This window comes from Pyrgilauda ruficollis, unplaced genomic scaffold (genome assembly GCF_017590135.1).
Source record: "Pyrgilauda ruficollis isolate IOZ18807 unplaced genomic scaffold, ASM1759013v1 scaffold49, whole genome shotgun sequence".
Taxonomy (NCBI): Eukaryota; Metazoa; Chordata; class Aves; order Passeriformes; family Passeridae; genus Pyrgilauda; species Pyrgilauda ruficollis.
Genome location: NW_024526488.1, coordinates 4,495,478 through 4,746,587, shown reverse-complemented (window position 1 = coordinate 4,746,587; position 251,110 = coordinate 4,495,478). Strand labels below are relative to the sequence as shown.

The following is a 251,110-nucleotide window of genomic DNA, read 5'->3' as shown; positions in this document are numbered from 1 at the left end:
GATCAAGCAAAACATCTAAGACTGAATTAATGAGTGTATCCTTACTTTGAGATCCATGACATTGAGTAGATTTGTTGTCTTTTCCTGGTGCAGCTGTGAGTCCCAGTAAATACTGGCTGGCTACCTGAGGTGAATATATGTATATGTGTGTGTGTGTATGACTCAATTAAAAAAAAAAAAACAAACCAGAAGATCAAAATTATTATCATTATTCTGTTAACATGCCAGGGCTCAACTGAGTCATACAGTTGGGTACAGACACACTTGAAAAATGGGTAGTTGTGACTGGCTGCTACATTGTGTTATGGATGTTCCTTTTGGTAGGATTGTGTTTTTAATTTCTCTTCTGAATTGAACTTTTGGGCTGTTAGACGTCACATGGGAGTTGCAAAGTTTGAGTGAACAGAATTTCATAAGCGGATCAACAGGCTGTGAAGAGCACTTAAGAACCTTTAAATTGTGGTGTCACTGTGTCATTGAGATGGGTGGGCAGACAACAGGTGGGGGCTGATCCTGACCAGCTTTTGCTGGTTTTCCCTTTGTTTTTAGGCATGGATTTTGGAATCCTGCTTTTAATTATAGTTATGGATTCTCATAGATGGCAAGAAAAGCATTCAGGACACATGTGCTGGGCAGGGTGTGCTCCTGCTGCTGTACCCAGGCTGGAGTGCCAGGGAGAAGGGCCCAGAGAGGAGTGGGGAGCTGCATGGGCAGGGGAGGGAGACCTCCGTCCCAAACACAGATATAACATAGGGAAAGTACAAAATGTTCCATTTCCTTCTTTTGATTTCAGCTGCCTTTAGGGAAACAAGACTCATTACATTTAGTCATCATTCCTGATGAGTAAATAAGGATACATGGCTTCACCAGCATTTTAATTTGTCCTAAAGAAGCACATGGGACCTAATATTGTGGTTAGTCACTCCAATCAAAAAGAGAGAACCTTATTTTTTATCTGATTTTTATTGCTTCACTTAATATCAACTGGCCAGTCATTTAATTTGGCAAGGCTTTCAGGCAAACGTAAACCCTTCATCAAACCTTGGCATGTGTATCCAAAATCTTATCTGTACTTCAAACTTCCTTAGTAGATTGCATTTTGAAAAAAAGAAGAGGTAAAAAAAATCCCTTCCTTTGCCTAGGTACTGCAATGATTCCAATTACAGCACAATTGCTGTTATTTTTTATTTCTGGATGAACAGATTCCTTATGCTGGTGCCTGTGACCTGGCAGTGCCTTTTCAGGCCTTGGCTTTTCCAGAAGCTCATCAGTCAGTCACATTTATGATAGTGGTTTGGGGATGTGATCATATCCACTGGGATCACATGGAATGTATAAGTCAGTGAATCCCAGACAACAGTTGTTGGGATGATCTGAGCCTGGTTTGACAGAAGCTTTACTGCTTTTTTAGTTCCATCCCTTTGTAAACCCATCAGGATCCTCAAAATATCCTGTGAGTTTCGGATGGACACCTTGAGTGCTCTGAGTCCCTGGAGGACTCAGGAAGAGCTGCTGGGCAATCCCAGCAGAAGTGATACAAACTGAGCGGACAAAGAGGAAAGGGAAAAGGTATTTGAAGTAGTGTTGGCCTATTAAATATTCACTGATTAGTGAACCCTTATTTCACATAAAAGGAATCGTAGAAGGAATGCAATTGTAAGTTAAATGAGAATGCTGGAGGTCTCACTGACGTTACTAAGAAAAATTATCAAGAATCACAGAAAACTTTTGGTCTTGCAGGAAGGACTGACAGACTTTTAGGGTTGGGGTCTTGGGTGGGGCAAGGAAGGGGATGGTGTAGAGGAGGTAGAAGCCTCCATGTGGGAAACTCATGGGGTTACAGTTCTGGGACAACTAATAATTGATCAAAGGTGTTTCCTTGTCTTGCCTTCTACAGTCTGTTACTTTCTTCCTTGTACAACTGTCTACCTTTCACTGGCATTTTATCTGATTGTGGGGAAAAGAAAAAAAAAAACAAAAAAGAGTTAATTTGAAAAAGCACCTCTGGCTTTTAAAAAAAAGGAATATTAACACCCTAGTTTTTCCACAGTTTACGAGTAGCAGTAGTAGTGCAATGAATTCTGCTGCACCAAGGCTCAAAATGTTCACATACATCATCCAGCTGATGTAAATACAGATTTATTGTATTTCCAATTCTGAGAAAGATGAGAAATTTTTTTAAAGGTAAGAAGTGGAGAATCATATCTAAATATTACTTAGATATTATGTTTGTTTTCACAGAAATCTCAGGTGAGCCCATAATGATAGGTGGAAGACTGGTAGAATCCGCAGGTCTGTGTTATTTTTATAGTACTGCCAATATCAGTAGCAGAAATCTTTTTATTTCAGAAAAGCCTTTAAACTCAGTGTAGCTGCAGACATTATGGAACATCTTGAAGAGCAGGAGGAGGAGAAGCAGATTTGCTGCCTGGTTACATCTGTGGATTTAATGGACTTCTCTGGAATTTTGGCCGTAAGTACATCATTTTATAGATGTCATGATATTTCTCAGTGGGTCCTCACAAGTTTCCCTAAAATAATTTTAAAGGTTTTTATCCCAAAGCTAGAGCATGGATTTATCTGAGCTAGACTGGGATCTCATTTTATGTGGAATCTGTGCTCTGATTCATACAACAGGGCAGACTTAGTGGCAGAAAATTACTGGGTGAAATCTTTTGGGGAATGTCTGGCAGAACAGGACCTCGTTAAATAGGAAATATTGAACTTCTCTTTCTTTTCCCTTACAGGAATTATTTCTCTCTGAACGTGGGCCTAGTGAAATCGTTATAGATTTGAATACACATAGCTGATAAAAGTGAGTTCTGTTTCATAAAAAATGTCTCACAAAATGAAATATATTTCGTATTGTTTGTTCTTTTTTATTCATACAGTGTATGGACTTTCTACTGAATCATAACTGCAAGAAAACAAGAGATTTAAGAATAGGAAGAAAAAAAGTCAAGCAGCATTTCAACATGAAGAATGGCTCAGGATAAGAAGAATGAAGAAAATTAACATGCAAAAGGTAAATCTAGGAGAGTAAGACATTATATATGTCTGTCTGTAATGTAGAAAATTATGTTTAGCAGTTAAACCAGAATTCTCAGTTCAACAGTAGGAGCTGAATTAGCACTGGCTCCTGGAAATCTTGGGAATGAAAGATGCAGACAATTCTTTCAGTTACTTATGTCATTACCCCTTCAGGACAGATGGTAGAGACTCCCAGAAACAGTCACCATTTTTCATATGGCTGACAAATAACACCCTCAGTTTGGCAAAAGAGTAGTGAAAAGGTGTCAGACGGGATTTTTCAGACTTGGTATGAAGTAATTTTCTTGTAACATGAAGAATCATCTTTCTTAGACATCACACTCACGCTACCATAAATAATTCTTTTAACACATATTCAAGCTTTCACTTCTTAGGTACTCATGCAAAAATAATCTGTTTGAATGTGTATATGCAAGGGGGGAAATCTTCCTGGATCAGCATAATTGTACAGAAGAGTGATGAGTAGATTTTAATGTATATGGCTCTGAGAAGAGGGTTTTCTTTCTTTTTTGGAACTTTTCTGCTGTTGTTTGACTTCAGAGTGAGAACTGAATAGTAAATTCTGATGCACATTCAACAGGAAGCTCTCAAGTGTCAAATATCAAGCTCCTGTACAAAAAATTCTCCTGGCATTATTTAATACTGTATATTAATGGTAGTGGAGGAAACTTTGGTTAAAGCTGCCAGAGGCTTGTGGAACCTGCTTGCTTTCTTACTGTAAACATTGTTTTACAGGAATCTGAATTATTTCTGTGAAATGTTCAGTGCTTCTGTCTATTCAGATTCTGTTGTTTAAAAGACACCTACAGTGAACAAGGGTTGCCTGGGTGTTTGGCAGAGTGAATTGTCTCAGCATGATAAATCCCCTTTTCTTTGGCAGAGGTAAAGGTATTTAAAACATGAGAAAATGTTCATTTCCCCTTCAGTTTCAATGACCTTTGAAATTGTTGTATTCTCTTTTAAATGCTTTCAACATGAACTCTGCCTCTAAAAAATCAGTTTTCTTCTCAGACCTCCTGCAAGAGTTGCACAAACACAGCATAATTGCAGCAGCTGCAAACAGGGCACTGAGGCTCAGCAGCTCTGAGTTTGTACTTCAAATATAACAGGAATTTTCTGTCTACAAATGAAACTATTACAAATATATAAATTATTCAGCAAGGGTATGTTATATCAGAGGCTGTGCAGTGCTGATTTGAAGCAGGAATGATCTGTAGCAAAGTCAAAATTCTTAACCTTAACTGATGAGGGAAAACAAAATTCAAAAACCCCCAAGCTGTAGTTATTATCAAGGTATCTTTCTGATATATCAGGAAATTTCTAGGCATTGGCTTCTGTTTGCCTATAATTAAGTCTGGGGTTAGAGCTGAGTATTAGGTTTTAGAAAGCTAAAGCTGAAAGCCCCTGTAATTACCTGTTTCTCAAGAGCACCAGCATGGGTGGCAGGAGCACCTTTCTGGCAGGGAGTTCCTTACTTGTCCCAAACAGTTCTCCTTCACAGCATGGACTGCCAGCACTCACAGCTGTTGGGGATATGAATTAGTCCCCATATCCTTCCTGAGGGGTGACTATGCAGGAGGTTGGGGTCAAGGTCAAGCTTTGGAAAGATGAGCCTCTGTGGATTTTAAAAGCCCAAGGAGTTAAGAGGGCTGGCAGCTTTTCTCTTTAAATGATTCATCCTCCTTCTAGACTTCAAATTAATTTTATGGTTTGAATTAAAGTTAGATTATAAGTCAGTGATTCAACCTTGTGGTGTTCAGTTTTAGGGAGGTGCCTGGCACGGCCCTGCTGCTCTCATTTACTGTAGGGATTGATCAATACACTGATATTACTGAGCATTTATTTGGGCTCACAGCCAGGGCTTCTGGTGTTGGAGCTCTGGCACTAGGAGGTTAAAAGGAGGGCTGAGAGCTGACAAAGGTCAGGTTTCTGCATTATCATAGGAATTGAGCTCCACAGTAAAACTCAATTTGGGGTTTTCATGATAGTAAAATTTATGGCTGACATTCAGTATATGCTTAGTAATAGCATTTCAGTGTGTTTCATTAAAGTTCAATTTATATATTTCAGTTTTGGTCTAAATTTTCAAAGATTTGTGTATTTCAGTTGCTTCGCCTGTTACTGTAGGGATTGCCGTAACTGAGGTTAGCCTAAGGAGGTGGGCTGGAGTCAATATTTAGGCTTCTACAGCCCAAAAGATGTCAGCAGACATAGCCCACAACCATGTATTTTACTTTTATAGAGGGACTAATCTCTGCATATAAGGAAGACTGGATTTTACAATTCAGCACATCGATATATACATTATCTGGGGATTGCAGAGATTGGATTAGAGTTAGGAGAAATCTAATCTGGTACTTAAGATCAGGGTTAGAGGATTTCAGATTAGGATTATGAAATTTGGAGCCCTCTGTGGTATAGGTTTTTGGCCATTGACATGTCTATGTTTTAATTGGGGATTGGCTTTGTGTTTAAAGTCTGGAGTCCCAGAACTGCTTTTCTGGTGTACTTTACAGAGCTGTAATTTGTGCTGATGTCAGCCTTTGGCTGTAAATATGTGATATTTAAATATGTAGTAACATTTTTTACTGCATAGAGGGGTATGTTATAGTCTGGTTTACCATTTAGGAAACTACAGTGTGAGAAACCCATTGTATTCATTGCTGTTATTGGTATTACTTATCCTGCCAGGGCTTATACTAAACCCATCACAAAGTGTAGCCTTAAGAACAGCCAGGGAGCAAATCCTTGTTATGTTCCCAGAGAGAGAATACAGAAGCATCTCTCCATCCCAGCTCACTCACCCCCACACAGAGTATATGAACATGATGCATGTCCAGAAGAATGTGGGCTGTCAACTGCTGTGCTCTGGGACATGTTTCATCACCTGTCAGCAACAGGAAAAGGCACCTTTCCCTTCCCCAAGGCACAGCATGGGAGTGCAGGTGTATCTGACAGGCTTTTGTACCTTGATTGGCACCACTGTCAAGGGGAAAGGAACACCAAAGTCTAGCAACAGTTTTCTGTATTTTCTGTGACTGACACCTGAGAATGTATCGGTGTCACCAAACATGGTCTGCTCTGTTTCTGTCGCAGTGTTCTCTGTGCTGATGGCTCTTTAGCTCAGCCTTTTGAGGGACTCTGAGCTGTAATGAGGACTGAAAGGAAAATACAATCTCTGCAGCAGAGAATCGAGCAGTTTGCATCACTCTCTGATGGGCTCATCATAGTAATTATGAACCTGTCAGCCTATATAATACCTGCCTGCAATAAAAGCCTGGTTTGAAGACTCTTTCCCTTGGCTGGACTGTGAAGATTCCCTTTCTAGCATAGACAGTGGGAAGGAACCTCTTTTTATATTTTTTTTTCTCTTATCACAAAAGATTAGAACAGGATGTCAGATTCTGACATGAGGATAGGGGTGTATTTGTAAAGGACATGCTAGGAGAAGGTGTTTAAGGGAAGTAGCAGGTCATCCTTAAAAGCTTCTCTTCTTCCAAACAAAAAAGAACCTGCTTTGCAGACCAAACAAGAAAAAGTCCTTTCCCTCAGCACCTAACAGTCTTGTTTCAGTACCTCATCAGAGATGTATCTGGAGGACGGGACTTTTTACAGGGAGCCTTCTTTTATTCACTTCAGAATGAGTCATATGTTTTTGTGACCAAAGCAGTTGGTTTGAAGATGAAAATTATGAATAATGCACCACCCTTAAGACAATTCTATTCCTGAAAGATTGAGCTCAGGGTATTGGCAACATCCTTTGCTCAAAGTTAGTTTTCAGAAAATAAGAGAAAATCCTAGGGATGCTGGTAAAGAATATGGGTTGACATAAGCATATTCTTACAAGAGAACATAATTTATCCTGTGTTTATGGGTTCTGTGCCTGAGAAACAAATATCATAAAGGCTCAATCAGGCTGGAAAGAAAAGAATTTGCATAACTATGATAATATACAATAACTGCTGCTTAAAAGCATGGCCTTCCAGAAATCCTATCAGTAACGAAATGACATTGCTAATTGCTTCGTTTTCTGCTGAGGAGTGAAAACCTTGAGCAGGGGGTGGAGGTGCATGTGCCAAAGTACTGACAATGAACATTAGAGCCCCTGCTCTGCCTGTGCTTTAGTAAATGATTCAAGCCAATTCTTGCTGCTGTTCAGTGCAGGACGTGAGAAATGAGCAGGATGGAGAGACACAATTTATGGGAAAGCTCAGTGTAACAGCATGCCAAAGCCAGTCCCACAGGAGCTTAGTGACTACACTGTGATGTCAAATAGCAGTGAAAATGAACTCTCAGATGGATGTGGGAGCCATGTGGGAAAGAACAGCCCAAAGAAAGATCCTGCCATGGTCCTTTCCTGGTATCTCATCATGGGTTCTTGGTTGTCCTGAGTACACTGAAAGGAAAAGGAGTCGAAAGGGAAGCATCTTGCTCAGCCTTTCATGCCAAGCTCAGTGGAAATTCAGATCTCTTGATGTTTTCCTTAATATTTTATCCTTAATTCTTCAAGAATATAGCATACATTTCAACTAAGGGTATGCTCCAAACTCACTAGTGTGCTCAGGATAACAGCAAGTCCTTCTAAGTGTTTAGCATAACTCTTAGATTAAAGTAATTTGATGTAACTGTGATATGAACACCACATATTCAAAATGATCCTTAGAATCCATAAAGTGGACATCTACTAGAGAAAGAATTGCTAGAAATGGTTTGAGGATGGAGAAGCCAAAACAGCCTGGGACTGCAGGCTGTCATATTCTAGGAAATTAATTTCAGAATGCCCAAGAAGATGCAACTTTTATTTGCAGATAAAGAGTTCCTGTGAAGACACTGTATCTTAATAAACCTGTTCTCGTGTGAAAATATGAGATGAGTTTAAACTAGACAGACCTAAATTATAAATAGAGATAAGGTCCTTGTGTTGTGGGCATGTTTGAGCTTTTTAGTTGGGTTAATGTGTTACATAGTCTCATCTGTTTCTGTGAATATTTTTTAGCTCCATTAAGCCTAGAGAAAGATAAACTTGTAATTTGGCTTGAGTGAAATTAGTTTTATAAGCTAAGTGTTCCAGATATCAGACATAAGTATTTGAGGCTTACTTTTAATGCACTGTAGTGATTTTTATATACAAATACTAGAGCTGTGAGCATAGGCTAGGTTAAAGGGGTTTATTTCTGAAACAGAACATAGATAATATAGGATATTTTTCCAGGCTTTTATCAAGCTCTGATGAAGCTTGAATATTAGTTGTGCCTATTTTGCCCAGAGTGAAGACCAAACAGGAAAACTCAGTTATTTGCAGTACTTTATAAATACAATGATAAATATTTCCTTTAGGACCTTGCAACAAGTAGTTACTTAAATGATCCTAAAAAAGCATCATTTAACTAGGAAAATTTCATAAATTAATTATTTATGTCAGTAAAATATATACATAAAATAATAGATGTTATTGGAATGTATTCCAGCCTATTACCTCTAAGTGAAAAGCCACAAAACATCCAAGCTTTTTTTTTTTCTCATCTGCGTATAATAGATTTTAAACCTTGGGATGCTTTTAAATTCCCAGATTACAGTTTCACAGTGGTTTCATAATACGTACAAATCCTGAATATTATCTTGAGGCTTTGCTGAGATGGTTGTGGTGTTCCTTTGCAGTATTCCTGATGTGGAAAACATGAAGGACAGACTATTATTGGGCTGTCCTGGTTTGTAGGTGGTGTCCATATGGGATGAGCCTTTTTGTTTCACCTCAAATTTACTGAAATACAGGTGGCTAGAGGGTGCACCGTGCCAGGGGTGGCCTTGTGTTTTAACCAGCTGCATTGTTAGATGCAGTGAGAAATGGGGCTAGTTCAGGTGAATTTTAAATATGGCATTAACGAGAGCTTAGCAGGAGCCAAGTTGAACCTGGGCAGTGAAGATCAAGGAGACGCTGGAAGGCGTAAGCAGAGCCTGAGAGGCTCTGGGCACTCAATGAGTCCCTCAGTGTTGGTGGAGATGATGTGCTGGTTTGTTTGGCCAGCGGGGCGTTGATGGGAATGGGCTGGGCTGCAGACACAGGACATGAGAGCAGAAGGAGGATTTGGCGTCAGTGAGCAGCTACCAGGCCGTGGGCAGCCAGCACTGCCTGGAATGCTCACTCATGGAGGGGCCGGGAATAGCCCTCCTGACAGCAGATAGGCTTAAGTGTTTTTGTCTTTGGGAATCCTGAGGGATGGGGGAGATGGCTGTGGAATTTGCAAGGATTGCAGAAGTTTGGCACCATTTTCGGGTTGATGTTATATTCATAACATTCTGTTCCAGGGCTCTGGCTGGGGCTGATGACTCTGCGTTACCTCATGGCAACGCCCTGGTGCTCTGCTCCTCAGGGCTCAGGTTTCTCAGTGAACTTCACTGTGTGGCCAGATAAAACTGCCCCGTTATTGTGACACTGTTCAAACTCTTCTGGTGACATTTAGACCAGCACAGTTCAGAAATTCAGGGGCCTGGATTGAGTGAAAGCAGACCATGGGTCTTGGTTAATATTTTTATACTGATATGGGTTGCTGTGAGCAGCTTTGGCTGCCTGACCACAAGGTACTGAAAATAAGACAAATGAGTAGAGGCTGCAATAATAAATAAAGTAATGGAAAGATGCAAGAGGAAAGCACGAAGGAGTTCAGTTTGTTAATTCTAGCAAAGAAGAGCTTTGATTTCTGTGTGTAAATACCTCCAAGCAATAAGGATATGGGGGACCAAAAGAAGTGGATTATTTGAACCTTTAGTTTAATAAAGCTTTTAGCAGCAGCAGCCAAAGTCCAATCATTTTAAGCACTTTGTAAGATTACAGGAAATTAGAACAAGGTTCTTAAGCATTATATCACTGAGACTTGGCAACAGGCTGCTGACCAGATGAATTTTAAGATGGAGTTGGATGCATTTTTGAATGAGGTGGGAGAAGGATCTTGGTGGCAGGAGTTCCTTCCCAGTGTCCCTCCCTGGCTGCATTGCTGTAAGAGTGCAGTGAAGCTGAGGCTGTAGCAGGAACCTGAGGTGATTTTGGAAGGCTCTTGCTGTAAGGCAGTAGAGCAGGGACAGTTATTTTGGAGACATTACTTCAATGTAAACGGATCTGATGTTTTTCCATTTACTAAGTCGTCTATCACAGACGTCTGTCAGAGTCTTCTTTGGGCAGCCAGTAAAACCTTGCCATTTCATCATTAATGGAGAGGCAACAACACTCATTTCCCAGCTTCCTGCTGCTGCAGGGCAATGCCAATGGCCCCAAAATTTTACTTCAGTCCTTTCTCTGCTAGGGTAATTCCTGATTTCTGAGTGCCTTGGGGTGAGAGGGGAGAATTGCCTCAGTCACCCTTCTGAAATTTGTCCTTCCACGTCTGTGAGCTCTGTCATTCAATTATTGGTTTTTCTTGCAGACTGTGAAATGTAAGAAAATTTTGACGAGAATAAGAGTCAGAAAAATCACTCAGTTGTAAAAGATAAGGTGTGTAGCATTTTCAGCTTTCTGTGTATAAAATTGTGAAATATATTCATTCCTGCTGCTCAACAGTTTCCCAACCAGTGGTTTGTTTTGGGTGTTTTCACTTTCAGAAGCCATGTTTAAGGAGATAATTTTAGTTGCTGTTAGAGCATTTTGATCACAGTACTAGTTTGCCTTTTAACCCTGTTTTGAAACCAAAGCTAAAATTTAAACTTGTATCTCAATGACAACGATGATCTCTCTGAAACACTACTTTAGGTTAATCCAAGATAATTTAAAAACAGCTTGCCTAGTTTGTAGCAAAATCACCTCATTAAATAGTGAAGAGTGAGAAAGTGTAGATATTTGCCATTAGTTCCTCCTTATAACCTTATAACTTATGTACTAATGAAAGGAAATACTGGTATTGGCCTAATGATAAATAAGATTGTGATGATGTTCTTTTGAAGTCCATTCCAACTTTGCATTTGTTAATGAAAGCAGTTTAATGTAAAAGCATCACCTTTAATTGTCTCAGTTAATCTGTGAACACTCTCTTGGACAATGAAGTTGTCCATGGAACATGATAATCTGTAGGGTTTGTTCCATGTTTATCTTTTCTTTTCTTTCCTCTGTGAACATCATGCATATTCCCCTTCTGGGACCTTTACTGTCCTGCCAGGACAGTAGTTTGCTTGTGATTCATATGTGAACTTCAGAAAACATGGACACTTGCTGATGATTTCAGGGATATGATGTTACTCCTATCCTTTTAGACTTTTTACATTTTTATAATCACTTTATCTGGCATAATATTAAAGAGCATTACAAATAACATTTATTTGGAGTGATTACTCTTGCACAAGACTGTCTGGCAGACTGCAGGAATTTACAGATGTTCTGATTTACAAGTACTGTTGCTCATCTTATTAAAGTAAATGTATTCAGTGAAGGACCAGAACAGCTTAAAAATAAACAATGACTGCATAATAGGTAGATGCAAACAAAGATTATCTTTACTTACAAAATCTGTCTGTGGAAAAATAGGAAATAGGAAAATTGACTGAATAACTGACATATCAGTTCTGCTGCAGACACAGAAATTATAGCTCTCAAAAGATTTTATTTTTTATTGTTGTTAAAATACAACAGATTTAATCTATAATCTCAGTCTTCTGAGAACACCTATCAATAGAAGAGGGCCATCTAACCTGTGACCATTCAGGCAATAGCAATGGTTAGTTTTCATGTCAGTCTCTCTCAAAGGGGACCTACAGCTCACTTGGAACATGGGGGCACAGAATATAACACTCCAGGTGAAACTGTAGCAGCTAATAAAAATAAGAATGCATGGCATGTAGGCAGTGCTTTGTTCAGGTGTGTGTAGGGAGCTTTTTCCATCTGTGTGTGAGAACATGCAAACTCTCATTAATTAATTAGTTAGTTAGATTAAGCTAATTAATATTACTTATTTCTGCCAACAGTCTTATAAACACTACAAGTACATCTTCCTTTTGTGCTGGAGACATTACTGAAAAAAATAGAATTTCATCCCAGAAGTTCAAAACTAAGCTCAAACCTGTAACTGCAGGCTTGCTTGCTAGGTAGCAGAGCTTTTTGATGCTCTATGTTCTGATAGATCAGAATATAAAGCATCAAAGAAAAATCAAAAGCAGCTTAAGAAAAATCAAAAGAATGAAATCCCAATTATATTTACAAAAAATACTGTTCAACTGTTTCAGCAAATATGGACGTAAATTCTGGTTTGTGTTTTGAAGTTGTCCCAGTGTACTGTGGACCTGAGGGTGCATTGATAAGTGCTCATGTACTCCAAGCAGCTGCTCAGGATGTTGTCAGGAATTGGTGACAGCTCGCACTTGAACTAAATCCATACATCCATGGTGTAAAGTAAACATGACCTGGTGTTTGTGATTTAAATGTACCACAGGTCTGGCTGTGACTCCTGGGGGTTTGGTGCTGCTGAGTCCCTTGTGTTCATGGATGTCTCTGACCTAGGGAATTTTTGTCTCTGTGACCAGCATTTGAGACCTGCAAGTGCTGGTGGCAGCATCTGATATTCATGGCAAGTCTCACTGGGCCACCTGCAGTCCAAGACTTCTAAAGCCAGTGGGTCCTTCCTTTGGCACTACTCTGTCACTGTCCCCTCCCATGGAGCAACAAGGGCTCCTCCAGTCAATCCTGCCAGCTAAAACTCCAGGTTTTTTGGTAGCAGTGTTCATATGTTCAAGAATACTTCTCCATCACAGGTTTTGGTGTGGTACCAGTTCATTCCTTGTAAGATAATATACAGGTTTTTGAGCTAGAGGTGCCCCCTGCTCTTCCCCCAGGAGCATATTGTGGAACAGGTCCTAAAATCTAAGCTCGCACACCTCTGTAATAGAATGGAGTTTATCTGGACAGACTTTGTAAAACTGGAAAAAACAGCTCAATAACCAACCTTCTCGTAAGGGAAATAGTTGTGAAAGTGCTGTTTACCAACATGATGTTATACTGGAAGGTGTTTAATAACTTCCAAAACTAATTTTTTAGATAACTCGTACAGAAAATGGTGTTGGACTCCTTTCCTGTAGTTACGCATTTCGCTATCTTTCTTGTATTTATCTCTAATGACACCCCAACAGAGGACTGCTCTGAAAAAAAGAGTTGAAAGAGCAAAATGAAGTTGTTCTGTGCAAGGAGCAAACTCCTGCCAAGTGAAAAAAGGCCAATTTGAGAGGAAGAGCAAACAGATCTGGAAGTGTAGCAAGGCTGATTCCTGGCAGTAAAGACAGGCTGAAATTGAAAAAGGAAAGGAGTAACTGGTTGTGTTTGTAGATAAGATCAAAGTCTTTGTGCCGCTACTCAGAGTTATTGTGAGTGGGAGGGAAAGGATTTGCTGTAGTCAGAGGAGAGCTTATTGCTGTAATTGGGAGGTGGCTGAGAAGTTGATGCTTAGGTACATAAAGCTCAGACTTTGACTTCAATGTAATTGGGACCAAATACCTAATTTGAAGATGTTGTCTGGATGTGTATCTGAGTATCAGAAGCATTTGTTGAAAGACACAAATGATGACAGAAAAGTGGGAGAGTTTGGGGTTTGCCAAGTGGAACAAGCATCCATTGTGTTTTTCTCAGTTCAGCTTTAGGTGATCAAAGGACTTTGTCAAAATACTGAAAAAACCTGTGGAAATGGGCAACTGACTCACGTGGCTCTAAATCATGAAAATGTCTCAGACTTTAGCATGGCTGTTTAAATTCCAGTTTCAGGGTGGAGATTTGGTGATTGTTATTTTCTGTTAATTCCTTGCTAGCACCCAAGACGGGAGAAAAATCAGTGCTGTGTGATTTATTTAGATAACCAACAGGGCTTCATAAACAAGCAGAGGATAATCTGGTGGTGCTGAACTTCACTGATGAACCTGACTGCCCAAAAAACAGCTTTTCTTCTCCAAAAGACTGATTCTCAGCTAGGTTCAGCCTCTTTCCATTAGCTGCTCTGCTGGTGTGTTTTTACATACTGTGGTAATTCATTTTGCAATGGGCCCTTCTGTCCTGTTTATAATTTTCAAATCTATATCAAGACCATTTGGGTTATAGCAGCTCTAAGTAAAACCTAGCTTTTGCTATTACTTGCAGTTTCTGCTGAGACCTTTTCTATGATTAAGAGAGATTTTGGTTAGCTGAGGTGCCCAATTTGAAGGCAGATGGAGTTTTTTAGCAAGGTTGTGACTGGCTTTCATTAGAAGTGGCTTTTTGGTAATTGCTGATGGCTCTTTGCTTGTCTGTAGTAAAGCTGCTACAGGTGGAAACACCATGATATTACCTTGCTGTGCATTTGGGCTGGTGAACACAAACCACTTCTGTCTTAGGGCCTCATCTATTAAAGGACAACATTGTTTATGCATCCAAAAAATTTTCAAAACATGAGCTGTGAAATGTTAGCAGTAATATTTTGGCAAAGGCTTTGCAGGGTTACACCCAACTTGAGGTTCTCTATCAGTCTCTGCATCACTGAGAGCATTGCAGAGCAACCAGTAAGAAAACCACCAATATTTCCTTTCCAACAAGGCCACAGCAGCTGAGAAAAGCAGGCTGGCCTGAAGGATTGGTAAATAGTGAATACTGGTGAGCTAATTCTGCTCGCAGACAGATGAGGAAGGATGAGACAGATGACGAAGGATGAATAAATTTGATGCAATCAGGGGTTATTGACAAGGTTTATATTTAAAGTCTAGTTCTTTTAAGTAGAAGAGAATTTGAAGAAGTGATGGTTATGTTGCAGATTTTTTCAGCCCATCTCTTTCCCATAAGCTCTCAAGCATGGGAGCTGATAGGACATCTCAGCAGAAAACATCTGCTGAGGTGCAAGGAGGCTTTGTCCTCCCCTGCTTATCACTGGGGCTGCTGTAGTCCCTTCAATGTGTGTTTTCATGTTGTTTTCTCATGTTATTTTTGTGTCTTCCATTTCAGTCAGTCATGCAGTGGCACCAGAGACCTCTGCATTTTCCTCTCTGGACATGGGGAAGTCCTATTCCTTTGCTTGTTTTTTGTGAAGAGGCAGTTGTTCCTGTGGCATTTGGGAACCCACTCTTCTTCCAGATTTGCAAACCCCATCTTCTACATCTACAGCAGCAGATTCCAGAGGCAATACAGCTAAAATCCTGTGAAGGAACCTTGATGCTGTTTGGAACTGGGCTTTTTTATGTGCCACTATGTTTATCAGGTACAGTGATAATGGGATGCTGGTGGGCTTTGCCTCTGAAGCTGGAGACCCCAAATCAGATACATTCATTTTTTTAAGCTTTTACATACAACTTCGTGTTTGCCAGTGGTTGTGCTACAGTTTTGCATAGGAAGAGTTGGCATTGCTTGAATTATGGGCTGTGCAGTGCAGATCTCTTGATACCTCTCAGGTGTTCTGTATGAGTGGAGTCCTTGGGACACTGCTTGTGATCGAGCAGGAGAGCAGGACTTGATTTGTGTGACTGTTGTGCAGTAAGCTGTTCAGAGGTGTGGAGGGGAGCTCCTTAGCAATGAGAAGTTATTAATAAGGAAGATAGCTGCATCTCACTGAATTGCAAGACTACTGAAGTTACCCAGAGCCACAGGAGATGTGCAGTGCTTACATACAGTGAAAAATACGAGATCCTCTTCTCTTTGCACAGCATTACTTCAGAGCACTTCTTAACCTTTGCTGTGTATTCTGAACAGCCCCTTGGCTTGGTGATTTTTGTGATTCCCCCATTATTTAGCTATTCATAAACTAAAATTCGAATCTATGTTAGTGCTGAACTGCACCTTTTTTATCCATATGCCTTTATCTCTAAGCAAGTCTCCTTTCCTTCCCTAACACTAAATTTATCAAAGTAGAATAATCTGGCACGAGTTGTGCACTGAAGATTTGAACATTGAACCCAATGATCTCAGAGGTGATTGGAGTTAAGTGTGTCCAGACATGCAAATGTGTTTATAAAAATCTGCAGCCAGATAGGGATCACATTTAACCTTGTTCAGAGGGCGTGGCTGGATGCACTGCTTGGATGTTGAGATGATTTAGAGCAGTGCCACTGAAGGTGTGATGTCTGAGGACCCATTTAGCTCTGGCCATCAGCTGGCACTCTCTGGTGTTTCCTTGCTGTCCCAGCTCACACCCAGAAGCTTGTGCCTCTTAGTTTGCCCAGGTTTACAAGGGGCAAATGAAGTAATTCACTAAGAGTTCCTGTAGTCCCTGTGGAGTATCAACTCTGCATAATGGAGAACTTCTGCATGTGCTAGAGCTGAAAATGTCTCTGATTTCCCCTCAGGAGCTGCACTTAAGCCATTCAGACTCTCCAGCATTAATGGAAGTTGGCGAGGAAGGTGCTTTAGGTTTCCAGAGTTCATTGTGGTGCTGAGTGATGGCAATGAGATTCATCTGGTTTTGGGCTGAATCAAAGCTCTCCACTGGATCAGAGGCTGAAGTCCATAAGGTAAGAGGAGCCTTATCTGCCTGCAGGATTCTCCACAGAAACAAAGCACAGGACTGCCCAGCAGCCCACACCCATCCATGCATTTGTACATCCCATACCCTGACAGGTAACTGGAGATGTGCCAGGTGCCTCCTCTGCACCCCGGCCGGGGGATCCTACAGCAGTGCTGTGTGTGCTGCTCCCACTCGTGTGTGACAGCAGGCCAGGCGCTGGGACTCCAGCCTCGTAAAATAATCCATGGATTGCAACTGTTGCGCTGGGCCAAGTTTTTATTGGCAGCAGCCTTGGATTGGAGCTGCCAGAACTAGAAATGCCTCTGAAGGCAAAGGGCTCCAGAACTCCCCCTGGACCCCGGGAGCAGTGTCCTGCCTGTAAGTGCCCCGCCGATGCGGGCAGTGACGGCTGCGTGACTCAGCATCCGGCTTGGTTTCGCACCCACTGTCTGGATCTGACTTGGAAGTGGACATTTCCCAGTCAGGCACAGCTGCTCCGGTCTTTGCTGAGCATCCATCTCACCTGATGACATGTTTTCCCTTCAGCCAGCAGTGCCTTGTTTCCAGCACAGGCTCATTACTGTACCCATGCAGTAGCTTTTCACTTCGGCCAGTGTGTGAAGGAAAACAAAGCCCCAGTGCATTTCCTCTCTCCAGGGGCTGGCAAGCTGGATCCCTACAGAAGGTATGATGGGCATTCCTTACCTGCCTCTGGTTGCTGAACACCTGCCTTTTATGGTGGGTGTGAGATACCTGATGCTGTGGTGGGGTTGGCATTAGGGCATCAGTCACCTTTAACAGATGCTGGTTCTGAATTCTCCATCCTTTCTAGCCCATCAACCCTGGTTTCATCCCTGAACTCCTGTTCCTGCCTTACTCCTCTCCTAGACCTTAGATTTGGAAGGAATCACAGGGGTTTTTCCAAAGGGGTGTATTTAACGTGCAGTTTCCTTAAGGCTTTACCAAGAAAGGATTGTTTGTGGGAGGAATAGTGAGTCTGGTTGTATTCTGGCAAAGGCTGGGGTTTAGCAGATGTTTTCCTGGAATACAGGCATGGGCTGAGTGCTCTGGGCACTGCTGCAGCAAGTGACTGTTACTTCTTTTAGGGTCAGATTGGTTAGAAAGGTTGTAAACTCTGCTGGGGTTTTCTCCCTTCTCACAAAATATGTCACAGTAGAAATTTTTGTGTTATGGGAGTGGAGTTAGATGCACTTAAGGACATCACTTTCAGTCTGATTCTCATCCTTAAAAGACATTGAGGTAATTACCTGTACCTAGTATAACTTACTCTCACTTTTCCTTCCCTCATGTCTTTTTCATGGGATTTGTCTTCTTTGAGCTGTTCTTATTTCTCAAGTCAGGTTTCTGAGAAGCAAACCTGTTCAGTTTGAAGTCTGTAACTCAGATAAATCTGTATGAAGTGCAAAGCAATTTTAAGTCATCCTTGTTTTGCAGGACTACTTCACTTGGTGCACTGGAAAGGGAAGAAAATACAAGGGGACAACAAGTGGGTATGTCTAACGTTGGTTAATAATATACAAGAATAAAGACAAAATTTTACTGGGAGACAATTTGTTCTTGTGGCTGAAAATCTACTTTAAAGCTGGTGATAATCTCTTACTACCCCAGAGTGCCAGGAAGAGGGAAAAGAGCTGCAGCTGCTCCCTGGTTTGCTGGGCATGGTACCTTCTGCATTGTCCCCTGGCACTTAGGGTGAGAGCTTTAGAAATGGAGAAGAATTTTTTCAAAGATAAAACTCCCAGCAGTCTCAAAGTTGATGGGAACCTTTATTTTGATTATTTTCATTGTACTGACATTGTCCTTTTATGCAAACTTAACTGTAAAACAGTCTTGAGATACTGCATAGAAAATACACATAGGAAAACCACATATATACACGTCCATAAAAATAGAATACATCTTGGCAAAATTACTTGTGTACAGTGTATTGACATTATTGAACCAAACTTACATCACCTTTGGAGAAAAATGTTCCATGTGCGTAAAACCCCAGACCATTTGCTGAGCTGGGAGTATGGCAGTGGATATGGGTTTGGGTTAAATAAATGGCTATACCACAATGGCAGAGTAAAAACAAGTTATAAAATACCTGCTCTATAAAGTAGAAGAAGCCATTTTGGTTTTTTCATCCAAAAAATAGCAACATCTCTACACTTGCATGGAAACCAAAGGTACCAGTTCCAAATTCTCCTGTAGATTCATTAGCTGCAAACATACTTTAATGCAATTTGTTTCAGCATTTGCAACCCTTGGGCACAGTGGCATTTGGTGGGTTCGAGCACACAACATAGTATAGCACAGCCCTAATTCTATTGGGTAATTGATAAGGAAAAAAAATCTAATAGATACAAAATTTAAAACACTTAGCAACCTTTAAAATATGTAGACCACTTGAAATTATGGGTTTATTTTCTTCAGTTACTTTCAGTGGAGGCTGCTCCTTGTTTACTGCTTTGACTACATGGATTTCTCTGCTGCTTTTCAGAACGTACTGTGGAAAGTGACTATTCCAGTGTAATAAATAAAGCAAGTGGTAACAGGTCCTCAAAGCCATGGATCTTCCTCTTGAATTGGAACAACAGAACTGGAGAGGCAGCCTCCGGGAAGCAGGGGAGGAGAAAAGCGCATAGCACCCTTTGAAGTGCGGAGGTTCCCATATGGGCAGGCAGCAGAGCAGGCTGCAGCAGCCTGGCCCTGGGGAAGGAGGTCGAGCTCAGTAGGGGAAGGCGGACACGGCGATGTAGATGATGAAGGTGGTGCGGTACTCGACGCTGCCGTCGGCGCTGTAGGACAGGGCCCGCACGCCCATGCGGTACGTCCGGGGCTCCCGCAGCGCCCGCGTGGTGAACACCACCCCCTTCCAGTTCTCATCCCTCAGGGCAAACGGCACAGCGGGGTCCTCGTCCGCCATCAGGAAGGTGGTCCTGGGGTGCATGACTTGGTCGTGAGTGTAGGCCACCAGCCGGATCAGGTCCTGCCCCGCGGCGATGCCGAAGGGCAGCGACAGCAGCTTGTACTCCAGGGCGTAGGTGCTCAGGTCACACTCCAGGTCGTTGGCTGGGCAGCTTTTGAGACAGAACCTAGGAAGGAGCAGAACACTTTAGCCCAGGGAGAAGGCACAGTATCTTAAGTACTGGGATAGGTCTTAGAAGATAAATTTTTCCCCTGTTTACCCTGTTGAGATTAAAACTTCTCTAGAAGTGCTTATGCACTCTTCATCCACTGTTCCTTTAGAACTGCAGTCCAGTTTAACATCCCTTTTTGTCTCACCAGGATCATTCCAGAAAGATGCTGGCTGCACTGATGTCATTGATGTCCACAGGGTAAGTTTTAGTGACTGTGCTCTTAAACATTTTAGAATGGCAAGACCTAGTTTAAAATGTTCTGGACAGCATTTGAGGTACATGTCTGTTAGGTCATAAAATAAAGAATAAGTAGTGAAGGGCAGAATAGAATTTACTTTTATTAATCAGAAGTTAAAACATGAAATCTTTGCTAGTACACTTTACCAGTGCTAATGGAGGTCGAAGGACATGACCTCCATGTCAGTGTAGATGTCACTGCAGTTGAGTTTGATCCCAAAAGATGGTTTCTGACTATGAAAAAAGCTACTTTTGTTTGAGGATATTGAAAGATTAAAATATATCAATATGGTTTTTTTCCCCAGAACAGGGAAATAACATAGCTTAACAGGAACTTAGAATTATTTTCATGACTTAAAGAATGTATCTGATGCTTTGAAGCTGATAGCAAGTCAGGTCATTAGAGAGATTCAGATTAGATGTTAGGAAGGAATTCTTCCCTGGCAGTTGAAGCAGTGGCACAGATTGCCCAGAGAAATTGTCACTGCCCCCATCCCTTGGAAGTGTCCAAGGCCAGGCTGGACAGGGCTTGGAGCACCCTTGGATAGTGGAAGGTGTCCCTGCCCATGGCAGAGGGTAGAACTGGATGTTCTGTTAAGGTGCCTTCCAACCCAAACTATCCCAGGACTCTGACTCTATGATCTCCAAGCTACTGTGAGCTCTACTGGTGTTAGGCAAACTTACTTACATTTTCTTCTTTAACAAGCACAGGTTAAGGAGCTGAGCTTGAGGCAGGTGAGAAGGGGCTGAGAATAGAACATACCCAGAATGTGGCTCTCGCTGGTAGTTGGGTGGACAAGGAGTGTCTATGCACTGGTAGCTTCCTCTCATGTTGAAACACATCTGATTTGATCCACAATTTATGTTCTCTTCAAGACACTCATCAATATCTGGATGGAAAAACATGCAAGGGATCAACTGCTGGTAGAAGAATTAACGGGTGAAAATCAAAGTGGGTAAAGGCTGAGCAGAGCCCAGAATGTGCCTCTGTTTGACCCTAGAGCATGGAGCTCAGTGTGTAATGAGAAAGTCACAGGCAGAGAATTAAAAGTTGCAATTGTCTAGTTTGCTGATATTTTATGAAACAAAGTGTGGAATATAAAAACTTTTGAAACTTGACATTTTGAATGCTGACTCTCACACAGCCAATCCAGAGAGGTGGCTCAGCCATGTGCTGGGCCTGGCTGGTGTCAGGTTTCTTTGCAGACCTCCCCCAGAGCACGGCAGGGATGGCTCTCCGTACCTTGGCACGTTTTGCCGTTGGGCATGAGGCGGTATCCCGCGGGACAGGCACACTGGAAGCTGCCCAGGCTGTTCCTGCACTCGTGCTGACACGTGTCTCTGCTCTCACACTCATCGATGTCTGCAGAGAGAAGCACCAACACCTCAGCACTCCCTGAGCCTGCCATGAACACAGGTACCTTCCCCCTATTTATGTACTGCAAGTGCATAACAGGACAGAGCTGGTGGGAGTTGTCTGGATCTCTTTTTCTGATGGGGTTGAACATCTAAGACTAGAGTGTCCTCTTCCCTTACCTGTGCCATTCCTTGTAACTCTGCAGGCACTAAAGTCAGCTTTGAGGGGCTCCTCCCCTCGGTGAAGAGCAGCCGTGACAGATCCCAGCTGAGGAGACCAGTCCTGAGACAGCTCTGGGAGAAAGGGGGATGTGCCACCTCTGTCCACTGCCAGGGTCATACAAACATGGTCCTGCCCTCAAAGCAATCTGAGCTGCCTGATAATCAATCAGGTGTTAAGCAACATGCTTAGGGAACACCCACACTCCTTATCTCACCAGAGGAAGCCTTGTTACTGTGGGAGTCTTCCTTACAGTCACTCCCTCCTCAGGCAAAGCTGTTTCCCTTTTAAACTGACCTTGTCCATGCCAGAGGGATGAATTAGGCTCGGTAGCTGGGAAGACTGTCACTAAATGCTCTTCTTTTCTTTCGTCCTTTTTTTTTTTTTTTTTTAAATCTCCCTCTCAAATACAGAAGTACCCGTGCCAGACCACATTATGTAAAGTTTTCAGAGCACATTAGCATGATTTAGACACAGATAATTTGTAATTATAATGGCTTTTAAAACATCTGCCTAGTTCAGGACAGCAGCAAAGTAATCTCAAGCAAGAGTTCAGACTTGCATGGTTAAATCAGTGGAAGGAAGGTCTCTGCTTCCCCTTTGTTGGACTGACAGGGGTTGCATTAGATCAAAATGCAAAGAGAAAAGAGAAACAGATCTGACTACAAACCTCTGTGCTGTTAGCAAATCCTGATGGTTGCCTACAGAAAGAATTTTCTTTAACAAAAGCATCTTTGGGGGTATTTTTCATATTAATAATTTTAAAATTTAGGTATTTATTCAATGAAATTAAAGTGTCATGGAATATTAATATTATTAATAATATTCATGGCATATTAACTAATTCCAAATGGAAGCTAGGATGAAGATCAAAATTGGAAACAAACCCTTCCCTCAGTTGTATTCCTGGGTCTCTCAATTAACCTGCATATATATATATAACACCATAACAATCCACATGGATGTGACTACTGAAACCTTTCTGTAGCTTAAATACAAGGTTTGATGTCTTCTCCATGCTCACTGAATTACATTGCAACCCCTTTTCTTACATAAAATAATGTAAAAGCTTCTCTGCCTGTTGCCTGTGTGACAGTGTCAGTGCTGGCAGTGGCCCCAGTGTGATCAATTCTAAAATGTTTATTCCAAACCTTTCTGACACAGATTACTGCTGCCAATGGGAGTCTGACAGAAGCACTGTAAGTAAGCTGGGGCTGCTGGTGGCTTTTGTTGTGTGAGAAGATTCACCAAGGTGAGCTACCATGATCAGGAGAAAGACAATTACAGAGGGAAATACTTTGCATACAGGTAATAAGCAGCACAATTAAAACAAAAGGTTTTAAGGAGGTTTGAGAACATTTTTGCTACCATGTGAGCCAAGACAGCAGAGACCAGAACATGCAGAACCCTCTGAATATTGACCAGGGTAATTGAAAACACAACCCCAGCACCACAAACCCTCAGCCCCTGGTATATATCACAGAGTAACCTAAGAATAAGGTCCAAAATAGAGTTGCATAGATAGGACTGACATTTACCTACACATCTGGCATTTCTTGCCTCATAGCCTTCAGGACAAGTTTCTCTAAGGTTCCTTCTAGTCCTGGAGAAAGGTATTCTGCTGTTCCTATACTCTGAGAAGGAGCTGTAGAGATTTGAGGAGTGCCTGTAATAGTGCTGCAGTTGCTGGTTGTCTCTCCCAGGGGAGAACTGAGCATAGTTATAGCTACTGTAATAGGCACCCGAATTTGGCACCCTCTCCAATCCGGCGCAAGATTTCCCATCACCCAGTAACTGCTGCCCAGGTAGACAGAAACACTTGAAGCTGCCGGGGGTGTTGGTGCAGTGAAGTGCACAGGGTTTAGGCACTTGTTCACATTCATTAATGTCTGCTCATGTGACATGATCCAGAGCCCCAAACCATGTGGAAAGGAGAGAGAAAACAAACAAACAACAACACATAACTATACATATATATACACACAGATACTTATCTCAGTGTCAGGAACAAGCTGAAGACATAAGTGAGGTTTGGAGGCAGTAAAACATGGAGAACACTAGGCCAAGCAGGCAGGATCCACTGTCCTGGACTGTAAGAGACTTTCATTCTCCCACAGGCTGATGTGACTGTGCTCACCAGGACAGGAGCCCTGCTGAAGCCTTGTTTCAGCCTCAGCTGCTCAGTACTCTCTTAGTAATTGTTTTTGTTTTTTTTTTCCTTAAGTGTTCCATTGATGAATGGAAGAAGCTACTGGTCCCTTCTTTAAAAGACAACCCTTAACACAGAGCATTCCAGAGAAATACAGTCTAGAAATCCCTTACACCCCACACTAAGGGAAGCACAGCAGGCTCTGATGTTACTGTGCCTCGTGTTGGGGGAATCACAGAATCATGGAATGCTTTGGGTTGGAGGGAGCTTACAGCTCAGCCAGTCCCACCCCCTGCCATGGGCAGGGACATCTTCCACCAGCCCAGCTTGCCTCAAGCCCTGTCCAACCTGGCCTTGGACACTGCCAGGGATGGGGCATTGGGCTCAAGAACATGTTTCAAGGCTGCAGGGGCAAGAGATCAGGTACCTTCTAACTTTTGGTGCTGTTATTGGTCATTCCAGCTGTGACAGGCTGGAGACTCAAGAGTACATATTAATTCACTTTTGGACAATTAAAAAATAGAATTATTTTTGCTTTCCTAAGCAATGTCTATTTCTTTTTAGTTGTTTAAATTGCAGTCCAAAGTTATTTGGACCAGCAATAAATATCCATCCTTAAATCAAAACTGAGTGCTGAGCTCACAAAGTATAGTAAAGGCCTTGAGGGTACAACATGCTGAGTGTCTTTCCCTCCAAGTAACTATAAGTGCTCTTGGGACTGCAGGACCTTCTCCCACAGTCTCTCTGACACCACCAGAAAGAAATTTTCTATAGTTTTTATCAAGTTACTTCAGTCTCAGCTGGAAATTGGACACCTACTGTATTTCTTTTCAAACTTAGTATTTCTTCACCAGAAAAAGACAGAAGTCTATTAATTCCAAACAACTCTGCAATGACCAGAAATAAAAAACCTGCTATTAACATACAGCACAACATATGAATAACTGACATGTATTATAAACATTATCCTACTAGAAATTAAAGATGATTTTAATGGCAACTCAATAATAATTTAATTATTCCATAGTAGTGTGTATTCTTCCAATTACTACTGTAAAAATGCCATTAAGCCAGTGTTGTCACAGTTTCATTCGGATCCCCTATGAACAGAAACTTCTGAGCACAGCTTGTAACTCCCCAAGCCACAAATTAATGAGAATGGTATTTAAAGATCAATACTGTCAGAAATACAGTAGAACATTAGGCTGCATTTTTATGAAGTGGTTAACATTTGATACATTTAAGGCTTTAAACAATTTATGGGGATATTAATAATTAATTGCTTTAAGAGTTGGAAATCCAGAAGTAGTAATTACAGAGTGTTACAATATTTTGCAGCTGTTATTTGGCAAACACACAACTGAAACTTCACATATTTGTAGAATTATCCTTAGGGTAAAATTTTCAGGTGCTACAAATGAGAATTTCACTTTAAGGATGACAACAACTGATCTGAATTTTAACTGTATGAATCTCAGTATGTGTTTAAGATGAAAAATTTATTATTCATATACATGTGAAAGAAAACTAATTCAATTATCTCCTTAGCACTCAAGTGCTGACTTTTAGATTCTGTACCTACCTAAAATAAATTAACACTGATGTCTTTATGACAACCAATGTCTTTGGAACAAGTTGTGGATAAGCAATAGAAGATTTTCATAGAAATTATGAAAGACAACAGGTGAAAATTTGAGCAATTTCTTTTGCAAGAGCAGCCTGTGCAATACAAGCAGAACTGACTGCAGGGAGTCACCAGCATTGGTTCCAGGGCTGCCCCTGTGAGAACAGGCTGCTGAGGCATGGGAACCCCAATATTTATAAGAACAAGGTAAAATTACTTGGAAATTGAAATGGCTACATTTTCAGGCTTTCTCTAATTTGAAAAACAGTACCTGATTTTATATTCTAAACAGCCTTGCATGTGTAATCTGCATTATAGCAGCTTTTAGCAAAGCCCTTCACCTGTGTGGAATGGAGAGAAAACAACACAGCTCCCAGAAATGCTGCAATTCAGGTAAATGGGCAGACAAAGCTCTGTGGGGGTCACAAAGGAGCATCTTATCCCCATCCAACAAATAAAAAAGAGAATTGTGGCACAAAGGGCTTTACCCAGGGTAGAAATGGCACAGGCAGGAACAAAATTCACTTGTTCTGTTTCAGTCTGAGCCCTGCTAGTTTTCAACTCCTCCCTGTGCTCACTGTCAACAATGACAATAAGAACTGGATTTTATTAACAAAACTAATGCTTTGGATGAATCTGTATTTTAAATATATTTTTAGGAACGTAAAAATTCAGAGGATAAAAATACATTAGGAGGGAGCTTTCAGTGGCACTTGGTCAGAAGGCAGCTTTAAGGATGCTGGTGTTTTTATGAAAAGCTACAGTCCTACACTTTACCTGGCTTTTTCCTGTCAGAAGTTTAAATGGCTTAAATGTAAGTTAAGAGTCTGGGATTGGTTTATTTCAGTACAGAGGCAGATGGCAGAAGTAATATAATATCTTACACAATGTAATGGTATACAGCCAAACACTTCTTAGTGCAATTCAATCTCTTTTAAAAAATCCCAAACATTCCTGGCTTTTGACAGTCCAAAATCTTAGGTTGTTAAAAAAAAATAAAATAAGAAAAAACTATTTATCTTGAAGAAGTCATCAGGGAGGAATGTTTTCCTGACATATGTAACAGCAATCGAAACCAACCTCATTTGGTGTCATACACCCACATTCAGAAATCCTCAATATCAGGGTAGGTCAGCTCTTACATTTTAAATATTTGACATAAATGCAGTAAAGGTGATTCTAAATGATCCTACTGCCTTCCTGAAGTCTCTTAAATGCCAGGAGAAGTGCTTATCCACTTGCCCTGGCCCCACACATTAAACTTTCATGCTCCCTCTGTCAGAGCTCTGGAGTCTTCCATGATGTGGGAGAAAACCCTGTGTGGCTTTAGGCCAAGATGGCACAGGGAGTGACTGCATGGCTGGCATTTCTGTGAGTGCCAGGGATCCTATTCCTTCCCTGCTGGGAGCCACCCAGGCCAGGAGGGGAGTGCTGAGAGAGAAATGCAGATCAGGTCCCTGTGCTCTGCCTGCTGGGAAACACCCCTGGTAGTCCTGATCAGGGCATGGGATGTTCAGGAACCAAACTCAGTTCTGGGTCTGTGGCCTCTTGCAGCTCCTTGGGATGTGCTCCCTAGGGGAACCCACATGACTCCCTGGGTGACTGCCTTCAGGGCTGAGCCAGGGCACAGCCAGGCACATCCACAAACCCCACTTTAAGCTATTCTTTTAATAAACCTTCAGATTCTTATAACTGAAGCCTACTGTGGAGCAGTCATTTACCACATCCATCCACCAGTGCCCTGAGTCCCTCTTACACTTTGTTTTCAAAGCACAGCCCCAAACCCATCTCTGTTTGGAACCACTTAGCTCTGTTTGTTTAGAAAGGAACACTGTTTTAGACGGCCAATTTGGAAACGCAGAGCAAGCTTGTCTCTACAGCATGGTCTCGCCCAGGGACAGCACTGCTGGTGTGTTGCAGCAGAAAGCCAGGCAAAAGCAGAGCACAGGTGTGAGAGGTTGGAGTGGCAGCTTACCCACGCAGGGCCTGGCCGTGCCCTGGGCGCGGAATCCTCGCGGGCACACGCAGCGGTAGCTGCCGCGGGTGTTCTCACACAGCTGGTTGTAGCGGCACTGGTGCGACCCCGACCGGCACTCGTCAACATCTGCAGCACACGGCAAGGCAACAGTCACAGCTCTGCAACAGCCGCACTGCAGGAGGAAGCTGGGGCTGCTCCATCCCTGCCAGCGTCCGAGGACAGGCTGGATGGGGCTGGGAGCAGCCTGGGATGGTGGATGGTGTCCTTGCCCATGACAAGGGGTAGAAGTAGGTGATTTTTAAGGTCCCTTCCAGCCCAAATCATCCCATAATTCCACTGGAAGAAAAGCTTTGGTACCACCTACCAAACATCAGCTATGCTTAAAGCCCTCCCTGATAAGCAGCAGGGATCTGTGATCTTGATAGAGAGCTCCTGAGCCAAACTCTTATGAAATCATGCACACACAGAGCAAAACATTTCAGTCAATGAATAACAGAGAAATCAAGGTTCCAACACAGAGAAGACATCAAGGGAAATCACTGTTCTTGCTTATGAACAGTGGAAAACTAGAGGTGGCAAGGATGCATCTGCTTTTTAATACCAGCTACAAGGAAAGTTAAATACAGATGCTCCATACGCAAAAACAAATTGGTGCTTTAGTCTGTGCAAATATTAATAAATGGAGATGGACAATCTTCAGGATTACGTGAAAAAATAAATATCATCATTGTCCCTGTGTTACCCCAAGCCACACAGTGCATTAATGCTTCTACTCACCAATGCAAGTCCCGTTCTCTGCTTTGGTCATTCCACTGGGACACAGATCAATGCACTTATAGCCACCACGGGTGTTCTTGCAGAGCTGATCAGGCCTGCACACATTCTGCCTGCACTCATTGACATCTTATTCAAACAAAAGTAAAAAAAAAATAAAAAAAAGCAAGATTGAACTCAATTATGAGGTAATGAAATTACCCTGTGAGCACATATTGAATAATTTCATGCACATGGATCAGTCAGCCCAATTCTTGCTGCCTCTGGCTTTCAGTACTGCTTGACAGATTCCAAAATGTACATACATTAAGTGTATCATCCATAACAGCATTTTCTTTCATAAGAGAGCAACAAATAAATGCTGAACTCTGTCTATTGGAAAGAGGGAATGGACATTCAGAACTTCATCCCTACCCACACATTTTCTGCCCTTCAGCTGGAATCCTGGGTCACAGCCGCAGTGGAAACTTCCTATGGTGTTGAAGCAACGCTGATGGCAGGAGTTGGACTCTTGACACTCGTTAACGTCTGTGGAACAACACAAATCCTTGACACCAGGGCTGGGAGTTGCTCCGTGGGTACTACCTGAGCAGGGTTTGGCTGAGTTCTGCTCAGGAGTGTTTGCTGCTCTCCCATCTTTGTACAAAGAAAATGCACATGGGACACAAACCCAAGAATGCTAATTTCTTCCCTGATGGGATTTTAAATTTATTTCTAAAGACAGAAGAAGAAGCAAAAGATTAAAAAACAAAACAAACCTATAGAAAAACCAAACCCCCAAAAATCCACAACGTTAAGAATGAAAGTTTATAGACAGGTACTTGGAGATGCCCCTGAAGTGAGTTTCAGCTGCATGAGCAGCATTTCCAGCTGCAGGAGAGCTGGTGACCCCTGAGGCGTACCTTGGCAGCTGAAGCCGTCGGGCGTCCTGCGGAAGCCGCTCCCGCAGCGCAGCACGCAGCGGAAGGAGCCGGGCAGGTTCTCACAGTCCTGCCCCCCGTGGCAGCTGTGCCCCCCCAGAGCGCACTCGTCGATGTCTGCAAAGGGAAACGAGCTGCAAACCCTGCCCAGCCAGCACAGGGGACACACCAACCCGTGTCTGCAGCACCAGCAACTAGAAACACGTGAGTACCGCAAGTACGTACAGCTATGAAACAGAATACCAATGAATTGTGTTCTCATAATGAGAAAACAGCCTAAATAAAACCTCTCCTTAACAATTTAAGTGCCTCTTAAGGCATTTTAAGACCTTCAGTTATCTTTAGGTCCTTTGTATCCAGATGTCTCCAGCAGCACCTTTCTTACCCTGGCACGTTCTGCCATCAGCAGAGATGGTGAAGCCTTTGGGACAGGAGCAGTAGTAGGATCCCACGGCATTGTGACACATGTGGGAACAAGGATTTCCCACAGCACATTCGTCTTTATCTGGAACAAGAAAATGTTTGAAAAACCAGTGAGACTTCCCAAGAAACTACTCCAGTCTGATCCTTCCTCAGAGGTGTGCAACTAAAGCCCACAGGGCAAAACCAGATCCAGCAATTCCCTTCATCTGCAATCTTTCAAGAGGTAATGAAATAAGTCCACAAAATGATCTCAGATGATTTCTCCCTAAAACAACCCTGACTCTTAAGAGAGACAGCCAGGGCGCTCATGTGCTTCTCTCCACTTCCATCCCCCAAGCAGGAACACGTGGGCTCCTGTCTGAGATGCCAACACTCAGCCTTTCCTCCACACAGCTCACCCAAGTCCTTCATTGCTCTGCAGTCTCAGTTTCCTCCAGGAGTACCTGAGGTACTGATTTAAAAACTGTCTGGGCACTACTCACATTGTAGGTGAGGACAGAAGTAACATCTTCAGCTGCCCTTGGATCCACACCCTTTTAGCCAGGATCACTCACACTTTTTGAATTGCATACTTTGATACTTTGAACTCTAAATAAATGGGATGTAGGTTCTGGTGGTTTAATGTGTCCAGCTCTAGAGTTCTCAGCACAAGGTAGACACGGACCTCTTAGAGCAGGTCCAGAGGACACCATGGAGATGCGCCAAGGGCTGGAGCCCCTCTGCTCCAGAGCTAGGCTGGAAGAGCTGGGGGTGTTCACCTGGAGAAGGGAAGGCTTCATGGAAACTTTAAAGCCCCTTCCAGTACCTAAAGCAGCTCCAGGAGAGCTGGAGAGGGACTTGGGACAAAGGCCAGCAGGGACAGGACACAGGGAATGGATTCCCACTGCCAGAGGGCAGGGATAGATGGGATATTGGGAAGGAATTGTTCCCTGTGAGGATGGTGAGGCCCTGGCACAGGGTGCCCAGAGAAGCTGTCCAAGGCCAGGCTGGACAGGGCTTGGAGCACCCTGGGCTAGTGGAAGGTGTCCCTGGCCATGGCAGGGTGGAAATAGGGGATCTTTAAGGCCCCTTCCCACCCACAGCACTCCAGACTCCATGGTTACAGCCACCCGTGTCAGTTGTTACCTGAGCAGTAAGGCCCAGAGGAGTCCAAAGCAAACCCCGCAGGGCACTGGTTGCTCCGATCCCCTGTATGATAAAGGAAGCACATGTCACTTGTGGATCAAAATATGGCCATTTCATTACTTTAACAGCAAGAACTGCAGCCCAGCAATTTTACAATATTTATTATATTTCAACACCAAACCAGAAACTTTTAAATACAGCCTTTAGTGGTTTTTCTACTTTGGCACCAGAAGTCAGTATTGCATGGCTTGTGCTGGTTTCAATGACATTGAATAGGTGTGTGGGGGTCCCCTCAGAGTGAGCTGCAAGTCCCATCCCAGCCTAGTGCATCCTGGAAAGTTTTGTACTGAAAGAATAAAGACCATTCAGTTTTACTTCACATAACAGGAGGACAATAGACCCAAACCAAACAAATCATTACGTCACAAATCTTAGGAGGCCAGTGTAGAAGAACACAACCATGTACTACAAACTGCAGTGAAAAACTTAGGGAGAGACTCCTCAAAGGATACAGGGCTTTGGCTGCTTGAAAACTGAAATTTAAAAAACAACATTTTAAAAAATCCCAAACACCAGTATCTTAATTGTTGGAGGAAATAAATGCTAGTTCAGTAAAGGCTTAGCCAGATCTAATCACAGGCATATCTTGACCCAGAGACTCCCTTTTATCAGATCTCTTTTTAAATTAGAAAAAAAAATCATTTGGCTTTCAAATTGTACAGTAAGTCCCTAGTCTGGCAAGTGGGAAAAACCTTATTTTACTTAATTTAGAATCTTGTTACTGAAAAGAAAGACTGAGACAGGCAATCCCTCTGTTTCATTTACTTCCAAACCAGAGTAATTTCCCTACCACATGAAAAATAAGCATCCAAATAGCAGTAAAAAAGTAACAAGCCAGTTTGCTCATGAATTAGAGCTTCTCAAAGGAAAATCTGCTCACCTAAATCCATGCCCATCCCCTTTGGTCACTCAGGATCATAAAAGCCAGCAATTAGCAATGCTAACTAATAATTAATTTATGGGTACATCAACAAAACTGTTAAGTCCTGGGATCTACACTAAAACTACCCAAGTTTCACAGAATTTCTTTTGAGACTACAGGTGACTCAATGAATTCTCGGAAGAGAAGATACTCTTTCCCCACTGTTTGATTCCTGGGAAGGCCTAGAACAATACCTTTTGCAATGGAAGCCTGGATTTTGAAAGCCACGGCCTCCTCCAGCGGGTGGTACTGTGTTGTGATGGAGGCAGCGCGCAGTGTCTGCACCAAGAAGGGCATCCTGCCCTTGGAGGAGTCGTAGGTGATGGTGTGGTTCCACGTGTAGGGAACGCTGACCCCGTCTGCCGCAAAGAGGCGCGTGGAGTGCGCGTGCAGCTGCCCCGGGCCCGTCTGGATGTAGTCCTCTGTGTAATCCTGCAACAGAACCCTGGCCATCAGCTGCTCCCACACCAGCACCACCCGGGCCTGTACTTCAGAGCTGTCAGATGTGTTTGGAGAAAGGGGCTGATCTCAACCACTGAACAAAGGGTATTGCACACACACGGGTCCTTTTCATTCTTATTTAACTGTTCAGTCTTAACACTGCCTGGTCGAGTACTTTAAAAAAAGATACAGACTGATGTACTGAGGACCCTGATGGTGGAAGCCACAGCAGAGGATTTCTAGAAAATATCTTACTCCTCAATAATAATCTTTTGAGGTCTAAATATATGGCTTTTATTTGAAGTCAGATGCTGACAATTGTGCTAAACAAACAAGTGGTGGAGAAAAATTCTGCCACTGAAGAGGGGTATAAATATTGGACATACTACATATTGCAGTTTTCCAAAATATCAACAACTTCAGCTGTAATTACTGCATCTTGGGATTAATACAGTAAAATACTAGTTACCTGTTGCTAATTACTATGTCAGAGAGGTTAAAGATGCACCTTTCTAGCTCTGCCCAAAGCAATGGCCTGACATGCCAGCCATCAATAACTGCCCTGAAGACCCTCCTCAACACCACCTGCCAACATCTCGAACTCTTGAGAGACTAACACCACCCTCCTCATGAGAACTTTCTGCTTTCAAAGGCAACATCAGCACCATCAGTTCAACCAGGCACAAAAGAAGTCACATACAATACAGCAGGTTGCAGGACTCAGTGTTTCCTGCCTTCCTCTGGGTGAGAGAAGTACAGATGCATGAGAGCAAGGGTGGTACCTGAAGCAGCTTTACCTTGACACTGACATCAGCCACCGACTGGAGCTGCAGCACGTGGCCACTCACAACAACATCCAGCAGCAGGGCCCCGTCCACGTCCAGGCCCCGGGCAACGTGCGTCATGCGCAGGATCTCACCTGGCAGTTTAACAGCACACCAATTTGTCACACATTCCCAACAGTGACTCCCAACAGCCACATGGAATCAAAACTGGAGTCCCTTGACCAGTTGTTTATACTTACATCTTGTAAGGTGTACCATGCCCACGAGAACAAACACAATGCATTTCAAACTACAGCTCTAAAAGGTGGGATAAAGCCTCAGAAGGCTACAGCCAGCCTGAAAATATTAGTGTGAGCACAAGACCCAAATTTCAGCAATGGTCTTCTGCTGTCTTTTCAGAAATGCAGCCTCTATCTGGCTTACTGGACACAGAAAGCACTGATCTATCCTGGGCGACTCACCAGTTGCAAACTCCACTTGAGTTTCTCTCTTGAAGACCGCGTCAGTGAGTGTAAACCCATTCATTGCTTCCCCAATTTCTTTGGCAGTTGTCCAATAAACCGGGCTGAGTATGGAAACGAGCTTTCTCATTGCTGCGCCTGAAGGAAACACCACAGAAAATTGGGGAGCTTTAATCTTTGATCACAGACCCACGTGCACAGGAGCTGACTATGAAGATCTAGAACTAGTGTAACCCTTCAGATTTAAACCAGAAGACCATAGGTATTGGTGTATTCAGAGAAAAAAATGATCAAAACCAAAGAAGCCTACCAAGGGTCCGAGGGACGTTTGTGATCTTTGCCTGTATCACTCTGGTGTCAGAATCCGGGCTGTCCGTTACTGTGGCGTTCAGGAAAGCAATCCCAAATTCCACATCATTGATACTGCCAATGATGCTGCCCTTGGCACGTGCAGGCCCACCTGTTCAGGAGATGGGGGAGAGGCAAAACACAACCCCATGTGATAAGTGCTGTTGGGTATTTTAGGGGAGAGAGAACTGGGCTTTAGTTGCAGGGCAGATTCAAGCCCAAAATATTAAATTACCCAGTCAACTGGCCAAGATGAGAGATAGCTCCAGTGAAATCAGGAGTGGCACAGGCTTTCAGCACACTGCCCTGCATGCAGGCTGTAAATACTCACCAGGACACGCTTGGGTGTTGCACCTGGATATCTGGGAGGAGTCCCCAGGGCAAGGACGGCCATGATTTAATGGGGCTGGACTGCTGCACAGGCGCACCCGGGTCTGCTCTCCCCCTCCACAGGAAGCAGAGCACTGGCTCCATGACTGCCACTGCCCCCAGTTTCCATCCACTGCAGAATAAAGAAAGCAGTTTTTCAATTTAAATGCTTCAGGCTGCATCAGTTATGCTGAAGTCAATTCCTTCCTGGAGGAACCAAGTTTCTAAAGGAATGTCTTAAAGGACAACAAAACCATTATAACAGGCAGGTGTGAACACTCCTGCTATCAGAAACACAGAATCCCAGACTGGTTTGGGTAGCAAAGGACCTTAAAGCTCATTCAGTCTCACCCCTACCACAGGCAGGGACACCCTCCGCTGTCCCAGGTTGCTCCAAGCCCAGTCCAACCTGGCCTTGGATACTTCCATGGGCGGCCTACATTCCTCATGTGGCATATACCTTGATGCCTTCCAGGGAAAGCTGCATTCCCACTGCTGTTGTGAGCACTGACCTGGGCACAGGTCCGTGCTGCACCTCTGGATCTGCACGTCAGCCCCAGCACAGGCCCTGCCGCCGCTGGCCGGGCGTGGGTTGTCACAGCTCCGGTACCGCCTTGTCTGGCCCCCGTTGCATGTCCGACTGCAAGTTCCCCAACTGCTCCACGGGCTCCAGTTGCCATGAACTGCAAGAATAAGTCAGATTTGATCTTCCTCAGGGATTTAAAACCAGACAGTCAAGCTAGGAAAGTACTTTTGTTGGAGATTAACTTCTTAGGCTTTTTTTCCCCAAAAGAAAACAACCAAGCCCAGAGAGTCGGCAAATAGCCCAACCCAAAGCACTTACCTGGGCAAGGATCACTGTTGCAAAAATCCATTTGTATGTCACTTCCCTCACACTTGTGTCCCCCGAACTGCGGGGCCGGGTCGGAGCAGTGGCGCGTCCTTTGCCTGCTGCCTCCCCCGCAGGACACGCTGCAGGAGCTCCAGCTGCTCCACGAGGACCACTTCCCATCCACTGGGGAGAGAGGCATGGCAGTTACAGCCCCTGACCCCAGCAGTAACACAGCACAGCAGTGCTACATTGGGGAAAACTGAACATGGATGTCATTGCCTCTACAGCACCTCAGCTACTCAGGGATTTCTCCCCAGGGACCCGGGGGTGGGGATGGGTGAGAGCTGGACCAGCCTTGGCCATGTGAGGTGGGACCAGAACTCCCCATGCCCTGGGCTGATCCCCCAGTGTGGACAGCAGGGGAGAGAGGATTCTGCTGTCCTTCTCAGGTGAGACCCCACCTGCAGAGCTGCTCCAGCCTGGGGCCAGAAGCACAGAAAGAACACGAAGCTGCTAGAGAGGGTCCAGAGGAGGCCCCAGAGGAGGCCCCAGAGCTGCTCCCAGGGTTGGAGACCCTCTCCTTCGGAGCCAGCTTAGGGTTGGAAGGGACCTTAAAGCTCTCTCTCTGGAAGAGCTTAGGGTGTACACCTGGAGAAGAGGTGGGGTGCCTTTGTAGGGTCTATAGCAGATGCTATGTAGTGACAGTCAGTGACAATAAAAAGCCTGAAGGCGAGTTTTTTTCAGGGATTAGACTTTCAGAACCAGAAAGCATGAACCGAGACGGAAGCAGAACGGGAGGAGGGAAGGAGAAGTTTGCTCTCACCTGGGCAGCGCCGGCGGAAGCAGAGCTGGAGCTGCGTGTCGGGGCCCTGGCAGCGGGGACCGCCGTGCGCCGGGGCCGGGCTGGCGCAGAGCCGCGGCCGCGTCTGGGTGCCCTTCCCGCACGTGGTGCTGCACGGCCCCCACGGCCCCCAGGGGCTCCACTCGCCGGCCACTGCAAGGGCAGCACAGCTCCAACACTGCTCCAGAATGGGCACAGGGCTGGGATATCCCTGACCCCACACACTGCCCCAGAACAGACACACCTGGGGTATCCCTGACCCCACACACCGCCCCAGAACAGACACACCTGGGATATCCCTGACCCCACACTGCCCCAGAACAGACACACCTGGGATATCCCTAACACCACACACCGCCCCAGAACAGGCACACACCTGGGATATCCCTGACCCCACACACCGCCCCAGAACAGGCACACCTGGGTATCTCCTGATCCCCCACAGAATGCCATGAGCAGTGGTTCAAACAATCAGCACTTTGACAAGCAAAGTCTTCCTTTCTATTTTTTAACCACATTGCCTCACCACCATCGTGGAACACCAGAACTGAATGCTTAATCAAATCTGGAGTTTCCCACTTCCCTGGGGAGGATGGAGGCCTGAGCAGGACCAAGGCAGCCTGGCTAAAAGCTGCCAGAGAGCAGCAGACAGGGCTGATTTTCCTGCCAAAACCTAGAGAAATGAGTCTCAAGCCCATGGATGAGTATTTGGCATCACAGTGGCAGCAGAGCCAGGAAAAATGGAAAAATCAAACACTGCAAATTGTACAGAAGGGAATATGTCAGTGGTGAAGGCTCTGAATAAACTACAACCTGTCAAATGTGGGAAATACTGATGGGACAGGAAGGAAACCTGACATTCAGGCAGTTGGGAGCAAAATGTGGCTAAAAAACATAACAACAAAGGAAAATACACAGACAAGATCTTAAATTACTAACAATCATTTTTACATAGCTTTAAATAGTTGGTGGTTTGGGTTTGGTTCTTTTCTTATTTTAACTGACTTTGCAAGATAGGTTTAGAGTAGAGAAAATTTGCACTGTGAGGATGTGGATAACAAGTACTGGAAAAGAGTAAAGTACAAATTAATATTTTTACTGGTGCAAAAATAAACAAAAAGAAATTGCTGAGATTTCTTACACTTACTTTTGTGATTCTTGTTTCCAAGAACTCATGCCATTCAATTAAAAAAAAAAAAGTAATTAACAACTAAAAATAAGCTTAAATAATTTGAGTTTGGAGAAACAAACAGACCTTATGTGAAGCCACTCATGCAAATAAGGTTTAAGTACTCTAAATTACTCTTACCTGGGCAAGGTCTAAGATTGCACATGACTGACTCCAGAGCGCTGCCTTCACAGGGTTTCCCTCCATGCTGAGCTGGGGGGTTACTGCAGGTCCTGCTCCTTGTCCTGTTCCCTTGGCCACAGCTCCTTGAACACTCTTCCCACAGCCCCCACTCTGACCAGCTCCCATCCACTAAGGACCAGAAAAAGCCCAGTTTTCATTAAACAATATTTTTGCAATATTTCTTGAAATGTTCTCTTTCTTTCCAAAATTAATCACAACTACTTAGAAAAATTAATCTGCCATCAAGATCCATGGTGATGAAGTTCATTGTTTGGGCACTTAAAGCAAGGCACATTAAAAGTGTCAATTTTCAGTATTTAAAACAACATAGAGGGAGGGAGATTTAGATGGGCAGACAGCAACAGGACACAGGTGAAAGGTTTTAAATTAGAAGTGGAGATATTTAGATTAGGTATTTGGAAGGAATTGTTCTCTGCAAGGGCGGGCAGGCCCTGGCACAGGGTGCCCAGAGAAGCTGTGGCTGCCCCTGCATCCCTGGCAGTGTCCAAGGCCAGGCTGGACAGGGCTTGGAGCACCCTGGGGCAGTGGAAGGTGTCGCTGCCCATGGCAGGAGGTGGAATGGGATGGGCTTTAGGGTCCCTCCAACCCAGACCCTGGCGGGACTGTGTGTGGGCAGCAGTACCTGGGCAGGGCTGGCGGTGGCAGCTGCGCAGGTCGCTGTGGGGCCCCTGGCAGCCGCGGCCCCCGTTGGCCGGCACGGGGCTGTCGCACTGCCGGACGCGCTCCTGCACCCCCTGGCCACAGGTGACGCTGCACGCCCGCCATTCCAGCCAGCTGGAGAAGCCGCCGTGCACTGCAACGGGAGCAGGGATGCTGCTGGGCACTGCGGGCGCCTGCAGCTCCCTCAGGCCGGCACAGAGAAGTGAAAACTGCACCTCCTGACCCTTGGAAATCCATCTCGCCTCATGTCATTACTGTGCACAAATCTCTTACCATAGTCCAAAGACAATTACTGTATATGCTCCTAAATGCTTTTCTTTAGAGACACAGTTCAAGTTATGACGTGTTCTGAGGACAGGATCTGGTTCAAGACCCTTTCATTATAATTTTTGTCTCTCACCCTTCACAGCCTCTATCTCTCCCAGCTGGATGAGTATAACAGAATAAAATTTAATGTAAGAGAACCCCACTGACACTTCAGACTAGGCTTACCCTAGACCTAATGCTTATAAAGAAAATAAGATCAAGCATCTCATCCATAGAATGTGGGCAAAACGAATGTTGACCACATTTGATCCAGATTAACACTGTCATCTACCAGCTTCAAAGTCACTGTGATATTTTGTGCACCTACCCTGCACAGTCAGGGGCACTGTGACGAGGACGGACCCCAGGAGGTTCCTGGCTACGCACTCGTACTCGGAGGTGTCCTCCCTCTGCAGCGCGGCGATGCGCAGGGAGCCGTTGGGCAGCAGGGCCACTCTGTGGTCAGCCAGCACGGGCTGTCCCTGGCGGGACCAGCTGATGGCAGGAGGGGGCTCTCCCCTGGCCTGGCAGTCCAGCACCGCCGTGGCACCAGCTTCCAGCACGGTGCCCACCGGTTCCACAGTGATGACTGGGGGGCCTGAAGAGAAAGGGTTCTGTGGGTGACAGCACACGGGCACAGGCCTGATTGATTCAGTATTAAAGCCAGCGCAGAGAAATCCCAAGTCAGTTTACTTTGACTAAAATCATTATTGCTGATCCCCTGCAGGCTAAATAGAAACAAAGAATCCTTAAGGTTGGAAAACAGATTACCAAGTCCAACTATCAACCCAGCCCCACCACCGATGTTCACCACTAAACCGCATCCCCAAGTGCCACCAAACAGACACACGTTACAATGCCAACAACAAGCTGGCTTGAACATGCTGCAGTCTGAGGACTAAAGCAGAGATTAAGGCTCAGCTATAAGAGCACATGCTCTTCTTTATTGCTAAAATGGGCTGTTTTTCATAAAACCCACAGATGATGTTGTTATTCATGTCCAGAGACAACTGAGGGGTAAGGAACAGACCCACAATGCCTAAGGCTGCAGTAGGAAGGGCATGTTTAGAAATTATCCCACCAGCAAAGAAAAACTCTAACATATTATTTTTGCTAAAAATAAAATATTGTCAATGAGAATTAGGATTCATCATACAACTTGAGAATCTAGTTTATTCCAGTTGCATTGAGTGAGCTAAGAGAAACAGGCCCTTTTCACAGAGTGGTTCAGTTCATTCCACACTGCTTTCTATGATAAGGCTCAACCACCCTCTACACATCCCTCTCTTCTTTGACTTCAATCACAGCTTAGACCAGACTCTCATATATTCATGATGAAAGATGCCCAGAGAAGCTCTTGGCTGCCTTATCCCTGGAAGTGTTCAAAGACCAACCAGCTCTAGTGGAAGGTATCCCTGCCCACAGCATATGATCATTAAAGTCCCTTCCAACCCAAGCCTTTCTAGAATTCTATGGAAGAGGAGATGAGTCCAAATCTCCATGGCAGTGCTCAACCAGAAACACTCCCCCAGGATCTGCACCTCCCCACAGGCAGGTTTTCACTCCCTTAAGGGGCACAAAGCTTCCCTTTGAGCCTTACTCTGCAGGGTCAGCGTCAGGCTGCGCTCCACCACACCCACGTCATTGGTTGCCACGCACTTGTAGTCACCAGCATCTTCATTCTGAGGAACAAAACAGGGGCTCAGTCTTCAGAGCCCCTCCTGGCAGGGAATTTTAACCCCAATTCAAAATGCAGACATGAGTACATGGGGAAAAATAGGGGTCTTGCTGTTCAGATTAGGAATTTAGATTTGAAATAAGAGATTTGCACAAGAAGAATGCAATTGCTTTTCAGCTGACCTGTAGAAGCCAGGCTCTCTTAAAGGTCAGGAGCAAAGGTCCCCTTTAACTGGTCATGACCAGGATCTCACACACCAGCAATTAGTATGCAAATTCAGTCCTTCTGACAAGCAGGGAGAACTCTGACCCCATGGGGATTTTTGCCTCAATAATTTGAATCTAATTCCAGTCTGAATTAAAACACTTGTTAAAGGTGAAAGCAAAAAAGGATAAATGTCTAGCCTGACTCCTTCAAACCAGTATGATCAAGAATACCTTTATCAATCAAGCTCAAAGCAGACACTCGCAGTACAGGGGCAGGACTCACCACAGTGCCATAGATAGCAAGGGAACCATTCACAAGCTGTCGGATCCTGTTGCTAATCTGAACTCCCACTCCTTTTCTGCTCCACTGGATGGTTGGAGGAGGATCTCCCCTGACTTCACAATTCAACACGGCATTGCCACCCAAGGGCTCAATTCTGCTGGAGTGATAATCCCCTTTGAAGACTGGAGGCTCTGAAAAAACAAGAGATGACAGAGAAGTAGTAGAACCAAAATAAAATGTGCCTAATGAGAACTGCTGCCAGGGATCACTCACCTCTGACTTTCTGAAGGGGGAATTTCAACCTGTTCAGATTCTTCCCATTTAGCCATTGGCAAGGTCTTATATACTAGGGGGAATGGCTTTAAACTGACAGCAGGCAGATTCAAATTGGATATTAGGGAGAAATTGTTCCCTTTGAGGGTGACGAGACCCTAGCCCAGGTTGCCCAGAAAAGCTGTGGCTGTCCCTGGATCCCTGAGAATGTCCAAGCTCAGGCTGGATGGCACTTGGAGCAGCCTGGGTTAGTGGAGGTGTCCCTGCCCATGGCAGTGGGTAGCACTGGATGAGTTTTAAGGTCCCTTCCCAGCCATCCCATTCTGACTCCAAACCCAGAGGTTACATGGAGCTGTCCAGCAACAAGCACAACTGCTGAATTTCATGTACCTTTGACATACACAAAGCCAATGGCCTTGATGGAGCCCACTGTGTTCTCTGCAGAGCACACGTAGGTCCCAGAGTCCTCCTTGGACACCCTCTCGATGAGGAGCTCACTGTGCCCATTGACATCGTCGTACTGTGCTGGAGGGAGAGCAGGGAAAGGGTCATTCCAGGGACTGAAATGTGAACAGCTCACAGGAGTGCTTGGATCTGTACACTCTCAGAGCACACCTATGGGGTCTTGTGCATCCCTGAGACGCTCCAGGAATGCACAGAAAGTCATTGCTGTGACACTTGTTCACATTCACTTCAGCTGCCCTGTAATTTCGAGCATCAGTTGCTGGATGCTGAGTAAATACCATCAGATATGAATGTTTTCCATGTGCTACATTACTGGCTACAGAAGAGGGGACCATCTTTCAATTACCTTACAGCTCTGTCTCAGAAGCAGTTTAATTACATGACTACATAACACTAAAGATATTCCTCACACAATCACTAACAATTTATTCCAGATAGAGTTTTCTTCTTCCCTACCCTAAACCGCAATGCTGCACAGGGGAAAAAAAATCTGCAGCCAGATAGCCATCAGGGACCCACCTGGAATGATGTTATTGTTAAAGGTCCACGTTATTCTGGGGACAGGTACCCCAGTTGCTTTGCAGGTTAACCTGAGCTGTTCTCCTTTGGTCAAGGCTACGTCTCCAGGCAGTTCAGTAAAAGCTGGGAGCACGTGAACTGTCAGGGTGACCGTGTGCGTGTCCTCCCCAGCAGCGTTGGTGGCAATGCAGGTGTAACTGCCAGAGTCTTCGGGCTGGAAGGAAATGTGGTGGGGAAATTTCAGCTGGGATATATCCTACAGTTGGGATATATCCTACAGCACACGCCACTCCGTTCAGTAACACAATCCTGAAAGGCTTGGAACAAGTATTCAGCAGAAATGCTCACCTGAGCATTTCCACTTCCCTAAATTTGAAGGATGACTAACACTTCTTTTTACGCTTCCTGAGGATTTACCGCTACAAATTCTTCACAGATTTTACTCCCCAGTGGAAAATGAAACTTTTGTAATTATTTTGGAACATCAAGAACAAAAAATCAAAATAAAACAATGACTAACCCAGAAGTGGATCTTATCACTGCCAAATGACTGCCAAATCTGTCCAGTAATACCTTAGATGCAGGGAGCTTACCACAACACTGTCCAAAATAAGGTCTCCGCCAGGCACAGTCTGGTATTTTCCCACTGTGTCTCTTAACAGCATGTTGTCCTTCCTCCAGTTAATTGTTGGTGCTGGGATCCCCTCAGCCACACAGGACAGAACAGCCTGGGAGCTCTCTGTGACCATGTACTGCGTATCCGTGCTGCGGATCCTGGGTGGAACTGTGGGAGGTCATTAGAAACATTTCCTCTGGGTATTATCCAAGCACAACACTGGACTGAAGAAAGTCCTAGCCTGGACCTCTTGGATTGTCCATTTCCATTAATGACTGTGTGCCAAAATTCAAGCAACTGGCTGATACTACAACTTAATAACACTCCCCTATATGAAGTAGCACGTTTTTCCTGAACTCCTCCTTGTACATCCCTAATTCCTTACTCTCTGTGGGGTCACACTGGGAACACACAGAATTTCCCTACAGTCCCACTTATCATGGAATCACAGGATGGTTTGGGCTGGAAGGGACCTCAGAGCCCATCTCATTCCAAACCCCTGCCATGCATAGGGACACTTTTGACTATCCCAGGTTGTTCCAAGCCCCGTCCAACCTGGCCTTGGACACTTCCAGGGATGGGGAGTCCTCAGCCTGTCTGGACCAGCTGTTGCAGTGCCCCCATCCTCCCAGGAGGAGTTCCTTACCATGCACGGCCAGCTCTGTGCTGGAGGTGCTGGATCCCGCGGGATTCGCCGCTGTGCAGGTGTAGCGGCCGCTGTCCCCGGGCTGCACAAACAGGATCTGCAGAGCTCCCGTGCTCAGCATTCTCCTTCGCATGGACTCTGTTATCTGCTGCCCATCCTTATGCCAGCTGATCTCTGGCCCAGGGTAGCCTTCAGCCTCACACTGCAGAGTGACAGACTGATCAACGGCAACAACATATTCATCCACGTGGGACTTGATAACAGGAGGAACTGAAAGGAACAAAGACAATTATTGAAAGAATTAGATGCAGTAAAAGAAGAAAGGAACTCTTTAGTTCTTGGTGAAAATAGTTGTAAAAGCATGCCCTAAAGCAGACATCGAACAAAAGGGAATAAACCTCCTGGGCTCTGTTCAGCATCACATCAAACAGGAAAGCACTGGGTCCCTTTCTATTGCTCAGAATTGTGTTTGGACCAAGAGAAGGAGCTTAAAAGGTGATTTACCTTGAACTTTCAGCTTGATCTTCCCCAGAGCAGTGCCTGCTGGATTCTGAGCAACACACATGTAAGTGCCAGCATCTTCCACAGCTGCTCTGGCAATCTGCAAACTGCCACTTGGCTGGACCATATAACTGTTCCCTAAAACAAATATAATCAAAGTATGACACTTTTGGTTTGGTGAACCAGAGGAGAGGAGAAACCCAAGTTCCAGAAAAGCAAATGGGTGGCTGTGTCACAGGAGTAGGCAGGGTCCCAGGCTTTGAGAAGATACCTGTGGTGATGATGTTGATGCCCTCCTTCTGCCACGTGATCACGGGCTCAGGGGTGCCCGTGGCCTCACAGGGCAGCACAATGGGATTGTTCACAATGACATCCAACACCCCTGGCTGGGCCTGGATAACGGGTGGCTCTATGGAATACAAGAAAAAGGGAAAAGCATAACGTTCAAGGCTAGGACAATAGAGAAGAGCACTAAAACTGTAAAACCTGAGCAGGCTGAAGTAGCAATGCTGGCTGCCAGAGCAGCCTTGCCCGTCAGCCTCCAGCTTACCCTGTACGTGCAGAGTGACGTGCCTGTGGGCAGAGCCGGCGGCGTTCCGGGCCACGCAGGTGTACCTGCCCCCATGGGCCAGCTGGGCAGAGGGGATCTCCACAGCTCCTGGGGCAGAGAGAGCACCACAACATGCAGAGCATCCTCCAGGCACAGGTGCTCCCTTACAGCATCCCTCATTTCATTCCAAGCCATCAGAGAGGGGATCTCTGGGGGATTGTTTGCATTTCTGTAATACATTACTTATGGATGTGCCTGATTGCACTGATTTCCTGCAGCACATTACCTGAAGAAAGAATTCTGTAGCCATCTCCTCTGGGAAGCAACTTGATGCCATTTTTGGTCCAGTGAACCGAGGGGACAGGAACACCGGAGGCGGTGCAGGAAACCACAACTGGAGACAGCTTTGTTACCAGGAGCTCTGTGGCTTCATCTGCTATGGATGGGGGCACTGAAAAGCAAGAGCAGGGAAAAGGCTACTTGCCCACATTCATTTGTTATAAATTCTAGGAAATACCAGAAACTTATGGATATCAGTATCAAAGAGGAATGAAATAAAAATCTCATCTCAACACCAGAACACCCCAAAGAAGTTCTGGGTGCCACACACATGTAATAGCAATATACCCTCTACCTTGAACAGTGAGATCAATTGCCCTTTGATCTTCTCCTGCATCATTTGACACAGAGCACTCATAGACAGCAGTGTCATCCACAGTGGGAGAAATGATTACTAAGGAACCTGAAGACAGAAGTCTGAACAAAGAAAAAAAGAAAGTAAAAGCCATTGAAATACTTCTTTCCTCCTCAGGTAATCAGCCCACTGAATTTGCTGGCTAGACAAGGTAATATTTAAGCACAGATAGATTTTTCAAGTGCCAAAATCATCCCTGAAAACTTGAAACCCACACTGAAAAAGCAAACACCTCTCACCTGTATGTATTCTGGTTCTGATCAACACTAAGCAGATGCCCATTCTTTTTCCAGCTAATCGCGGGTCTGGGAATTCCAGTGGCTTCACAAGGCAAAGTGGTTTGCACATTCACAGTAACTGTGATATTCGTCTGCCCAGGAGCAATAGTTGGAGGAACTAAAGACAAACAAACCCTAATTATTTAGAATAATTATATACATGTGTGTATATATACACACACACACACACATTTCTTGTGAGAAATGGATTTGTAAAGCATTCTCAAAACCTGACTGAAAGCTCACATAGTCTTGTACATCTGTATGCAAACTCTTGAGATAAGGTGTGCTGACTTAGAAAGCCATGGAATAGAGATGACATTGTTGAGAGAGAGATTGAACTAGAAACAAGTTTCAAAAGATGACCTTGCAAAAAGACCAGATATTTTGGAGAATTAGAGCTGTGAAAGATGCGTTGTAGCAAGACCACATGGGGTAAAATAATAGATGATTGGTGTTACAAGTATTAGCAGCATTGTGTGGCCAAAGCTAACAGGCTGAAAGACATTTCTAAGATATTGTAACCAGGAAATAGGTTGGCTTCTGATAGAATGGCACTGAGTTTTACATCTCTTATGTCTTACCCTTCAACAAGACTGATAATGGAATAAAATCTTTTAAAACACCCCTCAGTTGCCCAGCATCTGTAAAGCTGGCACTTTCCAACAACATCTCCCCCTTTTTTTTAACCAGAGCAGCTAAGAAGGGGCTAAACAGAGACTGCCTGTGGCAGAAGCAGCCTGCTGGCAGTGGATTCAGCAGCCCCAGGCTTTACCGAGGACGTGCAGGTCGATGCGCCGGCGCTCGCTGCCCGCGGCGTTGGTGGCCATGCACACGTATCTGCCCGTGTCAGCCACCTGTGCCCAGGGCACGTGCAGGGAGCCATCCTCCAGCACCAAATACCTGCAACAGAGCAAACGGTGCTGCCCACCATCCATCCACAGGGCACCCTGGCAGAGCAGAGAAGAGATGACTCAGGGGACACAACCAATGGCCTAAATGAAGCACGCATTAATTGGGGCACAGAGTTCTCTCTCTGATTTCATTCTTTCCCAGCACATCTATTTCCCAAAGCAATGACGAAATCTGGCTGACATAATGATGTCACATAAATGATACTGGATTTACAGAAAACAGCTAATCCCCTTTTTTATCATTTCTCATTTAACCTTAAAAATCTTAATTAATGCCTGTACTTTTTCTTTGCAATATAACACAACTCCTTAGCATTTGCTCAGTTCTAGAAAATGCCAAACTTCTTCCTTCTAAAACAGTCAGGAGACAGAAACCATTCACTATGATAAAAGTTGATACTAGAACATGTATAAAAAGCTTCCTGATAGAAAATACAGAATAGCTTTTGGTCTGCATTAAATTGCTTGGCTTCATCCCAAAACTCTGTGTATATATAAAAATCTAAAGATCTTCCACATTTACTCTTCAAAATCTCTAATGTCAGAATAATTATATTTGGTTGCCAAAGGCATTTTTTATCCTTCTTAACAACAAAAAGGTGAAACCTTTGGTGCTGCTACTTTTCTCTAGAAAAATTTTATGTCTAATTAAGTTTCTATAATAAATACATTCTTAAGTAGCAATGAAGAATATTTATGCTAAATTCTGGGCAATACCTGGAATTGTTTCCAGTAAAAACAGCCCCATCCTTCCTCCAGGTGATCCTGGGGGCTGGAACTCCTTCTGCAGCACACTCCAGCAGGGCAGAGGTGTTGATGTGCACCATGACAGTCTGGGGGCTGCTCCGGATCGTGGGAGCCACTGCAAGGAAGAATTGCTGATGACACAAAGGAAGTAACTCTACGTTGCAGTGACTGAAACTGAACACATGAAAAGAGGTGCAGCAGCGGGTTTGGGTTCACGGCAAAGTCAGGAACAAGTTTCTTACCATTCTGGGTGATGGTAATTGCCAAGGTGCAGCAGGGAAGGAGAAAGAAAGTTTGGTTGAAATGCACTGCAAAGGTCAGCTCTGCAAGTTACTGCAAAGGGTACCACTGAGCTAAAATAGCAGGAGTTCAGCACATGGAATTCAGCAAGCTAAGGCTGTGGGGATATCCTTGCTTCCTGATTACACACTAAGGAGAAAAAAGCTGGACCAGGTAAGCCCAGTCACTGGGGGCACAGGGTAAGGCAGGGCCCATGTGACTGGGCTGGAAACAGAATAGAAAAAGGGAGGAAAGTTTCTTCCAGTCACCTGAGTGTGAGAGTAGAATAACTTCTCATCAGACTAGAGGTGAGAAAATAAAAAGGTTTAAAATGGAGCTCAGGGCTATGGTAGCACAGGACAAGTATCAAGCGTAAGGCCTGTCAAGCCCTGTCTTCTCCAGGCACAGAGAAGCTGCCACAGCTCTCAAGTAACCTGTCAAGCCAGCTGCGAAACCTTGTCCCCAGGGTGCCCGTCAAATGCTTCAAAGAATTGCTCTGGGTTTGTTCAAGAGCATTTGTCAGTCCTGGATATGGGTGTTCGCTCTGGATGTATCCTGACTCTGTGTCAGGATGATGGCTGGATGCAGCCCCTGCTTCCAGGAAGCACAGATGGATGGTGAATGAGGCGCTGCAAGTGCCCAGCAGGTCCCTTAGTCTGGGGCCAGCTGTGGGCTCAGCAGTGGAACATCAGGCCACGCACATGGCCCCACAGTTTGGGCATGGCCTGAGTGGCCAACACACAGCTGGAAAACAATCAGAAATGCTCAGTTCCTGCTGCCTGAACTCCTGCAAAGCCCAAGCTGCCCGAGGCTGCTCTGTGAGGTTACCGTGCACTGCCAGCAGGAACTCCCTGGTGGTCTCCCCCGCCACGTTCCTGGCCACACAGGTGTATCTGGCACTGTCCCCCAGCTCGGCGTTGTTGATCTGCAGGTACCTCCCGCTGGACAGGATCCGCAGCCGGGGGCCTCCCTGCGGGACACAGACACAGGCAGGGCTTTAGAGCTTCACTGCTGGCCTCTCCTGCACAGAACAGCCTTCCACTGCACAGCACTAAGAGCCAGGAGACAAGGGCACTGATAAACCAGGGACTGAACTCACTGCTGCCTTTACGTCCCTGGAGAGAAGAGGGTGAAGAAAGCTTTTACAACTTAGCATTGCTTACTGGTTCTCCACTGAAACCCCTACTGAGGCTTGTGCCTGAAGGAGGCAGCTGTTACAGAGCCAAAGGGCTTTGGGCTTTTATGGAAAGGGGCACCTAACAGTACATGATTAATTTCATTTATCTTGTTATCTATGCACACTACAGGCAGAAGGAATAAGTTTGTCTGGACTTCCAGCATCACAGTCTGGCTCAGCTGGGAGGCAGCACAGGCTTAGCCAGCTCAGTTTACCAGCCAGGAGTTCACCAGCCAGCAGTTCTGGGCACAGGCTGCCCCTCTTCCCAGCCCTGCAGTGACTCCACAGCCCCTGCCAGGGGCCAGTCCAGTGACAGCTTTACCACAACCAGCCTGGGTCATGTCTGCATCAATCACTGACAGCAACATCAACTACAAGTGCTCAGAAACCCGACTGGATAAAAACCAGCAGGAAAAAGAGCACAAACTTAGGTTTCCTAGTATGTGCTACCCACCCTCTGGATGGAACTGAAAGCTGACATGCCCAACTACTCTTCTGGTTAGAAGGTCTGAGAAGGGCACCCCAGAGAGATGAATCTTCTCTGGTTTTGCACAAACACCCTGGTACTCTGCTCTCACACCAGGCACCAGCTCCAAGGCTGCACTGCAGGACTGAAGCTCTCAGGTGACACAATTCACCACCAGGGTGGGTTACTGACAGATTCTGGGCTTTCACTGGCATTTCCTGTTGAGAACACAACCTGTGTGATAGTTTCTAAACACAGAAACCTAGAGATAACAGAAGACAGGGGATGAAGCTATAACTTAATCCTTAGGCTCTACTCAAAAGTAAGCCAGAAAACGCATACTGGAAAAAAAAATACAAACTCAGCAAGTCTTTTAGTGTTTGAAAAAGCCAGGTTAGGCCAGGAGGCTCCTATTCTTTTCTTAACTCTCAATGTGCATTTCCAAAATCCCCCAAGAGTGCCACAACTTCAAAGCTGCTGGAGGCTAGATCTTTCCATAGTTCTGCTGCCAGAGAAGGTGGTGCTGCACAGTTCCATCATTCAGCACACAGAGATGGACTAGGGCAGGCCTCACCTCAAAATCTGCCCAGGGAAAGACAACAAAAGCAGGAGGAATGACAACCCCCACAAGGCTGCTTCACAAAACCAGTGATATTAAACTTATATAACACTGCAGGCTGAGAACCTGCCTATCTCCAGCCCTCTCTCGTCACTGTGACACCTCCACTTTTCCAGGCAAGGAGGATGATTTGCCAAGGAGCTCCTCACCTCTCTTCCCACACCCAAGGACACCCATTTCCAGCTGCTCAGGATTACTCAGCTGTTACATTTCTTTGGGGTTGAGAAAGCAGCCAGACACTGAGGAGGACACTGATTTCTCCTGATGTCCAGCATATGAACTCATGGGTGGGGAGGCCCCTGGATCCCTGCAAGTGTCCAAGGCCAGGATGGACAGGGCTTGGAGCAACCTGGGATAGGGGAAGGTGTCTGCCATGGCAGGGGGTGGCTGTGAAGTCCCAAGAAGCTTCAGTCCTCACATTCTGACATGAGTTCATGAGGCAGGAGGAGCACTAACACTGCAAAGATAATTCCCAGGTTACCATCTGAGCACCTCTGGCTGTCACAGTGTTCCTCTACTTTTGTCTTCTGGTGAATATTTTTAACAGGAGTTGCTTTTCATGGTTTATGCTCCCTAAGCACTGCTTTCCTAACACAAGCTTTCCAATGAAGGCCAAAGCAAAAAGCATTCATATAGTTAATTTCCAAGCCTTGTTTAACCTTGTTTTCATTAAAAAAACCTCACCACCCAATTAGAGAATTAACTGTCCAGAAGTAGAATGGCTCTGTTAAATTTGTCTCCAGTTGGTTCCTGGGCTATATTAAGATCATGGTCCCTTAGCAGCACTTTTTAAGACATGTTCACCCACCAGATCCTTCTTCCAGTAACATTTAATTCTTCTAAATCAATCACAGAGCCTGAGGAATGACATGTCAGAGGAAAGCAAACAAGCAGAAACTTGGGTCAAGATTTAGTGATGGATTACAGCTAAAGGCGAAAATTCATAATCTCTATTTGTTTCTTTGTTAATGAACAGAGGTTGAGAGAAAATTTTTTATTAAGTTCAATTAATAACTGAACTTTAATTTTCAGTTTAAAAGGACCTGTTCTGTGAGTGATCCCAAGGATGAGAAGGAAAAAAAAACCAATCTTTCTATATAAACCATCTTCATCTTGGCAATTGTTTCTCAACCAGCAAAGACTCTTTGCCTTGCCATGGCACTATGGAAAGATGCACTTGGTACAAAACCTGATGATTAGCAACCCATTTTCTTTTAAAGAACTTCAATTCCTTTCTAAATTCTACTAGAGTAGGAGGATGCATAATATAGCCAAAGGAAACATAGAGTGCAGTCTTGTCTCAGCTACCTTTCCTGGGAAGCCATTCAGGAGTTTACCGAAGGCTTCTAGCATTGCTCAGAGGATCCAGGAGGAGCAAGGGATCCCCCTAAAGGAAAAAAGAACAAGTAACAGCGGGATGGCCACTTCACCCACTGGCTCTGGGGGCTCATTGGGGCTGACTGCAGAGGCACTGGGGCTACCCAGCTGCTCTGAATTGCGGGCACGTAACTCGGGCTAAGGGGCGAGTGAGCAGAGCAGGAGACCTGGAGCACTGCTGTGACAACTGCAGCGAGCAGAAGGCCAGCACGAAGGCTGGGAGCTCAGTACCTCCAGCAGCTCTCCATTCTTCAGCCAGGAGATGGTGGGAGGGGGCACAGCATCCGACCTGCACTCCAGAATAGCCTGGCTGTTCTGCAGCACCGTCAGCTCCTGGGGCCCTCCGGTACCAGCGATGTTGGGGGGGACTGGGACAAAAAACAGAGAACAAAAATCAACACCACATGTATGAACCATCAAGAAAACTACTGACTGAAAATTTCCAGTTTATCTCAAGTTGAAAATAAATGCAAAGCTGTGGTATCATTAATTAGTTCTTCCTCTCAATACCTGTGTTAAATATAGCAGTATATTTCACATCTCTATGGAGTGAGCACAACAAACTTGATCCAACCAAATACTGACATGTGTGAGCTTCCTAGATATTCAAAATAAGACTTGGAATTGTAACAGAAATCAGATGGAACTTCCTTTCTTTGTGTATCACATTCAGAGTTACTATCCTTAATGAGAAACACTATTATGATCATATGGTGTAATATCACAGAATATTTCATCTTTACAAATATGTGTTTGTTAAATGAGATGCTGACATGCACCTTAGCAGTTTACAGTTTGAGGAAATTTTTTTTCCCTAGATTAAACTTACCATGCACTCGTACTAAATACTCCTTGTCATCATCTCCTGCTGGGCTAGATGCTAAACATGTGTATCTTCCTGTGTCCTCCACCTGGAAGCACAGGAACAATTCCAGGAGAAACTCCAGATTATGAGAAAAATTCAGCAAAACCAAGAAATACAAACACAGTAACAACATAAAACAGGCAGCACTTGAACACAAGCACAGGAGACACAAAATGCCTGGAAAGAAAGTAATGAAGTTGTTGAATATTTCTTCATTTCACTTTGATGGGGTTATTCAGACATGGCTCAGGAGTTGCAGGACTCCCTAAAATCTCTCTGGAACTGGCTATAGGGATCCACCTAAGGAAGGCTCAGGTTTGGGTACTGAAGAAATCCTTTTGTGCACACAGTCATTAACATCTTTATGGTTTCCCCTTCCTATAACTCCTCATTGTACAGCCCAGAACTGTTTCTTTTACAACCAAAACAAGCAGCAATCAATCCTAAGCCCTATCCCACTTCTGTCTGGGGAACTTCACCTAGGCACCCACAGCTGGACCCAGCCTTAGGTTACTGATGCAGGCTTTTAAAGGTTGTTTGACCTGGACCTTCATCTAACCACAAGTGCAGGTGAGTGCATTTTAGGGGTTTTTAGGACACCTCTGAGGACGGTCCTAAGGCAGGAACCATTTCAGGGATTGCAGAACTGAGCCTATTTTGAAACAAACACTCTACCTGAGCACTGGTTATTCGGAGGGCTTCCCTTAGCATGTGGATATTGTCAGTCTGCAGCAGTGGGCGCCCATCCTTCATCCATGAGATTTTGGGCACTGGGATGCCAGAGGAGATGCAGAGAAGCTCAAGTGGGTTGTTAACAATGACAGAGAGCTCTTCTGGTTCATCTGAACCATTGATATGAGGTGGCTCTGCAGAAAGAAAAATATTCCCGTTCTTTATGGACTGAAAACACCTGTAAAAAACTGACTGATCTTGTGGGTAGAGTCTGTAGAATTAGTCTACATTAAATTATTTCTGACTGCATCACGAACTCACTAAGGAACCTGGGTAATTTCTATCTAACTCTGCCTATTCATTTGCATATTTTATTATTTAGAATTATTAGTTAGAAAATGTTTTAAAAAACACAGATAAAACATTATATAATTTCAGAAAATATATTTATCCACCTTTTAACTGTTGTGCTTTCAGCTGTGCATCTTCCTGCCAAGCTGAATTTCTGCTAAGCAAAGTTACTAACTGATAGCATACAATAATATTAATTACAGCACATTGCAGTACTTGGGAAATACATAGTGTATCGCACATTCACATGTCTTTAGGTATCTTTCATTTCCTTATTCCTCTCATTTATCATGACTGAAATGACCAGGTTGGATGGGGATTGCAGCAACCTGGGATAGTGGAAGGTGTCCTTGCTCATGGCAGGGGGGTGACACTGGATGGGCTTTAAGGTCCCTCCCAACCCAACCCACTGTGGGATTCTGTGAGCCTATGGAAATATTCCTTGCCCCTGGAGGTGTTTCAAGTGTCATGCTGACAGGTGAGCACTCACCCAGCACCTTCAGGACGAAGTGCTTGCTGCTGTGCCCAGCGGTGTTGGAGGCCACGCAGGTGTACCTGCCCGCGTCCGCAGGCTCTGCCCTCAGCACCTGCAGCACCATCCCGCGCCTGCTGGAGCTCAGGCGGGCCCCGGGGGACAGGGCCAGGCCGTCCTTGAGCCACGACATGCTGGGGACAGGGGAGCCATCGCTCACACAGCCCAGGGTGGCCGTGTCACCCCGCAGCACCAGCACCTCCTCTGTGCCCCCCACGTTGTCCAGGCTGGGTGGCACTGCGGGGACAGAGCTCAGTCACACAGGGAGCAGGAACATGGGGACAAAACTCAGTCACATATGGGACCAGGACATGGGGACAGAGCTCAGTCACAGAGGGGGCAGGGACATGGGGACAGAGCTCAGTCACACACAGCACAGGGACAGAGCTCAGTCACACACAGCACAGGGGTATTCCAGGCACAGAACAGCTGGAACAGCTGCCCTTCTGCACTTTCCCACTTACATACCTGTGCTATATTTCACTTACAAATTAAATATTATTCTTTCTAAAAAAAAACTGTGACACATCATGGGAGTTGGAACTAGATAAGCTTTAAGGTCCCTTCCAACCCAAACCACTCTGTGATTTTATGGTTATGGGTGACAATTCAAGTAAGGACTTTTCTAGGGTTAAAACACTTCCCATTCAAGAAAACCCCAACACATTGAAAAGTTAGTATTTCCCCAGTGATCATCTCCAAGATGTACTTGTGGCTGTCTGCAATAAGGTGTTGGTGAGAGAGAAAACCACAGAGTAGGTTTAAGAAATCAAGAAATAAGATTCTTTACATAAAACATTTCAGAGACACTCACCCAAAACTTGCAGGTTGTAATGTTTGTTGTGCACTCCAGCCCTGTTAGATGCTACACAAGTGTACACTCCAGTATCAGATATCTGTACCCGGGTAAGCCTAAGGAAAAAGCAATTAAAGCAAGTTATAAATGGAATAAATGGAACACATTACCTTTATTATGGTGTGGTTTGAATCAAATTTTACTCTTGCTTCTAAAAATACAGCAGAATTATGCTGATACTACAAAAAAGAAGAGAAAGTCAGCTAGTTAAAAGAAAACCAACCTGAGGATCTGCCCAGCTGAGAGGAGCTTAATCTGGGAGGACACAGACAGAGGAAGGCCATTCTTCAGCCAGTGGAGCTGTGGTGGGGGGGTCCCAGCAGCAGCACATTCAATATTTAGGGAGGTGTCCAAAAGGGCAGTGAGCTCCTCTGCTTCATCTTTACTATTGGCTATTGTTGGAGGAACTGCATTTTGTAGATGACGGAAAGGAATATATTAAAATAGACTCTTGAGACCATTTCACCCTGCAGGAAATCCTACCCCTAATCCCCACTGGCAATTCAGTAAGAGCATCCCATTTTCGGTAGAGTAAATCCTCAGACAATAATATTGAGCACTAAAAATCATCAACTTATATATTTCAAATCAGAGGCATTGTACAATGACAGCAGACTTCTCTTTGATTTGCCAGCCTGCAGCAACCAAGACAAAGCTTAGGGCCTGAAGTTCCTGGGGAGAGAAGGACAGTGCAGGAAGGGATGGGCTGAACCCAGGGCCAGAAGGGACCACTCAAACTCATGGCCTTCAATAAATCTTAAATACAGTGAAATCACAGAGGAGGAAAGTTAATTTATTGATGTCTGGATGCATCTGCTTATTTCATTCTTAAATGGAGAAAGTTCAAAATGCCTAGGTAAGTATTCTGGATGATGACACAAACTGCTGCTTTGGGGCTCTTTGGGGTTACAGGTTAGTTTGAAAGTCATGGCCTTGGGGGTTCTCTACATAAAGAAGCCCAGCCATGTGCAGCTCCAGGCACTGGCTCAGTTAGGATCCCATCACTCACTGTGACAGTGACATCAATATTGAAGACTTTTAAGTTGGTTATTGCTTGAAGTTCAGCCAATACAAACAGAGCACAAACTCCCTGCTGTTGTGCAGAGCCATTCTGTGCCAAAAAGATGTGCTGTGGTCATTCAGCACTGTTTTTTATGATACCAAAGGTCCTCTCTTATTGCTCTGCTCATGCCTGTGCTCCCAGTGACCCCGAACCTGTGAAAGTGGGACAGACACCTACCCTGCAGTGAAACGCTGCCTGGGAAGAACTCTCCTCTCCTCCCTCCACTTAATGACCACATTTTCCACAACTTAAAATATCCACTCTCTATGCTGCTGAAGGATTACACTCACTAGCCACTGGATGTCAAACTGTGTAATTTCCTCCAACACTCCCTCATTTTTAAACTCTCGGGACCTTTAACTATCAGTTCCCTTCATAGCTGATGTGCTTTGATTGGAATTAGGGAAGAGAATGCAACAAAACAGCAGGGTCACAGGAAATCAGCCCCAATATAATCTTCCCCACAAGAAATAAAAAATCACCACAAGCAGAATCCCTCTATTATGAAATCCACCAAATAATTAATTCCTGTTTATCCCAAAACACATTTACCAGCAATTTCAACCCTTTTGTCATTGACAGAGCATCCTGTGTAATATCTACAGCACAGGCAATTGGAAACATATGCATGCAGGATTCCACTGCAGACAGGCATTCCTCTCTGGGCTCTCCCTTGGGAGCACTCCCAACAATGGGATTATGGAGCAGACTTGGGTTTCACATCTGGCAGAACTCACCATATACATTCAGGTTGAAAATCCTGTCCTCCTCTCCTGCAGGGTTAGTAGCCACACAAGTGTACTTTCCTGTGTCTGAGGTGAGAGCTCTGGAGATGTTTAATGTGCTGCCATCTGGAGTCACTCTACAAGGACCATCACAAGCACAGTGAGTTTGTTTAGTGTTCCACTGACCTAGCAAATAAACAGTCTGGTCTGGACATTTCAGTAACTACCTCTATCCTCCTGGGAGCTTGATGAGAGAAGCATTGTGTTTTGCAAAATATTTTTGTTAGAGATAGGCTAAGAAGTTTTTCCTAGAGATGTCCTGTTTAAATTGATTTTAAGATTCAATTCCAGCCAGGCTTTTGAAGGACCCATAATGATAAGCATTAAGTAAAATGTTTCCAGGCCTCAGATCTTTCCCCTCCAAAGGAACTACATGACCTTAATATACTTTCATGAAGCTGATGAACTTTTATGGAATTTATTAACTGAGAAAGACATAAATATCATATACTTATCTCTGTTAAGAAAATGAAATTTTAAAAAATCAAAGGACTAACAAATTATACTTGATTTATAGAAGCTAAGGAGGGAGATGATGTTCTTAACCTGGCTAAGCTCCAGTTCAGGCTCTCCTCACATTCCACCCTTAGGGCCCTTAAAATTATAGAAGAGAATGCAGTGTCTGCTAGTTTTTCTTGCCTTATCCTCTGTAAATCATCGCTGGCAACTGTTTTTCCATCCTTCAGCCACTGCACATCCGGGGTGGGCACTCCAGTGGCATTGCAGAGTAGCTGGACACTCTCTCCCAGGAGGACACTGACCTCACTCGGCATCTCAGAGCCAGCAATACTGGGAGGAACTGGAAATGCACCATGGAAGGATGAGATTCAGCAGCAAGAAACACAACCTGAACTAGAAACAGCCACACTGCAGTAGCTCATGAGCACCAGCAACAGTGCAGCCCCTGGGGCAGGTTCTCAGCAGCTGTGGCTGCCCCTGGATCCCTGGAAGTGTCCAAGGCCAGGTTGGATGGGGCTTGGATAGTGGAAGGTGTGTCTGCTCATGACAGGGGGTGCCACTGGATGGGCTTTAAGGTCCCTTCTAGCCCAAACCAGTCTGGGATTCTTCGACCAACACCATCATAGCCCTGTGAACAGCCAAACTAATTCCATGCTAATCAAAACCATTTCCAGCCTGCATTCCTAAAGAACAAGGATGAAAATCTTGCTATCCATGAAGTCAAGACTGTCAGTCCCACTAATAAGTTCTGAGCATTTCAAGCAATTTCAGACACATTTGATCAAACAACCAGCTTGACATTCCATTCCTAAACTTGGGGGAAAACTGGCAGGCAGGGGTACACCAGTGCAATTAGTGGGGATGAGTAATTAGGAACAGAGGAAAACACAACAGTTGCAGACTGAGGGTGATTCACAGCAAGTCAGGAGACAATTCCATAACAAATAAGGGTTTGTCATTTGAGGTGGGGGTGGGGAAAGTATTCCTAAGGAAATTGTGGCAGTAGGTCTTTGCTAACCCCTGCCATGGCACAACAGGTACCACTGTTCCTGAATCCATCTCCATGCGCTGCTCCACAACCAACCAAGGCAGCTCCAGTGCTCAGCAGGAGGAAGGATGTGACCAGCTGCAGACACATACAAGCTGCTCGGCTCTGTTCCAGTTCCACAGTCAGGGCTTAAGGATATTCTTTTCCATGCACACTTTGGACTAGAAGTATTGAATTCTCCAACCACTCTCCCCTCTGGTTACAAAAGTAACAGTCCAAATTCTCCGCTGTTCTATGTGGTTATGTGATCTCAGTGTCCCCAGCACAGACAGTGTCACATTCACCCAATGTTCAACCAGTTGTGCTCCCTGCATCCTCCCCCATTCCTTACCTTGGATGGAAAGCACATAGGTTTTCTGAGCTTTCCCCTCTGGATTGGAGGCAATACACGTGTAGGTGCCACTGTCCAGGAGCTGAGAGCGAGCAATCTGAAGCTTGCTTCCACCAGATAAAATATGAACTTCAAGAGAATCCAAGTTTTCTGAAATACATTAACAAGTCATCATTCCAAACCAGCTACAGGGAGCAAGCATCTCTTTTGGGAGAAATCGTTCCATCAAAATTTCAAAACAAAGATTCCAATCAGTTCTCATAAGAGTCTGCCTAGAGACAAATAAAGAAGAAACACAAACCAGACAGCAAACAGCAAAGTGATGCCTCAAAGAGAAGAGGAGTGAAAAGCATGAGACAGTGTTACCTATTGGTTTTCCATTCTTAAGCCACACTAAAGTGGGTGGAGGAATTCCAGTAGCATCACACACAAAGGTGACAGGATTACTGATGGATTCACTGACCAGCTCTTGCTCAGGGCCTTCTATACTTGGAGGCACTGTGAATGCAATGGAAGCAGTAAGAATGTTATGTAAACTGATTTTGAAGTGCCTAATCTGCTAAGTTTATGTTATTATAATAACTATTGTAGATGATGTAGAGGGTGCTTACCATAAACATTGAGATGGAAATTCTTATCATCTCGTCCTGCAATATTTATGGCTTTGCACACATACTGTCCTGTGTCAGAAACCTGAAATAAAAACAAGTTTTAAAGGAAATCATTATGGATTCTTATTTTAATGCTACAGCTTAGAGACATTAACAACCTGTTACTCTGCCAACTCCAACTGCTTCTCACAGGATGAAAAGCCTCCAGGAAACACATCTCCCATGTGTAATAAATATAAAATAAAATACACCACTAAAGACTGAAATAATTGCTTGGCAATGGCAGAGCAGTGGCAGATGCAGCCTCCCCGGAGCCTGGCCCACCTCTGCAGCCTTGATCCGCAGGGTCTGCCCATCTGCCAGGACCTCCAGGGCAGCAGAGTCGGGAATGAGGCGGCTGTTCTTGTACCAGGTGATGACCGGGGCTGGGATGGCGTTGGACTCGCAGTCCAGGCTCACCGGGGTGCCCACTCGCACGTTCAGCACTGTCACCGACGCTCCCCCCTGCGCCTTGATGCTCGGGGGCACTGGGGAAGGGACCCAGAGTCAGTTCTGCATTGTGCTGGAATGTGGAAGCCCAGAGCACCAGGAATATTTCTCTGTCTGCTCTGGGGTGCCCTGACCCCCAGGGGAGCACTGACTCTGACCCTCATTCATGGAGAAAGCTTCCTAGACTTCAAGACAGACTGGAATCCACAAAAGGGTGCAACAGATTACAGAGAGTAGTGTAGGCGTATCACTTGCTGAGAAATTTAGGGTTTGGGATTTTTAGTATGTTGTGGATGGAAGCAAGATGGAGGGCACAGGGTGTTGTCCTGGGTTTCTTCTTCATGCTTCTTCTTCCTTCTTCTTCATGGGTTTGGGTGGCATTTTGTAATTGGGCAGAAAAGTTCACGTTGCGGGCTCTTTGGGATCAGTTATTGGGTTAAAAGGGAAAATAATCTAGATGTCAGTTCTTAATTGGATAGTTTAGTCTTAAAAGACCTTGGAACATGAGATTGTTAGCCATTTTGTGTCTTCTAAAGAAAAGCTGCTGAACTCACAGTAATGAGACTGTTTTACTGATAAGAAATAAACACTTGAGTCTGAACATGAACTACCATCTCAAGTGCCTTCAATCCAGACCCAGACAAACCAACAACTGGGACCCTCACAATGAAACAAGCACATAAAGCAGATAAACCTCCCCACACTTCCCAAGCAATAGATACTATTTCAGAAAACAGTAAAACACGAACCAAGGACAGTAAGGAAGCTCTTCTTCTGACTTTCCCCAGCTTGGTTCCTGGCAGTACAAGTGTATTCTCCACCATCTGACAGCTTGGCTCGGGGAATCTGCAGCGTCCGAGCACCTGAAGTGAGGAGAGAAGGCTGGAGGTTTGCTCTGTGATGACTGTGTCAATCCCAAAAGCTGGCTTAGAATTGCAGGTGCAACAGGCTGAGCACAGGCACTGTGCCCCATGGAGAGTGGCCATGAGCCCTGTCACGACAAACCAGACAGAAGCTGAGCCCAAAGGCTGCAGAATAGCTGAGATTCCTCACCAGGCACAATAAAAGTGTTGGAATTTGAACTGATACGCTTTCCGTTCTTGAGCCAGATGAGATCAGGAGGTGGAAAGCCCGTGACCTCACAAGTCAGAGAGATGAAATTATTCACCACCACAGTCAGATTCTCAGGGTTAGTCCCAACAATACTTGGAGGAACTGTGGAGAGAGAAATACATTAATAGCATCAGTAAAGGATTTCCCACAAGATCATGATTTGCTATATTAAAGCTGAATTACTGCATTTTCCCAAAGGGCCAGGTTGCGAAAAATCTTTCAAATCTTATGAATGGACCCACTGCTCTTGGATGCCTCTGGAAACAAGACTGAAACAATCTAATGGTCTTTCCTGTTCCTGTACTTCACAAAAATGTCAATTATTTCATTTGCAGTCCTTCTGTGCTGGAGGCTAGTGAACCTACATGAGATCCTGATGATGCACTGCCAATTTTCTAACACTGCTCATGGACATTTGCTGTGTGAGGCAGGACAGAGCAAATTCTCATTGTCAGGATATGTAGGATGACTATCACTTCTTCCTGATTCCTTGCTGCTCCTCTTCTCTCTGCAACAGTCCATTTTCCACCTACAGTGACCCCAAACACTTCCCAACACAGTTCAGAGTGGTTCTGTCAACCAGACAAACCTGTTGCTTAGCAGTGAGCTAAGCACTGGAAAATCCTGGCATGCAGCATTGCTCCAAGGGGTGCATTCCTTAAGCTTACAAGTCCCAGAATTTTTAAATCAAGAATAGTTTGACATGTGACCTTTCTACAAGAACGATTTAGAATGAAAGAACTGTAAATCTCTTCCTTTTAATAACCCCCAAGCTCTAGTTGCCATGTTTTTGCAGGGGGGATATATAAAACACTCAAGAGGAAGGCAAAAGCATGTTCTTGGCTTTATTGGGTGGAAAAATCATTCCAAAGAACACATGGAATCCTCCTCTTCAAAGACAGAAACGCTGAAGTATTTTGGCCCATCTTCCCCTGAAATGCTCCAGCTGTTTGCTGCCACTTGAGTGACACAAACCAGTCATTAAGGCAACTTTATGGCTCCTCTGGGCACTGCACAAACAAGAGCAGTCCATGTAAATGGGGAATTCAGTCCATATTTTTCAGCTTGGAATAACTGGAGAATGTTTCCCTGATAAAGAGGATAAAATGGTTCACTAGAGCAAGTGGAGAATTCTGATCTGATGGCATTTGATAGTTATTTATATTTATTTACTTTTACAGTTCATTTTCCACAGATGTGATTATTGGCAGTGGGTAATTTAATGTACAAGGCCAAATCTCAGCTGTCTTTAATGAAATTTGCTTAAATTGTGTCAGTGGTTGATTTCAATTTCTGCAGAAAAAAGCACCCACAATTGTACCACAGGTAATCTGCATATGCAAATGTATCTGTAGGTGCATAAAGACAGAGTCATAGGCTCAAACATAGCACTCAGCATGAAAATTACCTATTATTTCCCTACTATTTTAAATCTGGGTGCTTATTTCCTATGTTTTAAAAGGTGTTCTATTAGTTTTATTACTCACCTTGAAGACCATCTTTAGTATTTTATTTAAATTTATGAGAGCAGTTCTATTAGAAACACATAGAAATGCTGGGAAATAGCCTTTTTTGTGACATTGACAAAACACAGATCCTGCTGCTTACTGATAATGCATTTTCCTTAGTGCTTCACCCTGTGTGGTCTTTTCCTGAACAGCTACATTCTAATTTTTCAAATTAAACTGCATTAAGAAAAATAGACCTGAGTTGGTAATACTGTTGAGTTAGAATTGAAACTTCATGCAAATATTTGTTTTAAGAGAATAGTATTTAGCTATAGTCACTAAAACCAAGTATTTTTAAGACAGACGTTTAAATTTAAACACAAACATCAGGAAAAGTGAAATATTTTGATTTAAATGCAAAACTCACACATCAGGAAATCTGGGCAGACTCCACTGTCTGACCAGAAAATAACTTCTTAGAGAACAACTCCAGGGCAAATTCTTCCCACGACAACACTATTTTTGGCTAAATGCATTACTGAGTAGCAAAAAGTGCTATAAATCTGTGCCATGGAGTAGGCAAATTTGCTGCATGTGTGACAGAGGAAAAAATGCAATTATTCTGGGTGCAATAAGCTGACTCCTCACTTTCCTGGGATACTGATACTGTCTTTAGGTGGGAGAAATGACAACCCTTGTTTTCTAAGAGATAAAGCAGCAAAAAAATGTAGCTGCCAGTATTCATTGTCAGGTTGAAACATGGAATGGTGCAGAAGAATTGGTGGGAATGATGCTTCTTTTTTCTTCAGGATGGAAAGCTGAAAGTGGGCAGAAGTAGAAGGGGAAGTTTGGGTTTTCTCTGAAATGTTAATTAGAGATGTCTTGATTTTCTGAAGTTATCGGGAGAGGAAAGGGGAGGTCATGGAGACTGCTTCATGAAAAATGTCTTGGTTCTATTTGTCTTAGACTTCTGATTTCTAAAGCCAACAGTTACTTTAACTCTATTGTAGCTCCACAAGAAAACAAAAAATAGAGAACAGAAAGGAACCTCAAAGGGCACATTTCTAAAAACCAAGCTTTTACAAGCTGTGTACCTTTGTTTAATGCTTTCTATTATTAATTTATTTGAAAAAATGTATTTTCTGAATCTACCAAAACAGGCAATAATCCAACCTACTTATAATTCATGATTCCAGGGCTCAGCAACCCCAATGGGTGAATACAGCCACCACACAAGGCTCCCTCAATTACAATTCCCACCTTTCTGGAACATGTATGAGGAGCCAAAGCCACATGGTATCAAGAGCCATATGTTGTCAAGGTACATTAAACTGATATTTGAGTTCTGCTCTGTCAGAATCTCCATCACACCCAGTAGGGCTCACATGAATGAAGCTGAGGGGGTCTGAGCACTCTGCTAAAAATAACACATCCAAGCTGAACCAGCATTTGACAGAAGACAGAAGTTATGGATGATGGTACTTACTGTGAACATTGAGGTTAAAATACTTCTTGGCACTTCCAGCTATGTTTTCTGCAATGCAGACATACCTGCCAGTATCTGTTATCTGGGAATTCAAAATCTACGGCAAAAAAAGACAAAATACAGCTTTGGAGATAATGTACAGACAACTCACTGCCAAAGAAGCAAGTAGAGAGGACTAAACCCAGCTCTCTGCTTTCATAGTTTTATTCAATTTCATTCATCAGTGGGAAGGAAGTTCTTCAGAACACACTATTGCCATTATTTCCTCAAAAAAAAGTCAATAATATTTAGAAGTAAGTGATTTCAACTCATGTGGTTCATAGCATGATCCCACAAATTGTTGAATCTGAGGAATTACATAGGAGTGAGAAGCAGCAGGTGAGAGACAGGAACAAAGGACAAAAACTCCTTATGTTTGCAGCATATTGTAGGAGAAAGAAAATACTTCCTACTCAGCAAAACCAGACAGTTTTTTGTTGCCAAACCCAGTTTTTCCACTATGAAAAAGATGACACCACTACCTGTAACCTCCTTCCATTGGACAGAAATGTGTGTTTGTCATCCTCTGCCAGGAGCTGGCCATCCTTCTGCCAGGTGATCCTTGGGGAAGGGCTCCCACTGGGAATGCAGTCCATGGCTGCCTCCCTGCTCACCAGCACAGTCACCTCCTCAGGCAGGTCCCCGTCAGCCCCACTGATGGATGGGGGAGCTGCAGGGAGCAAAGGTGAGGAGAACACTCACTCAGCACCTCTCAGGTGGTTGTGAGATTAGATTCGGTTTGCAGGAGGAGAGAGTAAAACCTCCAGTGAATCCAGTGAAAGGTAAAGCCATCCCATGAGTAGTTCAGCTGGAATAACAGTCTAACTCCAAGGACTGCAGTAGAACTATACTTATTCACAGCACAGAGAGAGGAGAGGTGAAAACCTTCTTCTAATTATTCCACTGTGTTCTTTGCCAGCAAAATAAAAGATGATTTCCAAGGCAGGACCCCATTGTAACAATAAATCAGTATTTTCAGTAGTATAATGCCACCATAAAGGCAAAGAAGTGTTTCCCAAGGCTAAAGCATCAACAGACACAAAAGATCATCCAAATGGTTGTGCAGGCATTCGTTAATCTAAATACTCAGTTCCCTTCAGGCTTTGGGAGTTCTGCAGGTATTGTGGAAAATTATGGCCAAAATAAAGAGAGAGAGAAAAGTCTTGGTCACAATTCTCAATGGGACCTGAAGAGAGAACAAGAGATACCAAGACAAAACCTGGATTTTTACCTATGCTTTTCTTTCTGGTGAATGGTGAGAGCCATAACACAACTAAGTTCCTATAATAATAACCTACACACACGGAACTAAGAACAAAAACATTCTGTTCACAAAACTCTGCCCAGCAGTACAAATCCAGCACCCTAAACGCATTAACGCCATAGCTTACAAATAAACATTAAAACCACTAGGAACTCCTGGACTGTAATGGTGGGTTATTTTGCACAGAACCCTTTTTTTGGCACTCAGAGGAGAAGGGGAGCTCACAGAGCACTCGGACGTCGTAGTGGATGGAGTCCTGCCCCGCCTCGTTGACCGCCACACACGCGTATCTGCCGGCGTCCCCCGCACGGGCCCGCGCGATCTGCAGCACCCGGCCTCCTGCAAACAAAAGTCCAAGGCAGCATCAAGCACTCTCCATCATCTCCACACCACATCCCACCAGAGACCTGAGCAAGCAAATTTATGAATGGTCAGCATTTGGTCTGAATTATAAGTAGCTAAAGGTTTTTATTTCCTGGCTACTTTTTCTACAGGCAGACAGTTGGAGTGCAGCCACGCTCATACTGAAATGTTAGAAAAGAGCAATTAATTCCACATAAAGGAAGATGATGCTGCAGCAATATGTAGCCAGCCATTACTCTTCCATCAAAAATAGAACTATTTCTCAGTAAGATGGCACAGAACTAATAGGCAAAAGGAAATATAAGCACAGAATATTCTGTTCCAAACAAAACAGATTCACTTCTGATGCTTAGAGGTACTTTTCACTCTGTTCTTCATAAAAGCATAGGCATATACATACCTTCAGAAGGAGAGGAGATCTTAGGAATACACTTTGGGAGTATTTGTCACTGCTCTCTCAAGAGATGAACAAGATGGACAAGCAGGTGTTCCCCTTTTACCAGTGCCCTTCCTTAAACACTCCATCCCAAACCATCTCTGCATAGCAACACTCGTGACTGTAGGCAGCTCTTTTCCTGCCCCACAAGCTTAAGCAGGGGATTATGGCCATTTTTCTGCTGCAAACATGCTTTCCATGCCTCACCCCATGGTTAAGAGGCTTTTGTATTCCAATTATCTTTTTTGCCAAAGCAAATTTAATAAGGAAATAAATAAGGAACACATCAGAGAAAAGGCATCATTGCTGCATTTCACCTTGCAACACACTGAAGTGTCCAAGGCCAGGTTGGATGGGGCTTGGAGCAGCCTGGGATAGTGAAAGGTGTCTCTACCCATGGCAGAGGGTGGAATGAGATGGGCCTTAAGATTGCTTCAAACCAAACTCTTCTGTAATTCCATGGCTCACTGTGAGAGTAAAATGTTGACATTCACACCATTTTAGGGACTACTTCTTGAAGAAAACAAGGCCAAGGACTGGAGAGAAATATTTCCAGCTAATGAAGTTTGAAAAGAACATTAAAGAAGCGTTCTGAAGGGGAGAGGTGTGTCATCACTACACAAATACCAGCACAAAGGCCATTTCTTAATCATAGAACAGTTTGGCTTGGAAGGGACCTTAGAGATCATTCAATGCAACCCACTGTCATGGGCAAGGAGACCTTCCACTATCCCAGCTTGCTCCAACCTGGCCTTGGACACTTTCAGGGATCCAGGGGCCTCCCCACCCTCAAAGCCAAGAATTGCTTCCCAATATCCCATCTAAACCCATTGTCTTTTAACTAGAGTCCATATCCCCTTGTAAAGAGCCTGTCTCCATCTTTCCCATCAGCCCCTTCAGGCACCGGAGGCCACAATGAGGTTGCCCTGAAGCTTCTTTTCTCCAAGCTGAACAATCCCAACTCTCCCAGCCTTTTCTCACAGGAGAGGGGCTCCATCCCTCTGATCACCTCAGTGCAGGGCCAGAGTGCCAGCTGAACACCCACCTGGCAGGATGAGCACTCTGTCACTGGAGCTCAGGGGATGCCCATCCTTGAACCACGTGAGCACAGGGGGAGGAACAGCATTGGTCTCACAGTACAGTGAGAGGGGGTTGTTGACAATCACATCTTTACTTTCTCCACCTCTTTCTGCATCCACCATGTTCCCAGCTTCCCATTCCCTGTAAGACTTTTGGAAGCTAGGAGGAACTACAACAAAGAAGAGAAATAATGTTAGCATTTTGCAGCAGAAATAGCTGGTTTTAAAGTCAAGAAATAAGAAGGTATTGTAATATTCAATAGCAGCAATAAAAATTAAGTGTATTAAACCACTCCCCCCACATTAAGTTCCCAGGAAAACTCTAGTTCTTCTAGAATGAACAATTGAGCAATTTACTGAGTATTTTTTGAAGAGTAATAAATAACAGTGTAAGATGACCCGGTAACAAACACAGAGGGTATTAATCAACAAAAATACTTAAACAATGAGCTATCTGGTTTCACTCAAGTTCTCATTTTGTCTACATTTTCAGAAATTACTCATGATTGTTTCCTTGTATTGACACACAGTAGGTCAAGAGGATGCTTATGTCTGGGGCCTCTAAATACTACTTGAAACAGAAAATTGAAGTATGCTTAGATCAAAACAAATTCAAATTTTTCATGGCGTTTAGATGAAGATCAGAGTTCCTATGTCCTTGCACTGATTTCAGAAACACAACATAAAAAAGAATAATCAAACACTACATGTCAGCAATGAGCAAAATATCCCTGAAAACACAAAAGCATTGGGTTTGACCATGCAAGGGTAAAGGATCTAAAATTATTAATTCCAACATCCCAGAACACTAAAAAAGCAGACTACCAGGAGAGTTTTATTACCCTTTTACCTTGTATATTTACATCAAATTCCAGCTCATCCTCCCCAGCAATGTTGGAGGCCAGACAAGTGTAGCGCCCCGTGTCTGACACCTGGGCCTCCTTGATGTGCAGGGTGCGGCCACTGCTCTGGATCAGGACATGCTCATCTGCCTGCAGTGGCTGCAATGTCAATTCAAATGCAAATTAACACTCAGCAAAGAACACACCAGAAATAGCCAGATTTGTCATAGTGATATGAGTAAACTCAATCAAGCTCCAAGTTCCTGGAGACAATTTTCTTTTCATGGTTGTTAGAAACTCTGCACCTTCATCCTTCCAATCGTGGTGGCTGCTCTCCTCAAGGATGTGATTTTTTCAGTCACTCCTAGCCCCAGGATGCTGCTGAGAGGAGCAATGCCATCCCCATCAGGCCAGTGCTCTTGTGGCATTGGATCCAATCAGGCTGATCCAATCCCTGAACTCACTGGCCAAGCTTCCAATACCTGGAAAATTCCCAGCTTTCTGTGAGGTGAACAAACGGATCTAACCCATCCTACAGATCTGCTGCCAGCAAGGACACGGTTTGAACATAGAATGGACAAAGCAGCAGCACAGAGAGACACAGAGATTGGATATTCCTGTGCCCAAATGTGCTCACACGTGACAGGAGAGGCTGCAGCGACACAGCCTGTATGTCCAGAACACATTCCATGTGCTCATCTGCATCTGCAGCCTGGTCTAGTGGGAGGTGTCCCTGCCCATGGATGGGCTTTGAGGTCCCTTCCAACCCAAACCATGCCATGAGCCCAGGCTTCCTGATTAGGGAGTCACCACTGAACCCCCTGGCCTGCAGGGGACAATTCATTTCAGTCCATGGACAGGAGTGAGAGCCTTTCACCCAGGGCAGCCTAAGGAGGAGCAGCTGCTGTGCCAGTGGCAGTCAGGTATGCACAGTCACCGCCTTTGGGGACCTCTTAACTCCCCAAACTGAGTTTTAATTTGGCAATACAGCCAGGACTCCCAGGGATCCCAGAACAGCAAGGCACATCTGAAACAGCTAGCAGGTGATCATCCATGTTATTCCCACGTGTTTGTTAAATCCAGGAAGAGCTGTTCCACAATGAGTGCCCTACCAAGAACAGCTCAAGCAAAAGATTATACTCTCCTTTCTTACAGAAGAGCAGCACAGTTCCTTTCGTTTCATCCCCTTGCTGTATTTCAGTGTGTCCCCGCGGCCCTGCCCTTCCCAGCTCCCCAGACAGATTCATGGAGCGCTGTGTGTGGCAGGACTTGTGCCTCACCCCCCCACAAAGCAGCCAGATGCTCTTGTGGCTTTGTGAGCTCTGCCAGGACCAAGGGGGAGGCTCTGCAACTTCTGCAAGGGCAGCACTTGAGAGAACCATCTGTAAATAACAGATGGATTGGGAAGTAAATAACAGGGCCTTTGGAGGGCTTTACACAACAACCACGGGCCCTGTGGTCACACCATGGGATGCTCCTGCCAAGAAGGGCACTCCCTCTCCCAGCACAGGCCAGTGCCAGGCCTGGAAACTCCAGCCCCAGTGTCTCAGACACTGCCAGGCACATGGCAAAAGCCAGGATGCTGATTTGCAGAGGTCTGGGTGCCAGCAAACACCCCAAACTGCTGGGCAGTAGTTCTGCCAGCAGCAGGGAGTGAGAGTGACTCCTGCTCCCTCCATGGATGTTATTCCCAGGGACAGAGAACACACAGCTGTCCCTGTCCCACATCTCCTCAGAGGAAGGAATCGAGTTTGTGACTGGCCTGTCCATCCTTGTACCAGCTGATGGCAGCAGCAGGAACGGCATGAGCTTCACACTCCAGGGTCAGGCTGTGGTTCACCTTGATCTTCACCTCCTTGGGGGACAGCCCTGTCCCTGAGACATCCCCTTTGGCAATGGTGGGTGGAACTGCACACAGACAAAGGCAGAGAGGGGACAGACTGTCATGGCTTACTGGCTGCTGCAGCATTTCAACACTAACTGGAATAAGATGATAACCTCCTGGAAAGCAAGCATTCCCCCAATAAACTGCCTCTTGCCCACAGCCAAATGCCAAATTATTACTTTTATATATATATATATATGTATATGTATGTATTTTCAGCTATTTTTAGTACAGTTATGTTCAAAAATATATAAAACATATATATATATATATATGTATTTTCAGCTATTTTTAGTACAGTTATTATGTTCAAAAATATATAAAATTGTGTTCAACACTTTTAAACATGCAGGTTTTTAAATATGCAAACCTGACTACAGCCCTACCTAACTACAGCACTTCATTATTACGTGCCTGGCTTCAATTCTATAAAGTTCAGGGTATACTAGTCATTAAAGAGCATTTTAATGGAAACTAATATTCCCAGAAACATATGTTTGATCACCAGTCCACACTCAGGGCAGCTGGTCAAAACTCAACATTTCCACTGAAATCCCAGTGTTGCAAAATCCTGTTTCTTTCTGAATCAGAAGGAAAATAGAGTGTTTCAAAATTTTTCAGCTACCCCCCAGCTTGGTCTCATAATATTTTGGAAATTATGTAAAATGCTTTCAGTGCATTTTCTACTCTTTTTTTCCACTGGGAATTTTTAAATTTTCCCCTAATACTTACAATATCCTAATAACTGACAGTTGCAATGGCATTTGGGGGTGGAGGGCATTATGTTCCCACATAACCATGCGTTAGTTAGTAATGAACTCACTTGTCACCTTCTCATTATTCCAAATCCAGAGGGGCCTTATTAAGGACTTGGTGTAATTAAATAACAGTATGGTTACTGTAAGGGAGCAAACCAATTCCAAATCAGACTGGGAAATTAAAAAAAAAAAAAAAAAAGGAAAAATCATACTTGATTGAGCCCATAATGAAGAGTTTGAGCACTAAAATTGAGTAATTAGGTAGAGATGCTCAAAGGATAATGTGCTGACAGAAAGACTTGAATGGGAAAACTTCTGTGCATATGGGATCTCATGGAAGGATATAAAAATAGTATCCTCCTGTTTTACCTTCCTCAATAAACTGTCTCACTAGATGTTAGAGGCCCTCTCCTTTTTTTCTAAAATGGTTTCTGTGCTCAGGAGATTCTCTGCTCACGTCTCCCATTGTGCTGACCTGATCTGACCTGAAAATCAGCTCCGAAAGAGGCATTTCAGAGGAAACTGGACTTCAGTGTTTCGGAAAGGTCCTCCCCTGAGTGACATAAAGGCTTTTAGCACAACTGTAGCATTGCAAAGGACACAACAATCAACTTTTCTGGTGTCTTTCCTCCAGCAATGCCAGGAGCTAATGCAAATGTTTGCTCAGCAAAGCTGTTAATAGGAAACCTTGTATTGACCAGGACAGATAACATGGCAATGGGGGAAATGGAAAAATGCAAAACTAGAAGAAATTTCAAAAACTGAAAGCATTGCCATACTGTAGACTTTCACTTCATAGTGCCTCAGTGTCTCCCCAGCCTCGTTGGTGGCTATGCAGGTGTATCTTCCAGCGCTGTCCTGCTGGGCATTCAGGATCTGCAGGGTCCGCCCGCCTGCCAAACACACCAACCTTTAGCAGCACTCACACCATACTATTGCTTCCCAGTAATTTAAATACTTCCTGCAGCATATTTCCAACCCTTTGGTCCAAAATCTGCCCTTTGAAAAGCAGAAAATCTGACTGCTTACTACCACGTGCAACAAATGAGTGCATGAGTCCTGGCACCACAACTCCTGTTTATGTATTCTTGGGAAATTTGTTAACAAATTTTGTCAAGAAAGCTGTGCAGGGAATTTCTTGAAGATATTTAGCCAAGACTCATTTTTTTTCTCTGAACACTTGCAGTTAGCAAGGTAAGGTACTTATACATTTACAGTACTCCAGTCTTCCCTCTGAAGCTTGCTCCCATTTTCCACCTCCAGAGAAACTAGGGAGAAATTATTCTACAAACTAAAAATGGCAAACTACTAACGACCTAGTAGTCATTCTCTTTATTAATTTATATCTCTTTCCATCTAATTTCCACACTTAACTGCAAGTCATTTATATTCATCCTTAACTCATATGAATTTTCCATCATTTTGCTTGATGGTACAAAATGATAAATACATAATAAACACAAATAAACAATCAGTTAATGTCAAGTGCTTAAAAATATTGGAATGGGAAGTGCTAGAGAAGTACAAAGAATCCCAGAATGGTTTGGGCTTCAAGGAACTTAAAGCCCATTCATGGGCAGGGACACCTTCCCGTAGCCCAGGTTGCTCCAAGCCCCAGCCAGCCTGGCCTTGGACACTTCCAGGGATGGGGCAGCCACAGCTTCTCTGGGCAACCTGTGCCAGTTTATTGCACTTAACAGAAATATATCCTTTAATTTTTTTAAAGTCTGTAACAGAAAAACATGCAATAAAGAATCAGGTGTTGTTTCTCAATAAGAAAAGAGTTTACCTGGCAGAATGCGGATGTTTCTGCTGGACTCTAAGGGATTTCCATCTTTCAGCCAGGTGATGGTGGCTGGGGGGTAGGAATAAGCTTCACAGACCAGTGAGGTGGGGCTGTTGAGGATAACGGTGATATCCTCTGCATTCCCTTGGCTGTCTGCTCCCACAATGCTTGGAGCCACTGGGAACAACAAAATCAGTAACCACAGGGAGGAAAGCCCCTCAGTCCAGGAATCTGGCTGCAGCCTCAGCTAGCTGGGGGGCAGTCCTACAAGGAGCACCAAAACCCAGACCCAGATAACACTCAGCTGGTTTTATGTTTTGTCCTGAAGTCAGCAGTGATCCCAAACCAGTGGAATTCACTCCCACCCATGTCTTTGTCAAGCACAGCTCCCCAGGAAGCCAGCCACCACTCCTTGAGCGGAGCTGCTGCTTGATGATCCTGGAAGGAGGGATAAGGCTAGGAACTAGGGTGTGGAAAACAAACTCACCATTGTTTGCACTTTGTTGTGCAATAGCCCTCATGGAAAAAAAAAAAAAAATTAGGAGTGCAGAAGGTTTCAGCTTTTCTAACCTCACCATTGTTTGCACTTTGTTGTGCAATAGCCCTCATGGAAAAAAAAAAAAATTAGGAGTGCAGATGGTTTCAGCTTTTCTAATGAGATTACAATCTGAAATGCTCTTCAGATGCTCCTTCCTTGAATCACAATAAGCACAAAGTGCTGTCCTGCCCATTCCATAGGGACAATATCCTGTGAAGGTTCCCTGTGTTCCAGCTTTGTTGTCTAAAGCACAGCACCGGTGTTTCTATTGAACCACTATCACTTATCAACTACTAAGATGTAAAATTCTAATCACAGACAGGCAACCTGTGCACTGCTGTCAAAAAAGCCCTACAGAATTCCAACAGGACTCTTTCTTCCCGAGCTGCCTGTTCCTCTGGCAGAGGCAGCCCAGCTGCTCACCAAGCACGTTGAGGCTGTAGGTTTTGCTCCTGTCCCCAGCAGTGTTGGATGCCACACAGGTGTAGCGCCCCGTGTCCAGGAGCTGCACCTCGGAGATCTGCAGGGATCGCCCTTTGGACAAGATCCTGGGATCTCCAGCCTCAGCCAGAGCCTGCCCATCCTTCAGCCATGTGACCTGTGGCACGGGGTTCCCTTGATGGAGTGGGGAAAATGGCAAACATGAGTTGGTGCATAACCTCTAGATTATACCAAGATTTCAGAGAAACAGGAAAATACAGTTTCAGGCATGCTTTTCATGTATATTCAAGGAGGGAAGTTTTGGAAAGTGCATTCTGAAGTCTCTGAACCTCCCGAAGAGATATACATCTCCTCTGAAATTGCACAGGCCTTTGGAGAAGAAATATCACAGCAACATCCCTTTTGCTTCATCTCATCCAACCTTTACAAGGAGTGCTTAGCCCTCTTCTAAGCACCACAGTTAAATCTGAGATTTAAAAATCCTGCTGAGCTGAAATCCCCTTAAAAACAGGCTGTGCAGCACCAGTAGTGATCTGACCATGGCTTTGATGAGCAAAGGTAAATCATAAACCATTCTTTTACCTGTCACCTCACATGTCAGGGTAACTCCGTGCTTCTCCTTCACTTTCACATCTTCCAGAGCATTTTCCCCCACAATCCCTGGAGGCACTGCAACAGGCAAGGACACAACATCAGCATGGACTCCTTGCAACACTGAAATACAACAGGCTGCTTGATGATGCTTCTAGGAGGGATGAGCCCAGGAACACAGGACTAGGAGAACAAACTCGCCACTGTTTGTGTTTGGTTACACAGTAACTGCCGTAAAAAACAACAGCAATACAACAAGTTCCCAACAAGTGGATGCTGTACCATGGCTGATCAGCGTCCTCTGCAAATACAGCTAATTCCACACGGGAATGAGCATACTACACAGGTCTAAAGGCACCTTGCTGTGGTACAAATTACATTTCTCTACGGAAGCAGAAGATAAAATCCCTAAAATACTTATCCCATCCCCAAACAGCCAACCCAAGGCAGGGAAACTCCCCTGGTATGGCTGATATGTTTCCAAATTATCCTGGTCAACTTGTGCCCTCCTTGGATGTGGAGGGCAGATCATGAGCATGCTGGGAGTAGCTGTGCTGGTTAAAAGTTGTGATCAATTATTTCTTTCAAGGTAGAGACATTTGTAGATCAGGCCAAAAGAAATTGGCACTACAAGTTGAAGTAGGCATGGTTTGTAACAGATTGAAAAGGAGACCTGTAGTTATTAGAAAGCAGCTCCATCTCCAGGAGATGGAGGAAATTTTGCAACAAAAATGTCAGAGTAAGAAGCCTGATTTATATTTTAATAACCCTGCAAAATACAAACTTTCAGCCTAGACAGAAGACCTAAGAAGAAAGGAATTAAAATATACTTAACACATTTAACAGCTTATTTGTGATCTCACTCGTTGTTAGATGCAAACATTTTATAAAAGTAAGAATCATGGAAATATGCAGAATTCATTGTCAACAGAGACAAGAATGTTATACCAGATTTCTGATAATAATGAAGGGTTCAAACTTGAGTGAAGGAAACAGATGGGGGAAAACAAAACTTAAAAACATGAAGTTCAGGACTTAAGTCAGGCCAGAAGTTACTACTATTCATAAACAAAGACAGCAACTCATCCCTTTGACTCCAAAATAATACAGTAAGTCGTCAACACATCTTAATTTCAAAAATATGGCAAAGCCACACCAAACCCTTTCCAAATATATAAATATTGTGGTTATTACACCAAGCTCTGCCTGTAAACTGCTGTGCCTCCTACAATAACCCAGAAACCCCTGGCATGTCTGTGTACAGTTCCCGCTGACACTGACTGGTGAGGATTCTGTGCCACTGTCAGGACCCATTCCAGTAACTTTCCTTTAGAAAGACAAAGAAATTATCGGGGGGAGGGAAGAGAAGACTGAACAATGGAATTTTCCATTTGAAATCAGCTTCACTGAGCTTCAAGCTGATTTTTCTTCAAGAGAAACAAAGCCTATGCAATAGAGATTCCCAGAACCCTCAAGAACACTCTGCTACTAAAACCCTCCAAAGAAAACAGTCAGACAATGAATGCTTTCCAGTGTTTATCCATCTCTTCCATTCTACCACACTTACACTTCCATGAGCTCATCAAATAAACATGAACTGACTTGAATGGGAGTTATCATTTACTGGCTGAATATGCCCAAGTCAGCTGAAGGCAAAGGAAGATGAGGGTGCTCAGCACCTCAGAGAAAGGAAACTGAGAACAAAATTCTACACACAAATGCTGAGAGAAAACTTGCACTGTGCCAGACCTGACAGATATTGATAAAAATAACAGTTACTAAGCCAAAAAGTAGTGTTTTCTGGGGAAAACACTGATTTTCAAAACTAAGCAATGTGATAATATATTAATGGTTCCAAATAGCATCTAAAGAGGCGGCTGGACAAATCCTAGTCTAAGTGCATCAGCAGGATCACCCCCTACCATGCTGATTTATGTATTTTGTCATACTAAAGGCTCTGCTGACTGAAGGTTTCCACTATACTGGAGTTGGGATTGCTGATCCTGGAGAAGGCTCTGGGGAGACTCTGGAGCCCCTTCTAGGGCCTCAATGGGCTGCAGGAGAGCTGGAGAGGGACTTTGGACAAGGACCTGGAGGGACAGGACAAGGGGGAATAGCTTCCTACTCCCAGAGGGCAGGGATAGATGTGATATTGGGAAGGAATTTTTCCCAGTGAGGGTGGGGAGGTTGTGGCACAGGTTGCCATCCCCAAAAGTACCCAAGGACCTGGAGGACAGGGCTTGGAGCATGCTGGAGTAGTGGTGCTCATGGTGGGGGGGGTTAGAATGAGACACACTTTGAGGTCCCTTCCTACCTAAACCCTTCCAGGTTTCTATGATTCTGTGTAGAAGAAGCTTCTCTCTACAACCTGATTTTCTGTCTGTGGTATCAAATGAATTTGTCTTTTTCCCTAACGACGTGTGTTTTGGCACAGTATTTTTTAAAATACCAGCAAAGCATACAGAATGCCCTCCCCCTTACTGTACAAACCCCTCTCTTGTGCTGCCCCAAACTCAAGCAGGTACTTACCCAGGACAGAGAGATGGAAGTCCTTCCTGGCCTCTCCAGCAGCGTTGGTCACCACACAGGTGTAATGTCCCTCATCTGCCACACCCACGGGGCTGAGCCGCAGTGTCCGGCCCCCTGAGACAGCCAAAACAGCATCAGAGGGCAGGGATAGATGTGATATTGGGAAGGAATTTTTCCCAGTGAGGGTGGGGAGGTTGTGGCACAGGTTGCCATCCCCAAAAGTACCCAAGGCCAGGCTGGACAGGGCTTGGAGCATGCTGGAGTAGTGGTGCTCATGGTGGGGGGGGTTAGAATGAGACACACTTTGAGGTCCCTTCCTACCTAAAATGATTCTGTGTAGAAGAAGCTTCTCTCTACAACCTGATTTTTTGTCTGTGGTATCAAATGAATTTGTTTTTTTCCCTAACGACGTGTGTTTTGGCACAGTATTTTTTAAAATACCAGCAAAGCATACAGAATGCCCTCCCCCTTACTGTACAAACCCCTCTCTTGTGCTGCCCCAAACTCAAGCAGGTACTTACCCAGGACAGAGAGATGGAAGTCCTTCCTGGCCTCTCCAGCAGCGTTGGTCACCACACAGGTGTAATGTCCCTCATCTGCCACACCCACGGGGCTGAGCCGCAGTGTCCGGCCCCCTGAGACAGCCAAAACAGCATCAGAGTCCTGCTCTGCCAGCCAGCACCATCCCAGGGCTGGGCAGGGCACACACACCCTGCCCTGCCAGCCAGCACCATCCCAGGGCTGGGCAGGGCACACACACCCTGCTCCACTGCACGGGATTCATGGATTGGCACTTAGGAGATGGCAGGAAGGCTGTGCTTGTAACACACAGTGCTAAGAGGGAATTGGGACAATACACAGTGCCTCAGACAGCAGAGTTTTCACCCACAAGAGTGCTTTGCTATACTGAGATTCTAGATTAATATTCAGGAAAATTAATAATGCCTCATCGGTGCTTTTTATGTCTGTACACACAAAAACAAGCTTATTTCTATAAATACCTCGTGTTATAATTACCCTTAAGGTATTTTCCCAGATAAGGAATAAAATTCCCCCTCTCTCTTCTAGCATTTGCATTAATTGTGCCATCAATAACAATAGTAACAGCTGATAATAGCAGTGGTTTACATGCAATTGTTTGAAAGAACAGATTCTTCTTGACTCTGTAGTTGTCAAGTCACCTTTGCACAGACATGTTCATTTAAAAGGAAGATTTGCAAGTATGTTTGACCAAAGATGAGGAATATCCCTGGTTTGCCATCACAGAGTAACTTCTCTATCCTTGCTTTTTGGCAGAGGAACAGCACAACAGACATTAGGGAGCACTTGAGTGTGAAGCCAAAGGCAACAGCCAGCCTGCAGCTTTTCCCAGTTCCTGGTTAGCAGCTCTCCCATCAGCAACCATTCCCTAATCCACACCACACCTGCCCTGGGCAGCTCCTGCCTGTGGCTATCACTGTTGGGACATAGCCCAGAAAGTGATGATTCTGGCCTTGCACTTGGAAGAACAAACTGCTGAGCTGGTTACTGGATGTGCCTCTGCCCAAGGAATCCTGTCTGCCAGAGGGAGCACTGGGAGGCTGAGGGAGGCTCAGGTCTGCCAGCCGCGTGTCTCCCTGATCCCTTCTCCCATCCACCCCTGCACAAGGCCAAAGCAGAAGCAGAAACCTGCCTGCAGGAGACTGTGACCTTCCCTGGCGTCACACACCAGAGCAAACCCAGCCCTCCAGTGCTGAAGCAGGACAGAGTTTCTACATTTGGCTAAACAAAAGCTCTTCTCCTTCCTAAAGCCCACATGCAGCTTAGAGCATGGGCTGCATGGGAAGCAGGATTTTTTTTTTTCCATTTTCCTAGAAGATATGCAGGAAGGATCATCAAAAGCAAACACCAGTATCTAGACAATGCTCTCAAGCACTAGGTAAGGTTGTTGGGGTGTCCTGTGCAGGCCCAGGCGTTGGACTGGATGGTCCTTGTGGAGCCCTTCCAGCTCAGGATATTCTGTGATTCCATGATCTGAATTAACTGACTAAAAGCTGCCAGCAGTGTGTCCACACACTGAAATTATCTACAATGCCAAGTATGTTTTCAGTCAACAGAACCAAAATCTTGCTTTGGCAAAGTATTTAAAAGTATCCTCCAAAATTAGAGGAGGATTTTTGTTGTTGTTGTTGTTTTTTACAGCTTTACAAGCACAAATAAAGCTCCAAGTGCCATGCTGGCTACAGTTCACTACCATAACATGTAGCTTTCTGAAGCACAAAGTTTGGAGGAAAACAAAGCCCTAAGCCCTGGCGTCTTTCCCCTCCCACACAGCCAACAACCAGAGACAATAAACATCTTTTTGTCTCTCTCTTCCTGACTCTCGATCCGGGAGGTGAGATTAGTGTGGGTGTAGAAAGCAACAGACAGGACAGAAACAATCAAGCCCAGAAGATATTTTTGTTGATGTCAACTTGAGACAGAAGGGAATGCAGAGCAGTTCCCAGAGCCAGGTTCATACTGGGAAATAATCACACACCCACTCCTTTTTCCAAACACCATATGCAAAAATGGGAAAGCATAGGACAGGACTATCTGTAACATTAAAAGCTGCACTCATTAAAATATCCTGAAGCTTATCAGCTTCAAATGCAGTCTTAGCTGAGTTCTTAAACACCTTCCAGCTCTTTACCTGTCTGATAAGTTTTCTTAGGTTCATAATGCAGGCTTTGCATGTTGGCTATCACAGAGTATTAGAAACTCCATCAGAACTTATTGTCATGAGATTTCTACTTGCCAGTGGCAAATCCAAGGTCAAAGAAACAACACAGCCAGAAATGTTTTTACATGCACTCATTTCTAAGGCTCTCTTTGGTTTCATATACAGACCCATAGAAATTAGAGATGTGCTTTGATTTTTGTCATTTGTTTTTTCAAAGATTTTTTTCTCTGTAAATGGTAAAACAACTGTGAAGAGGAAGAGATGGAGAAAAAATAAATAGGAGAGATAATGAAGTGTATTTCTGGGCATGACAAAGTGAGATGTTGCCATCTGCCCTCCAGCTTTTGTACCTGAGAGGATTTGCACCGAGCTGTTCAAGGTGATGGGCAATCCATTCTTGAGCCACGTGATTGCTGGCAAGGGGATTCCTGAGGCTTCACAAACCAGGGAGATGGGATTCTTCTCCACAGTGCTGATGTTTTCAGGCAGCTGCAGGTAACCACCAATACTTGGGGGAACTACAGCAAAGAGTAAAGAAAAGCCATACTTCAGAGCAAATACAAATTCATTTTGCTCACAAAATGTTGTGTCACCCAAATATTAGTTTACTGAGGGTGAGTAGCAGGATGATTTTGGTTAAACCTTAATTTCTCTCTCCAACAATAGAATATTTCCCACCATGACACTCATCCCAATATCATGTAAAATTGTACCATATTCTGATTATCTCAGGTGATGAAGCAACTCAGGGTGGATTGATATTAACAGAAAGAGGGCTAAAATTTTAAAATATTCAGGAGCTATAAACTAGGATTTGGGCTCTTCCTAACACTGCAACTAGAGCTGCGTCCCCTGCAGCAGATCCAGGAGGTGCACTGAGCTCCACACCATTGCTTGGCCACCCAGTGGTGAATTTCCACGTGCCCCAGGTGGCCCCCACTCACCGTGGACGCTGAGGTCGAATTTCCTGTCGGCCAGCCCGGCGGCGTTGGTGGCCACGCAGACGTAGCGGCCGGTGTCGGACACCCGGGCACGCTCCAGCCGCAGGACGCGGCCCCCGGCCAGCACCGCCACGTCCCTGCCACTGCCCAGCGCCCGCCCGTCCTTCAGCCACATCACTGCTGGCTCAGGAATGCCCCGAGCATCGCACTCCAGGGATATTTCACTTCCCTGGGTGACAACGACCTCTGACGGCTGGGGACCACTGTTGGATATAGTTGGTCGAGCTAGGGAAGAACAAGGGATAGAGTGTAGGAGTCAACTGGAAGCTGCACTTCAGAATCTGCACCTGCTGCTGGGTCAATTTTCCATTGCAGCAGGGCCAGTAAAAAGCAAATCAGCTCCTTTCTCCCTCTCCCACAGCATAAAGTAAAAATGTTTTTAAAAATGTTAACTTACAGGCAATTTTCAAAATGCAAACAAGAGAAAAAATTAAATTAAAAAATACTATCCCTGCACTATCAATCCCTACAGACTCTGGAAGATTTTCTTCTCTGTGGGATTGTTTAAAAATACCTCCTTTTATTCCCATCAAAAATATAGTAAGGTATAAGGGAATTAAGGGAAATCTAAGTTCATTCAGCTGCCATCGCTACTGCAGCCTGGGGACAAGACTAAAGGGATTACATCAGTGGATTATGCACTTTCAACAGGGATATGCAATGTCTTGGTCAAGCTACAGGTCCAAATTGCCAAAATTTTAATGACATAACACTCTCCTTGAACTACCTCTAAATTGTCCTACAGCCAGCACTCTGTCTCTGGAGACCCTGCAGCTCAACATCACTGCCCAGCTCACACCCCCATAACATTACTGCACAACTGGCAAACTGTGATCAGAGTTTTCCTGGCACTTACTGTACACTTGCAGGCTGTACTCTTTGGTGGCACTCCCAGCCACGTTTGAAGCAATGCAGGTGTAAGATGCAGCATCAGACCTGTCAGCGACTGCAACCTGGAGCTGCCTGCCCCCAGACAGCACCCGCACTCTTCCCGATGGCTCCGGCACCACAGGAGAGCCTGCAAGACACCTTCTGTCACACAAAACCACACAAGTGGCCAGGAGCAAATGAAATTCACGTGGTGTGAAGTCCACTGGCTCATTCAAAAGGACTGAGTTGCACATTTGCCCATTTTAGAAGTACTCTGTCAGAGATTTTCCAGAGAGCAGGAACTTGGCACAAGCAGATCCTGAGGGCTTTCTGTATTAACCACTGATTTCATGGCATACCCTGAGTAAAGCACACTGACTCTCCTTCACATCCATCCAGAGTTTGGAACACCTCCACTGAGCAGAAAGCTCAGCACTTTCAGTAAAAGGTGACTCATTTTTCAGTGTATAATTGTCTCACCCAGCACAGCCAGTGCTTAGAAACATAATTTAGTTTCACCCCGTGTGCTGTGTGTCACAGGCTTCTTTCTCAGGAAATCCTCAGCAGAAACATGACAGCAAACTCCCACTGCGCTCTCTGAGCAGATTCTTCAGTCTTGGAGACCTCAGATTATCCATTTTCATCTTTCCAAACTGCAGGGAGGGAGACTTCCTGACAGAAGGAATGTACCTGCCATGGAGTCTTCTAAGAAGCTTAATCTTCGTTTCCCTCTTGTGCATTTAAAGTCCTCTCTACAAAGTGCACGAAGTGTCAAACATGCTGAAAAATATACTCTTCCTTTCTAACTGCTTTTCTAGACTTTCTAGCTGGTTTAAGTCTCCTTCTTGGCATTAAGTGTACACACATTAGCCTTGCAGTGCATTTACATGTCATACAAGGCCTTTCTGGCTTCCAAGAGACAGGGTTTAAAAAGAACTTCCTGTTCTCTGAAAATGTTAGAAAATGTTATGCATTGGAAAAAGTGTTCTGTAATTAAAACCTGCTCTTTCCATGAGCCAAAATTAATTAAAGCAAGTACATACCATATTGAATTGTTCTGCTTAAAAAAAACACAAATATAAGTAAGATTGATTAATAACACAAGAATTACCAAACTGGAAAAGTAAATTATCTTATTTTTCCCTGTATTCTCTCAGTAGTGCTAAAACAAGGTGTTGAAAATAGCTAGCTTTGCCTGCCAACTCCTAAAGAAGTGTTTGGCAATGTAACTTTGACCCCTAAAACAAAAGGTGTGCAGACTACTCTTGAACAAGACAGGATGAGAGAAAGGGTTTGGTGAGTCCCCAAAGCAATTACTGCATCTACACACATCTTCACCTCTTGGCAGGATGCCACGGCTGCAGATTTAAATCCAGCTCAGAGAATCTGTGTTATGCAGTGGATCACAGGGCAGAAACTCAACTTCACACCAAGGGACTCCCAGCAACCCTGGCCCTGACATCTGGGATCCACAAACAAGTCTTACAATCCCAGAATGGTTTGGGTTGGAAGGGACCTTAAAGATCATCTCATTCCAGCCCTGTGTCATGGGTCCAGACATCTTCCACTTGCTCAAAAGACACCTACCCTGATCTGGAACACTTCCAGGGATGGGGCACTGTGCTGCTGTCCTGTTGCTCCATGGTAAATAAACATATTAAGTGCTCCACAGCTCATTTTTGTCAGCTGAGCAATCTCAGCACTGCACTTCTCTTGCACCTTTAGAAACACCTAATCCAAGCAGAGGTGAGATAGAGAGAAGGGAATAATCTACTCCTGGAGTTCACATTGCTCAATGCCAGGACTATGCAGATATCTGCACATCTGAGCTCCTCAGAACACACCATCCAAAATGTACAAAAGATGAAAAGAAAACTTAGCAGATCAGAATTATCCCATGTGCTTTATAAAACAGACAATTGGCAGTTACCCACCATTCTTTTTCCAGGTGAGACTGGGTGGTGGGATGCCACTGGACTCACAGATCAGGCTAATCAAGCTCCCTTCAGTGACTGTCAGATGAGAGCTGTCATCTGAGCCAGAAATACTTGGTGACACTGCAAAGAAAAACCAAATAAGTGCAGCCTTTGAAACAGCACATTATCAGCCAGCAGTAAACCCCAAATGACCCTCGTGCAAATCTCCCATTCAGCTCTGCAGCAATGACAAGGATTGTCTCCTCAATGCTAACCAGGCCCTGGGTAGAGAACAATACACTTGGGAATGACTGCATCCATCCTTTTGGCTCTAAGGGCTGCTGCATGCACAGGCTTTATTTTGGGCTGCCTTTAATGGACTTCACTGAAGAAAGATGGTTTGGGGAACTTTGTCAAGTGACTCCAACTCTAAGGGCCTGCCTCATTCATGGCCTCAGCTAATAAACCCACAGAGATCATCTCCAGTGACTTTTAAAATTCAGCCTACATTTTTCCTTTGAATTTTTCCTGCATCAGCACACTGGCTGCCACATCCAAGGCTATGGATTCCACTCCTTTGATCAACCTCCTGCAACAGAAGGATCACTTCGCTTTACAGCTCTGTCACTATAAACCAGCTGCAGACAAAAGGGACCAGTGTTTTACTCTGATTCTCAAAGTCTTAAAGCACTTTTCTTCAATCCCTAGGGAAGGGCTAATTGCCTCTTAGGAATCAGGGAATCATTTTCATCAGATGAAAACAGAGTCGGTAGAGACCAAGAAAAAGTGGAGGAGAATGTAGGTAGAACCTGGCAAATAAAACCTCCCAGGTGAACAACTTACACAGCACTTTTTTAATGCATGTGACAATAGCCAGCTTCTCCTTCTGACACCTCCAGCTCTCCAGGAGAAACCAGATGTGTGGGGTTTGAAACAACACTGCCAAGGGCCTTATGGTACTGTCTGCTTCACCCTTTATTTGTCCTGCTTCCAGCCAGGACAAGCCTATGCTGTTCTCTTCATTTAACTCATAGGCTGGCTCCTGGATCCACACTTAGTTCTCAGGATCACAAATCCTCAGAAGGATACATTTCCTGGATTTAAAATCTCAAAATATGGCAAGGAAGACTTTGGATGCTGGGGCATAAATGAAAACTATAATTCTAAACAATTATCCACAGATGGCTTTCACAGGCAGCCTGTGGTTTCTATCAAGCTTATCCCATCAAAGCTGCTAACTAGCAAAGAATTATCCCTCCATTCAAATCCTACTGGAATGGTCCTACTGCACAAAGGAACAAATCTAAATCCCTCCAGCAAAGGTCCTGTGTAAAAGTCTGGGAGAGAAAGAAGAGAGCAGAGGCTGACCTGCACAGTCAATGGTATTTGCTTCAGCAGGGGAAAATGGCATGGTACTACAACACCCACCTCTAACTCAAATGCCATGAATGGGTCTTCAATAATGACCCATTATTAATAATGACCCATCAAGTGGGTCATTATTAAAAATCTGAACTGAAAAATATCATTTTAGTGTTACAAACCCTCGTATGTAATTCTAGTCTTGTGACTTCAAAACAAGAAATTGATTTATAATAGTAAAAAAGGAACATTTCAATTTTAACATGAGAAGAAAATGATGGTGCAGAAAACCCCCTCAAAAGCGAGTATTAAAACAATGCCCTAAGCCACATTCATCATATAGCCATATAAAAAAATATTAAAGCTGTTTTTATGATGCAGCACTAATAAGTTTGTAAGGCAGCTTTTATTTATCTGAATTTCCAATGCTTCAGCATTTCAGTAACTGGAAAGTTGGTATGTTACTTTAAATGGCACAAAAGCTATGGATCCAAACCCAGGTATTTATCATAGAATCATGATCACAGAACGGTGTGGGCTGGAAGGGACCTTAAAGATCATCTTGTTCCAAGCCCCTGCCATGCAAAGTCACTAGTTATAGTTCTAACTACTCTCATTCCTGCAAGCTCAACGAAGGCCTGTAGGGTAACTGGTGTTAATTTAGAACTAAATTAAAGCAATTTGAAAAATCTGTGCACTGTCTTGGGCCCATTCAACTACAGCAAATACAACAATATATCCCCGTAGAGCCTCAGCAAATGAGTGTTGATGAACTACAGAGGATTTCAGTGTTTCACATCATAATTCAGCTCTGAGCCTTGTTCCTATTTCTGGATTAAGCTTAATAAATCTTACCCCAAATATTGACATTATAGTTCTTCTCAGTTTTCCCAGCAACATTTGTCGCTTCGCAAGTGTAGCGTCCAGTGTCCTGCACTTGAGCTCCTTCAATCTGGGGACAAAAGAAAAACCTGGGTTTCCTCCTACATAATTATTCATGAAACATGTAGGGAGAGCGGGCTCAGGTTTCAATTTTATTTTTACATACGTCTTCCTGAATATTAATAATAGAGCATGAATCCAGCAAGCTCTGTACCCAGACAGCGGGGGTCTCTGCCATCCCTCCCTCCTCACACGCTACTCTGCTGCCCCAGAGAGCCCAATGCCGTCCCACCTCCAGGAGGGAGCAACTCCCCAGGGGAGCCCCAGCACTCCCTGCCTGCCCAGCTTACCTTCAGCACGCTGCCATCTGCGGAGATGCTCAGGCCTGGCTTCTCCAGCAAGGGCCGCCCGTCCCTGAGCCAGGTGAGGCGTGGCGGGGGCACGGCGCTGCCCTGGCACCGCAGCTCCAGCGCCTGGCCCAGCAGCACTGACACATTCTGCTCCTCGCCCACGATGTCAGGGGGGACTGCACCAACACAATCACACACTTGGTTACCTTGGAAAAGCCCTCGGAGACCATCAAGTCCAACCATTGCCCAGCACTGTCCCCAGGGACAACATCCACAGGTCTTAAATCCCTCCAGGGATGTGACAGTGCCTGTCCATCCTTCCTGTGAAGAATTTTTCCTAATATCCAACCTGAACCTCCCCTGGCACGACCTGAGGCTTTTTCCTCCTGTCCTATTCCTCAAACCAAGGGATCTTTGGGCATGGAAGATTTCACAGAGCAAACATAATGTGGAGTTAAGGGACTTCACTGCACAAAGATAAAATGACACACCTTCAGTTACACACAACTTCAGTCTCCTTTATACCACAAAAAACACGATAATAATTTTTGTTATTTACAGATTATCTTCTGCACAAAATACATTCTAATGAGGTATCAGCTACAGAGAAATCATAAGGATAAGCCAAGACTAGCAAAAAACTCTTGAAATGTAGCTAGAAAGGAAAATGTCCAGTACATAAAAATGGGAGGATGCATTCTTGCAAGAAAGAAAAAAAGCTGCTGAGTGGAAATGCTCATGAGATAACAATAAGCCCCAGAAGACAAAAATGTCTTAAGCTATTCCAGATAGTGCCAAGAAGGATATCTGGCTTTAAGTAAAACTCTGACCTACAGATAATTTGTCCAGAGATGGCCAAATACAGCTGACAGAATAAGAACTTCGATGGTCAGCAAGCAAGTCAATGGGTTAATGACTTAATCAACAAATCATAATCTAAAATTAGCTCATGTATCAGGTTTGCGTGGGATCTACTAATTACTGCAGTTGTTGGCACTGAGCACTGTATTTACATTTGTCCTGCAGTTCAGTGATAACCTCATTATCACACTATTATTTCCAAATCTCCTTTTGAAAGGAAAGTTTTCTGTGCAGAAATAAAAAAAAAAACCCAAAACACTGTACACTTCAACTGAAACCCATTAGCTGTTCTTGAACAGTATCAGAATTTAAGAAAACACTTTTTTCCCACCACTTTTTAATTTTGTGTTTCCTCAATGAGAAAAACAAAAGTTACTGAAAAGGTAACTGAGAACTAAACCTTGAATACAGCAAGTCAGCAATTCTCCATGGGGAAAATGTTCATGGCTGGAATCAAAAAGAAAACAGCTAAAATACTGCCCCCCAAAAAGCTGACCAGGACCAAATATAAGAACCTTTATTGTCACATTTCCTTAGTCCTTTTAGTTTTGGGATCTATGACCCCAGACACAGAGGGTCTGAGTGCACACAGCTTTGGGGTGAGAAGGGAGGCAGTGGGACCGTCTGTGAGAACAAGCACACCAGGTTAATCACACATGGGAGACCAGAACGTGTCCCCAAGTGGCACTCAGGGGACAGCAAGACAGTTCTCAAGGTGGCCTGAAAGACCAGGAACAATCAAGCTTTGTGTTTCTTGCACAGGAAGTACAGAGCAGAGCTGCTGATTTCACAGTTTGGAAATAATTTAGGGAAAAGCCTGGTCCCTGTGGATAAGATGTGCAGAAATAGGAAAAAAAAAAAAAACAACAAAAAAAACCTGTTTATCTTTTTATCTTTCTAGAACTCACAAAGGTCCAGATTCCTTATGAGTATTGTGGAACTGAGACTTGGAAGCTGATCCATTCCTGCAGGAGGCAAATTTATTTCCAAAGACTTTTCAACCAATTACTTTTCCTCTCAGCTCGATGAATTGAAATGTGTTCAAAAGGAAACTGAGTATATGACACAGACACTGTAGCACTTATTTCTGAAAGAATGGGATTTAAAATTAATCTAATTATGCTCATAGTAACTGTAAGTAACTGAGCTTGTTCCAACTCCTGGCTCAGTGCCAATTCCAACCAACCCAGCTCCAACTCTACTCCAAATTATTTTCCTCCTGTGGCGTCTTAATTAGATTGCCCATATGAGGCAAGTCTGAAGAGCAATATTAGTTTTTGGTGACAGCCTCACTCAAGCTGGTCCTGCAGCTGAGCTCAACCCTGGCCAGCTTCTAATACAACACTAATTTTAAACGCACACAACTCCTAACTCTTTTCATTTCCTCCAGTTAAAATGGACAGAGGTTCCTGAAAATACAAGAGGAATAATAAATATACCTATGTCACATTACACAGACATACACACCGGCCCCCAAACTCCAAAGGAGACCCTGATGTTCCTTGCTCTAGACATAAAATGTTCCAGCCCATATTAACTTTGGCTCACTTGCCACAGCTTGGTCCTGGGTTTAAAACTGCCCCTTCCAGATGCAAAAGTCATCAGGACTTCTGTCAGGGATATCCTAACCAAGGGAGACAATCCTGAAAGCCAAACTCAGGAACAAATAACTTGGCCAGCTGCCCCTTCTTAGAACTCATCCAAACTCCTAACTTTTCTTGCAAGGTTTTCTACAGGTGATTGCCATAATGCTGGTGACTGGGAGATTACACTGACCTAATGAAAGCAGAAGCAAAACCACAAAGGTGCCTCAATTCCAAATGCCTCTCTACACATCTGGAACTGCAGCATTTCTAAGACAAATGTCAGGTTATTGTTCATCCTCATTTCACTGCTGGACAATCCTCTGAGATGTCCAAGGAAACTCAAAACCTGCTACAGTCACACTCCCTGGCATCCCCGCTGGCACAGCACCCTTGGGCTCTGAGAACACAACATGGGGTGACTTTAGGGACCCTTCCAGTGCCTGAAGAGGCTCAAGGCTCCAAGGGAACTGGAGAGGGACTTTGGGCAAGGGTCTGGAGGGACAGGACAATCAGGAGTGCCTTCCAGAGGGCAGGGTTAGATGGGATATTGGGAAGGAATCCTTCCTTGTGAGGGTGGGGAGGCCCTGGCACAGGGTGCCCAGAGAAGCTGTGATTGCCCCTGGATCCCTGGAAACATCCAAGACCAGGTTGGATGGGGCTTGGAGTCTGGCATAGTGGAAGGTGTCCCTGCCCATGGCACAAGGTGGAACTCGGTGAGCTTTAAGCTCCCTTCCAACCCAAACTATTCTATGAATATGAAAAGGCATCTGATACAAGTTACAAAAAACCCAGGATGAAATTCATACAAGTTACACGAAAGCACAGAATCACAGAATGTCCTGAGCTGGAAGGGACCCGCAGAGATCACCAAAATCCTGCACAGGACAGTCCCAACAATCCCACCAGGTATCTGAGAGCACTGCCTGAATCAGAAAGGAGGATGATTTTACACAGGTTCAGGCAAAAAAATTCAGAACTAACTCACTGACAATCTGGAAAACTGACAAACTAAAAAAACACCTCTTCCCTGCCCCTTGAAGGAGACAGAGTTGACTGGCTGGAATCAACACAGTGTCACTATTTGGCACTAAAAGAGTCCCCTCCATTTAGGCAGGCAGAGCAAGGCTTGGGAATGCAGGGCTGGATGGGGAACTCCCAGTAATTCCTTCTGGTGCAATAAAGACAACAGAGCACTGGGCCCAAGAATATCTCTCACCTGGAAGATCTATCTAGTTTACGCAAACACGTGTTTTCTTTTATCATTCATAAATGAGTTTTTATGCACTAAACTTGTAAATTCACTGCTGTAGTTACCTTTCTTCAAGGATACACAGAAGGACACACCTATATGCTTTAGTAAATGAAGGTGGATGTGCATATATGTTTTAACTTCCATACACAAACCATTCGTCCTCACTTGGCCTTCCATTACGGGTTGGGACTATTTTTACTCAGCACTGCTCAGGGTGTTTTTACTCACACTGGGCACAGTGCGTTACATCAAAGCTTGAAGAAGAGCTCTCAGAACGAAAAGAAAGACATTTGTCACTCACCATAAACGCGGAGGTCGATGTCCCTCTGGCTCTCCCCCGCAGCGTTGACTGCCACACACATGTATGTCCCCGTGTCACTGAGCTGGGCACTGGGCAGTGCCAGCACCCGGCCCCCTGACAGGACCTGCAACAGGAGCACAGCACTTTGAGGCACACCCCAGTGCCAAACACAGGTGGGGGAACTCCTAGAGCTCCTTTCAAAATGGAACACTTGTTTTGTCACTGCTTCCCACCATCTCCCTGCACTCCAGTGTTCTCTTCTAATCCAGACTTGCAAGAGAACAACTCTAACTTCATCCCAGTCCCTAGGGAATTCCTGGCATTCTCAAGACTTTGCAGGACCTGGACACCTCTCCCTCCCTCCCACCAGCTTCAAACATGTTGTCACACCTTTTGTCTGTGCCCTGAGCTGTTCCCACACACCATAAATTCCCCTTCTTCCCTTTCAGATTATAAAATCAACTTCCAAAAACCAACCATGGCATCTCATTTTACCTCTGAAATATCTCCTTATATCAGAGGTTGGTTTTCTTTTCTGAGTTACTGTTGTATGTAATGAGCTTTCCAGATCTCTTCAGCAGAGCAATCTGGTCCAATTTCCTCTTCTTCCCAGTAAGCAGAAAATTTGCTGATGCAAATTTACTCAGCATGACATCAGCTATATGACATTTATTTCAACGTATCTCTGTCTTCCACTTCACACAGTACTGGAGCTAAACTCACACGAAAAACCCAGAGCAAAAGGCCTTATATTATTATTCCAAATCCTCCAACTTATTCTCTTCCATTAAACTGCACTGACTTAAAAGTCTCCTCCACAACAGGGAACACTATAGAGCAGGATCTGTCCCTGGTACCTGGAGGCCGTTGCTGACGCTGGACACAGGGCTCCCATCCTTCAGCCATGTCAGGATCGGGGCAGGGATGCCTCTGGCTTCACACTCCAGTCTCACTGCATTATTGACCACTACTGTCACCATGTCACTGCTGCCAGAGATGGATGGGGGGACTGGAAAAAAAATCCACAGAAAAATGGCTGTAACAGCTACATAGGAGTACTAATCACAACAACATTAAATAGGCTGCATAGTTTTGGATGTTATTTCTCTTTTCTCATGCTTTTCCTGCTGAGCCCTTGTCATGTCTTTGCTCTGTGCCAGATCCTGCTCTTCCCTTAGCATGAGCAGGCAGATAACTGCAGTGAAACTACTGTGAGCAAGGTATGTGGGACTGGGCCCACAGCCCAGAGGACAGCTGTGAAACCCAGGAACCACACCATAAAGCCAGAAAATATTCCCTCAAACTCTTCTACTATTCCATTTAGACCTTGTGAAAGACTTTAGGAGTGGTAGGGATTAAAGAAAGGAGTTTACCATATAAACCACATAAAGCAAATCCATACAGAGAGTGATAAATTGCCCTGGAAGAGCATATGGAAACATTTACCAGATTAGAGTGGAAAACATCTGCCTCTCTGATGACACAAAACACTGCAAAGGAACATCTAAAGCACTTACTCTAGGCACACAGTCTAGCAAATATTGTAGGGCTCTGGTAGAAAGGGAGACAAAAATCATTAAAAAAGGAAAATATTTCATGTACTAGAATAATCAAAGCTATTCTATTTGCTATTACCACTAATAACTTAGTGATAAAATTTGAAAGTCAGTATCAGATGAAAACTTAATGCTTAAAGTCACCCCTGCAAAGAGATGAGAATGGTGTGTGCTACTCATACACATTGCCCTGTGTGACAGAAGAAAACTTGTAAAAATTCTGCACTGAAAATAAGATTCATTAACAAATCTAGCAACCTCTAGGAGCCTGTAACTCAGGTTGTGGCTGCCCCATCTCTGCAAGTGTCCAAGGCCAGGCTGGACAGGGCTTGAAGCAACCTGAGATAGTGGAACGTGTCCCTCCCCATGGCAGGGGGTGGAATCGGATGGGCTTTAAGGTCCCTTCCAACCCAACCATTCCATGATTCTGTGATTCTCCTCACTTGTACATATATTTCAGTAATAGCAGTAGGGGCAGAAAAAAGGCACCGGATTTTATCATTTTTTCATCTTTTCCCCACACAGAGCTCCTCCTATTGCAGTACAACAGCATTCATTGTTCTCAAATGCCTGAGAAAGCCATAGCGGAGAGAAAGAAGTGAAAAAAATTAATACAATAAAATCCTATGAATCCTAGCTCAACTGGAATTCCACTTTATTCCTTCAGTTGGCCTGCCTGGTTCCATTCAGTGTTAAGCCTGTGGCATCAAGCATAATTTTTTAATGCCAAGAAGATCTCATAACACTATTAACAGAAACTGGTGAGTAAGACCAGTAGTTGACCGAGGCAGGTGCTCATGGAAATCTAGATCAACCTTTCCATAAATGCAGCACAACTTTCAGTACTTGGCACTTGAGCCTGTAATCCATTAAGGAGTCATTGCTTCCACTGGTAAAGAGGGCAAAACCTTTAAGTTTAGTCTTCTCAAACTCATAAGCTCTAAGGACAGTGGATGATGAACCTGTGGATGGTGAATTGCAGCACCTCTCTACCGTCAGCCTGGCAGGACACCAGCTGAATGAAGCACGCTCACGGACATGAATTTGATGCAACTAGTTCCTTTGATACCATTACTTGTGGCTGCAACTGCATACATTCTGTTCTAGAAGGGGAAGCTCTGTGCCTAAGCCAGAAAATTTTAGTTCCCTAGAGAACTCTAGATGTGTTTGCTGAAATTCTGCCACCCCTAAAGAGATATATGTGTACTGCAGGGTTATCTTCCATTTAACTAGAATAATGACCTTAGCTCTAAGGACTTCCTGGGAATTCATCACTGGGTGGGGTTAATTGCCTTTGACTGTGTCTTGTGCCATCAGTTTTCCCCATGATGGTCATTAAATCTATGGAAACACACTGCCCAAGTCATTAATTAACATTAATAAGAACTATATACTGTGTGTGGATCTCAGCTGCAGACACTCTGCCAAATTTGGGCCACACTTTTGCATGGAAGACTCCCACAGAAAACCAGCCACACGCACATGCATGTATCAAAGATAAGAATTTGGATTATGGCCACATCCAAAAGCCACTGAAATCACTGGAAAAGCTCCAGCTGTGCTTTTGCTTAGGTGTCTCATGTCAGCAAACACCCACACTTCCACTTCATCTTCTTAGACACAGTACTTTTTTCTTCAAAACGCTTGGATTATGAAAGAGCATTTGATCTGCGTCCTTTGTCTATTGTGAGATTCAAAGTCACCTGTAACAAACTCCAGCAACTGCCAGGCCCTCCAAATTGCTCAAGTGATCTCCTAAACAAAATACCTCTTCCATAAATTCATTCTTCCTAGGAATGCCTTCCCTTGGCACATTTTCCACATTCAAAACACCTATTCCAGTATCAGTGAGAAAACAGAAAAGTGAAAAGCACGGAGTGCCAGGACAAGAGGGAATGGCTCTCCACTACCAGAGGGCAGGGTTAGGTGGGATATTTGGAAGGAATTTCTGGCTGTGATGGTGGTGAGGGCCATGGAGTGGAATTCCCAGAGAGGCTGTGGTGGCCCCCTGGATCCCTGGAAGTGTCCCAGGCAGGCTGGACAGGGCTTGGAGCAACCTGGGCTAGTGGAAGGTGTCCCTGCCCATGGCAGGAGGTGGCACTGGATGGGCTGTAAGGTCCCTTCCAACCCAAAGCACCCTGACATCCTGTGATTATGTGATGAGTGACACCAAGTCTGTTAAGCAGACTGGAAAAGGAGGAAAGCAAAGGTGGAGCTTGCATGTATTATTCCTAAGCGTCACAATACAGGGCAAGAGGAAACAGCCTCAAGTTCTGCTGGGGGTAGGGAGGTTAATTTGGATATTAGCACAGGTTTCTTCATGGATAGGGTAGGCAGGCAGGGGCACAGCTGCCCAGGGCAGTGGTGCGGTCCCCATCCCTGGAGGGATTTAAAAGCCGCATGGATGTAGCACTTGGGGACATGGGTCACTGGGGGAACAGCGGGACTCAGTGCTCTCAGAAGTGTTCCCCACACTCCAGGAGTGACAGTTCTGTGGTTTTGCACTCACCATGGACCTGGAGGCTGTAGAGCAGCTCGGCCGTGCCCGCGGCGTTGGCAGCCAGGCACCTGTAGAGGCCGGAGTCGGCCACCTGCGCGGCCTCGATGCGCAGCACCTGTCCCCTGTCACCCAGCGCGTGCCCGTCCTTGGACCACGACACCGCTGCGGGAGAGGAACGGACACAAATCACTGACAGCCCCGACAAATGTGGCACCACAGAGCCGTCACGCTGGCCACCTCAGCCTCCACGCACATGCCAACGTTTAACAGTCAACGGCAGTGTTAGTCGCGATTAAGAATAAGAGAATGTAACAGAAAATTAGGAAATAGGAAGATTTGCTGACTATGCCCCACAGTTCAACAGCAAATTTGACACCATCATCCACACCCCTCATACATTTATGGAAAAGTGCTCTGAAATTGGGAAATTATCACACAAATCAAATTATAGGAAATCTACCTGTCTTTTACCAAAGTAAAGAGCAGCTGTTCAAAACCACACAAAAATATGCAGGCATCCCTGCCCATTGGAGGGGGATGGAAGGAGATGAGCTTTCAGGTTCTTTCCAATCCAAACCATCCAGGGAAACTATAATAGCCCTAGATATTATAGATATATATAATAGAGGATAGAGAGGGGATCTATCCAGGGATTCTATAACAAGTGTCAATTTTTTTTACCTTTTACCTTAAATTATCACTACATTAAATTGAACTATCTGGGACAAAGAATCAAAACATAAGCAACCAAATCAAAGTGCAACTGGCAGATCAAAAAACTGAAAATAAAGAGCAGAAAACTTGGTGTTACTGCAGAAGAAAATTTTATAAGAAGTTGACAACCAAGAAAATATGTAGATTTTGCATCTCAGCCAAAAGATGGCACCATCCATCAGGAGAATGGGTCATTGAGGCTTTGCTGGCACCACTTCACTACTCAGATGAAGTTACTGCTCATGGAAGGATTGTCTGTAACACACAAGGGGTTTTGGGGAAAGACTCACACCCACTAAGTGCTCTGGCCTGACTGATAGATAAGACTTGCACACAGCTTCTCTCTTTTCCAGTGGGATGCTGTGCTCCTCACTTTTCTGACTCATGGTATATCTTGACAATAGGATGTGCCATTGCATCACACCAGGGGTGAACTAACTGTTCTTATGGCACAAATTATCTGGAATCCATCACTTCAATTGTTGACAACTAAAATAACTGAAAATTTGGAGGATAAAGGAGAAAAAAATTTAAAAGGAGCGTAAAATAGACATAAAATTCTTATGCTTTTATAACACTTTACTTCCTCAATATTTTAATTTTTTTAATGTAAGAATAAATTATTCTACAAAATAATACTTTGCTGTAATAAGAATAAATTCTTAAAAAGGCAGAAAACGAGAAGCTGGATGCACATCTGAAATGTAATAACACCTTTCATCTGAAAATGTTGCTATAATCAGCATGAGAATAATTTGCTATATTAGATATAAGCTCTTAGTAACTATTCCCCCTGTTTTGCTCTACAATAATTAATACAGCAAATTTTAATTATTGAGAGAAATAATATTTTATATCTTACCAGGCAACAAAACTCACACATTAAAAAAGTTCTAGACATGAGCACACTTGACAGGCACACTCAATCCACGAAGTATTTCAGGTCTGCCTTACACTAACAAATACTGAGCTGACAGGAGATGAAAGTGGATGTGTTTAAATCTCATTCAGTAGAAATCAAGTAGCACTCTTGCCTGTGGACAGGGCATCACAAGGGAATAGATTATCCTTGTGATGTGTTTTCACTCATTTATCAGTGGGGATCACTGAATTCCTCAACCCTTGCTCCACGTCAGCCCATACACTGACATTTCCCATCACACAGTTTCTAGCTGGTTTAAAATCACACAGTTAGCTCCACATTCAGCATATCCATTACTCTCCAAAGACACATGGAAGTGAAACTCTTGAAGAGATGCTCCCCAAGGTGCACATGGATACCTGGCAGAGGGTTCCCAGATGCTCTGCATTCAAGATGGATTGGATTATTCACCACCACTGTTTCATTTAATATTTTTCCTGCATCTTCCAGACTGGGTGGCTCTGGGAAGAGACAAAAGCAGCAGGTTTTCATTAATTCAGCCACCCAGCTAGCAGAGCATCCAATCACAAAGTCATCTACCCTTGGAGAAACTCTAGGCAATGAGTTGCACAAGCTTCAAATGCTGGGTGACCAAGGAATTTCTCCAGAAATTTCATCTCTGAAATGGGAATACTCTCTAATTATATAATCTCATGAGTGGTAAGATGAATAAAACATTATTTTTGCTAATTTTATTTTTTTTCTGGACAAATGGAACTTAAAGTAGATTTGTAAGTAATGGGTACACAACACAAAACAGCAATTCTTTCTTGTGGCAAGCTCCTCTCACTTCACCTGGTGATAATAAACTGAGTGGTGTAGACAGCTTTTACCTTCCTGAAGTTCCAAAATCTGAAACATGACAGAAATGCCAGATAATGACAGTTTGAACATGAAGACTGACAGCAAAGGAGAGCTTTATGAGCATGGGACTGACACTGAAGTTAGTTGTGCTGCAATTATCACAGTCCGAATGTGGCTCCTCTTTCTAAGTCCAATCCACAGAGACTCTGCAACCTCTCCTCGCTTGAGTTTAATGTTTTCCAGTTACTGGCTTGGTTTGGCAATAAAAGTCAACATAGTTAACATAGCCATACTCTGTGAAAATATTGCCACAGTCTGTTCCTGCACCTCCTCAGGATTCCCACACCTCCTTTGAGGACTGGGTCACATCAGCAATGCACAACACTTTGTGACCACTTCTGAGCCAAATATACGTAAATTATGGTGAGAGCATTTATTAAATTCACATACAAACGACAGCTTCTCGAGTCTCTCTGATTCTTTTCATACTGTTTTTAGCTGCAAAAGAAAATTCCTTTTAACAGGCTGAAAAATCCCCTCACAAGAATATGTTTCTTTCTCCGAAAATTTTTATTCCTATAAAAATTTCCCATTTCTCAGGGTCACAGGGAATACCAATATCCACAAAAAACTTGGATGAAATTAGTAATGGCAGTGGTGGTATATCACACATTAATTCAGAAACATAGAGTACCCTTCTGAGGGGAGGGTTAGAAGGAATGTGTTTGGCATTTTGGGATACCTCTGAGCAGCAGAGGTACCTGGAAAGACATTCATTCATTTCTGTGTCCTTTGGTATTACAGGAGAGAGGCCAAACTCTACAAAAGCCAGTTTTTGCCCTCACTCCTTACTACTGGAGTGGGACAGATAAAGAGAACTGGGAGGTGGATGTGCAGAGCCAGGAGAAAAGCCAGAGCGAGGTGAGGCCAGGTGCAAGAGCCGCGTGGACAGCCCCGTTTGGCCGCATTACCGTGCACGTGGAGCCGGGTGTGCTGCTGGGCCTCCCCCGCAGCGTTGGTGGCCACGCAGGTGTAGCGGGCAGCATCTCCGGGCAGGGCCTTGCCAAGCTGCAGGACACGGCCCGAGGCCTCCAGCTGTTCCCAAACACAGAGAGGAGCCGTGTGACACCCCTGTCCCCAGCACAGGCGCTCTGGGTGAGCAGACACGGCCGGGCTCATCCCCTCCCAACCCCGGCTCACAGAACGAGGAAACTGCTGGGTCAGAGATTTCAGTGTCCCTGGGACAGCAGCATCAGCAGCTGTACAGGTGAGAGGAGACCTGGCTGGCAAGGGGCAGGCAGGCAGAGGAGACTGCAGGCAAGGTACCAAAAACTGCTCCAGCCATGGGAAATCAAAGCCACTGCAAGCTGACCCCTGGAACATGCGAGCACTGGGGAGGGCTCTTCATGGAAAGGCAGGATCTCATCAGGAGAAGGAATTACAGGTAGCTGCTGCAGTGATCACTGAACATCTCAGCTAATCCCACCTCACAGGGATGAGTGGCTAGAGCCACCTCACAATCAGCAGACAAGCATTTGACCTTGAAGGGCTAAGTACAACTGGAAGGACACAGATCCTGAATTTCCAGTCACGGACTCTCCTGACATGAGGTGTCTATTGGGATTCAGTCTACTGAACACTGCTATTACCTGAGACACCACCCTGACCAGGTAGAAAGCCCCTCACTCTGCAGGATGGCTCTTAAGCACTTTTGTATTACAGCGTGAGGGAAGCGAAAGGAAAAGAAGCACTAACACGTATAACTTACGGCAATTATCTTCCATGGTTTGGATCCCATAAAAGAATCATGCTTACTCTGATATTTCCCCTGGCTGTGTTTACTGGCTGTCCATCTTTTAACCAGGTTATGGAAGGGCTGGGGATGCCACTAGCTATGCACTGCAGTGTCACAGGCTTGTGGAGCACAACTGCTCTCTCGGAAGGCCCAGCCGATTTAATGGTTGGAGGAACTGCAAAAATCACCAGAAAAAAAATGTTGCCTCATTTAAATATGTACATTTAAATATACAGAAGCAGTATCCCATAGGTAAGTGCAGCTTTACTTCTACTTCCAGATCTAGTGGAAGGTGTCCCTGCTATGGCTGGTGTCCAACTCAAACCATTCTATGATTCTATTTCATCTAATCTCCTCTCCAGTTTTACAACCTGCTAAAGCAAATAAACATTTATAAAAAGTTTGAGCACCTTCTTGCCAGCAATTTGAAACAAAAGCAGTCTGCTGCTTCCTGCCCACCTTGAGTAACCTACCGTGCACTGTAACATCAAACTCTTTTTCATGTTCTCCCGCCTTGTTTGCAGCCACACATTTATAGCGGCCGCTGTCTGACACTTGAGCTTGAGAGATGACAAGTTTCTGTCCATTTAATAAGACCCTGTGTCCAGCCTCCTCTCCAACTGGCTGACCATCTTTGAACCACCTACCAAAAAGAAAGTTCCATTTCAATTGTCAGTGAAAGTAAGATTAACAACCATTTTAAAATATGCACAATTCTATTAAACAGAATGCCTCAGTCATTATGTTTGCATTTCTAGGGAAGTCTGGAAGTGTCAGGCTGTATTCCCCTTGTCTGAGTGCCTTAAATTGAAGGGTTCATCACAAGGGAGTATTGGGGAACAGCCACTAAAGACAGTGTCAGAAAAGTTGACAGCAGATACCACAAGGGGCAGAGCGGAATCTCCAAAGCAAAAGCAATCATGGGTGGCAGAAGAAAGGGCACATTAAGTTGCATTAGCAAAGGACTTAAAAGTTTTGTCTGCTCTTGTTTTCTGTCCTCATCTCCAGGACATGGATATTGGCACAACAAACCAAACTACTTTAAAATTAAATCCTGATGTTGCCAAGTGTGTGTCTGATGGTGCTATCAGTGGAGCCAGGAGTTTGTCCTCTACTCATTAACCACCACTGATTAACACAGGTGGCTCATTAAGCTTACCTAACAAACCAGCAGATTTGTGTTTTTCTACTGTCATACCAGTGCCCTTACGTGATAGTTGGTGATGGTGTCCCTCTTGCTGAACAATCCAGCTCCAAAGGGCTATGGAGAATCACAATGTAGCCCAAGAGTTCATCCCCACCTTCCACAAATGGTGGCACTGTAAGAGAGACAAATCCACCAAGAGAAACATTTACACATCAGGAATATCAAACGAGTCTCTCTCAAATAGCACTGTTAAACACACACTGATTCATTATGAACCACTGTTCCTTTCTGAAGGGAAACATCTGCCCAGTGACATTTTGTGGCTTCAAATCACTGCTCTCACTTTTTTACTGTTTGTTGTTTGGTTGTGTTTTCCAGATTCTGTCAGAAGGACTTTGTGAAAGGATGGGAAGGGGTGGGGGTGGGGGGGGTGGTTTTGGCACCCTCTGTCAGCAAAACAAAGATGCAGAGGATCCTCTTCACCCTGTCTCATCCTCTCTGGGAAGGAAGCACTGCCACACAGCTCCTGCACTATCAAGACCAGTGACATTTACCTGCAGAAGCAGAAGGGATGATCTACATCTGCATTCAGTGTTATGTTCAAGTGAGCAAAACCTAAAAATCTGTTCTTTATAGTTCTCTTCCATGTCAGGAGAAGACCTCAAGACATTCAGAAGGGACTGCTGAGATACAGACTGTATAATGGATACAAGGGATACATAAGAAAAAGGGTTTTTTTTTCCTTAAAAGGTTCAAAACTTGCACAACACAAATTCAGGAAAAAAAAGTCCTCTCCCAGAGGCAACTACTAAGCGATATTTCTAATGGATTTCTGTGATTTTCTTCTCTGAAGACAAGTAAGAAGAATTTTAGAGGTTGCTGAGAATATTTACCTACCACATGCACAAAAATTCTTCAAGAACTAACCTGAAAGCACAAGTCTTCAACTGTCCTGTAGCCCTGGACAGAAAAATTGTGCAGTGCTAGCTCAGCTAGATACAGAGCATGACTATCTCATCTTAATATATTAATACCAACAGAAACAAAACCATAGGTTTTATGGAATTTTTCCATCTTAGATTTATGGGAACCTGATAAATCTGCAGCTCACACACCTAAGATTTCAACGTCATACTTGATTTCTTGTTCTCCAGCTATGCTTGTGGCCACACACCAGTACTGGCCCTGGTCAGCCTCAAGAGCATTCAGGATCTCCAGCTGCTTCCCCCCAGCCAGGACACGGAGCTTGTCACTTGCTTTCACAGGAACTCCATCTTTTAACCAGGTCAGGAGAGGGGGAGGATTGCCAGCAGCCTTACACTCCAACGTCAGGGAATTCCCAGCAACCACCTGCCTGCTCTGGGCTGTGTCAGCATCACCCTCAATTACTGGAGGAACTGCAGAAAGAAAGAAATATATTGCAAGCCATTAATTCTGTAGCCAGAAAATGTATTAAGAGAAAATGGGTTTGTTCCACCCACTCTGGCTCCATCTGCCAACATGTCACGCACAATTTCATGTGAGAATTTGCTGCTGGGGCAAGGCAAGGCAGAGAAGTCAAATAATGTAGCTCAAAATTAACCAGCTGTATAAAACAGAGGATATGCAGTACTTTGAGAGGGAAGAACTAGACAAGAAGGACTTAAAGGACTATACTAAAGATCTCATCTAGAGTGGTTCTTTCAAGTAAGTATTGCTTAGCATGCAGGTGTGAGATAGAGAATGAATATACATGGAAGAAAGGTAGCTGAATAGAAGAAAGCATGGTACCAAGCCCAGTGAAGGGAGGGCAGGGTTAGATGGGATACTGGGAAGGAATTGTTCTCTGTGAGGGCAGGAAGGCCCTGGCACAGGGTGCCCAGAGAAGCTGTGGCTGCCCCCGGATCCCTGGAAGTGTCCAAGGCCAGGCTGGATGGGGCATGGTCAAATCTGGGCTAGTGGAAGGTGTCCCTGTCCATGGGGCAGAGGGTGGGACTGGATGGGCATTAAGGTCCCTTTCAACCCATACCATTTTATGATTCCATGAAGTCAAGACCTGCTGGAGAGTCCCATAAAGCAGAGGGTCTAAATCTCCCTCTACACAGCCCTACCAATAGAAGCCATGATTTAATCACAGCCACTGCTAGGCAGCAGAGGCTGAAGATCTCTTCCACAGCCCTTCTGCAGGAGCAGTAAGGCAGCCCAGGAGCTGTCCCTCACCGTAGACATCCACGTGGAAGAGCTTCTCTGCAGCCCCTGCAGCGCTGCTCACACGACATGAGTACTGGGCAGAGTCTGACACCTGTGCACGCGGGATCTGCAGGAACTGCCCTCTGTCCACGTACAGGGCCTGGGGGCTGGAAATCACACGCTGCCCATCCTTGTACCAGGTGATGGTGGGCACAGGGATTCCCTTGGTTTCACATTCCAGATTTATCAGGTTGTTGAGGAGCACCGATACCTCTGTGGTAATGTTTCCTCCCTTAATACTAGGAGGGACTAGTCCAAAAGAAAAAACAGCAACATTAAAGCCTTAGACTACAACAAAGTATGTGCAGATTCAAACAAAACATTAGAATGCTGTAAGAATAAAATATCTTCATCAGCCTTCCAAGCCTTTGTGCTGTATTTTGTTTGGTTCTTTGCCCAGCAGAGCTCATCTAGCACCTGTACAGTGCTTCAAGGCACACAGGGTGGAAAGCATGAAGAGAACACAATAAAAGGGCCACCAGGCTCCAACATGTGGCAGGTTAGGACAGCTGGGCCTCCATGACTCCTGCAATTCACTTGGGTAGCCTTCTTCCCAGTCTCCAAAGAAAGAACAATCCTTGGATGCCTTGGGAGGTGCATCCTCCCAGCAAGGATCCTGCTATTGAAAATACCAAACACACCCAAGAGCCTCCACAACGGCAGTGGGAACTGCTCCATGCTCAAAACTTTTGAGGATGAAGTCAGTTACTTTGAGACTAAGTATGAGCTTAATAGTCTTGCTTTATGTTCCTATTTTTGAAGCTTTTTGGCCCACAGTCATTTCCCTTACTCTCTAGGCAGCAGGACTCGGATTTTTCTAGCAAACAAGCTCTTGTGTAAATCAGCCAATATAAAGAGTCCGTAAATCTCTATAGAAGCAATAAAAACACAGTGCAATTGGCAATGACTAAATTTATGGCTGCTGAAAGGACCAGACACATCTGGCAGACACATTGACTCCTCTGCTGCCAAACATGCTCAGTACATCCACGGATTCCTCTGACTTCCACAGTGGTCATTGAAAACACCACTGCAGAAATGCAAAGTGTCCGTGAACGGATGGATCCCCACCTGAGACAGGTCCTGCAGTTTTCAAAACACAATGAAATATTTACTAATTAAACATTTTATGTATCAAAAACCCCAAATCCAGTGAATATGCTGAACATACCCAGTTCAAAGGCAACTGCATTTCTCTATCAGAGATGAGGAATGGTTTTAATATGGTGTTTTGGGAAAATATCAAAGCCAAAAGCAGGGCTAAACAGCTAAAACAAAGTAAGAACCAGCAAGAATTAGCACTGAGGTTCCTCACTTACTCTGTGGGCTTCTGTCTGCCTAGCCAGGACTAGTGAGAAAGACAAAAGTAAAGAGAAGTTCCATTCTGCTGTCACAAATTCATCTTCCCTGAAGAACCTGAAATAAATCTACTCATCTGCAAGGATTTTATCTGTGGGGAAGTGGGGGAAGCCGTTTTATTCCTCTAATCTCAGAACAGCCACAATCCCCTGCAAGTCCTCCCAGCATTCTCTTTGTTCCTGATAAAAAAAGGTCTCACCAAGACTGGTGTGCAGCCACATTCCTGTGCCTATGGGTGCTCTGTGCTTCAAAAATGTCCCAGATGAGGGAAATAATGCACATTAAGTTCACAGAATCACACACAACATTCAGGAACAAATCCATAGCAAGGGAGGACTTGAGAGCTAACAGACTCAAATCCCTACCCTTCAAACTCCAGGCACAAGAATTTCTGAGTCCCATGAAATACAGGGTGTATCCTGGCACCAGGTTAAGAAAAATAAGACCAAATGTGTATTAAAATCAAAATCTTAATAATCTTCTCCTCCCTAAGACAGATCAAAACAATGAAGACAATGTGACAATAAAAATTCAGTTCAAACTAACAGCAGAATTTGAGAACATTCTTCAAGATTTTTTGCTTTCACTAATCAGAAGAAGAAGCATATAAACAACATATCAAGGTGTTTTTCTAAGCCTGCAAAGACTACATCCATACTTAACTTCAAATACCCAAAAAGGTCGTTTTGTGAACACATGATTATTAAATTAAATTTACACACAAATTTTGCAGCATAGACTTAGTTTGCATTTGCCTGAGTATCTCCATTCAAAAAGAACCCTTAAGAGTAAAACAAGAGGATCTTCTGGGATCTGGCATTCCATAAACTTACCGTGGACAATGAGCCTGACCTCCTTCACTTGTTTGCCAGCAGTGTTGGTGGCACTGCACTGGTAGCGACCCTTGTCAACCCTGCGAGCACTCTTGATGTGGAGAACTTGGTCCCTGTCCAGGAGCTCAACGTTGGGATCACCCAAGAACAAGGGCCTGAAACAGAGACCATTTTGCTTCACAGAATTCTGCCCCCACCCTTTCAGCACTGATTTAAACCGACAGTAAGATGAAGAGGTCCTTTGGTGGCAGTAATTGTACCATTCCAGAGTGCAATTTAGCACTAAATTAATAGCTTTAATCACAAGAACCAACATGCAGTGGCAAGCTATTATGATTAACTCTACTCCCAACTTCTAAAAGAAAGCAAACCACAAAAGATACTTTTCTCACACCTCCAGGATGCCAGCTTCAGAGCTGGAGTCACACACCTGACCTCATCTCCTTTTCCTAATTTATTTAGTCATGCCAGGCCTTTGCTGATAACAAAATATCAACTACTACACAGGAACAACACATCCATAACAAAGGGTAAGGAATTGGCACAGCAGAGTATCTGTGAGTCCTGACCAATGCCTATACTGAACTACATTGTTAAATACCAAGAACACCTAGCCCAGCTGGGTTTTCAGCTAATATTTAAGAATTCTTCTGGTGTGCTTTCCTGGAAGATGGGATGAGGAATGGAAAACACGCAGGCTATAAATGTTTTCAAACATATATATGGACATATAATCTTTCAAACCTTTAATGTATATATGCAGAACTGCAGAAGGCACTAGCCAGCAAAACATCTGATACAAGTTCTATCTACCCGTGAAAAAGCTGAATGTGAAAAGTTCATCTCAGCTGAACTACTGCATTTTAACTAATAATGTGTGTAAAATAATCCAGGTAGAATAACTCACAGAATAAAAATAGTTCTGCTTATCTTGCTTCAACCATCATCTTGCTCCAAAAACCCAAAATCTGCTCCACAAGTGCCAATAATGAGTGAGTTCAGAAAGGAAAGTGGGATGCTAAATTTTGATCAAAGTATTTACCACCTCACACCACCCCAAATTCTGTAACACTAAGTTAACACGAAGTAGTTAAACACTGCACCTCCTTCCTCTCTGCTCTAGGGGAGGAAGAGCCTGACACAAACCACAAAAGCTGCAATATACTTACTTGCCATCCTTGAACCAGTGAACGTCAGGAACAGGGAAGCCTTTGGCTCTGCATTCCAGATGGATTTCCTGGTTGAGGATGACTGCCACTTCACCAGGGGCATCAGCACCTATTATGCTCGGTGGAACTTGAAAAAGACAAACATTAAGGAAGGACTGGTATTTAGCCTGGGAACCTGTGCCCTGGGACTGAAGGGAATGCAACAGCAGATCTTACTACTCCCCTGAAACACCTTTAGTGTTCACTGCAGAAGGAATTCTGCAGATCACAACAGTGTGTCTATCGTGACAAGCACTTCCACACCTGCACTGGTGAACTGTATCAGGGAACACCCCTGTGTCATACTGCACACCCCAAATACAAAACAAAGCACTAAAGCCCAGAAATCAAAAGCAATATTTTGTCTGTGTTACTACAAGAATGGCAAAGTTTAAGCACTCAGTGCTTCAGCAGCCAATAATTCATGGGCAGTGAGTAGAAAAATCTACTTATAATGAGTTGAAATTTATTGGCTTCTTAAATATCAACTGTTTTTCCAATCACCAACTAAAACCCAAACCAAACAAAAACCAACCCCAAAGCCATGGAACTAACCAAGTATATGGAGGTTAAACAGCTTCTCAGAACTTCCTGCTACGTTTATGGCTTTGCATGAATACTGTCCTGCATCCTCAGTAGTAGCTTTCAGGAGCTTCAGTATCTTCCCATTGTGCAAAATCTGGAGAGCACTGCTTTCCACAACCTTAGAGGAACCCGAGACATTAGCCTTATGTGATCCAAGCTACGGCAGCCAAATATCACAGCTGGATTTTTATAAGAAAATGGTAGTTTTAGTGGAAGGATAATCTGTTTCCCCTTTCAGTTTCAGCACTAATCTCCTGCCCTGCTGCAATGTATTCAATATGGTCTGTAGCTCAGCCTAGGGCAGAGAGTGGGGAAACTCCAACCAGCAGCAATGGCCAGTCCCAGGAGTGCATAAAGGGACCTGTCCTCATCTTAAACTACAACTTATCAGCTACAAGTGGAAACATAGGACTCAAGGATAATCCTGAGGAATTCAATTCAACTCAAAAAGTTCTTATTTCTCCATCTATAGAATGAAAAAAATGGCAATATTGGTCCCATCCACATGGATTGGCATCTACAATACTGGAGGACTGCCAAGTTCAATTCCTAAGGGAATACTGAAAATAAAGAGATTACATTTGACTTACAGAATTAATGGATGAGCCATATTTAACTGCCTTTTTGTGGGGGTGTTCTTAGAGCACTTAAATATAAATAAAGGCATTTGCCTGTTTTTTTTATTTTGAATGAATTCTCATACCAAGCCCTCAGAAGTCCACAGTTAGATTAACCCAACATACCTGGATATCATCCTTATACCAGGAGATGACTGGAAAGGGGTTACCAGTTACTTCACAGAAGAGACTTACAGGGTGATAAACAACCACAGATGTATTTGTCACCTTATCTTGGTCTCTAATTTCAGGAGGAACTGCAAGAAAGCTCAACATTAGAATTTAAGTCTTCCTATTCTGGTGCTTTCCCCTTTCCATCCCAGTCAAGGACCACTATAAATCAAAATTCTTCTCATTCCCTTCCCAACATTTCCATTTGTCTTTAGGCTCTGGACATATCTCCCTGCGTCCTTTCTTCTCTTTGTCAAAAACAGTCTTCTGCTCAATAACAGACTCCCAGGGAAATTCACCCAAGCACCATCAACATTTTAAGAGAATAATCTTAAAATTAATCTGAAATTTAATCTTGAAATCTAGTGTTATTTGTTTAGCATATAAAGGAAGCCTATTCCAGAGTCATCCTTCCTCTTCACCAGTCCAGTCATGCCCAAGAACCCCATCTATCAGGTGTCCCACTAGGAATTCAGAGAGATGATAATCCACAACTTAATGCCTTAACTTGTGGATTAGGAAGTTCCAACCCCACTGAGGAGCTCTGCAGGTATGAGATGCTGCTCTTCTCAAAACAAGGACATAATCTTTCTCAGGCATTAGAACTAACTGTCATGGGAAGTGAACAAGGCTGGAATAAAAGTAGTTTGTAGGGTTTCTATTTCCTAACTAGGATTTTGGAAGAGGAAGAATATCAGCAAATAGAACATCTCCTAGTCTGTGTTCACTCTGATAACTCTGCTCTCATTTGAAACGCAGATCTAGCCCTCAATCTGTAACTTCTACGGTACAAAGCTTCATTTGTTATTTGCATTAAAACTTTCAAGTAAAACTGGAGTTTCTATCAATAAGATCCTTGAGCAAAACAAGGATGGCTGGTGTATAAAACCACAGAGAACAGAAAAAGCAGAGAAAAGGAAAACTATAGAGAGTGTTAGAAAAATAGGAAGTACTCAGATTTTATAATTTAACAGCACAAGGGCAGATTTGGGCCATGCGATTTGCAAGAAGAAAACAGAAGATACTTTTCCAAGGCAGCTCCCCAAGGGCAGTGTGTATCATTTACCATGGACTTTCAGGCTGTATCTCCTCTGTGTGCTCCCAGCCTCGTTGGCTGCCACGCAGACATAGTCCCCACTGTGTGAGGGTGTGAGGGCAGCTATGACCAGCAGGGTCCCATCCTCCAGCACCGAGAGCCCCGGCTCAGCCCCGGTCAGCTCCCGCCCGTTCCGCAGCCATTTGATGGCAGGCTTGGGAATACCTGCAAGGAAAAAGGGAAACGGCCTCAAACGCTTCACTCAGCTCAGAACAAGATTGATTCAAATAACTCCTGCTGCTTGCTGGAAGTCTTGCTGGAAGGACAACACACAGGGAGGCCAGGAGCTTCCAAGAGGAAGCCCCAGCTGTTACAGGATGATTTTAACATTAAAAATCTTCATCCTAAACACTGTAAAATCCTTGTTGGCTAGCAATGACTTTCCACAGGACTTCCACACACAGCGGTGATTTAAATCACTGTTAGTTTGAATTTTTCCATACAAAGCATACATGGAAAACACTGTGTGGATTGGACGTTTTACAGCAGCACTGTAATGTGTAATGGCCAGCAGATAAAGATCCTTTTGTCACCAAGACACTCACCTTTTGCAGGGCATGGGAATGCAATGTGCTGGTTGGCCACTCTTTCTTGGAAAGGGCTGTTAAATGGAGGATCCGGGTCCTCAATAGTGGGAGGCTCTGAAAGAAAATTAGACCCAAAAAACTGCTTGATCTCTGCTCCAAATAAAAAAATACAGTTGGACAATACATAACACTAAGTCCCCCTCATTCACACAAGGCCACATTCCAATAACCCTCTTTACATTGACTGGAATGGGTACTGCAAAGTTGTTTCCATTTCAGTGGGAATATTTAGGAAGTAAGCAGTACAAAGAGGCTTTCAAACTTGACAGAAAATAGTTCTCTTTAAATCTTGCTAAATTTATTTTGAAAGCAATGGTTCTGCATAAACTGAAAAATATTATTTTAACTGTTTTTTTCCCCACACCACATATTTTAGTGCTACTGCCATCCTTTGTTCTCAAGTCTCATTTTAAACGCCTGTGCAGACTGAGACGATATGAAGCATATTAGTTATAATTAAATAAAGTTACTGAGAGTTCTTTGTTGTCTGTAGGAAGCGTTTCTCAGCATCTCTAATTCAAAGGGATCAGAATGTTGCCTTTAGACTTTTGCAAAGTAGAAACAATTCCTGCTTAGCTTAAGTCAGTCATGCTCCATTGACATCTGTCATCCCTTAGGTGAGGAGTTGTGCTACATATTTAAATTGGCACGTTGACCACTTACCCTTTTACCATTTCAACATAATTTTCTAATTTAAATAGAGAGTGTGCACACTTATTTTTTTTTTTTATTTCTGCAACCTCTCCAAACACTAGTTGCTCATTCTAACTCTCTTCAATTACCATCAGAACACAACATCTAAACCAGATGTGGCTTTTGCATCACGTAACAGCGGGTGAGAGAAATCCCTGCCCTGCAAGGCCCCAACCCCACACCACTGGCAGGAGCACGGCCCCAGATGAGTACCTTGCACTTGTACTGTGACCTCTGCCGTGTCACTGCCAGCACTGTTGGTGGCCACACAGGTGTAGATGCCAGCATCAGAGATCTGGACACTGCTGATGCCCAGAGCTCCATCCCGGCTCTGCAGGAACTTCTCCCCATCTGTGGGCACGGCACTTGTGCCTCGGAACCAAGAGACCGACGGGGCAGGGACGCCCTGGGCACTGCAGGGAAGCTCCACCCGCTGCCCAGCCTGCACTTTCAGCACTCGAGGCCCACGCTGGATCCTTGGAGGAACTGAGGAAGACAAGTTTAGTCCACAGAAATGTTAAAGAAACAATGGACAAGATCATTCTTCAGGCTGGGAGAGCTGGGGGTGTTCAGCCTGGTGAAGAGAAGGTTCCAGGGAGACCATAGAGCACCTTCCAGTGCCTAAGGAGGCTCCAGGAGAGCTGGAGGGGGACTAGGGACAAGGGATGGAGGGAAAGGACAAAGGGGAACTATTTTAAACTAAGAGAGGGGAGATTCAGACCAGGTATAAGAAAGAAATTTTTTATGGTGAGGGTGGTGAGGCATTGGCACAGTGTGCCCAGAGAAGCTGTGGCTGCCCCTGGATCCCTGGAAGGGTCCAAGGCCAGGCTGGACAGGGCTTGGGGCACCCTGAGATAGTGGGAGGTGTCCCTGCCCACGGCAGGAGTGGCACTGGATGGCCTTTTAAAAGTCTCTTTCAAATCAAACCATTATATGATCCTATGAAATTATTTTCTATTTTTATAATTTTAGAAAATGTTTCTTATTTACTGAAATCAAATGCCCTCAGGTGACTACAAGAGCAGCCCTGCATGTTCTCTGCACAAAATAGGATGGGAGACACCCTGGTGCTGAATTTATTTGAACAAGCCACACTGCACAACTCCTATGAGCACTGCCATATTCTGAGCACACTGGAAGAGCTGTGGGTACTGGCTCCTCATAACACAAAACTATTCAAAAGCTTTTATGATAGAGTTAATCACATTTTCCTTTTGGAATTTTAATTTCCTTTCCCTAATCCCTGATCTTTGTACATTTCCAAACACAAGTTCAGACAAGGGAGATAAAATATGACTGGAAGTGATTTTGCTGGTCCTACAGAATAATATAAATTCATCATAAGTCTTTTGCCACAGTATTTTTTTTTCCTAAGGATCACTGGAAATAAAAAGACTTTAAAAAAATGCCTGAAACAATAACAAGTGACATTTTTCCAGACTTGACATTGTGCGAGTGTTTCTTAAGAGACAGTGGTTGGGCCCCAGTGTGGGGAGAGCAGGGAAGAGAGAAAGAAGCAAATGAGATAAAGGAGAGGGAGTGGAACAGGTCCTGGCTGGAGCCACTGGGCATCTTTAAACATATCTATGTATTTGTAGGTGTTTATACAATATTTACTTTCCACAAAATCAATGACTCACACATGAAGATAATTGTGACAACAATTACAATCTGAAAGAGCAACAGTTGAGAGGATTTAATGTCAGTTAGGAAAAAACTTTGGAAACCTCTTAAAGATGCTCAGTTCCACGTGGAAACTTGCAGATGAACCCTGGAGTTCCAACTCACCATGTACACTGAGCTTCACTGACTGAGTCACGTTCCCAGCAATGTTTGTGGCGACACAGACGTACATTCCACTGTCTGAGACTTGGGTCTCGCTGATCTTCATTGACCCTGAGGGGAGGAAAGTGTGTCTGGAAAAAGAAGAAGCACATAAACTGTATAAATATGTATGGAAAGGTGAATGACCTCTCCTTACAAACTGCTAATGTTTGCTGTGAGCTAAAATAACACCACTCTGACCATATTACACAACTATGACTTATATTTACTTCTTTTTTTTCTAACTCTTTATGGAGACCTATATTCCAAATACACAGAAAATATCTAAAATTTACGATCCAAATTACAAAATTTGATTCTAGCTATTTACAGAACTTATTAAAATGCAATAGAGGCAGAGAAATTGAGCTCTTCACCTTCTTGTTAAAATTTTTTGCCCAGCTCAGGTCAGCAGGGTCAGAAAGTTGAAACTTTTATTACTGCTTCATCCTGGCAAAAAAGTGATGTTACATTGATTCAAGATGGAAGACAGGATTTTGATTCAAAACTGCCAGTTCTGGTGTTTATAGGAATTGCCATTATTCCCCAGTAAATGATTAACTACACAGCATTAAGCTCTCCCACAGTTCTGATCACAGATCTGTAACACCAGAAGCTACTTTGGCAAGCTAAGCAAAAATCTTCTGTAAGAGTCAAACGTAATAGAGACAGGGAAAATAAATGAGGAGGAAAGAAAAAATGACAGCTAAGGATTGATGAGAAGAAATTCAAGCCTGGCACTCAAGGCAACACCCAGAATTGGTCAATCATCAGTCTTCTTTTCTGTGGCACTAATTAGGACAACGTTATCATAAGTGACGAAATTGGGGACTGCAATGGATGGAGAGATGAATGAAAGGAAAGTGAAATGTATTTTCTCCAGTGTAAAATATGTCCGATACTACAATTCCTCCTCCGCTGCCTGTATCTTTCCAAACTTTTTGGCACTTTTTTAATAAGCCCAAAAGACAGATTTCTGAGGCAACTTCTCCACCTTGATTTTGTCCAGTAATTACATTTGCTTTCTGATAAAAGTTCCTTCATATCTGATTTCCCTCTCCCTTTGTTTACTGTTCACATTTCTAACAAGGTCTTTGGGTGGTCTCAAACAGTTCTGTTTGGACTAATCTCTAACTTTTGCTGACATCTGTAAACAATTTTATGGAATGGGCTGAGCTGGACTTCTGTTCCTCTGGACAACTTGGATCTTACCACAACAGCCATGAGCAAGTACCCTAATTTATCAGCGTCTCCTGAGGTAAAACGAGGACAAGTAAGAGACGAAGAATGCAGATTTGTCAGTGCATGCAACACGCTCACAGGTCACAGCAGAAAATCCCCCATGGATTACTGACAACAGGCCAAATCCCTGCACACGAGCCTCCTTCAGTAGACACGATGGCAAAAGATCTGCTGAGGCTGTCACAGGCTCCCTGGAACACCTCCAAGGTGCAGGTTTGGCCACAAGAGAAAGAGACTCTCCAGTACAACGCCTTAGCTCAGACACTGGCTGATTCCATCCACGGGATCACTGGGAGACACCAGCAAGCACAGTGTGCGTGTGGCCAGCCTTGCCATTCCCTGTTTTATGGACACAGCTGGTGCCTGGCCCTTCTGAGGGACCCTGAGGAGCAGAAAGCAGCCCCACAGCCAGTGACACTACCTGGCACTCCAATGCGGAGCATCCAGGGAATAGTCCCATCTCCCCTCTTGTTCTATGCAGCATTAAATAATAAGGGAGAACTCCAACACTGTCCAACACAGACCCCAGCTCTTCATTCTCTAAGGCTGTCAGCTCAACATTTTACAAGTATTTAACTCTGCTTTCACATGTTCAACAGTCTCTGGTGAGTTTTTGGATCCAAAACACAGCACACAACACATTGTCAGCACACACAAACATTTATCATCATCATCTGTATCCTACTGGCAGTGCAGGCTTCATGTAAATCACAGACAGTGGTCCCCCTTAGCATAAATGTGAAGTACATAAGAAAAGAAACACAGTTTTTAAACAATTATAATCATGCACAGATGATGTGGGTCTCTGGGCACCACCACAGTACAAATAACCAGGATCTTTCCTCCTGACCCCCTGAGATTGGATATAAGCACATGCTGGAACGGGAGCTGTGCAACCATGCACAGGCCCAGCAGGCTTGGGAAAGGGGAGTTTCAAGACCCAGTACAACAGGTCAGGCAAGACAAAGTAACACAGTAACACCTTCTGAGCAATCCTGTGGCAGTCAGAAACCACACACCCTTCCAAAATCCTGAAAATTTAGAGGAATTTCAGTTATTCATCAGTTTTTCATCAAACATTGTTACCTTGGAGAGAATGGAGATATGAGCTGCATTTCTTTGGCCCAGGTAATTATGGGAGGTGGCAAGCTCCTCACTTCACATGGAAGTGTGACATCTTCCCCTGCAATTACTGAGACCTCTATGGGTTTATCATGTGCATTTCCTTGCTGGTCTCCAGGCCTGGACACTCTAGGTTTCACTATAACATGGAACACGTTAAGAAGCTGCAATGAATATACATATTTGTACAAATGTAACACCATACAACATCTCTTTTTTTTATCAGGTATAAAACATTACAATCCTGTTTTAATGACCTGTCTGCAATAGAGATAAATCACTGCCATGCTGACATACAGTGTCTGTAGCTCAGACACAGGCTGATGCCCACATGGAACACCACAAATACCAGAAAGCCTGGACTATCCATTCAAAAAGATGGACACAACAAATGGCTGTAATTCCTGCATGTGCTGAGTTCTGTATTGCATACATAGTTCACAACCATTCCCTGAACTGCTACACAACAGTCCCAGTAACTCCAAGCCATAAAAGCCCTGCAAAGCACACCTACACCTGAACCAAATTTTAATAACATTGGATTGATGATGACAGGAAGGCTTGGGACTGGTGGGATTAAGGGATCTTCATTCTTCTCTCAGCAGGAAATTCTATTCCTGTACAGATGCTTCCTATCCACTTCCGTAAAGCTGAAATTATGCTCAGCCCAAGGTCTGTGAACTCGAGGTAACAGGGATAAGGAGGCTTTAAGGGAATTATAATGGCTGAGGGACAAGCCTTTTGGGATCAGCCATGTATAAGATTGCCTGGTTTGGGGATCCAAAAGCACTAACTAGAGAAGAGCTCCCATGCCATGTGTTCTGGGTGTGTCTATCTCCCAATGCACAGGATGGGCAACAGGGATACTGCAGCTGAGGTGACACCCACCATAGACAGTCAGCTGCACCTTCCTGGTGGCATAGCCAGCAGCATTGGTGGCAGTGCACGTGTACTCCCCGCTCTCTTCTCCCCCTGGGGACACCACATACAGGCTTCCATCCGATCCTGCCGAGAACCTCACGTTGCTGGGAAGGATTACCTCTCCTTTCTGTGGAAAGAAAAATAATAGAAGTCCACAGTGCCTGTTTTTTTTTCAAAATAAACCAAATTACAATTATTTAATTCAATAAAAGCTGCTTTTATTTTTTTCGAGGCTGAGCTGGACAAAATATTTTATATTAGCTACGAAACTTGGTCCTAAAATTCCATTTATGCAAACTAATTAACTTCAATTAACTTCACAGTCCTTGAGTATCACTTTCTAAGCAGTAACAAGAACAGAAGCACAGGGATTCCTATGCAGAAAACTTACTACATTTTACAGACCCAAAGTCTTAAAAGAAAATTTAAAAACTAATAGCAAGAATAATAAACAAGATTTCAACTGAGTTAATCTTGACATTGATTTCTGATGTCAAAATGAATCTTGTATACATTACACAAACTTGTTCTTGGTCAGCTGCCTCCTCCTTGTCTGTAGTCGAGTAAGTGATAAAATAAAGAAAAATAAATCCTCCCATGTTCTCCTCCCTACCAAACCAACAGGTTTTTTTTTAACAGTTAACCATGTTCTATTCGTTTGAAACAAAGCTGTTCCCAAGGTCCCAATCAGTTACATCTGCACAACTTCTGAGACCCAGAAGTGCTTTCACACCCTATCATGTGAGCTGTAATATACCCCAAATAACTGTTACTACCAGAAATTATCCTGTTCAAGGAAGAAAAAAAAACTAAAACTGGCTTTAAGACAAATTCCCTTAAAGGCTGAGGTCCTCCTTGGTGCACATCTTGTGAAGGCCATGATTGAAAAGTCATGGGTTAACACCCCAATGCCATTATTAAATACACTTTTCCTCAGAGAAAAAAGTCAGAGCTCCACAAGAAAAATGAACTCTCAGTCTGTGGCAGGCTGCCTAAACTCAAATTATCAACTCACAACAGGAACAGGAACAATTTCTAAAGTGTAAAACCCATAAAGATACAGCGATAACCTAAGCCCTGCCAAAGAATAGAACATTGAGCTGTGGCAGGACCACGGCCAAAAACTCTGCTCTAAGAAACAAAAGCAGCTTTGAACAAACAGATATTTCCAGGTCCCTCACAAGTGCGGTTTTGGGCCATGTTCTTTGAATACAGTTGTTTTTATGACAACTAAATTATGTGTTCCGCCCATTTTTCAGCATGAACAGCTCAAAGGTGAGGGGTTACCTTGGACCAGACAATGGATGGTTTGGGAACTCCACTTGCTTTGCAGGGCAGTGTCACTGGGATTCCTTCGATGGTGCTGAATATCTGCTGTCCGTGCTGAATGACAGGCACGACTACAAACACATGCAAACATTAAAGACACGCAGAACACATTTCAACATGGCACAACTATTACAATAAAAGCCTTATATTCAAATACTACTTCCTACAGGCAAGCAGGGCTTGGGACCACTCGGCCTCTTCTCCAACCCTAACACAGGCAAGGAACCACTTTCCAAATTTCAGGACAGAATAAATCCCTGTTCACTACAGAGCCTGCCAGCCATAGGCTCATCACTGCATTATGTACTGCAGTTTTAAACTAACTGCAGGTATTTCACTGACTGAAATGATTTCAGAAAGGCTTTGTCACATTATCCTCTGATAACATTTTAGGCTTTGCTTCTCAAAATCAGTAACAGGAAGACAACAAAAACCTGAATTCTCTCATCTCAGTTGAGCTGCCTTTGAATTAACAGAAAAAGTACAATGCCAAAGGGTACAACGCCAAAACCTAGGTATTTCTAAACACATACAAAGATATTCCTTTTTGTTCTCAAGCTCTGAAACATTAAAAAAACTAGTGTTGACATGGAAGATCTTATGAGTACTTGCTTGCACTAAAAATTTATAGTCATTCTTTATATAAAAGGAGGTTTCGGCATCTTCAGTGAAGCTCAAAATAAATCTCCCATGATTAATTTAACATGTGAAAAAATTTAACATGTGAGAAACCATGAAGTGATTGTCGCCTCACAGAGTTAACACAAATATGCTCAGCTGAAATACAGATGGGTTACCAAAATGCTAACACTTTGTCTTGCTGTCAGTGCAGTTTTTGGTATGTTTTAATTAAAGAGGAAAAATAAGGGGGAGGAGAATGGGGATGACACCAAAAACAACAAACAAATTATGACTTTTACCAAACTCATAATTCATTTTCTTTCATTCTAATTCTCCCATGAGCTGTGCTTCCTTACACCAGTTATGAAACATTCAGAAAGCACTCCTCATGGTTTTCCAGTAAACTCCTACTTGCACCTGTTTGTTAATTAAACCAGATGAAGATTGCACAGCGCAGCCTCTGAATGAGGATCCTTTGTGAACACAAAATAGTTTTATTTGTTTTTCAAGTAAGAACAGCCTTGATCACTCAGCTCCTCCCTGCACAGCGGATCCCATCTCCCCTGTGTTACTTTACAAAGCAACATCACAACAGAAGAGGAAATGTGGGAAGCCGTGGGTGCAGCGAAGCAGTGAAAGCTGCTGTGGCCAGCGCTGCCCTGCTCGCCCCGGGCTGGAAGGGCAGGCCCGCTGCTCACCGAAGACGTGGACAGTGGTGGTGCTGTTGCTGGTGCCTGCCACGCTGCTGGCCATGCAGGTGTAATCCCCCCCGTCCTGCAGCCGAACCCGCTCCAGGTGCAGGCTGCCGTCGCTGCGCACGCTCACGTAGGGATTGGGAACCAGCTGCCAAAGGAGAGATGGAACCTTTCACTGGGGAATACTCCATGATAACGTGCACCCTGGGATGCAGTGTGGCTCTGCTTGGCTATGTCACATGGTTAAAAATTATGTGTTCCTGCAGAATTTTACTAGAGTTTTTCCTACTTTCCGTTTTTATTACAAAACTAATTTTACTTAAGAGTTTCAGTAGCACCTCATATTTACTGTTGGAGTGAAAGAGAGTAAGAATTGCAAGAGACACTCTGCTCGGCCACGGCATATCCTGTGCTGCCACTCCCGCTTTTAATGAAGCAAACCCAAATTTAGCTCAATTACTTCACTGTATTTTATTGGTTATTCCAGTAATTGATAAGTGCAATGACTTCTTCCACAAGCAGACTATTTTCCTTCACAGTTATCAAAACCTTCTAACTTCCATATCCCTCAAATAGATTGGCTCTGAAGCAAACCATTGTGAAAGAGAATTGTAACTTTCACCAAGGAGTAACCCTTGAAGAGTTATATATCCTACAGCAACACCAAACACCCTGAGCTTGGCAGCATAGCCCTCCCTCATAAAGAGTTGTTAGAAAGCAAATCTGTTCCAGTCACACTCAGAAGCAGCTGAATTCTTCTCTAAATATAACTTACTCCAACACTTTCCTTGGAGCACAGCATTTCCCAGCAGTTTACAATGACAGGAAACCAGCACTACTAGAGAGAGGAATTAGCAACTCAACAAGGAGGATCCTGCCAGTATTTCTCACAGAGCTTTACAGCTTGTGCTCCTTGCACAGCCTAAGGAAAAGCCAATGATTCCCAAAGACACCAAAACTGAGCAGGAAACCTGAACAGCAGTCAGGTAGTATCAGGTTCTGCTTTGTGACAATACATTAGGCATTTTACTACAATATTTTGATTCCAGTTGTGCAGAAAGGGTTTTAGGGAGAAATTAGGAACAAAGATAAAAAGGAGTTTCATAGGGTAAAGTCAGAAATTTTAGTATTTTAGTATTAAAGAACAGAAGTTTCATTCACACAACCAACCCAGGTGTGGTGTCTACAGCACGTTTCTAGAATCTCTAAGTGGTTTGGGTGGGAAGGGACTATAAAGATCACCTAGCTGTGTCTACAGGATATATAAACTGGCAATGGTATGTTCCCAAAGGGGAAAGAAAACACACTCATTCATGCTCTGAGTAGGGCACCACCAGGAAAAGAGGATATGGAACAGGGATACTGGTATTTACCTCAGCCCATCAGCAGCAGGAAAAGGCAAGATGTTAAAACACCCTAAATCTACAGAAATTTTCTGGTACCTTTATTTTAAAAAACCTATTTTTGTCATTCTTAGTAGGTATATTCCACTAGCATTCCCATATTCAGAGTCCAAGGCTGAAGTTCATGAGCTAAAAAAAAATGCATAAAACTCCTTTGAAAGTAAGCAAAATAGAAGATAAAAGGATAACTCACAAATACTTTGGTTCCAAGTTCTTTTCTAGACCATCACATCCCCCTCTGCCATCTCATATTCCCTCATCTGTACATCAGGGTCAGAAATTTCCTGGCACAGGCAGTGATCACATTAACTTTTGTAAATTAAACCAGGCTGTTATCATGCCTTGAGATGTCAGTTGTAGCTTTCCTCTGCCAATAAATATCACAGGAAACAAAGTAGTCTTACCACCACATTGTTTTTAATCCACCTCCTCTCTGGAATGGGGTTCCCAGCAAGCAAAACACAAGGCAAAGTGAGCTGCTGGCCCTCAATGACATTGGCTGTGGCTGGGCTTGCTCCAATCAGAGGAGTGACTTGAACAAAAAGGAAGAACGAGAAGAAATTACTAGGAATTCTTATATATTCATGCAAAATATTAAATTAAATTAGTATTAAATTGAAGACATGAAAAAAAGAGAAACAAATGTAGGGGTGGGGGTAGCACAGGAGAGATGGGAAGCTGGGGACATACACCAACAGCGATCCTTAGTCTAAGGAATGGGAGCAAATGGAAGATGATGTTCAGCTGAAACTGGATCCAACCAAGGGTTTCCCTGGGAACTCGCGTTCCCCTGGCACCAAGTTGATTTATCATTTTTCCTTACTTGGGCAAAATGCCAAAGAGCAGAAGTAGTGGGTTTGGAGGGAACAAAAAGTTGTAATTTCCACTGGGCATAAAATTGTGACAGATGAGAAGAGAAGCGACAGCCCAGCAGAAAATCTGCATATTCTCTGAAAATCCAACAGCAAACACGACTGGACACATGGCTGAGAAATTAAATTAAGTACTGGGCATTAAATAATACTTTTAAACGGGTAAAAACATGTCTACCAAACCCTACCAGTACTGGCTCTTGCAGTAATTTGAAGCTAACAAATGGTTTCTCTGATGGCAGAGAGACTCTGTTCTTATCCTCATGCAAACATACACATTCCATTGCATTATTTTTTCTTTTTATTGCCAGATGTTAAACTGAGATAACAACCAAGCCTCTAACAGCATGGATATTTTCAAGAGAGTAGAGTTAAATAGGATCTGGATGGGCTGTAAGGTCCCTTCCAATCCAAACCACATTGTGGGATTCTGTGGTCAAGGCCAGACATTGTCTTCTCAGATCACCAAGATTCCTTCCTACCTATCTCAACACTGACACAACCACGTTCATTGCTGCCTTTTTTGTTGTTGCTGTTATTTTTTAAGATTAGGTTAATGGCAGGAACCCCATCATTAGCATCCATCATTACATTGATTTTTCATTCCTCAGTAAATTTACTTAGGAATAAGAAAAAATACACAGGATAAATCACTTCTTTAAGGTCCTAGCTAAAAGTGCAGGTGGAATTAATTCCATTTAGTGTAACCAGTCAAAAAAATGTTCTAACAAGAAAATCCACTGAAATGAATTACAGTATTCCATGTCAATGTTTTCTAATTCAGTTTGTATGGATGACACATAAATACAGCATACAGATGGGTCAGCATGTATGGACATAACACCCAAGCATCCTGTCTGCTGCCCAAACACCAAGAGTCCCACTGCCATGCACTGCTCTTACCCAGTCCTGTCACTGTGACCGTGGCTGGCCGGGACTGAATCCTTCCAAACTGGTTCTCAGCTTCACACACATAAGTCCCTTCATCACTGACCCACAGATCTACAGGGGGAGAAAAGAGTTGACTCCAACATCTGAAATAATACTGCTCCTCCCTCTCCACATGGACACCATGTCCCTGTCTCTCCCACCTTCAAACACTCAGTTTGAAACAGAGCACTCCTTTCCATCAGTCACCAAGTACAGAAGCAATGAAAATATAGAGAGGAATTAAAAGCTAATTAAGAAAACAAAATCATATTGCTTAGCATAAGAGTGACTGAAGTGCTGTAAAATAATCAAAATCACAAAGCCACTTGCAAAGTTTTTGATTATTAGCCAAATTAGGACAGATCTAAAACACTGAGTTTGGAACCAATTCTCCACCAAAATAAAAAACCAAAAAACACACACATAAAAAAAACCAAAACAAACCAACCAACCAAAAAACCCCACAAAACAAAACAAAAAAAAACCAACTGCACCAAAACAAAACAAAAGAAAACCCACCAAAAATGAAAATTCGTGACTCCTCAGGATCAGAGACCACAGCCAACATGTATTTCAGCAAAGGTTAATAATAATTTACATGAAGAGTGAAGTCAATGACCAAACACAACTCACAGCAAAATGAACTGCATGTCAACAGCAATGATATCACTATCACGAACACAATCTGTGATAAAAATCCAGTCTTTTTACATAGCTGACTTAATGGAGTCATACAGTAACTGAAATGCCTTGCAAATGTCTTAGTTCCTCTTGGAATTCTGTTCTTTTAACGCTGAGTCTACCTACTCTGGATGGCCAGTGCGCCTGTCCTGAGCTGGCTGCTGGAGCTGAGCGCGAAGGGTCGGGAGAAGAGGGGAGCCCCATCCAGCCTCCTCCACGTGACCCTGGGCTCAGGGTAGCCCTGCACGTAGCATGGCAGCGTCACGTTGGAGCCCAGATCCGCGGATTCGTCACCCGGCTCCTGTGTGAAAACGGGCGGAGCTGGGGAGAAAGCACGCACAGAAAGTGAGCACTTTAACACAGCAATCCCACTCTCTAACACCACTGATGACCTCAATTTATGTCCCACTGTGCACAGGTTTTCTTCCAACATCGCCAACTCTAGAAACACTTCAAGTATCAGCATCGCTAAATTCCTTGTCTTCTGCAAGCAGTGCCATGCATTCAGAAAGCAGATGTGCCTGACAGGAACATTTAACAGGATGCAATGTGTCAGGCCACAGGCAGATGGAAAGAATTAGGAAAGGAGGAGAAGAAGGGCTAAATTACAATAACCTCACATAGTAACTCAAGTTTCTGTAATTAATTCTCTATTTGAAAATTCTGTTAGGTTGAGGTTTTAACAGCTTCCTCCTCCTGTGCCTCTCTTCCTCCCCATAACTTTTATACTTTGCAAAAGAAGTAAGACTGGGCTGAAAACAGATGGGCTTTAAGGTCCCTTCCAACCCAAACCATTCAGTCATTCCAAGCTGGATCCAAATGGGACAAGGAAACTGCTTAACCAACACCACCAAAAGGTGTTCCCAGCACACACCGAGATCTGTTAGAAAGGCTCGGGGAGCCAAGGCACCACTCCCTGACTAGTACACAAACTCTGCAATCTGAGTGTGCCCCATGCAGGTTTTAACTACTTACAGCCAACATCCAGAGTTATCTTGCCAACAGCTCTCCCTGCCTCGTTGGTGGCCACGCACGTGTAGTCACCAGCATCCAGGTCTTGTGTTTCCTGGATCTTCAGAAGACCCCGGTGAACATCAATAACGAGAAATGCTGATGCCCTCAACTCTAAGTCACCTAAGTCCAGATAGAGAAAAGGCAATATAACTGTTTATATCAAATATATACCTTTATTTATCAAAATTATCCCCACAAAACAGTGTCCAAGTTTGAGTTAGCTCACAACACAGCTGTATGAACTCAGCAGATGAGAACTCTGACTCCCACTCAACCAAGAGGAAAAGTTCATTACTACATTAAATACATCTTTTTTTACTTATTGGTTCCACAAGGCAAAGACAAACCCAAGTATCTCTGGGCAGAGATCAGCATTAGGACAGTGTGTCAGGCTGTATTCCTCCTTTCCTAATTAGAGGCTACATGAAAACAAAACAATAAAGGCTATAGAAAACTGTTTTGAGATTTTTGCAGCATGAAGCTAAACATGCTCTGAAAGAACGAACCTTGTATAAGCAGGCAGGAGGCTCAGCTTTGTTTTACTATTACTAATACTACAGTGTGTTAATTCACCATATTTAAATAGAAGCAGGAATTTATGCCCTAGAGGTCAATGCCATTTCTTCTAGATTTAGAGAATTTCACAGGCCGGTCACTGGTTAAATACAACATAATGCTCTTGAGAGAAATTAAGTCACTTCCAGATCATTGTTCTAAATATTGCTACTAAATAAATTACTCAATCACCAAGCAATGAGCACACCTTTAAACCATTTCACTTGAGGGGGTGGGATTCCAGTTGTTTTACATTCCATAACAGTCGTGTCTCCAAGACCAACCAGAATTTCACTCTGAACTACGGTCAATGTTGGGCCCTCTAAAAAGGAACGAGACAGAAAAAAAGGAGCTCTTCACCCAAAGTATAGATAATTTTTAAGATATAAACCATGAAAGACTATAATTTTCCTCTTGTTATATGGAAGAATATTTACATTAAAAATCAAACAGACCTAAAAGTGGAAGATAAATACTGGGAAACAAGGAAAAGTAAAGTCTGGTCCAGAGCACCTGAATCATATGCAGAACATACAGAAAATATAAGGACAAAATCAGAAAAGTTTCACCATGCAGAAAGTACAAGCATGAAATCATACTCCTCCTCCAGCCAGATGTTGGTCATAAAACAGTTTAATGCTCTGCTATCAATATTTTAACACAGTATTTTGATACAAAAACACAATTTCTTTTCTAAAGGATTCACTCAGGTTTCCCAGTCTATCCCATAGTAAGACCCTGTTTAAGGGGTTTTTTTAACCTAAAAAGATTTCTTTCTAGAGAGAGCATCAAGCTCTAAATACTACCTAACAATACTACTCAGGTTTGAACAGAAAACAAAAGGGACATTTGTGAGCTGTTCAACATATCTTAGGTTTTTGAAATTTCTACCAGTATGTTCTGCAGGGTCAACAGCTCCTCCTCCCCGATGAGGAATTAGTTTATTTTTAAAATTTTAATACATAGTTTTTCTCACTTACCAATGTATGTGAGGATGGATGTCTGTTTCTCCGTCCCAGCTGAGTTACTTGCCAAACAACCATAAATTCCTGCATCTCTGGGAATTGCCTTTCTTATGATTAAGGTGCCTTCTGGGGTCATTCTGTACCTGGGAACACACAAGGGACCAAGCAAAATTGTTAGAAAGAACAATGGTTACATCCACATTCCAAGCACAGCAGCAAGAGCAGACGGTTTATAAATAGGTGTTTCTGTGTTTTTTTTTTTTTTTTTTTTTTGTCATGATAAACACTCTTAGCACTATTATATCTATCACTACATTTTGTGAAAAGTACATAAATTAATCTTGTAAAAAAAAAAGAGAGTTCACTTTCTGGAGAAGGGAACTGAAGTGTTTCTCTGTTAGAGATGAGGTAATTGCAATTAAAGAGTTATCAAAGTAAAGACTGAGGTACTATTTCCAAAACTCACAGACTCCTGTTGAAGTAGTAGAATATTTTGGCACTATTCAAACCTTCTTTCTGACATATGATATTAAAATAAACGGAGACAACTTCAAGTCCCACCTGCTGGAGCCAAGGATAAACATATCATTGAGTGTCCACACAACCGTTGGCTTTGGGTAACCCGTGGCAGAACACCTGATGGACACTTCAGAACCTTCTGTAAAAGTCTGGTTCTTGGGTGATATTACAAGCTTTGGAGGTTCTACCAAAAGAAATTAAAAACAGCAGTTAAAAACATCTTGTTAGAAAACACAGGTTATGATAATATCTTCATTCCCATTTTCAAACAGCTCCATGGTGAGAAAGTAATCAAATGAAAGTCAGAGCTCACTTGTTTCCACTGGCACAGTTAAAGTCTCAGACTAAGCCACCTTTATAAGAGGCATTAGGTCAGAATTCAGGCATTGGCCTTCCTGAGATGGGGTTAAAAAAAACAGAGTAAATTTTGACAAACACCAGACAATGAGCAATGTGAAAGGTGTTCTGATCCCATGGCAGGGGTCACAACAAAATGAGCTTTAAGGTCCCTTCCAACACACACCATTCTTTGCTTCTATGAAATTTAATCAGACTACTGGACACTAAAACCCACAAACCTTCAGGTGGGTCAATTGTCGGAACATAACCTGAGAGACAAGAATGAAAGTCACAATAAATGTGCGGACATAAAAGCAGAGGAGAAGTGAATATGCAATGTAAACAATTGTAAACGATGTTATGGATTTCAGGGGTGTTTTCACTAGAAAAGCAATTAGTGAACTCAACAGAATTAATTCATTTTTAACCCAGAGAGGTTGAGGACTCCCCACCCCTGGAAGTGTCAAGGGCCAGCTTGGACAGGGCTTTTAGAGCAACCTGGGATAGTGGAAAGTGTCCCTGCCCATGGAGAGGGTGGCACTGAATGGGCTTTAAGGTGTCTCCAACACAAACCATTCTGTAATTCCATAATCCTTAGACACATTTCTCAGTAAAAAATGAGCACCAAAGCAGCTCACTTAGGCAACCGAGACTTTCTATGGTATGTATGAATTAGTCTTACAGTGGCAAGAAGACCCACACCCATGGATAAAGTTAGTTGAGACATGAAACTGGCTGCTACAAAATAAGTAGTACCAAGCTTCATCTTTGGAGCTTCGTCTTTTGCTCAACACTCTGTATTTTTCAGAAAAAAGAGCAGAAAAAATTCTGAGTTATGCCAAGAAGGTAATTCTCCTTTTATCCATCTGGACAGTCTCTTCCCTGGAATTCTTCCAGATATTAGCACATTGATTCTGCAAGTCCCACTGTGTTCATCCAGACCTGGTTTCTGCTCCTGCCTGGGATGTACTTGAGTAACAGTGTTGCTTTGTTGAGCAAAGTCAGACGTGCTGTCTCCTGGGCTATTTTTTTATTTTCAGCTGTATTCAAGTTCTGGGCACTGGGAAATGCCCCCAGCAGTCCCCCAGGTGAATGCCCCTCAGGCAGCACAAGGACCCACTTTCCCCCACTGCACATCTAAGTCAGCTGTTCAGAGAGCAGGACAGCAGGACTCCTGTCACCCCTTAGCTTGGCCAAACAGCACTTGCACACCTCTAACTACAGCAATGACAATTCTTCAATGCCCAAAGGCAAAGAGACACGATTTCTCTTGTGGGCAGGTGGAACACACAATAAATCTGCTTAGTTCCTGTAGGTGTGGCTGGACACTGCATTGTTTAACAGTGCTCCCTGCAAGCAGGTGCTCAAAGTGCCTTTCAGTGATGATGACACCAGAGAGGCACTTGAATGTTTTTAAATAATAAGGTGAAGGAAACCCACCATGGTCTGGACAGAACAGTAACTACCACATGTATGATTTTATTTCATCTATACATTCAGATAAAAAGATGCACCTGAATGCTGATTTCCCTGCTGGTTAACCCAATGCTGGAATTCATCAAACGCCCAGATTACTAACTCAAAACATCTCTACTAATACCAACCTAAACACAAACCAAAGTCTCTCCCCATTACACAGCTGTGCTGTAGAGGGAAAAGAAAGTGGCAATAATCAAGATAATCCCTTTCTTGTCTGCTCTTACAGCAGAACACATGAAAAACCAAGATTACCATAAAATCACATTTAGCATCACCCAAATTTCTGGGGATTAACGGTGTTGTTGAAATTGTTCAAGGGGAAGGAAACAAAAAAGCCACCACAAATCAAACTCTTCACCATGCACACTGTTTCGATTTTAAGAAAGCACCCAAATTCCTACATTTCCCCCCAAAAATCAATATTACTGAGATATATTTATGAAAAACACCACAAACAAAACATCAGGCTTCCACCACATGCTATATTAAGCCTAAAAAATATGAAAATTGTAAATTCATATTTAACCTACCAGGCTGTAACAAAATCAGAAAGAAAAGGTTTAAATGTTCATGGAATTTCAGTCATCAGTGAGAAACATATTGAAAAACACATAGGATCAACAATGTTCCACAGTCCTGGCCAATGTCAAGCCTCACACAGCTGTAACATAGTCCTCTAGGCACCTGAAAAAGTAAGGAACCCCCTCATAAATTCATTTATGTTTCCATGCAAGACCAATCTGATGGGAGGACTTGAGCACCTTACACTACATAGCCACTTTTTGCACAGCTCCAAATTTGAGCACCTCACACTACATAGCCACTCTTGCACAACTCCAAATTTGAGCACATACTTTTTAGTCCTAGCACTCAATGGGCATCAAGACTCCTTGGGATTTACCAAACTGCATTCCAGGACCTTCCAGAGTGCTCTGAGCAGCACCCCCAACCTACAGAGAGGCCCGAGTTTCACACAGGGCTGTGCCCTACCTCTGTCCTGGTCATGGGGAGCAGTGAGAGGATGGGGACAGTGTGTTCTCCTGAGCACAGAGCACACAACTGGGGCACAAAGTCAGCCCCACAAGGACTCCAGGCTGTATTTGCACAGATGCTGGCACAGGAGTCACATCAATGTCCCCTTTCGGAAACAGCAGCATCAAACCCAACACTTTCAAAACAAGCGTTTACTACAACCCCCTTCAGCAGGAAAAGCAGATGCTAGGTTATTTTTAGAGCCACCAACATTTGTTCTCTGCCTTAACTCAACCCCAGAGAGAAAATGGGGATGAAAGCAATGTTTATTCTCTTATAACCCGAAATTCAGAGATCTACATGGAGCTGGTTCAACAACAATAAAGGGTTTCAGGATGAATTTAATTTGGCGTTCTGAATTACTTACAACTACACAAAACACGGGCCCATCTCCATTAATTAACAAGACTTCAAATTTCCTTCTTTGGCACGTTAATAATGACAAGCCCATAAAGCTGTAGCTCTTACATCTGGCCACCCTTTACTCTTTACTGCCAAAGAAAAACTGTTTTTTGAAAACTACTCCAGGCCCTAACAAGCACTGCAAGCTGTACATGACAATCACACACTGAGTATTCCCAGAAATCTGATGGAAATCATTTTTTCCAGGCAAATTAAAATGATCACAAGTAACAGTATTTGCAAACCCTTCACACACCATTCAGCTCCTGCATGCAGCCATTGGGAAAGCTGGCAGTAAATTACTTTTTCCAAACAAAAGAGGCAGGCACTACTGCAGAAAGCTGAATTCAGCTGCAGCTTAGTGTTTCTTATGTATTTATTTTGTTCTAAGCATCCTTTACAAAAAATAAAGAAAACTCAACTCTGACTCTCAGCTAAGGCTGTCCGAGCTGCCCAAGAGGGCTCTCTCAAACATGTCTGAAAGCTGTCAGCACTACCAGGACCAGCCAAAATGTAATTCCCAACCATTTGATATGATCATTCCACATATATAAGGGATTTGAAACTGAATATTCTGTTGTGGCAGCAGTAAAACTCTGTTAGATTTACTAGAAAAAAAAACCACCAGAAGCAATTTAGTCGGTGTATTAAAGCTCCCAGCTGAGCTACAGACATTAGGAAGGAAAACCTAAATCCAGGAAGAGATGAACAAGGGAGAGGCACTTCTCTTGATGCCTTTGACATGCTTGAATGAGTGTCTTGATGGAAAAATACTGTACAATTCAAAACTAGGTATTCCAAATGCATGGGGGTTGAGGTTTTTTCATTACTTTTTTCCTTTCAGCTTTGTTAAAAATTTAGGTTAGAGAAATCTAAGTTAGTTAGAAACTAAGTTATAACTCTGCTGTAGCAATCTAATAATAATCTAATAATTCAAACAGATATTGAAAATCCACACTTTATTCTGCTGTATTTTGTACTAGGCCCTACACAAGTGGTTCCACACCTACTTACTCTACCTTGGTAACTAATGTAGGAAAAATGACATCCTTGTAATAACTTTTACAACTCCATTTTCCATCTGTGTTTTGGAGCACCTTAGGTCAAGCTATTCCATTCAAAATTTTATTTTCCATAATGCTAAGTTTTCCACTAGCTAATAAATTACTAGAATTAGACCAGAAAAGTTAATTAGTGACAGTACCCCTCTCTGCACAGAACATGGCCCAGCACCATCGCAAGTAGACATCTGTTGGAATCACCTACAAGTGACAATAATTTTCTTTCTGTAAGATTTTGAGTTCTGGTTCTCCTCACCCATAGACAGGCACCAAAGAACCAAGGTTCAAACCTCCACACAATCAAGGCAAATAGAAAAAAAAATCCTGCAGTACTTCAAAATTTTAAAAACATTTGCTCCAATACCAAATATTGCATTCACACTTTTTTTTTCCTTTTATATTTGTTCCTGGTATACAGCAAAAGCCCAGACCTAGATTTGTTTGGGCTTGTTCATGCTGCCTTTTTTAGTTCTGACTGATTTTTCATGAAATCACACAATGGTTTGGGTTGGAAGGGATATTAAAGCCCCTCTTGTTCCACCCCCTGCCATGAGCCGGGACACGTTCCACCACCCCAGGTCGCTCCGAGTTCCATCCAGCATTGGACACTTCCAGGGATGGCCCTGTCCAAGGCTGTGGGCAGCCTGGTCCCACAGGAGCCCTGCATCCCGCCGTTACCTTGCACGGTGAGGAAGACAGAAGCCGTGGCAGATCCGCCCTCGTTGGCAGCAGTGCAGCTGTAGCTGCCCGCGTCCGACAGCCGGGCTGGCCTCAGCTCCAGGGACAGGTTGGCCAGGACGCGGAGGCGCAGCGGGTCCTGCAGGCGCGCGTCGCGCCCGTGCCGCTGCCAGGTCAGGTTGTAGCGGCCCGCGCTCAGCACCAGGCAGCTCAGCACCGCCGCGGCCCCGGGCACCGCCGTCACGTTAGCGGGCACCTGCAGCACGGGCGGGGGCTCTGCGCCAACGGAGAGCAACACAGTCAGAGACACGTATGGTAACCTGTCAGCATTTGTGCGCTCCTGATAAACAACTCTAGGCACACTACAGAACAAAACAAATTGTAATATTTAAATATTAAAACATTTATCTAATACGTTAGGTGTTAAATAATTTAATGAATTATTTAATAATTCAGGTTTAATATTTGGTTTCATCTGCTGTTCTGAAGCCAGAAACAGAACCCAGGGCAGAAGCCTCATTCTCTGATGCTGAGCTACCTGCCAGGAGCTCACATCAGAAGGACACACTTTGTCTAGATCCAAACTACCCCATCCTGTAGGATGAAAAACCACATCCTTTATGAGAAGAGGCAGCTCTGTGTTTTCTGAGCACAGCCAACAAGAGATCAGTGTGACAGCAAGAGGACAGAGGGAGACAAGACCACCACAGGCCTCTGAGTCTGATCTCTGCCCTAGGTGTGACCCCACCTGGTGGCACCTGAGCTATGCAGCAGATTTTTACAGGTTGTATATGGAAAAAAATATGTTAGTAGGAAATTCTTCCAGCAGCAACAATGGAACCAAGTTAACACCATTAACTTGAGATCTTTTCATGATGGATTCTATACAAAAATGTGGAAGGAGAAAGTATCCATACTCTTATTTGATTAAGGACCCCATGAAGGTAAGAAAAGGGAAGGTAACAAACACAGTATACAGACAGATGCCAACAGCCACTCCTCCTTGTGCTGACTGAAGGGCACCAGAAGTTACCAGCATCATTGCACAGAGGGGCCAGCCCAGGCTGTGCAGCTGCTAAGGACACAAATCTGAGGTCCCTGCTATGGTGAGGGTGAGGTGCAGCTGGAAAACTCATGGAGGAATATTCAGGGAAGCGAATCAGAGAGGAGGAAAGGGAGGAATAGGCATGAAGGGGCATAAAAGGGGCCTGTCCCCTGCAAAGCACTACCAGCTAGTGTCCTGTCTGCCCCAGCCCTGGCCTGACCAGCACAGCTTGTCCTCTTTCTCTAGGAAATCCCTTCTTTAAGGGATTACCCTTCTTCTTTAAGGGATTACCCTTCTCTGGCCTGACCAGCACAGCTTGTCCTCTCTCTCTAGTAAATCCCTTCTTTAAGTCTCTCAGGGTAACCTCCATCCCTGTCCCTTCTCTGTATCCCTGCAAATATTAAGTGCTAGTTACTGGGGGACTGGTGTGAGTAGACTGGGTGTCAGCTGCTGGAGTCAGACCAGGGGTTTAGGAACCTCATGTCAGTGGCACCAGCTCCTGGGGGGCCTGGGGTCCCAGCCCCAGCTCTTGGAGCCCACAGTGACCTCAGGCAGTGCTGTGCTGCTGCACACCAGGTGTCCCTAGGTACATGGGATAAGCTCTGGCAGCCAGGCAGGAGGGATTCCTGCAGCTATGTACAACATCCTTCAACTCTCACTCCACTCAAATCTCTGGAAATCTCATTATCTCTTCCTGTACATATTTTATGTTGTAACTCCCAGTATTTGTTATCTGCTTTCTACCTGACCCATCTGCACAGTTCTACATGCTCCTAGAAAAAAGCAGATGCAGTAATTTTCTGCTGAAATTAAAATTTGAAACCAGAGATAGCTAAAATAGCAGCAGTCATTCTGCTCCTCCTTGAGATATTACTGATCAAGAGGGTAACATTTCAAGAAAGAAAACAAAATATTTATGACTTTATGCATTCCCATTTAAAATATCACATATATTCCATTTGGTTTTCCCCATACTGGTTCTTGAACAAAGAGAACACTGCAATAAATAATACTTTGAGAGGGATGCTTGTGCAGAAATGAGACAGCTGTAAGAGCAAGACCCAATCTTTATCAGTACACACTAAAACACAGCTATCCTAAGAAAGGCAAGGACAACGGGGAATAAAAAAAAAAATAAAAAAAAATCAGTATTTATTAAGGGTTAAAGTTACTCCTAAGCCCAGAACCAGCCATAAATCCTCCTCCTCAAGGTCTCCTGGGGGGTCTCAGATGAGGTTCACAAGCTCAGTGCTGGATCCCTGCACTGTGTGCTGGGTGTGCGGCTCTGCCTCCCTACAAACACAGTCCTGACAGCAATCGCCCCCATTGCCAAATCCATAGACTTTAAGCCATGCAGAAGAGACTCAGGGAAAGCTACACTTGCTTACTGAAGCGAATTTCTCCCCTGTACTTTTAAGTTTGGGGTGTTTGTGAGAAACAGTAAGTCTTGTACTGCTTTCCACAGGCCTATCATCAAATATATTACCTAAACTCAGGAGAGAGAGATGAGTCCAGTACAGGACTGGAATCCCCATCTTTTGACTGTCAGTCTAGTGGGACAACACAAGTTTTGGACTACCCCAGCCTCTGCCCACAGCAGTGCTCACACTCAGCCATCCCCCAGCACTTCACTGGCCCTTCATTAGGGTGCTGCACAAGCTAACGAGCTGTTTGACATTTTAAAGATTTAATAGGAGTAAGAGTCAAACTCAAGTGCTCGCTTTCTGCGAAATGAGAAAACATTGGCACAGCTCCAGTACCTTTCACACAACAGTTGCCAGAATGGATTATCTGTGCTATACTGCCTGTCAGCTGGGTAAACCAAGACCACTTGAAAAGATTGTTTACTTTGCTTCAAGAAGAAATTTCAAGTAATTTTCTTGCAAATATTTGTACACAAGGATTTCAAAGCATCTCCCTCCCATTAATCCTCTGCAGGGCTCCGAACAGAACAAATTGTCATGTTTACACAGTGACTCAATTCCAGGCCATCTCTTGTGCTTTGTAAACGAGGGGATATGGGATTTTCCCCTTATTACTCTTGGCTTACAAGTGCTACCAACATCACAAGAAGAAGGTCAGGATTCTCCTTCACGTTTCTCTTTGATGAGGAGAATGGTTGCAATTTCCAGACTGGTAATCTTTATGTCCACAATTGCTTGCCCTGCAAGCCATGGCTTGAGACAAGCATCTGAGAATATCCTTTCTGCTTGAAGGATTTTTGTGGCTAAAATATAAACTAGTGCTCTAGAACCAGGACTTGGGTTAGCACAGACATTACTGTTCCCTTCTACTCACTGCTTCGTGTGAATAAAAGGATGTTCCTCTCCTCAAATTCATCCCCTGGTCCAAGAGGACTCCTTCTCTACAAACTTTGCCTCGCATAAAATCAATGCTATCATACTGTTTTCTTAGAATTTGCTCATAGTACAATGAAAGAAACATCTTTGCCTGGAAAAGGGAAGGTGAAGGGTTATTGAGCCACTCTCTTGAGCTACTGAGAGGGCTGTCTTAGGGAATACACAATTAGAGTGTTCTCAGGGCAGAGGAGAGGGAAAAGAAAGACAAGAGTCTTTGTTCACAACATGAAGCAGGGGAAATTCTGACCAGACATACAAAATATTTTCCTAGTGGGGGTACTTAAGCACTGAAGGCTGCCCATGAACTTGTGAAATCTCTACCCTTGGGGACATTCAAAGACTGATTGGACAAGTTCCTGAAAAACATAATCAAGCCTGGAAGCTATTTCTCTTTCAGCTGTGAATTGGACTAGGTGACTTCCAAAGGTGCCTCCTGAATTGTTTTGTGATTCTGTGACTCATAATCCACCTGGAGCAGCTACTGGAAGAGATAAGAGGCAAGGCAACTATAATTTCAAGCCATTAAATTAAATCCTGAGTTGAAAATGTTCTTCTGAGTTCTCCCGTTCCTCCCTGTCACAGATTAACTGCTCCAGTGTTTTTCCAGCTCACCAGCAAGAGTTTTCACTTGCTCCAAGACTCATATCTGATCAACACCAACACAAGGCTGCATAGAATGGATCTTTGCTACAAACCAGAAATTACTTTTCCCTCTCACTCTGTCTGCACTGCAACTGTGAAAAATTAAGTGACAAAATTTGCTATAGTACAGGCAGGGGTGTCATCCATCCACCCACAGACAGAAATAAGCCTACTGTTTATTCAAAATTATCTTTTTGATAAGCCCTGTTTTTTACCTCATTCATTTTACTTCATCTTTATTACCACTTTTAAGAAATTCAAGGTAATAGATGAGATTTCCAATAATTTACTAAATTTCTTATTGCAAAAAAGCAGAAATTTGAACACAACTTTTTTACTTCCTTGTCTATCAGATAACACATACATACAATCAAGCCAACGTAGAATTGCGACAAAGTGAAATCAAAATGAGAACAGTTGGAGTCTGAGATTTAAGGTTTAGATTCTACAGGTCAGATCTATTCTGCTAGTCCAACTGATAGCAGGAACTAAAACCAAACCAACTTTGATATTTAAAACAGGTTTGTTGACTAAACCTCAGCTCACCTGTGGACATGGTTGAAGAAAACCACAGTAATTAAAAATACACTTAAAACTGGGAATGTATTTTACCAGTGCTTTTCTTAAGTGTTCTAGCCCAAGTAATCCCCCCCAGAGGGCGGCTGGGACGCACCTGACACATCGAGGAACGTCTGCGCGCGTCCTGTCCCCGCAGTGCTGCTGGCCACGCACTCATAGAAGCCCTCGTCGGACACAGACACCTGGGCAATGTCCCAGCTCATGCTGGATGATTCCCTGCAGGAGAAAAGGGCACCCACTGAATCCCTCAAGGAACCAAGAGCTACACCAGCTTGGTTTCTTGACTGCAGACACAGGAGAGTTTCACAATCATTAAGAGGTAAGACAGACCCTCTGACAAATCAAACTGGATGTCACTTTATGGATGGTATTTTCTCCTAAGATTTTGCAGAATGTCCCACCTGCATACCAAAAAATAAACCTTTAACAAGTCAGCATTGTCACACAATACCCAAAGGCAGTGTATGTGCTGTCATCCCTCAGCTGCTTGTGCTCTGTTGTATTTACACCTGAAAAGACATTCTTTGAAGCCAGCAAGTTTCTGTGCAGAGCCAGTGTGTGTTACCAAACCCATGCCTCTTACCAGCAAAGGCAACGAGGTCTCATCCTCCCACCTGAGCTTCCCAAACTCACAGGTACAGCAATCTAGAGAGCCACTGCAGGTGTTCTCTGATCCCAGAAAGGCCAAGGCTACTGGGCAGTAACACCATGCTGGTATCACACACAATGTGAAAGCAAGAAGGGAATAAAATTGTAGCTATGTAGGCTGCTTACATGTGCTTCAAAACAAACATTCTCAGTTTCTCATGATACAAAACCACATTTTATAATGTCACTTTATGGATGGTATTTTCTCCTAAGATTTTGCAGAATGTCCCACCTGCATACCAAAAAATAAACCTTTAACAAGTCAGCATTGTCACACAATACCCAAAGGCAGTGTATGTGCTGTCATCCCTCAGCTGCTTGTGCTCTGTTGTATTTACACCTGAAAAGACATTCTTTGAAGCCAGCAAGTTTCTGTGCAGAGCCAGTGTGTGTTACCAAACCCATGCCTCTTACCAGCAAAGGCAACGAGGTCTCATCCTCCCACCTGAGCTTCCCAAACTCACAGGTACAGCAATCTAGAGAGCCACTGCAGGTGTTCTCTGGATCCCAGAAAGGCCAAGGCTACTGGGCAGTAACACCATGCTGGTATCACACACAATGTGAAAGCAAGAAGGGAATAAAATTGTAGCTATGTAGGCTGCTTACATGTGCTTCAAAACAAACATTCTCAGTTTCTCATGATACAAAACCACATTTTATAAACTTCTGGTGCTACAGACACACAGAGGACAACTTAAATGAGCAAACCAGTGGTTCTGCAGTATCCCAGTGCTCCCCATGGCCTGTTGCTATGGCACATAAACAAAACTGATAAGCACCAAAATATCTGTGAGAGCTTTGGCAAGTCATTGCCACATTACAGGAAAACACTACATTAATGATCCCTTTGTTTGTCTGAATAGATTGATTTATCAGCCCTTAAAGGATACAGAAGGAACAAGACACTTGGAATATACATGGAAGGTCAAAGCTGTAGCACCAAGAGACAGACAATCCAACCACACCACAAATAAAAACAGTGTATGGTGACCTTAAATGGCTTTCTACTTGTTCCCTCTGACTTCATACTACTCTAGATAACCTAATATATCATACTTCAAATCTAGGACATTTCCCAGTGCAATGCTGGCACATGGACATGGCAGCAACTGCCAGCACTAAAGAATAAGGTGGTGTTTCTTCCAAATAATGAGTGAGAAACTCCTTTATTTCATGGAAAGTATGTTAAAAGTGAGGTTAGGCAATCCTGTTCTGCTTCCTTCCTGACTTGTGCTACATGCCAGATGTCAAATGTGGAAGCCTAGAGAACAGAAGCACAAAGGAAACTGTGCCCAGGGGCATGGAACAGCTTGGCAAAACAAAGATCTGTGGTGGACTATTAAAGAAAAATTTAGAAATCAAACCAACACTGGCAGCAAGGACTAACACACAGCTCGGGGCATCTGCTCCACACATGGGCACTGGGTGAGGAGCTGTAACTGCACAGAAATCACAGCACATGTCATGGGATAATTCAGCACCTTCCAGCACCACTGTTTTCTACCAAATTCATTTTACTGTACAAGCAATCTGCTCATTGGGCTGTTTGTGTGGGCAGCTGTGCAACTACAAACACTCAAACTCCACAGCCCAGATGACTCCCTGGCTCTCAGTCATGCAGAGAGCACAGTGGTGCTTGGGTTGTATCAGACCTCACCTCCTGGACACCCCCACCACGCTGCTCCAGACCCAGCTGGGAGCTTACCAGCAGAAATGAAACCTACAATTTCACTTCCTAGCACATGGTTTGGAGTGATATATTCTGCATATTTTACTAGACTTGAATAGCAATCACAAATAGCAGTTGATTATCAGTGCATTTTAAAATTATCATGATTGTTCTTCTGATCAACTACATGAATAGCCCTTCTTGTCAGAATTTAACATCTTATTTTTGCTAGTTCTAATCTCTGCAGGATTGTTGGGATCTGCTATTTATAATACAGAACGAATTGTATAGACACTACAGTGCTCAGTTCCCACTGCCCACTGGAATGAGGTGCCCAACTACTGCTCTTGACCTCCTTTATCAGGCCGGTAAAAAATGCGCTGGGATAAGCAAAACCCAAATTTTCTTACTACACTACCACAGGATGTAGAAATACAGAAAGACAAAGCTATTAGAAATGTTTGTCAAATTGTTTTTCCTAACATACATTACTCATTTAAAATTAGGAATTATTACTGCAGCTGATAGTACCTCAAGAACCAAAGTAAAAAAAAAAATTCACATTTCAAAGTCTGTTCTCCTCACAAACCCTGAGCCTGTAGTCATTCTAAGGGTATTTTCACATAGACAACCGTCACAATAGAAATACAATATTCAACCTGTAAATCATTTAGGTTTAAAAATAAATATTAAAACAGTTGAGTGAAGATATCTTGACACCAAAACAAAACTCATTCAACGCAGAGGAATCCTACAGTTCAAATCTGCACTGAACTACTAAGCTGGACAAACCCTGCCTGGAACTTCACTACAAATAAGAGACAAACAAGCCAAGCTGAATTAGATCCTATTTAACTGTGACCAACAATACTTGGCTTGAGATATGCTTTGTTAAATTAACTTGGATGATGTGTTCATTCATCCGCTCTGCAACAGAAAAAAGAAAAACGCAGCCGAATCAGCGGTGCTGGATGTGTGAATAACAAGGAGAAGCGTGGGGTTTGATACCTAAGGAATGGAAAACATTACACAGCAGCCCAAGTACGTGCGTGCTGGGGCTGACTATGTGTCAGTGGCACCTCATTAAAAGCCAAACCACACCAAGCTGCAGCATTTCCCACTGCCAGCAGTGCACAAGGGAGCTGCAGGATGGCTATGCTGTACCTGCTGGGGAATGCAGAGTTTAGTCTTCAGTGTGCTCCTGAGGTGCTTTGGGCTGCACAGGAGGCTGCTGACACTGTTTGCTAGGGTACACTTCCCTTTTGATTTTAATAAACAGAATTAAAAGGGACACTTTATGAGTATTTTAACTAATTAGCCTTTTTTTTAATTATTCTCTCACCCTACAGAGAAAGGGCACACGATTCTTCTTCTATACAGAAATCTGAAGAGCCTTTTGGTATATCCAACATAAATATTGCTATTTTGAGAGATTTTCTAAAGATTAAAGTTTCTAGGGCAGGTCATAGGACATACTTCTAGGGCATCCATGAAAGGCATTAAAAATCAAACAAATTAATGTATGCCCAGTCATCTACACATCACTGGGGCCAGAGTGAGGGGTGTGTTTAATAAACAAAGCTAGCTACCAATTCTGCATAACATTAAAAAATATACATTAAAACCATTTGCCTTCTAGACTTTTAGACCCAGTTTATCATAACTTCAGAACACATCTGAGGAGAATTTAGGCCAGAATCTTATAAATCCCATCACACGTACAGAGTGTACACCCTCCTCTGTACATCTTATATAGATATATCTCTCTATATATAAATATTATCAATATCTCCATAAAATATAGCTTTCCTGATGAAGAGCACCAAAAATAATAGACTAGAAGTAGCAGGATGTAGACAGCACATAGCAGTAAATAATAACAGAAATCATAAGCTATAAATAGGAAATGAAGGTGCATTGTGAAAAAAAGGTCACTACTTACCTGAAGAACTGATCCACTCCCAGTTTTACTCCATTTTTAGTAAAACGCTGAGTAAAAGGTATAAGGCTATCAACGTGGCAAGGAACAGAGCCTGGCTGTAAATAATATCCTGGAGTCTTCATGGGCATTGTAACTTTAGGGGCATCTGAAGAAAGAAAACATTCCCCAGAAAGCATATTAATAGCTACTAACACACATCCAATCCTTTCCTTTTATTAAGGGGAAGCTCAATTTCTGATAAAGCTCCACTTACTAGGTATTGACCATCATGAACTAGAGACAGAACTTTGGAAGGAAACAGCACAGACATTACTTGCATAAGTTATAAAAGCATACAAGACCTCAATTTCAACTGACTCAGATGAGACAAATGAACAGTCAATTCAAGTTAAAGTCACTTACCAGGAATAATACTAGAAAACAAAACACTTGAAATTCTCTGAAAAAGATAACCATCCTTGTCATAGCCCGTTATTTTAACAAAAAAAGCTTCATCTGGTGGAATGAAGTCAGAAATATTCCATATTCCATAGGGCTTTCTGTCAGGATAGTATTTCACAGGCAAGGTCTTAAGGAGTTCCCCTGTAATACTCAGAAGTTCCAGCCGGTCCACTCTAGCTGGAAGCAGGATCCCTGTGGTATTCAGCAGCATGAAGGTAGGAATCCCTAGAAAAACAGAAACACACTATTTTAAGTGCTAAAGAAAACAGATAATTAAAACATGAAATATTAAATTCCATCTGCATGGTTCACTACCCAATGAATGCAGCATTCAGCTCCAGCCCTTACCTACTGAGTAGGGAAAGACTAAATTGTGCTCAGCTGAGCTCTGCTTATTAGCCGTGAGGAGACCCAGCTGGGGAGAGTTTAAATTACTGATTTCCAACAGGTGTTTCTGAAAAAGCAGCTTCTTTATTAACTCCTCACCATGCTTCTAGGTCAAAGCCTTTTTCTGAAGCTCCAAAAATAAAAGAAACAGCACTGCAATTTTGAGGCATAGTTAAGAATATCTGTATTTATGTCACACAGATACAAAGCCCCTTCCAGGAACCAGCCCACAGCATCCCCAGAGTTATCACAAAGCTCATCATAGAGCTATACTCAGTTTTGGGGGCCTGAAGCTATTCAACATGGACTGAAGTGGAAACAAACCTTGCACTGGCCTGCTGGATGTTTTTTTGAAGTCCAAGGTGGGCTTCCTGGAGAAGCCAGCCCGGAAATCGATGGTGCTGAGCCCCGTGATGCGCACAGAGTGCCTCCCGCTGCTCGAGGTCTGCAAAACAGCCAGCACATGGAATCAGCACTGCAGGCACTGCACAGAGCTGAGCCAGCCCCGAGCTCAGGCACTGACCGCAGCCTGGCTAACAGCTGCACAGACAGGAGCCTCACTGCTAAAGTGGTAAGGAAAAGCACCTCAAATAAAGCTTTGCTTTTACATCCAGGCCCTACAATTGTGGTGTCAGCAAAGAGAGACAGTTTGTCTTGGAAGTAAACCATGCCAACAAATCCACAACTCCATTCCAAGCGCTAGTGCCTACAATGGCAGTGGTCTGTGAGTTAGGACCTGACCATTACAAACTCTACTAGAAAACGGTGAGTGAATCAGAACTCAACAGAAAAATCTATGCATTAAAGGTGCTTCTCTGCCCCAGCCAAGGGGAAAACAGAGGGTGCACAGGTACCTCTCCCCTCTGGTCGGTACCCTTGTACCCTCACCTTGTCATTCTGTTTCAACCAGCAAAAAACAAATCAGAACAACCCCCACCCATCCATCACCCTTGAACAGCCTGAGCTTCATGTTCTGGAGAGTACAGCTGCTTTGATGCACGTCTTTCATCTTAAAGAAGACAAATCAAAGTAATAAGTTACTTCCTATGATTCTATGCAGAGAAAGAAAGGTCAAGAGCTGCGTGCCAAAGGTGCACAAGAACCCATGGCTTTTCCTCCTTGCCTACTTCTAGGCCCTTCAGGTGTCTGGAAGCTTCCATTGAACTTTCCCTGGAGTTTTGCCCAATCCATTCTCAAATTCCTGCAGCTCTCTGGGAGAGGTTAATCCAGAGTAACCCCCTCTGCCACAACTGCATGTGAGTTTCAAATTAAACAGTTGTTTCTTCTAACTAACAGTCTTTGGACAGGCATTAGAAACCATGACAAATCAATGTCTATTTGATTAAAACAACATATTTCCTTCTATTTAGTTAGCCTTTCACCTCAGAAATAGCACCACTAAAGCCTTTTTTATGTAAGCCAGCTGTTAACAATATAAAGAAATATTTAATTGTGCCAAACAACTCAAGGTATCAAGCGTTAATTGCCAGTTAAAATTTCATTAGATAAACTCAGTGATAAAGTTCTGTTTTTATAGCTTGGTGCATCTGTATAAGGAGTTTATGGTGTGAATAAAATTTTCACAAAGCTTAAGTCTTAAAATCTTTGTGTAAATAAAGCCAGTGACTAAAGCCGAGTAAACAATCCACAGAAAAATATACTGGGAAATCATTTTTCTTTATTATTCAGAATTACTCAGACCTTTGGATATTTGCAACTTTTAAGGCTGGAATAACCTTATAAAATTTTACCATTTCCTAATAACAATAAACACATCTCTCACTGTCATGTCTAGGAGCTGGAGGTGTTTAGGCAAACACCAGGAATTAGTTTTGTCCCACAGGACTGCTTTCCAATTAAGATCTTTAGGTCTCTTCTCATTATTTGTAGTTGAATATGGATTACAGAAACAGTGCATTAGTGTTTCTCCTCCCAGGCTGGATGAGTATAATCAGAAGAGCAAATACATATTTGTGAAAGATGCTTTCTTGTCTTGCAAACAACATCAAAAAATTGCCCAAAAGAAATGCATGACCTGGCTTGTTCATAAAATTTAGATTTAAATATTTCAACTACATATTCAAGAGATTTTCTTCATTTCTTTTTTAACCCAAAATACATCAATTTGAATGTTTTAGCCATGCTTTCCACAGAGCTGGAGACAGCATTATGCTGAACTTAGAAAAAAAAAACCAAAAAAACCTCCCAACCCCCAAAAAACTTGCAGGCCCTGCCTGCAGGAGCAGCCTGACGGCTTGGCAGGGCTGCTGTCCTGCTGCCAGGAGTGCATGCCACCAGTGGCAGCCTGGGCACGAGGGAATGTTGGCTCTGCAGGTGTCCCACCCCGAGGCCAGGACTCCCCAGCAGTCAGCACTTGGGTGCTGGCACACACCAGAGGCTCAGCTCACATCACACAGCCAGGAGCACACAGGGCTCTTCCTGCACTGTCCCTCTGGGCTGCAGGGCACTGGATATTTGCTGCACTGATCCCTCACCCTAGAAGCCTCCAACAAGTGACAGAAGTGAATCCTAAAGCACTGACTTGTAGGAAAAGGTCTCAAGACCCAATGTGGATCATGTTTCCATGTCTAGCAGGACCCAAACCTTTTTCTTTTTCATTTTTAAGACCCACCAGGTTGTCTCTAAAGGTTTTTAGCACTTTTGGTCATAGAATCATGGAATTGGAAGGGACCTTAAAAGGTCACGCAGTGCCATCCCATTCCATGGGCAGGGATACCTCCCACTAGCCCAGGTTGCTCCAAGCCCTGTCCAGCCTGGTCTTGGACACTTCCAGGGATGCAGGGGCAGCCACAGCTTCTCTGGGCACCCTGTGCCAAGGCCTCCCCACCCTCACAGGGAACAATTCCTTCACAATATCCCATCCAGCCCTCCCCTCTGGCAGTTTAAAACCTTTCCCTCTTGTCCCATATATCTGCCCATATAAAAAGTCCCTGCCCCTCATTTGATAAGCCCCCAGTCCTAGACAGACATTCAAACAATTCTCCCCAGAGCTGCTGAGCTCAACATGCTTTTGTAGCTGCAGTTCTGCAGCAGGATCAACAGCTTCCCCAGGGCTGTGTGTGAATTAATGATCCTTTTCAAAGCACCTCTGTGCTTAGGGCAGGGACAATGCACAGCAGGATCCATTCAGCACTGCCTATAAAGTGTCTCACCCGGGTGCCTTCCCCTCCAAAAATGACTATAGAGTATTTACACTGCTACAATGGAATAGTTCAGTCAGAAAGATCTACACCAGTAGGATTGTTTCCACATCTATTTAGGAAAGCTGGGATCATGCAGCTTTTCCTACATAAAGAGGTATACAACAATATTAAATACAAGACCACAGCACACTCACTGTAACACAGACTCAGCTGTGAGTATCTATGATAAATAACATAGCAAATCATTATACAACCATTTATATGCTACAGGACAATCATACAGAAGTTCTGCAATAACTTTACCTTAATTGTCCATGTTCCAGGCTCTGGATCTTTGACATTAACTACCTTAGCAGAGTTGTGGATATTTAGCAATTCATTCAGTCCTGATCCCTTACTGAGCTGCTTGCCTGAAAAAACAGAAACAGGAAGTAAATACAGGATGATGTAAACACAGTATTGATTTTAAAAAACAGAGAGTAAATACAATATTGTTTTTTACCAATGTATTTCTGATACTTGACTTACTCACTACTTAGCAGTCAATGACATTTACAATAGTCAACACTCCCTATAATTCTCTGACAGAACACTGAAAATGTTCATTTATATGTGAGTGATTGTGTGCAGGAATTGGCTCTCTATAGAGGGATTTTGCTCCCTAAAGGCTGACCCTGAAGAATCATCAGCCCTAAACCTCATCTGGCTCTTTCACAGCACTAAAGGGAAAGAAGAAGTGGAGACTGGGATGTCCCAGTGCCCATTTTCAAAACCTACTAGATTTGCCTTAGGTAATTTCAGTGAAACCCTGTGGATTTAGATGCATGGAGCTGATCTATGAAAAAGTTCAAAAAGAGGTGGGGTCACAGCTTCAGGGAAGCCTGACACTTGCACCCAGGACTGTGTGTTGCCATGGCTTGAACACAGACATTGAGCCAATCTCTTTCCTGTAAACAAGAATGCCTCAGTGCAGGACAGACCAGACCACATTGCAGGGACCCCATCCTGGGCATAAAATATTTCCCAGCTACTCAAGCAATATCCTTAGGCAAAAGTCATTCAGAGTATACAAAATATGATCTGAATTTATTTCTGGAGTGCTATTCCAAGTTCCTAGGGCATCAACTTAATAATAAACAGACCTGTTCAAAATAGCTTCAATTACAAATTAGCTCCAAATTTGTCACTGCATTCCCCATCACACACTGCTCAGCTGGAGACGGGCAGGGGAGACAGGTTTGGTTCTGAATGTTCTCAGTTCAAAAAAGATAGACCATGGCTGAACTTTCTTCACATAAAACACAACCATCATGTACAACCCTTAAATGATGGTTCAGGGAATACAAAAACAGATGAAAGGCAAAAGTGTCCAGCAATCTGGAATGCAAGGAAAAATTGTAACAAAGAAAATGGAGGTGAGATGAAGTGAACAGAATAAGGAAGTTTTCCAATTTCCTCCAAGTGAAATAAAACACATGGGATACTGTGAAAAAAATAAAATATCAGAATGGATTTTTCCTTCCCTTTTTTCACTATCACAAAAGTATAAAGTACTTCACCTAGAGGATTATGAATCTCCATTGCTGGTGAAGGACCGCTCAAGGACACTGTAACTTCCTTCAGACTGGGATCAAAAGGGATCTGCCAAGTATTTACAGCCATGGACAGATGGTCTGTAGACAAGAGATGCACTTTGGAGGCTTGAACTGCTTCTTCAACCCATTTTAACACCTAGAAAGAAACGTACAGTTGTTACTATACTATCAGCAATACTGGCTGTTGAAATATTTTCTGCTGAAATGCCTCTCTCTATTGTCTTGTAGATTCCATACTGATTTATTTTTTAAGATGTGAATATTTAAAGGAAATGCAACTTTAATAGAAGATACTAGCAAAGTCATGGTCAGCATGGTGTTTGAAGGAGTACACTAGCACACCTAGATACATCTCTACACAACAACCACAGGTAAATTTTAAATGGAATTAGGGATACAAACCTGTGGGCATTTCTGCTCATCAATTATTAGTTGCATGAAGCAACAAGGAAAATTTTCTCATCAAGTTGTATAGAGTAATTGCTATTTCTGGACTTTTCCAGGGTTTTTTTCCCAGGAAACACTTAATATAAATTACTGTTAGGCATAGCACAGAGGTGGGACTGGAGGGGAACATGGTTTTGGAAAGTATGTCCCTGCAGGGCACAGAGGCTCCCACACCAGGGATAGGACAGCAGCCCAATGGGAGAGCCCACAGGGAAGGAAAGGAAGGGTGTGAGGAAGAAGAGCAGCCAAGAGAAACCTGTATGTACTGACCACAACCCCATTCCTGATGGCACTGGGGAAGAGAGAAGGAATCAGGGGAGAAGCTGAGTTGGACAAGTGGAGGCAAAGGTGTTCCTACCTGTCTTTGCTTCCCACCGCCTGAAGGAATAATTGAATATCTATTTTAATTGGCAACAAATTCATTTTCCTTAAGTCAACTTTGTCTTGCCCTCAACAACAACTGGTGACTTCCCCGTCTTTATCTCAACCCACAAGCTTCCTCAACCCATTCCTCCTCTGCAAGGGATGAGTGAGTGGCTGAGAAAGGGCCTGATAATCAGCCAAGGGAAACCCACCACAACCAACCCAACCTCCCCAGAAACACACCTGGTTAGTCAAACTATATGATTTTGCATCACCTCTGTACATCACAGAGCTGCAGCATATTTTTTAAGTCCTACTGAAGTAATATTGGGTTTGTGCAACAATGTGAATGTGATTCACAGTAATACTGAACCGTGGTTTTAAGCTGCAGCTGACCATGCTGGCATTGAGAATCATCTTGTAAAGGATAGCCATCTTTCGGTTATGTCAGTTCAAGACTTGGAAACCAGCAAGAAACTGACCTGATGTGTTACCCCTCAGTACTGGGGGTCTCCAGGGCAAGTCCTTCAACCTAGGACCCAATTCAACACATTGCCCAAAAGAACCTCATTCCCCTGGCTTATTGTACATTACTTGCCTATTTCATTGCTTAAAAAATGGAAATATGCCCCAGGTGTGTGTGAGAGGTGACTTTGTGACAGAAACTAGATACCAGCCTCCTACAAAAGTGTACTTGTTTTCATATGTTACAGTATGAATGCCCAGCAACCTTTGTGCAAAGATGAAATAAGTTGGAATAAGTGAAATGTGTAATTGAAAACACATTTGAAACGGTGGGGGCAGGTTTTCATCAATGATTCCCTTTCCACTCTTGGGAATGTCCCACCTGAGCCGTGCTGAGTGCTCCCAGCACAGGATGAGACAGCACTGACAGGTGTCCCCTCACCAAGGGTGCGCACAAGCAAGCTGCTTGGGCATGACTGCAAAACAACATACCCAAAAAATCACAGTAAAACTGCCTGTGCTGCTCAAACCCTGCAGTAACGTGGCCCAAGAGAGAACTGGGGTTGTGCAACAGCTGGTGACACCAGCTAGGGAGCAACTTGTGTTTGCTTTAGACAAGCCTGGAACAGGAATCACAAGGCTTCAAAAAGATACAACTCATTTAAGTTCTACTTTAGAAATTATACATCTGGGCCCAAAAATGCTTCCAAAGAAATTTCAGTGTTCTACTCCCAGTGAGATGAACATGACACTTTTTTGTATGAGGTATATGGAAAAGTTCCCATTTAATTCCAGGATCTCACCTCCACAGGTAACTTTTTTAAAGGATTGTAAAATTCAATGAACCCACACAAACTTCAGTTTCTGAGAGTTTTTCAAGATCAAAACTGAAAATGGAAGGCAACAGAACAACCCAGCTGTCTGCAGTCTGGCAGCAGCTTGCTTGTGTAAGTTCAATAGGCAATTCTGGGAGATCCATTTCCCAACCCTGTCATTCCAAAGAGCTTTGCAATAATGCTGTAACACTGATTTAGAAATAGGTTTTTTCTCCTTTGGGACCTTTACAGAAAGCCCCCAAAACAACAGCAGCTTTTGTTGTTCTGCCAAAATGTGACGTGATGAATTTTATTAGAGGGGGAAGGGCAAATAGAGCAATGATTTATAACTTTTCCCCAGAAAATTTGCTCTTGCAACCTGCCCTGCTGTCAGGTCATTTCTTGGAATGCGTACTGAAACCTGGAAAATCTGTGGAGCATGGCCTCTATTCCCATTTGTTTATTCTGGGACTCAAGAATATTTCTCAAGCAGTCAAAGCAACGGGATTTCAGGTTAACTGTTTCATTGCTTAAGTAAATTTAGGTTCATACTTACACCCAAAGAGGAAAAATATTCTAATAATGTTTTTAAATGCACATCAAAAAATATAACTGAGACAGTGCATGAGAAAACAATACTGTAAAAATAAAACATAAATTATATACATAACATATATGAAAACCACACGACTGAAAAGTTTCAGCGTTGGATCTCAAGCTCTTCAAAGTTAGGAACCACAAGAACTAAGCCTGTCTGCTTTCAACTGCCTTTCAAAAGCCATTCTGCAGTTGCTTTATGACAAAAAGCCTTAGGTACATGATCATGGTTTATTTTTTCCAGAGACTCCAAATTCCAGAGAAAACAGAGAAAGACCAGCTGTAACTATTTGTTTTTCCTTTCTTTGTTTGGCATTCACTGTATATTATGAATCTTCAGAATAGAAAGAAGTATTCAGCTGCTTCTCCCATGAAACTATGAAACCTCATTTTTCTATGAAAATGGATAATGCCTGTTTGGGACCAGGAAGAAGAAAAGGCAACAAACAGAGGTATGCAAGAAAACTTCATTCTATACTGTAAATTTGAACTTTTGACTTTGTCACCTGCATTGTATCCTTGAAAAGCAGTGGAGGGGCCTTTTACACCTTTAACTGAGTGAAACAAGATTTCAAATTGCTTCCTCTGCAGCACCATGCAAACACACACTGGTCATACACAGCAGGGACCCCTAACACCAACCCCAGCTGTGTTGGTGTAACCCTTGTGTTGCCATCCCCTGGGAGGAGTAAGAGCCAGCAGAAATGGGATGTTCTCCAGTGGGTTTAGGGACCTCTATTTACAGCACAGCACTCATGAGTGAACACCACCAGACTCCATTCCCTGTGATCTTACAGATGATACCTTCCCCACAACAACAACCCCTTTTGCACCATCCCTTCAAAATGTTTTGTCACCAGTCTTGTCTTCAGTCCCCCCTCAATCTCATCTCATCCACAGCATCCTTTTCTTTCACAGGCTTCTCATCCAATTCCAACTCTTGTTTTTCTCATATAGGTTCATCCAGCTTTCAAGTCACTCAACAACATCCCCTTCTTCCATCAAAGTCCAAGCTGTGCCCTCATGTCATTCTCAGTTCTCCTCCCATCAATGCTCTGTATATGCAAGATCCATTTCTACTCAATTTAAAAATCAGGAAGACAGATGTATTTTTAGGCAGTCTAAGGACAGGAATTTTTCCCTTCTAACAGAAAGGTTAGAAGTAAGAAAAATCAAGTGCTTCAACACTAAAAGAAATGGAAAAAGACCACTCACCAGCTCAGTCCTTGTGAACTCCCAGCTATATCCATACTGATCAATCCAATTCATCAGACATAGGAATGACTCATTTTTGCCACAAACAATCAAAACGACCTGGAAACATGACCTGAACTGCCAATGACTAATAAATCTCCACTATTTTCCACAGCACCATATTCACCCTCTGCTGATCATCACAGTTCATCTCAACACCCCCTCTGGCATCAGTACAAACCTCTGGGCATCACAACCATTTACAGGAATTTCCTTACAGAAGGATAATTAGGTGTGGTGGAATGTAACTTCAGTTCAAGTCAGAATTAGTACTTTTTGGAAACTGGACACAGTTAATGAAAATAGAGAATCTGCTCCTAACAGGGAATTTAATCCATGCTTGATGAATATTCTCAATGCCATGAGAACAGAACCTGAGGGAAGGGTTGGAGCTGTGCCAGGGAGGGTGAGGCTGGAGATTAGGAAAAGGTTCTCCCCCGCAACTCAGGACATTTTACAACTTTACAATTCCATTATTATTTACTCAAAAGCAATGTTGCGATGTTGCGATGAAGCTGGAAGGGGGTGAAAGCAGCTACTGAAACCCCCTGCTCAAAACCTTACTCAAAACTCCAAGGCAGTCTATCCTTTCAGGAAGAAGCTAGTGTTCTTAGAAACAGGGAAGTGCCAAATTCAGAAAGCAGCAGCAGGCACCCGGGACAGCAGCTCATGCCAGCTCCACTCCAGAACACGGTGCTGTCTAGCACCTACAAATGGCTTTACCTGCTCACTTCTACCTCTCAAAAGCAGAAGAAAACAAAACCACAACAATCCAACCAAACCTATACCCTAATACTACAGTCCTGCCAAAGAGCATCCCCCACTGGCAGTATCAGAGGGTCACAGAACTGATTGGGCTGGAAGGGCCCTTAAAGACCATCTCATTCCATGATGATCCCTTCTGTATAAAGGGATTTCATGGAGTCTCACAGAGAAGTTTTACCCTTTCTAGATAATAGCAAAATGCAGGCCAGGAACCAACCAAACAGGTAACTTCTTTTCTTCCAAATTTTAACCTAATTTTTGGAGGATAAATCTTCTGAGTAGTTTCTTCTTTTGATCACCTTCACATCACTGGCAATAGCTTCTATCATTCCCAATGAGAACTTCAATTTTTCTAGGCAACAGCTGTAGAAAAATGCAATTTACCTCCAACATTTATCATTGTCAAAATTTTACAACATAAAGAAGAAGGAACAAACCAGGGTAAATTTTTATTAAAAACTTCAGCTAGTTATTGCCTACACTGGGAATTCAAAGGAGAATGTTTACAACATTATAAACAATTCCAGCTCTCCAGATAAATACCATGTGATTTCACCTCTCTCCAAACTGTTTTCTCACGCACTTCTGAAGTTTCATTCCTGTCTGAGACTCACTGAAGTTCCCAAAGCAAATGGGAACTTTCATAGCATTCATAGCTGTCATTCATAGCTGTGGGTCAGGAACCACAGTTACCAGGAGGGCAGCAGAGGTGGCAGAAGTACTGCAGTGATAACCTCAATTAAAAAGTTACTTCCATGACTCTGTGAACAATGGAAACCTGAGAGTTCACACTATCTATCCTATGAGGGGAACAGTTTTGTCCAGGCTAAGTAAATGTCCTTTGCTTGTTCACAAAATGCTTGTTTAAAGCTGAATGTGTGCTCTTGTTTTGAGCAGAAAAGGCACTACATCACACAGAGCCCAGAACTGCTCCTTTTTTTAAAGGCTCTTCTCCTGGAAGCTTTCTGGCACAGGCAGAGGGAAGTTGGGGAGGTTCTAGTATGATGTGCCACTTCACACTTCCCTATTGTCAACAAAAGTCATAGAACTGCATCTTGATATAGAAGATGGAGAAAGGAAGGATAGGAAAGGTGGAACAGAGGCCACATACTAAGACCAGAACATTTAGAAGTTCGCCTTCGGCTCCCTAACCCACCACCAGGTCTCTTAAAGATTTACATATAACTCTTGCCTCATTTTCTTTATCGATTGCAAAACTCAAGCAAAGTTACCTCATTCACTTGTTTTTTGTCCAAGTGAAAAACTTGACCAGAACTTGTTGAAGCAATTTCTTCATAGACCTTGTAACCAATATGATTCCTGTCATCACAGTCTCCAGTCAGCACAAACACCACCTGGATTTAAAAATAATCAGTGAATCATTGGACACATGGTGCATAGGTGAGGGAAACACTGCCACAGCAGCATTAAGGCAAGACAACAGAATATGTCAGTCAAGATGAGTTTGTTACTCTGCATGGACAGAGGCACTGAATTCAATAATGATGGAAAAAGCAATGCAGAAGAAAAGGAACAGACAAAAATCAATCAACCCTGTCATTCACATAATACGTCTTTTAGAGCAACAAAAAAAAATCCATGTAAGTGATAAGCTGCCAAAACCACATATGCTGGTAGAAGATTCAGTTGCATTATTTAATTCACAATGATAAAAAAAATATTCCACTAAATTTTTCCTTAACCAGATCAGTTAACTCTATTAAAAAAAAAATTCAATACTTAGAATGCAGGATTATGGTCCCTTCTGTAAAAAGATTTCACCGAGTTTCACACAGGAGAACTCTACCCTTAGTCATCGAGAAAACAGAGCATTAAACACACAACCCAGCTGGGAATGCAAATCCCCTCAGTACCTGTGACTGTTTCTGCTGGATGAGTTGAAGCACTTCATGGGTCAGTCTGTAATCCTTGGATCGGGCATCAGTAAATACATAGATGAAAGAGCCGGGCAGGGAAATCTCTAGAGCAATCTTTATTGCCCCAATGCTCATCTCTGGACAGTCTCCACCACCCTATTCAAAAGCAGAAATAAAACATAACTTTTTTTCTTTTAAGGAAAAAACCATACCAAGTAAGTTACTTTCTTTTGGGACATTCAAGACAGCTACTTCCTCAGCCTCTAATCATTTATTCACCTTTTCCACCCTAAGGATTTTATGATTTCTGCAGAGTGCTGTAACATACAAGCAGCAACTGCTACAATTCCAAAGGGAATATAAAGTCAAAGGAAGAGCCCTGATGTTGGCTGGTGTCACGGTCACTCTTATCGATGTCCTGTCCAGCTTTTGTGACAGCTCCATTTCCCACACTCACATGCTCCCTTCCTGGCTGACATCTCCCCTTCCCCGGTAGCACACAGCAGTCACGGAAGGTCAGGGGCACAGACACATGGGAAATGGTCCCAGGCAGGCAGTGCCGAGCTCCAGGAGCACCTCTGGACACCAGAGCAGCCAGAACCTGCCCTGGGACAGGGAGCTCAGCAGAGGGCACAGGTGCCGTGTTCCCACAGCTCTGCACTGCAGCAGCTGCAGAGCTGGAGGTTTTTCAGACCATGTGTTCAATCAAAATGCTTCCAAGTATGACTTTATCTTTATAGGAAAGGATTCATTTTTCTCACTGAATTAAGAATTTGGGAAAAATACTGTTTAAATAAACGCCAACTTACATAAAAATTAACTTGGCATGTTGAAGACAGAACTTTCCAAAGTGCTGCTACAAACTGTAAAACTTGCCCTGTCATCTACAATAGATCTCTGCACGTTAAGTACTAAATATAAAATTTAAATATAAAATTGATTTCTTTTATTTTTACAATAAACATGCCTTCACACATACATATATACAAATCTACACATGCTGGGAAAGAAGAAAGCAAAAAGAGAGCAGTCCTTCATACCTAAGAATTTTGAATTTTGTTTTTCCTCAGTCCTTGTTCATGTTGGGAACAAGTTTAATCTATCAGTATCCTTAATCCAATTTCAAAGAAATATCAATAAGAAGAACATCAATAAGTTTCTCATCTATGCTAAAGAATAAGCATGTGGTCACTGTTTTTCTGTAAGTCATATAAGAACCACTGCCCTTCTTCAAAGTCAGTTCTCCTAAATGTAGCCTTAGTTTTATGGGAAAAGCAAGTGGCAGACTCCAGACAGCCTGAAATTCAAGACAGAACTCTCCAAGAAGATTTTTGACACATGTCAGAACTTTATCTTGGCAATGCCTATACAGTCCAATGGGACACATCAGCATATCCAAATTCTTTCAGCAGAAGACTCTTCCACATAAAGCTTTAATTTGTGGGCAAAGTCAAAATAATAGCTAATTTATACAGACATCTACTTGGAACAGGAAAATTTCTATTCCCACTTCAAGTCTACTTGATTATCATCTCATAATATTCTGTATGGCAGCATCTGTTTTCTACATAGAACATGTAAAGCACTACTGAGCTAAATGATTGCTCTGAGAACATGCATGGACTTTTTAATTCCTATAATGTAGAATAATACTCTTAAAAGGCAGCTGGTAGAACAACAAAACATCATCATCATGGAATGGTTTGGATTGGAAGGACCTTAAAGCCCACCCAGTGCCATCCCTGCCATGGGCAGGGACACCTTCCACTATTCCAGCTTGTTCTAAGCCCTGTCCAACATGGCTTGGGACACGTCCAGGGATCCAAGAGCAGCCACATCATCCCTGAGCACCCTGTGCTGGGGCCTCCCCACCCTCACAGGCAGAATTGTTTCCTAACATTTAACATTAGTATTGTCTTTACTTAAAATTTTTTTAAAAAGTAGAAAATTTTCCATTCAGTACATTCAGTATTTCCTGCCTTTCTCTCCAAATTGAAATTAAATACAACTACTTCGTGAAGCTTTCTGGAAAAGCTGAGGTGAGTGAAGCTCAGGAAGCTTAATTTTCCCTTCAGTTTAAACAGGCCCACAGAAATACACAAAAAATCTGCCAAAAAAAAAAAAAAACCCTTCATTTTAAAAAGGCCCCAAAAAAAAAAAAAAAAAACTGTAAAAAAAAAAAAAAAAAAAAAAAATAAAAACACCAAAACCAAACAGACACCAAAAAACTAAAAACAACACCAAGGAGCCAGGAGCCATTGCTGCCTAGGTCCACGTTCTTATCACACTCTCTGTAAGAATGATTCGAAGGTAATTATAGATGAAATATAGGTGATACCTCCTAAGCTGATCCTGTATCCAAGGAATATGTCCTTTATCACTCTGAATGTAAAAGGAACAGGGCCCAGTTTCTACATTTCTGCAGTGAAATGTACACAGCCCAGTTTTTACCTGATGTCAAATGTCAGCCAAAAAACCCTCCAACTATTCTGTGTGGATGAATGGAAAACAAGAGCTGGGCTTACCCTGATGTTCAGGGAGTACAAACTGAGCATATTTTGATATAATATGTTTTATACACACGATGCCTTGAAATATTTATCTTCACCTTAATTTTAGCTTTGTTCATTTATGAAAATATTTGGTCCATGCCCTTTCTCAAAATGAACCCAGCTCAAAATTTCTTCTACCTCCACAACATTGACTCTTGCATCTTTTATCAGTCATTTTGGAAAAATACTGGTAACAAACCTGTAGAAAGTGTTTATATTTTCTCTATTGCAATATGACCTATCAGTCCTCTTCAAATCATTTTTTAATTTCTGTTTTTGCCCTTCACCAATACAATGGATGAATACAAGTCAGTGAGAGCCTTCATAGAGCAGAATAAGCATATCTTGAAAGTAATTATGAAATATGTGATCAACCAGCAAGCATTACAGAATGAAATTTAAAATTAATTAGACAGAAACTTTTAAACAACTTGATTAGAAATTAAGAGTTTGAAATTCCCAAAAGCTTCACCTAAATCATCCACCTTTTAGAAACAGCTGCAATTACTGTCCAGTACAACTACTGAGAAAACAAAACATGAAAACTGGATGGAGATTTAAAGCTTAAATTTCCCCATGAAGGAGAAAACCACAATAGCTATTGTTTTCTCTGCATTTCAAACCTCCTGCCAACTTTTAAAGTAATCTTCAAGCCATCTGTTCTTACAGGGATTATATCATGTGCCAGTTTCGGAGGGAGAGCCTGTCTGGCACTACTGACTCCAGCAAGGTTCACCACAGGTCAGAAGAATTTTCCCTGGTTAAAGACAGGACAATAGGAGCATATGTTCTGTCAGTAAGGATAACTCCACTCCAGTACTTCCTCCTTTCTTTCTATCAGCAGAAGGAACAGCCGGAGCAGTGTCAGGGCAGGGTCAGGCTGGAGCTCAGGAAAGGTTCTTTCCCAGAGGGTGCTGGGCACTGCCCAGGCTCCCCAGGGAATGGGCACAGCCCCAAGGCTGCCAGAGCTCCAGGAGGGTTTGGGCAGCACTCTCAGGGATGCACAGGGTGGGATTGTTGGGGTGTCTGGGCAGGGACAGGGGCTGGTCCTGTGGGTCCCTTCCCACTCAGGATGTTCTGTGGTCTAAGAAGCCTTTGAATCAGTAAGTGCCAAGTAATGCATGGCAGGAAAGGCAGCACCTATGGAAAACCAGATGGCTCTTATAGTCCTCTTGCTTGAATGGTTTTCATGGAATGTAATATCCATAACACAGTGTAAGTCCATAAAAGTGTCTGTGGACAAGTGGCAGGACTAATGAAAATGCCAACTAAATGTTAGCATTACCTAACTATTCCTTCTTGTGTTATCAAACAGAGTCTCCACACAATGATGTAAACTAAGAAAAAGGAATTAGGATGAGGAGGAAGTTGACAGTTTGTGCAGACAAAATGACAGAGGTAAGTGATCTACATCCTCACGAATACTTGCAGCAGGAATATCAACACAAGAGGAAAGATGGCATGAGGAAACAGTCTTTGCTAGAACCACATAGTAACTTGTTTAAGTTACTCACCTGAACATAAAGTTCCCGAAGTTCAAACTGAAATTTCTTGGGATCTGTGGTTATTGTCACTGGACCAATTTCTAGAATGCAATACAAAGAAAACAGAGTTATCCAAAGGCATACAGTAGTAAAAAAAATGAAACTAAAAGCACTGAACAGAAAGAAATAGTGGAGAATTATATCCCCAGTACTGAAACCTGTGATTTCAAATCTGGTAACTTTAATATTCCAGTATCACCAACCTCTATGTGCCTTAAACACTTATAGGCACATAAAGCCTTTCACCTTTGATTTTGATCAAACCTTTAATTGTCCTTAGTAATAAAAAGTGAACAAAAATTCCTAGAACAAATGTTGCTGGACCAAGAAATAATGTAATTATCCAGAAAGAGCCTCCTCAGACTGGAGAAAATGAGGCTTTGGGAAAACCTTATAGCAGCCTTCCAGTGCCTAAGGGGGCTCAAGGAGAGTTGGAAAGGGACTCTGGACAAAGGGAAATGGCTTCAAACTTAGAAGATACTAGATATTGGGGAAGCAGCTCTTCCCTGTGAGGGAGGGGAGGCCCTGCCACACAGTGCTCAGAGAAGCTGTGGCTGCCCCTGGATCCCTGGAAGTGTCCAAGGCCAGGCTGAACAGGACACAGAGTAACCTGGGCTAGTGGAAGGTGTAACTGCCCTTGGCAGAGGGTGAAATGAGATGAATTTACAGTCCCTTCCAATCGAAACCATTCCACAATTTCACAATTTTGTGATTCTAGGTGAACATGAAAAGGCTTCCCTGGACAGAACATAGGTACTTGGCTTTGCAATTTTACTCCTGTAACAAAGAAAAAAAAAAAAAAAAACAAACAGGAAAAAAGAAAAAAAAAAAAGTGCCACATCTCTTCCCTGGAAAAAAAAAATGTACCTCTGGAAATATCCCCAATCCAGGGGCAGGGGATAGCAGGAGCTGCCAGAAAGAACCAAAGCAGAAACAACTTCATTCATGGCATTTGCCATGTCTGGCCACCAAGGAAGGGGCATCCAAGTGAAATTGCCTGGGTTGTGTAACAGCATCACATATGTGAGCATTTCCCAATCCCATGGAGCTGTCCCTCTGCCCTCACACAGCTGCTTTCCTGACTGGTATCAAATGTGATTCCAGCCAGCTGGTTCCTATGCCATGATTTCCTGCCTGCTCACCTCAATCTGCCTTGGCACCAGTGCCCTCCATTCTTTGCCTGGCCCAGGCAGGCATTGCTGCCCTGGCCATGGGCACTCGCCCAGCTCAGCAAGCGCAGTCAGGGTGCTATGCCAAAAATCAATAAATAAACACACACACACAAATGAAGAGATTTCTGCCAGCTGAGTGCTCCAAAGCATTCACAGAGATCAGCTGAGTCCTGACAGACCAAATGGGGCACAATTCTGCTGTCAGGGTAAAAGCCAAGCATGAAACTGCAACGGTGCCAATTTAATACAGCTGCAGCTTACAGGGAAGTGCTGCCTCAGCAGACCTCACAACGCTTTCCAAGCTCTATAAAAGTTAATATGCATTTATCTTCCATATAATACAGACATTTTTCTTTTTTAAACAATCCAAAGTTTTATTTCACTGGAGTTACAACAACTGCCATCACTAAGGTCTACTCTAATCACACCAGTATTTGCTGGGCAAGCTCTATTTATGGATAACTTTTGGTTTAATTTCTTTGAAAGTCACCCACGAGATCACACAAAACCTTTCCTGGAATATTAAACTGTCCTTGGGGATTTTTTGTATGGCTGTGAGTCACTTATCTGTGAATGCCATGTACTAAAATGCTGCACTACCATTAAAAGGGCCATTATAAGGACTCACTGTTCCTTCACATACCTCACCCTGCTGTGCTCCTGCTCCACCTGGCACTATTCTCCTTTGGGTATCCTTTACAGCAAACACCTGCAATAAAGCTACCTCCAAACTGTTTTGCTTCCAATCTCCCCCTTGCCAAGCACTGTTCTAAAGCCCATCACTGACTGGAGTTTATCCATACAGTAACCCCACTAGCTTCATTATTCCCATCCGTTGAGGGATTCAGTGTTTCAGTCTAGGGCAGTAAATCCTTTGGAAAGGCTTTCTTACGCTATAAAATAAAGATCTGAAAGGCAAGACTCCTTCAGCTAAGCTAAAACAGCCCATCAGGTCAGACGGGCTGAGAACTTGGCTTTATTCCCCCACAGGCAGCACAGGCTGGCTCCAGCAGTGCTGATGCCAAGCAGAGCCTGGCCAGCTTCCTGAAGGATCAGGGCTCCAGCTGCCCTCTGCTGAGAGCTCAGCAAAGAGCTCAGCTGGGAAATGGCACCCAGGCCACAAGAGCGAGGCATGATCAGCCAGCATCGAGTGCTGTGGGCAGCACAGAGCAGAGGACCCTGCAGGAGCCGTGCAGGGCAGATGTCCTCAGCTGATTCCACAAGAAAGGCCGTGTCTGAATGGTGATGATGCTCCTCCTCACCACTTGAACACTCAACAGCTTGTCCCAAAAAACCCAGCAGCTGTTCTTCACATACTGTTGTGCCACCAGCTTATGTCACCTGCCTGCCAGGAAAGCTTTAATAGCCTTCACCAGCTTCAGTTTCTTTCACCCTCATTTGGTGACCTCCAAGTACAGCCCAAATAAGGCTGTTTCACCAACACAGGTGAACACAGGCCTTTAAAGTGTCCAGAATATAAAGAGTGAGCAGGCATTATGAGAAGTGATTTAAATTTACATAACAAGCAGAGTTTAAACAGAATATTCACTCAGAAGCTACACCCTGTAAACACACCAAGCAGAAGAAAATAATAAGCTTTTTAACTTAATTAGCTCTTTAGGCAAGGCTTGACACATGGAATACTCTAACAGAAAACAAAATCAGAGAATAGTTTGGGTTGGAAGGGACCTTAAAGCCCATTCAGTCCCACCCTCTGCCATGGGCAGGGACACCCTCCACTAGCCCAGGTTGCTCCAAGCCCTGTCCAGCCTGGCTTTGGACACTGCCAGGGATGGGGAAGTGTGGTCTCCCATTCTCATGCTGCAATCTGAATCCATTTTTAGGGACTGATATGGGAGTATTTGGAACTGGTTTGTTCTGGGGGGGGGTGGGGGGCATCTCTTCATTGCTCACTACCCCAAAATTTTCATGGTCACCAAGAGGAAGCTGTGCAAAAGTAAAAAAGCTGACACAGCCCCAGAATGGCAGCAAGTCTTTCTGAGTCACCAACCCAATCCTCCGGCCTCACAAGTACAGTGTCATTGTTGGCTCTTCCAGACTGACTTGGGAATCAACAGTCAGAGTTGCACACACATAAACTGGTACCAGCCAAAAGGAACGGCTTTAAAAGCCATTTGAAAGGAACAGCTGCACATCCCTGAGCAAAGCCTGGACTTCTGAAACTGAAATCACAAAAGTCAACATGGCCACTGTGGCATCTAAGTTTGTACCTAAGCAATTAAACCACAACAACACATGACTGAGTAACACAGAAATCAAGGATTTTGATGCTTCCTTTCTGGGGAAAGTCTTGTAAAAACCATCTCATTGGTAAATAAGGAGAAAAGCCCGCAGCAACCTGAGAAACTGGCCATTCCAAAAGGCCCTGCTGTTTTTCCATGGCTTTCTGCCACACCTCAAATGGCCACATGTTTATGTACAAGCTGAGCAGCAAGCATGTTGGGAAAACCACAGATTTCCCCATGACACACAATCGCACATAATTGCCACTGACGGTGATTGCAAATTTGGCACTCTCCCTAGCCCTGACCACGGAACACATCTGCACCAAATGTCTGCTTTGGACAGCTGGGTGCTTTAGGACATCTAGCAAAGAAATATGGAAGTCTTTTGCCTACCTCTCATCAACTCAGAACACTGGATTTGTTTATTCCAGCAGGAATAAGAAAGCTCTAAGTGATACATGGTAGCTGAAGGAATTTTGGCAGAGATGCTAAACCTTGTGGAGTGCTCTCACCCACAGAATTCCTTCTAATTCACAGCAAGGATATTTTCCTGATGCAAAGCCATATCCAGAATTAAAACTAAATAGCTAACTAGAGCAAAGATATCCCCCCAAAAAGCCTCCACACCTTTGAATACTTCCAAAGAAATATAAATTTCAAAACAATGACACTACAAATGAAAAGGTAAAATAGAAAACCCCAAAGCCTATCACGGAATAGCAACAAATCCCTGATATTCCAATAACAATATTAATATCATATTATATATAATACCAAAATCATTACATTGTTATATTATATAACTACATTAATTAGAAACTAATAAAAACTAATATTATAGTTAGCATATTTAGTTATCTCTATAGTAATTAGTATATTTAGTTATTTCTTCATAACACAGTATACACAGAAAAAACCTGGGTGACAATTATCTTCCACATTCTTTTTTATTTATGAAGTGGACTGAAAAGTCTAGCACTGAGCAATTCTGACAGTTTTTGAGTTCAGAGGATTAAGATGGGTTTCACATACCCATACAAACAAATCCTCAGCTGCCAATTTATATATGGTGTATATGTGTGTGTATGAGTACACGTATATCAAATAATTTTCACCACAAATGAAGCGATGCTCAAGGATTAGGAGTAATCAGATTAGACAGCTGAAATGCCTAAACCAAGATCCCTGCCAAAAGAAGCTGCTGTACAATTATTTCCTAAGAGCCATTTACTAAGGGCGCTGAGCACTGGGGTTTATCTGATTTAATGTTCTTCTCAGAGAAAGAAGAGAACTGTATCCAATCCATTGCAAAGCTGTGCTTATAATGCCTCTGAAGACCTTTAGAAGCAGCCACTGCCAAGAACTCAGAGAATAAGAACAATGGTCGAGCTGCTCCAGCCAGCTGTCCATCCTGAGGGCACAGAAGCAGAAACCTGCAATTTTCCAACAGCAAATTGGGTCCTGCAGGCTCTTCCCCCTACAGATCCCTCATGAACTGCCACTGGAAGTGCTTCACAGGGCTCTCCTTCCGTTTAAAGAGAGAGTCATCACACAGGTGAGACTACATAGAAGAAAACCACTTGTAACTGGCATCTCAAATGATAGTGAATAGTTTTGTTCCTCGCACAGCTGACAAGTGCATGCACACGGGATCAGAACCTGTTTCATAGCATTATATTTTAATGAACAAAAAAATGCTGCTGCATTTTAACTGATTGCAAATTTCTGTTGTAGACTACCAAACCAAGAAGCTGACTCCACCATGTAGTAAAAAAGACCAAACTTAAAACCTTGTGCTTCATGCTCTGAAGTGAAGGACACCCCCAACTCCCATTCAGATGATGGGAGCTGTGTGGATAGAAACCTTGCTGAGTTTTTCCAGCACCACAAGGCAGCACTGCTGATGCTGCCTACAGTCATGAGCCCCTCCATGGCTAACACACATCCACTGGAAAGATCATCCCAATGGATTCAGGGAGCACTGAGTGAGCCAAGATGCTTAGCACTAGAACATTCAATAGGCTATTTAAAGTTTCCTCCTAAATGATATTTCCTAATGACTCAGCTGCTTTCAGATTCTAACCTGGCTATAATGAATTTTTTGAAGAGCCCAGAAACTGCAGTGAGCAACTTTTACCGGATTCTTAACCAGAGAGAAATGAGTGAAACCAGCCCAGCAAGCTCACGTTTCCTTAACACACTCATTTCTTTTACTTTTATATTTCTTAAATCATTTTTCAGCCTCATGACTTATGACTACTAAGTGTAACAGCAGACAGGAAGGAGTCAGACTGCTCACAGTTTTTCACCCTGTTTTTCATGAGTTGGCTGTTCACAGACAAACCAAATAGATTATCCTGGGAATTGCAGAGCCCTGCTAAGCAGTCCAAACCAGCACCAGTGAAACTGATGAAGCTCCATCCTCACAGACTCCAAGGGCCACCACCCTCAAGCACCAAACTCTTCACCTCAGGACAGTGGCCAGAGCCTGGCTGAAAATCAGTGACCAAAGATCTAACACAAGCTTTACTAGCAATGTGCCTTAGCAAGTATCAAGTTTGTGTTGTTATTTCCCATTGTTTTAATAGTTATGAGCTCATGACTTTTTTTTTTATTTTTAAGAAAAATAACAATGACAAAAAAAAGCATTATTCATGCTTCATTTCTTGGAAAAGAAAGCTCACTTGGAGACCCAGAGTGGACAAAATCTATTATTCTCATCTTTTGTCTATTGCAACAAGCACTAAGTTTAGCTTACGAGCCTCAAGTGCAGTTGTCTTAAAGTTATTAACCACATGCAGTAAGAAACAATAAAAATCAGGGACAGATTTGCCCAGCACACTGTTAACTCCACCTTCTCAGAGATGGTTAAAATAAATCCAGATTTGCTATAAATGCTCTTGTAAATGGGTGATGCACAAAACAGTCTTGGAACTTCTCAAGCCCTTTGCATGAGAGGCACATCACATTAACCAAGGAATCCTAATCAAAAAAACTACGCCCATAGGCTGGAAATGAGAAAAAGATAGCTTCAATGAAATAGAAACACAGGTTGATTATTGTTCTAAGGAAGTAATCCATCTGAACATCTCCCCTAGCTCCATTAAGAGGCCAGAAGTTTTTATCTATTGCTGGTGCACAATTATGGGCTAAGAGACCAGAAAACTTGAGTCCATGTGGTTCAGATTCAAAGTAATGACTTTAGTGGCTATTAAATGTCCCCAAAAAAAGGACACAAAGCAAGGTTTTTTCCTTTCTGGGGACAAGCAAACATACTGAATGCTGAAATCTGGAGCAGCCCCACGTTCCTGCCTCCCTGCCTTTTGCACAGCCTGGAGGTCTGTTCCCAGCAGGGCCACAGTGCCGTGTCTGAGCTGACTCTGCTGCCTCTGGCCAGCCCTCCATGGATGGCTGCCCAACTCCCAACACACAGCCACGGCTGGCAACTCGGCTGACAGGCCCTGAGAGAGGCCAAGGGCTGAGTGAGCCATGGAGATTATGGGAAGCTCTTACAACTAGGTGGTCCCTGACATCCAAGCCTAGAGCTTGAGCTCCATCCCAGCACTGAGCACATCCAGGACTGCAGCCTGTGCTCTCCTGCATCTCCTGCATGCCCAGAGCTTTGGGGTTTGTGCTTGCCCATCCAGCACTGCCACTACTGCAGGCATTCATGGGCTGCTTTGGTTTTCCAACAACAAAAGGCACGAGCAGACACAAGGGGGAAAAGCTTTGAGCAATTTGCTTTACTCAGCCTACAGTAAAGGCCAAACAGCTGATAAGGACTGCAGACACAGCTTCCTTACTGTCCAGCCTGGGAGCAGCGCTGGATCCCAGGGCTGGCCCGTGCTCCCAACTCCCACTGAACATCTGAGAAGGTCATCAGCTCACTTTCTGTTTGTGTTTATTTCCCCTTGTTAACAACAGGCTGAACAGAGTAAAACTCAGTTCATAATGCTCTTTAAATTCTTTCTCCAGACTGAACTCCAGTTCAGTCCAGGTCTATTTCTGTCTCATCTCTGGGTCTGTGTATTTTGGCACTGTTCCTTCTACACTTGTAACAGCACTGGATAAAGAACGTGCACTGAGGAATCGGGCAGGAACAAATGCAACTACCCATTTCACAGTGCTGCTTTGTGTTAAGAAAAATAACAATGACAAAAAAAAGCATTATTCATGCTTCATTTCTTGGAAAAGAAAGCTCACTTGGAGACCCAGAGTGGACAAAATCTATTATTCTCATCTTTTGTCTATTGCAACAAGCACTAAGTTTAGCTAAGTTTAGCACTAAGTTAGAGCCTCAAGTGCAGTTGTCTTAAAGTTATTAACCACATGCAGTAAGAAACAATAAAAATCAGGGACAGATTTGCCCAGCACACTGTTAACTCCACCTTCTCAGAGATGGTTAAAATAAATCCAGATTTGCTATAAATGCTCTTGTAAATGGGTGATGCACAAAACAGTCTTGGAACTTCTCAAGCCCTTTGCATGAGAGGCACATCACATTAACCAAGGAATCCTAATCAAAAAAACTACGCCCATAGGCTGGAAATGAGAAAAAGATAGCTTCAATGAAATAGAAACACAGGTTGATTATTGTTCTAAGGAAGTAATCCATCTGAACATCTCCCCTAGCTCCATTAAGAGGCCAGAAGTTTTTATCTATTGCTGGTGCACAATTATGGGCTAAGAGACCAGAAAACTTGAGTCCATGTGGTTCAGATTCAAAGTAATGACTTTAGTGGCTATTAAATGTCCCCAAAAAAAGGACACAAAGCAAGGTTTTTTCCTTTCTGGGGACAAGCAAACATACTGAATGCTGAAATCTGGAGCAGCCCCACGTTCCTGCCTCCCTGCCTTTTGCACAGCCTGGAGGTCTGTTCCCAGCAGGGCCACAGTGCCGTGTCTGAGCTGACTCTGCTGCCTCTGGCCAGCCCTCCATGGATGGCTGCCCAACTCCCAACACACAGCCACGGCTGGCAACTCGGCTCACAGGCCCTGAGAGAGGCCAAGGGCTGAGTGAGCCATGGAGATTATGGGAAGCTCTTACAACTAGGTGGTCCCTGACATCCAAGCCTAGAGCTTGAGCTCCATCCCAGCACTGAGCACATCCAGGACTGCAGCCTGTGCTCTCCTGCATCTCCTGCATGCCCAGAGCTTTGGGGTTTGTGCTTGCCCATCCAGCACTGCCACTACTGCAGGCATTCATGGGCTGCTTTGGTTTTCCAACAACAAAAGGCACGAGCAGACACAAGGGGGAAAAGCTTTGAGCAATTTGCTTTACTCAGCCTACAGTAAAGGCCAAACAGCTGATAAGGACTGCAGACACAGCTTCCTTACTGTCCAGCCTGGGAGCAGCGCTGGATCCCAGGGCTGGCCCGTGCTCCCAACTCCCACTGAACATCTGAGAAGGTCATCAGCTCACTTTCTGTTTGTGTTTATTTCCCCTTGTTAACAACAGGCTGAACAGAGTAAAACTCAGTTCATAATGCTCTTTAAATTCTTTCTCCAGACTGAACTCCAGTTCAGTCCAGGTCTATTTCTGTCTCATCTCTGGGTCTGTGTATTTTGGCACTGTTCCTTCTACACTTGTAACAGCACTGGATAAAGAACGTGCACTGAGGAATCGGGCAGGAACAAATGCAACTACCCATTTCACAGTGCTGCTTTGTGATTAATTACCTTACCATGCTGAAATCAAATCAAGAAGGATGTAAAACACTATTTTTAATTCACAATTTATACCTAATATTGCATTACAAAATGAACTTATTTACTGTGACATCTAGCATGATTGATTTTGAGCTGCTGTCCACGCCGCTGTCGACTGGGAATATCCGAGCTCCACCGTCGGGAGCCTCCTGGCACTGCAGGGTACCACAACCTCATCCATAAATCTCCTTCTCCTTCTTCATGGAACTCGGGCTCCCACCATGTCCCCAGATGTACCTCACCATAAGAGGGGTCCAGTGGCTAACTGGCAAAAAAAGTGCAAGCTTCTTTTATTTACAGGATAGATTAATTTTATAACAATGGCTAATTAAAAGCTTCTTCTGCTTGGAAGATTATATTTCCAGATTACTTCCTTCAAAGAGATTTGGAAGATCCTTAGAGAGAGCTACCTTATTGAAGCCAAGTCAGCTTTTTGATCTTGAGACACCAGCAAACTGAAAAGCAACTGGCTCTTTCCTGCTGAAAGTGTGGCTGCATTGCTTTCCCAAAGGATAAGGAACTGCTAGTGCACTCAGAACGCACAGCTACACAAAAGCAGACTCTGTAAGCAAATAAAGTCACCATCAGCAAGCCGAGCATCCTGGGAGCAGGATAACCCAGTCCTGCTCAGTCTGGGATGAGGGGAAACATTCTACATCCCCATTATGTACCACAAACCAAAGTCCCAAGGCAGGAATAGTACTTAACAGGGGTAATTACCCCCCAGTTATTAATAAAGCAGCAGTCAGTGTTTTCTTCAAGAAGCCATTCTCCTAACAAGCTTTATGGAGACCATGGCACCAGTCCATCAGTCCTTAAAAGTGCCAAAAGACCATGGGAACACAAAGACCTCCCAGAGTACGTTTCCATATGAACCCTATCCTACTCTTTAACAAGTTGAGGTTTGCTTTCACATGGTAAAAGATAATTTTACTTTACATCATCATAGGCTTAGGTGGGAAGGGATCTTAAAGTTCTTCTAGTGCCATCCCTTAGGCAGGGACATTCCACTAGCCCAGGTTGCTCTAAGCCCTGTCCAACCTGGTCTTGGACACTTCCAGGGATGGGGTAACTACAGCTTCTCTGGGAACCCTGTGCCGGGGCTTCCCCACCCTCACAGGAAACAATTCCTTCCTAACACTGAATCGATGCTGCCCTCTGGCAGGGGGAAGCCATTCCCCCTTGTCCTGTCCCTCCATCCCTTGTAAAAAATCTCTCTCCATCTTTCCTGTAAGTTACCCACAGGCACTGGAAGGCCACAGTGAGGTCACCACAGCGCTTCTCATCTCCAGGCTGACCAAACCCAATGCTCTCAGCCTTTCCCGTAGGACAGGGGCTCCATCCCCCTGATCTCCTTGGTGGCTCTCCATCTGACCAGAGATGCACTATGATATATTAGGTTTAAATGGGTCTCGGGAGGCTTCTTTGGGTGGAGAGAGTTACATGGCCTGGGACAAAAACACCACTGCTGGATATGAAGCTCAAACACAGTGTGGTAACTTTTCCCTAAAAGAAACACAAAAAAGTAAAGACTGAGCTAGAATTCCTACGAATGCCAAAAACAATCCTTGAAACACTAATAAAATTTTGCTCAGCAAAGTATCAGCAAACCCCATAATTACTCAATTAGCCCTAAACAAAGGGAAAAGATAGACACTAAACACAGACCTACCTACACTTGCATAATTCAAGCACTACTAAATAGAGTCCCCTCGGTTTTCATACCAAACTACCTGTCTCTCACTGTCTCTCGACAGAACACAAGGCAGAAAGAAAAAAAGTTTAATTTTGAAAATTCTAGGAGAATAAAACCAAGGTTCTAGGAGATGACCTGTGTGTGCCTGCACACATACACATACATGTGCATGAACATCATCATTTAGATATTCAAAAAGGCTTTAGGATATATCCAGCTGCCATCCTTTGAGAATGCAGATTTCCAAACATAACAAAAATCACGTAATCTGACGCCAGCTGCTGGGAGAAAGAAGTGTCACATTCAGTACAAAATTCAGACATTCTGCATAAGGTTACTCTGTACCCAAAATATTTTTTCCTTTTTACTACTAGAAATACATCTGCCTTTTTTTCCAAGTAACTGACAGAGTTTTTACTGATTTCAATCAGAAAAGACCCCAGTTCCCGTCCAAGTATTTCACTACAAAGTGAATTGCTAAAGGATTACTAGTGTAAAACCATTAGAAACCCCAACCCTGTCCTTTCAGGCACTACAACTGTAAATTCAAATCTCTGTATCATTCCAGCTAAGTCTCCACTTCACAGAACTAATCCATGTGCAGCTGACAGAACATGGAATGCTACAGCAGAAAACACTGTCCGTGTACACCAATTATTCACTCTGACAACATCCAATTGGGAATATTATCCCTAGGGCTCTAACAAGGGTCCAGTGATGCTTCAAATACTGCTGTGAATAAAGAGGCATCAATTAGTTGAAATTAAAACACCTATTTAAGGATGTTCAAAGAAGGGCTGTTACTGGTGTTCCAGGTTAACATGAACTTCCTGGTCTTTTAGAAATCTATTACTAACTTAAACAGTGAAGAGTCTAAATAAGTCATTTTCTGTTTCTACCTATCAGACACATTTTTTACTCCTGGTGAGGGTCTGTTTGAGAAGTTGGATCAGATGATTTTTTTGAGGTGCCTTCTAACCTGGGCTGTTGCAGGACTCTATTGTACAAGAAAGCAGTGGGAAAAAGAAGCAGAAAATCAGACTGCAAAATAGCTTATCTGACAGAGCCAACCCAGGAAAAAGAAGATACTGAAACATTTTACTTCTATTTTTAAAAATATGTGGTTTGGATTGAAATGCTGATTTTAAAAGAAAGATATAGCAAGTTTTTCATGGCCAGAGGAGCCTCTCAAAAGCTTCATTACAGCACTGTTTACTTTGGTAACTGGCGAGTCAGCTGGAAGCAGCTCTCTCCCATCCCTTCACTTTTGCCTGTACCATTTGTAATTGTGTCATTTTCTAAATGGCACCAAGAAAAACATTTTTAAGCAGAAACCATTCAAGTAAGGGATAAACTTCTTGCGGAAGTCTAGAGAAGCAAGGCTGAGAAACTGGAACACTCACCACAACCCAGGGGAAAGGAGTCGGGCCAGGCTGAGAGTGTCTCCACACTGCCAGAATAGCTCAGTGGTGACAGTGGTCTCATGTGTCTCCTCGCTCTCCATGGGCCACAGCAGTCAGAAAGCCTTGCCTCTGATCCTTCCCAGCTCTGAGTCTGGCCCAGCAGTGCACTCAGGGCTCCCTGGCAGCTCTCCTCTCTAAGAGAGGCTGCAAGCCCTGGAGCTGGGCTTCTGGGAGCCATCTACACAGAGGCACAGAGGCTCTTCTCCCCCCTCTGCAGCACTACACTCACTTCATGGTTTTAATCTGCCAGGGGAACCGAAAACCAGAACTTCTCCCCACAGTAGTCACACAAGCCCAGAGAATGACTATCTGGTAAATGAATCCTGTTGCACAGAAGTCTCACACTCAGTGCTGCTGAGGGTCTGGCTGCAAGACACACGTTTAGTTGTCACTTTGGAAAGGGAATCTGCACATTCACTGACTTACATAAACTCTGTGGTATGTAAACAATCCCCCAATCCATGTCTAAGCATCATTTCTGCCCACAGACATTTGTCATATAAAACTGACACCTCAGTCAGATAGCAAAACACCTTATAATAGAGAATCATGGAGTCATTTAGGATGGAAAAGCCCTCTAAGATCATTGAGTCAAACCATTGACCCAGCACTGCCAAGGCCACCATCAACCAAGTCCACAAGTGACACATTCACACAGCTTTTAAATCCCTCCGAGGATGGTGACATTTCCCTGGGCAACCTGTTCCAATGCTTGTCAACCCTTTGAGGGAAGAAATTTTCTTAATACCAGTTCAACGCTCCCCTGGAGCAACTTGAAGCTGTTTCCTCCTGTCTTATATAACAATATAGCTTTAAATGCCAACTGAGAAAAGACCAGAAAGAAGCCCAAAGCAGGAAGAGCCAAACACTTATTCAGGAAGAACTTCAGGATGCTTCTAGAGTTCTGAAACAGCAGCTGTGAGGGTTCATCACCAGTAGCTCAGCCAAGAACTCAGAGCATGTCATTGTATCAGTGTGACCTGGATCCATGCAGGACACAGAATCCTAAAAAGCTCATCAGGTCCTTTCTTCAGAGTCTACCTAAACCCTTGAGGGTATGAGAAGTTTTCAAAGCAGATGAGCTGCCCTCGCAAGCTGAAGGACTTGCCCTGAGAGGCCGTGGCTGCCCCATTCCTGGAAGTGTCCACGGCCAGGCTGTGCCCCTTGCATGGGACAGCCAGGGATGGGGGAAGCTTGTCCCTTGTGGAACTTGGCATGGCACCTCACCTCCAAGCAAGTTGTGAGGAGGTCTCCACCAAAGGACAATGGAGGAGGGTCAACTGGCAGACTTTGGGAGGGGCCAAGAACATATAAGAAAAATATTAAAATATGTATGACCACTCATAAATATTCATATTGCTGATACAATTCCCAGGTGTATAAAAGGCGGAGCCACCATTTTGTGAATGAGCCCCTGGCATCGAGCCATGCTCCCTTTTGCTTTGTGTATTTTTATTAGCTCCCAATAAAACTTTTTATAACTTATCCCCACTCAGGGTCTGAGTCGTTTATAACAAGCTCCCTTACAACCACGCTGCCTTTTGCCAACTCCTCTGTGCAAGCAAGAACTCCGGGCAGCTCATTACAGCAGGATCCACGAGAGCTTAACTGGGGAGCTGCTAATCCAGGCAGCTTTGCCCAGCCTTGTCTGCCCAGCAGCAGAATCCCAGCTGTGCAGATCTCTATCACCTCCCCACATGGGCCCAGTGCCCCTGCACTGACCCACAGACACAGCACAGCCCACGGGAGCGCTGGGACACCTCAGAACGACGGGAGCTCAGTAGCTAGAAGAAAGCTGTTTCAGGGCTTTGGAAGAAGAAAAAAAAAGGCATCAGAATATTTCTGCTCTTGATGCAGGTTTCAGTGCTCAGTAGTTTTTAGGACACTGTGGAAGAGAGGGAAGCATTAAATATTATCTGTGGGTTGTAAAATTCCACGGAGTTTTACTAGTGTAAAAATGCAAGCATGCTCCAAACTAACTCAAAAAGCAGATGTGAACAGAGAGGGAGGAGGGAAAGAGGATGAGAACATTAACTTTTTTGCCCTAATCAGCTAAACAAGAATGCATTAGGCAAAACCTTGTTTTCTGTTCACTCATCTTGTAAAATTTGTTTGAAAAAATGCCACTATTTATGTTTCAATATAAATTAATTTAAACTAACTCATTTGTCTTGAGCATTGTATTTCCCAGTTTTACTCTCCATCTGGCCTAGCCCAAACAGACTGGAATGTACTCAGCTGACTACTGGAAAAACATGGAACTCTCACAGGGCAATGAAATAATCGATTGCTAAATAATTACCAAACTTACTCTAAAAGAATGATTACAGTTTAAAAACGGAAGCATTTACCATGATGATTGTTTTCACTAAACTCGTTCAGCCTGTTTATACAACACAGAGCACAAAGATATCTTCTCTGGGGAATTTGGATCTGTGACCATAAAGCCATCAAGCTCCAAAAATCAATGTTACCACCTGACTTGCACTGTTTGTGTAGGTCAATCTAAAGCATATTTTCTCAGGGTCTGCATTGTGTCTGGAAGAAAACCCATTCTCTGAACTGGCAAGTCCTTTCAAATACAGTCTGACAGCTCACACTGGATATTTGAAGTGGTCGGGTCAGCACTCCCCTCATGAGTCAACACGAGTGAAGGGTGAGTGCTAATTCCTGAGCTGCTGCAGCAAGTAGAGTCACTGAGGATGAGACCAGTGAATGGCATGGAATCAGGGAATGGTTTGGGTTTGGGAGAGACCTTAAAGCTCATCTCATTCCACCCCCTGCTTTGGGCAGGGACACCTTCCATTAGGTTGTTCCAAGCACCATCCAACCTGGCCTTGGGCATTTCCAGAGATCCAGGGGCAGCCACAGCTTCTCCGGGCATCCTGTGCCAGGGCCTGCCCACCCTCACAGGGAAGAACTTCTCCACAGTACCCCACCTAACCTTGCCTTCTGGCAGTGGGAAGCCATTCCTCCTCCTGTCCCTCCAGGCCCTTGTCCCAGGTCACTCTACAGCTCTCTTGGAATGCCCTTTAGGCACTGGAAGGGGCTCTCAGGTCTCCCTAGAAACCTCTCTTCTCTAGGTGAACTCCCACAGCTCTCCCAGCCTGTCTTCAATCCTTCCCTTAGAGACTGGTCCTGTCTTTGCCCTGCTGTGCTGCTCAGTGCTCGAGCTGCAAACTCTCTCTGCCCCCCCCTCCAGTGTCTTAAAGACATTCACAAGGAATGTGAACAACCAACATGGAATTCCTGCATACACTGAGAGTCAAGGCAATTTTCCTGAACCTGGTGGCCAAGGAACAAAGATCCCAAGGGCATCACTAATTCTTCAAACAACAGTCTGTTGGGCAGGCTCAAGGCACCATTTTTTTGTATCAACTGCCCACTGAAATGGTCAGTGAAGACTGTCATTTCATGGAATTCAGGAGCTATTCAGGTACAGGCACAGATAGTCATCCAGTCTCTCCTGAATATCTTGTTCAGGTGTCTGCAGTAAAAAATGGTATCCAAATGATTATGGCAGGATGGCTCAGGTTTGAATCACCTTTGCTGCCAGCGGAAAATCTTCAGACCTCACTCAGGAAAACTCTTAAGGATATGTCAAAAGGGTATCAAAATCAACAGAATATATATATATATATATAAACATTCCAAAGTGTTTTGCTTAACTTTGTGCCTGAGGTCTCCAAACTAAATGAGGTGGCGTTTCCCGTCTCCTATCTCTTCTTTATCCCTAGAGCTGGGGCTGGATATCCTGGGCAGGATTATTTATCACCACGTGAATGCAGCAATATTATACCAGCATAAGCCCAACTGTAAAAATATTAAGACAAATGTTATGGATTAATTCTGGAATGATTACGAGGCCCAAGACCCCAGTGTCCAGCTAAACTACACAAACACAGATAAAACTGTCCAAACTGCAAACCTGAATAATAAACCTATTTACTAACAGAATAGCCTAGATGAAATTCCAGCTGTCCTTCACACCTGATAAATTAAAATACTCTGTAAGGAAGTTCAGTGTATGCCTCTACAAAGGAAATATCAACAAAACCGGGAAAAATTTATTTCATTTCATTCTCCAAAATCACATCTCACATTTACTGAGCCCTTCCAAACACGTTATATTTCTGATTAGCAGTAATGCCTTAAGGTATTCTTTTTTCCTTTTTTCTGATCTTTGGAGTTAAAAACTGCTTTAAAACATCACTGAGGCACATAATTCTTACTGAACGATAATGTCGGGGAGCACCCTGTAATTTAAAACACTGCACTTCTAATGGACAAAATTGAGTCAAGTAGGAAAAGCAGGATGGATCCAGATCCTAGCCTGAGCACAATCAGACTTCAAACAGGGCTGAAAAAATGAAAACCAGCTGAGCTAATAAAAACCAGACCCTGCTCAAACAATCTTTCGTCAAGTAAACTTCACCTATGTTGTTACTCTTGGAATTTGGTAAAGTAGGAGGAGCCAGCAAGGTCTGAAGGCAAGATGAGAAAGGATATTTGGGAAGGATGTAATATTTAGCAAAGTAAGATGGCAGACAACCAAAGCCAGACTCTGAGCTCAGTTGTACTGGTGTAAATCCAAACTAGCATCACTGACGATAATGGAATTACTCTGAATTTACTCCATGTTAACTGAGATCAAAACCTGATCAGAGACAGAATATCAAACTGGGGAAAAAAGGCTTTTATATCTACACAATGGGACATTTCATTGCAAGTAACTAAGCACGTGTTTAATGATTAACATTAAACAACACAAGGTGAGATGGACTTGAGTTATCCCATAAATACCCACAGCCAAAATTCTCTACAGAGCGAAAAGTTTTATGTACTTCAAATCTACCTCTAAGCAAGATTTGTGCAAATTAATGAGTTAATTAAAAACATGCTTCACTTATTCAGGGCTTTTCTTATTTTCTTCTTTTGTAGAAAGGACAGTTTGAGATGAACCAAGATTCATCCCCACAAAGCAGGAATGCAACAGCATCTCTTCAGTTGCCTCCAGTGTGTCCTTTCCAGAAAGGAATACAGACTCTTACCACTTCCTAAGGTGCAGCTCCAGCTCCAGACCATATCATACACCTCTAGACTGAGGAGTATTTCTGTGCCTTCCCTCTAAACAAAGTCCCAGCCACAGGTTCACATCATATTGGTGGCTGTGCCAAACCACCAAGGCATTAAAAGATTTGTTTGATGTGGTAAAATTGCCAATTATTCAAAATGCCATTTAGCCAACAGTTCTTATTTTCATCTCCCTACGCCGTGGCTCATTTGGGTAACAGAATGACACTCAAATCAACTTTAGAAGGCAGAGAAAGGGCCAACGTTTTACAGCAATGACATGATCCCCACTTTTCACACCCTAAGCATAAGCAACGGCAGAAATATCGAGAACAAAGCTTGACACACAAAGCAGCCTCATTTTTCCCCCACTGTCAGCATTCACAGACTGTCCAGATTCTCCCTCATACACATATCCCGTGTAACTCAATCCTTCCACCTCACTAGCACTAGGGATGCTCCCTTCCCGCTGCAGCTCTGCCAGCTAAGCCCACTGCCAGTCCTGCTGGCCAGAACCACCACAACACAAGCCATTACCTGCTCTGCTCAGCCCCAGGGTGGCTCATGCACTCTAATCAAGCTCCCAGACTGAAGAGCTTCTTCAGCCTCTGCTAACCTGGACTGCTTGGGAATGAATCTGGGACTGCCAAGCAGCACTAATAGCTGGGGATCACAAAAAGCCATGACCTTAAAGAAGAGGGAAGCAGGAAGCAGTGCAAAAACAATAATTATTCTGTCCACTACAGTTACACCTTTAGGAAAGTGTAACTTAATGGACTCAGCAAAATTTCAGAAAACCAAATATCAGGGTCAGCTGGTCCAATTTTGACCCAGAACAAAATCTACAAAAGTACTCACTCCCATGGCCAACATGTGAAGTGGGAATGAGATGTGTCCTAGCTAGCAGCCTCATTCAGGCTGAGGCAAACACCACCTGGCAGGTCAAGAGGGGATTCTCCCCTCGACTCTGCTCTGGTGAGACTCCACCCTCAGCACAAGAAAGACATGGAGATGTCAACCTGCTAGAAAGAGTCCAGAGGAGGCCATGGAGGTGCTCCCAGGGCTGGAGTGCCTCTGCTCTGGCACCAGCCTGGGTGAGCTGGGGGGGTTCACCTGGAGAAGAGGAGGCTCCAGGGAGACATTACAGCACTTCCCAGTGCCTAAAGGGGCTCCAGGAGAGCTGGAGAGGCACTTGGGACAAGGGCTTGGAGTGACAGAAGAAGGGATTGCTTTGACCAATCTGAACTAGTGCAGGGTGTCCCTGCTCATAGCAGGGAGCTGGAACCAGATGGTCTTTGAAGTCCTTTCTAACCCAACCCATTCTGTGATTCTGTGTTCCTCTGCACAAACCTTTTTGTGGGTAACACAGCACCTCTTTCAGAGCAAGGATATACTCTCTTTAGCACCAGCACACTTCACCACAACGATCCAGTGTGTATATGCAAAAGAGAACTCCAGACTGCCAAGAAATCTTCAGATATGGAGGGGAGTACTGAGAAGGGACACTGAACCTCTGAGGGAAAAGGGTCAGTGGAAATTTTGAGGAAGTGATGGGCTGAATACAGAGACAAAGAAGATAAAAAGATGAGGAGTCAGACAGACTAGGAAAGAAATGAAAAGAAGGAATAAACATTTCAGGGAGAAAAAAGTGATTTGTGGTTTTGTGGTTAACACAGAGAACTGTGACTCAGGGGTAGGTCACATGAATTCCCTGTGATTTGTTACAGCTTATGTAAAATTTAAAAAGGGAAAGACATGACCAAAACAAAACAAACAAAAACCCAAGACTCAAAAAAAAACCCCAAAAAAACACCAAACCAACAAAACAAAGCCAACCACACAGAGATCTGAAATATACTGAGACACTGAGATGCAGGGGTTTAAGTGGTATGTTGTTAAATCAGGAGTAAACAATCCTGGCCAAGCACCACTGCCTAAGCATCGTGTTATGTTCTCCAAATGCTGTAGGAGAGTAATGCTACCCCAAAATGTTACCCCAGCCAGTGCACACCGTGCCTTATTTCAACAAAGTACCAGGGCATCATCAGGGACATCACCCTGGGTTCTTGCTGTGTTTCTGGTACATGACAGCAATTAGTGTGCACAGGGATGCTAAAGATCTCCAATTAAAAATCACACCACTATTGTATTGGTGTAAGTAACAATAAATGGGAAAAGATCTGCCCAAAGATAGGCAGAATCACAGGTTCTCTGCCTGGGTGCTCCAGCTATTGCTCTTTTACCTAAAATTGTATGCTTGTTCAAACATTTCCCCTATTCACAGCCTAAAAACCTGGCTCTGACACAGTAGCTTGAAGTCACAATCTCATGAAGACATCAGTAAACAGAAATACAAATTAATACGTGGGCATAAAAGAAATTACAGTACTCCTAGCTGTCATAAGACAGAGCCCATCATTTTTCCTGCACAGTTTTCCTCCTCTTCTTCTGTTCCTCACTAAGTTCCAACTGCAAAAGCACACTACTCAAGTGAACTAAGACCTCACTAACTAAACAAAAAGCTCCATCCTTTGGAAAACAGACTCGGACATACCATTGCTGAGCTTAAGAGAACTCAGGAAATGTTTCAGAGATATTCAGCATCCCCAGAGACACTTCACTTCAGCTCATGAAAATACACTGGTGTCCAAGGCATGAAAATTACAATGGCTTCCTGCTGACCACCCCAGCCCCCGGGCTAGGAATCTAATTTAAACAAGCTGGCAGGAGTCCAGCAGTAACGTACAGTCACAGCTCAGAGCTATCCTGAGCAAACAGCCCAGACATTTAGCAGGAACTACAGCAACACAAGACATTCCTTCATTTTCATTCCATGCTGCAAACCCACCCCCACTCACTCCACTTCACCAGCATTTTTCCAGGCTGAGAACTGAGGTACTGTTCTGTTTTGGTTACCTCTCATTGCTCTGCTGGTTGTAATTTTATCCTATAAAGTTGATATTTGGCTCCACTGTGTATCAGGCTACATGAAACTGGCTTTTAAAGCTGAATAATATTAATTCATTGTACCTATATCACACACTTACTGGCCTATTCCCAAGAGCAAACAGTAAGGAATCCACTATTCCAGTGAGAATGGATGAGCCTGCTAACAGGGACACATTACTGACAGCGAATTCAACCCTTTCAGTTCTCTCTGGGTGGTTGCAATGTTTGCTGCATGCTGGCTTGCTGTCTGGGAATATGTCATTTCCAAAAATGCATATATCTTACCAGTAATGCCTGCAGACTGAAAGCTAGGCTAGGAGTGCTTTAGGAGAAGGGCTACAACTTGGCAAAGCAGTCAGAGTGAAGAGGAGTACCAAGGTGCCAAAGCAAATCAAGATGGAGGAGCACAGGGATATGGAACAGCAGGTTAACATTGCTGCATGAACACACACGGCATGTTTACATTGGCAGTACACAGCACCAGGCGCATCCCAGCTCCTGCTTGGGAATTGTCCCATGGCACTACTGGCCTCAGAGCTGCCAGTGTCACTCCTTTAGCTGACACAGACAGGGGTCTCCGAACACCCAAGGTTCAAACCCTGCCAATAATCTGTGGAGAGGGCAAAGGAGCATGTCTGATCACGGGGCTACTCAGAGGGCACAAGCTCCTGAGTAGCCCTGTGATCAGACATGCACCAAGGCCCTTGGCAAAGCAGGCTCACAGGAGCCCTCAGGGTGTGCTGGGGCTACCCAACAGGGGCCTTCTTCAGCTGCTGATGGGAGCCAGGGAATCACCATGTGGGAATAACCTATTCCCCCCACCCTGAGAGCCCTTGATGAAAACCTAGGTGTGAAACAAACCTCAGGGACTGTTATGTGGACAGTCAGCCCAGTGCAGAATGTGAGAAAGCAGAAAGCCTCTCAATTAACTTCCTATGTTCTCAATTCAGGGCTTTGACTGAACTAACCTTTGCTTCCCCTACAGCCAGTGAAAGCAAATGAGATCTCCAATGAGTATTTAAAAAATCACAGGGGATCAATTAAGGTGCCAGCTCCATTAAGGTGCCAGCTTCATTTTGTGATCTATAGAAAGAGCCTCTGGGTCACCAGCCCCTCAGCTGAGAGTCTTCAGTGAGGTGCCTGAAGTGGAATGGGATTAATCTTGTTGTCAGTGCCGTGGCTTCATGTATCTTGACATAACATGATCCCATCCAAGTGCTTCAGAAATATGAAGTCATTGTGCTTCTCCTCTGACAAAACCAGTTACCAAAGAGTAGGTTGCCCATGTTCCTCAAAAAGCAACAAAAGAAGCTTAACCATAGACCACAAGGGGATATGCTTGACCTAAACCATTCTGATCCCCCTTAAAAATGCAACACTGCAAACAATCCCTTTGCAAAATGCAAATCTTGGACCCAGAGTTCACCCAACAACAACTGCATGGCATGAATTCACTGCCAGCATCACTGAAGGATCTTGTAAATCTGATCTCAGAACAGCACACCTCAAACAGGAAATCCTAAACACCAGCACCAGTTATAAAAAACATATTATGTTCAACAATGTAAGTGAGGGGTAAAACATTCTCCCTGGCTGGAGTAATGAAGCACAAAAAGCAGCCAGCCCAGAGCATATTTCATTGAATCCATCCTATTCCTTCTAACAAAACTGCTGATTACCAAGGCATGGTGAGCTGATCAAGTAACACCATCACTCTCTTTCAACAGAGAAACTGTTTTGCCATTTGCAAACTGAAGAACATATGTTCTCAATATTTCCTCTGATGCATGTGTCTCCTTCAAAACCAAAGCCACAGCATATGCCAACAATTAAATCACTGACTGGAAAATATATACCAACTGGCATCTGAGGGCTCTCTGTCTAAAGGGTTCCTCCTGCCAGGCTTTAAGCCACATTCAAAGTACATTAACTAAATGAAATATCTGCTCCTTTTCCATAGTCCTTAATCTGGTTTAGCCAGATCCTCCACTGAGCGGAATCCACACTACTATGAATTCTAAGCAGCCTCTGACACACACACAAAGGATAAAGCACAAGTAAGAAAAAAGATGACAGGGACCTCAAGTCATGGAATCACAAAGTATCTTGAGTTCATAGGGATCCACAAGGATCATCCAGTCAGTCCCTGGCCCCACACAAGACACCCCAACAATCCCATCCTGTGCCTGAGAGCATTGTCCAAAAGCTCCTGGAGCTCTGGCAGCCTTTGGGTCTTGACCATTCCCTGTTTTCACAGTACAGGGGAAATAGCTCTAAGGTTTCTAACAAGTTGGTCCAGCAGGATGGAGAATGAACATTGCATGATGCACTGAAAAAATCACCAAGCCAATACAAACTCCTTTTGCTCCCCTTTGGTTAAGAAAAGCTCTAACACAACTTGTATCAGCACAGGGAGTCCCATCACTCCATGCCCCCTCTGCAGGACAGGTACTGTTCACTCTCTGCAGGTAACACACAGCACACCTCTGCATCACACAACAGCTTTCAAAAGACACTTGGCCATGGCCTCAAGCCTCATCCTAATCAAGTCAGTACTGTTGGACAGCAGTGCAGCACACAGAGCAAGGATTAAGGATCAGAGTGTCAGTTTCACCAGTTTTCAGGTCATGGGTAGTTCTTTTCCTTCATTCTCCCCTGAGAACTCAACTTCATTCTCTTTCCTAAAGGCATTAATTCACTATTAATTCATGTCCAGACATGAAAACAGAGCTGGGGAAGGGGCTGGAGCTGCAGGAGTAGCAGAGGGAGCTGGAAAGGGGCTCAGCCTGGAGAAAAGGAGGCTGAAGGGGGACCTTCTGGCTCTGCACTACTCCCTGACAGGATGTGGCAGCCAGGGGGGTCAGGCTCTGCACCCAGGGAACAAGGGACAGGATGAGAGGAAAAAGCCTCAAATTGCTCCTGGAAGATTGAATATTGGGAAAAATTTCTTCACCAGGCACTGGAACAGGCTGCCCAGGGCAGTGGAGGAGTCACCATCCCAGCAGGCGTCCAAAAGACCTGTCAATATGGCACCTGGGGACATGCTTTAGTGGTGAACATGGCAGCAACCGATAAGTGGTTGGACTCAATGATCTTAAGAGGTCTCATCCAACCTCTTAACAATTAACCTTTCTTAACAATTCCATTATTCTGATTGCCCACCACAAAGACATATTTTTTCCTCTTTCCTCTAGGATTGGCACTTGAAAAGAGGAAGCTCGGCATTTCAAGAGGAAAATACCCTGGCCACCTTTTCAACTTCCTGTCATATTTCTGTGACAATTCTCTTTACAGTGAACACTATTGCCCCAGTTAAAGTGAGATAAGATGTATACCATATTCATGGCTCCTTATTCACTTCATTACCATGCAGTCTCAGAAAATAGTTGCGTTCTCCAGGTGAAAACGGGACACTGTATCAGTCTCAGGGAGGGACAGCTTATTCATGGTTTAAAAAGTACTTGAGAATCTGCATCAAATATCTGCTTTTCATACAGCAGTAGGAATTTGATTTGTGTGCATTTAAACCAATCCAGGAGATGCATGCAGCAGCAGAAATTGCTCTTTGCTTTCCATACCACAGAGCTCCCATCAAGACTCGTAGCCAGTGTCAAACAATTACAGCCATGAATAGGATTAATTGGGCTTCTCTGTGTGATCGTGTGAAATACAAGCTGCTGTAACCCCTGGGAGATAAATTCAGAGTGCGGAAAGAAGAGAGGAAGGTGAATGAGTAAGTTTCTTTGCTCAAAAAGTGGTTAAGAAACTGGGAGATCTCTCTGTGAATTATCACGTACCTAAAAGCTGAGTTAACAAGGGCACTGTGACTTTTACAAGGGACACAACAGATGAAGTATCCTCTATGCAAATTCCAGCTCTAGGGAAAAGTTGCACACTGCTAACAAACAGCAAAGCTACCTGATAAAGGACATCAGTAGTAATTATAGGGACAGAATAGCACTGGAATACATTGTTTTTGAGCTGCAGAGTTTTCCTTGGAATTATAACCACATGGAGCTGAAGAGAGCAAAGCAAAATGGAACAAGTAGCTTCTAAGTTCTGTAGGCAACAATTTCAAATGTAACATAAAAAATAATTTGCAATTTGAAGCAGAAAAGAATTATGTATATGAGGCATTATCATTTTTTTCCCAAGGAAATAATCTCTACTGTATCTTCAAATAAAAACAGGGAGAATAATCTTTCCCCTTGCTAGAAGGATTCAAGAATCAGAGGGGAAATTCATCCTTGTGCATACCTTCTGGGCTGGACATGCAGAGTTAAGACAGCAGAAAAATAAGTTGTGAGTGATGCTTTAACAGACTTTTGGATCATGTCACAACATTTTGGCTGCCTCGAAGATTTTGGAGCTTCTGGCACTGGCAATACTTACTGTCTTCTCTAATCTATATAAGCAGCTACTTTTAGAGGGACCTCAGATAAATCCCTCTAGAGAAACAAGAAAACATCCATGCAATCAGAGGGTATTCATTTTATAGATATCACAATGTCTCCGGTTAAGGGCGACAATAAGGTTTCAAACACTCATTTCCCACACTCTCAGTACAGTTATCCCAGAAGCCTCAGAGATGGAAATGTCTTAAAGTGCTTTAGACTTCATCCTTATCAGCCCAGAGCTGTTCACTCACACGGCGTTGGTGACAGCCACTCACCTGATGACAGCAACAATAACACTTGGTAGTGGTAACAACACTGAGCAGTTTTTGAGCTTTAGGGAAGCAGTACTTCCCATTGAAATTGTCACTTGTGAAATATTAATAGCAATACTTCATCAGTTTTAGCACAAAAGAGCAGAATTCCCAGTTATTATGCCCAGGTCTGCTTATGATTTGCCCTCAGACATAGCAATGCAGCACTGAACAGTTGTACCTTTACACTGCATCTCCTAAAACACCAAGGAAAAAACTCTGAATTTGGACGTGCGCTCATTACTGCTGTCACTGTGTATCCAAGTCCAAAATAAACCAGCTTCCAAAAAACCCCAAATCCTTACACATCCCTGAGCTGTCAGATGGGATGTTCACAAATTTGAGGCCACCAAAACACTGCTCTGACAGATTGGCTGTCACCAGCTTTAATCTGGTATTCTGTGATCCATCAGAAGAAGAGGGAGATGAGACCTCCTAAATTAGCACCTTTTTTTCCCCACTTTAAATATTGGTAGCGATATAAAAGCCACTCAACTCTCAAATAAGACAACTACTTGAATTAAGTGGAGAGCATAATTTTTTTGGCCTCTGACCTTACTCTTTTCAAAGAGAATCAAGGGAATTCTCTATCTCTTGTGGTTTGACACTGGCCCAGTGCCAAGCACCCACAAGAGTCGCTTGCTCATCCTCTCCTGCCACAGCTGGGCAAAGGAGAGGAAAAAAAAGTTAACAAAGCCTTTGTGAATTGAGATAAGGACTGGGAGAAAACACTTCAAGGGCACACTGAAGATTGCAAAGTGAATTTTATTGCTAGCAGAATCAGAGGAGGATAATGAGAAGTAAAATAAGCCCTTAAAACACCTCAGTTTTGGCCAGCAGCACGTCCAGCTTCAAAGCCATCAGAGATTGGCTCTGCTGAACATGGCGGAAGCTTCCAGAAGCTTTTCATAGGAGCTATCTTTGTGACATCCCTGCTACCAAAAACCAGGTCATGCAAAACCAGTACACAGTTGATAAGTACACAGTTTTCACAAAATATATGCCCACAGAAACTTCACTGGTAAGCAATTTCTTCTGGGCAACCTAATAATTTGTCTAGTTCAAATAGAAGATAGTTTTCAATCAGTTTTAAGCAGTTTTACCTACTAAGGAAGGTAAGGAGGCCTCCAGAATGTGGACAGGAACACAGGATCGTATTCCTCTCCCTCTTTCAGCTGTCTCCCTTTTCATTAAAATCATAAAATCACAGGCTGGCTTCAGCTGGAAGGGATCTTAAGGCCCATCCAGGCTCACCTCTGCCATGGGCAGGGACACCTTCCACTCTCCCAGGTCACTCCAAGTCCCGTCCAACCTGTCCTTGGACATTTCCAGGGATCCAGGGGCAGCCACAGCTGCTGTGACACCGATCTTTTCTCATGCTGCCCCCATACCACTTCCATGGGGTGGGCAAACTCAGATACCAGTACAGAATACCACTTTTCCCTTAAACTTGTTCTCCCTGCTTTGAAAACCACTGCTGCAGTAGTGTTTCTCCACAGCCACGTTCCTGTTCCTTCTAATAACAAGTCCTGAAGCACTTCTTCCACACCACAAAGCAAACAGAGAGAATGTTGAAGACAATGCCCTTCTTCTTCAGGCTATACCAGAAGGGCCACTCTTCATCTTCTCCAACTGATTTACACACATTCAGCCTCTGCCTGAGAAGTTTAGACATCCATAAATCTGAGAGTAAAGCCCAAGATCAAAGACCTCAAGTGACAGAAGAATGCAAAAGTGCAGGGCAGCACACAGGAGAAGGGCTATCAGGAGAGCTGGATGTGAGAGGCAGAGGCAGTGACATCATCTGTGATACCATCCAGCTGAGGGTACAGCAAGGACATGGGAGTGCCTTCCCCTCTCCATTAGCCATCTGCACACCCACAGCACTTTCTCTGTCAGGAAGCATGAAAAACTTTAACTCCGTTAATAGCCTAATTTTAATTTCACAGAATTCCTCCTCTGGAAAAAACATTACTTCTTCATTGTAACTTCTAAAAAAAAAAACTATCAAACCTGCAAAACCCAAAGTTCCCAGACTTTTCATATGACCTCCTGAACTTGATCCAAGCTAGTATGTGGCTCAGCAGCCTAACCATGTTACAGACACAGCCCTGCCAGTCTGTTAAAGAACACTCCAGTTAAACATACTTCACTATGTGCATAACTTCAAGATAGGAAAGAGCTTTACTGTCTCAAAAGAGAGGAGTGGGATCAAGGAAAAAAAAAATTCCTTGTTCTCCTACACACTTACTATGTGACTTAAGTTTTCCCATCTAAACTAAGCATTATTAATGTTTCCCCTTTTCTCACAGTGTTTTCTATTTGATTTGTAAGAAAAGGGTCAGGAGATGCTGAGAGTTCTGTAGATATTGCAGAGTATGTACAGGCAGACACCATCCTCTACCCTAGGAAGTCCAGAGGTTACATATTCCCTTCACTTTTGTCTTAATTAATTACTGGAGTTCGGTCTGTAGAATAGCCATTCACACTAAAGGAATGCTTGATTAAATCACACAGAGTGAGTTATGACTGGTATAATTCCATTAGCTTTACAGAAAAATACTAGGGATGAATTAGTCCTCTCAGGCTTATTTTCCATTCCAAAATTCCTTAATGGCATAAAGAAAAAATAGCAAAGCTGGCCACAGATGTTAAATAAAGACATTCCAAGTCCAATCCCATTTCCACAGGATACAATGGGAGTTAGTAGGACATCAGGACCCACAACACGCAACTACAAAAGCATTTGCTGATCTTCAGCTTTAGCTCCACTTCAAAATTTTCCTGTGCCAACTCCTCTTAAATTTGGGACAATTTTCCACCCCCCATGCCAGTTTTTTCCATTGAACACTAGTCTGGCAAGAGCTTTCTTAGTCAACAGCTCTTTTCACTATCTACAGAAGTTCTGTGATCACATTTAGGCATTGAAAGCCCACAATAAAAATAAAAAAAAAAATCCCTGTAATCTGTTAAAGCACTGCACATGGTTATTCACAAAGTAGAATCCAAAGCACAAGGTTTTTCCAGAGTTGAACTCTCTGTATCCCACCAGATGGTACAGGGTATAGGAATGTGAAACCCATGACAAATTTTTCCATAAGCCATAATTCTGTGCCAAAAGCCTCAGGTTTGATACTAAAAATATACTTGTAATCCTGTTTCACCAAAATCCCAGTGCAGTAGGGAAAACACTACATTTAAATCTACCATCATGCACCCCAATGCATTGGCACATCACAATCATGGAATCACAGAATCATTCAGGTTGGAAAAGACCTTTTACATCACCAAGTCCAACCATCAACCCAACACCACCACCACTAAACTTTGTCCTCAAGTGCCACATGCACTTGGTTTTTGAGCACCTCCAGAGATGGGGATTCCACCACCACCTGGGGCAGCCTGTGCAAATGTTTTACAGCCCTTTCTGTGAAAAGGTTTTCCCTAATGTCCAACCTGAGCCTCCCCTGGCACAGTCTGAGGCCGTTCCCTCTCCTCCTGTCCCCATTCCCTGGGAGCAGAGCTGGCCCACTAAGCTGTCCCCTCCTGTCAGGGAGTTGTGCAGAGCCACAAGGGCCCCCCTGAGCCCCCTTTTCTCCAGGCTGAGCCCCTTTCCCAGTTGCCTCAGCTGCTCCTGTGCTCCAGACCCTTCCCCAGCTCCATTCCCTTCCATGGACATGCTCCAGTCCCTCAGTACAGCACTAACAATGCCACACTTTGAGTTATTTAAAAAACCTTCCATATTCTGATAGACTACATTTATACCAAATCATTTACAGTCCAGCTGCACCCTGTGGGGTGCCAAGGACACTCTGAAATACAAACTAGGAAAACAATGGAGTTCAAAACAAAATCCACACCCAATTTAAATTGCAATTACCTATCAATAGTGTATCTGCATCAGGGCACCTTTATACAAAGAGAAGTTCCTTGGACCTGAGCCCCAACTGCATCTGTACCCCTTGTATAGTCACATCTGCCTCAGGGACCACAGCACCTCACCAAAACATCCAGAAAATTTGCCTGTAAAACGCTCTCATTTTTTGGAAGAAGAATTTAGTGAATAGCAACACAACTTGTGAAAAAATAGCTTCATGCTCATTAATTCAGTTGAGCAACCTTCAGAAAGAATAACGCTAGGTAAACGAATTGGATGCTGTGAAATAGTTGTCAAGCAATATTTTTATGAGCTTTTTGAGTAAAGTTACTTCTCTATAGATTAAGAAAAAAGAGACTGAATTGGTCACAACAGCATTTCTTGCTTTTTCTTTTCAAGTGTCTCAGCATGGTCACAATCAGATGTACGGTACAGATGACCAACAGTCATCTGGATCTTACACATACATAAAATTCAAGACATTGACCTGTGGTGTGTCTTTCTAACTCTGAGAAAGACCAAATAAATAGTTTTCAGAAACCAGGACAAAATGAAGTTGAAAATTGTCCATCCTCCACTTCGAGAGCGCTCCCTGCCCTCACAAGTTATCCATCACGCAAAGAAGTCAGGCCCCCGCAGGGAAGTTGGGCTTCCACACAGAGAGGTGTAACAGGATACTCTGAGGCACGTTTGCCAGCAGCTCTGGGCTGTGCAGGTCAGTTCTCTGCAGGTTTCAGTTTCAGTCACTCCACTGACTGAAGTCTAACAGTTGCCAAGGAAAGGGATCTCCTGTGCAAAGAGGGGGAATGGGAGAGGAGGCAAGGAAGCGAGGAGTCAGTGAGTGGGAAAATGTGACTCAAGGAGAGGAAGGTGGCAGAGGATTTGTTGCTGGTGAGGTTTGTACAGAGCAAGGAGGGGTAGTACAGCAAAGCATGGTCAAAGGAGTCAGTCTGGAATACAAGCAAAGAACCTGGAAAGACAGTGGGAGCAAAGACAGTGAGGAGGACACAAAAAAGGACTGAAAAGGTGAAAATGTGCAGAAGAAAAATTGAATGAAAACATATGAGATGAGAAAGAAAACAGGAGCTATTGAAACAGACGAAGTGAAAGTGGTCTGTGATGAAAACTAAGCACAGGACTACCCATGAGAGAAAGCTGAGACTTCTTTCTACTGAGGATGCACAAGAACAAAGGACCACCACACAAACCTGCAAATTAAAAGTGCACCACACAAGATCTTCTTGCTCTTGTGGATGGAATAGTTACCCAGTCACTCTGAAAAAGAGAACTATCAACTCCTACCCTGAATCCCTTTCTGCTCACTGAAGTGAAGATAAGCTGTGACTGACAGAAAATCCAACCAAAACACTCCTAACTCATCCTCTTGATTGTCCAGCCATTCCATGGAAAAAGAGCTCCAAAGAGATGAACTTGGTTTTCCAGAAGGATATAAGAGAGTTCTAGGTTCTACACTTGACCCAAATCTTTCCCTTCTTGTTTATTTCTGTGGCACGATGTTTTTCAAGTCCCATATAAGTTTGTTCCATAAAATAACAAAAAACTGGGGAACAGGGGGAAGAGAGGGAAAACAAAAAGAAAATTACACCAAATGTGGAAACAGTAAGGACCCTTTTGTCATAGAACACTCTGATACTACAATGAAGAACACTTTGTAAGAAAAAAAAAAAGAGAACCTAGACAAGCCTCTAACTTTCTAAGCATTTGGTTTAAGGTATTTACACCAATAGCAAACATATCTTGTAAGCAGAAGTATCTGTGACTGGGAGGAAACAGAGAGGATGTCCACTTTTTTTGGTGACATTCCTGCAAAAATGGAACTCTTAAGCATTGAGCATATTCTGAGATATTCCATGGGAACTAAAGCCAAAAGAGAATTTTCAAGGGCTTTGCCCCACTTTCTGATTATTTTTTCTTTTTTTTTCTTTTCAAGGGAGTTTTTACAGCACAGTACAGCACACACCACCAGCCCGTTTTTACGGCACAGTACAGCACACACCACCAGCCCGGGGCATCCTGTTCCTATTTCCTCTTCAAATCACCAGAAGAATTTGACAAGGAAAGAGGAAGAAAGCCAGAGAAAATGGATAGGTGGGGAACAAAAAACAGATGCTGAAAGAGACGAACACACGATGTATGGCAGAAGAGGGGGAAAAAGAAAGAAGACCTCAAACAAAAACCAAAACAAAACAAAACAAAAAAAAAGAAAACCACACCATGTTCATTTCATTACAAGTTTCTGAATGTAAAAATGGGACAATAAGACAAGAGGAAGAGTGGAACTGCATTACTGATGTTCTTAAGTGCGCTCCCATGGAAGGGCATTGGAAAAAGACTCAGCAGCACCGTTACTACTCCACGTGCGGTTCACTGACGCTACTTCAGCTCGTATCTGAACAATTAAGGGGAGTATTTGATCCTTTAAGCTACTCCTTGCTGCAAAGAGCGCACTTAGAGCCCACTCCAGTCTATCCTGAAGGCTTTGGGAAGCTTTGTAGAGAAACAGGGAGGTGGTGGTCGCAATATGTTACTCGCCCTCGGCAGAGAAACGCGTGCAGCAAGAACGACTAGGATGGGACAGGAATACTTAGGCTCCAGTCCCTGCAAGCGCAGGAAACCCAATCTTTTGCCAGCCCTCGGGAGCTCCCTGCTGCCCTTCCCGGCTCCTGCCCGTCCCAGCCAGGGAATGCCCTACCTGGGTCGTGGAACGGCACCAGCGCGAAGTTGTACAGCGGCCGCTTGGGTCTCTTCAGCGATGTCTCCAGGATCTTGGATGCGCCCTCGATAACTTGCACCAAGTCGTCGTACATGGAGCCGGTCACATCGAAGACGAAGGCCAGGGTGGAGGCTCCCTCGGGCACCGCCTCGGGCTCGGGCACGGCGCGGGCGCTCAGGGCGAGCAGCAGCAGCAGCACCGTGCCCAGCGCCCCGGGGCTCCCACCCACAGCCATCGCGCCGGCACCCGCGGCGGCCGGGAAAGGCACGGGGGCAGTCGGGCCAGGGGAGCGGAGGCAGACCGCGGAGAGCGCGGGGACAGACCGCGACGAACCGCGGAGAGAGCGGGGATGGATCCGGGACGGACCTGAGAGAGCGCGGGGATAAACCGGGACGGACTGGGGAGAGCGCTGGGACCGACCCGGGAAGAGCGGGGACAGACCGAGGGGAGCAGAGACCGAGCGGGGAGAGGGGAGAGCGGACCCCGTCGCCCACCGCCCGCTCCCCTCAGGCGCGGCGCAGGAAGCGCCGCCGCTTTTGTCTGCGCGCGGCTGCGGCCCCGCTCCGCCTTCCCTACCGGGCAGGGCTGGGGCAGCGCCGCCCCGAGGGACAGCGCTGAGCCCCGGCCGTGCCGCGGGGCTGCTGGGGCCAGCCGGGCTGGGGATGGAGCTGCGGCTGCCGCCCCGGGAGCACCGGCTGCGGATTGAGGCGGCGCCCGCCCCGGGCCCGCCTCCCGTGGCCCGCTGCGGCCCCTGCCCTCAGCTGGGTCTCCCCCTCACTTCGGGGTCGCCGACCTTACTTCAGGGTTTCCGCCCTCAAGGGAGGACCAGGGGGGCCTCCATCACCTCAGGGTCCTGCCCTTACCTGGGGGCCCCTCCCTCACTTCGGGGTCGCCGACCTTAACCGGGGTCCCGCCCTCACCTGGGGGTCACTCCCTCTCCTGGGCGTCACTCCCGCATCTCGAGGGCGCCGTTCTCACGCCGGGATGGCGCCCTCACCTGAGGGTCCCGCCCTCACTCATGTAAAGCTTTTATTCCAACTCCTCCTAAAAGTCCCATCCCTCCTTTTCTTTTCTTTTTTTTTTTTTTTTCCTGTTTGAACTTGATTAATTGTATAAAAGGAGAGAATGGTTGCTGTTTGTTTTGGGTAGGTGGCTTTGGCTCTCCCTGTGAGAAGTGTGTGTATTGCAGAGTGAGATCTCTCCAGTTCACTGACTGTATTTTCTTAGCCAGCCTTTAGTCCTGTCTTTGCATTTTATGTGTGCAGACACTCTGGTCCTTTATATGAGAGCTGCAAATTCACTGCTCTAAAACTAAAAATAACCTTTTTGTCTCAAATTCTTGCATGCAGGCAGAACCTATGCTGCTTTTGGCACGGGCAGGGTTAAAGTGCCATCCAAGGACAGGAATGCTACAACAGGAATTAGCAGGTATGTAGGGAGCCTGGAAGCAGGTAATGCAGCTCACTGGAGCTTCTGCTTAGAGATCTGCAAGGAAAGATAAGCAAGGTGCAGAAAAGAGAAAGAGCTGATAGATTAATCTGTGGTTATATTGTTATAATCTTCATATTCATCTACAGAGACCATGAAAAGACCTGCACAGCTTCTGGGGGAGATTTTGTAATGTGAATGCCATTATATGATGAGGGTTCAGACTCTGAAAGGATCAAATAACCCCTGACCCTTTTCCAGCCTGTGCCCTGTTGTTCCAGCTGTGCAGCTACTGTCACACGTGGACAGTGTGTTTTTAGTACTCATCTCTCTGCTCTGTGACCAAGGCATGTCACTGGAGATGGTTAAAAGCTGTCCTGCAGACAGAACCAGAGAGCCTCTGTACTGAGCAATCTCAAGGCTTTTCAGTCACAAAGAATTCACAGGTCCTGTGAGGTACCTTACCTTTGCCAACAATATAAAAACTGTGATTGAATATAAAAATGGGATGTATGTAACTTTTGTTCTACTTCTGCCTTCTAACTCTTCAGAAGGGTGATACATTGTGAGTTTTCTCCAGAATCCACATGACTAGAAACAACCTGCTCTAGTTAAGGAAACAAGCCCTTGGATTCTAGCACCTGTGTAGGAATGAATGTTTCTATTACATAATCCAGGTGCTGAAGAACTGCAAGTTTCTGATCTCCATTTTCCCAAAAGGTTTGAATCTGAAACTAAACTACAGGCTATGTTCCCTGCTCCTATGCTACAGCTATTAAGAGATAAGCTAAGAACTGAAATCTGTTTTGAAATGTTCACACCTATAGTGTCTGGCTGAATTCTGGCCTTTCTGTGTTTTATGATTCCTGCTTCCTTTTTAAACTCAGTCTGCTCTAATATTAATTTCATGGCTTTGCCAATTAATGCTTTACAGCAGAATCAGAGCAGACAGGTGAACGGTAGCAATTCCCTGTGTTCTACAAACATTTCTGATGACAGGCAATTTTTAACATAAAAGTTGTAAAAATGGGATATTGTGACATGCTGTGTGCTCTACATTGTTAAGAATCTAGAACTCCTGCAGAGACACTTCTGCCATTTTGAGTCTTCTTTCTGTTCCACAGAGGTTTGCTTAAATACAGATGTCAGTTCGATTCCCAGTTCAACACATTTCAAAGTCTCACATCCCAGTGAAAAAGAGTGAGACACAGGCCTAAGTAGCTGTAGCAACTGGAGTAGTTTGTTTAACAAACCCTGTGCCTGAGCCAAGAGACCATTTCACCCCGCTGTAGCACTGAATCATCTCTCATCTGCAAGATGAAATCACTTTGCTTTTGGTTATAAAACATTTGTTTTATAAAACAGGCCATCCTGTGATCATGACATAGAAGTCAGGGGTCAAAAGTTTTGTTTCTGGCTCAGAAGCAGACTTGCTGCCTTCATTAATACAATTATGGAGCAAGACCAGGACCAAGTTAGGACCTGCTCTGCTGCTTACTTGGAAAAACAAAAGAGAAGATACAATGACAGATGGAGATTTCAATATATTAAATATTTAATAAGAAAAGTAATGTATTTCTTTATTAAAACCCTGGGAACATTATCACACACTGAAAGGAAAAGAAGAACCACGCCATAAAAGTCATTTTTCAAGATCAGCTCCATGAAGATCAATAAATCATGTACTTAAATTTTTTAATTCTGCACATGGGGAATTCATGCTAATTATCCATTATTCCAAGCTATTTTTACCCATAACTGTGTCATCATGCAAACCTTACTTGTGGTTGTGTATTAAATACAGTGCATGAGGCAGTGTGGGGTTCATTGCCCCTAAAATATCAATATCTCCACTGACCATGGGTGTCCACACCCACCCTAAACACCTGGAGCTCCTTTTCCAGTCCATGGAGATCTCCCATTTAATTTCTCCAAGAAATCCCCATGTATATGCATTAAATTGTACACATTAACTTTACATCAAATTATATTTATAAAGAACTAGATGTATAGATGTCAAAAAAGAAGGATGAGAGGAAATGTCCTCAAGATGCATCAGGGGAGATTTAGAATGGAGATTTCTGGTGAAATTTCTTCATGGAAAGAGTGTTCAGGCATTTGAACAGATTGCCCAGGGCAATGGTGGAATCCCCATCCCTGCAGGTGTTCAAATAATGTGAGGATGTGGCACTTGGGTCAGTGGGGAATGGGTGGACTCAATGGTCTTGGATGGCTTTTTTCCAACCTAAACAATTCCATGATTCTGTGAAAACAGGTAAAATTACTACACAGTTACTGCTTTCACCACTGGAGTAATTGCCTGTTGCATATAGGAATTTTTTTAAAATAATTTTTAGAGGTGTGTTAAAATTTTTTCCTTGGCAAGGGTTGTATTCTGGAGAATTTCAACATATTGTATTGGCCACGCCAGGGTTATTAATGCATTTACAATTAGGCAACCAGGCTGTGTTAGGAAAGCAAGAGAAAGAACAAGAACGTGATCTCCCTCTGCTGGTACATCACAATGAAATGTTGTGAGAAGGGATTAGAGAAAGGATGGGCTTTTAGCCTTATTTTTAATAAAGTTAGAGAATATAAAATGACATTATTTTTCACACGTGAGATTGAAAACAACCTTAAAATAGCAGCAAACACCACAGGTACACACAGACCATCCTTATGCCCAAATGTTTTGTACATAATATTTACACAAATCTTTTCTACAGGAAGGTTTTCTGGAAAGTAAGAGAGATTCTAGTGATAGGAGAATTCAAAAACCAAGAGTGCTTTTTATACTGGGAGAAAAAAGTGTATTTACTTAGAGTATTTTTTTTTCAAAACTGGTCCAGTGATAGATTTGTTTAATAATTTGACCAGTGAAAATCTAGCATTCAATACCTTTCTGTTGTCTCCTTAATAGTTCTGAATTACTCAAAATGAACATTGATATACAGAAAAATCTACAAAAGTTCCATCACGTGATAGTCTATAACATGTAACAGCAACTTTGAATATGCAGAACTATTCTCAATTATTTTATTACTAAAGCAAGTCCTGTACAGTGCAGAAGGACTGAGGTTAGATGTTTCATGCAGTGCTAACAGAATTAGTCCAGAACACAGCTCTGCAATCCCTTATCTGTCAGGCAAGCAGCAATATTTCCTGGCTGACACCCAGAATAGGTTCTGAAAGAAGAGGAAATTACTTCAAGTATCATAATCCTGTTACAAAGGGCAGCTGCTTTGCCACTTTGGCTCTACAGAGAAAAACTTGTTTTAGAGTCAATGACAGACACTCAAATCATAGCTAAAATCACAAAGCATCCCATTCCTCTCATACCTGGAGCTATCCTCTGGAATGCAGTTGACAGATGAGCTTAATTACTGCACCTCATGCCTTGGCATTAACTCTTCTAGTTTTAACTTCTCGGGAGGAGTGAGTTAGAGTTCAGCATCAAATCAACATCCCACGACAGAAATTAGATAGAGCTGTCCTGTGGTTGTGTTCTGATAAAGCTGAAGTGAAAGAGATCCAGGCATCCTTGATCATAAATCATGAAATAAAATTACTTCATGGAACAACAAACCATAGAATCCTAGAAAGGTTTGGGTTGGAAGGGATGTTAAAGTCCATTCCATTTCCCCCCCTGCCATGGGCAGGGACACCTTCCATTAACCCAAGTTGCTCTAAGCCCTGTCCAGCCTGGCCTTGAGCCCTGCCAGGAATGGAAATGAGTTTGGTGTTCATGCCATTTGCATGGCAAAGAACAAAATAAATATTTAGTTCTCCAGAGTTGTAGTTTTGCTCCTTTTAAGCCTGTCAGAAAAGCATTTTGTTTTAAACCAAACATAAGTCCAGGTTCCAGGCACTTGTCTGTACAGGCTGAGACTCTGATGAAAATTGCTTGGCACTTCTCTCCCCACCTATCCTCATTGGCATGAAAGTGTTAGCTCACAGTTCCAATCTCAATATTATATTTTCGTGTGTGTGTCAACCTGGCTAATTTAAATATTTCTCACGTTATTAAAAATCCTGCTTTAGATTTCTTCAGCCACAGAGCACTAAATATCTTCAGGCATGTGAGATGTGTTTTCCCAGCATTTGAAGAAACCAAGTTCACCCAATTTATGAGTTCATAATTTTTGAGTCATTTTTTTTAGTCTGCAGTTTCAGTTTTTACATTTAAGCCCATAAAGACCAAAGCATCCTTTAAAATCCTGCCAGACTATAAGTTAGCACCTCCCCAGTAGTTAACAAGGATAACTTTCCAAGACCTCTAGGTAGTGGAGAGCTACTTTTACTACCAATATGGACTGTATTCTCCACAGTCACACTCTTCTTGGCATAACTGAGGTACTCTTAAAACTTGGAATGTTTTGCATATAAATTCTTTCATTATTGTCTGTTTCTCTTTCTGCAGTGAAATGTGAGCCTTCTGTCAGGCATAGCATTTTCTAGGATTAAAGGGATGAGTAAAATAAGAGTGGACTTGAGCCTTTATTCATAATAAGAATAAAAAGCCTTTCATAGGAAAGGGTGATAAAAAAGGTTTCCTCTTACAAAACATAGTTGCTAATGCACACACATTAGACAGAAATGGCTAATTCATCATTTGGCATCAGGTTACCTGGCAGTTTCCATTCCAAACCTGCTTTCAGGGCCTCATTGTTTTGTTAGATTCATGGTCTGGTTTGAAATTTTCCAGATAAAAGTCTGCTCTGGGGTGATTTTGTTGGCTTTCCACTGAAAGAACTCAGGCATTTCCAAGAGCACTCACTGCCCCAGACAAGACCATCTGTACCCTTCTCTGCACTGGTTTTACAAAGCACAGTGCAGGGAGCCAAATGGTGCCTAAAGTAGGAACCAGCAGTTTCAGGAGCTTTGCATCAAAGATGGAAGGAATCACAGAATCATGAAGGTTGGAAAAGACCTCCAAGACCATCAAGTCCAACTTTCAACCAAATCTCACTATGCCCAACAAAGAATATAATGAAGTGCTACAGATGCTCAGTTTTTGAACACCTGCAGGAATGGTGACTCCAGCACTGCCCTGGCCAGTTTGTGACAGTGCTTCACCACTCTTTACATGAAGAATTTTTTCCTGATATCCAGTCTGAATGTCCCTTGGCACTACTTGGGACCAGGCTCCTGAGTCAGCACGGGTGAACTGACACTGTTTTGATTGTGGTGGCTCTTTGGTCACAGGTAGTGAACCCAGCACAGAGCAGGGCTCTGAGATGGGGCTGGCTGAGGCACTGATGCTCTGAGCCTGCTGCTGGTAGCAACACCCAGGCTCGCAGCTATGCAAACTGGAGACCAGGAGCCACAGGTCTACGCTGCCAGGATTTCAAGCTCATTTTGTGATACTTGAGAACATCTAATTGTTTGCACAAATATGCACAGCTACGGCTGCAGCTGGTCTGCACAGTCCTGGCAGGCTGTTCAGCTTTACCTTATAACATGTACCAAAGCCAGCCTGCTGGTCTGCAGCTCTAGTGGGTGTCAGATGAGGTCCTGGATGGAACTCAGGAGGTTCATGCAGCAGCAGTGTGGGGCTAAAGCCAGCTGTAAGCAGCAGAGGTCATTCCCCTGTGGTCACCAAATCCCTTGGTCACAGTCTGAGCACAGCAGTGGTTCCTGTCACTACTCTAAGACCTCAGTCTAAAGTGAGCTTTACCAGTGCCCTGTGACAGGCTGAACTTCTCTTACAAAGCCTGACTTGCAAGAGAGAAATTTGGTTTGGAGCCAAGCCACAGCAGCATGTGAGACAAGCAAGCCCATTCTGCTTCAGCGCAGTGGAGCATCAAGTGATGCTCTGGTCACTGCCTGTGGTTTGTGTCTGCTCCAAAAGAGTGAGCAGCAGATTCACTTCATGTAAATCAATGCCAAGCCCTTTCTGAAGCACCACAGTGAATCTTGGTAAATTCACATCATAAGTAAATGACATAAGCTGGGCTGGGAAAACTAATTGTTTCTGCGACTGCAGCAGCTGGCCTATGCACAGGACAGCTCCTGTAAGGAATGATCACAGCTATGTTTAAAAAGACAAATTACTATTTCAGTGCTCCAGTTCTGGGTAGATTTACCTCCTGCCTTCCAGCTCCTGGGTCTGAGAGTCTGAAAGAAAAAGGTTGTCTGTTATGCTGAAAGGTGTCAGAAATAATGTTGATTACAGTTAAATATAAACAATAACACATTCCTGCCCTGAAGAGGTGAACAGGCTCCTTCACTTCCTTTCCAGGCATCTCTGGATCAGACCATCACTGTTTAACCAGCAAACAATAACACATTCCTGGCCTGAAGAGGTGAACAGGCATTTCACTTCCTTTCCAGGCATCTCTGGATCAGACCATCACTGTTTAACCAGGCAATGTGTATTCAGACCCAGAATAAGCTGCTCCTTCAGTGTGAGAGGCCACACTCCAGACACAGGCAGCCTGATCAACTTTCCCATTTCTCCTACCTGTGTACTTCGTTTCCACTGGGAGATTTTCTGAATCTACTGATTAGGGTGCTGTGTATATTGGCATGTATAATAATTCCGAAAATGCAGGGCATAGATTAGCAGGACTGCTGCTGAAGTCCATAAGTCTGCTGGCAAAGTTCTGCATGACTCCTTTCTACCCCTGTCTGTGCCCAGTAATTAACATGTAACAACAGTAATAAACTAATTGTCATGAGTTTTAGAATTCAGTCAGTATAATACAGAGAGACGTCTCCTTTCCATGGCTTGTAGATGAGCAGAAGGTGAGGGGACGTGCCCTTTCCATGTACGCCAGCCACAGAACATCTCAAAAATACATACTGTCTTTGCCCAGCCTTCCTGAGCTGCTGTGAAGACTTTTAAGACACTCAGACTTTAATAACTTAAAATATAAACTTCTGTGTATACAATAAAATAATTTACAGGAAGGTAATGCATGATATTTTTTTCTGTTACACTTCTTGAATGCCAAGATAAAATGTATTCTTGCTTAATAACACCAGTGCCAGTATTGCAGGGTTTGGGAATGTTCTTGTGATCAAAGCATTTCTGCAGACTTCTTGGAATGCTTGTTACAGTCATTTAGTTCGTGTTGCTTGCAGTTACAGAGTTTTTATTGTATTTTTTGTTCTGGTTAAAGTACTTCTAAATCCACTCCTCAAAACCAGAATAAACAGTGAACACACAGCTGAACTGCAATATTCAGCATCCAAATAACCTTTTCTGGTAGTGCCACTCTATGATGCTCAGTGTGACTTCCCAGCACAGGCTCAGGAACCCAAGAAGCAGGGGGTGGACCTTCTTTGCAGACAAATAAGTACTAGTAGGCAATGGCCTAAATGTATTTTAGAAGCTCTACTGTAGATGGCCTCATCAAGGGACTGTTCTTGAGGGTTTTCAATTAAAAAAAACCCAAAACTTCTGGAAGCAGAAAGTTTACAATCTCTTGCAAAATAAAATGTTCAGAGGTTTCACTAATTGGTTTTAAGCATAGGAGTTTTATCTCACTGATGCCACAGTTGTTCTGTAGAAGGGACCTACAAGAAAGCTGGGAAAAGACTTTGTGCAAGGGCATGGAATGACAGGACAAGGGGCAATGGCTTTAAGCTGAAAGAGAGTAGGGTTAGATGGGATATTCGGAAGAAACTCTTCCCTGTGAGGGTGGGCAGACTCTGGCACAGGGTGCCCAGAGAAGCTGTGGCTGCCCCTGGATCCCTGGAAGTGTCCAAGGCCAGGCTGGACAGGGCTTGGAGCACCTGCCCATGGCAGGGGACAGGATTGGATGGGCTTTAAGGTCCCTTCCAACCCAAACCGTTCTGGGAATTTTTAACTATTTAACTAATAAGACAGCCTTCAGAAAAAGGCAGGCAGTAAGATTTTGTTTCAGGTTAAGACATCAGATAGAAACTGCAGTGGTACCACTATAACTTTTGATTTAGTGCTTAAAGCTGGTTGCTCTATATATTGAATGGAGTTTGGACGTACAGAGCTCTCAGGTAAAACAATTGCCCTCTTCACAAGCATTTGTGTTATTTCATAGTATTTCAGAATGGTTTGGATTGGAAGGGACCTTAAAGACCATCTGTTTCCACTCCCTGCCATGGGCAGGGATGCCACTTACTGGGACTGGGTCAGTCTGCTCAGGGCCCCATCCCACCTCCCTTGGTTACCCTTTTGGGCTCAGAATCACCTGTTACCCACTATTCTGATTTCAAAGTGACACAGCTGTGATGATTACTGGTGCTCTAAATTATTCATTTTTATTAGTCAAGCAGAAGCTGCTGCACCAAATACTGCTCCCATAGCACAGTCACAGCTTTGCTTTCAATGAAAGCTTATCTCCCAGTGGCAGGCCATGGTAACAAAGGCAGAGATTAGATTTGCTATCTTGGGCAGAGACATTTCCTGGAGCTCGTGGGCCAGAACAAAGCAGCGTGTGCATAAACCCAAAGGCACAACTCAGTTATTAAACCACTGGGAATTCTTCTCCTGAGATTTGAAATGGGAATAGTGGGTTAAGAATGGGCTTTGACTGTCTTCAAACCAGGGCAATTTTGTCACAGAATTGAGAAAGAAACTGGGGAAAAAAATGAGTTATCTGTACAAAAAATGAAAATCAGTTCAATATCCAAGTTGTTTACATTCTCACTGGATTTGGCAGAAAGGTAATTTTGAAACAAATACTTGGACCTGCTGAAGGATGGATAAAATCAAGAAGTGGTCCACGGTTTATTTTCAATTATTATTAGTAATTACAGTATTTAGATTTATCACATTCTTTTAAAAGTAACCTGGCAAAGAAAGAGGATCTGTTTGGGTTTGAGCTAGTTAAATCCACTTAGAGTCTTGATGAAGCTTGTGGTTTTTCTTTTAGAGAGCAGGAAGCAGCATACAAGTGGAGAATATTCATGTGACATGGGTAGCTTGGGACTTCCAAAGATCAATTTTATTTTACTTTTTAAACAAAACTCTCTTTTCAGAACATATTCAAAGACCCTATTAAGTGAGAAATGAGGATTAGTACAAACCTCAGCAGAACCCCAGCTCTCATGATCAAACAGAGATCTCTAATCTCTGCGGAATACCAACCTTCAGGATCAAACAGCATTGTTTAAACCACAGCTGTGTACAGTCCTGGAGAAGCAGCTCATATTTCCTTGGGGGCAGGAGCCAAAGATGGAGGATGTGAGAAAGAAAGAACAAGTTCTGCTTACAAGGGGTAGCCTAGTGCAGCACCATTGTGTTTGTCCCTCTTGGGAACAGCACCTTTGGGACCCACCAGCACTGCCTCAGAAGGCCGGGCTGAGCAGGGTTGGGAAAGGAAGTGGGAATTCAATCATCCTCTGCCTCAGGCTGCCCAGAATCTCTCTGAAGTACTGGGGAGAAGAGAGCAGAGGGCAAATCCTATCCTGGGGGCATTGCACACAGCCCTGGTCCAGAAAGGGGATGGTCCTGCTGGGCTCAGCGTGGGCTCACCTGGAGCTCCATGTGCAGGGCTGGCCCCAACACTGGGGAAGGATGTGAGGTCCTTGGATGCATCCAGAGGAGGGTGACAAGGCTGAAGGCAGGTCCTGGCAGAGGCAGCTGAGGACTCTGGGCTTGGAGAGAAGGAGGTTGAGGAGCAGCCTGAGGAGGGAATGTGCAAAGAGAGGTGCTGAGCTCTTCTCCCTGGGATCCAGGGTCAAGATGGGTGGGAATGGTTCAAACCTGTCCAGGGGCACTTCAGACTGGATATTAGGAAGCATTTCTGTACTGAGCAGGTAGTCAGACATTGGAACAGGCTTCCCAAAAGACCTGTCAGTGTCTGAGACATTTGGACAATGCCCTTAACAACACGCTGTAATTTCTGGTCAGCACTGAAGTGCTCAGTCAGTTGGGTTGATGATTCTTGTGGTCCATTCCAACTGAAATACTCTGTTGTATTCCAAAACTTCTAAACATGGCCAGCCATATCTAGTCAAAAGGTTTCTACAAGCAGTTTTCAGTGTCTCCTCTCAGCCAACAGCCATTTACAAAACCAGCCTGTATCTGAGCTCTTTGCTGCCATCTGAGGTATTTCAGTTGCTTTTCCCCTTGCCCGACCAGAAAGCCACCTGTCCCACAGCCTGATGCAGTCCTGATCTGCATTATGAAGTGCCTCTTGGGTACCGATACAGGATCACACAGCACCTGGGCATGGCCAGGCCAGACTGCTGTCTCTTGAGTCTGCTTAAGGTCACCAGAGGTTAAACAAAGTGTGCTCAACATGCAAAGGAATGCAAGGAGCATCCTCCTCTTTCTCTTTTGAACTTCCTTAAGAAAAATCTGGAGGAGGGACATGAAGATGGTGGAGGGTCTGGAGAGGCCATACAAGGAGCAACTGAGGGCATTTCGCTTGTTCAGCTGGAGGATACTGAGGGCAGAGCTCACCAGGGGCTGGCTACAGCTCTTCCCAAGGGACAGTGCAGGGACAGTTCTGATCTCTGTTTTCTGTGCCCAGGGACAGGACCCAGGAAATGGCTGGAGATGGGCCAGGGCAGGGTCAGGCCAGAGATCAGGGAAAGGTTCTTCCCCCGAGAGTGCTGGGCACTGCCCAGGCTCCCCAGGGAATGGGCACAGCCCCAAGGCTGCCAGAGCTCCAGGAGCATTTGGACAACGCTCCCAGGGATGTACAGGGTGGGATTGTTGGGGTGTCTGGGCAGGGCAGGGGTTGGACTCTATAATCCCTGTGGGTCCCATCCCACTCAGGATATTCTGTGACTCTGTGACCGGGTCAAAGGACAGCCCGGGACACCGCTGCTTTAACACCATCCCTCACATTCCTCTCACACGGTTTTAGGATTCCCAAAAGGCTCATTAGGGAAGTAAGCAAAACGTGCAAAGCGCCTAACGTGACTGGTAAATTGAAATCCAGCCATGCCTGGTGCTGCCGGCTCATTGCGCATCACAGCCACGAGGTGGAGGCCTTTACAACGCTTAGTCCAATTACAGCAATTACCTCCAAAAGCCCTTTTTACCTGCCCTAAGAGCCCTGGGCTCTCCTGGCGGTGTGAGGGGGACACGGCCCCGGGGAGCATACAGTACACGGGGGGTGGCACAGCGGGCACCGTGACCCGCAGGGACGGGCAGTGCTCCCAGTCAGGGTCGGTGCCCTGGTCAGCGTCAGTGTCGCAGTCAGGGTCAGTGCCCCCATTCAGGATCAGTGCCCTGGTCAGGGTCAGTGCCGCGGTCAGGGTCAGTGCCGTGGTCAGGGTCAGTGCCCCCAGTCAGGGTCAGTGCCCCCGGTCAGGGTCAGTGCCCCCAGTCAGGGTCAGTGCCCTCCAGTCAGGGTCAGTGCCCCCAGTCAGGGTCAGTGCCCCAGTCAGGGTCAGTGCCGCGGTCAGGGTCAGTGCCCCCCAGCCAGGGTCAGTGCCACAGCCGTGGTGGCACCGGCAGGGTAGAACAGTGCATTGTGCTCACAAACACAGCATAATGGCTGGACACATTTACACTTCTGTGACAGAGATTCTTAGTCAGGGATTGATGTATTGGGGCTGAAAGCTTTTCTTTTGAAGGCATAGAATGATAAAATAGTTTGGGTTGGAAGGGATCTTAAAGCCCACCCAGTGCCACCCACTGCCAAGGGCAGGGACACCTCCCACTAGCCCAGCTTGATCCAAGACATGTCCAACCGGGCCTTGGACACTTCCAAGGATGGGGCAGCCACAGCTTCTCTGGGCACCCTGTGCCAGTGTCCCACTATCCTCACCAGACAAGAATTTTTTCCTAATAGCTAGTTTAAACCTGTCCTGCTTCAGCTCAATGCCATTAACAAAGCCTGTTCCACAAACCCCCCTGACTGCATCAACTCCATCTTTAGCCTGTAGCGCTTTGCTGATGCTCTGCCCTCCCTTGCCCTGGGACTCTTACCAGAACTGACACTGAGCAAACAGCCCACAAACATTCATTCACCTTTTTATCCTTTCAAACAATTCAAGTATATGGCAAACCTCCAAACCATTGGTGTTTTCCCCATTTAAAAAGGCAAAACCTACAGTTCTGAGGAATTTCAGAAGGTTATTGGCTAAATTAGAAACAGCCGAGCCAGCCTGAATGGTTTCAACTTCCCCCACATTTTTGCCTTAGCTTGAATAACATTGTATTTTTGTCTCACATGAAGGGCAGAAAATTAGATTTAATACTCTTGTGTTTGATTTTTTTGCTTTGGCATTGAAGCAGCTGTAATATCTCGAACTGGGATTATAAATAGGCTATATATAGGAAATAACAGGCCATGGATCTAATGCAGACTCAAAAATTAAGTATATAAATGTAGTGCGGAATAGTATTTTTTCCCAAATGCTGGAAAGGACTAAAAATCTTTGTGCCATAATCTGATTAAACACAGAAAGTCTCCTTCAGGAGGAATAATCTCTTTCAATATAAGTGGTTGACAAACTGGCAAACAAAATAGGCAACTCCTCCAAAGGCTATTAAATATATGGTATGTGTAATGCACAAGAGATTATTATTTATGCTACAACCCCCAGAATCCTGCTGTGACTTCTTCAGGGCCATTACATCCATAAAGTCAATCTCCATGCCCCATTCTTTAGGGAACCACCTACTGTTCCTCCTAACCCCCACCATCATCTGCTTCTATTTAACCCCCCTGGCAGTGGCTGAGCAAACACTTACAGGCTAACCAAGTCTCTTTATGTTTTATAACTGGTTCCACATCTCAGATTTAATTGATCACATAACGATAAAAACTTTGATAAATAAAAAAGAGTCCAGACTGTGAGGACCTCCTACCTTGAAAGCATTCATATGCTTCCAAAAAAGCCAGGCCAACAGAAAAGAAAAAAATGCAAAAAAGCAATTTTGAAATAGTTGTAACATACCCATCACTTACTTGTTTCCTGTGTACCTCCAGCTGATAAATCAAGGGATCCAAATGCAGCCACATCTCAGAGTCAGTCCTTCCAGCTCCTCCTGAAGGCACTTGCAGCAGAGGGCAATAGAGAATGTTCATTTCCTCTCACTGCCTTTGATTTCCTGAGCAGGTAAGTCAAAGGCTGGAATGTCCATTTTTTAGTCAATACAAATATGCTGATGAAGAGCAGTTTTCAGACTACAATTTAATATTTAAAGTCTTGACCTACTGTTATAGTAATAGAAAATTGAGAGAAAATCTCTTGTGTCGTTTAGAGGCACAAACCTTTCAGTAATGCTGAATATTCTGATAAGAAGATATGCATGAAACAGTTACTCAGCCCCTTACAGAAACTAGTCTGGATTTATGCTTGTGTTTATCTAGTTTTAAGTGTTTTCCAGTACAAAATATTCATCCTTATAAGTCAGCTTTGTACTCACTGACCTTCAATGAAGTGCAGGCCTAGACAGGGATATGAAAATAGTATTTTCATTTTAAATTCTATGCAAAAACTTGATGTCAGCAGGAAAACCTAGTCACAGCCAGACTTGTTACATTTTTACTTGTTACATAACATATTAGTTGTTACATAACTTTTCCAATCAACTGTTCTACATTGTTATGTGATGACTATAACCATTGCAAAGAATCAGGCTCTTCCCAGAAGTTCCATTAAACCCAGATTCCTAAATGCACAAATTCTCACCTACTTGCTGTAGAGAGCAAGGACTGTTCCATGACTCCTTCAATAGCAAGCAGAAAGGGAATCCATGAAAATCCATTTGTGAACAGAAATGAACAGGTGAAGTGTTCATAAGTGGCCACAAGCTGCTTGTGCCAGCAGACAGGTGGGTGTCTGTGCTAAGCAAGGTGTTCTTTTCCTGAGTGCTGGGTGTATATATTTAATAAACCAAAGACCAACCTTGCTCCACAAGAGCCTGCCTTGCACCAGCAGCAAGGCAGAGGTTTGCACACAACCAGTTCCTCCCCTTTTACCACCAGCTTTGTGCACAAGATACTTTGGTATTCTAAGCACACAGGGATTTTGCTCAGTATCTTGTTCATTCTCACAGCACATACTGAAATCAGGAACTGATAAGGTGAGGAGATTTGATATGTACAAGGCTCAGGATTTATTTAATCAAAGGACCAAAATGCATTATATTGGCTGGAAGCAGAAAAGAAAAGGAATGGGGATAATAAACACCCCAAAGGCTAGAGGCATAGCAAAATACAAATTGCTTGAGTCACACTTTGAGAGTGAAGTGATAATGAAAGATTTTAAATTAAAAGGAAAAAAAAATTCAAAAATCAACCACTTAAAATATTGGCTAAAGGAAACACAGACCTGTTCTATCACTGTCCATTAGTGATGCCAGCAAGTAATCTCCAAATGACTACACAGGAATACAAACTCACAGGTACACTCCGACACTTGTCAGCAAAGTAACAAGTAATGCAGAGGAAAAGAAAACAGACCCATTCAGGCTAATTTTTTCTGGTTGAAAATGCAGAAATGCAGCATAAAGTACATTCATATATTTGGGATTTCCCCAAACAGGTTATGTAGTTCCTTCTAAAAGACTGAGAATCTCTATTGTGCAACAGGGATAGAACTGAGGTTCAATGTGACAGACACATAGATAAATCGATATACAGATATATGCATATAGTCCCCCAAAAGAAATGCACATTTTACCTCAGTTAGCAATAGTTATAAAAACTGCATTGCCAAAGTAATGCTTTTATTCTCCATTTCAATAGAAAACTTGTTTTTTTCAGGAACTACCTTAAAGATTCCCATTGCAGGAGTTAACCTGGCAAGAGCCCTGCCATAAACACCACTGGGACCAGCTGTTCTGTGTGGATAAAGACAACCATAGGACTTCCCTCTTTAGTACCAGGTATCTCCCCAATGCAACCCAAATCTCACAAATCTGAAAGCAGCTCCGCATACCCACGTGCTGTGCTCTAACCCCAGCACTGAGTAACCCCATAGATCCAACCTTAATGATTCCACCAGAGCTGCCTTTGTTCCTCTGCTCCCTCCTCCCATTTCAATACCCAGAGAGGCTGTTAAACCTACAAAGCTTCTGATCTTTGTGTCTGTCACCTTGTGGCAGAAGCTCATCACACACCCTGGCAGATCTTCCCACTGGCCAAGCACGGACACATCCCTGCTGTGCCAAGGCAGGAGCATCCAGCTGCTGCAGCCAGAGGACATGCTGGACTCACTAAGGTACTTTTGCAACTTTGCTTAAGGAAGATTATTTTCTTTGCAAAGCATTAGCATGTGATTTACTGTTAACTTTACCGATTTACAGAGTTATCTTTTTGGTGAGGACAGACTTAAACACTGACCCACACTGTAAAAACCAGTCACCACTATGATTTTCCTAGGACAGAGGCTGAAATTCAGGATTTCTGCATCCTGGCCTCAGCTCTCTTGCCCCAGGGCAAGATGTTTAACTCCTTTGTGACCCAGTTGCTGTGCTGGAGATGGCCAAAGCCACTTCAAATGTAATTATCATTTTCAAGGTACCTCAAAAGCAAAGTCTACAGTCCTATATCTCTGAGCAAAGGCCAATGAAGTGACTCAGCACTGAGTCTCCAGGCAGCACCTTCCCCTGCCCAGAACCCAGGACACTGGGGAGAGGTGGAACCTACTGGATTTGTTTGGAGAGGACAAAGGGGAGACCTGCAACCACCTCAGGGGAAAGTGAAGGGAGGATCAAGCCAGACTTCCTTGGAAGTGCACAGCTATAGGCAAGAGGCACAGACACAAGTGGGAGATGGAAAATTCCAATTATGTGCCAGTTCTGTACTGTTATTTCACCATGAAGGTTGTCAAAAATGTCCAGAGTGTGGACACTGAGATAATCAGACTTAGACTGGACAAGGCCTGTAAGAGCCAGACCTAACTAAATCTTCCTTGAACAAGAGGTTGGAGCTTGATGGTCTCTAGAGCACTTTCCAGTCTAAATTATTCGGGATTCAATGACAATTTTTCCTTTTTACTTAGATTATTCCAATACTCAGAACAGAAAAAGGTAATTTATGCAAAATCCATCTCCCAGGCCTTTTTCCTATATTTTTGCCCAATGCCAACCTCAACTTTCTCTGGGAACACCTTCAACTTCTTTACTTTAGCTATGATTAATTTATTCCCTGTTGGATAGCATAGTTTGTTTTCCCACTTCACATTGCCAGGTGGATATTATGTTGTGGAAATCCAGACTTTTTTGCAAGCAGCCCAAAAGCCCAGGCCCAAGGATGTTCATACTCTGCTGGTCCCCAGACACAGCACTATGTTCTGTGAGCTGTGTGGGTTTGGGTTCTTACATTGGAATTAGGCTGCTTTCTGGCAAGAAATCCCAACTCACCCATTCTTAGTGTATGGGTTCAGGTGTTATTTACCAGCAGAGGTGTTTCAATTACCTTGCAAACATGGAAAATAATAATGAAAATAACAATACAATAGTACAATAGGCACTTAATTAAGTAGAAGATAGGCTTGTTAATTGGCTCAGATTAAGGTGCACTGGTCATTTAATTTATTGTCTCCCTGCTTTCAGATGATACTTTTACATTAAAACAGTCTCCATTGTCTCTCTCTTTTCAGAACTTTCATCTATGATGGAATGTTTTTTATTTAGGGATCTAATTTTTTCCATAAGGATCCTGAATAGAAAATGCATCCAAAGGGCTTGCAGGAGTCACAATTTGCAGTTCATTGTTAAAACAGAACCTGTGCATCCAATTCCCTGCTCCTCAGCCCACTCCTCCTCTTTTACAGGCACCTGCCTCAACAGTCAGGAAAACTTTGGGATGGCTGTGGATGTGGAGGGCACAGAGAGAGTCCTGCAGCTCTTCAGAAAATGTTAATGTTATTCCAGTACTGGAGCAGCTTTGCTCCTGCTTTGATTCCTTAGAAGTGCTCCTGCCATCTCTGCTCATGTGCAGGCAGAATATTTCCCCACACCATCCCTGGGGATGTTCCTTCCCAGCCTGCCTACATCACTCAAGCTGCTTAGGTCAAAATTTCCTTGGTATCTCTTTCCAGCAGGAAAGCGTTTTCTGTCCACTGAAAAACGTTGCACATTGGGAAATGTTGTGAAGTAGCAAATAGCTATTGATCAAACAAAGAGAAGCTCAATGAAATTTAAATTATTTTGAAAACAAAGAACCCATCACCAGCAGCTAATACAAATTATCTGCACTTCTATATTCAAAGCTGCATTACGAGTATTAAGGAAGAGAAAGAACTGGGAAGGTTCCCAAAGTTCACTAAGTCCTTTGCATTCCAGAAAGAGATAAATTTCTCATTCATATCTCTATCATGAGCTCTGTATACAGAGAGGACACAGCCCTGCTTTCTGTGAGCACCAACATGCCTCACATATTTTTTTTCCCACTTGTGCCAAATCATTAAAATGTGAGACAAGAAACACTGAGCACAAAATGGTTGGGGATTAACCATTGAGACATTTCTCATTAGAGACATTTCCTCTTTCCAGTTTCTGTTTGTGCCTCTCCTTCCCTTCAGACTCCCTCTTCTATTGGAGTCATTTTGCCTGAGGTCTGATGATATTTGAATAATTTAGCTTAGTCTTGTAGGGAGATAGACTCAAAATTTAGTGACACTTCTTTCCCCTGCTTTAATGACTCCAGAGCTCCTGCTAAAAGGTAGGACCTTTAATTCCCTTTACTGGCCCATGGAAAACTGTCCTTCCACCACTGGGAGGAAGCCAGAGGGGAACCTGGCTGCTGTGCCTCCAGCTCTTCCAAGGTGAGGAGGTGGTAAGAGGAGAGAATGCCAACACATGGGAAGAGGTCAGCCCTCAGTCCTAACAGAAAATATTTGCACCAGAGTCCAATCCCCCCATCCCCATGCCTAGTGATGAATTTGTCCAATTTAACAGGGCAGAAATATCTCCCTGACTCCACCTAAGGATGAGGTTGGAAGCAGAGGAATCTATAACTCTTCAGTTCTTGCCAGATAACTGCAAAGTAACTTCTGGAATAGTTTCCTGCCATGTAGAAAACAATGCTCTGGCAGCAGGGATGTGTGTGAGTGCTCTGCAGGGAGAGCATTGTCTGGCGTGTCAGTGTGTTTGTGTACACAAATATTAATAAAACAGAGGCCAAACAGGAACTGAACTCTCTCTGGGAACTGCTCCTCCATGGCATACCCAGGGAAGAAGGGAATGAAATATTCAACAACTGTGAAAAAACTACTGGAAAACAAACACCACTGTCTCCTATTGTGTCTATCTTTTGGGGAAAATCACACTGAGAAACTCTGCAAGCTTGTTTATGCTGCTCTCAAGTGGGTTCTGAGTTGTGTTATTTTGTGTCGTTGTAAACTCTAATGCAATTCAAGGCCACACGAAATGTTTTGTCATTTGCTTTGATAATTATTGGAGGCCCAGAGTGACTGGATTCTGCAAGCTCTGGGTAGCCACAGCTTCTCTGGGCAACCTGTGCCAGAGAAGGGAGGGAAAAATTTCCTTCCAATATCCCATCTAACCCTGCCTCTGGCAGCCTGTAGCCATTCCCCCTTGTCCTGTCTCTCCAGGCCCTTGTCCAAAGTCCCTCTCCATCATTCCTGTAGGTTCCCCTCAGGCACTGGAAAGTCTCCCTTTCTCAAACATTTACACCAGAACATCAAACACACAGATCATGTTTTTATTTCAGAGGAACTCCAGTGCCCCTACCTCACACAGGAAAAATGTGTTTTCTAGGGATGAAAATAAGTAATTTCTTTTTAAAAAAACTTCCTAAAGGAAAAGTGGGTTCCATGGTTATTGTTTTATTATAAAACTGATCAAGTGTGTCCGTGACCAGAACTCTCTTACCGACATATGCTGAATGTGAGGCCCTTTTGGAGGCTTCTGGAAGGACCCACCTTTTAAAAATCTTGCTTTAATTCTTGCTGTGACTAGAAATTCTGTAGCTATGACAGCAGCGTGCCATCTGTATAACAGGACCCTGTTAGAGTATCCATCTGGTAAGGAAAGAATTACTTCATCAAATCTTACAGTTTAAAATCCTCATGAGTGGGCAACATATTTACCCTGGGTGCTGTGAAGGGAGGGACACAAGGCAGCAGAAGAGCTGGAAGTTTCCCTGCCCAAATGACCAGCATCCACTAAGGCTTTAATGTGGTTTAAATGGTTAAAAATGAGCCTTTACTTCATTTTTTATGACATTAAACCTCCCTATGGAGTTTTGAAGAGCTCACAGGCAACACCTAAAGAAATGGCAAAGCAGCTGCAGAAAAACCTTGCTTTAAAGAGGATGCTGTTTCATTATTTCATATGAAATACAGAACCCTGAACTCTGGCTTTGTCAATTTTTTTCTGTTCCCATTTATTGCTTGAAAGATCAGGCTAATACTTACACAAAGGATTCATTAGTGAATTTTACAGGAGGATGAAAACACCCAGAACAAGGAAAGGAATCTATTGTGCTTTGAAAACAAAATCATGGGGGGAGGAACAGAAGCAGAGAGAGAGTGGTGTGATTTTAAAGAGAGGCAATCCAGTGACTTTTTGAATAATTAAAATTAATTTTTAATCTTTCTCAAAGAAAAATGAGATGGGCTCTATCCAAGCAGCAGGAAGGCTTAAATATATCCTGTATTGGACTAGTAGTTCAGCTTTAGTAGGAGGGAAAAAGTGAACATCTCTGAAAGAGGAAAAGGCAAATAAGCCAAGAGAAAATGAAAAAAACCTGTACAAACCTTTCAGAGAACATCATGGAGAAACCATAGCACTGAACCAACACCAACACCTCCCAAGGCTTATAGACAAGCCAGGATCAGCAAGAGTCCTGGCTGGGGCACACAAAAGGGAAAGGGCCAAAAGCAGCCCATGGCAATGGGGCTGTCTGGAATGCTTGGTGAGCTTCCTGCTTCAGGACCTCCAGTCAAAATTCACCTGAAAATTCATGCCTAGGTGAACTCAACAGCTGATTCTATATCAAATGCATAGGCTGAAAAAAAAATGCTTTTTTACTAGCCAAGCTACTTGAGTTGTGCTCTCAGCAGGTGGCACACACCACATTGTGGCCCATTACTGAATTTATTTGAAATGGTTTTCACCAAGATAAAGTATCAGAAATCTCCATTTTATCAAGGAGAGAAATCTACTCCATTCATAATTAAAAATACTTTGGTATATCCTGCCTCAAAAATAGTTTTGTTTTCAAGAGTATTATAAAGGGAACATCTTCATGTAAGAGTAGTTCTGCCCACCTGCTATTCTTTGTAAAGTGAAGGAGAGGAATAAAAAAAAATTGCCTGACCTGTGATCACCTTTGGATAAATCTTTCTGGCACAAAAATCATGGTGCCAAAGGCAGGATTTCCACTGTTCCCTGGTGCAGGAGCTGATTAGTCAGTGCCCTAGGAGCAGAGATGATGCAGTGTGACTTCCAAGGCAGGCTCAGGACCCTCCTCATGGACAGATGTTAAACTGTGGGGCAAACAAGAAAAGTCAGTAAGTACAGCCTTCTCAAAGTTTGCTGGTAGGAAGAATCCTATCAATAGTGTGGGATACAGCAGTTGCAGTAATATTGAAAAATAATGCCTTGGTTTCACAGAATCCCAGATGTTGGAAAAGACCTCCAAGGCCATCAAGTCCATCCTTCAAATCCCACAGTGCCCACTAAACCATATCATGAAATGCCACATCTACTCATTTCCTCAACTCTTCCAGGGAATGGGGAAAGGGAAAGGGATTTCTTTACAACTCAATTCCTGATTAAAAAAGGCATCAAAATGAGGCGTGCTTGGCATGAATTAATAGAGTTTGATGTGCATTAAAATGTTTAATCTCATACACAGACCCACGGGTAACTCTCATCTCTGAGCTGTTGCCTCCTGCCTTCTCCCCAGGCATAACTTCCTTTCTCATCTCTCCCAAACCAGAAGAGAGGGATCTGTACCCAGGATTTCAGAAGGAAGGCAGTGGGAAGGGAAGCAGAGCCTTTCCCACTGCTGGCCTTGAGCAGTTTACTTCAATGTCAGGGAAAGAGATAACTCTGTTTACATTTCCATTACCTGGAAAGATCACAAGATTATTTAGATGACGTCTAGACAGTGCTCTGAACATGCAGAAGAGCCACATAAAGCTCAGCTTTATGAGCAATAGTCTTCCCTTTTTTTTTTTTTTTTTTTTTTTAATGCTTTAATTTCCAAATACATACAGGCAGCCAAAATGCAGGGCTGAGTATGCCAGCAATGCTGGGTAAATCCCTGGCATCACACATCAATCTGCTCTTTCATGTGAAATTAAAGTGTCCTCTCTGACCAGAGTGGAAACAAAAGGCAGGCACAGAACAGTCAAAGGAAAAACAGAGACTGGGGAGAGAGGGATTGGAACAAATTGGCTGAGTTAACCTGTCTGCTTGACTCTAACCACAGGGCAGATAAAGAAAACCATTTTCTGCCCAGCTGATGAGCCACAAACATCCCAAGAGGCTCCCCAGCAGGCCCTCACCGACTGCATGCCACGTCCAATGTCCTCCATTCCCTGCATGCAACTTCCACAGGGTGTCTCCACCTGAAAATGCAGTGTTACAAGGTTCTGTGGCTCACCCTTATACAGCTGTCCTGGAGTGACCTGGGAGAAATCACCCACTTTTCTGCACTCCCCATACACCCAGCCAGATAAAATACAGTTTACATTCTGACCTTTGCAATATTTAAGACAGTTTGGATGGTAAAGCAGCCTGAAATGTTAAATTAAAAGGTATTACAGAAACATTATCAATTTTAAAGTTAAATACTAAATTTATTACTTGGTTTAATTGCCCTGAATTTTCACACATTAACATGCAAACCACATTGAGTGTGGTGCTGTTTCCAATTACAACAGCTGATTTATCCAGGATGGAGGTTAGAGGCATGATAACACTTTCACTTGGCTTAACAACCCACCCATTTCACAGAGTTAATGAAGCTCTGCTCCTCCTCAGTTACACTCCACTTCCATAGCTGTGCTCCTGCAATGACAGAAGGAAATTAAGAGGAAATTAATCTGGAAATGGACCTCCCTGTTCACCAAATTCACTCTCCAGTTGTTACAGTCAGTGTTTCTTTATCATTACTATATAATCCCTTTCTTAATGCACCGAGTGTCCTCCTCCTCCTCCCAGGAAATCTTCTAAGAACTTCATTACTGCTTGGAAGCCTCCATGCAGTTTCCAGCTTATGCTTGGACAATTCATATTCTTTTGTCCTTATGACAGCCTCACCTCCAGCTTCCCAGCTTTTCCCCTGCTGGCACAGGCCCCCAACCCTCTCCTTAGACAGGAATGATCCCATGCACTCCCACAGGTCCCAGCTCCAGCTGAAAGAACCACAAAGGAAACCCAGAGACCAGCCCAGGCAAGAGCAGGGAAAGCCCAGTTCTGCTGGATGGGCACCTGGGACCTGCCAGTGCCATGGCACTGAGCAAAATTCACCTGGCCCTGCTGTGTCTCCTCAGTATTGGATCTGCCTGAACCCCTAAAGGCCTTTTCTCCCTCTCCTGCCAGAGCTATCCAGGCAGAATTTCCTGCTGCCCTGCCTGTGCTGGGAAGGTGGCCCATGCTGGCCATTCACCAGAGCACTGATGGGTCTCTGCCTGCAGCAGCAATTCTGTCCTCAAAATAGCACAGCATGTGCTGTCTGCATCTTGGGAACCTCCTGGCAGCCTGTGGGGCCTCAGGTGGGAAAAGGTGAACATTATCAGGACAAACAGCAACAGAACTCTGTGCTGGGGCTTGGGGTGGAGGCCATTTCCCACACATTTGAAGAAAACAATCCCAGGGGATTAAAAAAAAAATCACAGCTTTTTTTTTTTTTTTTTTTTTTTTTTTTTTTTTTTTCCTTTAAAAAAATTAAAAAAAAACCCCGGGGGTTAAAAAAAAAAAAAAAAAAAATTTTTTTTTTTTTTTTTTTTTTTTTTTTTTTTTTCCCTTCATAAAATCTACAATAAAAACAGGCCATGTTAAGCAGAAATGAGCCTACCAGAACTTATGAATAACTTGATTTCTTCCACTGGAGCCCAGCCAGCTACCCTTGGAAAAAATTCCTGTTTACTTTGTAGTGAATGTGAGAGACATGCAGTCTGCCAGAAGCTGCTATGACAGTAAAAACACAGCCAGGGGCTGTCACAAATGGGGAAATCACAGAGAAAGTTAACTTTTTAACTTCAAGGACTAGATTAAAATAATATCTATTTGGTTAAAAGTTATTTACTTTATCACACAGAAGACTTAAGTTGCCTTTACATGAAAGCCGCTTTAGTTCAAAGGCAAATTTCAGCTGCTTCTTCAATAGTTAGCTCGGTTTTAAACATTTTTATTAGATTTACAAAGGAAATGTGTTTCCTTGTCATTGTCAGTTGAGCTGAGATTAATATTTTGCCCTACAACTGCATCTTTCTTTCCCCAAGCCTCAGGCAGGATGGTTGCAGTAGGAATTCCTGACAGTGTCCTCACTCAAGGTGCTTCCTAAATCCTGGGGGATGATTAGACATGCCTGACCTTGTGGCTCCTCAGCAGTTTGATCCTAGGGTGATTCCTACATAAATCCTGCCCCAAGCTGGATGTCTGTGATTTCAGAAATTGCACAGAACATATTCCCAGTGCCCCCAAGCCTGAATGCTGAGGCCTGATTAAGTGACAGGCTCTTTGAGAGAAAAAGAGGGTAAGTAGTTATTCATAAGCAACCTTAGAGCTCCTGTGTTTTGTGCTGTAAGTTGGGATTTCTTCACTCCTGATCTTCAACACAGCTACACTGATTTTTTTTATAATTTCCACTCCTTTGTATACATTATTTGTATTTCTTCTGTCTTGGCAAAGGTTAATGTAACCCTAAATTGAACATGATGGCACTTTCTCCTGTTTATTTACGTTCTTAATTAATATTTTCATTTCTCTTATCTTTCATAAGCAATTTTCCTTTTGTCCCACAAAGCAGTCAAAGGCCCACGATCTGCAGATATCTGTCCTCCCACAACAGCCCCTGCACCCCTGCTGCCACAATCCCTCCCTGTCTCTTACAAATTTTCCCATTGTCCCTCTCATCCCTTTAAAGCCCGTTTTCTAGGCTTTGTTGTTGTGCTTTATACTTGAGACCAAGAACATGTTTAAGTCTCTTCCTGCACCCAATCCAAGAATGGCTGACCTGATAACCCCACAGCAGCAGTGAAAACAGGAGACAAATGTCACCTCAAAGGGACACTTGAGCATATCTGGCCCTGTCAGGAGCAGGAAATACCACGAGTCTTACGTCAAAGATTTCGAACCTAAATCTGCAGACCCAAGAGGGCTGGAATGGCTTGAATACGTTTCAGATAAACATCCAGACTTTGTGATGATTATCCAAACTCTTTGGGAATGTGGAAGTTGTGAGGTTCAGCCGTCAGCAGTACCTTGAGCGCATCCTGCACCTTGAGGACAGCCCTGATAAGGCTGTTTGTCGGAAGCCCAACTGCAGCAGCGTTAATTAGATCACGTTGGTAGGAAGCTGTGAACCAAGGGATGCTGCAGACATTGCCAAGTGGCTCAGGAGAAATAAATCAAGAGTTGTCCAAAGCACAGCCCCATACCGGCCACTGGGAAGAAAATTAACTCTGCCCTGGCCAAAACCAGCATGAGAGACTATAAATATTTTCAGAGTAAGAAAAGTGGTAATTATTCACTGTCCTAGAAAAGAAGGATCTTCAAGGTGGGAGAAAATATTTTGAGCACCTCCTCACAGAAATTCAGGAGTCTAGTAACTTTAATTTGACCTTGGAAATTAAGTCAGCTATATCAAATTAAGGCCATATTAATTCTGATTACGATTAACCACCTAGAGGCTTAACACAGTTTGACTAATACATGTTAAAATCACATGTTAGTGATTTTAGTTAATTTAAATTGTTGCTTGAGTGTTCCTGCAAAGGTGAGTCCTAAATCTCAACAATATTAATCAGCAAAAGAAAGGAGGCCCTGCATTTACCTGATCTTTCTCTATTTGTTTCATAATGCCTTCATTGTGAAATCTGTTCAGCATAGAGCATTAAAAAGCCTGTCGGGCTGCAATGGGCAAAACCCCTGCTAGTTTGATTAAATTGCTCAAGAGAATAAAAAGCACAGGTATTTTCAGAGCTGGCTGGTAAACACACCTGGCTCCAGAATTTCTGCAGAGAGCCTGAGAATTCAGCTGGGGTTACACACAAATGGACTAATTAATAGAATCTTAGGATGGTCTAGGTGAAAAGGAGACCCAATTAATTATTAATTATGATTTGCAAAAACAGCATGAAAATTCACTGTGTCCAGCTTCTTAAAGAAAAGGGAAAAACACCTGAATTCGATTTGCAAAAACAGCATGAAAATTCACTGTGTCCAGCTTCTTAAAGAAAAGAACCTGAATTTCCACTGAGTCTCAACAGCCAATTTCCATAGACATGGGTACCATGGGTATCTTTAGTGGGCAAAAGTCTAGACAGACAAACTCCAGCCTCCCTCAGGCTGACTCTGTTAGCAGGGGATTCACACAGTCTGAGAAGCTGCTCTTCCCTCCCAGCTCCTCAGCAGCAACTCCTAACCCTGATGCAACATCACCCACAGACACAGCAACCCATCAACTCATTCCCCCTTGTTCCCTGGCCTTTTGCAGGCCTTCTGCATCTCCCAGATATTGTTTATAGGTGTAAACTGTCCAACCTGAATCAAAACTGCTCAATCTGAAGCACCTCTTGCCAGTTACTGCCTTTAAGGAGCTAAAAGCCATGAGCAGAGTTGCCTCATCACACCTCCAGAAGGGCCTGGCTGACCAAACCTTTGGCTATTAATCACCAGTTACAGTAATTAGTCTCCCAGAGGATACTGACCCTCCTTTCACACCCTGCTTGCTTTTCCTGGCAGGCAGCTGCAGCTAAATCGTGAACACAGACAGCAGTTGCCAAAGGGCTGGTGCTTTCTTTCCTCCTGCTGGGTTCTCACAGTTATTCAAAACACGCACAACTGTCCATCACAACACAGCACCTCTCATCCCACAGAGCAGTGACCACCCTAAATGACCCTAATTACTGATTATGCCCATTCCTAGAAAGAAACAGCAGTTATCATAGAATCCCAGACTGGTTTGTGTTGGAAGAGACCTGAAAGCCCATCCAGTCCCAGCCCTGCCATGGCCAGGGACAACTTCCACTATCCCAGGTTGCTCCAAGCCCTGTCCAGCCTGGCTTTGGACACTGCCAGGGATCCAGGGCAGCCACAGCTTCTCTTAGGGCCTCACATCCCTCACAGGGATTCCTTCCCAAGGTCCCATCGGACCCTGCCCTCTGGCAATGGGAAGCCATTCCCCCTCATCCTGTCACTCCAAGCCCTTGTCCCAAGTGCCTCTCCAGCTCTCCTGGAGCCCCTTTAGGCACTGCAGGGAGCTCTGAGGTCTCCCCAGAGCCTTCTCTTCACCAGATGAACACCCCCAGCTCTCCCAGCCTGGCTTCAGAGCAGAGGAGCTCCAGCCCTCAGAGCATATGTATTTATCATCACCATTTACAGTTCCCACCAGTCAGAATTTTATATGCCAGCCCTGCTGGATTTTATATTTTTTGTAGAGATGATTGAGAGAAATAAGGTACTATTTACAGAAAAAATCCCAACAGGGTCCTAACAGGCTCTCACAAAAAGCCATTGTTTCGCTTTCTTATTTGTTGTCCCTGTGCAGCTGTAACCCACTGCTCCAGATTATTCACCCCTACGTATTCCTATGCAGTAATGAATGTGAAGACACCCAAGGCTGGCTGCTGGTGCCAAAATCCTGTAAGGAAATTTACTGCCATTTGGAATATTTTCACTTCAAAGGAAAGGATTAATGAAGATTATGGAAATGATTCTCAATCTCTGCGATTCCACTGACCTGCTTTTCCCCAGATACCACAGAATTTGTTAAGCTGTGTGTCAGCCATATGAGAGAAATGCTAAGCGCAATGCAGAGTGGGAAGTGCAATATTCGAGATGTACACACCACTTCCATGGTAAAAATACTTCTGAAGCACAGACAAGCACTGCTGGCACTCAGAGCCGGAGTCCTGGAGTGGTGTAGCATTGTCTGAGGCAATCCAAGCTCCCCCATCCCCAGTAAATGTTTATCAGCTCCAACATAGCTCAAGTGCCAGCACTGCAGCTGCACCACTCCAGCCTTGCACTCTCCTCCCTCCTGGCTGCTCCCTGAGCTGCAGATCCACCATGAATTCATCCTGTGACTGCTTTGTACAACCATGGGATAGCAGGGAAGGAAGAGAGAAAACAAGACAAGGTACTGTGATAACATGTGAGAGACGGGCAATTTATCAAAGACAATATTACAATATGCAAAATTTTAAATCTTATTTCAATTCTAAAGAATATCTTGGAGTTTTGTGCCACGTTATCTATATTGATACTACCACTCCACCTATCCATACTGACCCCACCTTGACCTATATTACCATAACTTTTTGTTTAAAAACATAATTAAAGTGTCAAATCCTAATTACTTGCAGAGTTTTGTAACTCTTGAGTGGCAAATAGTGGCACTAGTCACCTGGAGAGGTTGTGGAGTCTCCATGCTTGCAGATACTGAGAACTCAGCTGAACTTCAGCTATTATCTCCTGATGACCTCCTGTAGCTGGCTCCTGTGGCAGCCCTGCCCTCAGCTCAATGCCATCTGCCAACATGATGAGGGTTTTCTTCATATCTTCCTCCAGGACTCTGATAAAGATGTTGAGCAGAACAGATATCTGTGCTACTCAATTTTTTATCAGCCTCGAGGTAGACAACAAGCTCTGAACCATGTTTCTATGAGCATGATTATTGAAATAGTTTTTCAGATGATAGACAACCTGAAAGGTAGATGTAACTCCTGTCCTGTGTTTAAATTACAATTTACTCCTTCCTGTAACAAAAACCCCGGGTTTAATTTCCTTTTTAAGTGTATTCTGGAAGACAAAGCATGTCACAGGACGCTGGAATCATTCAGATGTGCAAATGTCCTCAATATGCCCATTCACTGAAGTCTCGGTACTGATTTCAACACAGTATTTAACACAATTAATGCAGCTGACTTTATCACTGTGCTGGTATGGAAGAGTTCAAGACATTATAATGAAAAATCATTTGCCTGGGAAAATAATTCATGACTAGGTTTTGAAGGAAGTTTTTATTTGTTTGGTTGATCAGTTGGTTTTGGGGTTTTCTTTCCTTTTTCTTTTTTTTTAAGATCAGCTGCAAATAGAGTGAGCAGTGCCAGCACAATTAGTATAAACCTAAAGGAGAAAGTTATGGGACAGTCTGTCAGGACTGCCTCAAGCTTTGGTGGATAACCAGTCTCTCAGACATGCTAAGCTGTGAAGGAAAAGGATAGAAAATGTTCCATCAGTCATTTCCCCCCAAGGCCTGTTTACTTCCCTCACAATGCCAGGCTTGACACACCAGCCTGTTTGGCTGCCCCTCTCAGGGATAGCCCTGGGCACACACTGCACAGGGAATGCCCCTTTCCCCCAGGGACAGCCCTGGGCACACACTGCACAGGGAATGCCCCTTTTCCTCAGACACAGCCCTGGGCACACACTGTGCACAGGGAATGCCCCTTTCCCCCAGGGACAGCCCTGGGCACACACTGTGCACAGGGAATGCCCCTTTCCCTGCTCCCTTAGGAATACCTTCTGTGAGACAAACGCAGCAGGGCTTATCCCAACACATGTGATGTAACTCTGTAAGAAGAGTTCACTTCCAAAGGAGCAGAACTGGAGCGTTGTACAAGTTCCTGGTACATTCTGTGAAGATCTGTTTCCCTTCCTAAGCAAACTAACAGTCTTTAGGTGTCTAAGTTAGGTACCAGCCATCTCATCCTTAAACCCAAAGTTTCTAACTCAGTGAATGCATTTTCCCAGAAGCTGCTGGGGAAACACTTGGGCTCTGTCCTATTTAAATGGGTATGTATTTGCATACATGTATTTGCAGATGCATTTGCATTTTAAAACAAGAAAAAAGACCCATCTGTAGGAGTATGTGAATCGCTGCACAGCTAGTTTGGGACACAACTATTGCAAGGTGAGGATTCCATCAGCATCACCAGAACTCCTTGAGAGGGCTCTGTGCCAGCTGGGACTCAGAGCTTGGTGCTGCCCCAGAGTTGTGCCATCACAAATGTCATACATAAAGGCAAGCTGGCTTTTAATTTCTGATAAATAAGAAATGGAATGAGCAGCTTTTTTGCCCCTGCCAATCAAGCATTATGTGCCCTGCAATTATCATTGACAACAGATGGAAAATTGCACTGACTAAACCCCAGAAGCTGATGTTTTTTTCTACTTCTAAATTAGTATTTTAGTGGATTAAGGTAAAATATTTGCCTATTGCTGTATCACCCTGAAAGTATGTCAAACACTGGGTTAAGGAACAATGCTGTGAGTAGCCAAGGAAACACAAAATCTGGAACAAAACCTCTATTTGCAGGTAGGTACCAAGAGATGAGAGAGACACAAACAAAGCTCCTACACCCACAGAGGAGCTGCTCTGTCTTTTGTTAGAAGTACCATGTGAGAATATGCGAAATAAAGTGCTAATGAATAATTTGCACATGCAAATCCAGCCCAAGCTGAAGTGCTGACTTTTGATCTCCAGGAGCAGAGCTCTGTGCAATGCCCATCCCTCCAGGCCTTGGAGCCACACTGCCAGACTTGCCTCCCCACAAAAATGGGGGTTCTTTGTGCTTCCTTTCCTGGAAGTCTTTTTTTCCACCACAAAAGCTTAATAGGAAACTGGACTTTGGTATTCAGTGTCTGAGGAATGGCTCTGTTTCCACTATAAGGTGGGAAGAAGGAGGTGGTATGGAAAACCAAAAGGAAATACTTAGACCTGGACTGCAGATCCTGCTGCCAGGAATAGTTATAAAAGCAGAGGCAGATCCTGCCCTACACACTCCACTCCTTTCCTTCCACTGCAGCAGCAAAATAACCCAGCAAGGCTGCAGCAATCCTGCTGCTGCCTTAAACCATGAAGTGCTTTTCCAATGATAGTTTTCTGTGGGGAGACAAAAGCCACACAGTTCTGAGGACTGTGTTATGTTAGATGTTCTTAGGTCTGACATCTCCTGCAGCCTTCAGGAGGAAGGCATCCAATCCAGAGCCCCTCCTCAGCACACTGGCAGCCACCACATGCCATGGACAGCAAACATCCTGAGTTCCATAGCACCAGGATTAAGAGCAAGCACAGTTCAGAGAGCACCCCTCCATTTGCCTTGTACATCTATTCCCTTCCACTATGCTGAAGCTGTCGATACAGCAATTAACATGTCAATACTCCAATTAATATTTTCTCTGCCCACTCTGCTAGGGCAGAGCAGAATCCATGGCTGTGTGTTACTTCAAACAAGGAGACTTGCAGGAGAAGCTGCCAGGAGCTGCAGCAGGAGAGCAGCAGGAGCACACCTGAAAGGGTGAAGGGAAAGAGGAAACCTCTTGGGTCAGGCTGGAGAGAGAACTGAGGCTACAGGAGCCAGAGGAAGCAACAAAGTGACACAGGCAATGCAAGTCTAAACCTTTGAGTTCAGGAGCTTTCGTCATTCATACCATCATGAATTCTTCTGTCTTGCATGACTCTTAGCTGGATTTACAGGATCCAAGAGTGAAGTGTTGGGGAGGAGACTATCCAAGCTATAAATAACTGAAGAGAAAAGCAACAGGAGATTTCAAGGCTTTGCTGATTCAACAAGAAGGCATGAAATTCCTCTCTTTCACTGTTTAAACAGTTACTCAAAATAGAGCTCTTAAAAGTAAGGATATTCAAATATTATTGCCAGCAGGATATGCTGACAGCCCTCATACTCTCGTTTAGTCCTTGTAAATGTAGGAACAGGAATGTGCAAACCATAAATTGCAAAGGTAGCATCTGCAAGCCTTCATTCAAGGTTCCTAATTGCTCTGTGATTCAACAGGCATGTGATTATTTTTATTTATTATTTGTGCATATTCAGGCAAACTGGCTGGTATTAGCACATGCCTGGGGAATGGCCTTTTTCAGGGAGGTGTTGGCATATTTTGTTTTTAGGAGGTCAGTGGTTTGGGACCAGACTGAAACATTCCAAAGCCAGCATAAACATTTATTTTCTTTCAGATTATCCTCAGGGAAAAATAATAGTTTGGCCATTGCAGCTTTAAGAGTTACAGCCTTACAGCCAGTGCTTTCATCCCTGGCTTACATCAACACCAGTACAATTCCACAATCCTCCGGGTGCACTTCACCCCTCAAAAAGATCAGAGATTGATTTGGAGCTCCAAGACCAAGAGGCAGATGCTGTTTGAGAGCATGTACATGTAATACAAGGAGGACAATCAGTGCTACAGAACTAGTCCTCAGAGCCTGTAGATTCATTTTCAAGAGTACAGTAATGCTCCAGGTCACTGGCTTTATATCCAAAGATGGGCTGTGTTTTAACTCCACAGGCTGTGGTAAACACCTACCCAACACTCCCTGGGAAGCAAAGCACAAGCACAAAACCAACTGCAAGCACAAAACCAACACCCGGTGAACCCTGGTTTCAGTTCTCTTCTAAGCCAAAGAGATACACATTGTCATGAGAGGACGCACTAAATAGCCTACATCTCCCAAAAGTACATATCCAGGTATCCACCTCAAGAAAACAATACCCTAAAACATGAAAAATGGGACTCATTTACCCTGTGCAGGAAACGTACACCTCTCTGGTAGAAGGTGTCCCTGCCCATGGCAGAGGGTTGGAATGTGATGATCTTTAGGGTTCCTTACAGCTCAAAGCAGTCTCTGATTCTGTGATTTTATTAACACTGCAGATGTAACCTTGAGGGACACTGAGCTCAGGGACCTTGGGACAGCTCTGACTTAGCATGCCTCCTTCCATTTCTGCTAAAAGGCTTTATTATGAGTGCTGGGCTAATAAAATCCTTTTGAAAGATCTCAAAAAAATCTCATAATTTGTTATTAGCTCACTGTCTTGGTTTGAAAGACAGGTGTCTGCAAGGAAGGTGGGAACTTCCCTTGGAATGGAGAACACGACCCCCCTCTCTCCGAATTATTATAACTTTAAAACTAAGGGGCTTTCAGGCAAAGATATGGAAAAAGGAACAACAGTTCTTTAGTGGTATATACGTGCACAACAAGGCAAACAAACAACAAGAAACAAAAGAAAGGAAGAATAAACCAGGAAAACCACTGAAGCCGCTTTCCGCTCTGCAAGCCATGCCCCTGCGCTGCAGTTCCGGGCACGGCCGGCAGGGGCGCTGCTGCTCCCGCTGGGCACGGGTGCGATGGCTCCGCCGCGCCTGCAGGGGCGCTGCTGTGCGAGCTCGGAGACCGCGGGAAATGTCGGGAAGGGATGGAGGAGAGGCTTTGCTCCACAAACCCCGGGGCAGCCGAGCCCGGTGTCCCAGCAGGACCCTTGGAAGCAGCTAGCTGGAATGGCAAGAATGAGCAAAATCTCGGGGTCGTAGATGAGATGTGTCAGAAACTCCGCAGCTGTAGCTGGAACCATCCCGCAGGCAGGGGTTGCATGGCTACAAGGGAGCAAAAAACTCGGGGGGTGCTGGGCAGCAACAGCCCGGCTCCCGACACAGAGAGAGGGGAAGGGGGATCCTGGGGATCCCCTGAGCCGCCCGGGCAGACGGTGAAGGGTTCTTTGTTTGGTGAGATAGGGTGTTTACAATAACACCCCAGTGCAGCCGCTGCTCTTACGAGCAGAGCTTCATTCACGGCCAAAGGCAGCGGAAGACAGCACCCTGCAGCGGTGATGAATTCTTCCACGGCAGAAGACAGAACCTGCAGCGGTGATGAATTCTTCCATGGCAGAAGACAGAACCTGCAGCGGTGATGAGTTCTTCCACGGCAGAACACAGAACCTGCAGCGGTGATGAATTCTTCCACGGCAGAAGACAGAACCTGCAGCGGTGATGAGTTCTTCCACGGCAGAAGACAGAACCTGCAGCGGTGATGAATTCTTCCACAGCAGAAGACAGAACCCCACAGTGCTGGTGAATTCTCCCCACAGCGAGCGCAGCCTCCTTCCCCTTCCAATGGCGAGAGCTCAAGAGAAAGTTGGCAGCTGCCTAAGCCCCTTTTTTCCCAGCCCAGTTCTCGGGGTATCTCTGCCCCCCTCCACTGAGAGAAACCCTGAGATAAGAGAAGTGCAGCCAGGTGCCCTCCTTCCCTGAGCTGGGCAACTTCTTTTTGTCTCTCTCAAGTGCCCAGTCTGTCTTCTAGCAACATATGGGAGAAAATTCCCTTAGAGAAAGAAACAAAAGGAAGAATCTTAAACTCCAGCAGTCACTAAAAGGAGAGAATCAGACCACTGGGATCCTACTTACCTTAATTGATATCCAAGCAAATCACTCAAAAGATTATTTCATAGATGGGTGGAGAATGGTTTTAGGCTACCTGAAAGCCAAGTTTGCAGACTTGTCCTGCACTCCCCCCACTGACATCGTGCCAACACTCCAGAACTCAAAGCTGGGCCTCAAGCCATCCTTACTCAGCCCTTGGCTCAGGAGCAGTGGCAGAACAGAGGGAATTTCTCCAGACAAGGACTGGGGGTGTAGTACCCAAGGGCATCTCTCAAGGTTTTCTATTTCCCACAGGCAGCAGTTTTGCAGTTACTATTTTGTGAAAGCATTCAGGTTTTTCACCTGAGTGCTGAGCTCTTTATCTAATATCCTTTCTACACCAGAACACAGAAAGCCACAGAGCAGAGGTTTTTACCCTGGCAGGGCTGCTCAGCAGTGCTGGCTGTACACACACCAGGCCTCTGTGTCTCTTGCTGTCAGCAAGATCAAGTCTGTCTCTTCCCCTTGAGTGTCTCAACACCCTCCCCCTCACACGCTACAAACACTATTACAACACCCCAGTGTTATTACACCTTCCATCTGCTGCAGACTTTCTTGCTTTTCACTTATTCCCAGTTTTTTGAACATATAATCTCTATTTTCATTGGAAACACCCCCCCCCCCAAAAAAAAAAAAAAAAAGAAAAAAAAAAAACCAAAAAAACACCACAAACCACCAAAACTGCAAAACCACATTGTTGAAGACCTGAGCTTGAAAACAAGAACATAAGATACAGGACTTACACTGATGTTGACAGCAGCCAGCTCTTACTAACCATCAGCAATGGGCTGCAGAAGTCCTTCTCCTCCATGCAGGGAATTGGTGATTGCATCTGCAAGAAGACATTTTTCTGTGGTCATCCTTTAAAAATAATAAAAGTGAGAATAGGTGCGATAATTAGAAATGGCTTAAGCCACTTTCAATTCTGGGCACTCAAGCAACCAAAACATTTTATATCTTGTACAATTCTATTCTATTTGTATTCTAGAACATGTCTTGGGCCTCTCATAGACCCATTATAGAAGCCCAGATTTCAGAAATATGCAAGCATAGCCTGAATCCTGAGAAAACAAATAACAATATTTTCCAGCATATTCAGTGAATATTATTGCCAGCCCTGCAAAGTCTGCTTTCTGCAACTTAAAAAAAAACCCCAAGAACACAAAATAGGAAAAAACAGAGGAAACCATAACTACACATAAACAGCCTCAACTTCCTCCTCCTTCCTCAGCAAGAGGGCTTTGTTTTTCCTCTCACAGCTGTTCAGATGTTAGGAAAGGTCACTTGAGTGCTCAGGCAGCTGAGGGTGATGAAACTCACTGCTCCTCTCTGTGTTAGGGAGCAGGAAACTCTCTCGTTTTCAAGCTGAGCTTCACAAACCACAGAAGTTGGGTGAGCTGAGAGCCTGAAGAGCTCTAGACATGGTCCTGTAGGTGTCAGGAGAAAACCTGCAGCTAGTTTCACTGAGGAAAGGCTGGATCCAGAGCAGAGTTTCACATCCGCACCAGCCTTTCCTTGCACAACTGATGGTGTGGCTCAAAGCTGCCACGTCCTCAGGAAGGGGAGCAGAGCCATGGGCAGAGCTGAGTGAAGAAAACAAATCCTTGGGGGTGAGCAGGAAGGGGAGAAATAATTAATTTCAAGTCACAGAGTAGAAAGGAGAAATAAGTTCAGTGTATGATATGTGCAGCCGTGACCATATCCTGTGTGATTGGGAGCACAGACCCCACATCTGACTGACAGGAGCAGTGGTTGCTCTTCTCCTTGCCTTTTGTTACCTGTGCACACAGTAAATCCAGCTCAGGAGCAAAATTAAAAAAGAGTGTTACTGTATTTCAAAACAGTTTAATAACAGGCAACGCCATAAGCAAGATACAGTGGCAAATCTGGAACAAATCCAGCTGTCTGTTGGAAAAGATTCCAAGCCCTTTCAAGGCTGGCATGTGTAACACTTGTCTTACCATTGGTGCAAGACACCCATAAACACTTGTGCAGGAGTAGCTGGGGGAAATAAATGTCAGAAAGCCCTGCAGGTCTCTGTGAGTCTGTTTGGGAATGTGAGCTTGGGGATGAGCTTTGTTGGACAGGATACAGGTGTGCATATCCAGAACCATGTCACATACCTGTTGTGTGCAAGGCTGGGATGTACGTGACAGAGGGAAGGGGCTGGGGAAGAAGAGCTTTGGGAATGAGGAACTGAAGCCTTACACAACCACAGCACTGGCTGCAATGTGACATGAACAAGTGGCTGAACAGTGAGTTATGGATCAATAAGACCAGCTGAAAAAACAAACAAGCCAAGAAAATGATCCTTCAGCACTCTGGAGTATGGGATTTTATACACCTGGATGCAGCCTTGCTGGTGCATAATACAAGAATACAAAATACTTGAGACTTGCTGGTCCATAGCATGTGATTTTATCACAAATCTCTCTAGACACATCAGCTGATGTGCAGGAGCCCAAGCTCTGCCACTCATGCACCCTCCACTGTATCAGTTCTATCTGTAGGACATGAAGCATTGCAAACACCAGTATAGGTGCACTGATGTGGGTAGAAGCATTTCACTGATTCTTCAGAGCCTGGTGCTTTCACTGCTTGGAGAAGTTCTTATCATGCTAAAAATACTGAGTGCTTCTCCTGCTCGCACAGAAACACTGCAGGTAAATTAATCAGCAGCAGGTGAGCAACAGTTTGATTTCACCAACATAACCCTCACCAAATCATGGATTTCTTGAGCTGGGAAGCTGTATGGGCTTAGCTAGGCCTGATATCAAGCTGCAGAGGATGGATATATATACCCCAATAAAAACCAGGCCCATGTGTTAGATGAGTCCATAGTTTTTTCAGGATGCACAGAAACCTTTCAACACATTATGAACCAATATTTCTAATTTTGCATCAGAACAATGGGGGACTGAGTTTGCCTACAGCAACTGATGATCCCCAGCGATTTCTGTGTGTGCAGAGCCTGTTCTTGCATTGTCCAAACACAGAGGGAAAACAGCCTGATGTGATTCCAGCCCCCTGCCCCTTTCATCCCCAACCTAGAGCTCTTTGTGTATCCAAAGGAAGAACACACAACATGCACTCAACCAGACAGAGCTGAACTGCCTGCAGCCAAAATACAAAAGATTGGATATCTGATTTTTTTTTTTTTGGTAGTTTAATCATTCTTTCATGTATAATGGATGCACAGGCAGAGTTTGGGCTTTTGAAAACCTAGAGCAAAGCTTTACTTTATTCCTGTAAATCTCATGGGCTTCAAATTGAAGCATTATCTTCTGTCAGCAGCACAATGCTTAGCAATGAAATTCCATGGCTCCAATAGGACACTGAGAATTTAATTACACTTGGAAAATAAGAGTGCTACCAATGGGTTTGCTATTTTGGGGGCATATAAGATTCATAAACCTTAATATAAACCCACCCATAAAGGGTGTGGGAAGGAAGGGACCAAACAGATTACCCCAAAATTCTGTTTTCTTCATTTAAGACTGAAGATTCCTGGAGGTCTGAGAGTGGAGGAATCTAAAGGTTTTGGGGGTGGGGGGGAAGGGTCCAAACTATCTGATGGGAAAGAAATTGGTGGGTATATTCTCCAGCCCTAAGGAATTAATTAGGCAATCCTTCTCAGTCTGCTCCAGGGAAGAAACAGGGCAAGGATGGAGAGTTGGGGTTTTTTACTTAGTGGGGGTTGGAGAGGTGAGGGGACAGCACAGAGGTTACAAGAAGAGATACTGTGAACCCTCCCTGACCAGAGCAAACAAAATAAATTAAGGTAATGAATATTTCATATGGAAATGTTGGTTCTCTGTCTGACAAAGCTGTTAAAGGCTCATTTTTGTAATGCCAGATATCAAATTACCCCAGCTCTGGAAGTGTCCAAGGCCAGGTTGGACAGGGCTTGGAGCAACCTGGGATAGGGGAAGGTGTCCCTGCCCATGGCAGGGGATGGAATGAGAGGGGCTTTAAGGTCACTCCCAACCCAAACCGTTCCATGATTCTATGATTTTATGTGGTTTTATTTTCCTCCCAGGACATCAGAAGTGTTGTCAGCCTTGTTTTACAGAAGCAGGAAAGAGCAGATGACATGCCTGGGGTCAGCCAGGGGCACAGGTGGGAAGGAGGCTGTGCCCCATCTTTTTTAGCTGACCTAACTGCAAGGTCACAGCTGCTTTCCTAAACGAAAATCAGATTTCCATAGTGATGATTCTGAGCTGCAGAGCTCAAATCGTGATCAAAGGCTCGGATGCCTGGCATGTAGGGCATTCAAGCCATTACTGCAGTGTGACTCATGGCACTGGAAAAGGCTGGCCTCGGCAGTCAGATCCAGATTTTCCGGTTTTGATGTGGTCAGCACTGAAATGCTGGTTCTGAAAGCCCCTGCTCAAGCTTGGTCAGGTGCCCCTTTTTGTTGCCATAACCTCCACACAACTGATAACAACCCACACGCTCATGTCTGTATCAGAACCCCCAGGAGCTCCCAGAGCCCCTATTGCTCACTGTGCCTCCCTGCTCCTGTTTGGGGCACCACAATCCAGGAGCAGCACTGTAACTCCAGCCCTGCCGAGCTTTTAGGAAAGGGAGGAAATTCCACCAGCACAAGCACTCCGAGCTATCCAGAAGAGGGAGTGCACAGCATGCACACAGGGACATCAGGGGCTGCTGTGCTGTGTCCTCACTGCCCAGCACAGGGGCTCTGCGAATGTCCTGGAACGCATTTCCCCCCACCCTGCACAGCTCATCCACAAATACTGCTCCTCCTGGACGTGTGTCTGCATGAGATTTTTCCCTGGGGGTGTATAAGAAGTGTATTTTTGCTCTTTGATAAGCTTGCATTACATATCAGCTCTCTAGTCAAAATTAATTAAGTACATTTGGTTCCAAGTCCCTTGCTCCCTGATTTGATAAGTATCTTGTAGGCAATGTTGCAGAATGCAAACTCAGAGATAATTTCTCAGACTTAGTCAAGAGTGAAGTTTAAAAATTCCCTTTCTGTGAGCAACAGGGTTTTTCCAAGTGGAACTTCCACTCATGTTTGTCTGGGCTTGCAGCTACAGCCCAAAACGGTGCCTGGACACTGCTGTAGGTGCCCTTGACAATTAAAATTGCAGTCAAGTACAGGAACAAAGCCACAGGCAACCACCATGTGCAGTGATTAACCAGTCAGACCTGCATTATGAAAAGGAAGCAAGAAGTGGGCAGCAAGTTTAAAAAGAAAACAATTCCGATAATGTTTCCATGTTTTTCTCCTTTCTCCACTGACACATCCTCTTCCTCCCCCAGCATGTGCTGTTCAGCTGTTCTCCTGCTGAATTATCTTATTTTATATTGGCCTAAATCGCCGACCTTAGTTTAACTTTTTTCCACTTTGCTTATCTTTGTCCTTCACTCTAGTTAAGAAAAACCCCACAAGACTTAGCTCTGAAAGGTTTGAAAGGCAATATTAACTCTGTTTAGCTCCCAGTAATAGTGTAAACAGCAATAACATGATTCTTTAATGATTATTACCTGCTTTTATGTGCCTTCCTTACCTAACCTTTCTCTTTTTTTTGATGTCTCTTACAGATTATCAAGAGCCAGTATTCTGTTGACTTTTGTTATTCATTAAAAATTAAGTTCAAGGTCAACTGATAAATACATGTTGCTGTTAGAGTTTTGAAAACAAATAACTTCCATTACAATGCAGTGAGAAAGATTTTGAAAAGAAAAAAAAAAGGAAAGACACTTCCTGCCTGTGCTGCATTATTATGCAATTTTAAGTGGGTTAAAAAGAAATTCACCGCTGTACTTTGAATTATCACTACAGTAATACACTGCTTTATCTTGCTCAACTTGCACCATCTTTCTGCAGAGAAGTCAAATTAGCAAGTTCAGGTAATAACCTCTTGTTATCTCCAGCAAGGTAAATACCTGAGAAAGTAATTGGCACTAACTTGCAGTTTCTTAACAGTGGTTTAGCTCTGTTATCAAGCCCTGAAGAGGTTAAGGTCCAAGCACAGCACAGATTCACCTGATCCCTGACTGTGTGAGGAGCAAAGGCAGCCTGAGGAAGGCACAATCTGGGCAGCAGCACAGCAGAGGCACCTCCTGCAATGTCCTCAGTGCAGGAGGCCTGGCTGGACAGGGTTGGGAGCACCCTGGTTCAGTGGAAGGTGTCCCTGCCCATGGAGTGGCTTGAAGTTCTCTCCCATCCCAACAGCAATGGCTTCCCCTCTCCCCCGTGCCATGTGCCCTGTGAGGGATGCTGGCTGCACACACTGCCACCCTGGGCTAAGGCTCCCTGGTGCCTGCCAGTTGGGGCCCTGAACGTGCTGCAGCTGCCAGGGGCTGCAGGGCAATGGTCACAGGTGACACAGGTAAGAGACTGAACAGCACACTGGGGTTATTTCAGAGCCCAGGCCCTGCAGGAACCAGAAGGATGTCCATGGACACCTGGAGAGCAGGAGATAGATGCCACTGTGTGCTCATGTCCTTGTCCTTTAGCAGGCCCAAGGCAGGGGCTGTGAGAGCCTCCAAGGTGCCCTTTAGGAACCAGACTGCAGCCGTTCTGCTTGCTGGTGCAATGGCCATTCTGCCTTCTTTCCACAAAACTCCCAAGGCTTTTCCAGCGTAAGGATGACTGGGCACACAAAACAAGTTGCACTACAAGGCTTGGCAAAGGCACCAGCTTTTGTTTAGCAGGGTGCAAAGGACTAATAAACCACTTAATGATTTGCGTTCAAACATTGAGCGCAGTCATCGACACCAGCCATCGGCGCTGGGGCTCCAGCGGTGGCTCGGCCCTTGGCTGGGCTGGGAGTTCAAAGCCTGGCTGCCAACAAGCGCTGGAAAGGATCTAATCCTCCTTTATTTACATGGATAAATATTGGAACAAAGGAAGGAATAGCAGCAAATGACATCAGTGAACAACCAGGATCAATAAGAACAGTCATGGAGAGTGGAAATTAATCTGAGTGGAAAAGAGTGCAATGGATTACCCTCACCTGATTTTGGTTTCTTCCAACCCTGAGGGTATATTGTTCCTTTCGTGCTCTGCCCCAAGGATTGATTGGTTGATTTTCTAGCAGCTGAACCTGTTTCCAAAAAGAAACAGTTGTTATTTTTTATTTTACTTAGTGGTTAAGCTAAGCTGGAAAAAACACCCCAAACGTAAAAATCTATGCCATGGTGGAATCCAGTGCAAGCTTTTCTACAGGAGTAGAAGAATTAGGAGAAAACAAATCCCTATTTATTGATCACATTTCTGGACTGCAGTACAGGAAGAACAAAACCCCACAGAACATCTTGTTGGACAAACCGCCCATTCTTAGCCTAACACAGGAGCTGAAGCTCTCTGTATAAATCATTCCAGCCTTCTGAGTTACCCAAAGCATGAACTTAGAGACTTTCCTTCTGCTGAGCCCAAAGGGTGTCTTCATTCACAGGTTACAACAACACCATCCACAAATACTTATAAAATAGTTCTGTACAACACCCTGCAGTTCTGACCTCCTTTACTTTCATTACTCCTTGAGTTTTTGCAGGAATTTGCATAACCATGCTAAAAACAGGGCTATTCACCTGCCTGATCTGATAAGAAAACTCATTTCCTGCTAGAGTAGGAATTTTATTTATTTTTTAAATACAAATGCATGATGCTGGCAGAGTAACCATCAAAGATAAGGAAGTATCTAGAAGTTCTGAGCCCCTGACTTTAACCAGCAAGAAAACACTAACACTGACAGTCTGTATCTGTTGTTTTCAAAGTTGTTTAATAAACTTAATGTTTTCAAGGAGTTCAACAGCATATCTGATGTCCTACAGGTTGTTTGAAAACAAAATTTCAATGTACCTTTTTTCCCTTTATAGTCTCCAAATAAGCACTACACAGAGAGGTTAAACCAGGACAGGAAAGAAAGAAAATCAACAGAAATTCACATCATTTGCACAACTGCCATCCCACATGTTTAGAAAGATCACAAATATTGGGTCAAATGAAGACAACAGGAAACACTGCACACTCTGGCAGCTTAAATGCAAACACAAATTGAAAATAAAATATTAAGGCAGGCCACAAGAAAGGTTTTGAAAAACAATTTTTAAAGGGCAAAGAAGCAGTATTGACAAAGACAAAAATGAACTGTGACATGACACAAGGATCATGTTCATCCACAGCCTGGGGGCAGATTCTGAAGGATTTCAGTGATCCATCCAGAGGACCTGAAGTCTGTTAGAAGTCAGTGTAAGGCACAAGCTTCCTGAGGTCACACTGCTTTTGTGGTTCCCCTCCAACATGGATGACTGGATTGGAACAGATAGGTTTGGTGTTATTTTCCAAGGGTTGCTCTCCTTTACCACAGTTTTACAGTACAGTCTTGATATGACACAGGCATAAATTACTCTGAGTAGCTTGCTGGTCTCTGAAATAAAGAGTAATTTCTTCTTCTCCTTTCACTCATCCTGACAGTGCTACTTCAGTGTTTGATTTTGGTGGCTTTAAGGTGACCACATACCTGAGCCATTCAGAGGGTTCCTGTTTCTCCAGTTACTTTTGAATATGTACAGTTGTGGGTTTGTTCCCTTCTTTCAAGAATTAAGCTCCTTCAGTACTGACACATGCATTCTGCCTCAGAACATTATTCAGAACTAGTTCTTCAAACTAGTTCTTCATGATTTTTGATGTGTAAGGCAACTGAATACCCTTAAAAACCTCCAATTTGTCCTGGTTGGAGTCTGTTTCCCACAAGTTATAAGAAAGCATGGGGTCTTGTTCTACCCTTTCTTCCAGCCAGGGTGACTGTAATCACCCAGAGAAACATCCAAAATCAGCTCATACTGTTCCAGTGAAAGTATCCATCTGAATGTTACCAGCACAGCCTCAGAGTGTCTCACAGGGACAAGGAATTCCTGGGACCAAGGCCACTCAATAGTTATGTTGCAAATGCAGATGTACCCCCAGGCTGACAGAGGCTCAGTCTGTAAACCAGTCTCCTCCTGCACAACAGAGACTGATCCTACTTTAGCAAGGTCTTCTCTGGTCCCTGCTTTAAAATTCACACCAAAACTGGTCCACAAAGATCCCTTTGTAATTTTCTCCTCCTTATTAGTAGATCTTAGATACCAAGATGATATCGCTCTCATTTATGCTGCCTAGGTATGCTGGAGTTCTCTTGATTTCATATGGATGAACTGCAATTAGTTTTGAGCTGGGGAAAAAAGGGTGCAAACTTGTTCAACAGAAGTTCAGTTTTGCTTCATTCAGGATGTTGAGAGCACTTGGGGCTGTTGCCCCTGAGACTGTGCGCTTTTATGGAATGGTTTTAGCAGCCGTTATAATTACACAGAATTTAAATGCACCATAAATTTTTGTGCCACTATATGTATTTCACTTGCTATGTTGACCAAAATGGTTGTGAAACACAGGGGAAGTTATTCTTAATACTTGAAAAAAATTAACAAAAACCAAAAAAAACCCCCACCAACAAACAATAATAAAAACCAGAGAGAGACTAATTAAAGTAAATGCACAAACTCTTGGTACAGTGAGTAATCCTTTCCCCTGCAAATCATTCACTGACGTCAGGTGATGCTCTGTATGTGAGGCAGGATTATTTGCTTGTCCAAGGGCTTGCAAGTTTAGGTCTGAACACTATTCCAGAAAGAGTCCTCAGAGGTCTCCAACATTTTCTTCATTCTGAAGAACATTATTATCTTCATTCTTATTCTGCCCTCTGTAAAGCAGCCATTCCTCTGAAATTCCCTCTAATAAATTCAGTTTATTTTCTGGGCTTTCTTTTACCTTTGGGTTGGGTTTTAGTTGTTTTCCTGCAGTCACAGTGACTGGAACAGTGACCTAAGGCTGAATTCAGCATTGTAAGGTAATGCTGTTGCAGGAATAGCTTAGGTTGGACTTCTAGTATAAAGTCTGGTTTTAGCTCATCACTATGAAGAATCAGAGTTCATACACTGATATATAAATATGACAGATACTGATACATACCCAGTCTTTCACTGAGTTCAAGCAATGCCAGTATATCACTGTTTCCTTTGAACTGCTTGATACAAGATTCCAATGTTAAATTATCTCATCATAGATGTAGAAAGCTGGCTGGTACAAAGTTTTAAAGCTTTTACTATACAAATGACAAAAAACTCACCTTTTTCCATTTCTTTTCAACTGTGTGACTCCACAGGAAAAAAAGATGGTCTAAACTGTAGTACATATCAGTAATGTATCACCATAATAAAGTCACATATCAGATTCATCCTTGTTCTAGTGAATTTTTAGCCTTGCTCGAATATAACACTGTTTTATTGAGTTATGTAGTAGTATATTTGGAAGATCACTGCCTCAATCTAAGCTCAATAGTGTCTATGGTTTTTATTATGCATCATGAAAAGGAGACAACAAAAGAGCGTTTAGTTCAGAAGCCATCTTCTTTGACACTTGTTGAATTGAACTGGCCCTTAAAATTGAGTGTATTAAAATATTCATGTACCAGAATACTGTAAGGGAGTGAATGATACTGTTTCTCTTGTGGCACTTTGAAACCCTTCTCTTAAGCAATACAGGGAGCTGGCCATGTCTCTTTGTTCCCATGTGGACCTGGACATGGAACACATGGATGAGCACACTTGTACCCTGTGCTGAGTGCTCAGATGCACAAGTTTTCCCAGAAAATGGGGCAGTTTTCAGTTCTTCTGCCTCCTGCTGTAGTCCCAGCACTCAATCAAGTTGCCCACTGCTGGGTTTAAGATGAAGAGAAAACAGGAGCTCCTGCTCTGTGAGAGAGCAGAAGTGTGAAGTGTTCCCAGAGCCAGCTTTAAAGCATGGAAAGAGGAAGTTCTGCTCGGTGGATCTTTAGAACACACCTCATGTGGCCTCAAAACAGAGAAGGCAGCAGAAGGTGGCCTTTAAGGGCCATTTTGGTTTGGCTTTGATACAGAAGTGTGCTCTGGCATGCCTTACCAATTAACTCATCATCTGCTGTCCATTATCCCCCAGGGCCACACAAAAACTGTGGATCAAGTTTAGGATAAACAAACCCTGCCCGATTTCCAGAACAGCACCAAACAGCAGGACTGATACAATTCAGGGTTGCAAGAGAGAAACTCAGACCAATCTGTGGAATAGATTTGAAGCCCGGATTTGCAGCTGGAGGTAATCCTGGTTATTTAGGCCATACCTAATGCTGTTTCTAGATTCAGAATGCACACAGAGGTTTAGGAACATTGTGTTGTTGTGGGAGTACTATACCCAGGAGGACTCAGCCTCCAGAATTTTGTGGTCTCCATTTCAAAGGGACAGAATTTGAGCTGTGATTTTGGCCAACGGCCCATCAGTCATTCCCACAAGGACTAAAAAACCAGTTAATGCTTCACAGTCCTACCCAAGGGCAAAAGGGATGAGTAACAAAGCATGTAAGATAATTTTTTTTTCTGAGGAATTTGAATATAGAAGGAATTCATCTGGCACAAATCCTCATCACTACTACAACAAGCTTCTAAATTACAAGTCTCCATCATGGCAATACTGGATCATAGCCTCAGCACAAGCAGCAGGAAAACCCTTCTCAATTCAGAGTCCACACCTATATCAGCTGGATTCCCTGTGCAGTTGCAGGTTTACTTGTTATCCTTAAGCCAGATGGGATCCATAGCTTGATGCAACAGCTAGTTACCATTGTGTTGTGATGCTCAGATCCTGATTCTAACGATTTTTTTTTTCAAAAACATCCACTTTCTAAACAATAATTAGACTCTATAACAGAGTTTCATGTATCCACAGCCTATTTGTGGCTGGTGAAACACTGGCCTTAGTAGTAAAACTAAGGTACAGATGTCCAAGTGAGGAAGATGCCCCTGAAAATGCAGGGCTTTTTAATGGTTTAGAGGGGGAAAAGAAATTCCACCTTGCCCAGAACACATCATGAAGGATCATAGCACAATTCATGGGCAGAGGATGGGGAGCAGGTGCAGAAGTCCTGCCCAACTAGCACCTCTGCCCAGCCCAGTCACTCTGCTACAGGACACATTTCTCCTGAGAACAGCAAAGCACCAGTGCTGCCACTTTCCCCTGGTGGGCTTCCCCTGAGAAACAGGGTGGAAGTGAGAGCTGCAGTCCTACAGAACCTGTTTGCCAGGAAGTGCTTTTTCCTCTTGGATTCCTGTCTCTCCCCTCTTCTCCAAAGGTGGATTTAATGATAAGACCATAAGTCATGACTCACATTTACACTGTGAACCCTAAAGGGAACACAGCCCTTTGGGAAATTTGATCAATGTCATAGAATAAGCCTGCAAAGAAGCCAAAATTCAGGAGTGTCACTTCCAATCTTAGTGGGATTTGATCTCATTTTATAGGGAATCATAGAATTATAGAATTGTTAAGGTTGAAAAGGATCTTTAAGATCACCAAGTCCAACTGCTAGGCAGTACCACTCCCATGTCCAACATGCACATGGTTTTTGAACACCTCCAGGGATGAGCACTCCACCACTGCCCTGGCAGCCTGTGCTGGGCTTTATGGAGAGGTTTTGGTTTTGTCTTGGTTTTTAAAGTACTAAAAGCTGTCATTTTCATCCAAATCACAACACTCTAGATGTGGTTGAGAGGGGGGAAAATATCACCACAGGTTTAGGGACACTGACATCCATTCTGTAACACTGCTGGAGCAACTGGCCAAATAATTGAGCTATTGCATTTTAGCATGAGTCATTTGTTTGTTGTCAGTTTTAGCAGATGAATCAGTGACCCTGTGTGTCAAAGTCTCTAATGTTGATTTGTTTTGATATTTTCCTAAAATGTTAAATTGAACCATCTATTCCATTTGCCAGGTAATCTTGCAAATTATTAACACTGCAATCCATAATGAAATAAATCATCAACAGCAGAACAGAAAGGTCTTACCAGGATACAAACAAACATTTAATAAAGCCCCAGACTCTAAACATTAAATTATTTCTTTCTATTTTGAGTTGCTGGTATTTCTAGTTAGGAAAATGCAATCCCAAATGAAAAGCTCTCCCAGAGAAGATCAGCAGCAGCCCACTCTCTAGCCAGCATCTTTAAAGTTTGAGCTTCTCTGGAAACTCCAAACTCCTACTGCAGGAAGAGAAGGACAACAAATCTCCCCCAAATCTGTGCTGTGTATATCCTCCCAGCTCTAAGTAACTGATAGACAATGAATCACAATGTTCTTTGCCTTCCTCCCTCAATAACAGTGTTTAAATTCAACTAACATCAATTCAGAGAAACTGCTCTTGGACAATTTTTCTGGACCTGTGCTTTAACTGCACTAACAATTGGTCCCCAAAGGCAGCCTGGCTTATCAGCAGAATAACCCTTTGAGAGACTGAAATGCACTGTTCTAAGAGAAACCATCAGCCTCTGAAAATACTTTCCTTCTGGGACCAACACAGTCATTTATGTCAGTATAACAAAGAAAACATTTACTGTGAGAAAAAGCCTTCACTATATTATGAACATAATAAATCAGGGCTGGTTGCTTGGAATTCTAGTTTCATTTAGGCCACTGAAATAAATCTGCAAACATTTGCCTGAGCTCTGTTTGTTCTTCCTCTGAGGACATTTGTGCTGTAAGATCTAAAACTCCCACACATACCTCTATTTCTTTCTATTTACTCTTTAAAAGTAGAAAAGGTCTGATCAGGAATGCCCTGTGCTGGTGTCCCTCACTTTATCAAGCTCCTTAGGGACAGACAAAAATCCTAAAAAGTTAAGATAAGGCTGCACACAGGATTTAAGTCCATGACTTACTGACTTCAGATCAAACACATGAAACAGACACTGACTTCCAAGTCACTTTTACCCTTTTTTTAAAAGTGCAGGCTTTTTAAATGAGATTTTCATCTGCCTCTGCTCAAAGTAGATGCACAAATGTCTCATTGTGCCATTGCAGGGGCACTGCTGCCAGGCTTAGACTGAATTTTCAGGCTCAGGAATGCAGGAGTGGGCCCCAAGACACTTTCCTTGTGTTCTGTGAGGATTCATTTCCAGTGTGGCCATTTCCATCCTGAGCACTTGGTGTGCACGATAAGCCCACTGGAACTGTCAGTGCCTTGACTCAAAGCGAGCTCCCAACAGGGGTCTGCCTGATCCTTACTCCAGCCCCAGCCCAGGGTTCATTTCCAGCATCTCTGTGTCTTAGAGCCAGCAAATAGGGAATAGCTGGTACTGAGAATGTGTAGGAGTCTTGGCACAAGGTCCCAAAGCTTTTAGGGCATCCTGCCTTGCAAATCCTAAGGAAACACACACCAAGGCTGCTTTTCCATCTATCAGTGCCCACTGCCATGGGTTTGAACTCATACCCAGCTGTGTCTCAGACAGAGGAACAGTGAAGAAAATTTTCCATTGGGTGTTGTTAGCATTGGCTTACTATAAACGGAGATTTACTATCAATGTATTTCCATAACAGCTAAACCCAGCACCATGGTAAAGGCTCTATCTGCCAATTAAGGGATTTCCTCTGTAAGGCTTAGAGTACTTTAGATTTGTACTTATGTAGTAAAAGATATTTTTATATAACTAATTACATTTCTATTTTTGCAGCAGTTCACTTCCCCTCGCAAAAAGGAAAAGTTTTCTGAGTTGCTTTTCTTTAACACAACAAATATTGCTGTATTTCATCAGACTGAAAGTCTCATGTATTTTGTCTGCCTGCCTTATTGGACTTGTACACGTGGCCTATATAATGTGTCATACCTTTTACAAGAGTAAATTTTTAATCCACTGCAGTCTTGGTGACCTCCTTTGGAGCATTCAAAGTACAAGTCAGGCTTGGTTTACATATTGATAGCCACTCCAGAACATGATCAGTGAGCTGTGGAGGTGTTTCCACGTGAGCTGTGCTGCCAGCAGTTGGTCACACTAAAAGCCACCCTGAGCACACCCAATAACAACTCCCTGTCCTGGCAGAGCCTGGCACAGACCCCTCTGGTGCAGGCAGAGCCAGCTGTGCCTCACATGATTTTCTCTGTTTCCAGGCTGAGTCCAGTCCCTGTTTCTCCTCAGAGGATTTTCAGGCATGCCTGAGCACAGGCCTGTCACAACACACATCACATTTGAGACAGCCACAGTACAGAGAATATCCTCATACAATAGCAGAAAGCTTCAACCCACACAAAGTAATACCACACCACTTCAGAAGGCCTCAAACAGCTGCTGTTCTTGTTCTTCAACCCAACTTTTATCCCCTCCTGCTGATGCAGTGCCCCTGTGTGCCCTCTGCTCCCCTTGGTGGTTGCTCAGTGCCCCTGGGCACTCCATGGCTCATTGCTGTCAGTGCTGCTCACCTGCTGCTCACAGCTGCACCCACTGGGGATGAGGCTGGGCCAGCCCCACTCACAGTCACCACACACTGTGTGCCTGCACGGGCCTCTTGTCCAGGAGTGTTCTATACATTATATACCTATAGTCAACTTTGGCTCCCAAAAAACAGGGGCTAAAACACCTCCACTGTACAGTAACAGACATGAAAATGCTACTGAGCTCTTCAGGCGTCTGGCAGCAGGTGGGATCTTTGATCCCAATGGAATTACTTTGTCATAGTGGATTTACTGATGTATGTGAGATACAGGTCAAAATGTTGGTGCAGAGGCCACGTCACTCCTGCCATCATCCCAGGAGGTGGGAAACACCAAGGAAGGGCAGTCAGGCTGTAGGATTGAAGGGAAAGGAGGACAGGCAGAGCACATTCCAGGCAGCAGTGACACACAGCACCATTTCCCAGCCTGGAGCAGCCGGAGGTTTCCAGGATAGTTGGAAATTGTTTCTTTTTGGCAGCATGGAAGCCAGAACTGAGTGGCCCTAAGGACACCCCACAGCCCTCAGTGGGGAGAGGCTGCCTGGTTTGTCCTTAGGGAGTTGTACCCTGGGAAGAAATGGAGAAGAAGCCACACATACAAAAAGCATATAATAAACCCCATAAAAACACCTACATATTACAGCAAGCAGTGCTATTAAATCAAGTGAGTAAGCATAAACAGATCTTCACAGAGACAAGGGGAAATACGAGCACAGACTCCTCAGAGAAAATCAGAAGTTTTCTCTTTCTGAGCAAATAGCTTATCCCTTTTGGAATACTTCTGTCTTGAATGCAGACTGAGCAGAAATATGGTTTCTTCTGTTTATTGGGAGAACTTCCCCAAATCATTAGCCAGTTTATTTTATTTTCTAGAAGTTTATATAAAGCAGCTCTCCAGCTAGGTAGAGAGATGGATGGAAATCTTGCATTTCCATAGTTTTAGGCAGTTTGTTGTTAGCTACTTGCAGTGTCCTGAACATCTGATGAATGTGAAAAATCTGGAGTACTAAATAAAATTGGATCTGCTTCAATGCCAGTTACCCCATGCTACCTACCACCACTTGTTTTGTATACAATAGATAAATAGTACCAAGATTTTGGGGGTGTTAAGTACGGGCTTGTTTCTGTGACCCTTCTGAAGGCTGCACAGAGTGTTCCCTCAGCCTCACACTTCACCTATTCGTTGTGCTAATATTGTTGTTGATGTCTTTAACCACCTAAAATTGATTTGTTTGAATGACCCACATCCCAATGTCAACTTGGCCACAAAATCAGTAAGTTCATAAGAAACTGCTTGGACACACAAGGTAGGAATCCACAGACAGGAATTTCTCACTGGCATGTTCCCAGGGAGAGGTGGCTGTGTCTTGTTGACACAGAGCTGAGCAGACACCCTATACCAAGGGGGACACTGGGCAGGCAGAATCCTGTTCTTTGGAACATAGGAGGACACCCAAACACTACCCTTCCTCCTCATGATTTTTTTTTCAGTCTGAATCAGGATTGCACCCAGATGCACTCCCAGGACATATAAACACTCATATGTTCTTTTAAATGGAAATGGAAGCAGAATGGAAAACTCGAGTTTTGCTGCCTTTGCCAAAAGTGTGCACAACCACTGTGCAGTTACAACATTAGTGCAGTCTTGGACTCAGCTGCTTCCCATCCAGGACTTTTCTGAACCATTTCTTTATTTCACACAGCTCACTCAATGGGCTCTCTCCAATCCAACCCAGTACAGCATGTGCTGTGTCCCTTCAGGGATATGGGCTGTTTACCTAAACTTGATAGAACAGGATTTGACCTGCAGCGTGTTGAGGAAATACACCACTGTCTTTAAAAAGAAAAGGTAGAAGGAAATCTGAGGTAATGTATCCCTCAGTCAGCCTTTAATCCCTTGGAAACTCATGCACAAACAAATATGAGACAAGAAGGCAGCAAGTTATGTCAAAGCCACGCACGTTCTTGGTGTGGTGAGTGGCCCATGGGCAGGAGGGGAAGCCACAGAGGCTTCTTCCCTTCCCTTGGTGAGGCACATTGCCACAGGACATTCTGGGAAGGAACTATCACCTGGAGTGTAGCTACCAAACCACAGATGTGCAACTCACTGAAAAAAATTGCTCTCCAAATGTAGCCATCAGGAGAAGATTCACTGTCAGACCCCAAGGGTGTTGCAAGTGGGATTGTATCATTTAGGGTGAGCCTACATCTTAATGCAGTGACTGCGATGCTAACAGAGAAACTTCATTTACAAAATCTGCAAAGCAATTGCAGATGCTCTGGAAGCCAGGATCAAAACTCAAAGTTGTCCTGACAAAATGAAAATTAGGTCAAAAAGCAAAGAAACAGGACCCTCAAGAGACTATCTTATCTACCCTCTGACTATAGGATCAGTTCTGTCAATACCATTGACTCCAGCAGTTTGTCAAACTTACTCTTAAAATGCTCTAGTGGTATTCCATGTGCTCCCTCTGAGTTTTTGGGTTTGTTTCCAAGGTGTAAGTACATTTACTGCTTTTCCAAAATCAACCCAAATCTCCCTTAATGTAATTAGTCTTTTTTTTTCTTCTTTTTTTTGTCTTGTCCACTTCTGGACATAGAAGACATACTGTTTCCTTTCTTTTTGCAGCAGCTCTTAAAGGCCTTCAGATTTATGTCCCACTCTCCTTCTTTCAATTGCTTTTAAAGTGAGAGAATAGGGGTTGTTTTAGCTGTGCCCTGAGAACTGTATTTCTTAGATCTCTGAGCACCTTCAGTGCTTCCCTGACAGTGCTCCCCAGTCAGCCCATGTCTCTCCTGAAACGTACCATCCAAAGCTGGACCAGGTCCTACTAATGCTGACTAGAGCAGACACATTACATTTTTCAAATAATGCTCCTTCTTGCACACTCTCACATGATACTTACCTTCTCAACCCCAGCAGAGCATTACTGACCAGCACTTCATTGATTAGCTTTTAGACTCCCCCTCAATTCCTTCTCTGCAGAACAGCTACCTTGGAGCACAGGGTCAAATTAAACCTCTTGCAATCAAACCAGAAGCTGTGGGCTCCAAAGCCAGATATCCATGTCTCCATCTTTTCCAGGGAAAGGCCAAATGACAGGGAAGCTATGAGCATGGTTGGTGGCACAGTTGGATGTTTTACATGATTGGCAAATACTGTTGGGGTTTGGATGCCAGTAGGCAGAACAAGTTTTCTGTTTTACACACATGGATCTATCACTGTGACATGAGTTGATTTCCCAAAATGCAGACAGTGCAAGACCAGCAAGATGCCCCCTCCCAGCACCTTCTTGTGCATGACATTTCCTTCTAGCACCTGCACAAACGTGACTGATCCTGATCCTTTTGGAATCAAAGTGACAAGTGACACCCTGCTTCCCAAGGAACTCGATTCAATCCCAACAGGGGACTGTCACCTGACTGCAGTCCCTGACCTGTCCCCTGGGGTCCTGCAGGGAGACCTTTGTGTAGGCAGTTCCTCCTTTGATCCCTGAGCTCTGGGCTCTGGCAAACCAGCTGCGTCACTGGGTCAGCTGAGGTGACCTGAACCTTTAGATCTGTTCCTTTGCTGTTGTTTCCAAGAGCACTGTTTGGGAGGCTCCTTTTTTGACACTGCACTGCTGGCTGGGGCATTTCCTCCCTTTGCCCAGGCCCTCAACAAGCAAGGGAATGCACAAGATGTTTCTCCCCACTTTGTCTTCCTTTCTTGTACTTCCTTTTTTCTTCCCCCCTCTACTCATCTCTTTCACTTTCTTCCTCTTTCTCTCTTCCTTCCTATATGGAGAATAATAGAATAGTTTGGGTTGGAAGGAACCTTAAAGACAATCTCATTCCACCCCCTGCCATGGGCAGGGATAACTTCCACTATTCCAGCTTGCTCCAAACCCTGTCCAACCTGGCCTTGGACACTTCCAGGGATCCAGGGGCAGCCACAGCTTCTCTGGGAACCTGTGGCCTACCCATCCTCACAGGGTGTTCCTTCCTATACACCCTGCCCATTTCCAGCATACAACCCAGCTACAGCTAACAATCCTAAGCCCAGCCCATTAAAGACTCAATTAATCAGATATTCTCCTTTAACCACAGCAAGCCAGCATCTCATTTCCCATTTTCAGTGATGTCAGAAAGTCAATACTTTAAAAGCCCACAGGCACTCTCAGCAAATACCATAATCCCATTACAGATGGGATTTCTATTTAATTGGAAATAAATAAGCAGGCAAATAGCCCAACAGCCCTCCCCTACCCGCAAGCCATGCTGTCACCCACCACTATTGCAGTTTAAAATCCATATCCATTATTAAAGACACTTGGGAAGTGTGACCATACAAGGCTCCAATCCTACATTTATCCATGGAAAGGTGACATGGAGGAACAAAAGCTTTTCCTCATTGCCCTGCTATGGTCACAGGTAGAGGAGGAAGTCAAGCCCTGTCAGCTGGAGGGGTTTTTGTCAGGGAGAGCAGTAAAGGCAGTGCCAATCCTGCTGGAGAAGGAAGGCTGGGATCAGTCACTCCCAGTAATCCCCACTGAGCTCTGCTGGCTGACATCTGCCACACTAAGTCACTGATGGCTGAGGAGATGGAAATCGTGCTGAAGCACCCATGGATGGGAACTGTGTCCAGCTGCCAAAGTGGAGAGAAAATATGTGATGTAAACCACAGAAAGAGCTGCTTCAGCTGGAAGCTTTCCACCAGAAAAGCAGGATTCCAGACATTGCAAAATATACCAAGTTTTGCATCAAATAAGATGTTAGCAAATCTTCTATTTAAATCTATTCTTGCCCTCAAAGATAATAAAAATGTCAGTTTGCCACTTTTTCATTTCCCTCTGGTTTCCCAAAAAGTCCTTGTCCAACTGTCTTTCCAATCCTTTCTGTAAAAGTAATGATGTCAAAAGGAAAACACGCAAAGGAAAATATGTAAGAGATCTAAACATCATCCTACAAGACTCATCCAAAACAAACCAAAAAAGTAGAGAGAAGGCAAGGGAAAATGCAAGAATGCAAGAAATAGAATATTCAAAAAGTCAGATATATGAATATAAGACACATAACACAATCCAGTTCACTTTCAAACAGTTGTTTTATCATAAAAAGCTACACAGGAGAGTAAAAGGAGCACTTCATCCATGCTTCTGCAGATTTTTAAGAGACCCTTAGTCCCAAACTGCAATGCCCAAGAAGGGAGTACATATAATAAATCCTCCCATCTTACTCCATCAGACACACTAAAGGTTTGAATTTTTTTCTTGGAAGCTTCCAAATCCTGCAGCACTGCCATTGCTCGGGTTGGGTTACACAACCTGAAATCAACAGCAGACACCCAGAGCACTATTGGTTTTATCTTCCTCTTCCTTATAAGAAATCAGACAATAAATAGAGCCTATAAAAATCAAGCCAGGAGAATTCTGTAGTTCTGTTTCACCTGAAGAAAGTCAGGGGCATTGGCTCACAGAGCATCTCATAGAAAACTAAGGGAGAGCTGGGAGAGGAGTCAGAAAGCACAAATCAAGAAGCAGTTTTACAGCAACCTCCTTGCCAAATCTTTCACTTCTCCTTAAGTCTTTAGGCACTGGATCCTGTTTTCATCTATTTTATGATGCTCTTTTGGAACACACCTCATTTATTTAAGGAAAATGGGGACAGAAGCTGATTTTAGTCTAGGAAGAGTCATTAAAATCACTAAAAATACTCTAGGAAAGGTTAAAAACAAACCAAAGGTTACAATCAAACAAACAAAAATCATGAGATTATCTTAAAGTACAGACCAGCATGTGCTTGCCAGTGGTTATATGTTTACAGGAGCTCCACTGAAATGGCAACATTTCTAGCAGCTTTTGTTATTTCTACTAGCTGACCAGGATTTGCAAATATATTAGTTTAAAGTTTTATAAAATGTACATGCATATACGTGTATGTGTATAAAAACAAAATAAGTAGAACCCTTAGCAAGACCCTTATCACTGAGATGAGGAATAAACAACAAAAAGATCCTCTTCCCCATCCTTTCACTATTGTTTGTTTTAGTTAGATCCTAAAATACTGTGAACCTGTCAAAAGCCAAATATTTCAGGCAGACATTTGAATTGTCTATCTATAATAAGAATGCACTCAAACAACAGAACTGGTTATTCTGCTAAGTGCATCTAAATTCCCATGAGGACTCAGCCCTTGCTCATGGCAAATACAGGACACCTTCCTCTGTGCTAGAATCAAACTACCTAAGGAATGGTTAAGGGTGTCCACGTGGTAAATTATTTGTCTTACTTCAGAGTAACTTTCCCACCTAGACTTCACTATGCTTATTCTTCTCTGTGTGAGGGGTTTCAGTAGGGTCTGAAAAGATTCCTGGAATAAAAAAAACTGTTTTATTGTTTTATTTTATTGCTTGAGAATTGTTTAGATTTTGCTAGAGCAATTTTCCCCTTGAATACAACAAACTAATTTTCTAAGCATGGCAGCTACTCCTTTCCTTACCTGTGTTGCCTTGGAAACACAGACAAAGGTTAATTTTCTTAAGCAGGCCCTTGATTTCCTCTCCTTCTATACTTCCACTATATCACAACTGCAAGAGTTATGCTCCAATGAAACTGAAAGCTTGCCTCAGTGTCATCAAAACACTTCATAGCAGTAGGTGCTACTGGTGCTACTTCCTATGCTTCATCCATGCCTGGAATATTAGAACAGAAAAAAAAAGAGCAATATACACATCCAAATCTTCACAAATCTGGGGGGGGGGGGGAAATGCAGCTGAAAGAATTCAACTGTTTGATCCAGCCAGCATTTGCTGTTCCATTTTCCTTTTGCACAGTCCTCTCCTTCCTCTAGATATGAACATGAAAAATAGAACAATCCAACATTTAAGATTAAACTCCACAGATTTTCACGCTGACTAGACTGCATTGGATCCTGAATCTGACCCAGCACAAGGAAACAATTTGTGGATGACATTGACTGTATTTCTATTTGCAACAGAAAGAGTGAAAGGCCTGGAAAAGGCCAATATTTCTAGTTTCTCAAGTAGGTGCAAACAAAAGGTTCTTGTATGTTACCAGGTCAGCAAACATGACTGAGCAACAGCATTTCAGAAACCCTGGTATCCACTGCCTGCCTGCTGACAGTTGGCCTGCACAGGATTCCCAGGTTGTCTGCTCAGTGCAGGAGGGCTGCACAGGAAAACCCCTGTGAATTAGATGAGCATCTACATAAAACATCTGAACAACATCAGCAATTGTTCCTCCTCAGCCTTAGCACACTCAAGCCAGCAGAGTTAACCAAAAATTTGCACTGAAGGTTTCCCAAAGATCACATCTTTAGTTTCATAGGGCTTGCAGCAAAGAATCACCAAATCCGTTCGTTGTGTGCTCGAAGTAAATACTGGGGACTAAAGAGGAAAAAAGGGCTCTAGGAAAATAACTGAGATTTAGCCCCTAAGGGGCCACAGAACATATGGGGTGCATGGAATCAAAATACAAAATTTTGCTACTGATTTAGGGGGAGTAATGTATAGATGAGCATTTCCACCAAGACCTGTGGGCAACCGATGTCTGATCAGGGACACCTGCAAGAATGAAGAGAAGCAAGGCAAACAAACAAACCCCACTGCAAATCTAGTTCTGTAATCTTGTACAGTGCAGGTTTAAGCCCATCAGCGGAGCTCAGGAAGTTCTGTGTCAGTTTGCTATTTTTAACCATCCGGCATTAAACAGCAATAAGAGACAGCATTCCAAGGAAAGGTTTATCCATGTTAATCATTTCTCATGAAACCACTGACAGTTTAGTAGGAAATAACAGTGCTACAGATACCTATGTGCTCACTCGTTGCTCACCAGTCTTGTATCTTAAGAGCCTTTAAGCAGGGACTCTAAGGGAAGCAAGGCAACTGGGAAGTTGCTTAATCTGTCGCTAAGAAATACTAATTTATCAATAAATAAGAAATTGAAAATCATTGTGACTATTAAATGGAATCAATGTGACTATTAAATGGTATCAATGATTCTGCGATTTTTACAACATATCAAACTCTATGATTCTTGTGGGTCCCTTCCAATACAGGATATTCTGTGATTATAAAATCCTTATATTAATGTGATATTCATTTAATGGTGACTGGTGTTTAACTGTAATGGCACACAGGGAAGCAGTGCTGCATTTTGGGCAAATAGGACTTCAACCATCCAAGGGAGTTTTTTATGAATGGTATTAGGTACTTTGAGAATTAATCTCCTCCAGGTCGTTGTTCATCCCCTGAACATGCCCCGTGCCCTGAACCAGCTCCCAATATAGTTCCTGACATGACAGGATCTCCAAGCCCCACAACATCCCAAGGAATGGGGACACAGAAAATACCAGCATGTTTTCATTGATTTAGAGTCAGCAGTGGCAAACCAGCATTGACAGCTGGAGATAAATGTAACCTACATCTGGCAGGGGACACATCGGAAAAAAGAAAGTGGGGCAACAAAAGGCCAATCTCAATTAGCTTTTATTGACCCTGTTGCATAAACAGGCCAGACAGCAGCCTCAGTGCAGAGGTCTAGATGCATTTTTCCCTTCAGTTGTTTTCCAAAAGATCCAAGGATATTCCATCCTAACTACATGTGGAGCACAGCATGGAGCAGCCTCAACACATTTGCACACAGAGAGGCCCAGAAAGTAGCTGAGTCTGGGCACAGGGTTGATCAGCTTCTGGGGGAAAATAACAACTACATACTCACAAATTAATCTCAGGAGAAAAGCTTTCATCAGTTCCACAATATTTTGAAATGCAAATTCTATTTTCACCATGTGTTCCCCTACTATGCTTACCACAATGAGAGTCCACTTCCAATTCTGACAATAAAAATGGCATTTCTAAGCAGTTCAGGGAGGTATTTTCTTTCAGAAAAAAAAAAAAAAAAAAAAAAAAAAAAAAAAAAAAAAGAGTGTTCAAAAAAGCAACAACAAGAGGCTGACATTCGTAGAATCATAGAATCTTGGAATTATGGAATGGTTTGGATTGGAAGGAGCCATCTCATTCCACCCCCTGCCATGGACAGGGACACCTTCCACTGCCCCAGGTTGCTCCAAGCCCTGTCCAGCCTGGCCTTGGACACTTCCAGGGATCCAGGGGCAGCCACAGCTTCTCTGGTCAACTTGTGCCAGGGCCTCCCCACCCTCACAGGGAAGAACTTCTTCCCAATATCCCATCTAGCCCTGCTCTCTGGCAATGGGAAGCCATTTCCCCTTGTCCTGGCCCTCTGGGCCCTTGTCCCAAGTTCCTTTCCAGCTCTCCTGGAGACCCTCTAGGTACTGGAAGGTTGCTAATTAAAACACTTCTAATTAAAAATAGTCCAAGAGGAGATTTAAACAGTGATTGGATGCTAAACTTATCATTATCTGAGGAACAAACTTCATGACCAGCACAGACAACCATCAATTAATTTTATCTAACAAGGGAATGTTCATTGGTCAAAATTCATGCCAAACAGTCATTGAGACCCTCATCTGGCCAGGTGTTAGTGAAAAGCCAAGAGGAGAAGGGGTGATGGTATTTACTGTTCTAAACAGTGTCTGTAACAGATATTAAATAATAAATCTTAACATGGAGGCCAGCAAGTAAAGCTGGGAAGAGTCACTGCCATTGCCTTACAGACCTTCTGTTCCATACCTGAAGAGAGCAGCACCCCTCACCTTGTCCACAAGTTCTTTGAGGAAGCTGAATTTTGCTTTTTAATTTTTTTAAGCATCCTTTTCCTGACCATCCCCTCCTATTTCACAGTGTTTTCACCCTGCTGGCAGGAGATGTCTTTCTGCTGACATCCATTCTGACTCATCCACCCCTGAGAGTTACAGCACTAGCCACCTTTCAGCTCAGCCACAAAGCCTAAGGTATGTCAAGTGTGCTGCAGCCTTTCCCAAGGAGAAACAGCCATCCCTAATGTGCATTTTAAAGGGCACCTCGTTTTCCAGCCTGGCAAGGAATTCTCTTTGAAGCAAAGTTTTAAAACAAACAGATAGATTTTAGCCACATGACTATGGAAAATAAACATCTTTAGTAAACACACCTCACTGAGTTCTGAGTGTGTTAAACATGCCAACTGGCCTTTAATGGAGCTGCAGCACTGTCAGATCTTTGCCTCGGACAAAAGCTGGCCGATTCTAATTCCTTAATCATCTTAACTGAGATACTTTAAGCCTGAAGCACTGATTTCTTGGCAATATTAGAATTTCCAGGTAATTACAGTAATAGGTATCTGGAAATCAAATACAGACTTACACTATACAGGAAGCAATTCTAGAGCTTGATTCTGATGCTGTAGCAATAAAAATTACCCTGGCAATAGCTCTTTAATAGCTATTGACTGCTGAAGAACTGAAAATCACTCACACAAAGGAAAAGATCAGAATTTAAATCAGTTTCATGACCAGCCGTAAGAATATCACTTATATTATAGCAGGCAGGTGATGTTTTGTCTCTCCAAAGTGCTTGACATACACATTAGATAACAAATACCATCATCCTTTAAGCAGTAGGAGCATTGTCCATCATATATTACAAGTGTAGAAAACAAATGCAGCACTAGAACCAAAGTTTACCCCAACTGAAGCACCACAGACAAGGCACAGTTCAGTCCCACCCTCTGCAAACCAGCCATTCAAACTGTGCCCTCAGCTGACAAATTCAGACAAGTTTAGGCCAGCAGGAGTAGGAAAAGTCACCATTTTTCTAGTTTTAAGTCCTATTATCAGGAGACAAAACCATATCATTACTGCCACTGAATCTCAGGTGCTGATTCTTATACAGAAAGAAAGGTAAAACCTCAAAAAACAAAACTGGGATGGGAGAAAGGAATCCAGTATTGGATATCTGTGATCATCTAACTCTGGAAGACACAGCTTTCCCAAATAAGAGCAACTACAGAAAATAAAAGGCAAAATAAGTATTAAAAAAAGAGGAGGGTCCTCACAAGTACTGTGGTTACTATGCACCCACTTACACATGGGGAAATGTCTACCCCAGCTGTACAAATCCCAGAAGGATCGCAAGAAGAACTCAGTGGAACTTCCAGACATTCTTACAGAATTTTCCTTTTTTCAGTATGCACTTCAGACAAGGTTGCAGTAAGGTTTATATTTTTACATCCAGCGCCACAAGACACCAAATTAAGCTGTGCATGAGCCTGTGCATTGTTACAGCCAAACGGGAAGTGAGACTTGCTCCACACATTTTCTGCTGTGTCTCTGCCACAGCATTAGAGGGGTTCATTAAGAGCCCATTTAAAAGCACATCACTTCCCATTAAACTCCTGGATTCTCACAGAAGCTCAATTGTTTCATCCTTATTAAATTCTTGAGAACTTCTCCGTGAGAGTATTCTAACAGAGGCTGACAAACTGTGAAGATTTCAAAGATATTCCAAGCATTAGATTATTTACATCCCTAAGAACACTGCTCCAGACAGTGAAATTAATTCAAGCTGGCTTGCCCTAAATTTTTTTCCAGCTCCTCAAGAGATTTTGCTACTGGGTTTAACAATATCAAGCTGGTAAAGAATGAAGTATCATAGGATTTGTAGAACAATCTGTAAATGACATGTAGAATAAAAATTCATGGGATTAGATCTTTTTGAAATAAAGGAATTATATATAATTCCTCTATATTCAAAGAATAAAGTGGAAAAAAGAGTGATGTTCTCTCCACACAGTAAGTCCACATATGTAATTTGGTTTCTTCTCTACAAAATATCTTTGGAAAGTATTATATAACTACTTTTGCCAGCTACAGATAGGGCTGGGAAAGTATGTAAGAAGCTTCACACAGCATTTACTATTTGAAAGCTTGCAGAAGGGTGCCATAATATCAAATACATTTTAAACTTGCTCCTATTTCACTAGGAAGAGCATAGAAAAACTCTTTGACAGTGAGAGCTTCTCCTGGAGCAGCAGCAGCAGTCCTGGAGCCACCGTTGCCACTGCAAGGATCAACAGGGTGTTAGTTCCATTTCTGGGAGTCATGGGTATTCCCAGTGTTCTCAGGTTCTTACTGCACTTCTGACTCTCCAGCTGCTGCCTGGCCTCCTAACAGGAGTAACAGACCTTTCTTTCCAGACCTCTGTGGTGAAGACTTGGTAGTTGTCCAGAAAATCTGCTGCAAACCCATTTTTTCATTAAATGCACTGTAGATTTCATAGACAGGGAAAACTAGGTGGCATCTTTACCCTTACCACAGGTTTTTTTTGTCCTCAAAAACTTAGGTTTTTCTTCAGTCTCCTTTTCCTTTCTCATGCTTTTCTTCACAGAAAGGGTTGCAAAACATGGATACAGGCTGCCCAGGACAATGGTGGAGTCCCCATCCCTGGCAGTGTTCAAAAACCATGTGGATGTGGCACCTGAGGACAAGGTTTAGTGGTGGACATGGTGGTGGTGCTGGGCTAATGGTTGGACTTGGTGATCTTTAAAGGTCTTTTCTACCCTTAATGATTTCCTGATGCCTCAGACACCTTATTTCCATATCCCTGGTAACTCCCACCACTCAGTTGGGGACTGCTGGCAGCGGTCCACCTCCATCTCATTCTTGCAAGGCACATTTCAAACTCTGAAAACTGAACAACTCTCCTGTCTGAAGTCCTTGCCAAAGGCAAAAACTCCTTCCCTGAGACCCCTAAGGAAGATTTTGCTATGGGAAATAGAAATCCAAACCTTGGGTTAGTGAGGCTGAAGTAAAGGAATTATGGCCAATTCTATAGTGAGAGAATGGCAAAAAAAGAAATGCCAATATTACTTTTCAGCTGCAGATTTCGATGATTAGTTGTAAGTGTGTGAAGATGTTTTCAGTACTTGAAGGTACCTTGTTGATTATCCATTACAAAACATATGGAAGTGCAGATGGCACAGCTCTGTTTCACATATTGTGTTACACAACTATGATTGGAGTGACCCCAAACTGCCACAACAAGACATTTAACCCTCATTTCAGGCCAAATGCAAAAAAGATACTCAGATGCCTAAAGATGCAGATTGAAATCACTCAAATGATTAAAGCAAATTAAATTCAGCATGCATATACAAGTATGATCTTGTAAATAGTTGTAATGAAAACAGTGTTCATTAGTTTGGGGATTATTAAATCAACATTTTGAACAGCTTCAGGAAAACAGGCACAGCAAGAACAGAGCTTAGATGAAGACTTACATAAAATCATCAGCTCAGTGGTTGGCAGCTGTCAAAAAGTAAAGTCTCAGGAGTTGTAACAAAAGCAGTATAGCATGAAGCAGGCAAGAAGATTAGACCATTATATACATCTGTGGATCTTTCATACTGAGTACTCTGGGAAGCTTTGGTGAAACACAAAACATGCAAAGTGGAAAAGGGTCAAAAGAGAGCAAAGACAATGGTGAAGTGTATGGACCTACTTTCATATAGGGATTGACTGAGCAGAAACCCTGCAGCACAGAAAAGGTTTGACTTACAGGGGATATGTTAGAAGGTTATGTATTCTTCTATAGCCTGGAGGAGGTGAGTACAAATCAGCTGTCCCTCTCATGCACCAGTTCTTGTGCTGGAAGAGGAAGGGAAGTTAGCAGAAGTCGGGTTCTGAACAAACCAAGGCTGATGGTCTTTCCAAAGCACTTGTTCAGCTCTTTCAAAGAACTGTAAATTTTGTGCATCTACAACATCCTTTGGTGAAGAGTTGTACATGTCTACCACAAGCTACAACAATGTCTCCCTTTGTGTTTTGGCTGTGGAGCTCTGCTCAATCAAACCTCACATGGATGTTATTCTGCACCTTTGGTGTCCTTTCCATTTGCTGCCTTTTACATTTTTAATAAGCAGAAAGCTCCCAAAGGAACTGGACAAATGCTTAGCAAGGGCTGTAGTTGGAATTATAAAAGTGACAAATCCCATCAGCCCTGCCTAAAAATACAGCTGGGAGATCACATGGGATTAGTCAGAGAGAAGAAAGGGAGAGGGAAAGGTATGATACACACTCTATTTTTACTTTTTTCTTGGCATCCATCTCCTTCTGGCCACTTGGGTCAGAGTCAAAGCAGTGGCCAACTCGGTCCCAGTCAGCATATGTGTTCCTATGTTTGCTAAAATCAGAGTGAAATTTAAAAAACAGAATTTAATTAGTCTTTTATCCAATAAAAAACTTAACATTATTTGTTGTTCTGCCTTGAGCTATTATTTTTGGAGCACCATTAGCTAGGAATTAATTAGTAGTAATTGGTAAACCCTTACTGTGAATCTTGCTGTAGAGTTTATTGTTTATCAAGATGCTTTGTGAAGATGCATTCTCATGACTCAGATGTGAGGATAATGTTTTCCTTCAGGACTCCTGCAGGTTCCCTGCCATGACTCAGTGCTGTTATTTATTCTCCATGCTAAGGGCACAGCTGGTATGTGAGAACAAGTGACCAGACTGATGGATTCTCATCACAACCAAAACCAGAGGGGATGGGTGGCTTCAACCTCTCCCACAGTTTTAATGCTATCACACAAAATGCCATAAACTGAGCTGAAAGACACAAACAAGTCACTCCAGATTTTGGAGTATGTCCAATATTCTGACACACAGATGTTGTGAAAACATCTTACTCCTTATCTTTGATAGGGCAGATGCCAGAAACCTGTGATTTTGTGTTATAAAAAGCTGATAAGCACACACAGATGCTTCCTGCTTGATACTGTAGGGTTCAGCAGAGCCCTCAGTATCAGCAGACATTAGCAAACAAACTCTTTTATCTTTGTTGGTATTTTGAGTCCTTTGATCCTCTTATTTCAAATCTGGATCCAAAAATTCCCAATTTATCTTTATTTTAGGCTCCTGAGAGAGAAAACAATCCTTTAAAACCTATGAAACTCCTGAGTAGTGATGAAACTCTGTATTTTGAAAATATTTTTCAATCCCAGCAACATTCTGAGGGTGAGGCTGGGCTCAAGAACAGAACTACTGTTTCTAAAGAAGAGGTGGTTCTCTATCAATACAGGCTCAAAGCTTGTTGACCTTTTTTACCTCCTTCCCTGTACAGAAAAGGTTCACATCAAGCATCAGGAAAACCTTGGGGCTCCCCTGTCCACATTCACTCTGCCATTTACACACCAAAAATATCCACCTTCAAAAGAGGAGTGTGTACCAGTGCTTTGGTGTTTTTCTATCAGGAACCTAAATAAAAGAAATCAGTGCATATATTTGCAAAGCCATTTGCTACATCAGATTACAGGCCAACATGCTGCATTTATAAATTCCTTTGCCTGGCACTATTTGGGGAGCAGCAGGAAGAAAACTTTCAGTAGACAAACAAGCTCTGTGTAATCAGGAAGTCAGTAAACCCTGTTGTGGAACAGCAGCATAAGCTGTATAACACTTCTACATTTCATGACTGACAAACAAAAGAGAATTCCTAGATTTAAAAAGGGAACAACTAACAGATCAAAGTCAATGAAAAATGCATTTGCTGCCTGCCTTTGGAAGTTCCCTGTCTGTGAGCCTGCAGGCACGGCCACCAGTGATCACACACAGCCAGCCAGGTGCCACTATGGACCAGGCAACGGCAGCACCTCAGAAAACAGAGTTAATTAAAACCTTACAAGGCTTCATAGATCAATTTATTCATAAGGAGACTAAAAGAACTGAACCAAGCCTTAAACCCATCAGCAGCAAGACCTTATTTTGAGTATAAACATCAGTGAGTGACATCACGGAGGAGAGACTTCACCTGCAATCCAATATGCATTGTCTGATCTGCTCCAGACACAAACGCTCTGAATTCCTGCAGGGGTAACCTCGGAGCAGGTTCCCAGGCTGATCAGCTTGCCTTTGTAGGCCAGGCCAGCTCTGCCAGCCCAGGAGCTGTGATACTGACCTTAGCTGGGCATTTGGGTCACTCCTGGCTGGCCTCGGTGACCCCGCACCAGGAGCCCCACAGCAGCTCTCGCACAGGAGGGAGGAGCTGTAAAGCCTCTGTGGAGAGCATTCAGCATTGAAGCTAGAGAACAACATAGGGCTGGCAACAGAACAGGCCTTAGCAGGAAAATACATTGCATGGGTTGAGATTTTTTTTCATGAAAAGCATGACTATTATAAAAGCTATTATAGAAACGTAAAAGCTTAAATCTGATTTTTTTCCTGAGCTGTATTTCCCCACCCTCTTTATTCAAACCAGTCTAATCAAAACTGTCACTTGCTGTGGTCAGACACTTAGGAAATACAGCAATTCCCAAAAGTCTATGGAAAAGTTTATTTTTACTTTGCCTACTCGGACAGTATTTCCCTTTAGCCCTGTCATACTGCTCTTTCCACCAGATGGTTTGCTGGTTCCTATTCTAGCTAAGAGGGATTTAACCAGCTTGAATTAATCCTTACAGTTGTCATCGACTAAGTGTTAATGCTCTGACACTGCTTTAATCCTTAGGGATTTCTTTCCCCTCTGCCCCCAGCCTGCCGTGTCCAAAGGAGGGAGGGAGGATGCTGAGCTGACAGAACAGCCCTGTCCTCCAGTTAGGCGACAAGGTTACAGGAACTCACCTGGATAATCCGTCCCAGGACATTCATAAGGGAGATAAACAACTGCCAAGGAGCTTCTGTTACTGCAGGAAAACTCAACAATTTCAGTGATTATTTGTGAAGCAAGAGCACATGTACACATGTAAGATTTGGCTTGTTACTTTGTAGCTTACTTGGGGTATTTTGTGTCTTGCACACTGCCCAATTTTTTCAATTTTCCGCTTTAATGTATTCCTTGTTTTCTGAAAAGTAGAATCTGATACGAAGTAGCTTTCACCCTGGTGATTTAATGTATTCCTTGTTTTCTGAAAAGTAGAATCTGATACGAAGTAGCCCTGGTGGGGGTTTCCTTCTAGCGTCCATATTTCCTGTTGTACTGCTGAGCTCATGAACCCAGCACACCTGCATGCCCTCTGTGTGCATTAGAACACCTCCTGGAATTTGGGTCATTAGCATATCGCTAATCTCCACAAACTCATTATTAGGTGCACACCCGATTCACGCTGACCTTTTCACCCAGCTGCACCACTGCCAGACTCCCACCTTCCCCTTCCCACTGTCCCTCAGGAAAGCGTGGGTCACAGGGTGTTCCCAGGAGGAGCAGGGATCACCTGGCAGGCATTTACCATTCTGGAAGAGATGGTAACGTTTGCCACTTGGTTAGCAACAGAAGCAAATATTCAGGGAGAAAATTAATTCAATTAGAATTTAAGAAGCCTCTTTGCTACTGATGGAGCTCCTCCATGGCAAACCTTGCCTCCAGAAAATATCTGAGCTCCTTCTGCAAGGCTACAGACAGCAGTCTGGGAAGCATCCATTGAAAGCTGGGTGGTTATTCAGGGGGCACTGTTCCAACTGTCCTTGCGGGAAAGCTACACATAAAAAAGAAATTCTTTGGACTGTTACATCAGAAACCATTTACTAGAGGAGTGATTTGAAACCACGAAGCACCAGGTCTAATTGTGACAAAACAAACAGTCAGCCTGCCACCCCTAGATTTGAAAGCAGCTGTATTTGAATTCTTTGGAAAAATGCTTTGAGAGGCTTTTATAAATTGTCTCAGCAGCACCCAGACAGCCCTAGACATGCTACATTCAGTAAACTAAACATGAAGTAATTCAGGAGAACTTAGACCATGATCTCACATCCATTGAGCTTAATAAGCATTCACAAGTATGAAATTAATACCTTTAGATGTTTGCAGGGAAAAGGTTTGAAATAAACATTTCCAGGTAGTGAAAAATTTCAAAATAAAATATAAGCCTTCTCTGGCTAGGCTGGGATCCCAAAGGGGCCATTCATAGTTCCAGTTTTATCTTTTCTGTCAGCTGGTTCTCTACTTTTTGCATTAGCATTCTAAGGAGCATAACCAAAGTGTTTTTACAAAAGAAGTCTACATTTATTCTGTTATATTCTACTTTTCTGCAATGCTTTCCAGAAGCAACAAAGCACTTTTTGCTCATGTTTTCTAAGCTTATTCTTCAACTAGCAAC

General features: G+C 43.6%; 1 protein-coding gene across 1 annotated transcript; it reads right to left on the bottom strand.

Moving 5' to 3' along the window:
• Positions 1-18,243: 18,243 nt before the first annotated feature.
• HMCN1 (hemicentin 1) lies at positions 18,244-183,634 on the bottom strand. Its single transcript, XM_041479619.1, has 107 exons — positions 183,112-183,634; positions 151,476-151,546; positions 147,407-147,565; positions 146,765-146,887; positions 140,791-140,962; positions 139,535-139,641; positions 136,392-136,512; positions 135,642-135,905; positions 135,240-135,384; positions 131,075-131,196; positions 126,355-126,630; positions 121,406-121,547; positions 120,860-120,987; positions 120,088-120,201; positions 119,286-119,444; positions 118,437-118,631; positions 117,603-117,701; positions 116,232-116,359; positions 114,428-114,572; positions 113,067-113,179; positions 111,747-111,906; positions 110,823-110,997; positions 108,459-108,586; positions 106,884-107,156; positions 105,936-106,031; positions 105,361-105,555; positions 104,250-104,380; positions 103,477-103,624; positions 102,883-103,009; positions 101,714-101,868; positions 99,492-99,770; positions 98,408-98,689; positions 97,356-97,464; positions 96,619-96,788; positions 96,166-96,320; positions 95,322-95,445; positions 93,906-94,007; positions 91,920-92,072; positions 88,712-88,863; positions 87,855-87,978; positions 83,855-84,030; positions 83,478-83,574; positions 81,279-81,401; positions 79,331-79,492; positions 78,418-78,699; positions 77,824-77,991; positions 75,294-75,407; positions 72,235-72,321; positions 71,635-71,826; positions 70,677-70,850; positions 69,667-69,780; positions 68,007-68,152; positions 66,253-66,403; positions 65,369-65,572; positions 63,750-63,863; positions 62,743-62,930; positions 62,222-62,318; positions 59,228-59,389; positions 58,924-59,037; positions 58,010-58,212; positions 57,686-57,767; positions 57,441-57,572; positions 57,075-57,224; positions 55,876-56,035; positions 55,189-55,313; positions 53,612-53,795; positions 53,347-53,444; positions 52,491-52,769; positions 51,653-51,843; positions 50,942-51,023; positions 50,344-50,480; positions 47,302-47,443; positions 46,165-46,309; positions 45,309-45,436; positions 44,495-44,651; positions 44,196-44,317; positions 43,848-44,012; positions 43,562-43,669; positions 43,283-43,420; positions 43,015-43,149; positions 42,511-42,780; positions 41,842-42,032; positions 41,249-41,462; positions 40,655-40,789; positions 39,992-40,182; positions 39,425-39,506; positions 38,153-38,422; positions 37,481-37,651; positions 36,796-36,966; positions 35,469-35,639; positions 34,658-34,828; positions 34,326-34,496; positions 33,776-33,946; positions 33,407-33,556; positions 33,097-33,234; positions 32,648-32,769; positions 31,604-31,841; positions 30,428-30,490; positions 29,265-29,384; positions 28,862-28,996; positions 28,374-28,487; positions 27,963-28,088; positions 27,183-27,311; positions 22,973-23,323; positions 21,102-21,221; positions 20,622-20,748; positions 18,244-19,576 (listed from the first exon to the last, which is right to left on the bottom strand). The coding sequence occupies exons 1-107, from the start codon at positions 183,365-183,367 to the stop codon at positions 19,210-19,212; spliced, it is 16,884 nt and encodes a 5,627-aa protein (XP_041335553.1). The 5' UTR covers positions 183,368-183,634; the 3' UTR covers positions 18,244-19,209.
• Between the last annotated feature and the right edge of the window lie 67,476 nt (positions 183,635-251,110).

Coding starts and splice junctions, on each gene's coding strand:
- HMCN1 (XM_041479619.1), bottom strand. CDS start 183,367: ATGGCTGTGGGTGGGAGCCCCGGGGCGCTGGGCACGGTGCTGCTGCTG. Junction 23,324..27,182: donor CACGGCCAGGCCCTGCGTGG/GTAAGCTGCCAC, acceptor TCACATGAGCAG/ACATTAATGAATGTGAACAA. Junction 20,749..21,101: donor CAACGGCAAAACGTGCCAAG/GTACGGAGAGCC, acceptor TTTTCCATCCAG/ATATTGATGAGTGTCTTGAA.